Consider the following 203,473-nt stretch of genomic DNA (forward strand, 5'->3'; position numbering starts at 1 on the left):
CTAGAAAAAGTAGGTAAAGTTACCCATTCCCCAAGAGTAAACCTAAATTTCAGACTTATCAGCAAGGCAGTGCTGGCTTCCAAAATCATCCTTTGTTTCATTTTTAACCCAAATATTCCCATGTGTCACAGCTGCGTGTGGCAGAAGATACAGGAAGGGATCGGTGGGACCAAGAGAGCCTCTTACTGATGCATATCATCTCACGCAGAGCTCTCTCTGAGAAGGAATATGCATGAGTTTCCTGTTGAAAGTAATAATAATAATAATAATAAAAAAAAGAACCCAAAAGAATGCACGGGATTTATAAATGATGTAAAAACTTGCCTTCTGCTCAAAGACAGTGGACATTATCAGAAATCTCTGAGACATAAGAATCACCTCTACCCTCTGCTATAATATTTGCACAAATGTTAAGGAGGATGCTGAGCAGAAATATGCAAATGTAGATCCACACAAACCACACAGCCAACAGTGTAATTCATTCTTAGAAGAAAGTATTGAGCTCTGTTGCTAAAATGCCAGAGTTATGACCCAGGTTTTGTACGGGTTTGAGACGCTCGAAGATCACACTTGTGCAGCTAGCAGTGATGGTAATTGTGAGGGAGTAGTTCCAGCTCTAAAGCAGCTATAGACACAGAGAGAGTGAAATGTGAACATATTGCACAGTTGTACAAGCTGTTATTGCTGAGACAATATGTAGCTCTCCCACTTGCCCAGGAAAAATATGGCTTCTTGAATGGAAGGCCCTTGGCTGTCCTCTTACACCACGCTTATTCCCAGCTACAAAGCAGAGCCTTGTCATACTTCCTTCCTAGAAAGACATTAAGGAAGGACACTCTACCAACATGGAAATCAATAGCTGTGGTCTCTGTTTAAAAGAGTGAATGTTAATTCATCTCCACACACATTCTCAGCATAATTTTAAAGACTTTGAGCAAAGTAAGTAAAACCTTTGCCTCTACTTTCTAGGCTGTAATGTCATACTATTACCTGTTTGGAACCAATATTATTTAACCATTAAGGTATTATTTAACTAATGCTCATTACATGCTTTAAAGTTTTATAGAATGTGCATCTTTCTATTGGAGAAGAGTATTACATCTTTTCAGCACTGATTTTCCTAGAATTAAAATAACTTCCTTCTACAATCTGGGGGTATCAGTTATCCGAATCTAACATATGGTATGCTTGTATGCATTCTAGCCAGTTTTCGCCTTGCGCTTTTTTTAGAGGGTTTAAGCTGATTTTTAGGGAATGATGAAAGCTGTAATAAAAAAGCTAATGGAACTCTCTAATCTCAACGTGAGAGCACCATCTAGAGGCAAATAATGCGCTCTGTACCAGGCGAAGTGCGCCCAAGATTGCAACAAACTGACAAACTGCTTTTGAATATAATTGGAGAGTACTTTGAGAAAATAACCTCAAACTTCTCTGTATTAAGGGATTTTTTTCCTCCTACAATGTATATTATTCTGAAATGGGATAATCTAGTGTGAGATCTCCAGTGACTTTTGCAGAGAGAATGATGTGACAAATGAACAGCCAAAAAAGTATTTTCATTTTATAACACCCATGGCTGAAGAATGATGAAATCTTTCTTCTAGTTCTCTGGAAACATTATTACAGTTGATCTACATACTGAAACACATGATATTTGTGTGCCCCACTCTGAGACAAGTGTTAAGAAGGATTTCTTCAAACAACAGTCCATACTAGAGTACTCCACCATCAGCATCCACTTGAGGGTATTTAGATATCCTTTCACATGCAGTAAAAACCATTTCTATTTGGATCATTTGTGAGGTTATTCTTGATATAGTTTAGAGCTGATATAGTTAATATCTGATAGAAGTTTATTGGAGTTTCTAGAGTACGTAGCTTGACAGCTCTTGTGCATAGGCAAACCAGATGTAATCCCACTGAAATTGTAGAGTACCTTGGTTTAAGCTGCAATGAATCAGAAATAAAGCAAGCCTTCAGTCTCCAGAATCATAAAATCATAAAATCTCCAGAATCATAGAATAGTTTGGGAAGGGACCTTAAAGATTATTAGATCCAACCCCCCTGCCATGGGGACACATCCCACTAGGTCAGGTGACCCAAGGCCCCATCCAACCCGGCCTTGAACACCTCCAGGGATGGGTCATACACAAGTTCCCTTGGCAACCTGTTCCAGTGCCTCACCACCCTCACAGTGAAGAATTTCTTCCTTCTGTCTAGTCTAAATCTGCTTCTCTCCAGTTTATATCCATTGCCACTAGTCCTATCACTACAAGCCTTTGTAAAAAGTTGCCCAGAGAAGTCATGGATACCCCATCCCTGGAGGTGTTCCAGGCCAGGCTGGATAAGGCTTCGAGCAACTTGATCCAGTGGGAGGTGTCCCTGCCCATGGCAGGGGGGTTGAAACTAATGATGTTTGAGGTCTCTTCCAATCCAAAACAGTCAATGTTTCTATGACTGTATTACTACATCAGAATACCAATGTAATGGCTGTTGGGTGAATAAGATTGTGTGATTACTCTTACTGCATCTACTTGTTACTTATACCTGATTTATCTCAAATATCTACAAATTTTGCTTTTGTATGGGCCTAGCTTCTCATGGTTTATTCTGGCTGGAAGTCTGACTGTCTTTACTCTGCAGCTGATTAGATATACTCACATGCATAATCCATGCAGCTCAATATTTGTGGCCGTGACATCTAGCTGGGAGGAGTCAACAGTAAGGTGGTAACATCTTAAACAATTCATTCTAAATCTGTAAGTGCTCATCTGTCAGCACTTAAATTGACCATAGAAATTAGCTACATCACAGTCTTGATTCAACACAGATTACAGTTCACTGACCTCATCAGAATTACTGCAAGGTTAACTTGGTCCATTTTAACTCTGTTAATGCAGGAGTGACTGTGGAAAGATTCTGTCATATTCTGTGTTATTTGCACAGCAAATTGTTCAGATATTTTTTTCTTAGGACTAGTCCTTTGTGCTATCTGTTTTCATCTCACATTTGATAAATTTACTTCTCAATAATATGAATAAGGTCTCCTATATTTTTGGTTTCGGTAGCAAAAGCAAACCCATTCACTGTGTTCTTGCTAATAATTGCACAGCCAAACCACTAAGTTAAAGAAACCCTTTTCCTTCTCTCCACGAGAGGGAAGAGTTGCTAATTCCAGCCTCAGACACAGGGCAGTGCCTGCACTCAGATACTGGTTTGGCTGTCATTGAGGAGTAACTATGTGTTCTGCATCTGTTCGGTGTGTAATAGAGAAATGTCTTTAAAATAAAATACAGAAAAAAATGTTTCCTCTTTATAGGTATTTTACAGTCTATTGTGTCCTCTCTAGCACTAAAATCTGGAAAAAATTACATTTGATGGTGTACTAATCGGGCTCTGATACACAGAGTGGCCTTGATCAGCTTTCTGATATATGCAAAAATTGAAGAATATGCATGTAAAGATGACAAGCAATTTCCCCCCAGCTTCTTAGCACTTTTTCACATTTCCCCAGCAAGAAAACCCCTATCCTTCCTGGCAGCACATCAGACACTTGAATACTTTGTTGTGGATGTCATCAAAGAAAACAGTCATAGTAAAGAAGGTCCCCAGCTCAAATATCAGTTAAACCTTAAATTCCATAACTTATCCCTATGTTAGGAGACTCTTAGAAAACCATGTCCTCCCTAAAATTTCAGCAGCTCTGCAGGGGCACAATTTACAGGCCTCTGTTTAATTTAAACTTGCATGTTTCTGAATAAACTCATAAGTTCATTGATGACATCAATAAACTGACATCATGTATCAGAATATAAATTGACTTCACTGAGACTAAGCTTCCTGCTGTGCATCCCTACCTTTACAATAGTAAAAGAACTGTCTTTGCTAAGGAATGCCCAATTCCTTCTTAGAATGGAAAGCTGGGAGCTAGAGAATTTGTTCTGTAGGCCAAATTCTCCATTTAGGATCACTGGCACAAGTGAAGGGAGCTTTTCCAGTGAGAATGTTAGCCCTGTAAGAGCAGTGTTCTCTGAGGAAAATTACACAAGGTTCTGTGCTTGTGAAACAGTGCCAATTAAAAAAAAACATCCTGGCAGTCCAGTTTCAAGGGCCACTTAAGAAAATCTAGTCCACCTAATTTGCATTGAAGGAAGTCACTGCCACTGAACTCTTGAAAATGTTGTCAGAGCTCTTTTAGGTCAAAAACCAAAAATATTGGACATACTGTACTCCGTGCATACAATGAGAGAATAGAAGAGCATTGTGAAGTGCTGCTTCTCCTTGTTGAACATGTGATTTAGATGGTATGGTAAGTACAAATGACACCTCCTCCCACATAATATTTTGTACCTTTGAATTGTTTTTCTGGTTCTGAGAAAGATCTCTGAAGAAATCAGAGATGACCTGTACAGACGTAAGGATAACATGAGCCCAGGAAAACGCATGCTAGACAAAGAATGACCTTTGTGATACATCCATCTCAGCAGATCCGTCCTTGATTACAAACATTCATGACAAATGGAATCATTTTAATTATAATGAAACACTTACTGTAGAGATACTGCAAATACTGAAGCTTCTGTATTTGAATGTTTTGCTAGTACTTGCTGAAACCCCTTGAGAGGCAATAATTTTCTATGAAACTCACCAAAGTCAACTTGTAAACTTGTAGCCAAGATTTTGCATAATAAAAATCCTCAATAAGGTAAAACACATCATTGACTAAAAAAAAAAAATGCACAAGTTATTTCCTTTCACATAAATACATTTTAAGTATCTGTATTCTTTTTCTGACGAAAACAGAAAGTGAGGGGACAAAATCCTTGTGGGAAACTCATGCTTCAGTGGATGACATCTCTTGACGTGTGGTATTTTTAGAAATACAGAAATTACTGAATCAGGTCATATTCAAGGTCCATTTTCTCTTCTTTATCTACTACTTTATTAGCATATTCAAATAATTCTGAGAGATTAGAGGTGGGATCTTCTTTATCTTTTTGGTTAAACTTGCAATGTTTTGTTATTCCATTTCAATTGTTAAGGCAACCAATGTACCTAAACAAAGCTTACTATTTTACAATCACCCCAAGAGTGATTTCATGCTGATACAAGTGGTTCACTGTTATCAGAGGCAATTTATATTGAATGTTTTGCTTAGGGTAAACAAAACTAAATATTGAAGACCCTTTAACTACCTTACATAACTTGTTTCTTTCTCTAGTTACATCATTTTCCTTTCAAATTAATGCCACTCAAGATGCCTATTTCAAGTTCCATTGTAGCACTAAAACTTCATTATTTTCAATCCACTTCTCTTTATATCCTTAAATATAATAAATTGTCTTTTTTTCCCCTTGCTTTTTAATTTGCATAAGAAACTGCTCTCTAACTGCCTCTGACTAGAATCCTTTCTGAAAATAATGTTGCAGAGACATGGTCCAAACTGTCATCTAACTTGTCTGCATGTCTTGCATATATTTTCCTTTGCTTCAAGAAGGATGATCCTGGAAATTGCAAGTCAATTAGCCTCATTTTTGTTCCTGTACAATCACAGAATGAGTCTTCGAAGTCATTTCTAGGCATACAAGGGGAAAAGTGCCAGGGAATACCCATCATGGCATTAACCAGCCTGATTGCCTTCTATAACAAAATGGCTGCGGGATGAGGAGAGAAGGGTGAATGTTGACTGCTTTGACTTGAGCAAAACTTGTGACCCAATCTACCACAGTATTTCTGTACCAAGATGGGACTCAGTCTAGTCAGGTGGACTACTAGATGGATAAAGACTGCCTGGATCAAAAAGCGTTATTCCACGTGGGGCCTGATTAAAAGCGAAGTTCCTCAGGGGTCTACTCTGGGACCTATCCATTTTGATAACTTCATTGATGACCCAGAGGATTAGATGGAGTATGTCTTCTTTTGATAGGAATGGTTGGACTCGATGATCCATCCAGTGGGTTTCTTCCAACCTGGTTATTCTATGATTCTATGATTCTGCAAACCTGTCAGTGACACCAACCTGGGGACTGCAGTTTTTTTGATAGCTCAAAAGCACGCATGCCATTTAGGAGGGCCTAACATTAGGTCAGAGGAATGGATTTACAGAAACCTCATGAAATTCAACAGAGACAAATGTTAAGTCTTGTACTTGGGACGGACTAATATCTGGCACTAGTAAAGGCTGGGGACTGACTGACCACTGCTGAAAAGGACCTCAGGACCTTGGTGGACAGTGAGCTAAACATGATTCAGCAGTGTGCCCTGGCAGCAATGAAGGCTAACAGCATACTGGGCTCTATCCACAGCAGCACGGCCAGCAGACTGAGAGAAATTATTATATCCTGTTGCTCAACACACCCTAGACTGCACCTGGAGTATTGTATATTAGGGAGCACTCAGAACAGGAAAGATGATCAAGTTGAGCAAATCCAGCAGAGGACCACGATAATAGTCAGGGACTTGAAGAAGTTGTCCTGTGAAGGGAAGTTGAGAAAAGCTTATTCATCCTGGAAAAAGCTTAGGAGGGACTAATAACAGCCTTTCTGTACCTAAGAGGAGGTTACCAAGATGATAGAGCCAGGCTTTCCATCAAGATGCATTGTGAGAGAATGAGAAACAACGTCTACAAATTAAAATATGTGAGATTCTGACTAAAGAAAAAAAGTTTCCTCTTAAAGGCAATTAAACACTGGAAAGGCTGCCCAGAGAACTTCTGCATTCTTTGTCTTTGCAGATTTTCAAGACCAAACTGGATAACCTTGTCTGAATTAATTGTTGATCCTGCTTTGAGGAGGCAGTTGGACTACAAGGTCTCTGAGAATCTAAATTATTCTGTGAAACAGGATATACTTGAAAGCCTCTTCTTTAAAAATGTTACATGGACAGTAATGTGTTCTGAATACTGGGAAATTTAAAAAGCTCTTTGTATTGTTTCACAGTCTGTACTCAAATAAAATGCAAAGTATTTCTTTAGAAATGCAAAGTATTGATGTGAGATCATCACCTGGTTAGCATAATGCTATTTACAATGCAGCGACACAAGCTGAGTGACTTCTTAACACCTGTGTTTCACTGTCAGAGATGGACTAGGATGTAAGTAAATGCCTGTAACAAAGTATTTATCATACTTGTGCAGTGAGATAATACAGAGAAGTGTTTTATTACATGGAGGTGGGATTGGCACTGGCAATAACAGCTGTTACTGTGAGGCTCCCTAGAAATCCAAAAAATTACAATGATTCCATTCAGTGTGCATATTTTTGCAAAGAGCTTTTACTTCATGTTTTGAAAGAACAGAGCTATAAATTAAGCAGAACAATATGTATCCGTATTTCTTCCAAAATTTGGTAGGTAGTATAGCATGTGACTGGTTATAAATGAAGAATAAAAACCCAGGAAAGAACCACAATAGAGATTGATATAATAGTGATTGAAAGGAAGTAAGTACGTCTGGAGATCACAAAACATGAGACAGACATAGAGTGAAAATCTAGTATCACCCAAGAAGCTTAAAAAGAACAGTCTACAGATTTTCTATAATTCCTTTGTGAAGATCAGTACAGGGAAGAAAAGATGAGATTGCAGTCCTAGTAGAGCGGGAAGTATGTGCCTCTTGCAGGTGTTGGGTCACTTGTGGCAAAGAGCTTGTAAACATTACATAATAAAGCAGCAATAGACTTGCAGCCCTGTGGTCTGCACTGCTGCCTGGAATGCAGGTCTTCACGTATCAAACAAGTTCATCTTCTGGTCTCTGCAACTGTAACGCTACACAGTGGGAACCATTTCTATGGGAAAGTATCTCCACTTAGACACAGTGATGGAGGGGCCTTTTGATGATATTTTCTGTCATTCAAGGCCGATTTCAGCTTTGAGATTTGTGGAGACAGTTTTCCCTGTTTCTGTTTCTCATTGGTACAATGTGTAAAGTAACTCTTCCCTCAATGCTAGCATGAGAATTACCATGAGCAAGAGACTTGTTCAGGCAATAGTGATAACACAGCTGCAGAGCACACTTTCCTCGAAGGATGCTACTCCTGTAAGCATGTCCTTAATGTGATGAGGTCATATTTGAGCATGTGTGTCTTCATATATTGGAATATGCAATGTCCTGCCTTTACATTATTAGGCTGCTAGGCCACTGTAGCAGTGACGTATGTGATTGCTCACCTGGAGAAGGCAGTAACTAGACATAAAATTGCATGCAAGAAGGACTCCTGTGGTATTCTGTTTGCACATACTTCCAACACACAACTTCACTATAAAAGGCCCTTAGAGTTTTGGATAGTTAGCATTTGATCCATGAATGGCATTTCCACTTATAATACAATGGGTCCAGATTTGTGTACAGTTTATCCTTTAAGGACAGATTTCAGAACTCCAGAAAGAGATCTTCCCTTTATATATAGTGCTTCATTGTTTTCAAGAGGAAGAAGCGCTTACCCAGCTTCCATTGTAACATTAAGTTCAAGGACAGTTTTGCAAATGTACATGATTCAATTCGAATATTTGCTCCCCCTCATATAACTCAGCCGTGTGCATCCAGCTTAGTGCATCAAAACCATGCCTTTTTGACCATACCTAATTTAACTTTAGATTCAGCGTTACAGTCTGCTCTTTCAGATCTGCTCTTCTTTTTAAATACATTTGCAGCCAAAGTCCAAATCCTCAGAAGCTGAAAATCAGCATTGCTCCTTTGAGAAGTGTGACTATGTCAACCGAACAACTGCTCCAGTGGGTATTGAATGTAAGATACAGCGATGTGCTAATTTCACAGTAGTGCATAAAGAACCCAATTTGCAGAGTGAAGGAGTATGTTTAGAGAATGGAATTATGTAATTCATCTATTTTGGGGGATTAGCCATTCCTGAAGTTCTGAAAAAGGTAACTGGGTTGGCCTATTTATAGAGTCTGTTCCTATAGTTACAGAACAGATGCTAGCATGGAAAAAACCCAAACTCTTAGCTCTGTGCACCTTGATAAATTTGTACTCTCACTAATGTTTATAGAATTCTCAGATACAAAGATATTTTAGGGTCTAGGATGCTACTATTGCCTCAATATCTCAATATCACATTAGAATGCCCTATTTCCCATTAGATGTTTTTCAGGTCATTTGTATCACAGAGATATGCAGAGGCTCCTCTTAAAGGAGTTTCCCAGTGTATGATAGAAGAGAAGGAGCACTAATCCTGAGCAAACTAATGCAGTAACTGCCTAAATTCTTCTGATCCTTAATTTCACAAGGCCGCTAGGGATGATGGCTCAGAATCCTTCCTTTAGATGGTTTTCTGTTTTCTAAGATATATTTGTAGCAAAACTGTAAAACTATGAAGCCCATTATCTTGCTACAAGATGATAAATGGGCATAAGAATTACAGAAAAAATACAGTCCATACCCTAAGACTTCACAATCTTGAGGTCAAGCAGAATTAGACAGCTCACAGAAAGGAAAGGAACAGTTTTCAGTGGGATAATGTAGGTTTAGGCTGTTTCTTATAGATCCTTATACAGTCATTGTTACCTTTTCTTAAATATTGAAAAACAGCAATTGTTTTGGTAGTGGGCAGTAAGAAGAGGGCAAAGGAGCCAAGAGGAGGAAAGTTATCTACCTAATGGAGGAAAGCCTCTTCCTAACATTGGGGCTATCAAAAAAGAAATCAAGTTAGGACAGGAATTTACTGGCATGAACATTTCAATAAGGACTCTGAAGCATGGAAAATTAATGAATTGTGATGAATAGCCAAGGACAGAATTAGTTCTCACCTTCACTTCTCTACCCTGTAAGATAGGGAGGTCACAGTGTAAGACAAAGGATAGCAGAAAATGAAGACAGAAGTATAGGGTTTGGTCCCTCACTACTCAGCATTTTGTATTGTCATTTATGCACAGTGCAAGTTAAGTGGATATTTATTTGTTTGCATCCTGGCCCAAACATCATAGCTTAAAATGACATTGTGCAGTGCATGAAAGTGGTGATCAAGGGCTTTCTAAGAAGATTAAGATGAAGAGTCTAAATTTCATACAGAAAGAGAGATACAGCCCAGGAACAGATTTCAGCAGAGGCTAAGCGGAGAACTCAAAGGTTTAAACAAGAAAAATGGTAAACTGAGAGAGTCTGTATAGCTTTATAAGAGAGGAGAAATACCTGTAATCAACAAGGAAGATCTAGGATACATACTGACTAGTATAATCTAATTAACTGAAACTAACACCGTTATAGTTGATAATAGCTTACTCCTATACTGCAGACCATAGTAGAAAGGGCCAAGGTGATGATCTGTAGAGCCAAACTGCAATTTTTTCTTCTTTTGAATCTCACTGGCTCAACATAGAGTCTGAAATGTAGAGAAACAAAAGGAAAAAAGCAAATAACTGTTCAGCACTGAGACCCATACATCACAACATGAAGTGTGTTTTCTCATAGACTACATTGTCAAATCCCACCACAGAAAAGGACAAAGTAAAAAGCAGAACAGGAAGTGACTGGTGCTCAGCATGTATATAAGCTGCTAGATTTCTTGATCAGCTGTATTATGAGAATGACTATAAGAATTTCATGCAAGTACTGATATTTCAGAAAGGTCTAAGATGAAAAATGAGTTTTGAGAAAATTAGTTGTCAAAACAGAAGGACTTGAAATACACATCTAATACAAATAAAATGCATGTATATAAAATGTTTTTTTTTTTAGTTCTGCAAATAAAATTATTCATTAAAGAATTTTATTTTGACAACTATTAATAATCTGGCTATTAGTCTAGTAAAAATTATGGATTAAGTGAAGCAGAGAAAATACAGAAAAAGTATTATCACTTTCAAGAACAGTAGAAATGTATGTACAAATATATTAAGAGAGAATCTTGAAGAAACTTTCAGTCAAAATATTTAACTACTGAGTTAATCTTCAAAAAATCTTGTGCACGTATCTAGAAGTTTTCACTTAAACAAGCTTATTTCTGGGACAAGGTCTTTAATATATAACTAAAACCATTTTATTTGCTGTAATTAACATCTCAAATAACAAAAAGCTTCATATAAAATACAACATTTTTGTCCTTAGGAACACCCTTATTAGAGGGTCTGCATCTTCTTGCATATTTGTGCAATTATTTTTGCCATTTCTTTTTGTTTTCAAGCTTTTTCGCTTACTATGGACTAAGAGTTTTTCAGGACATTCACTAGACTGAAGGAAAGGTCTGAGATGTCATCATTCATTTGCAAATTGTACTTGCCATTCCCATGAGATATCATCAAGCACCAGGTTGCTTACTTGGGTGCTATCTGCTCATCTGCAGTGACGGCAAAAAATACGAGAATATGAACTTGAAATGTCTTTTCAGTAGAAAGGACAGAAAAATATGTGGCTACCTGCATAAAACATGCAGACCTTCATTGTTCCATCCTGTATCATCCCAAGTCTTCATGGTTATTTTATGCACAGCTAGCACATTCGTTCTTGCAACAGTTTTGTTAGGTCAAACCAATACTTGTAGGTATCTACTTCTCCCTAACACCCACTTTCAGGATCAAGTGGACATTAATATTTGATCACTTAAACCTTTTTCAGTAGATGTCTTATTTTCTTTTAAAAGGATAATTTTATAGAATGTGCATGTATACAGCTGCGTGTGCTGATGTATACTAAAGAGGGGGTTCCTGGATCCCGAAGCCTTAAGACTGGAAAAGGAGTGGAGATGGATTTTAGAATTACCCCTGTTTCAATGTTAGATACATTTCCCCCTGGGATTACTTGTGCTTTCAAAACTGGTCTCCATGTATGGCTTTTCAGGGGTGCCACCTTGGTTTCAAGGATGACAAAAAAGAACATAAGCCCTTATTAGAGCTCCAACTACATTGCATGTCATTAAAAGGAAAGTCAAGCCAATAAACACTCTGCCCTATGATGGCCTAAATCTTATGATCCAAGAGCAGTTTTGAGAACTGTACCAGCTTCCTGCCTTCTGAAAAGGTCATAAAGTACTGTATTGTTCTTTATAGCAATGAATACAGCAAAGCTTTAACAACATAGTGTTTCAGTGTCATGAGGGCTAATATCCAACTAAGAAATTATTGACTGCAAATTAATTTACCAGAACTTTTAAGCCTGAAGTAAAACCTACATTTTCATGCAGAATTCTACAAGTATTTACATATTTATTTTACAATTCACAAACAGTAATTTAAAAATGTGTCAATATGTATGTGTTGAAATTAACCATGGCTTTTCTTGTTCATGATGCCCAACAGCATTTCTGTTACTGACCACTGAACAGTCCAAGAAGTACCTCATCTTCATGACTTTCCTTAACAGCCATTCTAGCATTCCTTCAGGCTGCTCTGAACTGTGTCATCAAGCTTCAGATTCTTCTCATTTGAGAGAGATGAGGTAAGCAGGGGTCTCCATTTAGGCTTCAAAACAGCCATGTAATGCTATGCGAAATTCTATGCAGCCATGGTATAAGATAGCATGCAAAGAGCAAACGCTCATACATTCATGGTCATATCATCAAAGCCCAGCATGTCCATGATAGGTCAACAGACAAATTCCAGGATAAACTGGATAGATCTGTTAGATAACATGTCTAAGTCACATTAGGAGTAAAACGAGGCGTCTGTTCAGACACTGTATGTGCTTCACTTAATCAGTGAAAACTCTATAAATAATCTGGATCACTATTATAATTACAGTGTCCAGTTTATCTCCCCAGGTAAGCAAGTGTACTTAAAGTCAGGTGACTGGGACCAGAATCTACCAGCTTGTTTTCTTTCTGATCTTTTTCTCAGTGATGTTTGCATTAATCTGTCTTTGTCTAAATGTCCATAATCTAGAAACAAAGATCATCAGCTTATGCTTTCCTCAGAAAGCAATCAGAGAGATTCAGGAACATTGTGATTCTCAGATGAGAGACTTTATGTAACTGGAGAAAAAAATACTGGCAAGCAATTATTTCCAAACTCACATTTGCCGGCAACTGCTAAAATCACATTCTGTGAAGCAGATTGGACACAAACTAAAACTGTGACAGGCCACTGTTTGATTTTCAAGTAAGTCTCTGTGCTGTTTTTTATCTAATTGGAAACTGGCATGTGGTTGAAGCTTCATCTAGGTGCAAGAACCCCAAAGGCACCTGAAGATAGCCAACATTGCTTACATATATTACCAAACATGCTGCTGTGGTATTTGAAAAGCCACAAATCTTGTCAATCAAATGAAGTTCTAAAGAGCTTACTGACTGTCGCTTTGGATCTTCATTGTGTCAAGGCAGAAACATTCCTTGGACACATTTAGAAAGGTTGCCTCACCAGTCATCCAGTGTGTCACCCATTATTTTGTTCCCTCACTCAATGATCTACTGAAATGCTGTTAGTCATAGTTGCAGTAAGGAAGCATTTTTATCTGGAACTACCCACCGGAACAAGCAAAGTGGAAAAAGCCTGATTTTGTAAACAACACAGAAATAATCTGACTGCAGTATTTAAGCCTTATATCTAGTGGATGAAGAATTCTGTAGGAATATTAATACATCAGATTACATAATTGATTGTGAAAATATGCTTTAGTCACTTAAGAGTATAATCCTACAAAGCTTTGTGTCCTTCAACCATATTCCAGTAATGTACCTCAGGATGTGCTTAATTTCAAGATATGGTATAATATTTTTCCCTGATGAACAAAATATATGAAGTAGATTATAAAGAATTGAGGATTTGTAGAATATGGCCATAGTTAACTCACCTGGCTATAAAATCTATCTAATTGCTTTCCACTTGTTTTCAGCCCTGGAATCGGATTACATTCAATGGCACAAATTCAAAGTCAGTGGCACAACACCTGCAAAGAAAGCAACGCAGATTTTTTTCATGCACAGTTGATTCAAGTATCTCTACAATCTATAAGGGAAGGTCAGGGAAGGGTAGTTCTCCGCGTGATCAAGAAAAAGTCTTGTCAGAGGAAAAGGCTGTGGTGAGCTCTTCCCTCACACACTATCATTCTGGCACCTTCACTTCTTCAGCCCTCTCCCTTTTCTTCAGAAGTGCCATGCCCTTGTTAGATGTGTATAATGCCTCATGGCATAAGGAAGCCATTACTGTAGTAAACTCCGGAGTATTTGCTGTATTGCCTCATTTCCAGTATAACATTCTATGGTTTTAGATGATGATGAAAGAGACAATTCAGTTCAATCTTAAATCTTTAGACAATTTGCTAGCAAACATGAAGAAATAACCACAAATCTGAAATACCATCTTCCAAGCATTATCGTATTTCAGTTGAAGTCTTATAAAAAGCTACCCATTATCATTCATTCCTCTTCCAAAGGAAAAGAAATCTCAGTATTGACAATTAACATATAGTAATTGTTAGCAATCAATTTCTCAATCAGTTGCCTTTGTCTGGCAGACACCTGAAACATTTAATGGTTTATAATTTCTCAACTGCTCTGTTCAGTTCTACCCACTGTTTCATGCATTGGCTCATTCACAGCTTGCTGTTTTCAGAGTATGGAAACTCAGAATCTACCATGTTTTCCCTTCTCTTATTCCAAGAGAAACAAAAAGTACTCAGTTGTAGGCATTAAAAATCAGTCCTTGCTCGTAGAAGGTAATTTCTTCAGAATCTTGAGGGTTTTTCACCCCTGTTTTGATATTGTATTTATATACAACATCTTATACCCACAAAGGATCATGAAAAACTTTATCACTGAGCAGATAATATTTTATTTTTATTTCTGTCTTTCTGTCTGTTTTTCACCATGGTATCTATATAACTGGCAGTTTTAAGCCTCCTACTGAGCACCATTTCAGCAGGTGTTAGCCCCAGTTTCGGCTCATCCATTAGGAGTGCCAAAAAGAGATCCAAATTTTTTTGAGGAGATGCTTAAGAAAGAGAACAATTTGAATCTGAACATAAAACTTCATCTTTCTGAAGCATTAGAAGAGCTCTATACCATTTTCCGCTGTTCATTACACAGTGAATATGCTGTGTGCAGACAAAAATGTACACAATTAGAGACTTCTGTAAAAGAACTACATTCATTTTGCCCATTACCTGTCATTCCCACATTCGATATGCTAAGTTTAGCAAATACAGACGACATGGGATAAGTTATTAGTAGCTGTATTTTCAAATAACATCATTTCTGGATATCAGGGATAATAATCCTAAACAAGTAAGTTGTTTCTCTTCATATACAGATAAAGCTATGCCAATTTTGAACTGCAATTTAACATTTTTTTAATTGCTCTGTTTGTTTACAAATAGTGGGGTATTTATTTCATATTTCTATTATCATTTTGTTTCTTCATTCATGGAGGCAAAAAGTGCAATTCTAATTTGTATTCTGTATTTTTTCACATGTGAATATCTTTAAAGTATCAAGCTTAGCAATCTTTGTTTGAGATTCTAAGTACAATTTATTTAGTACCTTTGAATAAAAATGAAAATGAATAAGAAATCCTCTTTCAGAGTTGTTTTAAAGACTACGTATGCATCATATAAGCCTGCTAAAATAAAATCTTGTTTGAGGGCATCTGCACCAACAGTGTAAGTTGTCTGAAGTGAATAAAGTATTTTCAATGACAACATCATACACCAGTGTTTTCTCTGTCTCGGCTTTATTCAAAGCTCTGACCAGGGGTCTTTCCCAGATTTACAGTTCCTGTCGTAAAGAATGCAGCTGCAACTACAAGAATAACATTGGCAACAGAAATCTTTGAATACTCATTTTGCAATTTTTACTCATGTCTTATTGCCAAATTTTGCTATCAGGTGCTGCTAGCTTATATGAAAGCATGACTTTTTTGATATACAAGCACTAGATTTTCTAATGCTTGTTCTTCAGTTAAGGCTTTGCTGTCATATGTTAGAGGTTCCATATGAACTCCAGGCCTCTCTAAAAATAGTGCCTCAAGTCTTTGTGTTTAAGCTTTTGCATATGTTTGTTATGGTAAAATCTAAAAAAGTGGAGCCTTTCACTATCAACTGTGTAGAGATTTTTCAAATCCTTTCCTGCCATGCCATGTTCACTGCACATTTTCAGTCACTGAAGCCTTCAGGCTATTATCCGTAGTGACCACATCAGCTACAAATCTCCTAACAAAACACATCACACCCCCTAAACCTCTGTACACTTTCTTTTTATGTAAGAAGAAGGATATCTACAACTCACAGTACAATGTTAGAAGCCACCTCTAGCCTGTTTTCGTGAACTTATTTAAGTGGATTATTTATTTACTTCTCGGTTTTCCACTAATTGAGGGAACCATGAGATCTCTTTAAAGCTTTTTGAAGTTTCTGTTTCTTCTCTTCTTTCCACCACCTATGCAAATCAATATTATAAAGAATCTTTTTTATCTCTTCCAAAAGGTTTGTTAAAATTTGCAGATGTAAACTTTTTTTTCCTCTCCCCTGGAGAAATATGCTGGAACTCGGAAGCAGCATCTAATGTAGGAAAAACATCTTGCCACCAAAAATAATATTTCTTCATACATGTGGGAAAGTATTGCTAATTTACACGGTTCACTTCTTACAATTAGGCAAAGAGCTGTACATCTCTTATACAAAATTTATGAAGTACTAATTTATATTGCAGCCTCTTCAAATGGCTCCATTCTATCTAGTGCATTTGAGAGATTTGGAGATATTCTTACATATAGGTATAACAGAACAGTGAGGGTCCAACACTGCATTTTAACAACATTTCAGTACCACTAGCTTCTCATTAAAAATATCATCCTCTATCATCCTGGAGCTTCTGCTCCTCCCCAGTATATTCTTTCATAAACCTAGCATCAGACTGAAATGACTATTCTTATTTCCCACAAGTATGATAGATATTAACTTTTCAATATTTTGTTTTAATTTTGCATTTGTAAATCACTATCCTCATTACTTAAGTTTTATCTGCCTGCATTTAACAGCACAACATTTTCATTGCAAATCCTCCCAGCAGCTTCAGAGATCATGTTATCTTGGGCACAAATATATAAATGATAGGGAATCTGAATTTAAAAGTCGAACTTCTTCACAGCTACCCAGGATACCTCCTTTTTGCTGAGACCTTCCTTTTCCCTGTAAATGCCAAATTAACAAAAGCATCCGAGGGTGGGTACATGAGGGTCAGGAGGGTGTGTGTTGAGAGTGACATCAACTGACACAATAAAAGGGCTTCTAAGTTGCTTAGAAGCTCTATTTTCAAGTTACATTTAAGGGGTCCACTAAACCAATTCAGTAGTCTTTAAATATACTTGACATCAAGAGACAGTCATCTGCTGACATACCCAAACCAGAAATCTGTTTAAGATACTGTCTGGTAAGTATACTCTATTTTTTCCAAGTTCTCTAGAAGACTTACTTATTTAGAAAATTTTATAATTGATAGTTTATGCATTTATACATTGGCTTCTTTTCAGACTATATTAAAAATGCAATGAATATTAGTAAGATCAAGCTGTTTATCTGAACCAAATCTGTGAAATGAAAAAATCTGACAGTGAGTTAGAAGTACCTTGAAGTTAATCCAACTCCTGAATTTATAGCATTGGGTTAGATGGACTGCTAGGACCACGTTCATACTATCATGTAAGATACAAAGGAATAATGCTTTTCTGACTGCAGCCGCAGAAAATATTGCAATGATCTTAGATTTCTTAAGTTTCAGTTACTTGGTATCAAATTTCTTTAACTGTAACAGAAAGATGCCTTTTCTGGCTGCCAATCCTGAAAATACAAACTGGAAACTGATACTTGAACTGTGTCATTCCTGCCTGTTGCAGCATCACCAGTAATAAAGATTTTTCAGCTATATCCCAAGTGGCAATTCTGCTGATACTGTACAAAGCAGTGTTAATTCATACTAGCAATGCAGGGTAAGCTTTGAAAAAAAAGAAGGGTACGATTCCGATTTTTCTTACATAACTGAGCGGGGAATGACAAAACTCAGTAGAGTCAGTTAGGCCTCTACGCAAAATTATCAAGAAGTGTGTCAGCCTAATAATATGAAAAAAACAAAAAGAAAAGGTACAAAACTTTTCACTTGCTCTATACAAGTATTTCAACATACTTGGGACATATAAAGTACAAATGGATTTTTTATAATAATGAAAGTATTATTTGAGGAACATGGTGCTTTTCAGCCAATTATGCAAGAGATGGGTACCCAGATGGTGATTGATGGGAATGGTTTGATTCCAACCATTGGATTCAAACCAAAATGGATTGATGATCCAGTGGGTCTTGTCCAACCTAATGATTCTGTCATTCTGTGATATGATGCAGGGCAACTAAGGGTGGCCAAAGTTCTTACACTTGCCTACAAAGTGACACTGTGTTGCTCACGAAAGTAGGATTAGAACTAAGTTCTTCATTTGCATTCCATGCGTTAAACCATTTCACAAAAAAAATACTTTTCAAAATCATTTCTTTGACATCTTTCTTCAGCTTTTTAAAAAAATTTCTTCAAAATTAACAGAAATTACTTGAAATACACATTCATACGTGGGGTTTTTTCTGTCTTTGTAGATAAAATGACTTCTATAAAATATCTGGCCAGGACTGCAATCATTTTATATGCCATTTGCTTTTTTACGAACTCTGATGGAAGACCAATGATGTAAGTACATTATTATACCCTTGAAGTTTGGAGGATGACTTCAGATGTTCTTGAGAACATGGTTGGTTTGCCTGTATGTACGTTTATGTGTATGTGAGTCTTTCCTTCACTGCTTTTGAACCCTTTGGCCAAGCCAGCCAATTCTGTCCTCTAGGTACAGTTGTGGAGATGTTAGATACTCTTGAGTTCTTACACATTTTTTGAAAATAGGCAGCCGAGTAGAGGAAAAAAATCATATATGTGTTCTCTTAGGAATCTGATTGGTTAAGCTGCATCTCTTATTAGATGCTGGGAGGTCCTACACAGCATAAAATGCTTTTACAGTGCAAAAATGTATCTGAAACTAACACTGAGACACTAACATCAATCAGCACTGCGACATAAATCCACATGAAGTCATACTTTCTTAGCCCTAGTGTTCACAGGAAACTACTACTGAATAAATGACATAGTTTTACTAATCAGTTATTTATTATTGTATCAGCCCTAAGCTCATCTGCAACAGCTAAAATAAATGATATGTATATATTCAAACAATATTGACATAAAACGGGACTACTTCCCATTTTTATGCCTTTCCACTAATACATTCATTACCAACAAAAATCCACCATCCACCCTTCTCCAGATGTCGTTCTATTCCTTACAAATTGGAAAGGTAAGTTTTAAGGATTTATATTGTGATTCCATACAAAAGTTCTCAAAATAGCATTTTTGAATGAAGATCTAGAAATCAACAGGGGTCACTACAAGTCTCTGCTTTTCTTTCATGCAGGAAAAGATCAGTAAGTGAGATGCAATTAATGCATAATCTTGGAGAGCATCGACACACCGTGGAGAGACAGGACTGGCTTCAGATGAAACTGCAGGATGTGCACAGTGCCCTTGAGGATGCTAGGCCTCGACACAAGGATGATGTTGTCCTGGGTGAGATAAGAAGTCGTAGGCTGCTCCCTGAGCATTTGCGGGCAGCAATGCAGAAGAAATCCATAGATCAGGACAAAGCTTACATGGATGTACTCTTTAAAACAAAGCCGTAATGACAAAAGCCAGATAATTATGTCTGTCCAAGTAAGCACGTGTCTGTATATCATTGATCAAGTAGGGCATTTTATTATTTATTCAAACTGCAATAAGGATTAAAGGCTCCGTTCCAGATTGTAGCCCCATTCAGTCAGACATTTCACAACTAAAAATAAAATGTATTAACAGTCCACTCATGACCATTGCTGCTAATTTTTGGCTATCTTTTAGATGGCTAATGCATTGAGTAAATTTCCAGCAGAAAAAGAAAAAGAAACCCAAACTAGTAAGAAAGTTGAAGAATCATTTAAGGCTAATCCTACTACTCTTACCTAGACAGTATTTGTAAGGAATCACTAGGCCTGCTTGTACTGATAACCAACAATGAATAAATGCAGTAGAACCTGTCTCCAGAATAGGGTAGCATTTTGCCTAGGATGGTTAAATTGCATTTAACTTTGTACTACTGAAAATATGTAAACTTAAATCCACATTTATTTTCAGAACAAGTCTAAAATCAGACGAACATTAATTACAGAGCAAATGCTGCATGAAAATAAGTTAGGATTAAGGAGTGCAAACATAGAAGAATTAAAGTAGGAACACAAAACTTAAAATTAAAGTACAAGGGGATAAAATTGAGACAAATTCTGTATGAAATAGAAGAACAAAATTTTGCAAAATGCTGAAATGAAGGGAAAGTTTCATTACTTTCCCTTCCTCCAAAAGATAATAACCTATAATTAACTGCAGAAACAGTGGGAGCAGAGATGGTAGCACGTATCTAAGCACTGCCCTAACTATAGAACTGTGAAATGATTCTATACCAGACAATTACAACCGAAAGAAAAATCTTGCAATATATGTATTTCTTGTCCCTTATTTTTTCTGTAAACTATCTATCTCTGAATTTCTGTATGTTGTGTTAGGCCTCATGTATTTTCTGTTTAAGAAGATCAGTGACTCTCATAAATAAAATTACTCATTTTCATATGCAATTTTTTGCCAAATCCCCAAAATAAGAAACACTAACATGCAGAAATCAACCTGGGAGAGGAACCATTAGCTGTAATACATTCAGACTTTAAGCAGGACTCAAAAAGAATTGGACATAAGCATGGATGGGAAAAAATCAGTTACAATGGCTGCCTTCAAATTTGCCACTGACAGAGCTCAAACCTAGATGAACCACTGCTCTAAGCAAAAATGTAGGTATCTGAGTTCCCATACTGCTTCTTATTTGCTTGTTTGACGTCTAGCACACCCTGGGGAACCTAGTAAAAATCTCATAAATCATTACAAATATAAATACAATCTGCTGGAAGCTAGAAAGATACCTGTAACTAGCAAACTGTAGCTCATAATCTTGGCTATACTTTTAGAAATGTAAAGTCCCTGATGCTGCAAGCAGATTGTATGCCTATGAGCCTTGATGTGCCCCACACAGGAAAAGTTTCCATGCCACTTGTCTATTTGCAGAATTGAGGCTTTAAAGTGCACTTTCTATTTATTCTTTTTTCAGACATCCGTGCTAACTTGAAGGTATAGAATTGCATTTTTGTACCTATGTCTCACATATGTATTACCAAATAATGTGGACCAAAAGCTCTTGGACATTATTTTAAAGCATAACAACTGACTGCTCTGTAACTATTCTGATATAATTTCGCATTTGGGGCAACATTATTAAGCCATTTTATTTCATTACAGCAATATAAATACAAAAATAATGATGAAAGCAATTTTGATTTTTCCTTTTGTCTTTCCTGCACACAAAACCATACTGATGGCTAAACAAAAGATGTTCTCTTAGCACAAACATATTGACATTCCCTTACAATGACAAATGCAGAAACTATATCATATTCAAGTGCCAAATTCATAAACTATTTCTTTTTCATTTAAACAAAAAATTCTATTATCTAAACAATTTGTACTTCCTAATCTTCAGCTACCAGTAGATGAAAGATGCTCACATAAATATTTATACTTTCTATACACTTCAAAAAATACTTATTGCTTACAAAGGGCTTCAGGGTCATGGATAGATGATGCACCACTGAACATCATTTAGAAATACGGCCGCAAACAAACCATGCTCAGCATTGTCTCATTTGTGGTTAAAATCATGTTTGCTTTGCCCACTTACAGTACGCCTCCTCAGAAGGACTAAAGACAGCACAGTGACAGATGACTTAGTGCTGGGTAATGCCTTTTAGAAAAAAAGATGTAATTTGAATGAAATTACTTACTAGTGGTAATTATCTAGAAAACAGATTTGTTACAGCTTTTCAGCTTAAACCTCTTATCAGTGTAGCTGCAGTGTAGCAAAATGTTCAGAATGGGGCAGAGGATGTTATCAAAAATATTTTAATACCATGATATATTGCAAAGATTCCTCTTCACGTGGACTAACATGCAATTTTGGTCACCTCTTTCAGAGATTAAATCGACTAGAAAGAGGATGTTAAGAAATAATAGGGCCACTGAAACACTAATACATGGTAATAAAAGGTAACAACAGCAGTCAGGAAAGAAAGAAATAAAAAGAGGCATGATAAAGATACGACAAATAAACAGTACAGAGAGATAAATTGTAATGTCTACCTGTCTTTCTAAGAGAACAAGGAAAAAAAAGTGAAGAATTGAGGTTGTACCTGGCTGAATATGAAGCTTTTAGTTAGTATGAGCCAAAAATCTCATCTCCAGCCAAGGTCACTGGAGGAGACAGTGGCATGACTCTTGGGTACACTCGAGTTTGATTCCCATGCATGGACTAGAACACACCTTAAATCTACACCAGGTTGCATACTTCCACATAAACAAAGTAAATACTAAGTGAGCCTGCACTTCATGACACTTAGACATGCATGTAACTGCAAGGGGCTTCCTATGTCCCCTGTCAGAGTAAGATAAAGTTAGAAAAGTATTAGGTCCACATCCCTTTACATCCACAGGATCAGCCTTCCAAAGATTGCGTGTGCCTACAGGGCCTCCTTCCTCCCTGAGGAATGTGGTTTCTACACACACACTTCTTTTCAAGGCAGAAAGCCTTGCTTAATGGTCTGACAAGGGCTTTTTGCTAAGACCTGTGTCCTCAAAGACCTATCCTTTGCGGATGGATACACACCTGTTTTATTGCACCTCCCCCTCATGACTCACAGAAACAAGAAGCACTAATTTCAAAATCCACCCTCAGGGGAAGTAAAAGAGTAGCATGTGAAAAAAACCCAAACCCATGAAAAATTAACAAAGCCAAAATTACAAGAGTGCTAATAAAAACTAGATAAAATGTAAGATCTGTAGCAAGACTTAAGTACTGGTGATTTAACTGCTATTGATTTGGCTTACTTAGCTGCCTCTAAGTCTGTCTGCTGTAAATACTGCCATTTAACACTGCTCAGCTCACTGTTAAACAGCACATCATAACATCTGACTCCTTGCATTGTTCACACATTCTAACAGCTTTTGTGCAGGCTGCTTGGCCATCATTGTTCTACTGGTGGATTTCTAGAACCGTGTGGTTTATCTCTGTGGCTATTGTTAAAGGATGGAAAAGAGAATTCACTTAACAGATTCATGCTTTGCTGTATATCATAGCAAAGTTACTGTCTTTTATGGGGCATTTTGGTATAGAAAAAGCATAAATACTTGCTCTCTTGAGCCCCCTTCCCCTCCTCTCCCCAATATGCACAAGGTATACAACTTGTCTACCTAATATTTCCTGCCTGAAGCAGTCAGATCTGCTAATGTATCAAGTAAGTCCAGAGGTATACACTCATTGAATCTTTAGATAAATACTTAGGTGTCCCTGAAAGAGGAGGATGTTTTCTAAGACAGATAAGCACACAAGGGACTGTGCAGTTCCAGCCTCTGGAATATGACAGCGTATCCTGCACCAGGGGTTAAATCAGAAGCCCTGCTCAAGGTGAACATAGTCACCAGTAGAATACAGACTGATGTTCCTTCTTACCTGCATGCTTTCCCTGGGAGGTCTGGTCCAACAAAGGCTTTACAACAGCATTTTACGAGACTCTGAGAAGACCCCCATATATGATGGTTGATCTTCACAGTGAGGCTGCTCCAAAATATTCACTGTGCAACCAGACTGGCTTCCCACCATACATGAGGGAAAACAGATAAACTTCCAAAAGTCTGGGCAGAGATTTGCTCTTTCTCTTCCTCCTCCCAAATTCTCCACTAAATTCAATTTTGCTTTAATATAATTACTGTCTAGAGTTCTACAGTCCTTTCATCTGGATATGGAAGTCAAGCTCTGCCTGTCTTTAATAATCACAGAACCATAGAATCATTAAGGTTGGAAATGATCTCTAACACTATCCAGTCAAACCATCAGCCAACACCACCATGCCCACGAAATCTGTTAAAACCAGTGCAAGCCAATGTGGCGTTTAAAGGGGCAAGCCTAAAGAGTTCTAAGAAATCAAAACCATGGAAGGAAGCGTCTGGACAAGGGGAGAGGGCATCCAGGGAGAGATGGTGAGAGATGTGAACAGGAGAGGGAGACTTCATAGGCTATTTAGAAGAGCTGGATAGGCTGTAAACCTTAAAGTACTCAGCCAGTGGGGAAATAAGGGAGGAGACCTCATAGCAGCCTTCCAGTACCTGAAGGGAAAGGGGAGGGAGTTTTTACAAGGGCAAGGAGTAATAGGACAAGGGAGAATGGCTTTAAATTAGAAAGGAGAAGATTTAGAAGGAAGAAATTCTTCACAATGAGGGTGGTGAGGCACTGGCACAGGATGCCCAGGGGACTTGGGCATCTCTGGAGGTGTTCAAGGCCAAGTTGGATGGGGCTTGGAGCAACCTGGACTGGTGGAAGGTGTTTCTGTCTGTGGCAGGGGGGTTGGAACCAGATGATCTTTAAGGTCCCTTCCGACCCAAACCATTGTATGATCCTATGATCCTATGATTCTATGACAATCCAGTCGTGTTGCTAGAAACAGTGATGAACTAAGTGTGCACCGGTGTGTACTGTGAGGTGCCCACTCATGCAGGGATGCGAATATCACATGTTCACCAAGGACTCGTGTCTGAGCCTGCTTCCATTGCTCACAAGGACATCACCGAAAGGCAGCTGCTCAGTTATCACAGAATCATAGAATCATTAGATTGGAAAAGACCTCTTAGATCATTGAATCCAGCTGTTCCTATCTGCCACTACACCACGTCCCTGAGCACCTCGTCTACCCATCTTTTAAACACCTCCAGGGAAGGTGACTCAACCACCTCCCTGGGCAGCCTCTGCCAGTGCCCAACGACCCTTTCCATGAAAATTTTTTTCCTGATATCCAGTCTGAATCTCCCGTGGTGCAGCTTGAGGTAGTTCCTCCTTGTCCTGTCCCCTGCCACTTGGGAGAAGAGGCCAACTCCCTCCTCTCTACAACCCCCTTTCAGGTAGTTGTAGAGAGCAATGAGGTCTCCCCTCAGCCTCCTCTTCTCCAGGCTAAACACCCCCAGCTCTCTCAGCCGTTCCTCATAAGGCCTGTTCTCCAGCCCCTTCACCAGCTTTGTTGCTCTTCTCTGGACTCGTTCCAGAGCCTCAACATCCTTCTTGTGGTGAGGGGCCCAGAACTAACACAGGATTCGAGGTGCGGTCTCACCAGTGCCGAGTACAGAGGGAGAATAACCTCCCTGGACCTGCTGGTCACACCGTTTCTGATACAAGCCAAGATGCCATTGGCCTTCTTGGCCACCTGGGCACACTGCTGGCTGCTGTTCAGTCGCCTTCAATGAACACCCCCAGGCCCTTCTCCCCCAGGCAGCTTTCTAGTCACTCTTCCCCTAGTCTGTAGCTGCACAGGGTTGTTGTGCCGTAAATGCAGGACCCGGCATTAGGCCTCGTTAAACCTCATCCCATTGGTTTCGGTCCAGCCTGTTCAGACCCCCTTGGGGAGCCTCCCCGCGCTCCGGCACATCCACACTCCCTCCCAGCCCCGTGTCACCGGCGAACTGGCTAAGGGCGCCCTCGCTGCCCCGACCCCTCAGGCCCGGCCCCGCCAGCCGAGCAGCGCCCCCTCCCGCCACCGGGCGGCGCTGTCCGCCCAGCGCCCCCCAAACCCGCGCCGCGCCCCTAGCGACGGCGTCGCCTCGCCCCGCCCCTAGCGACGGCGTCTCCTCGCGCCGCGCCCTCCCCCTCCTCCCACCCCGCCCCTCAAGTCTCGCGAGATCTAGGCGCCACCGCCTCGTTTTTCCCCCAGCGCAGCGGGGGATCTCGCGAGACCTGGCGGCGGCGGCGGCGGCGGCGGGTGCCGGGCGCGGGGTGGCGAGGGCTCGGCCGCGGCGCCGTGCGGGTGAGTGGCGGCTGGGGGCGGCCTTGGGCGCGGGGGAGGGCGGCCGCGGGGCCGGGGCCGGGGCTGCCCTCCCGCGGGGCTGCCCGTGGTTCCGCTGTGCCGCCGGCCCGGGGGAGCGGCGGAGGGAGGGCCCGGAGCGCGGCCGCAGCCACGGAACCGTAGAATGGTTTGGGTTGGAAGGGACCTCAAAACTCTTCTGGTTCCGACCCCCGCCGTGGGCAGGGACGCCTCCCACCAGACCAGGCTGCTTAAGGCCCCGTCCAGCCCGGCCTTGACCGTCTCCAGGGATGGGGCAGCCGCAGCTTCCCTGGGCAGCCTGTGCCAGCGCCTCAGCCCCTCATCGTGAAGAATTACTCCCTAATGTCTAGGCTAAAGCTTCCCTCGTCCTATCACTCCATGCCCTTGTAAAAAGGCCCTCCCCAGCTTTCCTGTAGCTCCTTTCAGATACTGGAAGGTCGCTATAAGGTTTCCCTACTCTTCTTCAGGCTGAACAACCTTAACTGTCCCAGCCTGTCCTCATAGCAGAGGTGCTCCAGCCCTCGGATCATTTTTGTGGCCTCCTCTGGACACCTTACAACAATTCCACATCCTTCTTATGTTGGGGATTCTTGAACTGTTTCAGAGTGCTCCAACCAGCCTCCTGAGGGGTTACAGCTGCCCGGGCCTGGCTGTGGCTGTTCCCCTCACTTGAGATAGGTTGTGTGCTGGAGCTTTTACCCTTCTGAAGCAGCATGGAAAGAGTGTCTTCATCTGGTTGCTGTGCCTTGAGAGCTCTGTTATGAGAAATGCCATGAGCAGGCTGAATGCAGCCTAAATTATTAGTTCTAATCGTATAATGTTTATTGGTAAAACCTGCACTTGCTGTACAGAAAGTGTTATTGCTGAGGACTGCCTGACAGAGATCATGTAATTCCTGAGCATGCTTATTTAATATAATCCCTGAGCACTGGTTTACCTACTCAAATGACTTCATAATGAGTTCAATATCCTTACAGTGCTTTCTTTCACATAACCGTATATTATTTGCAGAAAATATCGATTGCTTGTGTGATAAATCTGTCATTGTACAATCATGTGTTGCAATTTCCTGTCGTAAAGGTTGTTTTTCTTTTTAAATCTGCTTTTGTTGCTAGCAATTGCTTCTGCATCTTTTTCCTTTTTTATCTTTACCTCATCAAAAATGTCACTTCAGAACTCTGTTTTTTTCAGAAATTGGATCCAGTTCCATCATAGATCTCTTCCAGGTTTCTTCCTGTCTGGCTTCTTTGTGGTAGTGGTCAAGTATTGCATCTTTTTGTTCTTTGCTGTTGACTGCCTCTTACAAATTCGAGTATGTGCTTGAAACTTGGCTTCTTGGTAGCCTTTTGACTGTCATCTCTGTTCTCCTTATTTTTTGTTTGCCTTTTTTCTTCATGAATCATATTTAGCAATTAAGTTAAAGGCTACTTTTCTCTATTATTGTTTCAGTTTCAGTGATCCTTTTCCTGGAAGGTGCTGTCTTTCCATTTTCTATTTGCTGTTGCATTAGATGATACAAAAATACCATTCAAATTATCAGCCTCCCACTATTCACTGTTCATAACCTGATAGTTGGTTCTTGTTTTCTTTATCTGAACTAGAAATTTCTCTCCCTGTCATCTTGTGTAGGTTAGTTTGAATTCCTAGAGCTTGAACACAAGTACAGTCAAGAGGAACTGGCAGCTCTTTTTTTTTTTTACCCATTTCTCTGCAGTTAATGAAAACTGTTCCACTGTATTTGTTTTGCAGCTCTGTCAGTGTGGATGTCTTTGACTGGGTCTTTCTTGCAAAACATCACAGAGAATTTTTTTCCCATTAAGACACACAAATCTCCTGCCAAAAGTCTTTGCATGTTACCTCTTGATTTGTTCCATTTCTGTCTCAAAAACTCATTATGGTCTATTACATCCTGTGTGCAGCGATTGTTGCCATCTTCTGATGATGCTGTTTGAGACTGTTCTTTTGAGTCTTTTTCAGCACATTTGCATTTGTGTTTTTGTCAGGTGTCTTAATGCCAGGGCAACTGGGGTTTAAGAAAGACAGCAATTTAAAGAAGCTCTTGTATCACACTTCAAATTCCATTTTGAAGCCCAATTTTCCTTTTAGGCCCCACTGCATTTCAAAATGTTAATCACCTGATGTTTGGATGACGCTGCTTATTAAACTAGTCACAGATGTCATTACCTTTGGATTTTCTGTCACTTCACTATAAACTGTATGCTTTCACAGATCGTATGCTTGAGGCTGGAGCTGTTCTGTCCTGCATGCACACACAAAATCTGAAATCTCCTTATGTGCTTATTTCTTTCAGTACAGCTTTCTTTTAGCAGTGTTGCTAAAATCTTGGCCCAGTGCTGTTGTTTATCAATAAAAATGTGCATCTCCTTAAAATATGTATAAAATCAAAAAGCTAATTTAGAATTCATTTAAAATGTGAACAAGTATTTGAGATTTTTCTGACTCATTGAGATGAATTGTTACTGCTGGGTACAACTGTGGGCATAGACTTGGCTTGATTGTTTAAGAAACCTACCTGATGCTGTTTCATGCGATTCACGTTCTCAGTGATGCTGAGTGTTATGGAGCCCTGTGTCCATCTGCTTTCCATTTTATACTGGTGGGCCAGAGGGGACGGAGCTAGTAGCAGTGGCAAGGAGTTAGGTTCTGCTCCTTTTTCCTGCATTGATAACCATGATTCTGCTTTTGTGTGGGAGAAGTTGCTCAATCCACTGCGCTTTTCACTGGTACCTCTAGGCTCATCTTACACAATGAATCCTAATACAGAGGAGGAGTTAGGAATCATCTCCCTCTTCCTATTTAGGTTCCAATATCAGACAGATGTTTTATTGTCATGTTCCTCTTAGGAATTATGAAGTTAAAGCTTGCAAGATAGTCACTGGATATCCATTGCTCACAGTGCTATAGAAATAGGACTTATTATCAGCTTCCTGTGACTGCTTGATATTTTTTCTTTTTTTTTCCCTCTTACTCATTAGGAGAAGCTTCAATCCTAACCTATTATGTTAATATTGAGGCTGTATTGCCAAGGATATTTCTTAGCTATGCTTTAATTAGCATCAGTTTGATAACATTTCAATAATGATGATGTATAAAGCTACTTCATGTGGCTGAATGGCGGTTGCTATCCAGTTTAGTTTGCAAGAAGCTCACTTGGCAGGTATGGATTTCCATGATACATGATGTTTGCATTATGAGCCTGTGTACTTTGAACTGTGTTTTTAATTAGGATGTAATGTCACTGTGCTTGAATTCCCAGTAAATCTTGTAAGCTAGTTTTTGTTGTTGCTGCTTTTATGCTTTGATGACTACAGGCAGTGAACAGCAAGCTACAAGACTGTAGCCCCTTACAGAATGTCTACATAATCTGAGTCTTGGAGTTTGTGTCACAACTAATGCCAAGTTCTGTCCTAGCTGGTTACTTGTCTGTTGGATCTTTTTCATTATCCTAGTTCACCTTTACAGTGCATTTCAGTGATGGAGCAAGTCAGAGCAAATGAGCTTCTGAAACCTGTTCTACTTTAGGAAATGCTTTTGACCAAGGCTTAAAGCTGAGTAGCTGCCTGAAGTATTTCATGTTAGTTATCTGGATGTTGTTTTCTTTACTGGCAGCTGGAACAATCAATTCTTTGTTCAACCTGGTGAGCTGGTGTCCAGAAGATGACATCTTGGGCCTCTGCCTCAAAACTTCAGCCCATTTTAATCCTCTATTTTTAGTAAAACTCCAGAACTTTGCAGACTTAGAAGTATTCTCAGTAACTATAGTGGTTGACCTGAAATATAATGTTATTGGTTATGATGAGCTTTTCTTCTTTCCTGAAAGATTTCCAAGGAATGTTGAGGGGTTATTTTTTTCCCCCATCTGCAGTACCTTGAAGAGTGCAAGTCCTGCATCTCATAGAAGCAGATGTCCACTTCTGTCCAGAGTCTGATGTTGCTTAAGTCTTGCTTAGTCTGACGTGCATCTTTTGTGCATTATATTGGATCATGGCACAGAACTGAAAACACTTTAAGTATTATTTAACATAATCTGTTCTGTAACTATCACAAGTTAGTGTATGATGCATCTTTTCATGAGCTGTTCAAGTAGTGGTGCAAACACGCTAATTACTGCATTTTGCAATGCCTGAGGTGGCTCTACCACACGGACTACTAGCTTCCCAACCCTTCCGTGTGTTTGTCTTTACAATTCCCTTGTATTTCAGTAGTCTACAGCTTTCATAAGTTAATGATGATTCTGACTCCAAGTTAAAGTTATCAAATCTGAAGTGTTCCAGCTATCTGTGTTGAAAGCTCTGAAAATTAAAGTTTGCTTCCTGATTTCCTATTTTACACAATTATTCCCTGTGATAATTCTCTGGAACATTGGCTTTCTGCAGAAGGGTAAGAAATCATTCTTTACATCTGGAGAATTGCTTATTAGCTGCTTAGAATGACACTCAGTTTGGCGGTGTTTTGTGATGTACAAAGAATGTTTGGATTTGGCATAGTTTACTTTGTTTCATGTGCTCCCAGTGCCTTTTTGCCTTTACCAACATTTCAGATGCCGTTCCTTGATTTCATGGGAGGCGTTGAATACTTTCTGGGGCCATGTTCTCCTGCAGGTTTTTTTGGTTTTATGTACCAGGCCAGAATGTTCTGGGGAAAAAAAAAAGTTTTCTTTACTGCTCACAATGTGAATCCCTGAAAAAAACCCAAACAACAAACAATCCCAAATCATTTGAACACAGCTGAAACATTCTTTCCTATTGCAGAAAAAAGGTAGATTTGCAGAAACATTTAAAAAATTCGTCAGGAGGCCTAGTTAGTCACTTCACAGAATTTATACAGCATTTGCTAACTGGAAAATTTCTGTTTCCAGTAGAGAAAAGCATAAAAAAGTATTCCTTACTTATAGTGTCACAGGTACAACCTGAAATAAAATTGATAAATCCATTCATTTGTAACCTGCATAAAAGCACTATAAGCAGTGGCGAAGAAGGTAACAGAGAGGCTGCATTAAAGCAAATTGTTTCTTAGAGAACTGTTACTTGTTAAGAACCTGTTGAGTAGATCATGGAGGGAAGACCATTTCTTGTTCACAAGTTCTTAGTGTGACATGCCTGGAACTGTATTAGGAGTTTCACAAGATGCGGCTATGGACATTTCCAGATTGTTTGCTTATCATAGCTGTGCTCTAGTTCTGAGGCATATGCCCATCTGATACTTCATCAGTGACACTGCTGGGGTTCCACAACTGCTTTAAGATGGGAAGAGGGAATACTGTTGTTCATGAGGAGCTGTCCCATTTATTTCTGTCCTTCTGTCATCTGTTGTTTGAAATGGCTTAAGCTTGTAGCTGCATAGCAAAGCAGGTTGAAGAATGAATCCTAGCAGATTGAAGAACAGATCCTACTTAAAATCATCTTTTTCCTTTCAAGTGTATGTGAACCTGTACTCTCCTGTTGAATATATCACTTTCATTAATTGAAAGATGAGCAGAAGGCAGTAGGTGTGAGTCAGTTTATGAAAGTGATTTTAAATTGTCCTTTCAGTTGCAGTTCTTGTAAAACCAGCTGCTTTTACACGTCAGTGCAAAAGCTAGGTTTCAAATACTGATGTCCTACTTTAGTGAAAAAAATAAGAACTTGCTGCTGGATGATGTGTTTCTGATCAGATGCCTGCTTTGGTCTGTAGCTGGGAGGATGAGGTGTTCGCAAGTCCTTCAGATAGTTTTAAAGGAAAGAGAGAATTTGTGGAAACAAACAAAAGCTTGAGAAGAACCGCATGGTGCAAGATGAGTGTCTGTGTGGTGCTTCAGTGAATATGGGAGTTGAAGCAGGTCCCTGCGACAGTTAGTAGCTGGGAATCATTGTGGACTTGGAGCAGTGATGTTCTGCTGGGACGTTGCTGGTCCTTACTTTTTGTTCTAAACCATGTTGTTGTCACAAGTAGTGAGACTCACTGTGTGTTTTGCTGTAATGACTCAATCTAATTAACACAATTTGCTTCAATACAGGATAGAAGTTATCTTTACTTTTCTATTGCTTGCGTCTGAAAGTGGTGTGTCATATTGCAACCGAGTTCTGAATGAGTGCTGCTGAAGTAACTCACAACTGGATTTATAAACCTTCCTTCTCCTTGTCTACTTAGTAATACTTTTTCTGTTCTAAAATAGGTTCTAGGTTTCTTGTTAAGCATCTGAACACACTTGATAAATGTGTGTAAATCCTATAACTTTCTATGTTCACGTAGTATCGTCACATACTGGCCGTGCTTTGATAACCTGGATTTCCAGGTAATACACAATGAAATGCTTGTTGGGGCTTTTTGCTCTTTCTTTTTTTTTTTTGGCATGAAAAAGTTGTGCATTTCCTGTAATTTTAAAGTGTTTTTTTCTTTCCTGACTCTATGTGGACACCTGACTGTACCAGTCTTCTGAAGAACCCCAGCCCTGTGGTAGAGATTGTATACTTGCTATAAAAATCTTTCTTAGAACTAAGCATGAAAGGAAAAGTCATATGCAACTAACGTTTTCAAGAAGCTTGTTCTCTACCATTCCCCTGTAATAAGAATTTTTGGGTCTAAATTTAGCTGAGAGCATCTAAATTTGTCAGAAGAGATTTTTTTTTTATTTTCCATAGCTGGAGGGGCTTTTTATTTGAAAATCTGCCTTTTTTTAAAGAAGTCTCAATTCCTTTGGGATTCAGTTCAATAATGGCTAAGTTTCATTGACTGAAATAGAAATATAAAGAGGAGGGGAGATACAATGTTTCTATGATACTTAGCTTGAAATTTTAGAGAGACATAGTAGGCTTATCTTTCCATTATTCGGTAGGCTTATCTAGCTGTAATTAGATCAATTTTTTTTTTTCTCTCAGATGCTGTACAATCATCAGCTGTTCACTTGTGGCTGTTTTTTTGTTTTCTTAACCAGGTCATTCTGAACTGTACAACTCTCTTGACACAAGTGTCACTTATAGGTACGACTGAAACACCAGTCACTTAAGAATGACAGTCACAAGGTTATTTTATCCGAGTGAATTTTAGTGGGAGTTGAATATAATATTGAGTCCCAGTCAAGAAAGAGTAGGCTTATAATGTCTGTTTCTCTATTAATTTTTTTGTCACTTTTCTGCAAAAGACAGTGAAACTGGACTACATTCAGGGTTTCCAAGGATTTCTGCTGATTCTGTTTTGGAGTAAAGACTTGGATGTAACTGTTTGTTAATCTTAATTCTGTTTTACTCTTGGGGAGCCATTCAAACTGTAAAACCGTTGGTCTCTTCTACAGTAAGGATCTTTCTTTGAATTAGCTTTGTACATTTGAAAGAAAAATATGACCTGTTTACCTTGTTTTTTATAACCAGTGACTTTTCTGTTTGGACACAGTGAAATGAATTGTGGCAAAATTGAATTTGTCTTCCATTATTTATGGAAATATATTTCTTATAATAAAATACTTTATTCAGTGCAGGTGTCGTCAAAATGTGTAAAGGATTGTCATGCAAGCTAGAAGTTGTGCTTCAGTATATCCTATTTTCTGTAATCTGTATTTAAAGAAAAAAACTAACTACACTAAATTCTGCATGTCTAACTTTTTCTGTGTGGCATTATTTAAAGGTAAACAATGCTTTCTTAATGTAGGTTGTGAGTGCTGCATGTGTGCTTTTCAGAGCAGTAGTGTGAGGAAGCTGACAGTGGAATGGCAGGACGGCCTCATCCTTATGACAGTAACTCCAGTGATCCAGAGAATTGGGATCGGAAATTGCATAATAGACCTCGTAAGCTTTGTAAACACTCAAGGTAGGTGCTGTGTACCATCTATTGCATCTCAAATCTACAATAAAGGTCCATCCTAAAGGCTACTGTATCAGGTTGTGGCAGGTCCTGTCATAAATTTTGTAGCTCTTTTGATAAGAAGTGCTTCTTAATTCTTAGAAAAGATATGTCTTAATCTAACTGATTTGTTGGCTTCCTTAATCTGTGCTTCGATTTGTTTTGCCATGGATGGGATTTTAGTCTTTTATTAAAAACTAAATGCCTTGTGTTCATATCAAAGACACCAGCTAAGTGGCTGAATATGTGAATTTTTTGAGAGTGGTTACAGAAGTTACTTCCTTTTTTTTGATTTTTAGTTATTGGTACACTTCTTGAAGTAGCATACTTAAGATATGTGCAGCTTGTTCGTAGTGATAACTAATAGTTGCTTGCATGCAAGTATCACGCTCTGTTGCATTTTCTTTATAAAGGTGTGTGTCAGATCTTGCTTTCACCTGCATGCATCACTGTAAGAAGATTTTTTAAATACTTCTTGATTTGAAGATATTATGAAGTTAATTAGTGTTTTTCCAGCATATAGCGTTCAAAAAACAGACTAAGCAAAGCAGTTAGTCACCTTGCAAATGTATGTAAAGAAGCACATTACTGGAAATATATATAAGCATCCAAATAAGTGTGTATCTTCCAAGTACTTTGCCCTTTAAAAGTGCTAAATATAACTATAACGTCTCTGTTAGCTAGCTAAAATTGTTAGTGATTTAAGCTTTCCCATTTGCAAGATGATGGGAAGGGAGCTAAGGAGCTCATTCAATAACAGCAGTTGAATTCACGCTTTTATTGCATAGTTTCAGATAAACCGGACTCAAGTGTTGCTGAAACTATTCTATGGGCAATTAAGATTGTGGGTTATTTTCCTGTCATTAAATCTTGGTTAATTGTGAGACATCCAACAGCGCAGGAAAAAAGAATGCACCGATAATTAAAAGTCTCACAGGGAGACCCACATAATTATAGGCCAGTCTGTGATGTGAATAATGGAATGGTTAATGCAAAACCCAAGATGCTGGCTGGTGCTACTGGTCAGTATAGGCATATGCAATCTAGCTTTGTACAGTTGATGTTTTTAAAGATGATGTTGTCTGGTATGTGGCTAATGTGTGCTGCTTATTAAGGATCAAAATGTGATGTGGTATCAGCAAATGAACAGTGTAGGTGGAGTAGGGCATTGCATGTAAGTTGAGGACTGCTTGCTGTCAGGTCTCAAGTGCAGTTGTAAATGGGTGATTCATTTCAGAGTGCAGTTCATGCAGTCATCTCTGAAACCATGCTATCTCCCTTGACTGAGTTGGAATCAAACCTAAAACTGATATTGATGCAGGTGCCCCATAAAACAATGAAAAGGACTTGTTAATACCATGTGATCTGAGTGGTTTGATGAACTGGGTGCAATTAACCATGCATTCTTCATATAACTGAATACAAAACTAAATGTTTTGGAACAAAGTGCAGGCCATTTTTGTGGACTGTATCAGCTCCACCATTGGTACTATTGGCACTGTGAAGACATTGTCTCACTCGGTGGTCAACTGAACATAAAACCTCCAGAAACATCAGATGCTCAAAAGAGCTAATGTAGCTGTTGAACGTATAGTGCAGTTATTGGAAGTCTTGGTATCAGAAGTACAGGGGAGATTTGACTAGAGGGGATTCTGAAGATATAGTGTATATATATGTATTTTTAGACAAGGAAAACTCAAAGGTTAAATAATGTCTTTGTCAGTCTCTAAAGATCCTTGCAGAAACAGCTTTATGATGATGAGCTTTAGTCAGCAGGCAAACTTGTAATGCACTGGAGTAGGTGAGAGCTGAAGCTGGGTAAATCCAGTCCAGAGAAGAACAGTGCACATGTCTTACCATGTGTGGTCTGTTATGGATTATCTATTTTGGGGAAATGTTTAAATAAAAAGCTGTGCAGCTTTCTGAAAAGAGTATTTGATGCAGATAGAAATTAACTCAAGGAAGTCTGTGGCCTACGGCATTCAGAGAGACTGCTGTTGATCACTTTGTAAGATAAAGGCTCACGTCGGAGGGTATAAAATCTATGCATTTAAAATACTTGCAGCTAAGTAAGATGTATTTCTGGAAAAACACAATTTGCCTTTTGAATAAAAACTGAACAGACTGTTTTATGGAAGCTTTTAATGTGTATGGTTGGGATAAAGTATTCAAGCTAATGTTGTGTCTTCTTTCCCAAATAACACAGAAGCATTTTGGAAAGCTTTGTGAATGAGAATCCAGATGATAGTTTGAGGTTGTAATAGAATAAGGAATAAATTAAGGAAAATATTTTGTAACCTTGTTCCTTTGAGATACTCGACTCCTTCAGTGAATCCAATTATTGGAAAATAGTGTACTTTATTCAAAAGCTGAAACAAAATAATTGGATTTTGAGTGGCTGAATATAGACATAGTACTAGAATTTCTAACTTAATCAGCATTTTTTCTCCAGACAAGAGAGAGTTTGTATGAAAAATACAGTTTGAGGGGGAAAAAAGTGCTTTTGGAGACATAAGTTCTAATGCTAGAACTTGAACATAACTGCGTTGTTGAAAAGTTTGAGTACTTCAGTCTTATTTGTCTTGTACTTTCAAAACATGCCTTATTATCATAAGGAAAAAAGTAATTCCAGTCTGAAAAGTGTAATGGTGAAATAAGCACTTTATAATAAATCTCAACAAGGGAGTAATATTTAAGATAGATGCTTAGCTTGTCACTTCTGGATGCTTTGGAGTATTTAATCCTCCAGCCTTAACATTCTTAAAATAGCTTAGATAATTTTGTAGACTCATAGAAAACAGACTGGGACTGTAAGCCGTCCCCTCATGTGTAAGGCTTAGGTGGCAGCAAGGGTAGCCGCAGGACTCGCTCACTTCACTCTGCCGTCTGTTGGAGGCGAAGGATACACAGCAGAGTGGTCTAAGGATATGTACGTATCGAACAGTTACAGAGGTTAGCATTATATCTTTTTTTTTCTAGTTTAGTGAGCAATTTTTGAAATTTCTGGCGAGTTGTGCTATCGTTTTCTCCCCTTTTTCTTACTTGCTCTGAGGTGGGCAATATAATGGAAAAGTCCAAAGGGGGAGATTAAGAAAATAAGGGCCAAAAATATAGTGCAAATGATTCCTGGTATAACCATAAGAGTATACAGGATGCATTTATATGATGTGAAAGCTGACTGTAACTAATGTTACAAATGGTCTTGTTTGTCAGGCTATTACAAAAATCTTGGAGATGCTTTTTATTTAAGTACCGGAATAAGATGGAAGAAAAGTTTCAGGAACCGTATGTTGACTAAACAGTGACTAAGCTTCGAGCAAATGGTCTCTGAATTCATATTTGCAGTATTAGGTATTGCTATTCTGTGTTTTCTATTTAATTTTTCATTGGTTAACAGCTTCCCACATATAATTTCTCTACAGTGCTCTAATTTTTGTTGTTGTTGGAAGCCTTTAATTCTAATTCTGTTACACTAAGTGCTTTCTCTGGAGTTGTGATGAAAAATCTGTGACTTCAATTTGCCTGTTCCTTAAGATTTATCCTGGATTTAATTCTCTAAATCTGCTTCTGTTTTAGTCCCATTTTGATAGTTCCTTGTTTGTTCATTCTGTTCAGATAGTATTAGATGCAGAGTCCTGCCTGTACAAAATGTGGCTGTACTGCAATTTTGTTGTCATCAGTGTTGAACCTCTTGAATCTTTGAAAATCTTAAGCTGCTTTGAAAATTTTTCCACAGATGACAAGTTATTGTGCAGATGCTGAATGCTGGGATTTTTTTTCCCTAGTATTGTTTTTGCATGCTGGGAGGATGCATTCATGGATTGTGAATTGAAGGGCCACTTGCCTCAGCATTTTGTACATAGATGGAGCATCAGAATGGAATGATATCAGAATTCATAATCTGTTTTCCACTGCGGGATGGGTTTTATTTCTCTTTTTGTAAATTGGGTTTCCGAAGCTGGACATTTTATAACAGAGGGCAGACCACACAATACATGGCATGGAAGGAATTAGACCTACTTTCAGCAGGGGCTCAGGTCATAGTCTGTGAATTACCATGCATCATCTATTTTAAGTTAACTGTGAACATGCCCGCCCTTAATTGCAACATGGTATTGGCAGATCAGGATCTCTTCATCTAGATTTTAATAGCACCAGGATGTGAAGCCCTCAGAAGAAACTGAGATGAGCTGGGAAGACGTAGTCTTTGACTCTAGAAAAATGGGCTGCACTCGGTGACTCAACAGCATCAGTCTAATATTTGTAAGGTATCCAAGGCATAGTGAGTGGTCTCGCAGTTTTGTGCAGCTGAGAAGGAAAACTTAGTGACTTTCTCTGCGAAAGCACATTCTAAATCCTCCTGAACTTGTCCAGCACTCAAATGACCTTTTCAAAATATCATCAGATATTATTTGTGGTGGACTTGGGCATCATGCAAACCTTGACTTTCAATTAAGACACAAAGCACTTCAGAGGTGAAGCTCTTATGCTCAGAACTATTATGTCCTAGAATGGTTATGGAACACTCTCTTCTGTGGTGTTGGCGGCTCATTTCTGCTCTGCCAGTTTGAATTTGAACTTCTGGATCTGTTTAATAGATTTGAGGTACTTTGCAGCTCTGAGGAGGAGAATGTGGTTCTGAGTTTCTTAAACATTGATTTTTTAATTTTTTTTTTTACCTAACATCCTGTTTTGAAAGTGGAGTGGGAATTGGTATATAAATAAAACCAAGCGGAGTTCTTTTATGGGGGTCATATATTTGTTAGCTTGACAGAAATCATGAGGTGTAAATGTTTACCTACGTGAAGGTTAGTTTCTTGCTTCTTGAAAAATCCCTTTGGCAACTGAAATGTCATGGGATTTTTTTTCTTTTGTCATTTCCTTCCTGAAGTGGAACTGAATTACTAAGAAATGTGTTAGTCACAGTTGAGAGGGCCTGCTGAAGACCAAAATTATGTGAATATTTAAGAATTTTGGAGCAGGAAAGCATTCATGGAGTTGCTGTGTTAAGCTGAGGGAAGATCCTGTAGCACTTCCTAATTAAGCAAAGATAATTCCTTCTGAGGGCTCCCTTACTGGAGGTTGAGCCTCAGGTTAGGTGTGACTGCTGGACCGCACTTCTGCAAGGTGGATGGATGCATGTCCTGTCCTAAGAGGTAGTTTTGTGGGAATCATGAGCTAATCCATCAATAACTGAAAGAACCTGTGTGCACTTATATTTTTCTTGTTGCTGGGGAACTGTTATATTGAAGGCAAAAAAAATGCCAGGGAAATGAAGTTTTTCCAGCATACTTTCTGTACGGCTTATTATAGCAACATCTTCCATGGCTTGTTTTGAAGGGAAGAAAAGGCATACAAGACTGTGATGGTTATTCTGCCTCTGGGGCATGAGGAGCATGGTTGTGTGAATCCTCACAAGACCCTAAAACCAGGAGAAAATTCACTGGCTCATGTAACTAAAATTGAGTGAGCAGAAATTTTCCTTCCATGTCTGAAGAGCTGACTCAAGTCCAGAATGTCTGTGCTCTCCTGCATTTCTAATCACATGTATCTTGTTTTTCTTATAGACTTCCTATTTATAACAAGTCTTCTGCTGAACAATCCCCTTTATTCTTTCAGCTTTCATCATACTTTAATTTCCACTCTACTGTTTGTAACATCTTGATTTTTATTTATTGTAAGACTTGCTTTAAACTGTTCCTCTGGTGTATTGTGGCTCCTTAAAACAGCCTACAGACATTCTAAGAAGAATTATTTGAAAAAAAGATGTAGCATAGTACTTATTTATACTCCCACAAAGAAAAAGAACCTTTAGAAAATTTTATCCTGACACATAATGTGCTTTTTGTGCTCAGTGGGTTTGGCTTATTGTCAAGCATTAGATGACCTATTGATGTGAGGATGTACTACATCAGGACTCGATGAACTGATTTCTGATCAGTAAATGTACTGATTAGTGTAATTATATACTGGTATTTAGATTGTCACAAACTGTAGCACATCCTACCCGGCTTAGACTTGCTGGAAAAATGATGTTTGTAGCTCAAATAATGGAGGCTGTGCTGCCCTGTTCTCACAAGGCTATTGCTGTTACCTGCTTGTGAACTCAGTGAAAGTTGAGTTCATTTTAAATATTAATCCAGGCAGACTTTGCAGGAACAAATTAAGTGTCTCCTGAAACTTGCATGGATTTGCCTGTCTTGAGTGATCATGATCACAAATGAGAGATGTGATGAGAAAGTTAGCAATAACCTTTTCAGATGTGGTGTTTGTGTGCTGAAACCCGACAAGCTGGCAGGACTAGAAATAGCTTCACAGATGGTACTTGGCACGGTACCGAGCAGCTCTCCTCTCGCGCGCTCCCCACCCTGCCTGTCAATCGCGGTACCCAATGGCTGCTTCGAGATGGAGAAACAGCAAGTATGAATTCAGCTCACAGGAGGCTGCGAGGTCAGACGTCAGTGTTGCACTACGCATGGCTGAGTCGGTGACTGTGAGAAATTGAATTGAATTAATATCTAGAGGGGTTTGCGTCTTTGAACACTTAATGGACTGTATAGCTACAAGCTCTTATCCTTGAGGGGAAGATGATGGAGGAAAGAATGAGGCTTGCTGATGGTGCATTGAACTACTGAAGAAATGGTGGAAATACCAAATATGCTGAACTTAACAAGTAATGCCAAAGGATGCTGATCTGGCTTTCAAAGCTGCCTTCTTGGAAGGAACAGAATTACTTTGTGCTCTGATTTCAAAATTATTTCCATGCTTTTGTGTTTCCTCCCTGACAGATACAAGAGGAAGGTGCGTATCTGTTAACAGGAATAATCTGTGGGCATTGTTCAGGAGAAGAATGAGGAAAAGGAAAAGTACTGTCCTTTGTGTGCACTGGTCAATTGAAATGTCTGCTGACAAAGAACAGTCTTCAGGGGGAGGAAGAGGGGCATAAGCGTTGTCATTGTGTGAGTCCTAGTAATAGGAGCAGAAGAGATTTCTTTTAAAGCCTTATAGCAGTATATCTGTAATTTAGTGTATAGATAATGCTCTGTGTCCTTGTTCTACAAGTGTTGATTATGTGAATCATCCTAGGAAAGGATTGGATCCAAGTTTATATTTTAAGAAGAGTTAGTTAATATAAGTTTTATAAGGTAAATGAAGGAAAAAGAGTAAAAATCTTGGTTAATATTCCACTGCTATATCCTTTCATTTAGAAGAGGTTTTCGGGTGGATTGGGGGTAACGTATATGTTGGTTTAGCCCCATAATTCTGTGTAGACAAGAGCCGATTTTATAAGACAAGTATGTTTATTGGCAGGCAGTATTCAGTAGGATGCACATGAAGTTTTTGTATTGGAATAAATGCTAATTGTTTTGGCAGTAGAGTTATTCAGTTTAATGACTTCTTCTAATCACTAGTAATGTATTCGGAGCAATATGTTATTATGTATAAAGACAAACTGAAGCTCTTTCCACAGATGACTCCAAAGCATCATTAAATTGAAGAGCACTTACATTTTTAAAAAAACAACTCCTCCCTTACTGTGAAAACCCAAACCTTACCAGTACGATAAGTGTACCGTTTTGATGGTACTTTTTTCCCTTCTTTACATCATATAAGTAGGTTTGCTTAAATAAAGCCTTGAGCTTATTTGGTTTTCTTTGTAAGGCTACTGCTTTTTAAGAAAATGCCTCTCCCTTTACAAAGGCAAAGCTTCCTTGATCTCTTACTTGAGTGGTGAAAATAAATTCTGTCACTGACCTGAAGTTCTCAAATAGTTGCAGTGCTAGTGTCTCACAGTTCTTTCGGAGACAGGAAGGTCTGTAAATTGAATTTGTGAAGATTGTTGAAACATCCCAATTTTCATATGATTGGGTGTGCTTTTCCCCCTTGCCCCCCTTCCCCCCCACACCCCCCGCAAGTACTTGATAAAGCAAGACTCTTACACAAGTTGATAAACAAAAGGTACTAGATGATCTATGTGTATGGGCCTTTTTCCAGCTTTAGTGAATAAGGAAATGAGGCTGTGGGTTTAATTTTTTTTTTCTGTCTTACAGTTTTAAATTAAACACAATATGTTAAGTGTGCAGGAAAAGTATCATAGGCTGGTGTTGTACCTCAGTCCTTGCTCACGGTTTCCATGGCACAGTACACAGCTGGTGGTCATCAGCTGGGAAATTAATTGAAAGTTGACTTTGCATATATTCTCAGAGTGAGATAGGGATCTGAAACCATAATGACTTTCATGGAGGCTTAAAGGAGTGCATTGTGCAGAGCACCATTGACTGTTGTAGGCTGAAATTACAGATTAATACAGGATGGTAGCCAGGTGCTGCATGAGACCAATGTCTTCCTGGCACTTTTAGCTCTCAGCAGTTCACTGCTGTTTGAGAAGTCCTGGTGTTTTATCTGGTCTGCATAATGCTTCCGAACAGTTTGCCTTTTCTTGCTAAAGGGGCAGCTCTGCTTTTGTCTGTCACTTTTCCGTTGGTGTAGGTGGGTAGCTGCCTCGACATGACTCTGAGCTCCCTAGTGAGTGCCAGTTTGGCTGCCTGCGTCGCTGGGAACAGGTGTGTATGTAACGTTCCATTTTCCACAAATGGAAGGACTTCTAGAACAGAAGGCACTGCTAAGTCTTTGTTAGCAACTTAAGAAATCAGTATTTAAAATTATGGGCAGAGAGAGAGAGTGAGTGTTTTCGTCTTGGTCATGCATGAATTAAAGCAACTCCTAACAATTTTTGCATTGTTGGTATGAAGCAAAGGTTTTTGCATTTCCCTGCAGAAACAAAATCCTGTCCCAATGGCTTTGTTGAGGGGAATGGAAACAATATTATGATATCAACAAGTTCTTCTATCAAAAAAAAAAAAATTTTGTAATTATGATGTCTTCTTTTTTTTTTTTTTGAACCCTTATGACATCTTCTGAAGCCTATTTGCAGGAAAATTTGAGCCACAAATTGTCTTTCATATGTACTGGTCACAGATGTAGCCACTTTTTCAGGCTAACTGATAGAGTAGCTCAGTGGCACAGTTCTGGTCAAATGCTGCAGAGTAAAGCCAGTGAGACTCTTCTGAGGTGCTAGATTCCATCTATTTATTTTCTTTGTTCAGATTTAAATGCATTTTAGGTGACTTGTTTATTGTAGAGCAAAGTTGTATTTCAGTGGTAGGATTTATCTGAGTACACATGCTGTCAAAGAATGGAACTTTAGACTTTGTCAGGTGTATCCAACGAATCGAAGAAATTTCTGTGTGCGTGTTCTGTGACTCAACAGTGATGAGATTCAAGATTGACATTTTAGATGGGTGTTGTTTAGATGAGTGAGGACTCGTGATTCACCTGGTGCCGTCTCAAGCCAAACTAGTTGAATTCTCAGAAATCTTGCCATTTTGGCTTGCATCTTGCATCTTCTGGCTAATAGATAATGCACCAGTCTCAGTTAGCATCTGTTTTTTAAAGCGAGGAAAGTACATTGTAGAAGCAGAGTAAATGAATGATGTGGCCAGCTGCACTTCGAACAGCTCTTTGAAATTATTTAATCTGTTTCAGAAACGATTCATTTAATATTTAAGGATCCTGTCCTCCTCCAGCTGGCGGCCTCCGCCTCTTTCGTAGCACAGTGTGCTGAACTGATGGTTCATATGTTTGTGCTCTGAAGGGGTGGCCGTGGCTGGAAGCAGGAGGCACGTTAATCTGTACGTGCTGGCCTGCTCCTCCCGGGCTTGCTGGCTGTTTGTACCAAGGAAGAAGTAGCCCCAGTACTGATGCTAGGAAGATAGAGCTGAAAGAGTTATGCACTGTGTGTTTAGCCCTTGATTCAGACATGACTAAGGAGGAAGCATGATGCTAGCTGAGTCAGTGTGACTTCCTGTAGCACCTGGTTTTCTCAACTGTTGTAAAGAGATTATTAACTAGGATTTGCCCTACTTCAGTGTGAACTCTGAATCACTGCTCAGAGGAGAATGTGGCTTTAGATGGTTTTCTGGATTAAGAATCACATTTTAATTACCTTCTCTGTTAAAGGCTAATTCATGTGTGCTTTGCCAAAATGTCTGATGAGCCTGTGTATCTGTACAGTGGTTTAGTTTACTTTTCTAGTGTTTACCTGATTTAAAGCAACTAGAGCACTTTAGCTATTGAGGAAATAATGGGTCATATGTTTTGATACTATAAAACGTGGCACCTGCAAAACTCTTGGTTTCTCACAGCATGGTTAGAAGTATTATCAGGGCTAGGATCAAAGTGCTACTTTAACAAAGGCCTAATCACATGGGGCTTTATTAGGATTTGCTGAGATATTTTGTCACAGGACTGCCTTGTATGTGTTTGAGCACTCCGCACACATTCCCACGCACCCACCCCCTTTGTGGGGTAGCTGGTTATACCATGATGAACAAATATAGATGTGCAGATGAGATAGAGGTGGTTCTTGTTTTGGGTTGGTTTGTTGGGGTTTTTTTTTTTGCCTTTTTTTTTTTAAAAAAAAAAAAGTTTGACCATTTCTTGGGAAGTTTAGCTGTAGTAGTAGTGGATATCATCATATATAAACAAGGGTTTTAATTACAGGCTGTAATCCACATTTCTGATAATTTGAGGGCATGGTTTTTATGTGTTAGAACAGTTGTTCTTTTCCATGCATATATGCATACAAAAGTGCATATATTTTCCTAAATTTTTTATGTTCTTCAAAAGGAGGTTTGCAAATCTCACTCTTGCTAACTTATGCACATTTCATTTTCGTAATACAGAATTTATCCTTCTCTAATAGAGAAGTACAACAAGTAAGGAGACACATTAGCCATGCTGAAATGCTTTGTCTTAATACTTTCGGAATTGATTTGGAAGTCCTGAGGAAAATTCCATTTTCTTTTAATGAAAATGGTTGGATCATCTTTATTCTTGGACTCCAAGTCTGAGCATTTCCAGCCATGAGCAAGGCTTGCAGTTCTTTTTCCTTGTTCAATAGACCTTTGGCTGACTTCACATGCTAAAGATGCATGTCTTATTGCAGCATATTTTAAGCTTGGCAGGAAGTGGTATTGCAGTAGATTCTCTCTGCACCAAAATTCTGCTTTATGGGATACAAAATCCTTCCTTCATTTATATGTGGTGGGAGAAGCTTGTGTTCCTTAGGTGAAAGGTGTATTTCTTATCCTTAGCATCGTGCTAATGCTCATTTTGTGACAATGTAAACTGCATTAGATCTATCATAGCCTATTTGTTCTGTTTTAAGCTACTCATCAATCACTGAAACCTGAAGCTAAAACATGTCCTGCGAGATAGTAACTTTTATAAATAATCTTGATTTTATTTTTTTTTGTCATTACTTCTAAGCAACTTAAAAAGAGGTCATTCTGCTCAGCTTGCTTGTACAGTTCATGCTTTTAAAATTTGTTGCGCTTTGCTTAGCTAGGTCATTATTTTTACCTCTTTGTGTTCTCGAATCCTACAGCATTCCTAGCAGTCATATTTAAAATCTCTTGGTAATAGTCATGGGATTTGCAGGCTGCAAGCAAGTGGGGCAGTAAAGTTCCTGTGGGAAATTATGACCCTTCTGTATTTGTCAGACTTTGTAGCTGTGCAGACATCCGTCTTGGTTATCCAGTACCTGAGGCTTTTGGCAAGTTCTTCAGTTAAACCCATAAATTAAGAATGTTGTCATGCCCACACTTGAAAGGCAAAGAGCAAAGGAACTGATTTAGGAATTCCAGTGGGGTGCAAGAATGCAGAAATGTGTTGTCCTGATATAAAAATTTCTATTAAAGAGTACGAATAAAAGGCATAAGTATTTTTTGCTAAAATTCAGCAATAGCTGTTGTAAGTTGATATTTAATTTTTAGATAGTCTCTAAGGGTGCTGTATCTTGAAACTGACTGGGTTTGTCGGTAGGCTTACTATTAATTGTGCAATGTATTTAGCATCTTAATTTAAGGAATATAACTTAATTTAATCTCCGTCTAAAAAAAACTGTATACTGATTATTAAAATTGCTGGTTTAGAACAAATGTCCCACTTGTTACTGACAGTGCTGTAGGTCTTGGCTTTAATAATATAGTTCAGATGTTTGCTTTATGGCTTAGTGTTGTCCCTTCTAAGAGTATCTGAAAACTGAAAAAAAGAATGTACAGAAATAAACCCTCATCTGTTGCGTCTTGATGTATCAACTGGTTTAAGGCTCAACACCTTTGTAAAAGGCAAGCTGCAAAAAAAGCTGAGTCAATACTAAAAGCCTGTTTTGGAGAAGAGTTTTCCAAAATGAGGCTTCATTTGGAAAAGATACTCCTAGCTTTTAATTTCATGATTTGATTAGAGCATTTAATTTAACAGCAAGAATTAAATTAAAATGCTCAGTTGCATTTGACTTGGTTGTTGTGGAAGGCATTTCTGTGAATACAGGTTCCCAGGCAGGTTCAACTGATCAGACAATGTCTCTGTAGATCACACAGCAATTCTTGCTGTCTACTTAATTTTCAAAATCGTTGTTCGTGTTTGTAAATAGGAACGTGAGTACAACAAAGTAAATGGAGGGGGATAATATTAATCTTCAAAACATGTATATGGAGTGTGAATGCCTTTAAAATTTAAATGTGTTATGTTTCCACAATTTTGAGATGCTGAATAATTTCCCTTATTTCTATTTTCAGCACCTCATCTCGCATTGCTAAAGGAATAGACTACACAAAAATGAGTCTCCATGGTGCAAGTGGTGGACACGAGAGATCAAGGGACAGACGCAGATCAAGTGACAGATCTCGTGACTCCTCCCATGAAAGAGTGGAATCCCAACTCACTCCATGCATCAGGAATGTTACTTCACCAACAAGACAGTATCATTCTGGTGTGTTCAGAGCTATAGCATTTCAGGATTAAAATTCTTTAATTACTATTTTGTTAAGAGACTACAATAAAAAATATTATTTGTGGATGTCAAAACGTACAGATTTCTTACCTGTGCCCTGGGCTTTTGAGTATGCTTTTTTGATAGGTCATAAGTCTCTTCAGAGAGTTATTCCTACGTAACGCTCATATTTAGTTCAAATCACAAGAAGAACCTCGAGGCAGTTGACTGAACACTCCCCTTTGCTTGGTAGGGTTTAGGTACTTAGAAATTTAAGTGACAAAACTTGGTTTGTTTCTTTGATCTACAGCACTAAACACAAATTTTGATACATATCTTCTATGGTAGGTTATATTGACTTGCTGTTTCAGTACAAGAACGCTATATTTTTCTTATAATGGCTTTTGGGAGAGAAGGTGGCTTTGATGTATGTGGTAGAAACTTCAGGACCTTTAACTAGAATAGTTTTAATTGAAGGAATTTGTACTTAGCTTACCGAGCTACCATATTTCATGCCTGGAAAGACATAAACTGCATGCAGCTCACGTAAATCTGATTTAATTTTCTGGTTTTTCTCCTTCTGCCTTGTTCCCACTTAAGATCGAGAAAAGGATCACAGTTCATCTCGACCAAGCAGCCCTCGTCCTCAGAAGACTTCTCCTAATGGTTCCATTGTTAGCATGGGAAACAGCAGCAGAAACAGTAGCCAGTCAAGTTCAGACGGGAGCTGCAAGGCTGGTGGGGAAATGGTATTTGTGTATGAAAATGGAAAAGAGGGAGCTCGGAATGTAAGAACTTCTGAACGAGTAACACTCATAGTGGACAACACCAGATTTGTTGTAGATCCTTCTATATTTACTGCACAACCTAATACAATGTTGGGCAGGTTTGTATCTGTTTGTTTTCCTTGAGCTCTAACTGTAGAAGAAAGCCATAAAAGCTTTATAGGTATTAAAACTGTTTAAATAATTGTTGAAGTTGTATTGCTACAGCTGGTCTGCAAATGTTTAATATTATCAGTTTGCAAAGGTGTTTAGGTAAAAATCAGATATAAGTTCTCTGTATTTGGCAGAGATGCCAATAGATGTCTATTACCTAGAGGCAAAAGAGTTCATAAGCAAATTAACATTTCCTAATGTACTCATTTCCTTCTATCTTGCTGTGCACTGCTTCTGCATGCAGTCTGTTTCTTTCCATCTCTTGTTTTTAAAGCTAGTTGTTTCATAAAGCAAAGTAGCGAGTCCTTTCAAAATAGCAAGGAGGAATACCTTGAAGGAATTTTTTTTTCTTAATGGGCTTACCTTGACAGCATTCAAGCTCAGCACATTTATTTCCAAAATGCTTTTTGGACAGGGGAATGTCAAATTGTGTAGTCAGTAAAGCAGGTCAGAGCCTCTTGGCAAAGAGACCTAATACTCAAAATGATCTATAGTTAATAAAAGCCCATAATATGTGTAGTATTTTCTGTAGAAACTATAATAAGCAACATATTTAATGTTTACTTGGTGGGAAAAGATTATGTATCTGCTCAAATATGGGTTGATTTTGCATTGTCCAAATGTAGAGAGCACCACTTAGAAACTTGTGGCAAGAAGTAAATTAAGGTTTAGGTCTGTGTCATTTTGGATTTGGCTTTTTTGTTTAAAATATGACTTTCTCTTAGCCCCAAAGGATATAATTAATAAATATGTATAAAGTTATTTGCAAGGGTACTGGTAATGATATGATTAAACAATTTCAGCTTTGTTTAAATCACCACTGCATGGGATATAGTACCTTGCTTCCCTATCTTGTGAAAAGTCGAGGGGAAGAGTTACAGAGAAATCAAAAAAAAAAACCAAAAAACCAAAACACTTCTCTGTGTAAACAGAAATAAATAGAAGTAATCATTAAAAGAAATAAATCATTGATGTATTTGTGTATGTCTAATACATACACAGACTAACAAATGGGAGGGAGGGTATCAGTGTGAAGTTATGTGGTGAAATAGTTTCCTTTTCCGTGCCCAGCCTCAAAGTAAGTGGTGCTGGCTAATGCACTAGATTTTTTGTGTGCATTGCTGAGTTATTCTCCCTTTGGGATTGGTTCAAGGAACAAGCTTATTTTATCTTCTGCCAATTCAAAAGTAGGTTAATAAAGATATAGAAATACTGCTCTAAAAGTCAAGTTATTTATAAACCCACTTTCCCCCAATGTCAGTTCACAGGATGCTAAACAGGAACAGCTTAGCTAGTGCATCCTGGGATGTAAAAGTAACTGTAAGAAGAATGTATTATTTGCCTTAAGCCTATATCCTGTTAGACTGCCTTTTTCCTAAATATTATTTCCTGTCTTGAAGAGTGGTCAGAAAACACATATCAGATCGTTAAATGAAAGAGGTGACATCATTCTCCTTTATAACTGCAGACAGTACACCAACTCTTTCTTTGGGTTGCACGTATGAAAGCTAAACATTGCCATCAGATATATTTGTGAATAAAACAAAGAGTAGATGGCAATGCTTTTTGTAAGTAGAGAATGTAATTCTGTATCAAAGTTGTGCTCTCAAGTCACCTTTTTTTTCCTGGCAATCTGATGGGATACTGTAGATACTGTTTATGACTTTAAGTTTTCTCCTTAGTTGAACTCTCTTTGCATCTTAGCAGGGAGAAATATGCTGTACGTGCTACCCTTAGGTACGGGTATCTTCTGTCAGGGTGTTATTTACAGTTTTGAATTAATAAACCTTTTAAGTGAAATTGAGGTGATTTGCATGTACTTGAACACTAAGTCTGGTTTCATAAGCTATGTCAATTGTCTTTAAATAATGAGAATTACACCAGAAAGATGTTTTTCTGCTACGTCACCCCATGAATGCCAAAGATGACTTATTTTGGTTCCCACCACCTTCAGCCCAGGCAGGACATCATTTGGTCTAACTTTCAGGTTGATCAAAGGGTATTGACAAGTAAAGATTGCAGAATAAATCTATACTTTTTTGAGTTACACTGCCCTCCTTTCTATTTTCTAGTAGTACTGCTAAACATAAACTAAACTGAACGGTGTTATACACATGAGATAGAATAGCCTAGTGTTTCCCTGCCATTTCAGTACAGTTTTTGACATTGTACTTTTCAGATTGACATTAAAAAAATGCTTGTAAGGGATTATAACCAAATTACTTTTACTGTTGAGCAGGATGTTTGGATCAGGCAGAGAACATAACTTTACACGTCCTAATGAAAAAGGAGAGTATGAAGTTGCTGAAGGAATTGGTTCCACTGTGTTCCGTGCTATTCTGGTGAGTTTCCATGGGCAGGTGCTGTTAGGAGAAGTACTGTGCTTATTACAAGGCATACCTTCTTTATTTAGCCTTACTCACATATCTGGACTTTGTGGATAGAATAAATACTTCTCTTGTGTTGTTCTCTATTATTAATATGAGAACATTCCCCTAGGTTTTCTAGACTTGTGCATTTGAGAGCCATGGAGAGAGAAAGCATGTGTGAAATGGACTGAAAAACTACTGCCTGCCAGAAATTTGTTCCCCTTCTCCTATACATGTAGTTCACAAAGTTCAGATATATTCAGCCCTTCTTGTGCTGAAATTAGATGAGACAGAATACTGGCAGCTAGCTTGCTGCAGCTAAGAGAAGAAAAGCAAACTTCAGTCTAAGAAGAAAATAGCACCCTATGTATTTCATATCTACCCAAAGAAGTAGAGCTGCCATGCTGCTTTGTCAGCAGAATTGGAATAGCAAAAGCTGAGTGAATTATAGATGAAAGACAGTATACACACACCAAAATGATCAATATTAATAGTTGTCACTTAAATAACAGTGTTGACCAGAGCTCACTGCTGTCGAGGCAGCTCAGAAAATTGGTAAATTTGAGGACAGTAAGATTTACAAAGTTTAACGAATATTGCTCTTTCACATTTTGGGGGTTTGCTTGTGGAGAAAGCATCATAAATGAAATGATGAAATGTTTCTGTTGGTGAATGTTGAAGTCCATTGTGTTTTTTGTTTGCTGCATTTCTGTAGGATTACTACAAGACTGGAGTGATACGCTGTCCTGATGGGATATCTATTCCTGAATTGAGAGAAGCGTGTGACTATCTCTGTATCTCTTTTGAGTATAGTACTATTAAATGCAGAGATCTCAGTAAGTACAGAATTTATTAAAATAATTTGAATTATACAGACTAACATAAGCAAATATATCAGGGGAATTAGTGCCAAAGTGTATCCTTTATGTAAGGAACATGGCTTACACTACATGAGCAAAATCTGTCCTTTTTGTCTCTTATGTAATAAAGCTCCAAAGACAATGGATGTACACCTTGTGAAGAAGTGTTTCTGATATTTCAGTATCTGATATTCAGATATTTTTCTTCTGCGGTCAGCTCTATGGAATACTTACTCTAATGCATTTGCAGTACAGTTACAGTACCATTGAGTGGTATCTTTTTTGCAGAGGGGGAGGGTAATTTTTCAACTCCTTGCCTCTGAGAATTAGGCTGTGTTGCTAACAAAAGTAGCATGGCAGTGCCGGTGGTGTAAGGCACATTGTTCCCAGTGGGTAGTCTCTCTTCAGCTCTTTCCGTCCCTGAGCACAGCCAGAGTTTTGGCTGAAGGTTTAAATGGCCTGGCCTGTGTCTTTTGGTTCCTATGATCCCATAGTGTTTGGCCCCGCACAGGGCCAAGCTGTGGCATTCCAGCTGTGAGAACTGCGCAGGGCACCTGTCTTCACCAGCAGCAGGGTGACCTCACGGCACGTTGCCTGCTGAGTCATAGTCGTGGTGCACTTTGTCCTTAGCAAAAGGATTTAGCAGCTCATGCTGTGAGGATTTTGAGAGGCTTTGTTTTTAAGCTACTGCTTATGAAAAGGGGGTTGTGCGCTCTACTCTTTTGGCAACTGGCTTAAATAATGTTTCTTTTAAGAAGCCCAAGAGGAGTCTTACATACGATTACCAAGTGTTTAGCAGTAGTGAAACACAAAGTAGGTCTCCTCGAAGTCACTCGATTGCCTACCCAACATAATGTTAATATCTGCAGGACAGTCCTATTAGTTTGAACTTCTGATGTGGCTTCTGGTAAACTTGGAAGGCGTTCTGATAGACTGTGTCTTTACAGCTGTCTGCAGGAAATACTGCAAAATAAACAGAACTGCTCTGTTTCTTATTCCTGCTTTCTTTTCTTTACCAAGCTTTGAAATGTACCTATGCTTAAAATTTTGTTCTAGGTGCTCTTATGCATGAATTATCAAATGATGGTGCTCGCAAACAGTTTGAGTTTTATCTAGAAGAAATGATTCTCCCATTAATGGTTGCTAGTGCACAGAGTGGTGAGAGGGAGTGCCACATTGTTGTGCTGACAGATGATGATGTTGTTGACTGGGATGAAGAGTATCCTCCACAAATGGGAGAGGAGTATTCACAAAGTAAGTTTATTTTCATTGTTTACTCCAAGCCATGTTAAGGTAGAGGTAGCAGTAAATGTGCTGTTTTAAGATATTTGTACATAAGTGTTGTTAGCAAAACCTTTACAACATCCCTACTGCCTCACAAACTTAAGTTTTGATAGTTCTGCTTAATGTTTTGTTTCATGGAAGCATATGTTGCATATTATGTTCAAATCTGATTAAAAAGAGAAGCTAATTTTTGTTATTAACCTATTGTCAGTCAATGAGGGGGAAGGAAATAAGTTTCCAGAAAAGGCTTGAGAAAAATGGATGGGAGTCATGTTTACTATGGGAGAAAACGAGAATTTTTTCGGGGTGAGGGGGAAATCGTTTTAGTGCTTTGGAAGTGTAATGGTTTGGTGTATAGAGGAGTTTAAAGGACCTGTGAGTAGAGTGCCCTTCCTTGTCAATGCTGTGCTTGTGGTTGAAAATGTTCCTTCAGTATGAAAACTTGAAATTTGGGAGGTTTGTGGGGCATATAGGAGCTTGAGATACTCTTTGTACTCCAGCAGTTTAAAATCTTGGAAATCTCTTCAAAGTATTACAGGTTTTTTTTGTTCTGGTTTTCTGAAATAAAAAAAACAAACAAAACACCAACACCAACAAAAAATTACATTTTTTGAGGATGCAAACCTGCAGCTTTCCTTAAAGAAAGGAGGTTTGGTGTGATTATAGATCAATTGTGGCTGTTCTACTGTAGTAACACAAGTGGCTCGGGTTTTTAGGACCTTCATGTCCCTAAACTAGGTTAATTAAAAATACTCCCTACCCTAAGTAATTAGTTACATCTGTACTTTTCATAAACAGTTGATTTGGATCTCTGTAGCTGTATGGGTTTGATGGCTGTGCTCCTTTATTTTAAGGTGTTATAATTGAAATTTCAAAGGTGTTCCTCTGCTTCATAAGTCTGGGTTTTCTGAAACTGATTTGGAGATCTCCCTCACATAATGGCAAGCAGAATGGAAACATTTTTAATGTCTGCAGGAACTCCATCAAAAAGGGGGGAGAAAAAATTGATGTCTCTTTTACAGAGGTGGAGTTGGGAGTGCATAATGTGGCTTGTGTTGTGAGTTACCCTATTGCATTCCCGAATCCAACAAAAAACCTTAAGTATCTAAACCAGACTAAATTGATAGGGGGAAAGATGAGTGCAGCCAGCTCATTTCACAGGTCCTTCAGCCATTTTTCTCTGACTTCTCTTCTGAATGTCTTGAGGAGTTCTTGAGTCTCTCCTGCTATTATGAAACAAATTTTAGAGTAAATCAAAACAGTGAAAAAAGATCATTGTGTTTTAAGACTGGAAGTTTAATCTTTGAATGCAGTTTTTACTCATTAAAATGTATTTTTAGTTATTTACAGTACGAAGTTGTATAGATTCTTCAAATACATTGAAAATCGAGATGTGGCCAAATCAGTTCTGAAGGAAAGGGGGCTCAAGAAGATCCGTCTGGGCATTGAAGGTAAGAGGAGTATTGCTAATTCTGAGGGGGAGAAGGTCTGCTGCACCTACCTGCTTTATGATCCTCTCTGCAGCTGAACAGTAAAGGGTTGGTATTGTGTTTCCTGTCGAGGTTAGATGCTACAACAGCCAGAGGAGGAGTGGTACCCGATAAACAATGGGTCCAGCTAGAAAAACTGACAGGCTCATGAGTGGTCTGCAAGATGTGTGGAGCTGCTGGACTGTTCACAGATTAACTTAGATGGTTTCTATTGACTGACAACTTGCATCTCATGTCATTTGCCCTTTAATTTTCACACCAAATCTCTGTATTTATTTGAAGATGCATTTTTACAGCTTTGTATATTCTGTTCTTGGTCTGGTGTCCTTTTTGGGGCTTAAAATGCTGTTAAGTAAATATTTTCTTTCAGGAAATATAAAGCTATCAAATGGATCATTGACATGCAAATAAATATTAATCTGAAATCAGCCTCCTGAACTCCAAGATGTTTGTCTGTAAAATCTCACCTCTGGCTTTACAAAAGACAACTACATTAAGTAGCCTTAGATTTTTATTGTGCATGTAACAACTGGGTTTCTTCACATTTAATTTTCCTTCTGATTGTGGACCCAAATATTTAAAAATCCAGCCTTCGTAATTTACAGGATTTCTCATTCACTCACCAAGTTGTCATAGTAACATGTAATTTGCCAACTAAAAGCAAATGCTTTTAACTGCTCGTGATCTCTAAAGTAAGTAAATAAGTTGAGCTGAACAGGGTGTGAGCCTTCAGGCTGACACACTGTTCAACTAAAGAACTGGTTTTGTGCGTTTCGCTGGCTGACACCAGATTACTGCTGCTGGCATGACTTGGTTTAGACAAAGAACAACTGCTTGACTAAATTTTAATGCTAGTGCCCCATAATAATAGGTGACTTTAGTAATGAAAACTATTGCTTTGGTAGAGGTGAGAGATGACTTTGAACACAGCACAACCCGAACTGATAATTTGTCTAAGCCAATGTATTTTCATCATCTTGGGGAGCTGAGAGGAATGTGCTGATTCCACCCAGGAGGTTAAACCACAGATCAGATCAATGCTATTCTCTGCTTTTGAGATCTCGTTTCCCCACTTTCCAGGTCAGGGTGTTTTAGAAACAGCCAGCTGCTTTTGGCTCAAGAAAGGAGCAACTGCCTTTGCCTGTAGTTATATTCATTGTCAACAGCACCGTAGCCTCTTTCCTTGCATTTTGGTTGGCAGTTAAACTGCTGCTTGCATAGATAACATGGAGAACACCACGATGGCATCTGTTTCCAGGCAGGATGTTGATGATGACAACTGCTGATCATCTCTCTGCTTCCACACTCTGCCTTTTTGTAAAGGAAAACCCTCAACTAAACAGTACAGGAAATGTTCACTACTGCTGTACTCTGTTTCTTAGGTTACCCTACATACAAAGAGAAAGTGAAAAAGCGACCGGGCGGAAGGCCAGAGGTCATTTATAACTATGTCCAAAGACCATTTATTCGGATGTCATGGGAGAAGGAAGAAGGAAAGAGTCGGCATGTCGACTTTCAGTGTGTGAAAAGCAAATCCATAACAAATCTAGCAGCGGCGGCAGCAGATATACCCCAGGACCAGCTTGTGGTGATGCATCCTACCCCCCAAGTAGATGAGCTGGATATTCTGCCTATTCATCCTCCATCTAACAACAGCGAGATGGATACCGAGGGACAAAACCCACCGCTCTGATCTAGACTCTTAATAAAATAAAAGCATGCTACTTCTAAAGTGACTCTGTACTCAGCTCATCCTATGCTGCAATTCCAGTTTTTCCCATTGTGTAACAGTGTTTAGGATATTGCAGTACGGACCTTTGAAAAGACCACAGGGAGTACCCGATTGTTTTTGACAGAGTACAGATCAAACGTCCTGGGGTTACAGTTACATGTATGTGTTTGCCAGTAGGTTTGTGACATTGGTGATTTGTATGCAGGACTGTCCTCACTCTGAAGCCCATCAAAAATACCGGGATGCTGGTGGCTAATGTACATCAGCATCGTTACACAGGAGTTAGAAACGCAGAATTGGAGTTGATAGTAGCACTTTATAAATGGTTGATAAATGGAATTTGAAGCCATTTTTTATAAATGTATTGCACAATACTAACAAAGTGCTTCTATCAAAAGTATTGACTGTAAATAGTTTTGCTCTGAATAGATTGGCCCTTTTAAAGTTATTGTATATGGTCGAGCACAAAACTACTTACTACTGGGTTTTTGGATTGAGGACATGATTCAATTACCCATGAAACATCTTGTTAAAGTCAGAAGTTCTTCAGTGAATTTTTTCACTTGTTTGCAGTGTGAGCCATGTTCAAAAAGTGTGAACGATGGAGAGGGGCTTTATCTTAAATTTTGCCTTACCTTAAGCTGTTCACAAATATTTATTTAATACATTTTTCATAAGTGTCATGAAATAGGAAAATGCAACTGGTTCATTCTTCATTTATTAATGATTGTAAACAAGTTTTTCATGCAAATAAAGTTTCCATTATTTTAATGGGTTCGAAGTATCTGTGAATAAGATTACCTGTGGCAGTGAATTTTTGTAAGTAGTTGCTTTTCTTTCCTCGGGGAAGGACGGTTAATATCGAGTTGAAAACAAGTATTTCTCAAGGTGTAGGCTGAGTCTGACATCACTTTTCTCTTAGTGTTGTTTATTTCCTTAGTATAAACTTGAATCTGAGGGTAGGTAATAATAATAATAGCTGCTCTAGAAAGTTGTTGTAGTGACAGCACCGTGTGGGTGTACGTAAGGCATTGGGTTTTTTCCCTTTTTCTCCCCAAGGCTAAAGAAATGATAAATAGGCAACTGCTTCTAGCATGCACCTTCAGCAGGGTTTTATCAAATTTATTTATCAAAGTAAATGCTCCATCTTAGAACAAGGGAAACATTTATTTTAAAAATATTTAACTGTCTAATACATTACACTTTAACAATATTTATAGTAAAGGATTCTTACAAGAAAGAATAAACAGCTTTATGGTACAATTAGTATAAGAAATATCCACATGGGGACTGTTTTGCAGTGTAAAAACACACCATACATCTGAAATGGTCATTTGCATATAAAAGCTACCACTGATGCCAGTGAGTTGCACAGTGATTTAAAAAAAATTTCCAACAACAGAATTCAAAATATACAAGTATTGCAAGCTATACACAGCTAACCAAATCAACACAGAACACTGTAGCAGGTTATTCCACTTTGTCTGAATTACACATGGTAGGATGAGTTGCGTTCTGATACAGCTTTTATGAAATTCATCCATAAAAGCTTCTCAGTCCAACAAGTTTCACAGACTGTAGAACTCCACCAATAAATGCACTTCGATAGTTGGATGCTGACACCAGGTGCATCGCTTACAAGGGCCACGGCAAATCACTGAAGTCTACGGGGCCACCAAGACCTGCATCTGCTTCGAGAAGGCTCATTATTACTGCCATGGCTGCTTCGTCATTGCTAGGACTGCTTGATCCCTGGTCGTTGTCAATCATATCAATGCCTATATGAGAGTTCTCCCCTGTAGGAGGAAATACAGGAACTTGTCACAAGTTCAGTTCCCTTTAGTTTGCTTTACTTGCTCTGGGCGCTTGCTGTAGGACTTGAGGTATGACTTGAACAGGCTCAATACCTTCCAGAGTATTAACCTGTCTGATAACAGGTTGCCTCAGTTCTGGGGATCTCATTGACAGGTGGGTGTCAGAAAACAAAGGTGAGGTCACTCCTCAGGAATCACCAGTATGACTAAAAAGGACAACCTCCTGCGTGTACCTCAAAAATAAGACTAGAGCAACAGCTAATTGTCAGCCTCCGCCTTGTCTTCAGTTGTTTAAAAGCATTCACAAAAAGCAGGTGATTTCAGCTAATTCACACTGATCCAGCAAGAGAAGAGAGGCTTCCAAGTACCATCTAAACCAAAATGTGATACAAAGTAAGCTAGCAAAGGACTGCCAGGCTGCTCTTCAGGCAAATACTGTTAGGTTATGGGCTTTGTGTCTCAGCCATGGCCTGGAGGTGGTGAAAGCAAGTTCTTGCTGATAACAGCTTGTTAAAGTTGTCCGTTTGTGTTTCATTGGTGTTAAAGGATGTTAGCATGTGATTTCACTTACCGAGAATAGAGGAGTTGTCAGAATATGGGTAACCAGAGTTATCTTGGATCTGCCCAGACAGTAACCCGGCTGAAGAAATGTCTGGAGTGCCACCATTTAAGATCTTGAAAGAAAAAACAGAAGCCACAAACCAGCATGAAATGTTGCATGAGGTATTACTGCCCTATACTGGGATCTTTAATAGAGGGAAGATGGGCTTCCTGAAAAGAAAACCCCATCACCTAAACACTGACTAATGACACCAGTGGTAAACTAGGGGCTACTGCCCCCGTTACACCCATCACACGGCTGTTGGATGGACAGAACATCACCACCTGATGGGAAAAGAGCAAGTCAGTGCTACCTGCTGAACTTCTGAAAAGCTACTGGAAAAAGGCCTTGGGGGATTTTTGCAAGTCAGCTTTGTAAGTACACCAAGTGACAGTAATTACAACTAACTAGAGAAAGCTTGGGAACTTACAAATACAGTACAGATACAGGACTGTCAGCCAAGATCCTTAATTTTCGGAGTTTGATACTCCCAGAGAGACAGACTGTATGAGCCAAGCACTGCTCCTGGGTTGTACCTCTAACCATCTCCTGGTACAGAGCAGCACAGCAGTACAGTGCGTACCAGAGCTCACCACAAACTGAAGAACCTTCTCCCGGATTCTTAGATAGTGAGGGAGCAGCAGAACTTGAGCCATAACTTTGAATTGCTCAGATAAGCATATACTGAAAGGTAAGTACTTGTGAGCTACCTTCTGAGGGCAGCATCAGCTGCAACTTTTTTTCTAGCAAATGCAGTCTAACAAGAAATATCAAGGGGGTCCCCTATCAGAAATACACAACTCTCTGTGTGTATTTTCCTTTATTCTATTACAGTGGCTCCTACCATAGGCAGATGTCTAATTACTGTAGGGCAGAAGGATCAAGAATAACTATCCTAAAATTCTGAGTTTCTTCCAACTTCAAGTTTTATTTCCAGAGCAGAGACAGGAATAGACAGAGGTATTTGCTGTCAGCTATCTGCTCCCGTACAAGCAATTCTTTTGTACAGTCATCATAATATCAGGTGGAAAAGCTAGAATATTGATTTGGGTAAGCGCTCTTCCTGCCTTGAATATAACTACCATAAACTGCAATTTACTAGATGACTTTAATGCAGGCAGGACAAGTGTTCAGGTAGTTAAGTGTTGATCGTGGTATGTGAGTGCTACTCAAGCAACCTTAGAATGAGGCATGGTACACGGTATTGATTTGAAAATAAACTGTCAGACCACAGTAAAGTATCCAATTCTTACATTTTGTGCTAGAGCAGACAGTAAAACTGCTGTGATTCATTTGAGTGCAGTCAGTGCTGAAACGACAGCAACTCCAGTGTTCACCAGTATGTGGTGGTAAAGAGTTTCTGTAGGCTCAAAAGAGATGAGGAGAGCCTGCAGCTTTGTTAAAAGAAAGTGAAACTCTACAGGTGATTTCAAAAACTGCGAACATTAAGAACTACCGGTCTCTGCACTTCAGGGACTATTTTAAAGGGATTTTGACACCACATCATTCTCTAAGCATGATCTCACATTGGTTGCTGCTACTGCTACAAGGCTGATGTAAAGCTTGTTCTTACCTTCTTGCCTCCTGGGGAGGAGGTGTCTGGTGGCGGCGTGCTGGTAATGTTCAGTGGACTTGACCCACAGCTAGAAGGTGATGATCCTCTTATCCTAAAATATGGATAAAATAGGGAACACATTTACAGGCAACTTCAAGACTTAGGTGCCAGAGACTTGGAGTTTCAAATGCTTGCTTTAATATCAGGTGACATAAGGTGTTAAAAGCATGAATTTTGGTTTTGTAATTTCCTTTTTCAGTGTTACTCAAATCAGCAGTAGCAACATTTTCATCTGATGAATAGTTGTGTATAAATTGTCCAGCCTGCTCAGCCTGCAAGCTTTACCTCCTCCCCCCTTTTTTTGTTCCTGTACAGCCTTCACAGAGTCAGAAGGAAAAGGTCTTGGATACTGAGGAAAGCCTAATTTCTTGTATTTTACTTCAATTTCAACCAGCTAAGAATCTGATCTGCCTCGGTCACTGCAATCTGGACTCCTTAAGTGAGCTGCTGCTCCACTGGGCAGCTGAGACAGTTAATGCTATTTTTTTTTAACTGTCTGGAGCAGCATTTTTCACTTCAATATTCCATAGATTGATCAAATATCATTTTTTTATTAATGAATAATGTATTAGCAGTAGAACCAACAGACTAAAGGGAGGAGAGGGGTAATTACAGAGAAAAGCAATGGAAATGGGAATCTTATCCTTGGCAGAGTTCCTCTGGGAAAACTGAACAGAAGGCAGCTTTGGAAAATAGTAACAGCTGCTGAAAAAGGACTGGAACTAACCCAGGATCTCGAAATGAAATTCAAACATGGGTGGTAAGCTACACTACTATACTCATTGAGACTAATTAAGTGTTTCACAGCTACTAAAAGGCACAGTTAAGTTTCAAAGTATTGGGTCAGTCTTGATGAGGCTTTTTTTTTTCCTATTTTCTTCTTTTTTTTTTTCCCTCCCTCTCCTTCTTTCTGTTCTTATAGGTAGGAAAGAAACCTGATGTAATAGGTCTGCTGCTTGCTTAAACAATGATAGAAGTAGTATCTGGCCTGAGCAGAAACAAAACTGTGTGAAACAGACTGCATGTTTTCCTGAATTGCAGCTCATTATAGTTAAATTACTGCCACTAAATTTCTGTTGGATGAGACCACATCTGTGCGAGGGTGAAAAACTCCCAAGAGGAAATTCATGGAAAACGGGGATTCTTAACCAACAGAAATTGAGTGATACCTGTTGGAAGTACTGCTTATATAGGTAAGACACAATGTGTTACTCCAGTCCCTTACAGCAGGGTGCTGCAAGACTTCGTGTTTAAACCTGAGACCTACATCTTGACTTTGAGACAGGCTGCCCCGGGCAGGCGGAGCTGGCTTAATCATTGTGTCCTCACGCAAAAAGCTGTGGGAGAACTGCACAAGCTGAACTTCCGTATCTAACAAATCTAAAAGCATCTCAGCAAAGTGGATCACGTGAAAACAAACGTTGCTTTTTTGGCATGTACTCAATAGCTTTGGCATCTGGAGGTTGTGCCACTTGCAGCCTTCAGTCACTGGAAAATGAATAGTCTGGAAATGGATTTGTTTCTAGCTAGTTGTTCTTTTTCACTAATTATATGTTTACTAGAAACAGTATCACCATTACAAAGGAAGTTCCAGTATTTGTCTTTTACAGGAGAAAGCTGGAAGGCTGTAACTTTTTCAGGGCTGTAGCCCTGGGCTTTGACTGCCTCAGGTGTTCTGGGTAGGTATCTGTAGCTGTCTACTCATAAAATTGTATCATTCTGTATTCAGCTTGAAGAAAGACTTCCTTAATTTCCTCTTGATGTGTGGGCATATGATATAGGGGAAAAGTTAGAAAAACTTAGAAGGCTGATTTTCCTCTCAACTTTATACCATTTCCTCTCACCTGTGAATCTCCATGATTTCTTCAGCGATCATCCTCCCTATTTTACCTGCCCCAGCTCTTGTTCCACCTGGAATTCCAGGCACAGTAGGATGCGTCCTTTTTGGGCCACCTGAAATAAATTGATAACTTTAAGGGCAGATAATAGCTTACAAACCTGCTCCAAAAAGCATTTTTATTTAGACATGTTTTGACAAGCTGCAGGACCTTCTGAGCTGTGTTTATTTACAATTCCACCAACTGGTGACAGTACCTTCAAAGCTCTCGCTTGCACTGAGCTATGCAATGCCTCTTAGACATCCCTCTGTACCAGCAGGTACATGACATGTCCTGACTCTTATCAGAATCTGGCTGTTTCAAGCATCTGGTAGTACCTCTTGTCCCAACTTGGTAAAGAATAGCTTGTCAGACCTAATTATTCTGTTACTGAACAGGCACATCTCCAGACACGTTGGCTCTTTGCTATGTGGGAAGGACTTGCCAGAGCATATTCCATTCAGTAGGGGATAAGCCCAAGTTTACCTGATGTACATAAATTAAAATCCCTGTAGGTAACTGCAAGTATCTAAGAAAGGAGGAAAAAGTAAGGTCTGAAGAGCTGAAATCTGGCTGTTGCTTTAATGTGATTTGACACTTGCACAACACTTGAGAGGTAAGCAAGAAGGAGCCCGATATACTTGAAGGCAGCATAGAGAAGAAAAGATCATACTGAAAGAGCAAGAAAGCCTGTAGCATTGCTTATGCATAACTGACAACTGCCTTCTTTTACAAATTCAAATTTAACAATAGCAACTCTCTGTTTCTATGGCTCAGGCCCATCAGGGGGTGAGAAGGTTCAGCTAAAAGGTAATCAGAACTTCTTGAAATTAGACTTCTTAATTTAACTTTATTTTCTTGGGCCAAGAAATGTCAGTATGACAATATCCTACATCTGTTTTCTTTTCAAAGGCTGTGTTGTAGCAAGAATAAGCTTGTGCCATTAGACAACAGTTTGTTCTACATGTTTTCAGAAGGCCCAAACACCACATTAAAGCCGTTACTCTACCTTCTCTACTAACCACTGTGCCTACATGGCAATTTCTGTTCCTACCACCATCAGCTGACCCATGCTTTGCCACCCTTCCTCCTCCACAGTTTCACTTGCTGAACTGCATTTTTCAAAGCAGAGATCAGCAAAGCTGGGCTTTTCTGTTAAGCCTTGTACTATTCTGCTAAGTGCATTGTCTACAACGTACAAAGTAATTCCAGACATGTGCAATATCCTTGATTTATAGCTGTAAAAGCAGATCTGCTAGAAGTAGCATCTAGTAAGTAAGATCTCTAAAAGCAACGTTTCTCAGCTCTTCAGAAAGAGCCTCAGTGTTATCACCATCTTTCTTTCCTCACCTTTCATCCACAGGATGTCACTGCATCCTTCTATTCTACCTCACATCTACCCTGCTCCAGTAATGCTTAGTTATTAAACCCAGCTCTGCTCTGCATTGTGCTGTGTGCCACCCGTCACAAGAGACTGTTCGGTGATGCGCAGCACTCGTAGCAAGCCCAGGGTGCTTACCAGAGGTCAGTCTCTATGTCTGGACAAAAAGTCAGAGCAAGGGCAGGTGAGGGGCAATAGCCCAATGGCCCAACTATATTTATGAACCATCCACCCCGAGTGACCACAGAATGTGAATTCACCCTGGGACGATGTACAGATAGCACCATGCATGCTCTCTGCCACTCCTCCAATACTGTTTATACCTCTTTCTTTTAACTGCCTCGTTCAATTTTTGACCAGCTTATATCCTACATCAGTATTTAAGTTCAACAGGGCCGGGCAAGAACTGCAGTAGTACTTTTTTGCCTCTAAACTTATTTTTCTTATGTATATTGAATTCTCAATGCCAGAGTGCAACCAATAATTTCCTCCCAGTACAGCGTTACCTTCTCCAGCCTGAAGCACACTGTCCATGCTGTGGGGAGAAGTCGCAAGCTGTGGAAAGGCTGCGTCTCCACTATCGAGTACGTTGGTGCTGTGGATTTCAAGAATTAGAAGAATCAGTGACAGAAAACCCTGTGTAACACCCACTCAGCCTGTACGTCAGAATGGAGTCCCTCAGGGTTTACTCAGTGAGTCACTGTCACCTCTGTGAAAGAAGCCCTGTGACTGACACCAGGGCTAGAAAAACAACAGAAATAAACCACCATGTCACAACTCGGTGTGCAACACGGAGCCCAAAGAGAATTCCTCTACGGCAGTTATTCTACTCTGAAGTCACTGCACCTGTACAGAAACCTCAAGGAAAAAGAAAAGGATGGGGCAAAGTACCTACAGAAGCAAAGAAATGCATCCCGTGTAAGTTCCTACAAAGACTGGAACCCCAAGCTTTCTCAAAGAAGGAAGATATTTACAGTTGTGCAGGCTTTAATAAACAGATGGAAAGCTACTGCGGTTATCAAACTACTTCCCCTCTCCCCAGGTATGCAGTTCTGGGTGTTACCTGGAGAAGATGCCTATTGTCATATAGAAGAAATTGAGAACAAATCCCATCTGAAAAGAGGGCAAAGCAATTGGCATTTACATGCATTTGCTAAGAGAAAAATACTTACGAAACGACTGTATTTGTTGAGACAATGTATTCAACTTCTTTGGTCCAAGGGTTCATGAAACTGAACCAGCGACTCCGCAATGTAATAAAAGAGCCATCTTTTATTTTAAACTTGTAGCAGTTAGTTGTAATTTTTTCTCTTGTCTGCAAAACTAAAGACCGACAGAAAGCAAGTAGCCTTGTGGTAAACAGGCACCGTAACTAGAGAAGCAGAGCGCTTATCAGGGAAAATTTAGTTAATTCATCCCTTCGCCCCTGAAGAAAAATGCCGTTTCTGCAGTCACTCCACACCCCCCCTCATTAACCTCAAAAATTCAATGAAAATCCATGGAAGTCTAAGCCAATCACTGTTTGGCAAACGCAGCACAATATTCTTGACTAAATAATTTGAGAACAGAGAAATATCCAAATCTTTTCAGGTTTGTTTGATTTTCTTAATACAGAATTGTTCCCAATATTTTTACAAGATTTCTTTACTGAATTATTAATAACCGTACCTTGTCTATGACATTCTGCAAGATGTCCTATATCATCTTGATGAAAATATTCGTAACACGAAGTACCTAGAAGTTCCTGGGGTAAGTACGCCAGAATGGCTGTTGCCCTTGGAGAAGGGAGGTAGAGGGGAAAAAAAATAAAATCGTTTCAAAAAAAAAGAAAAAAATCGTTTCAAGTTGAAGCATTAGTAACGGATTGCTAAGACTCACACTGAAGTTGGGTAAGGCTCAAGTAATGCGGAAAGGTATTTTCAGCTTAGAAGGTAAGAAAAAAAAAATCATTAAGAATGCTCTTTTTAATTATCAGGTAATTAAAAAAATACATAACACTAACAGCTGTATCCCCACTGGAGGAGATGTAAGACTTCCTAAATAGCTTGGGAAGTATATTGTAATTTTGAGAATTTAAACCTGAAAAAAGTTGCCTTACGAGCAGCCACAAGATAATACAAACCCTTCTGCATAAAATGCATTGAAAAGTAGACATCAAAGGTTTGAAAAACTGTGTTCCTCTGTGTACCCACAGTGCTGATGCTGCACAGAGACCAAATTATACATAACAAGTCTTTCAGGACCACGTTCTCCCCTCAAGTCACAAGCATTAAGCGTGGGACAAAAATCACCCCACCGACCCCTGCACCTACACCCATAAAAAAGAAAAATTAACAAATAGAATTTTTCTGAATAAACACTACAGAGACCTGCTCTGTGTCTCTGCTTTAAGTGAGGCAGGAGCATGAAGGAAATAAATCAACTTTTCCATTTCACCAGAACCAGCCACAGACTTAACTCATTTTCTTTCTCATCAGAAAACTTCTGAACAAAATACACCTGGTGATCTGCAACATGAGAAAGACAGGTATTCTTGATTTAACTCTCAGGTAGTGCTCAAGGAGCTGTGGGCGAGGATAGGGGACATGTCAAGAAAAAAAGGAAAAAAGGACTTTCTGCATCAACTTGGTAGCCTAAGCTTTAGAGGAAAAGGGAAAGCAACACTGCGGGTAAGTGCCAATGAGCTACACAACAGCTTAACACTAGGTGAAAGGGTCATTTTTGACAAGGAAGAAGCTATAGCAGGCCAGTCCGCTAAGCACACTAGAGAACTGTATGTTAAAACAAGAAGACAAGAGTTATTTCTAGAATTGTTAAAGTTATGACAGCTTCTAAATCATGACCAACATGAAAACAACAGATAGGGGCAGGGAAGAATTGCTGTCACCTTGTACATTAGGGATGTGTACGCTTGCCTCCAGCCTCCAGAGGACAGCGCAAGACAGACTTGAGGGTATCTGGGATGGACAAGCACATTACTGCTGTGGTGCACAGAACGCAGCCACCACCTGGGAAATCATTTTAAGACTTCCCAGTGAAGGAAGAAATAGTTGAGAAAGGAACAAAGCAGGAAGACCCTGAAATGTGCACCATTTAGAAGATGGAGAAGACAAACAGAATCAAATCTGCAGGAGCCCTAGACAAAAGGCTCAAGCCTATCTATCAAGATAGAAAGCAACGTGCCTGAATGACTCCAGGGTAAGAGTTTGAAATCCTCACTAGAAGAACGGAGAACAAAAAACTAGTAAGCTACAGTGAACTTTGATTTTGTACATTTCTTAGAAGAAAGTTTACTGAAAAAAATGACAGTTCCTTGAAGAAATCAGTTGAAGATTCTTCCAGTTTCTTCCAGGAACTTCCAGACGAAGTTTCAAACTATCCCAATACAAATTAAATAGGAAGGGTAATAAGGAACAAACCTAGGCAGATTAATCACCTCTTCTGCAACCTAAAAAAAAGCCCAAATGAAGTATTATAACATACAGAAATTGGTACATATTCATAAATATGAATAAGAATAGCAGAAAAAGGATTGAAGCACAAAAAATAGAGTGCTGCTGACTAAAACATGGCTTTTAAACACAAGGCATTTTTGTATTTTCCACACAGACACTAATAGCATTCAGTACCAAACAGATGCCTTACAGCTGAAGTCCTCACTGACAGGAAGCTCAAAGACCTCAGCCCTGGAGAAGGAAACATTACAGGTATTCACAAGATAACTTTTTGAACTGGTTTTTGTGTGGTGAATCCTCTCCCAGGACACTTAACCTGCTGACAGCTCCAAGACCGCTTTGAGGAGTTTTCCGAAAGCCTCTGGAGAACCACAAAGTAGCAAAATGCAGAGTTCATCTTTAAAAAGGAAGAGCCAGGAACCAAACCAACCTTATTTGAGTATCCTTCCAAGAACTGAAGTAAACAAGCCTTTTAACAGCACTGCAGTGGTGGGAAACCTGACATAGGTCTTTAAGAACCAATATGAGCACCAGTAAGTAACTTTCCAGCCTTTTACATTTACTTTCATAGCAGGATAAACAGGCTTTTTGGAAAGAAGATGCATCAAATTACAGCAGATGTCAAAAGACTTCATGAATTCAAGATTTGACCATAGCCTACTAAGCAAGGAAGGAAACTGTTGTTGCCCTTCTTCAAATTCATCCTTTGCTTCCTTAGTTTGCTTCTCCAACTTAAAGCAACTTTGAATTCTGAAGCTGTATATAATGTCAACTGCATGTATAATAATCTTACTCTAGAATTCACTAGAGTCATTAGAAGCACTGAGAAATTAAGAGGTAGGATGGTTCTCTTTAAAGTCTGTTCAGTGCAGCCTGCAGCTTTGACAGAGACCTGATCAGTAGTTCTCTGACCATGGTGGGCCAGCTAGTCAGTAGCTAATGGACAGCAGTTCTTCTGGGACCATGCAACCCACAAGGGCAAAAAGTTAAGATCACAGAGCATCTTTCTTTGCTGGATTCCCTTAGGTAAATGGCAAAGCAGTCATCCAAGACTATATATACAAAAAGAAAACTAGAAATAAATTGATAGTTTTCAACTTCTACAGGTGCCTAAATATTCTCCAGTGGAAGCATGGATCACAGGATGCCAAGTTTAAGTGTACAGATGAAACCTACTTCTTAAAAATTCCTTTTCAAAGAACTCTTTGAAGTAGAATACACATTCCAAGGACTGCAAACAACAGATGCAAAATGATTAAATAAGAGTATATGTGTTTAAATCCAAGAGGTCAACATTTTCTGAGTCATATTATTTTAGAAATACTTCAAAATTACCAGCAGGGCAATAGGTCTGAGTGTTTGAAAATAAAACTCCTTCATAAATTACCAAGCATTGGCATGCCAGAATGGCACATACTCTGAATAACGGAAAGGCTACAAATGCTCTCATAGCTTCCAGAGCGACCACCAGCTCTACGCACCACTGCGGAAGAGGTGGTGGTTTTTTAAACTTTCTATTAAATTAAAAAGAAAAAACAAACAACTCAACAAACAAAACAAAACCCAAACTGAAAAACCCCAATCGGCTCAAGTGGATAGATAATGTTCAAAAAAAAAGAGATTCTCCTTCCCGCACTTCCTGCAAGAGTATCAGCTCTGTTTCCTATCAAAGTCCACTAAAGATCAGCTGACACAGCAGACACACCCCTGAAACAAGTTCCAGCAGGCAGACTCTGGCAGAGCTTGGAGCCTGGGTTTTTCTACAATGTGAGTAACCAAGACTAATCCAGGTAACCTGAAACAGCCTCATTTACGCAGTCTCAACTAATCTTGAATAGAAAGGGAAACAAACTCTCTCCAACCAACCCAAAGCGAACCCTCTGTTAACATTCTTCAACCACCCTTCATCCCTTGACAATGCCAGTTATTTTGAAGGCAGACCCAGGTCATGTTTCTCTAATACTTAAGAAAATTCTCAAATGAAATTGCTTGAAAGGTAACAATTAGCCTTTTGGATAATAAATAAAGCTGATGTTTGAAAGAAGAAAACTCATTGGTACAACTTCTCGAACTTCCTAAGAGGCAAAGCTTATGAAAAGCTTGCTTTCTTTCTTTCTTTCTTATAAACACAAAAGATCACATACAGAAGCATTAATTCGGCAGAACGTGTCCAAGCATATGGTTAAATAAATGTACATTCTATCAAAGCGTAATGCAGCCTGTGCTATAACGTAATTACGTAGTGCTTGCAAAAGTTTTCAAACAACAGAAGAGGTAGTGATTACTTAAGTCCAGTTTAAAACCAGGACTGAATATTCTTCCGAGGATTACACATACACATTCCCTTAACAAATGCACAGAAATGATCCCTGGATTATTCTGCCTTGTAAAACATAATTCTGGACATTTGAGATTGGTGCGTGCATGTTTGTTTTAAAATTTAATCAGTAACACTGAAGGAATATTCAGTAATGGCTTTGAGCTGGGTCTCAAAAACCGAAATAACTTGCAGTCAGGATGCAGTAAAAAGGTGAAAAGAACCGTCATTTCTTTTTTCAGTATCATTTATAGCAGTCAGTAAAGCAGTGTTGGACAGTGACTTACAGTGGAAGTTATTACAAGTATTCTTACCTCTGATCTACAAAAACAAATTTCCCATCTATTGCATGTCGAGAAACATATTCTGTAGGTTTCACCCTGATCTCACCATTGACTGGCTGTGGTACTACATGAGGATGCAGCCGTCCAATTGCAACAAGACAACTTAAATTACAACCCTCGTTATCTGGTTCATTATCTTCATCTAGTCCCATTTTTGTTGGCGGCCAGCTTTTTAAATATCCTGTACTATGAATAGTGCAAAAGCTTTTGCGGTCTGCTGTAAAAACAAAAAAAGAAAAACAAACCAAGAAAGCAGTTAGGTCATGGATGTTGTTTGGAGAACTTCATCTCAGTTCTGTTAGCGATAAATCTCCTCTGTCATCCAGGAAATTTTGGATACCAGTCGCTACGGGATTTTTCAGCCCTCCTGCTTCAAATGCAGCTAATTGAGATAGTTCAATAAACACTTTTTCTGTGCAAAACCATTGTTTACACTGCAACACCACACAGTTCAAAGCAAGGTCACTTATGATAATCTTTACATAGAAATTGCATGACATTTTCATCATTTCAGCAAAGGATGGAAATATTTTAAGGGATCAAAGAAATTAGTATATTAATAATAAAATAAGATGCATTTTTCAACATAACACGAGGCTCCTATTAAAAAAAGGAACAATTTGCTTGACAGAATATAGATTGTTTGGGGTGTAGAGGGGATCACTGTACATAGCAGGAGGATGAAGATTCACAATGACCAGCAATAGTCAGTATCCTAAAGGAGAACTCTTATTCCTCAGCGCCGCGCAGGCCTTGAAACTGCAAAGAAGACGACTTTCACAAAGAGGCAGAGTAAAAGGCTTATGCTTAACTGCACAAACTAACTTCTTCAGGGATGAGCCCTAAAGCATGATCCAAGGTGTCTGAACCTAGCAGGAAGTACTTGGGGCAGCTGTCACATCCAGAGAAAAAACACTGAAGTTGCCTTCTCTTCTCTAGTTGACACTTTACACTAACGAATACCAAATGTATTATCCAAAGTACTCAAAGAAGAAAGTTTCAACTTTGGACTAAATATATATTCCAACATGTCTAGAATAATATTCTGCACAGGAGAAAAATATTACCAACTTTGATAACGTTATAACCAAATACTTCTGGTGTAGAAACACTGTTTCTGGTACTCAAAACGAACCAAAAAATACCAACGGACTCAGAATACATTAATTTTTTAAGCTGGATATCCATCCAAATATCACTTGTCAAATATGGCACAGAGAAATAGAATGAGTATCAGCTCCTCTTTGTGGGAAACATAGGCTAGAAGGCAAAAGCTGAAGGTGATATAATCAATATCTGAAGAAGATGCAATAACCACAGAACTGTCAGCATAAACTGCCTGCAAATATTTCAAGAAAGCGGAGAGGAGAATTTGGCTTTATATGCTAACAGAGTAGGTAAGAGCTACTGTCTGGGGGAGTGGAAGGAAGAATTACGAAGAAGTAACAGACCTAGACATAGTTCAATATCTTAATAAGAAAAACTGACTGTGTGGAATGTATGTAATAAATGTAAACACTGCAAATGAGCGACCATATTAAAAAAAAAAAAGCCTGACAGCCACTACCTTTGGTAATAAAATGCATAATTGTTACCTTTCTTCTTTGAACAAGTTGAAGGAAAATCTTTGTCTTCTACTTTCACTGAAGGTCTATTGCACTTCATCCTACAAAAGAAGGACCGTCTAGCTCCAGAACACAGTCGTGATGGCCCAGGCGTTATATCTGTTTTAACTGGGAGTCCAGCTGTAGCGAACAGAGAAAGTGAGGAAACCTTCTTCATTAGGTAAAAAGTTAACCATACAAATTATTACACCATACAATGTTTCAGCTTTGCTGAGGCTTGCATAGAGGTCCTTTTGTATCTTTTTCTTCAGAAGCAGAAGTCCTATTTTGAAGCTTTTCATGGAAGTGAATACATGCAGGACTCAACTGACCATATCAATGTTAGAATTTCTGATTATCCTTTCTAGCATGAAAACATTGACCTAAGTTTGAGAACAGCTGGTTCTAAATGCAAAGATTAGCAAAGGATTGTAAAAATCCACACAAGTTTTGCAATAAACGTTGTGACATCTTTGAACACTAATCAACAGATTAAAACCAGAGAGATTACTTACTCACAATCAGAGCAGTACTTCATACATAGAGTCACTCAACCCTTCAGACTGGAGGGATTTTCTATCACAAAACCCACCCAGAGAGCACTTATGCGTGCGTATAGCAGAAGAGGCCCAGGGACATTCCAGGTCCATCTCAACTACTGTGTTCCTAAACACCAGACTTCTTTCATTGTTGTGATGGAAGTGGGGGGCAGGAACGGTAGCAGTGGCCAACACAAGGACTGCAAATCCCCTAGAACTCTGGTTCTGTGTAAGAAATTTCCAGCCTCAAAGAAATAAATGCACATGAACATGCCCTAATAAGAAGTCCTGATCTTTACCATATTCTTGCAGGAGATTCTTAGATCCTTTCCTGTGGAAAGTAACTGGAAAAACTAGCAGAACACACAAACAGGGCTCCAGGAAGATGCCTGGCATGCATCAGGATCACAGGTATCAGCAACACCAGGGATGTGTCTGGAGCTCCAGGGGACAGTGCTCTAAGAGCTGATGGAGGATTTAAATCACACAGCAACTCTCCCACATCTTGCTATCCACTTCAACCTGCATGAGGATATGTATAAATAAACAGCTATAAACATATAAAAAAACTGTCCAGGGCCCTGTAGGTTTAAACTTAAGGAGAAAACCAATGATGCCAATGTTTTAGTATAAAGTGTGCCTGCCTTAAAAATAGAATTGAGTGAGGTCACCTCAAGGAAGTCAAACTGTCCCACACCACATGCACTCTAAACTGCTGCTCGGTCGTGAGAGTACAAGCTGAGCCTGAGCCACTCATGCCAAAATAAAAATAAATACATACCAGTCCTCTTAAGAACATGAGTTCTTGAAATTCTACCAATCAGTCTACCATAGCAGATGGGAAGACTGTAATTCAGAGTATTTATTTTTGCCCTAACTTTGTCAGAAGCATACAAAAAAGGAGCTAACACTGGATATACATGCTTGACAACCAGACAAAACCAGGAGCCAGAAAAACTTCAGTTGATCCAGCTGGAGCCTCAAGGCTCACTGCCTTGGAATGATCTCTCTCAACCTGAGTTTATGAAGTTGAGCTGGTGGCTTCCTTGCAATGAGATCCTAGATATTTCTGCTCCTGACAAGCAGGCAACTTAATGACCTGGAAATCTGCAGGTGTAAGATACCATCTTCTACTTAAACAATGCAGACTCCTGTTACAAGCGTGAATTAAACACCCACTCACCTCAAAAGCGGCACAGAACTACTTTAAAACATCAGAGTGGAATAGAGCTAAGAGACATAGTAGGAAATGATTCCAAGGACAGATTAAAAACCTTGTAAGAGAAAGGTTAGGTCATTGATGGAAATGGCGGTAATTAAATACATTCCTGTATCTTGACTGACAGCTAAGGCTGAGTGTATTCTGATCATTGAGAATGACAGATCAGAAAAAATGCTTCAAATGGGGAAAATTAAACTTTTGATGCCTGGAAGAGAAGGAATACGTCACAGGGTGAAGCCAGGTAAAACATATCTATGCTGCAGTGCACACCACACCTGCCAGCTTCTGTTTCTTTTCTTTAAGCTGAAACTTCCTCGCCTTGACACAAGCCAAACCACACTCACCCACCACTTTTGATATTAGGCAAATATTCAGGCTACATGACACTTTTTCAAAAGGTGCTAATACTTACTTTTTGCATCTATAAGCCTTTCCCGTGGTGCAGTGTCAGAAGAGGAGAGCTGCTCCTTCACTTTGGCAATGTCTTTAGGATGAAGGTAATCAAATAAACTCTGACCAATCAAATCATTCTGCAGAGATTGAATATTCAGTCAAAAATTAAGACTGTTCAGTATATTTTTGCAACTTCAGCATCCATTATGAACAATCCTTTTACACATAGGTCTAACCAAGGAACATCAAACATCTGAGGTCCTGGGTTTAATGGAATTATGTTTGCTCTTTACGTTTTGAAGTTAAGACTACATTACATAGGAATTTATTTCATTATTTTTAATAAGAGATTTGCAAAAATAGCATAATCAATCCACCAATAACAAATATTCCAGTTTATCTTCAGTCTCACTCCATTTGTTCACTTCATTTGATGGAAAAAATCATAATTGCAAGTGTTCTCTTTCAATATTTACAAGATGAGTGGGTATGCAGAATATACCTAACTACAGGCTGGCTGAGGAAAACTTTGGGAACCAATACAGTTTTTTAAATTGGTCAGGAGGACAAATGACCAAAAGCGTGAAGAATACATGTTAAGCCTCATGTTAAGCATATATTAAACACCTGGCTTTGGTATGATTGCTTCCCAGATTCCAATAGCAAGTGTGCTAGCAAAGCCAGAATAGACAGAAAGAATCAGCTTTCAAGACAGATTAACCACATAAATACTCCTCCATACAAATAATTTTAAAAGCTTTCAAAGAATCATAGAATGGTTTGGGTTGGAAGGAACCTTAAAGATCATGCAGTTCCAACACCTCTGCCATGGGCGGGGACACCTCCTACTGGATCAGGTTGCCCAAGGCCCCATCCAACCTGGCCTTGGATGGAAATTTGTCAGGCATGACTTGCTCTTAGAGAAGCCATTTTTGCTGTCCCCCACCACCTCATTTTCCATGTGCCTTAGCATAGTTTCTAGGGAGATACATTCCATAACCTTGCTGTGCAGAGAGGCGAGACTGACTGGCCTATAGTTCCCCAGGTCTTCTTTTCTTCCTTTTTAAAAATGGGGGTTATGTTTCCCTTTTTCTGGTCAGTGAGAATTTCACTGCACTGCCATGACTTCTCAAATATGATGGATGGTGGTTTAGCAATTTTATCTACTAGTTCCCTCAGCACCCGCAGATGAATCTCATCAGGTCCCATGCACTTGTGCACCTTCAGGTTCCTTAGATGGTCTCAAACCTGATGATGTCCTAAAGTGGACGACTCTGCAATCTCCCAGTCCCCGCTTTTGCCTTCTGCAGCTTGGGTGGTGTGGCCCTTGCCAGTGAAGATGAGGCAAAAAAGTCATTGAGTACCTCAGCCTTCTCCATATCCCAGGTAAGATATTTAAGATAGGCCCCCGATTAAATTTACTTAATGAGTGGAGTGGCTGGAATTTGTTTGTGCTTCTCTTCAACTGCTCTCCTGCTGACCTGTGATCCTTCTCCAGGAAGCAGCTCAGTCACCAGCTGCAGGAGCTACTCCACCTGGGCACACCTTTTGCAGGCAGCTCTGCTGCCTGTCTCTGCTCCAGGAGAAAGGCCCACACGCTTCCTGCAGTCTGAGGTCTGCACCGCAGCCTGTCTGTGTGGAGGCAACGGCCGCTGCTGGGGTAGACGGGGCAGAATGCTCAGCTGGAGCTGCAGGTTTTACTCTCAGATGAGTGCCCACCATTCTGCATCAAGGGTCAGGTAGGATGAGTACCCCTGACCTGTGCAGGTAGTCACAGAGTGGTGCCCAGTTGCTAGGTTTAAAATCTTTTAAGACCTAACTTAACTTAAAATGAAAAAGAATACCTGACTGTAGTTGAGGATCTTGAAGACGGATTCTGAAACAAACAATATCTTCCCTCTGTCACAGCCCACAACAAAAAGAAATCCATCTGCTGCCTAATTAGGGGAATAAAAAAAAATTACTAAGTTGTACATCCTCACTGCATCATTATAACATTTTAAAAGGCTTTGTATACAGTAGAATTTCTACACTAGGAGGGCTGTCTTAACATGAGTCAACAGGCAAGACATATAAATACAATAAAGGGCTTTTTTGAATCTGCAAACATTTTTGCTATCATTCTGGGCATCATGCCCAGAATTTAAGATCACTTGTATGGGAAGAAAGAATCTACATCTCATCCAATAATATTATGATTATGTTTAGAAATGCCATCAAATTAAAATATTGTTTTAACTGTATTTATTCCATAGTTCCTCCTTTAGGAACCAAACATAACCTGGATATTAATTTATGAGCATGTAGGCAAGTACTTCCCATTTCAATAGTACTTACTTTCAGTCACATACAAGCATGCAGGATTAGGCCCTAATTTTATAGCTTTCGAATCACAATGTGAAGAAATTAAATTCTATATATGGTGCCCCTGGACACTGCAGTGCTTTACCAATTACACAAGCTACTAGAAGAGCGTAATAATTGACATGCAATATATACTCTCCACACTAGAAAAGGTGGATAAAGTAAGCAGCCAAACATACTAAGTTGTGTTACATCAGTGACCTCAAAAAAGGTGTTTGTTATATCATTGTATGCTGAAAACCAAGTCAAGGTAGCCTATGGCAGAAACTCTGCAGGAAAACAATTTATGTAATTTTGGCTCATTCCACAAAATTACTGGAGATTCTGATGGCAATCATCAAAATAACAAGTTTCCTCAGATCTCTCTCTCAAATATTTTTGCTTAAATTAAGAGACGCTACTCATCGTTAAAACCCATTGACTTTATACAGTACTATTGCAGATTTCCGCATCGTTCATAATCAGAATGTACTTAAACTGAGATACAAGGCAGAAAAATACTAGTGTTTTTACCCTGGGGGTGTTAGATTAACAGCCATTAATATATCTTAATTAAAAGCTGAAACATACCCTGAGAATAAGATGTTTTAATTCATCATCTGATAGAAAAGCAGGCTTATAGTTTGCTTCTGTATATGGGTTTGTAGCACCTAAAGGAAACAAAGAAAAAATCCCCACGTCACCAACTTAACAATACACACTTAAATGGGTAATTTTCCTTTGGCTCCTTCTTACATTGTTATTCAATGCAGCTGTTCTTCAAAACGAAAGTTGCTTTCTGGATTTGCTTTACAAACAATATGAGCTTGGTTGATATAAGTCAAAAAAAAAACCCACACTTTTTTTTTGCTAACACACAAATACAGCATTACAGAGTAACGCGAACTATGTGTCTTCTGAGATATAAAAGTATTCCTTGACATATTTTAACCCAAATGCTGTGCCTGATTTATAGTCTATTGTCAGAATTAGAAATGAAAAACAAGATATTAAAGCATAAAAACCTCAAACTACTTCTTCTCTTTATAACTTAGTAAAACGTGACAAGGTCACATAAACAGATTGTCAGTAGGAACTTACAAATCAGCTCTCTCATTCCATGCCAAAGACAAACCCCAACATTACAATGACATCTCAAATGCCAAAAGCCCAAAATTAGTAACAAATGAGGCAGCTATTTATTAGAGAGTAATTCTTCTCATTCTGTTCCCTTCATAAAGGCAAAACCAACTCAAACTAGTAATCACTGAAGTATGAAGTACCAACCTCATTAAATGACCGTGGCAGAAAAACTTAAAGCCTTTCAAAAACACAGAATAAGTATGATTGGAAGACACCAGGTCTCCTAGAAACTAGAACACTGACTCTTTATTTAAATTAGCTGCATCACTTCCTTATCTCAGGGACATATTTCTTGAAGGCTTAAGCTTTTGCCACCACCACTGATTGTACCCAAGCACTGATTCAATACTTTATGAAGCTTTAGGACACACAGAAATTTGTAACAGCCCCCACTCTTCCAAACCCACATGTTTTCTTTTAGGTGCTTGTAACAGTACGCTCCATTCTTCCACACAGAGTTAAAGGTATGAACACAAAACCTGTAGAAAAGGCTCGTAGAAGTATTACTTGCACCTAAAATTGAACCTCTTTATCTAACAAGTTTTGCACATCGCTCTTTTTGGAGCACTGCTCAGTGCTACAGAAGATTCAACTGTGCATCGCCAATGAAGCCTTATGTTCCCTCTCCCCACAATTCTCAGCTGACTTGGTTTTGTTGAATCTAGTGATGGTGATCAATCAAGTGAGAGGATGGAAAATTGTTTTCTCACACCCAAATTTCCTAGTTATATCAGGATACCAGACCACAAATCAGTAAATAAATTAACTTGCAGCATCAGATGCTCAGAAAAGAGAAATCCTCCTAAAATGTATTAACTTAACACCTTTTTGGCAAAAGGGCAAGAAAGAGAGAGAAGAAGCATGGCTTTGGGGAACCTCATTTTTCCATCCTCCTCCAGTCCTGCCCTGTGCACCCTCTCCACAATAACTTACCACGTAATGTTTTCATGTGCTGGACAGCCATTCTCAAGACAGTCAGTTTATCTAGCTTTCGAGACATAGCGTTGCACGTTGGTACCAAAGATGCCAGTTCATCAATAAAACTGTTCATTTTATCTCTACGCCTTTTTTCAATTTGACTATGAGCCTCCCTAAACAATCAACAAAAAACCAGAAAACATAAGAAAATAAATAATATAAAAAAATCCCTAAATCTAGTACAACAAAGCCACAAAAATAACCCTTCTTTAATAATTAAGTTACCCTCTCATCCTTGTGAAAAGGACATCAACACAGAGAATCCTTCAGACATTTTATTTTCATTATCTGCGTAACATTTATAAGCAATAGGCAAAGCTGCAGCACATACTCTTATTTACCAGAAAACACATATGATGTTGGTCATACGGCACACTGAACCCTCAGTTCTGAACAGCACAAAGTTATCTAGAGATTTCTACTACTGTACAAACTTTGTTCTTAACATGTTCCCTGAAACATAACTGGAATCATAAAGGTCACAGATAAGCAAACTCCAGTCTATATAAATACTGAATAAAACATTCAATTAAGAATTTGTAAGCAGTAAGCTATATGAATGTACTAAGTGTGTAAAACTATCTTTTTCTGAGTCTTTTACAAATACTTCAGCTTTCCATTTGAAGTATTTGATATACCTCTGAACTAAACTCTTCTTAACCAGGAAGAATTACAATAAACGCTAAGTTATTTTATTTTTGGTTTATATTTCGCCATATTAAAGAGTCACTGTTAACACTTTTACAACCACTACTGAATTTGAAAGAAACAAGATTAAGAACTTAACATTACTAGAAACACACATTGACTTCAATTTCAATGTTAATATTAACAAAAGTGACTAAACCCAAGTTACCTACCAAGTTAGCACTTTCACAGAACTATGCACAGTTTATGCATTAAAAATACTAACAGTGTGACGATATGGAAAAATAAGAGAAAGTCAAAGCTAGAAAAAACAATTTCAGAGTAAGAAACACTTGCAAATATTTCATACAAGGCAAAAGGCAATAGATCATTTATTTTCAATATAATGGTTTATAGTACTACCTTGCGTTTTTTATTCTGCCTTGTTGGTCTGCATATTCCAATCTGTTGAAAAAATGGTATCACCAAGTCAGAGTGCTGAAAACACTGAAAATAGTTCTTTTAATGCATCTTACTACCGATCCTCATTAAAATAGTTTCTTTCACTTTTAGTATTTGTTTAACCTTTCTTCAGAAAATAATCATTACTTACAGTACTGTGGCTCAAATTGTTGGGTTTTTTTGTCTTTTTTAATTTGTTCAACAGTCTTAACCCTTTGTCCCAGCCCAGAAACAATTTCATAGAACCATAGAATGGTGTGGGTCAGAATGGTCCTTAAAGATCATCCAGTTTCAATCCCCTCCTGCCATTGGCGGGGACACCTCCCATGGGATCAGGCTGCTCCAAGCCCCATCCAACCTGGCCTTGAACACCTCCAAGGATCGGGCAGCCATAGCTTCCCTGGGCAACCTGTGCTAGTACCTCACCACCCTCACAGGAAAAAATGTCTTCCTAATACCTAATCTAAATCCATTTGCAAGACCTGATCACAGTGACACTGAAAACAGATAGCTACACACAGGATCCTATGTCAGTACCATGGAATTAACATTTTAGTGACTTTATCAATAGTACCTTCCATGTTGATCATCTTTATCTGTATCCATACCTTCCCTGCAGAAACAGAGTAAAGCAATACATCAAAAATTAAGCAGAATTAGCAAAACTGTTATCAAACTATCATAAAATTAGAAAAAAATATTCATCATCTTTAAATTCTAAATACAAAAATAATAATATAAAAGTCCAGAAGGACTAATGAAGCTGTGTGATTTTTTTTAATAGTAAAACATTTTCTTAAACTAGTTGTGTCTCCTTTGGAGCTAACAAAATGGCACAGTTTGATGTGTTTGACAGTAAAACATGCTGCAGTTCAAAGATATCATCTGTTATAAGAATGTTTTTCAGTTAACTAGAGGGAGAAAAAAAAAAGACACATCAAAGCAGATATTTTTCATGCCTTCATCAGTAATAAGTCTATTAACTTACTATAGTTAAAAGTTCGACCAGAGGCCTAGCATAAAATGCAAAAATTGCCTTGAATTATTTGGTACAAACACCTACACTTCACTTTGCCTTATCGTAGTTAATCTTAGGGTAGGAAATGGTAATAACTTAGGCCAATGAACTATGGGAAATGGCAAAATGCATGGACAGATTGAGAGGCTGTATGAAACCAGCCAGGCACATTTTAAATTAGTACAATTTTCAGTGTAGGTACATGGCTCACTTCTGTCATAACATAAAAAAAAGTAAGAAAGGAAGCCTGAAGAATAAAAAAGATCCTTCTTTCTAGCTGTTCATATTGCAATCATATGTACAGCAATAAGGAGAGGGAAGTGTACACTTTCATAGCCGTATGTAGTTAAAAAAGTTGAATGCCTAAGACTACAGAACTGTTAGACAAAAGAATTAGGAAGAAAATGTTTATAGGTATATATAAATCCATACAACCGTGCTTAAACAGATACTCTTAAACCTAGCTTATTCTGGTTTAATTTTTATCTGCAAATTTTAGGTGAAGGGGAGGGAAAGATAAGGAAAAACACCGCGCATCTTTTTCAAGTGAAATTGATTATTAAAATATTTATACTTACTCAAAAGGAAAGCCATCAAGTCTGAAAAGAAAGAAAAATAAAGTACACCATATATAGGAAATAAGAATAATGTCTTAGATTTTCTGTTGAGATTCTCAAGCTAATTTATATTCTATTTGAAATGAAAACCACAATGAAAACAAGACAATAGCAGTGAATGTATGCTTAGGAGACAAGCTTGTTCAAATAAATCTACTTACTGAAAGAACGATTATGCATTTTAAGGAAAGATGGAACACTTCATTTCACTTAATGTGAAAAACTAGCCTAAACTACGTTATGCATATCATTGAGATACAGTTTCGTCTTCAGAAATCAGAGATCTGTGCTTTAATGTGTGTTGCCCTTGTGGTGAGATAAATGGGATTTAAAACGATTCTAAGACCAGAAACTAAACCAGAAAAAAAGGTATCCCAAGTTTCTCAGTATTCGATTCTGCCCAGCAGGACAGATAAATATTTTTTTTTAATCAGTATTAAAGTCCTAATTCTGAACTTTATACAGACTTTATCATATCATAAAGAAATTAAACAGAATTTCTACATGCAAGATAAATGCTGGCATCACTTCAAGACTGTGAAGTGATCTGAAATAGCACTGAGCCTTAACATATTAAGAGGTTACATTTTATAAGGCCCTGGTAAAACATCTTCTCATATTAGCCACTAACATTTTAGTTATTCCTGTTCAACGCTGGACGTTAGCATTCTTGGACACAGTAGTCTTTCATATTATTCGCTGTACCTTTAAATCAATTATCTTTGTGATCAGTTTTTAAAAGAAGTTTGAACAATGCGAAAGGTTTTCTTCATATCTCAATCTGTACATCTGAGTCAATGGCTCAAAGCCCTTCTAATGCTCACAGAAAAATAGTATGCAGGTCTGGAACAGGACATAGAAACAGAAATCAGGCATCAGTTTTCCACATGTGATGCCACCTTTACCTACAGGATGCTTGTTGTGAAAACACTCGTTTTAGCCTTAGAAAAAAACTAGAAAGTAAAATCTAAGAGGTACAGAGTAAAATTACAAATAATCCAGAATAGCTTGTTTTCTATCACTATTTCAACTGAAAACGCTAGTCCCAAGCAAAGACATTAAGTGTTTTAGACCTATGCATGAAGTTGGATTTGACTAAGAGATCATAGTGGAGAATGGAGAACATTTGCTGAACTGACAGCAATAGGTTGGACAGGAATTTTCCTGGAGGAGTAGCAGGAGTAAAAATAGAATGTAAGCTGGTGTGGAGAGCTGAAAGTGCAGTTGGTCAATATGCTTGCTTGTACACGCCAGGTGAATCAAGAACCGCACTAAAGCGGTCATGTTCTTCCTTCTTTATTTCCCAACTTCACTGGTAAATGAAGCATAAAACTGGACACTTGGACAATTTATGTATGAAAATAAATTGTTTAATAGGCAGCAAAAGCTGAACAACATTACTGATACATACACATAGAAGGAGGGATCAAGGAAGCCTGCCTTTAGTTCTGTTTTAAAACAGAAGTATTTACTAGCCACCATTTCCTTTGCAACACAATACGACCCGTGGTTTGGTAAGAGCTGTTGTAAACTGACTTTTCTTAGGATTCAAGGAAACAGTGTTTTCACATATTTAATCAAATGCACACACGACCTAAAGCACAGAATTATAACTTACAAGAGCAAGCCATCTTTTGGAAAAGAGGACTTGAGCAATGCTTCCTACCTAGAAAAATAAAGATGGAGAAATCCTTTCTAGAGGAGAGGAAGTTGGTAAGATTGAGGCTGTTCACTGAGTTTTGTGGTAGTCAATTCAACTAGAGGGAGTCAGGTACTTTTCAGGAAGACTAAATGCATATTAGAGAAGGTTCATATGCCATATTTCTGTGGTCTTTAACCTGTGCACAGGGAACCCAATTCTTAATTTTCATGCTTACTACGGATTAAAAATTCTACCCCTTCTTGCAAAAAGAACTGCTAATGATCCAGAAGCCCACAGTTATATTCCTGCTATATTACATAAAAATGGACTATGTAGCTGTATTAATAACGGATGAGACCCATTTGTAAGCTAGCCTGCAGTTAGACTTTGTTACATTACAATACACACAAGGTTTGCAGAGACTTAGAGGAAGTAAGTTGGTCTTGGTGTACCTAGTGCAGAAGACATTACTCATTTAGAAATGTGACAAACGTTACCACAGTCTTCACTATTCTATAGCAGAGTTGGAGTGATTTCTTTCTATTTAAAATACCTGCCCAAGAAAGCAGCTGTGGCTTGGACAGTGCTTCTGAGCACTGGTATTAGCAAGCTTCCCTTAAAGAGAAGCAACTTTCTTGAAATGAAACCGCATTCTACCACTGATTCAGAAGAAGCCAAGTTTTTGTTTTGTCAGGAAGAACAGCCTACAGTTGAGGATCAACATAAGATTAAATCAGCTGATTAAATGAAAGGCAGATCTAATGCCACAAACCAGAGACCACTCAGGCATATTCAACAGGGAGACCAAAAACATCAGGCAAAGGTTGGCAGCACAATGATAGGAAATAACTAAATAAGAAAAAAATAGGTGAAGAAAAGGAAATATTCCTAGTTTTGCTTCTACTTTTTAATGAATTTATCTTTCCTCCCACTAATCAGACATTCTATTTCCTATGTAAACGGTCAATGCAATGAACCTTCACACTGTGCATTTCATCAGTCTTACTTATTTCCTCTTCATTAGCCAAAGGTTTCCTTCCTTCCTCAGACTTATCCTACTTGATAGCCCCAAATGTAGCTGCATCAAGATGAAGGCTTTATTTTTATTATCAAATAATGTTCTTAATGTGTAGTAGCTTTTTTCTTTATTACAACCTTTACAGCAGGTTTCCAAGAAAAGGTTATTTAAAAATCGCTAGAAATACTTCTATTGTTTCCCTCACTGTACTGTTTTGTTTCAACTTCTTTTTAGCAGTGTTAAATCAAGAGAAATTCGACTTACTGATAATCGGTAGAGCTTCCCTTTCTTTTCCTATTACAATCCATTCCTGAAGTGCTAAGGGAACTGGAGATCAAGTCAGCAGGGTCGGGTGACATGAAGTCACTAATCGTAGAAGATATGTCCATCCTTTGGTCTGCCATTGGATTGTCTAAAATTGGGGAAAAAAAACAAAAAACAAATAAACAAATCACCACCAAAAAAAAATCACTGAATTAATAGGAGCAGAAACTTACATAATCTTAACAAGAAAAAAAAAAAACCTCAAAGAGCATTCACAAAATCCACAAAAATCAAAAGTTCTATTATTTCCTTTTGCCATAAAACAGATAACAAGCAATTTCTCCTCTTCAAGCTACTCATGTATTGAATATTGCATACAAACCATGACCATTCTCAAAATACAGTGCTTGAAAAAAAAAAAAAAAATCATTGGAATGATCTTTAACACCTCCATCACAGCAGACCCCACAAATAAAAAACTAAAAACCCATTGATGGTCTAAGACAACTAGTTAAAGGCGCAAATGAATCTAATTAGCTTTTTAATCCAAAACATACATCCTGTAGACCACAATTTATTATATTGTTGAAAGAACCCTGTGAAAAGCTTATTTATTTTAAATGGCATTAGCTGTGAAATAAAACACTTTACCTGAAAGGCTGTCTTGGAAGCCTAGATCAACTTGGAGAAAGATGATGACGCTCAGCCTGAAGCAGTTGATCACCTTAAAACTCTTCTGTGCCTCATATTCTGCTAGTCAAGTACTTTCAAAAACCTGAATGTGAAGAAAACCAGCAAGCTTAAAAAACACATTCAGAACAAGTCTGTTTGGAACAATTGTTTTAGACACAGTTTACAACAGCAAACAGATGTCCTCTATTCAAGGATCAAATATTAATTTACTTATAAGGCGTAGAATCTTTATCCAACAACAAAAGGGTTACACGTTGAGATGTGGATCTCCAACGGACCAACATTTGGAACAGAATGATCACTTCAGCATCACTTGCTTTTGGGCCCTGCTTATATTTTTTTGATCTTTGCATAAAACCCCTCCACTCACCAAAAATGATCAGATCTGAACACATTTGTTGTCAGATGCTACCAGAATGAGTCAAACTGCTATTACAGTGCAAAGGACAGACTTCCCTTCACTCCTGGCTGCCTCACTTTTAAGGTGGCCATAGCAGCACAACAGTTCAGGCTAAGCTTACTATTTTATTTTTCCTTGTAACAGCAGTTGGCATTTTCAAAAGAAGGGGGATTAAACACTCTTCTGTTTTGCAGGCTTCAAGTGCCAAAGAAAAGCCACACCCCACACAGTAACTCCACTCCTCAGCTGTGTCTCCCAACTAGACTGGCTGCTCTGCAGGTGGACATCCTTCCCTTCCAAGTTTCTGTCACAAAACAAGTTTCTTAGAAAAACTAACTACGCAAGACCTAAAAACTGTTCTAAATCTGCTTCTTGCAAAAAAACCCAAACCCCAAAAAACCAAAAGAAACAAAACCAAAAAAAAAAAACCCAAAACCAAAACCCAACTTTCAAAGTCTTTTGGATTCACTGCTTTCTGGTAAACACAGCTGTGAACATTGTGACTGCCTTTCCAACACACCATGACAGCAAAGCCTCCCAATTACACAGATCAGCAAGCTCCCATGACACTCTCACAAGTCTGCAAGTCAAACAACCAGTATTCTGTCAACACGACCACATTATAACCGATTCTACTGAATCACATATAGAGACATGTTAAGACTTATAAGCCAACAGAAACCTCAGAAAATCCAGAGTCAATGGTATAATTTTCTTTAGCAATTCCAAAATAGAAAATCCAGAATTTACTTCAAATTATCTAAATGGCTGGTTCTGTTATGATAATAACAGTCAGGATCACAGCTCTTAAATCTGAGGTCAAGCAAGTCAGGTGCACTGTCCAACTCACTTGACTTCCCTTTGTGGTCCTTTCTCAAAAATAAAAAAGGGGTCAGGTATCTGTGAATGTGTGGACTTACTGGTACAGGCAAGTTAAGAGGTCAGCTGACGAAAGCTAAATCAGTACAAATTTAAGTCAAACTATAAACTGCCATTGAATCCATAACCATTGTTTATCTTACAAGGCTTTCATTCACACTAATACAGTTACTTGTAGATCAGGCCTTACTTTATTCCTACATCAGCTTTTTACTAGCTCTCTGCTTTGTCTCTCTTACACAGTCATCCAACAACTATAAGCTTGGTCATATTACTGTGGTTTATGAGATTACTGCAGTTTAATTTACAAGCCACCAGTTAAACCACAGTCACAGACCATTTCTCTGTGCTTGATTCAGATGCAAAAACGTTACCTTCAACCTCAGTTGACGTGCAGAAGTTAGTTATAGCTAAACTTAGCGTGGCCTGTGGCTAAGCCCTGTGAATCAAGTGGAGAAAGCTACTGTCACACCAAACTACCTACAATGCCACTTTTTACTCTGTCTAATTACTGTGCATCCATGATTCAATCTTGGAACACAATATAAAACCCAAGCACTGTATAATGCATGTAGTAGAAACAAGCAGTTCCTAAAGTTTTTGGCCCAACCACTCGCAATTAAGTTTCAAAAGCTTCTTAACATCTCTGTATGTGAGTGTATTTGTTGAACTCATTTTACTACTTAGTATAACTTCATGGACCACTTATGATAACCTCATATCTGAGGTTGGAATAAGCTGAAATTAAAAGAAGAAAAAAGGGGGAAAAAAGGATCTGTAAGTTTAAAACAGCCCTCTTCCTTTAGCAGTGCCTGCAAAAGTCATCATTTTACCTTAATAATTAGAATACTGCATAACTTACTGATGTGCTTTAATGCAAAAAGAAAAAAATGCTTTGTTCCTCTTAAAACAAAAATTGCAAAGCAGTTCAAGACAATTTCTTGAAATCAAGGATCCATTCAACTGTGCTGCTATTTTAAATTATAATCAAGTGTCTATATTTGATAGTTTCAAATCGGCTATTTTAAGCATCTTGACCATTTAGGCAGAACAAAATTACATAAAAACCGAAATTCTCAACTTCTTGTCAAGTCAGCCCTTTCTCTACCATGTCCCAAATGCTCATCCCAGTTCTAACAACCACAATCCTACACTTCAACATTACAGGAGTTAGGGGTCAAGCATGTCTCTTGAAATGAGGTTTAAAGCTAAGGAAACGTCGAAGCAATGATCAGAGCAAAAATCAGCATGCCCCACTCTAACAACAGAGAACGGCTGAGAGAAACGTTTCGTTGCAAGGCTTTCTTAAAATTCTGAAAATATGTATCTTCTATCTTTTCAGCCTCCAGTTGCTAGTTGTTCAATGGTTCAAAAAGTCCTCTAAGAAAATAAGCACATTACCCATATATAAAAAGCAAAGTTCAGATCTTCCATTTATGATGCCCAGCCTGTTGCCAAAGCACTCCAAGGACCTACTTGCAAAAATGCCATGTAGTCCACTTCCTGATTAAATTCTCCTGTAGATGAGAATCAGATGATATTTCGTCATTGTATTGCATGACAGTGTTTCTCCACAGCCTGTTTGGGACTACTTCCTTCAGGATTCCCCTGCCTTGCATTCATCCTTTCTCCAATCCCTTTAACAAGGCTAATGAGACAGTAAAAACGAATCTTACTGTTCATCCCTTAAAAAAAAAAGTTAGATGACACGTGACTAGCTTAATCATGCAGCAAAGCTGATCACGAGTACATAAACACCTCTGAGCAAATCAAGGTCAGAGCTAAAGTAGGTCAACTACATCTGCCAAGCACCCATCTGGGAGTCAAGACCTCTTTACACAAGCACCACCAGTTTCAGTTACCCCTAGGCAAAAGTCAACTATCTCCAACACAAGTTCGTATTTATTCTAAAAGAAACGCAATTCATAACTTTATGAATCACAAGTGTCTTATATCTTAAAAACACTATTTCAAAAGGACAGAGGAAACGGTGATGTGGTTTCCTTAAGAGGTAATTGAGAAGATACTCATTGTCCCTACGTGGAACGACTGAACCAAAAACAGCTACAGAAAGGAAATCATATGCTTCCTTTCACAGAAATATTCCACCTCCAAAGTTAATTCTCACAGCATGAACTAGCAAGAGACAGAGGAATAGTATTATTTATCTTTACTGTCGGTATCTCTTCAAGAGGTGTTGTAGATGTACGCACATTCCAGATGTGCGCACACTCAGTAATGGTGGAAGATTCCTGCTCAGCAGCACAAGGACTGCAAGCATCCCTATGTTGATTTCTAGATGCTTCCCAGAACACAAGGGCATAGCTGTTGTAGGTAACAAGTAGTTCCTACATCAGAACCTTTATCATTAGATATGCTGTAGGAATCAAAAGAAGATCCTTGAACTAAAGCAGTGGTATCTTCCTCTTCCTTCAGCACTTAAAAAGCAGCCATCAGAATACTTCATATTTGCCCAATATATTGATACTGTTTTGTTTTAATCACACATTTGTGTTCTTTGAACTCCCTAATATTATTCGCAAGAACACTCTGTACTCCCAGAAGATTAAAAGCTCTGTGGCGTCCTCTCACATGCAGACACATCTCACCAGAGCCTCTGGAGCAAAGTGATTTTACCCTGGTTTGCTTGTTGAGGTCATCCTTTTATCACTCACTCATCAGCATGTTCACCAACCACAGCAGCCTACAATCTGAGATTTGGAACTCTTCCCGACTCAAGCTCTTAGTGACACCAGTAGATCGTGTTTCAACCCTATCCTTAACCTCACAAACAGGGCAGCAGGGATCGAACAGCCTCCCGCACCTCTCCCGTTAGCAGCTGCTGCAACCCAGACCCTCACAACATGGGTTGCACAAGTATCCCCAGCTCTGAGGAAGGCAGAGGCACAGCCTTCAGAAGCTCAAGCAACTTACTGTCCAAACAGCTGCTCTGCATCTTTCCTAAGGGAAACGTAGCAGGCTGGAGGGAAGCATCTCATGTATTTAAACCAGCCACAAAGCTAACGGATGAATCGTTTCGACTTAGGGGGAAAAAAAGCTCCAATAAACAGAAGAACTCCTCCACAGGCAAAATGAACATCTTTCAGCTCTAGGGAGTTAATGTAAAGGCAGTTTCTCAATATACTGCCCATGTGCACCCTACTACCAAAACCAGGTCTGTTCATTACCAGGGTCTCTGAGAAAAGACAGAATGAGCCACACCATGGCACGAACCACAAAAGTCTTCTAGACTGTCATAGCAGTAACAGAGCCACAGAACAATATTCTGAATTTTTTCTTGTTCACAGAGCACTGGGACTTCCAGTTCAAGAGGGGCATCAGACCCCACCTCTCCCTGCTTAGAAGTGGAACCACTTAAATCTTTTATGCACAACTATTTTAATAAAGGTCTTCTCTGCTGCTCCAAAACCAAGGATAAGTGGTAACTGAAATAATCTTATCTTGGGGGGCTCACAAGCAGATCCAGGACCCCAGCAGTGTCTAACCAGTGCTCACTAAAGGTGAAGCACCACTTCCCTCAGCCGGCTGGCAACATTACTCCCAGGAGGCTGCTGGCCAACTCTGCTATGAGGACACCATTGCTGACTCAATGACCCCCAAAATCTTTTCAAACTATTTTCCAGTCCACATGGAGCTTTTCCTCTCTGGGTGCTGGACTTGGCTTTTCCCTTTGCTGAACTTTGTAAGGTTCTTTAGAATGTTCTTGGCAACCCTTTTCTCTGGCCTGTTGAGATCCCTCTGATCAGTAGCAAACCCTTGTGGTGTATCAGTCATTCCTCCTCATTTTGTATTGTCTGCATCTCTAAGCATAAAGCTTCAGGCAGGAAAGAAAAAAATGGAAAAGAGGCTGATTCTCAAAAGAGAACCAAATAGAATTAACAACCCCCAACAATCCTAGCGCATGCCATTCTCTTAGTGAAGCAGACAAATGTTTTCTTCAAGGCTGGTGTAGTCCCAGGGCAGTTCTGGACCATCTTCACAGCACAAAATGGAAACTGGAACAAAACCAAAGCCAATCCATGCTACTTCCAGGAATCAAACCTGTTTACACCAAAAGGGGTCTGTCTGCATAATGGATGACCTATTTCCCTCCCTCGTAGGGAACGGGTACATCCCTCTACTGATACAGCTAAAAGTCTGGCATACAATTCTACAGAACAGTCACTGGGTCTGGAGACTGCATCATCATCAGAGACAGCATCCTGACTAACTGCTTGACCCTCAGACACAGGAGATTTCATTGCCTCTCATGTCTCAAAATCATTTTCCTCTCTATCTATTCAGTGAATCCCAGCTAAAAGACTGCTTCAACAAAGCTTCCTGGTTTGCAATCATTTTTGAAAGCTTGATCTAGTATAAGCTTCTCATCATCCAAGACTAGACCTTTTGAGCTCTTATTCTTTGAAGTAAGGTTACATTGACCTATTCAGATATTTCATTTTGGGCCATGAAAAGGAAACATCACCTGGGAACTAATCAAGCCCCTGTGAAAAGGTGGTGAAGCGCCCTCCTGGAAATCAGTACTTACAAGGGGCTGTTACCAAGGAACTTGGCATGCTTCAATAATCAAACCTCCAGTAAATGTATTCCACAAGTTTCCAGAAACTGCTTCCACAGGGAAAACAGACCTGCCTTTCTTGGAAGACCAGGTTTCAAGGGATTTCAGCAGCTCATCTACCAAACACAGCTATTATGTACACACGAAGCAAACAACAGCTGTCCTATAGGTTTCTAGAAGCAACAAATACAGGTCCTCACATCACCAGATACTGCGTGTAACTATATCAGTGCTGAAGTTAAGCTCAGCCACAGTGGCCAGAATGAGAGTAACCATTTCAGGTGTTTCTACTCGAAGCAGGAACCAGAACTTACTCACAACTGTGCAGACATGTTACTGGGTACTTTATGACATTTTGCAGACACACCAAGATCCCCACAGGTGTTCTAGGAACACATTTTTAGATTCCATCTCAAATGTCAAGGAGATGGATATTTTTAGGAGGCTTTTACAAAGAAAAGTACAGCTGTCATACAAAATCTGTAAGACAACAGACGATCTCCTACGAAGAGTAAGAAAAATTAAACTAAGAATTACACCCAGGTATAACTATCAACACAAGATCCACTCTCAATTAGCATACTCTGTCATGCTTTTGGATGTCTTATTTCAACAAGTCCTCCTGGTCAAAAACCTCCAGTTTGATTTTACTGGAAATGGTTACAAACAAAGTGGAATAAAAATCAGTTATTCTGAGAATGAATTTGTAGGAAAAGGACTCAGCTCAATGTCTTAAGCGTCTTACTTATTTAGAAAGAAAAAATAAATCCAAACCAACTTAAGGACAATGCTACAGAAATTTTTTGTTCGCACAGCATCTCAGAATTTCTGTAATGTAAATTATAAAACAAAATAATTATATTTTAACATTTAAAAATAGGGTTCCCTCATGTTAAATGCTGGTAAAGTAAGTTCACAAAATCTACGTTAAGATGTAGTATTTAATATTCATATGTTCCAGTCCTTCAGAGGACTTCGTGCATGTGTGGGAGGGAATAAAGTATTATATTTTCAGCACTGGGCAGGGGGGCAGCTTAAAATTAATAGACATCAGAAACTTTAAAGTCCCTTGGGCCAGCTATCTAATTCTGCTCTTTTAACACCAAAATCAATTATTCTTCTATTAATGACAGATACATACAGAGTTAAGATGAAAAAAAACCCAGACCTACTCCCTCCATTACCAAAACATAAACTTAGTTGAAGTTCTCAAACTGAGTTTCCAAGCCAGGTCCAGCCTCCAATATGTGAGGGGTATACTTTCACAACCACCTAAGACAATCTTTGTTCATCAATCCTAAAGCATCCCAGGGGTTTGGAGGGGTGTGTGAAGCATGCGAAAGAACAAGGGAAATCCATCCAACCATGTGAGTATATCAATTATCCAGCATTAATATGCTTTAGGCAAAAACTTAAAGTTATTGTCAACCTCTTCAGCAGCCCGTCTACTTCCAAAGTGCTTTGATCAGAAACCTCAAAAAAACCCAAACCAAAACCACAAAACAACAAAAATCCTCCCAGTTGAGGCAGCAGTGGTTCTGTGAAGCCTCCCAAGTTGTACACACTGCTTCTGATCTGACAGCAAAATAAGATATCTTATCTTGTGCTGTAACGTAATGTCTACTTCAAAGCAAAGTTTTTTAGAAAAACTAGCACTTTTTCTTTATGAGACTGTACCCAACCTGGACTGACATTTCCAGAGCAGGAGAAGCACAAAAGACAGCAAGTAGATAAGCTATTAACTCACTCCTCACATTTACACAAACAGTGGGAATTTACAAATCAGTGCATCTTTAACTCACAGCTGGGGATCCCTACCTTTTGTACTTGCAGTCCAAAAGATGCAGCTTTCTGTTCCAAGATTTCATCTGACTCCTAAATACAAGTGCTAGTTTACAGCGCACAAATGCTTTAGATATTAGTTTTAAGGATATCTTCACCCTTCAATTATCCAAACTGAACAAGCTAAGTTTCATGCATTTAAACATATATCTTCTAAATTGGAGCTTATAAATAAATGTCCCAAAACCTAACTGTTCATTTTAAGTATTATTATGACCATGATATGCTCTGGGCAGATTTAATTTCCTTGCTGTAGCTAAGTGAAGCTCCTGTATCCTCAACGCTTTGGCAAATATTCTGTAGTCCATAATCTCCAGAGATGTCTTTCAATGGCAAGAAGGCAAAATCCTCTTGCAAAAAGTTCTAAGAAATGTGTCTGAATGAAACAGGGATGTCATCCAGAGGGATCTGGACAGGCTGGAGAAGAGGGCCTCTGAGAACCTCAGGAGGTTCAACAGGGCCAAGTGCAAAGTCCTGCACCTGGGTTGGGGCAATCCCTGTTTTCACTACACGATGGGTGATGACAAGATTGAGAGCTGTCCTGGAGAGAAGGACTTGGGGGTGCTGGCTGACAAGAAGCTCAACATGAGCTGGCAACGTGTGCTCGCAGCACTGAAGGCCACCCGTACACTGGGCTGCATTAAAAGAAGCATGGCCAGCAGGTCGAGAGAAGTGATTATGTTCCTTTATTCCTCTCTTGTGAGACCTCATCTGGAGTACTGTGACCAGTTCTGGAATCCTCAGCCTATGAAGGAGCTGTTGGAATGGGTCCAGAGGAGGGCTACAACAATGATCCGAGGGCTGGAGCACCTTACCTATGAGGACAGGCTGAGAGAGTTGGGCTTGTTCAACCTGGAGAAGAGATGGCTCCGAGGAGATCTTAAAGCAACCTTCCAGTGCCTGAAGGGGGCTATAAGAAAGCTGGAGAGGGACTATTCATAAAGGCTTGTGGTAATAGGACGAGGGGGAATGGGTATATACTGGAGAAGGGCAGATGTAGACTAGACGTTAGGAAGAATTTCTTCACTGTGAGAGTGTCGGGACACTGGAACAGTGTCAAGAGAAGGCCAAAGAAAGTCATGGGCAGGGAAGTGCCAAGGGAAGCCATGGATGCCCCATCCCTGGAGGTGTTCAAGGCCAGGTTGGATGGGGCCTTCGGTAACCTGATCCAGTGGGATGTCCTTGCCCATGGCAGGGGGGTTGGAACTAGATGATCTTTAAGGTCCCTTTCAACCCTATTCCATGAGTCTATGAAATACCAGTCTAGCAAAACACTTTCATTTACTTTGCAGGTAGAAGACCCCATTCTAATACATAACCAGTCGGATGGGTGATTTAGCACACCACAGAACCCATTCTACGATTTCTTCTTCAAGCTTATAACTACTGCTTGTGCTTCAATGTAACTTTCAAAAGGATGTCTTGAAATTTCAAGCAAGAATATGCTCTACCTCAACCCACTCTTCTCACTGGCAAATCACTATTTTAGTGCTCCAGCTTCCAGTCACCAACTCCTTGTGTGCTTCTGTCAGGTTTGCATTTTCTCCTCCATTCCTCATGCTGGAGTGTTGTAGGCATCAAAACTAGACAACACATTTAAGCTCTGGCATGACTAATAGTACCCAAGTAATATTTCCTCATTTGACTTCTAAAGACCATGCATTCAGCCATTTTTCAGTTTAATAGGTTGAACCACCACCCACTTCTTTTAGTCTCTGAAGTGAATTTCATTAAGGTCACAAACCTACTTTCCTGTATTGTCCAAATACAAATAGACATACTGCATACAGTCGATTCTGTTTTCTAGTCGTATTATTACTACAACAAACACAAATGTATTGGGCACGTGTGAAACCTTTCATTCAGAGATCCACTGCTAAACAAGCTGCAGTTAAAAACATTATATCATCAGGGAACAAAGCATAGAAACAAAAGGGGAAAACATCACAAAAAGAAGCGTATTCACAATAGATTATATTTATACATTGTACTTTCATTTCCAGTTTTGCATACTCCCTCTGGTCCTGCTACATTCCATCTCTGGCTAGAAGAAGCCAACCCTGCTCTCAGCACTCTGCCAGCCTGACAGAAAAAAGTTGACAGGCTGTCAGTTCCCCTTCAGTTCTAAAGTAAGCCTTGGGAAAAGGAAGATATTCTCAGCCTGCCTGGAACCAAGCTGGGGTATTCCCCATTCGGTTCCCTTCTACTGTATCCTGAAGAACACACATCCCTGAAAGGTTCATTTTTTCCCACTGGTTTCTTAAAAGCTATTTTTTACTTAATTCTACAGAAAATCAGCTGCCAGACACGTATGTATCGTATCCATATGAATGTGAATATTTCTTCCTTCCAACTATCTCAGTACTATATTAGAGGCTCAGCTTCATTTTTGACACTGTAAATATACTGTACCTCTGGGGCTTTTTAATAGGAAAACATCACAGCTTTTTATTAAGTAGATAAGTAGGTAACCTGCTAAAAGAAAAAAAGCTGCAGAAGAAGATATAATGATGGCACAGCTACTGTATGTGTTAACAACATTTATGTGTAGAAATGGACAAACATACAACAACAGACAATTATTTATAAACTTCCAGTTTTAAGAAAATAACCCATACACACACACGCTCATGCAAATGGCTTCAGCTACTTGTAGGGAGTCTCTGATATATGTGGAGCAACAATAAACATGACCTTAAATAAGCTCAGCAGCCTGGTTTCTTGAAGTCTCGCTATTTGCTAGTTAAATCCAAATCAAACTAGTAAAAACTGACACTAACAATTTAGACACAAACATCAAAAAAAGATACCTATGTCATTTTCGGTCTTGTTCAGTGCTTCAGAAATAATAACCTTCCCCATTCCTGAAATCCTGTTTTTTAAATGAACAATCTGCTGTTATAACAGGGAAAGGCAGCGCTTCAGAGTTATGACAGCTCATACTGTGGCATTATCCAATATTCTCCTCTCCAGAGAGATTCACATAAAGCAGTTAGGAACTGCAGCAATAGTGAGCACTGAGAAGTAGGGCAAGTTCCCAACACCCACCCAGGGCCAGCACGAATACTGATACAGTGCATTAGGAGCACAATTGCTAGAGCTGAAAACTGTCCATTCAACCGCCCAGCCAACAGTTGGGCTCAGTACTGCCACAGGACAAGGCAAGCATCACTGCAGGATGGCTTCTACCACTCTCGCATCACATGTTCACCCATTTCCAGTGACTATGACAAAGTCCCTCACCAAGACATTAAAAGCAAAGTTAGATATGTCATCATGCCACATACTGAACACAGAAGTGACACACTCTTGGCTGCTTCTGTGATAGCACTAGGTACGTTTTATGTTTCCTTATCTCTTACACAGATAAACTGGAATTTCTGTGCAACGTGACACATCTCCAAGGTGAGTCCCAAATACCCTACAATGCACACTTCGCTAAAGCAAATAGCTAGGAAATTTTTGCTTCCGAGGCCTTGTAAATCACAGCATGCAGACTAAGACTTGGTGGAGCAAATCAAGTGATAATTTAGGGAGAAACCAGGCAGAATATTTCCTTGTACATTCACGTCCAGAGAGATAAGTACCTCAATATCAGCTACATGGCTTGGAAAAAGTCATATTGATCTAGCTCAGGACAAGCATGACACACTGTTGAAAACCTCACAGCTAAGTACCACAGAACGGCCCATACAATATCTTAGTGCCATCAAAGGGGTGGCTTCACTCCCTTATTTCTTCTCTTCCTTCTCACTCATTCCCCCAGATTTCCCTTCCAGTACTCCAGCTCAGACTTCATACAGTCCCCAGTGCCTGCCTGTACAGTGTGTCGAATCAAAGTGTGCACGAGGTTGAAAACTAATAACTTGACAGAAAGCATAGTCTTCTGGGGGGTTAGCAGGCTCAACAATCCTACTGAAAGGTGAGATGATATCCAGTACCAGAGCAAAGCAAAGGGACAAGACATGCCAGAAGAGGGGAAGGATAGCGAGTGATTAAAACATCCCTTTTACATCTCTTAACCTCTAATCCCTGCGTGGTTTGAGCAAGTCAAGGTGTGCCAAAACCTTTTTACTGATCCACACCCGCACTGTGACATTTTCTCTGCTCAGGAGTTCAGCCTTTTGTGAATGACAAGTTATGAACAGAAGCACATTAGAGAAGCATCCCTATCCACTGTGCATTCACTGCTTCAGCGGGAGTATAGGCTTTATCATCTGGAGAAAGCCATACAGCGATAGGAAAGCCCTTTGCAGAAATGGCAGATGAAACATATTTCTTTTTTTTGTATGTCTGTACATTAAATGTTGAGGTCGAACCACAAAAACTTCAAACCTGTGTCGTTCAGCTGCCAGAGATATATCTGGTTGCATGCATTTTTCCAGGCAGGTTTTAAATATATGATTTCTAATTTAAATCACAGCCAAGTTTTAATGCATACTTTTACATTACAAGTGCAACAGAAGGAACGTTCTAAAATTGCTGTTGTATTCATAAAAATGGTTCACATTAGCAAATCAAGACAGCCATCAATAAAGGCAGAGTAATGATCAGGGAACACCAGCAATTCACCTAGTAGGGTCTTTATGCTATGCAGATGTCTTGACTGTTACAAAACAAAAAATTAAAAAAAAAGAAAGAAAGAAAAAAAAAATGCAGCAAGTTGGGAACAACAGTGTATCATCCACAGGAAAAAAAACCCACAAACCAACCCAGATAAAAAAATCCTGCCAACATCAAACGTGGGTTAAAAGATAAAGAAAACTTGCTCAAAACCAAACCCAAAACCAAACAGTGCCACACACATGACAAAAGGACTCCTGGTAAAACTGAAAGTTGATTTTATTTTTTTAATAATAGGGTTTGCTTGGATCAAAGATCCACCCATGCAACAACTCCCTTCCCCTCCAGATGAGGAGGGGATACACTACAGAGCTAAGGGACATCTGACTAACAGTTGAAAACAGAAGTTTTTCCAACCCATTGTTTTATTCCAAAAGAGAACATTCCTCAACCTACGCAGTCTGATCCCAAAGGATGTAGAAAGGATCACTAGACAGTTCACATTCCTCCATAAAAAGTTTAAGTAGGTTTAGATGATCTTATTTCCGCAAGTAGCAGGCTTGTGCCAAATATTAATAATGCAGTCCCTTAGTTACCACTTACAAATGCTAGTAATTATTTACAGCTCCTGAACAGTAAAGAGGACTTGGATATCAACCAAAAAATCCACTGCAATTAAATTTATTAGAAAATGGAAAACCTTCCAGTTTCACTCGCTGGAACAAGACAGGCAATGAGTTTTGCATAAGGAACAATGAAGTAAGCTAGCACTCTTCAGCTTAGAAAATTTACAGGACCAAGGTCTACAAAAGCATCAAATGTCACACAGACATCAAACAAAGCTGGGTTGAAAGGTTAAAAACAACACAGCTCTTCACACATGAGGTGGCAGGCTGTGAAAACTCTCTGCCAAATAACAGGCAGGCCAGAAGTTCATGGGGCTTCCAAAGAGCGGTAAAACCAGTTCATGGAAAGGAATTCTCCTTAGAGTTACCACCACATATGGCTTGTGAAATCCTTGAACTGAAAATAATGGTGGCCCATTATGAAAGAACATATGCTTGCCCTAATCTTGACCAGGCAAACACTCAGAGCCACTGCTCAAGACAGGACTCTACAGGAATACTGAATCTTCATTATGGCATGCAAGAGTCACTCCTACCATCTTTCAGTAGTAGCAAAAGAACATCATCTCAATTTTTAAATATTTGGAGAAAGCCTCTACTTAAAAGAATGACATAGATGGAAGAGGTGAGACTGTGCCCAGCAAGATGGAGCAGATCCTCCTGGAAACTATGCTGAAGCACGTGGAAAATAAGGAGGTGATTGCTGACAGCCAACATGGCTTCACTAATAGCAAACTGCGCCCGACAAACCTGTTGGCCTTCTAGGATACGGCTACAGCACTGGTAGATAATGGAAGAGTAACCAACATCAACCTCACCACAAGACGGATGTTGAGGCTCTGGAGCGAGTCCAGAGAAAAGCAACAAAGCTGGTGAAGGGGCTGGAGAACAGGCCTTATGAGGAACGGCTGAGAGAGCTGGGGTTGTTTAGCCTGGAGAAGAGGAGGCTGAGGGGAGACTTATTGCTCTCTATAACTACCTGAAAGGAGGTTGTAGAGAGGAGGGTGCTGGCCTCTTCTCCCAAGTGACGGGGGACAGCACAAGAGGGAATGGCCTCAAGCTCCACCAGGGGAGATTTAGGCTGGACATTAGGAAAAAATTCTTCACAGAAAGGGTCATTGGGCACTGGGACAGGCTGCCCAGGGAGGTGGTTGATTCACCTTCCCTGGAGGTGTTTAAGGCACGGGTGGACGAGGTTCTAAGGGGCATGGTTTAGTGTTTGATAGGAATGGTTGGACTCGATGATCCGGTGGGTCTCTTCCAACGTGGTTATTCTATGATTCTATGATCACCTACCTGGACTTGTGTAAAGCACTCAATGCTGACATTATTGTCTCTAAATTGGAGAGACACAGATCTGGCAAATGGACCACTCAGTGGATAAGGAATTGGCTGGATGGCCACACTCAACAGTTGTGGTCAATGGCTCAGTGTCCAAGTGGAGACCAGAAATAAGTGGTGTTACGCAGATGTCAGTATTGTGATTGGCACTGTTTAACATCTCTGTTGGTGATACAGACAGTGGAACTGAGGGCATTCCAGCATGTCTGGCAATGACATCAAGCTGTGTGACATGGTCAACATGCTGGAGGGAAGGGATCCCATCTAAAGGGACCTGGAGAGACTTGAGGGGTGGGCCTGGGCAAACCTCAAAGTTCAACAAGGCCAAGTCCAATCTCCTGCACCTGGGTCAGGCCAATCCCAAGCACAAATACAGAATGGGTGGAGAATGGATTGAGAGCAGCCCTGAAGAGAAGGAATTGAGGGTGCTATCGGATGTGAAGCTTAACATGAGCCGGCAATGTGCGCTTGCAGTCCAGAAAGACAACTGTATCCTGGGCAGCACCAAAAGAAGTGTGGCCAACAGGTTCAGGGAGGTGATTCTGCCCCTCTGCTCTGCTCTTATGAGACCTCACTTGGAGCCCTGCATTCAGTTCTGGAGTCCTCATCACAGGAATTGTTCATAGAATCATAGAATCACCAGGTTGGAAAAGACCCACCGGATCATCAAGTCCAACCATTCCCACCAGTCTCTAAACCATGCCCCTCAGTACCTCATCCACCCGCACCTTAAACACCTCCAGGGAAGGCAAGTCAACCACCTCCCCGGGCAGACAAGGAGCAAGTTGTTGGAGCAAGTCCATGAAGATGATGATAACCTTTCCTGGGAAGAAAGGCTGAGAGAGTTGGGCTTGCTTAGCCTAGAGAAGATAAGGCTCCGGGGAGATTCCAGTGTTTAAATGAGGCCTACAGGAAAGATAGGGAGGGGCTCTTTATCAGGGAGTGTAGAGATAGCATGAGGGGTAACTAACTGTTCTAAGCCAGAAGAGGGGAGATTTAGATTAGATGTCAGAAAGGCATTTTTTCTTGTGAGGGTGGTAAGGCACTGGAATAGGTTATCCTATGGTGGAAAACTGGTTGGATGGCCGGGCCCAGACAGTGGTGGGAAATGGTGTGAAATCCAGCTGGAGGCCAGTGACAAGTGGGGTTCCCCAGGGCTCAGTGCTGGGTCCAGCCCTGTTCAATGTCTTTATCAATGACCTGGATGAAGGCATCGAGTGCACCCTTAGCAAGTTTGCGGACGACACTAAGCTGGGTGGAAGTATTGATCAGCTGGAGGGTAGGGAGGCTCTTCAAAGGGATCTGAACATGCTGGACCCCTGGGCAGAGTCCAATGGCATGAGGCTTAACAAGGCCAAGTGCCGGGTCCTGCACTTGGGGCACAACAACCCTGTGCAGTGCTACAGACTAGGAGAAGTCTGGCTAGAAAGCTGCCTGGAGGAGAGGGACCTGGGGGTGTTGGTTGACAGCGACTGAACAGGAGCCAGCAGTGTGCCCAGGTGGCCAAGAAGGCCAATGGCATCTTGGCTTGTATCAGAAACGGCGTGACCAGCAGGTCCAGGGAGGTTATTCTCCCTCTGTACTCAGCACTAGTGAGACCACTCCTCGAATCCTGTGTTCAGTTCTGGGCCCCTCACCACAAGAAGGATGTTGAGGCTCTGGAGCGAGTCCAGAGAAGAGCAACAAAGCTGGTGAAGGGGCTGGAGAACAGGTCTTACGAGGAACGGCTGAGAGAGCTGGGGTTGTTTAGCCTGGAGAAGAGGAGGCTGAGGGGAGACCTCACTGCGCTCTACAACTACCTGAAAGGAGGTTGTAGAGAGGAGGGTGCTGGCCTCTTCTCCCAGGTGACAGGGGACAGCACAAGAGGGAATGGCCTCAAGCTCCACCAGGGGAAATTTAGGCTGGACATTAGGAAAAAATTCTTCACAGAAAGGGTCATTGGGCACTGGAACAGGCTGCCCAGGGAGGTGGTTGATTCACCTTCCCTGGAGGTGTTTATGGCACGGGTGGACGAGGTTCTAAGGGGCATGGTTTAGTGTTTGATAGGAACGGTTGGACTCGATGATCCGGTGGGTCTCTTCCAGCCTGGTTATTTTATGATTCTATGATTCTAGTGTTTGATAGGAATGGTTGGACTCGATGATCCGGTGAGTCTCTTCCAACCTGGTGATTCTATGATTCTATGATCCAGAGAAGTTGTGGATGGCCCATCCCTGGAGGTGTTCAAGGCCAGGCTGGATGGGGCTTTGAGCAACCTGATCCAGTGGAAGGCATCCCTGCCCACGTCAGGGGGTTGGAACTGGATGATCTTTATGTTCCCTACCAAATCAAATCATTCCATGATTTTATAATTCTATGAATACTCATAGTGGAAGTGTAAAGCATACAACATCCTTAGGAAACCTCTCTAGGTTATTTCTGGTAACTGCCCTGCAGTTATCACTATAGCATCACCTTAACACCAGGTGGAAGATTTAAATCCAGTCAGTACACACGGGGTTTAGCAAGGCAAATACAAAAGCTTAGCTTATCAGAAAAAATAGTCTAATACAGGAAACAAGACTTATATGTCAGGTATCTACTTTCATAAGTGGAATTTCAAAGCCAGTTTAAACAACTAAATCCCTATGCAGTGCCTAGAAATAGTAGCACTGAGCAGGGAACCATGTAAAAGTCAGTAGGCACCACCCACCCAAAACCAACACTCAGGACAACCATCCCTTAACTTCATTTCACTAAGCACTTCAGTTAATACAAACAACTCTCCACTCACCTGAAGTCTTGCCTACATTTTGAAATTGAATTCCAAATCATTGAGCAAATCTCATAATTCTCATCTAAATAGGCTAAAGGAGCCAGCAAAGCGGAGAAGTGTTACTGATAATACATGGGGAAAATCCCAAACAAACATGCTTAGAATAGAACAGAAAATCACATATTTCAGAGGATTGTATATTAAATACTAGATATAAATATTTCTGGCTTTTTTCACAGTCCTATTTTTCTGCAATGTTCACTTCAGAACACGATCTGGAGTCTCAGGCACTATTATGCCATGATTTTACTAGAGAAATAAAGGCTCTTTTTGTATGTGGTTTTGCCTCAGTCACTCACCTGGTGCGCAATTGCAATGTTTTTAAAGGATATCCGCTAAAGCCCCTTCAGCTGTCTTCTAGGGTTCCATCTCCTCTTCCATATGTATTGAATTTATTCTTTGTCCCTAGAGGCACAAGCTTAAGATTATATTCAATAAATTCTGAGGTAAAAATATTTATCTTTAGTAACTTAACCAAGGTACGTTAAACGTCCCTTCACTACCTTCATGTTAAACCACTACATCTTTTTCTCCTAAATACGGACATCAACACATCAGACTGCTCTCTGTCTTTTGCCTCAATCAAACATCAGTTCTTGAAATGTTGTTCTTACACAAGTTATTGGTATTAAAACTTGATGTTCTTATTTCAAAATACAAAAGCTGTAATTTGCCCCCCTTAATTAGTAAGATTATAGATCAAAGGTGAAGTTTGTTTTGCTTTTCAGTACTGCTGGACAAAACTCTTCACTATTACATTTTTTCCTATGCCTTAAAGAATAACAATAACATAATAGCCAGTAGTATTTGTTAAAATACCTTTCCTTAACTTTTGAGTTAGGATTTGAAATAAGAACATCAAGTAAGGAAAGGTTGCAAGACTCTATAGATGGTCCCTTCCTCTCTGGTACAAGTTTTTCCGGCCCTCCTGTTCCCTGACAGTCTGATTAAAGCCGTGTGTCCTTCAGTTTCCTTCTACTCAGGCACATTGCAGCTAGAGAAAAGTACGTGTGTTTAATCTTAATGCTGATATCAGATTCGTTCAGATTTGTTCCCTGCTGTGATCATGTTTTCTGATCTCCTCTGCAATAGGAGGAAAACTCAGCTATTTTATACAACAAACTGATATGCTGCAATTCAGGCCAAAGTTTATTTTACAAAGATATCCTGGAAGAACTGATAGATTGCAAGAATCTGTTACCCTCCTCCTACCTTTACTGTTCCAAAGCTTAGTTCCTCTTGTTCAAAACTCCCAACTTTTCTAATCTGGATTTAAATAGGGCCTTTATCAGCTACTAAACCTCATTTTCTCTTTCCAGGTAACCTCACCAGGTCATTAACTGAAAGGGAATTGCTTTTTCCTCCTTTAACTAAGTTTACCTGCATTTGTTTTATCTCCCACTGTGAGGTTGTGCTTGCAAAACACAGTTCATCCTCTCCGCTTTTCTGAGTTTTCTATAAACATTTTATGAAGTACAAGAAAAGTATTAAAACTATGACATAATTAACATGATACATAGCTCAAACAACTTTTGACTTCTGTGTTTACCAAACAAAAACATCATTTGACCACGTCTCTCTAACACTGCACTGGGAGCTGCCAATCAGTAACATCCTCCCGCTCTCAGCCCCTTCACACATTTGTCTTATCAGTGAGATATACAGATGTGTGACGGTTCAGTAGCAACTTAGAAATGCATGTTTTCCTTAAGCAAGATCTTGCTAAGCCACATAGGCTTTCGGAATGACTACTAAACAAACCAACCTGTACCACTTGGCTCCCTCGCCAGTGAAGGTCTCCTCTGCCATCATATAATTGATACTGATCCCAACCAGCATAACAGCACGGACAATGCCAAGTGGAAATTGCCAGAAACAATACTACTGACTAGTCCTTGCTTAGATCACAAACAGTAATGTATGAATCAGTTAGCTAGTTTGTTTAATATGGAGCTACAGGGATTTTTGCAGTGCAGCACAGACCTCTCTTTGGGAGACTCATGTGACAGAATTCTTACACTTTTTTTAATTAGATGAGAAGTTGAAAATCTAAATGTTTAACCCTTTGTAACTGAAGTGTGACTGCAAGAGTTGTTAACCTCCTAGCTTCACCTTTCAGGTGTGTATTCCAATATATCACTGGCACTTACCTAAATCCACAGTGAACTGTTCAGAGACCCAAAACAGATTAAAACTAACACTGCCAAAATAATATTTAAAAAAACCTACAAGTCAAAGTAGATCACGCTATGGTGATTCGGAGGGTTAAACAAGTACCAGCATTGTACAAAGGAGAGGAAGAGATGGTGAGCTCAACAGTAAGTGTACATATAACTCACCTAGCAAACACACAGATTAACTTCCATGGGGAAATTATATCAAGAATAAGTCCACAAAACTTCCAGTGCAATAGAAGTATTCAAGAAGCAGTCTGAAAAGTGGTACTTTTTTTTCTGAGTTGCTGCTAAATAAATTTACTCATTTTATAGAATGCTCTTTTATTGACACCTGTGTTTAAACAAATCAATCTCCAATACACAGGAACACAGTCAAGGAAGAACCTGTACGAATGCTATTCAACATCCAAGTAATTTAGGTTTAAGAAACCTTCTTCTGTATTAGAATAGCACATAAAAACATCAAAAATATAATTGTACTGAGATGACTGATGTTTTTTGACTGAGCAGTAGGGATTTAATGACTGAAAAGATAAACAGAACACAAGAAGAGAGAGCCATCAGGAACTGACTGACCGCCCCTCTTAAGAGTGGAAGAAAATGATTAGTTCACATGTGGAAATGATTGTGATGAGTACACTTTTGGAAGGACGTGCGGAAAATATAGAACTACACCATGAAGAATGACTGAAGAGAAACTTGCACACTGCTGCCAAATAAAGACCCAGACAAATTACATCATAGGGAGGAGTTAAAAGGATATGTTGTGTGGTATTTGAAAGTGGAAAACTATGCTACTTCACTACAATGTGCAATTAGATTTGCTAGAAAGGGACACTAAAATTAACTCTCTTTATCCCTAATGTTTCTTCTTTAACTAGAAATCTGCTAATACGTTAAGGTTATTCCAGGTATTGCAAGTCCACGAAAATTCCTTTACCTGCTTCCTGAAATCATCTGAAATTCACCCTTCAGTCTCTTCTAAAGACAAACCTCAGAAGTTGTACCAATATTATTCTCCAATCTGGTTGCCAACACAGTATCATTCCAATACATCACCACCACCACAAAACACAAACACACACAAAAGCAAACAAAGCACTCACAGAACTGAGACACAAGGATAACAAAACCCCACAAACAGGCTTTAAGGGAGAGGGTGGAATTAATAAATTTTTGGGGGTAAAGAAATTCAGAGACCAGCTGGGAAACCAGTTACCAGGTTTTCCAAAGTTGCAAAACTAAGTTCAGCAGAAAAATGGAAAAATAGGTTTCACTGACAAATAACAGAAACCAGTACTTTTCCAGGTTTGTCAAGGCACAACCATCATTCCACTATGTTTGTGGCTACAGGAACTAGCAAGCCACAGAAATATCCTAAAACTAGGAGACGAGTCAGATGACTGACAAAATATTTATTTTAAAAAAGCAAGAAGTATGCATCTGAAAGCCGTGCCAAAGAAGATTACACAAGTTTTACAGCACACCATGAATGAATCTGTGAAGGCTCAACTACTCGCCTGAGAAAATCCTGTTGTGTTGCTTTTGGGGTTTTTTTTGCCAAAACAGTGCTCAGAATTCCACTAGAATAACTTAAGCATTTCAAGGAACCTCAAAAGTCTTGTAAGGCTGGATGATGATCACTTAACAGAAGGTTAACGATATGCTAAAATGCTAGGACTCTCATGAGATACCAACAGGACTCACTTTTTCCTCCCTTTTTTACTGCTTGGAGGTTTGGTTGGTTGTTTTTTTTTTTCGCTGCTTCTGAGTTGTGCAGCTATTTGGTGCTTGCTGCTGTTCATACGCTCTAGGAAAAAAAGGTCATTAATTCATTTAAGTAGAAGGCACAGATTCTCCTTTCATCTGCTCACTTAGACCTTTCCTTACTCTCTATTTATATTCCAAATTAAGTTCAAAAGTTTTCATCAATCTTCCTGAAATGTGTAAGTCACAGCCACACAGAAAACAGATTTTCATGTCACTGAACACAAGGACAATTCTCCTGAACGGCTATTCAAAAAAACCAAACTAAGGTGCCAATATTTCTCTAGAGGGAAGCATGAGTAGGTTTCAGACAGTTTTCTTTGCAGAAAACAGAATATATAGATAAACCGACAACAATATGAGAACTATGCCAAGTTAGAGAATCATTCTTGAACTGAAGTTCAAGATTCTTCTAAACAGACAGTTCCCCTCCCCGAAAGTGAGCAGAGGTGTGCACAAGTAATGGACTGAAGTCCAAACCATGTATTGTATAGGTGGAGAAGAAAATTTTCTTCCTTTTAGTCTTTCCTGTATTCCATTTCCTCCAGATTTCCTGGCAAACCTAACTGGAGATGTTGCTGGGTCCCTGCCATCTTCAGATAAATTACCAGTTTGACAACAACTTGGCCGTGTGAGCGTTCAGCTCCAGTAAAGTCAAGTAATCATAGTGAATGAGTTCCTGAGAGATTTGTATATCTGAAACACTTCTATATTTGTTCATCTGGAAACCCAGATGCACATGGGCCAGTAAGGGAAGACAGTCAGAGGTCTGGGCGAGTTACTCTTTCTTGTTATGGAAAAGATTTGCAATAATGGCACAAAAATTAGCAAAAAGCTCCATTGTGTAGCTCCAGAAGGGAAAGTAAAAAGTTGATTATTTTTCTGGCTTCTGTGTATCAGTATAAAAGCCAGATATTTGGGTTTTTCAAAATTATGTAGATTTATGAAAGAAATGACCCAACACAGCTTAATCCAAAAACATTCTGCCATAAATTCATTTACATCAAGGTTGCAATGACATAATAGCGCTCTTCACACTTATGCCCTCTCTCACTTCTCCTTCAGGACTACTCAATTTGGAATTGTGCCATTTCCTAACCTATAAAAGAGCAAATGTTCATGAAGGCACAAGGCGCATGGTATCAATGAACTGAGTAATCCTAAATCATTGTCTGGGGGAAGCAGAGTTATCCTTGGGCCACAGCAGATTACCCAGTCCACTACCTCTGCTCAAACACATATGCCATCACTATGGAGCAGAGGGACAGGATCCATTGATGGAAACGGTTAGCCGGGAAGGAGGTGGAGATTCACAGAATCAGAGAGTCACAGAATCGTCTAGGTTGGAAAAGACCCCCAAGGTCATCGAGTCCAACCACCAAGCTCACACTGCCAAGTCCACCACTAAACCATGTCCCCAAGCACCACATCCACAGTGCTCTCAAATCCCTTCAGGGATGGTGACTCCACCACCTCCCTACAGTTCATTGCATTTTATAATTATAATTTCATATTTCTGGGTATAAGGACTTTAAACATAAGTTGCATCTAGAATTTGAAGAAAACTCTTCTTTTTTTGTAAAAAATAACTTGGAGAAGTGAAGCAGCAGATGTATTAAAAGATCAAATCATCATATCATAGAATTGATGAAATTTTTCATGATTCCATTTCCCATTCGATGGTAGCTACTTAGTCCACAGCAATCCAGTTCAAATGATCATAAAACTACTGTCCAACTATATCCATCTGCCAAAGGACATTGCAAAGGATTCATACATACATCACTACAGGACAAACTGCTAGGCATCAAAACCAGAGAGTTATTCTTGGCCATAGGTTTTTGCTTTTTGTCATGCCCAAATACCTGAGCATAGCCCTGGTGATACTGCCCTGAACACCGGCATTTCCCACACACGTCCTGGGAAGTCTCCAAAACATCATCAATCAGACTAGAAATCTTGAGAGGAACATATACATAAAGGACACAGTCAGAAAACATGCACAGTGGCATCAGCCATATACAGTTGTTAAAATTCACTCTGAGCTGTGAAGTTGATAATCTCTACCAGGAATAGAAAAGTAGAAATATCCGTTTCCACAACAGCCAACTGCTGTAATGTTCTCCTATTTTTTTTTCCTCTCATCATCTTATTCTTGATGATGACAACAGCATTAGAGAAAGATGAATAAAGAGGTACTCCAGCTAAGAAAACAAATCAGGCATTTACCATGGAAAAGTCCCATGGTCAAGACAGATAAATTAGGACAGGAATTACTTCATTCAGCAAATAATGCCAAATACAGTAATTGAGAACTCTCAGAAAACCTGATCACACCACATGTGTCTCGGACATCGGGGGAAAAAAGTCATCATGCACAGCCCTAAAGTGTGTAAGAGAGGTGAAACAGAAATTTTCAGCACAAACACAAACTTGCATAAACTCATTGCTCTTATTTCTCTCTTCCTATTAAATACAGGAATATCCAACTGTTTGCCTTACGTTTCTAAAATACAAATAACTTCCGAAACTTCTAGAATTTGGACCCAAACTACATGGCAAGGATTTAACAACATTTCGAACAGATGATTTTTTTTTAATGGTTGGAGAGCACTTCAGGCAACGCTGCTTTTACCTGACAAGTCCCTCTAAGAAATTACTGAACTGACTTGACAGGTTTCCGAAATAAACTCTACTATTCAGTGGCTACTTTGGTCATTGCAGTAAAAGAGTAACTTCAAATAGGAGAAATAAGATAAATTTTAAAAAAATAAAATAAAACATTTTTATACAGAGAAACAATAGTATTTTCCAAGCTATATATTCCATGCTTCTCTTCATGCACGATTCTTTACTAAACATGGCACTGTAAAAATGAAGGGCTGCATCTGACATTTAAAATTTCCTAATTTCACATAAGATCACTAGAAATTAAGTACTTAGTAAAAAATATTAATCAAAATAGAAGTTCCATCAATGCAAATTTTTTACAGCTTCTAACATCATAAACTTAACTTAGACTTCGAAATTTAAGGTAATAAAACCTTTTCAAAACTCACAAAACTGTAGTAAACTGGCTATAGATCAAAACTACAGTATAATGTTACTTTAGGACAGCAAGTTTGCCAAGTGTTCTGAAGCTTTATCAGCTCATTAAGGAAAAAATAACAAGAATCTAGACACCAGAGTCTCCCAAGGTCAAACTTAAGTACGTTTCTGGATTTATGAATTTGGGCCATATCCTAAGTATAACACCAAAATATCCTTAAGTACATTCACAGCACAGTGTTAACATTCACTTTTTTCTATTAACTCAGTAAATTCATTTAATCTATAACAAGCCAATCTGTAAACACAAATTCAAAGATTACATGAAATGGCTTGGCAAAAAAACATACTGGGAAAGGGAACGGAGGAATAAATAGGTGTCCTGTTTGCCAGTCAACAATTCTAGAACTGCAAACTGGAAAATCCAACACGGTCAAGACAAGGTCAGAAAACACACTCTAACAAACCCGAAAGACTAACATCTGCGGTTTTTTGCAATATGTTCCCAGAACTTATCCCTGAAAAATTACTAGGCCATTCAAGTCTACAGGCAAAAGAAATACTATTTTAAAAGATTATATTAAAACTAATATGCTGGTAGCCAGACTGCAGCATGAAGTCCAAATCTCAGGGTGATTTAAAATACAATTACCAGAGGTCCCCAAGTGAAGGGTAGAAATGAAAGCAGAAGTCAAACCAAAGCTATTTTGCTGTCACACTCTCAGTACAAATACAATGCATTTTATTACTTCTTACTGCATAGTTTTGCTTGAAATTGGAACAGAAGTCCTAAATTTCATAATGCTCCAAGATAAATGCATAGACAACAGAAATCCATTCATAACAATTCAACAAAAAAACCAACTAAATCAGTTCAAGGCAACTACAAAATAAACAGATTTAAAGACAGAAAAAACACTCTTAAAAAAATTAAAATAAAATCACCTTAGTTTTACTTTCTCCAGGTTTTTTTTGTAGCAAGTAACTTTTCCTTCTCCCTTCATTCAATTAATATTCTGCAGTACAGTATTATTTAGCACTTTCTATCTCACTCTTTCTGATCTTGTCTTTTTTATTTTTTTGTCAGACAAACTAGAAAAGGCAAAGGCACTCTAAAGAAGTTTCCAAGATAAAAAGAACTTCAGATCAAGAATAATACTAATTTCTGAGTCCTCTGGTAGTTTTATTTTATTCTCCCTGCAATATCTACATCAATCCCAAGTGGATAAGACTAACTTTAGAGATTTCTGAGTATTCTTATATCAAGACCACATCAATCTTTAAAATACATGGATTCTATGAACTTAATTTAACTGACACAGAAAGGAATTATGGCGAACTGCTGCAATTGAATAAGCAGATATGACTTATTATAAAATGCCTTGCTATTAAAGTGGTTTCAGAGAACTGGAGCCAATAGACACTGCTTAGGAATTGTCAAACATAACCTTCCTAGTGCAATAGCAATTGCATATTGGAAGATGTATTTCCATCCCAGCCACACCAAGTAGGGACCGTTACGGATTCAGCAATCTGTTTGCTGCTTCCTTTAAACAAGGTGCCACTAAATTGCCTTGTACCTGTGGAAAATAGAGCCTACTAACTTTTACAAGACAAAAACTGTCAAAACAAACATGAAAACTACAACCATCTTCCTCAACTGCTTACATTCTTATGAATGGGTTTCTTTAACATTAGTAGAGAACATCAACATCTTAGACTACAAGAAATGTGGCTAGTTATTTCAGCATTCTAAAATCCTGCCAACGATATTTCTTGCTCTATAAGTAGCCTACTGGCACTCTTCCTGCAGAAGACCAACCTACTAAACTACAGCACAGCTTCAGCTCAGGGTCACAAGTTGTTCTGACACCAGCAGCTGACCTAGAAGTGTGTCTGACATCAGAGACATTGAATAACAGCTTCTCAAATGGCAGGAGACCGAAAAGGTTACAAATTCTGTATGCGTTGACTAAGAAATACCTTTTTGCAGCTGCAAAGGAGAAAAGATAACCTGAACACAAAGAAAGGTGAGTCCCTGCAGGCAAGGAAGGGGCAGGGAACACAGTCAGTCCTGCACTGTACACACAAAGAAGACATTATCAGCCAATTCTTGAATTGAATTAAATGATACAATCACTACAGAAATAGAAACAGCTACAATAAATTTGAAATAATATCAAATGCAACAGAAACTATCGATCTTCTTTGGGACAAAGATCGAAATGTCAGACTATTTTTTTTTAGTTAATGAGTATTCCAGACTACCAAAGCCTGAAGATGCTGTTTTGATCAGCATTCTTCTGCTGAATGGATTAAAAAAGAAATTACATTTCTCAACATCTGGTGAAAGATCAGGTTTCCAAGGAGATGAAGTCTGGGCCTTGGATAAGTAGCCTGACTGCATTTTTCCAACAAAGTGAGGTAAAGAAAGGCAGGTGCAATATGCAGTTCATGCCAGTGAGCTATTCATCTTGATAGCCACACCATAGATGTATGCAGATAAAACAACAATTTGATAATTACACCTGGGATCTCTTCCTCCCACAAAAAAAAAAAAAAAATCAACTCAGAAATAAAACTGAAATAGGCTTTTTAAATAACTTAGTACACTTACTCTTAATAAGAAATGCACTCTTATTTTTCAAGCAAATCATTTTGTGTTCTGTTTCAGTGTCTTGAGTTTCACCTACACAACACCACAGGAGTACGCAAAAGTTGTATGTACAGATTGCTGGGTTTCGTTTGCTGTTGTTATTTGAACCATACAAATGATGAATTTGTATTTGATCTAACTAAAACTGGAACAGATTTACTACTGCAATGCAAATCTACCACATACATACATACATATATATATATGCATCCATGCATATATACGCACACACCAGGAGGAGTATACCTCTGCTTTAATTTTCTCCATTATTACACCATTATCTAAAAGCTACAGCAACTCTTAAAAAGACTGAAAGACAGATTGAAAGCTCTTTCACTGTCTTCCTAAACGCCACAAAACACCTCCAAACCATAGACACAAGTTTCTATGGGCTGATCAAGCAGAGCTGTCAACACCCGGAAGCAAAAGTCAATGCCGAGTTCCAGTCAGAATCATCTCAGCTACAACATTAATCAAACCAAACTATTTTAGACTGAAGTTTTTCAAGTACGGTAACAGTCAACAATGAAAGTTTCAAACCATGCTTAATGTACTAAAGTAAATAGAGTAACCTGAAGTATTCTTTGTGTTCTGTAAACTTACTGAGAACAAGGAAGCTATGCAAGCTTAAAAATATGTATTTATTTTAGGCTCCTCTTTGCAGTCATTTGCATATTATATGCCTTTTCACATTTTTAATGAAGACAAACTTCAAAGAACTTTACATTTTCAAATACTTGAGAACATAGGTACCTGCTCTTTACTACTTTGGTGCCCTCTTTCAAAAGCAGAGCTAAGCAGAAAACCAATGATAAAGGTTTAAAATGAAAAGCATACAAGTCATAGAAATAAAAAAGAAAACCACTAAGGGATGTGCCAAATTCACTTTGTTTTCCTTAACAATGTATTCCTTCAGGTTTTCCTGTATCTCCTATCAAAGCGTAACCACACAGACAATTGTCTCTGTGCTGAAAACTGCTTAAGATATTGAATTTAAGCATAAAAACAGAGCTTCTTTATATATCTAAACTAATCAACCCACATGTCTCATGGTATTTCCAGTGTGCTTGATATCAATTCACTTTGAAAAATGGTCTTACTCATATGCAGCACACAGGCTGCAGCTATGACATTAGTTCTCAGCTTTGTCATCATATTCTTGCAAAGTTCTAAGGAGCTGCGTATAACTTCAAGTTCTACCAAGTAAATTCAATCGCTGTTCCTACTCCTGGCTTCCCAAAAGAATGTCAGAGAGCAGGTATTTGAAGGGGGAAAAAAATAATCTCCAATAAACTCCCCCTAAAAACATCACCTTCCCAATACATCCTCAATAATGGTCCCCAAATACAGCGGGTATCTCGGTAGCAGGTGGTGACAGTGACATGGAGGCAGTCCCCAACTTCAGCACTGGCTTATGGAATCCCATGTACAGTTAAGTTAGTTTACTGACACCCCCATGCCACCCCAAAGCGCCCTGTAGGGAAGAACAAAACAGTACAGCTATCCCATCTGTGGTACTTCCTTCTTGCCCAGGCAGTCTCCTGGACAAGAGACTTCTTTACAGACCTTGAGTCTATGCAGCACCATCCACCACGACTGTCACACAGACAGACGATGAAAATGCAGTGTGGAAGAGAATATGGGATAATACAGCATATTATCTGTGTTATTACTGTGCATTACTCTATAACCACAATGTTTTATTGGGTTACTTTACAGTCCATTTCTACAAGTAGGCATGAAAAAATAGGAATGGTCATGAGAAACACAAACCCACAAAATTGAGAAGCAGTAAAACTTTCCCTTTAACAGGCAACTGTGGTTTAAAATATTCAGATGAGAAGTCTATAGTTTCTGACACTTCAAATAGCTATTTACATTTGCATATTCCTAGAGCACACAAAACACACATTCTTTCGAGGGCAGAGCTTAACCTCAGCCTTCTGCAAGACCACGTACAAAGACAGTTAGATAGTATTAAGTTAATTAAAACAACTTATCTTTTTTTTCCCCTACAAACTTAGTTGTCATCTCTGTATGATCTGTTCCTCCCATTTTAAAAGTCTTTTTCACAGAAGAGATATACTAAGAAGAGATATACTAAGCAGGCAGGCATTTCAATGCTAACCGATTAAAAAATTACATTTTAAATTGTGGGGTTTTTTTATTTTGGACATTCAAGGACCAATGTTTTCAAGAAATTCCTACTTAAAGACTGACTGTATTTCTTAAAGATATTCAAAATGGCTTAAAAAGCCGATCGCTCTCTGCAGTTGTGCCTTTCTACCTCCAAGAATAAGAAAATTCTTAGAAATTGCTGTATGCACATCTGCCTCTAAAGCAAGAAAACATACCCACTCATTTCTTCACCATTATTTTCAAGTATGAAAACCTTTCCAAAACTGTTATAATTGATACACCAAAGTAACAGAAGCCTCAGCAATTAAAAGTGCAAACTGATTCCTCTGCCTCTCCAAGCACAAAACTCCCAGTCTCAGGAAGCCACCTTAACATTCCTAGTAATCTATATTCACTGTCGAAGAAAACATCCTCCTGTTGACAGTCAGGATGCACATCCAGCTGTAGGAAACAGCCTTAGGAGCAACAGCACCAGGGATCACTGACTCAGGACCCTCGGGCTCACCACCAAACATTCGGGAGGTAACCCAGCTGCACCGTTAGGAAGCAAGGAACCCACAGCTGTGGGAACGGCTCTGGCTGCCCGCAGGTAGGGCTGGCCTGGGCACAACAATCACAACCCATAGAGATTTCCAACCACAACCATCATTTTGGTGTTTGACACACACAATCCCGGGCCTCACCTAAAGCAAGCTTTATCTCAAGGCACCTGAAGGTCCATGGGATCAGCTGCAGGACGGAGGTCAACAGGACCCATTCCTGCTACAGCGGAAGGGGCACCGAAACCTCTGCTGAGGGACTTAAATCAGCCTCCACACCCCAAACCCAGGAGCAGGAACAAGCCTGGCATGGCCCTCACAGATCCCTACGGCTGCCCCTGCCCCTGTCCTCCCCATACTTGACAAGGGATGCCCGGGCAGCGGGACCCAGGCCCCAGTTCTGCTCCAGCTCTGCCCCCGCCCCCCCCTTGCCCACAGGGGATGGGCGGGCAGCGGGACCCCGGCCCCAGCTCTGCTCCAGCTTTGTTCCCGTTCTCCCCTCGCCCCAAAGCGATGCACAAGCAGCGGGACCCAGGCCCCAGCTCTGCCCCCATCCTCCCCTCGCCCCAAAGGTATGGCCGGGCAGCCGGCCCCCAGCCCCAGCTCTGCTCCAGCTTTGCCCCGTCCCCCCCTCGCCCACAGGGGATGCGCGGGCAGCGAGACCCCAGCCCCAGCTCTGCTCCAGCTTTCTCCCTGCCCTCCCCTCGCCCACAACGGAACCGCAGACAACAAGACCCCAGCCCCAGCTCTGCCCCTGTACTTTCTTTGCCCCACGGGGAATGGGCGGACAGCGAGACCTCAGCCGCACCCTGCACCCGTCCTCCCCTCGCCCACAGCGGATGCCGGGCAGCGGGACCCCGGCCCCAGCTCTGCCCCTGTCCCCCCGTCACCACCGGGCATGCCCTGGAGCGGGACCCCGGCCCCACGGGGAGCTGCGTCCCCGGCGCCGCCCGCGGAGCTGCCGCCCCGCCGCGAGGGCCGCCGCCCGGCAGAGCGCAGCCCGGCACCGCCGCGCCCCCCGCGGCTCGGAGCCCCCCGGGCCTGCCGGGGGACGCAGCCCCGCCGCACCGCGCCAACCCCCGGCCTCCCCCCAGTCCCCCGTTACCGGCTCGGCGCCAGCCCCGCGCCCCCGGCGGGGAGGGAGGGGGTCGCGGTCCCTCGGCCACGCGAGCGGCGCCCGGCGCAGGCAGCCCCCGTCCCTGACCTACTTTCCGCCTGGCTTGCCACCCAACGGCGCACCACTAACCTACTTTCCAGCCAATGGCGCCCTCCTCCGCACCCAGACCGGACGCGCCCGCCCGCCAACGGGCGAGCGGCTCCGCGGCGCCATCGCCCAATGGGCGGCGGCCGAGCGGGCAACGCCCGCCCTCCCGCGCCGCAGCGAATCGCCGGCGCCCCCCCGCGGGAGTGACCAATCGGGAAGGCGGAGGGCTGGTTTGGTCCCGCCCTCGCGGCCGGGAGCGGAGCTGATTGGCGGAAAGATGGAGGGAGGTGTGGCCGCGCGGGACCCGGATGTGGCGGAGCTGGGCCGGGGGGCGCCCGCGGCCCCTCCGCGCTGGGGCTCGCCTGGGGCCCGCGTGACGTCATCCCGCGCCGTGACGTCACTCACTGAGGGGCCGGGGGCCAGTGCCCGGGGCGGGGGGTTTGAGGTTGGGCCTCGCCTCCCTCCGGGTGGTTTCCTGTTACAACAAGTGGAGTATTTTTGATTTAAGCTAAGTTTCATGTAAGTAATGGTGTTTTTTGGAAGTTAGACAGAAGGTCCCTCACGTTTTCTTTCTTTCAGTGTATTTCCAGACGTTGTTAACTCTTTGGAGGTGCTAACGCCTTGTGTTCAGTGTGATCTGTGCTGAACACATGTCTCTTCTTCTGTAATCACCTCTCTTTGCAGCCTTTCCCTGTCTCAAATGCAAGGTCAGGCAGAGCTGGCTCCAAAGCTCCAAAACAGCAAGAGATGTGACTGTTGTGAAGTTAGTAATAACATTGAGATTAGACCTTGGAAAGTAATAGAATATGCGTAAGGTTTCTGGGAAGAACTATGCGTATGCATGTAAGTGGGAAATATACTAAATCGTGGAATCATAGAATAGTTTGGGTTGGATGGGACCTCAAAGACCATCCAGCTCCAACCCCCTGGCATAAGCAGGGACACCTCCCACCAGACCAGTCTGCCCAGAGCCCCATCCAACCTGGCCTTGAACACTGCCAGGGATGGGCCAGCCACAACTGGGCAACCTGTGCCGGGGCCTCACCACTCTCATTCCTCTTTATGTCTAGTCTAAATCTGCCTCTCTCCAGTTTATAGCCACTCCCCCTCATCCTATCTCTACAGGCCTTTGCAAACAGTCCCTCCCCAGCTTTTTGTAGGTCCCCATCAGGGAATGGAAGGTTGCCATAAGGTCTCTTCTGAGCCTTCTCTTCTCCAGGCTGAACAAGGCCAACTCTCTCAGCCTGTCCTTGTAGGGGAGGTGCTTCAGCCCTCTGATCATCCTTGTAGCCTCCTCTGGACCCATCCCAACAGCTTCATATCCTTCTTGAGTATTCTGTAACCAGTTCTTGGATTGATGGAGATTGCTCCCTCATGTTGCCCAGGTCTGATAAAGGGTGCTTGCTTTCTGAAACTCCAGAACAAGTCTTGGAGAGTTTTATTTGCTGGCATTTTTTGGTATCACCTCAGTGACAAGGACAGGGTGCCAGAGCTTCCCTACCATGAGGTCACCATCGTCACCTTGTGATGGTGCATGTCTTTTAGCCCAGCACTACCTCAGCTGCATCCATGGACTGCAGTGTTGTGCTTGATTTTGTTGACCTGCCTTGGAAAATCCTGGCTTTGTGTCTACCTTGCAAGAGGAGACTGAGGGTAGACCTCATCACAGTGCATTGCTTCCTCACAAAGGAAAGAGGAGGGGCAGGCACTGATCTTTTCTCTAGTGACCTATGATAGGACCTGAGGGAATCATGGGAAGATGTGCCAGGTTTAGGTTGGATATTAGGAAAAGGTTCTTCACCCAGAGGGTGGTGGGAGCACTGGCGCAGCTCTCGAGAGAAGTAGTCATGGTGCCAAGCCTGACAATAATAAATAAGCTTTTGGACAACTCTCTCAGACATGTGGTGTGAATTTTGGGGTTGTCCTATGCAGGGACAGGAGGTGGACTCGATGATTCTTGCGGATCCCTTCCAACTCAGGTCATTCTATGATTCTTTTTGTGCCTGTACACAATCTGATGTGGCATTGCACACTGTACTTCGTGAGTCTTCACACAATGGCCTCACTGCACCTTTCATGATATTTCAGAAGCACACGTGTGATGCTGCCATCAGTTACATTACCATAAATGCTCCATCATCTCCTAATGTGAACGTATAATGCCAATGCTGTTTGCAGCAGTGATTTTATTCAGCGTGTGAAAAAGGCCAGTGATGGAATATAGTAAAGCTGTCTACTACACAATGTTATGGTCTAAATTTAGCTAACACATGCAGCAGTGCTGGCATGTAAAGGGGATGTGTTGCAAGGACATAATCACAGCGTAGATGCTTTCAAATGCAAACATTTGCTAAATGTGATTATATTATTGCTACATCAGATTACCATTGCAACATGATAATTGTCTTAACATTTCCTGTCCTGTGATGCCACCTCACAAATGTTTGGTTTACATTTACTAGTATAACATCACCAGGGAAGCTTGGATTGCAGCATGATCACATCACAGCATGGCTGTGGTTGTTCCCATCTACTATCGCAGAACACAAACTCATCCTATGACAGCATTAAGGTTTGGCTTCCACCTAATCGAGTTGGATCTCAGTACAGCCACAAGTGGCCCCTGCTGGATGCAAACTTCCTGTTCACATCAGGATATCCCTACTCCAGGGAGAACAAATTAAATAAAATATGGTACATTAGCAAGATGTGTTACCATGAAGAAAAAGGAGAAAATGCAGCTTGCTTTCTTTTTTTTTTTTTTTTGGGGTGCTGCTTTGATTTGTTTAAGTGCACAGAAGTTATGGAGGTGGAGAAATCTCCTTGACTACTTCTATCTCACAAGTCTTTGTAGTTTGCAACATTCTTTCTACCCACCTGTGGAAATAATATTCCTTATGGACTCAGTCATATACTGTCTGTTTTAATGAGCCCAGTGACTGTTTTAGGGAATGATGCCAAGAGTAATGATCTTTAGCTATTTCTCTAGGAAAGCAGCTTAGCAGGCCATATGTCATATTTCCCAGTAACTGAATGTTTTGAATTGTTTTTATACTGCAGTTTCTATTAATGAAATATTAAAGAAAATAACGGCATCTGGTTAATCACATTCTGATTTTCAGCATGTAAGGGTCTATATCAATCCTTTCTTTAAAATAGATTTTAAGATCAGTGCAGGGAATTTCTCTCTGTAGGTCAGTAAGAATATTATACCTTAAAATTTTAAGGGTGCATAGTTTATCACTGAAGAGCTAAGAAATGACAGTTTGAAGTTACGTCTCAACCTGAGTTCAGCTACTGTCGCCAGAAAAGAGTTTGCATCACCCTTCTGCCATGCATTCCTAAACACAAAAAGCAGATGAAGGGGTTAGGCTTGAGCAAAGGTAGAATGCTTTCTCCTTATAGGGCAGTACCTGAAGGAGCTCTTGAAACTGAGACCACACCACAAACTGTGGAATCTGCTAGAATGAACAGCTCAGTTGTGTGCTGTGCTCAGGGTACTGTGCACTGATGTGTCTGCTGCAATAGGAAAAGCATTTCCTCATTCAATCAGCTCTGACCTGATCATTTTCAGATTTTATGCCTTTTTTTAATTAGACAGTAAATTAGGTCTTAAGCTGAAATTTAGCTGCCTCATTGACTTGTGTTAATGGTTATACCATGTTTAAACACTCCTTTCTAGCTTAAAATTACGATTTTAAAACAGGAAGAGAGAGTGCTGTGTGGTGATTGTTCTGAAAATTGTCTTTTATTAATAGAATGTTAGAACAACTGCCCTATGTTCCAACCAGTTATTTTTCTTTACTGTATTCACATTTGAGTGCTACAGTAACAACATTCCTGGTCTTAGGGTTTTGACTTTGTGTCAAGAGTAGAGGGTATAATCTTCATTTAATGCAGCCTTCCTAAGGTATAATAAGGCTATGTATCAGTGGTTTCACTTTAAAATCCACAATCTTTAATTAGGTTTTTGAAGCCAGATATCTAGTTGCATGCACAAACAAGAGTCTAGTTTTTCAAATGATAACTCAAAAACTGGTAATTTTTTTGGTTGGTTGGTTTTGGTTTTTTTCAGGGGTTTCCTTCAAACAGTCCCTGATGTATCTCTGGAACAACAGATGTTCAGAAGTAACCTGCCAAGATACTCCTTTGATGTTTTAGTTTTGTTTTCGCTGAAGCATGAATCATGACCCCAGTTAGAGATAGGAAGGGACAGAAATATGTGAGTTTTTGTAAAATAGTTTTGAGATAGTTTTATGTGTTTATCTTCTAATGTCTTTCAGAATATGTCTAAGATGTGCTATAATATTTGAGCACCTAATTGCGGATCCATCCACTTTACAGCATTTTATACAGGTTTTTGTTTATAGATTTTCAGACATGCAATATTAACTTTCCTGCCTTACCATTTTATCCAATCTCTTCCTTTGACTCTTGACATACAGGCTATGATCTTACCTGCAGCAGAAGTTATAATTCATAGAAAATTAGCAAGACTTGAAAACTTGAATACCTGGCTTTCTTGTTCATTTATTCTTCAAAAATCCCAGAGATGTAAGAGCCATATTTCTCACTGTTACACAAAGCTGGTATGACAGAAGAAATTGGAAACTGTGGCTTGGAACTATTTGAAGACTGATGCAAAAGCCCTCACAATAGTTGTCTGTTTACTATAGTCTGTCACAGCTCATGTGTGGCTGGCTCAATCCTCTTTAAAACAAAAAAATTATCTTAATGAGCTATTGCTTACTCACTTTTTTTCAGGATTCTTCAATTTCTTGAGATATTACAACACCTAAGCCAAAAGAATATTAGGGTTTTGTGCTTTTGTTTGTATAAGCACTTGTTACTGTAAAGAGTGTATACTTACTCCTACCACTATTTTTCAAAATCTGAGCATTAAAGCAAAAATAGAAAGTAAGAAATGGCTTTTTCGTGTACTTGCTTCCTTCTGAACTTTTAAAAATACATTCTTTGTCCTCACCTTTGTCATAATTTCGAGGGCTAGAAGCTTGTTTCAGAGAAAAAGAGAAGATTCTTATACAATCCATTGATTTCAGCCCTGCGGTCTCTAAAAACACCAATTAATATTCTGAAACTCAACAGAAACTCAGAAAAGTTGGAAATCCAATATCTGGCAGCATAACAAGAACAGGAAGAAGAATCTAATGAGGAAAATGAGGCTGAAGCCAGGGAGTTAAGAAATTCGAAGTACTTCTCTGCAATATATTTTCAATCTTTATGAAAGGCTCAGGAGGAAGAATTTCTATCTTTATCTGGATTCAAACTTAATGGAGGTCAAAGCACTTTCAGAGTTTTTGCTTCATTAAATATATATGGAATTTAATTAGGTTTTCAGAGACTGGAAGACTAAACTTGAGAGATGGTAAATTTTAAATATGTTAATAAAATTCTGTTGAATTAAATATTTTAAATGAAATATTTTAAAGGTTAAAGTCTTTAGGAATAGCAACATTTTTCCATTAGGGGCTTGTTGTCCTATTGTTATTTGTGTTTTTCTAAAATTTTATCAAAATATTTATTATAGTTTTATTTACCATTTTTGTTGATTAAAAAATCACTATCCATTCTTGGAGTAATTTTGATTCAACGCCATATTACTTTCTGGGTTTTTCACTCATCATATATAAACCTAGAGTTAGCTGGTGTGAGATTCTTGCCTCCTCCCACAAAAAAAATACTAAAATATGCTAGAAACCATTTTCTTAAGAAAGAATTATACCAAAGACACTTTTGAAATTCTTAGCTGCATTTCGTTAGGATTTGGTGCATACACTGAGATCCAGGATGGATTTCTCCTTATCTATCTGGCACCCCTATAAGAGTGGTAGTAGCTTCACTTGAACAGATAATCTTTCTCTTAGAACACTGAAAAAAAATCTGTTGGGCATTAGTTGCTGCATTTCAGGGGCGTAACAACATTCCTTTGGCAGGGTAAAGGTTGATTTATTGTTGGAATAAAGCTTCATTTAAGAATAACAAAATCTATCAAATCTGTAAGCTGAATTTCACAGAACAGCCAGAGCAAGACAACAGATATGCAGCTTTGACTTGAAATGAGTGTAAGAATCAGCAAGGGAAAAAAGCAAGAAGACTTTTCTAATGGAAATGAACAGTGGAAACTTTTCAACCAGCCTTGTTTTGTTTGTTTTAACGGGTTAAGAAGAAGCAGAATCAGTTGAACAGAAAGGGATTGTGGAACTCTAAATGTCATTTAAATATTTGAAGAGCAATTTTTTTTTTAATGAATTAACAGCCACAGACTCTATTAATTAAGTGAGTATAATATCTCCCCATTTGCAGATTGGAAAAACAGGCCTAGAGACAAATGAGTTGGCCAGGGTTACACCCGCATACTAAGTCGGACACAAAGCCACAACTAGAACTGGAGTACCTTGCTGGAAGCCTTCTACAGAGCTTGGCAAGCCACTCGGGACCTCTGCTTACTTTTTCATATCAGTTACACAAAGCATTTTAGCTGTTTTCCAAATACAAGGAAAGTATGATGCTTAGGACATTACAAAATATTTAAAAACTAGGGGCTTGATTCTATTTTCAGTTAGTGCTGACAGCTCTAATACAATCATAAGATGGTTTGAGTTGGAAGGGCCCTTAAAGACCATCTAATTCCACACCTCCTGCAGCAACGCCTCCCTACAGACCAGGCTGCTCAAAGCCTCATCCAACCTGGCCTTGAACACCTCCAGGGATGGGGCATCCACAACTTCCCTGGGCAACCTCTTCCAGTGCAGATTGCTTACAAGTCCACTGTTTTATTAGAGGATGTTATAATTTGAATCCATTCCTTTAAGATTTCCAGGTAGACAGGCTAAAATATGGCAGTGGGAGAATGATTTTGTTTGTTTGTTTGTGTCGTATTGTAATTATACTAGACCTTATTCTGAAGTTTTTAATTAATTCTTACATAGTCAAAATTTGGCATTGATTTCATAGTGATGCCATGTGGCATTTGGAGTAAGGTGTACAAGATTAAGCACATGACATAGCATGTTCCCTCAGCACTACATGTTTCTATACCCCTGACAGTGTTTTAAGGTAACATGCAGTCAATGTTGCGATTAGCTGGAGACAGCAACCACCTTTTAAAAAGAAAGAGCAGCAGATCTTCCATGTTCACAATCAGCCATGATTTCTCTATTGTATCCTGACAATTATTTAAGTAGTCTATTAATATTGCTTTGATGCTCACTGCTAAAGAAGCAACATTTTCATTGCCAGAGAAAATGCATGCTATTTTAAAGACAGGAAAAGCAGACTGTTTCTGAGGCTTATGGGTATATCAACCAGTAGGTGTGCCTGGAGTGTTGTAAATGGGAAAGGTGGGAGGACTCCAACTTGTTATTAGTAGATGTAGAAAGACAGGAAGTACTTAGGGAAGGTTTCCCTCTTGTTCTGTGTTCCAGGGAAGTTATTCAGCCAAACACATGAATCACAAAGCAGACTAAAAGGGAGTTTCTGTGTGACATGAAAACAACAACTGCTTTTTAAAGCCTGAACAGTCAAACAATTTAGTGCTTATGTTCTGCAGCGTATTTTTCATGGGGAAGTAGAAACCCCAGGAATGTTTGACAATGAAAAGTCTTAGTGCATGAAATGTGAAGTTTATATAAGAGATAGCATCTTACTCATCAGCTGCTCTATTTTAAGCTCTGCTTAGCATGGGGACTTTAATTTTGTGATCTCTTTGGACAGCAGCTGGTACATGAGACTTTTACATTGGCTGACATCTTTACAATCTAAAAGATAGTTAACATAATCCTGTAAAGTCTATTCTCACACCCATGCTCAGTCACTCATATTCCATCTTAGTGTATTATTTTCTCCCACGCACATTTTCTGTCCATTTCATGTTTAAAAAAAAAAAAGGTCAGTGTATCAGTATCAACGGCATTCAAGTTAGTCCACGGTAATGTTTTCCTGTGATGTGATCTAAATATATATATACAGCATATGCCATAAAATGGATGTGCTATTTCAGTGACTGAAAAAGGCAACGAAAAGGAATCCATAGTAACGTATGTTGGGAATAAATTCCCGAGACTAGCACAAATAACAGAAAAGACAGTATGTCTTAATTAATTATGTACAAAGACAAGCTACATACATGATTTAGATTCATTTGAAAATATTTACATGGCGTAAGTGTGAAATGGATGCCAAGTTACAACCTAATTCCAAAATCTTACAATTATCAAGTACTTTGTCCTAGGACTTTGTCTATCTGTTGAGGAAAAGAGGAAAGTCTTTTCCATTTGTGTGGATTTTGGATACCTGTCAGCACTAAACAAATGATACAATGGTCATGACAGAAACTGAGGACACCTGTTCCTGAGGATGCTTGGGAAAAAGATTGATGAGAAGGAAGGACAAAATACAGGACACTATTGAGGTATGGCAGGCGTTGGACCCTTGTACACAGTACGAAGTTGAGCTGCTTGTCCAGCCAGCCCGCAGTGCTTTTTCCTTGTCTTCCCCCATCTCCATATACCATTCCTGGGCCCCACCAGCACTTGAGCCCTGATAATATTTGCTTGACTTGCATGCTCAAGGAGCTATGCACTAGGGTATGTGAAGAGGGGGAACTGAAGCTGGGAAGTAGAAGAATGTCACACTGATGACTGCAGGTGCTGTAAGGGTAATTTAACTCTTTTCTCAACAGAAGAACTTGGCTAGGAAAGGTAGTAGGCTACTTTGCATATTTTATTTCATGCATGAGTGAACTACTTGCATTGTATTTTGCATGTTCAGCTCACCTTGGTTGTTGAAATTTTAAGTACCAATGTCGTACTAAATGTATTCTCACCAGAACTGTTGCTAAAATGTGTTGGGTTTTAATGGAAGGAATTTAATGATGGAAAATGAGGGGACTTTAGTCACCACCTCTTCACCATTAGTGGTAGCCGGGAGACAGACTCAGTTCAATTCCTCTTTCATGTTGGAATTTTATCAGCCACTTGTTTCTCCTGCAGCTGACCAAACAGCTGTAGCCCCAGAACAATCTGGACTGACTGATCTTAAAGGGTGAGCTCAGACTTCCAGCCTGGTTTTCACTGTGTGCAGTACATGCTTCTAAGTCTGCAAGTCACATGAAGTGAAGTTTCAAAGAATCAGAGAATCACTAGGTTGGAAAAGACCCTCAGGGTCATTGAGTCCAACCGTTCCTATCAACCACTAAACCATGCCCCTCAGCAACTCGTATACCCATCTTTTAAATACCTCCAGGGAAGGTGAATCAACCACCTCCCTGGGCAGCCTCTGCCAGTGTCCAATGACCCTTTCCATGAAAAATTTGTTTCTGATGCCAAGACTGAGCCTCCCCTGGTGGAGCTTGAGGCCATTCCCTCTTGTCCTATCCCCTGTCACTTGGGAGAAGAGGCCAGCACCCTCCTCTCCACACCCTCCTTTCAGGTAGTTGTAGGGAGCAATAAGGTCTCCCCTCAGCCTCCTCTTCTCCAGGCTAAACAACCCCAGCTCCCTCAGCCGCTCCTCGTAAGGCCTGTTCTCCAGCCCCTTCACCAGCTTTGTTGCTCTCCTCTGGACTCTCTCCAGAGCCTCAACATCCTTCTCATAGTGGGGGGCCCAGAACTGAACACAGGATTCGAGGAGTGGTCTCACCAGTGCCGAGTACAGAGCGAGGATAACCTCCCTGGACCTGCTGGTCACGCCATTTCTGACATAAGCCAAGATGCCATTGGCCTTCTTGGCCACCTGGGCACACTGCTGGCTGCTGTTCAGTCGCTGTCAACCAACACCCCCAAGGCCTTCTCCTCCAGGCAGCTTTCTAGAGAGACTTCTCCTACTCTGTAGCACTGCACAGGGTTGTTGTGCCCCAAGTGCAGGACCCGGCATTTGGTCTCGTTAAACCTCATGCCATTGGTCTCAGCCCAGCGGTCCAGCCTGTTCAGATCCCTTTGCAGAGCCTGCCTACCCTCCAGCAGATCAACATTTCCACCCAGCTTAGTGTCGTCCGCAAACTTGCTAAGGGTGCACTCGATGCCTTCATCCAGGTCATTGATAAAGACATTGAACAGGGCTGGACCCAGCACTGAGCCCTGGGGAACCCCACTTGTAACTGTCCTCCAACTGGAGTTAACTCCATTTACCACCACTGTCTGGGCCCGGCCATAAAACTAGTCTTCCACCTAATTTGCTGTGAGTCTTGACCTTATTGCATTGCAATAAATTTGTACTTGAAGCAAAGCTACCTCACGTGAATCAGGTCCCACCCTCTCCACACCCACTGCAGTGACTTCAGAAATATGAATGTTAATTATGTGCACGTCACTGGGAGTGGCATAAATTTTAACTATTACTGTATGTTGCACTTCTTTCATATTCATCTGATGTTTATATTTCATAGAAACATAGAATGGTTGGAAAAGACCTTTAAGATCATCGAGTCCAACCATCAGTCCAGCCCTAGTAAGATCGCCACTAGGTCATGTGCCCAAGTGCCACATCTACTCATCTTTTAAGCACCTCATGGGATGGTGACTCAGCCACCTCCCTGGGCAGCCTATTCCAGTACTTGACAACCGTTTCAGTGAAGAAATTCCTCCTAATATCCGACCTAAGTCTCTCCTGGTGCATCTTAAGGCCATTTCCCCTTGTCCTGTCACCAGCTTCGAGGGAGAAGAGACCAAGACTCACCTTGCTACAGCCTCCTTTTAGGTAGTTGTAGAGGGCAATAAGGTCTTCCCTCAGTCTACTTTTCTCCAGACTGAACAACCCTAGCTCCTTCAGCCACTCCCCAAAAGGCTTGTGCTCTAAACCCTTCACCATATCTGTTGCCATTCTCTGGACACACTCCAGCATCTCGATGATGATCTGATTCAGGCCACAAATCTTAAATTTATGGCTTTTATGGAATGATTTCTACCAAAAGAAATTAGTTCTCTTTTCTTTGTGAACGTTTATTTTTCTTTTAACTTCTGAAAAAAATAACTAGTTCTCAGTGAGCATGAGGAGCAAAAAGGTATTCTTCAACACTGTGGGATGAGAAAGAGTATGAAAGTGACCTGCTACACTGTTCATCTTAGACATGGCATAAACCTGTCCATAAACCTGTTTAGAGACAAGCAAAGAAGGAAATAGGAGGACTAGCCTGGATAATATTCATGCTGTTCTTTAATCAGTCCTGTTGAAGTTTCTCGAAACTGTGATAATGCTGTTTGAACATGGAGTCAGTCAGAGTGAGTGGAAGGAGCATAACTAAAATGTTTATTGTTGCCAGATAAATAAGAGGCCAGGCGGCTGCCTCATGTGCCCAGGGCAGCGTAGGCGGTGCAGTCTAAGCAGGTGCTTATGGCCTGCTTTGAGGGCTACAGATTTCTTGAGGATATGTTAATCAACCAATTTTAATAAACACCAAAAACCTGCCAGTTTTTAAATCAACATATGCCAGCGGTCAGTTGAACTCATCTTGTATTACTCTGATGATTTTCACATAAAGTTAATGAAATTTGAGGTACTCTGCATATTCATTTACAGTGTTTATTTCCCTTGCCATTTCTTGGCTTGCTTGAATGTGTGGGAGGTTTTCTATACTTATTTAAAAATATCATTTTCAGATGTCCTATGTATCAGCCTGTGGGAAAAAAGATTGAGAAGCAACACGTGAGATTACAGGGACAAACTTGCAACACCCAACAAAATAAAATCCTACTCAGTGGTTCTTCACATGCTCCTCCTGCACGCTCTCTTGGTCAGAGAGCTGAACCAAGCTGGAACTGCCTTCATGTCAAATTTTGTATGATACCTACAACTCTTTTCCTTCTATGAAAAGAAATTCTGTGCTAAAAGTCTTCTCTGACTTTTTAGGAGACTAATCATCCTTTTAGGGATGTGGTTTTCTACAGTTATTTTAGACTCGATCTTTTAATTAATTCGAAGTCCAAGTTGGAAGTAGCAGCTTGGGGTAGCCAATTATTTTGAATTTCCTTGGATTTGCTCCCATAATACTTATGTTGTGTCATACTTAATTATATTGATGGCACAAAGTAGTGTACAATTTTTTCCTATGTAATTCTTTTAATTTTGTCTTGGAAACTGCTAAGCCTGTCACGAGTAAGGCCTATATCATGCCTAGGCTAATTCTAATTAAATATAAAATAGCCACTGAAAGTACAGTTTCATCCAGCTCCTTTTACTCCAGATTTTAATGACTGTTCTCAAATGTGGTTTTTATGGTTTAATATCAGCTATTGGTTACATAACTACAAAATCTATGAAAAAAAATAGAAGATATACAGCATGAATAAATTCCAGGCATGAAAGGTTTAGTAAAAGCAGATAAATATATTCATTACAGCATACACTTCGCTGCACTTATGGACCAAATGTCTGCTTTTCAGAAAACTGATCTACATCTCATTAAGTCAATTGAAAGACTTCCCTAAGTGATCTTTGGATCAGATTTTTGGTAAAAGAAGGAAATGTTCTTGTGTGTTTCTTTCAGGTTTTATGTGTTGAATTGGGAACTTGATGCAAAGCTGTTCAAGCCGAAGACAGTATCTCTAAGTACACAGATGAAATTATTAGTAAGTAAGTAATGAAATGCAGTCCACAAAAAAAGCTGAAAGATTGCCAGTGCTCCTAGCTTCTCAATGCACTCTTAGGCTGCTTTTGTATTTTACTAGTAGATACCTATTTAGTACAAAAGTATTCACTAAAAATTATAGGGCAATGTCATGCATGGAAGCAGAAGAGATCCACAGGCTCACAAAATTGCTTCAGACCAAAACCTTTCTTTCCAAGTGAATTATTTACTTAAACATTTCAGTATAAGGCTCTCTGTCCTTTTGTTGATTTCTACCTAGATGAGGATAATGTCACTTTACTTTCAGCAGTGCTTCAAAGCATCCTTTTTAATATTTTTAAAATCTCTCAGAATTCTCCACTGAAATGCAAGATAAAATTGAAAATCATCATCACACTCTTTTTGCCAGTGTTCTGTTGTGGCACAACTTATTCTTCTTTTATATTGTCTTTTTTTTATGGTAGTAGGTACTAGCTTGAAGTTCAGAGGATAAAAGGTTAAAATGGTGCAAATAATAATATGAGATAAACATTAATTATATTAATTAGACAATATGGAGATTTTGCCATTAATGAAAAAACAGACAACTCAACCTCTATTCAGACATTTCTACCTATTGCATTTCATGTTTCTCATGGATATTGTATAAGTGAGTTCCCAAATATGACTCAGAAAAAAAAGTCATCACACACAAAATGCTGATGTGAATGGGAAAGGCTGTGGATGTAGTCTCTCCTTGGACTTCAGTAAGACCTTAGATACAGTTTCTCATAGCATTATGCTTAGGAAACTGTCAGCCTCTGGCCTGGACAGGCGCACACTCTCCTGGGTGGAAAACTGGTTGGCTGGCCGGGCCCAGAGAGTGGTGGGAAATGGTGTGAAATCCAGCTGGAGGCCAGTGACAAGTGGGGTTGCTCAGGGCTCAGTGCTGGGTCCAGCCCTGTTCAATGTCTTTATCAATGACCTGGATGAAGGCATCGAGTGCACCCTTAGCAAGTTTGTGGACGACACTAAGCTGGGTGGAAGTGTTGATCTGCTGGAGGGTAGGGAGGCTCTGCAAAGGGATCTGAACAGGCTGGACCGCTGGGCAGAGTCCCATGGCATGAGGTTTAACAAGGCCAAATGCCGGGTCCTGCACTTGGGGCACAACAACCCTGTGCAGTGCTACAGACTAGGAGAAGTCTGTCTAGAAAGCTGCCTGGAGGAGAGGGACCTGGGGGTGCTGGTTGACAGCGACTGAACAGCAGCCAGCAGTGTGCCCAGGTGGCCAAGAAGGCCAATGGCATCTTGGCTTGTATCAGAAACGGTGTGACCAGCAGGTCCAGGGAGGTTATCCTCCCTCTGTACTCAGCACTAGTGAGACCGCTCCTCGAATCCTGTGTTCAGTTCTGGGCCCCTCACCACAAGAAGGATGTTGAGGCTCTGGAGCGAGTCCAGAGAAAAGCAACGAAGCTGGTGAGGGGGCTGGAGAACAGGCCTTATGAGGAGCGGCTGAGAGAGCTGGGGTTGTTTAGCCTGGAGAAGAGGAGGCTGAGGGGAGACCTTATTGCTTTCTACAACTACCTGAAAGGAGGTTGTAGAGAGGAGGGTGCTGGCCTCTTCTCCCAAGTGACAGGGGATAGGACAAGAGGGAATGGCCTCAAGCTCCGCTAGGGGAAGTTCAGTCTTGACATCAGAAAAAAATTTTCATGAAAAGGGTCATTGGGCACTGGCAGAGGCTGCCCAGGGAGGTGGTTGAGTCACCTTCCCTGGAGGTATTTAAAAGATGGGTAGATGAGGTGCTGAGGGGCATGGTTTAGTGGTTGATAGGAACGGTTGGATTCAATGACCCTGAGGGTCTTTTCCAACCTAGTGATTCTGTGATTGTGTGAAAATGGAAATGTGAAATGTAGCCAAGATTCTGTTGGAACAGTAGAAATGAATTCTCTATAGGTTACGTCTTGTGTAAGCCTATGGAGTCCATTTGGATTTTGTAATAAATTATATTTTAGTATGGTATTTAAAATATATTACTGCTATTGCAGTAATTAGTATAGTGCAATAATAATTCCCATTAGGAGGGAGTTCTAGTATGCTAGATACTGTAGCAGCAAAAGAGCTAAAGAGGTAATATTTTTGAAAGTGTTTAAGCAGCATGGGAACCTATTCCAATTTTTTAAAAAAATTAGGCACTTGGAAGACAGTATTTTATTGAAAGCCTAATATTTCATCTGTATAATTCATTTCAAGAATGGTGCAATGGAATTTCCTCAAATTTATCCTGTTAAAAGGTTACAGTTTAACTGTAGGATTTGGAGATTTCCATAGGCATAATAATGACATTTCAAATAGTTAGTGTAATTGATGTACCCTTCACTGAGCATCTCTGCAAAGGTATGCAAGGTAGCTCTGAAACTGAAGATTCAAATAAGGTGACAAAGTAATTGCAAGAAAACATTGTCCAGAGAGTATCATCATTTTTCATAGCATTAACCTGAATCTGAATTTAAAATTTTATGAAGACTTGAAAAACAATTGTGGTAAATGGGGGAGACAGATGGTAACATAGTGAAACAGCAGATCATGCAGGTGAGAAACAGTGAATGTGTATTACATTCAGATCAAATGGGCCCGGCCTGGAAGGTTTCTTTATTTTTGGCGTACAATTAGTCCTAAGCATGTGTTAGTTATAACGGTGTCTGGGATTCCCAGCATCTTGTCTAAGGAATTCCATTAATTATTTTTGCAAGTACAACTGCCAGTAGAATTATATTTAAATTTTGTCTGAACTATTTACAACCCTGGTCAGCACAGTTGTGCTGACAGAAATTTGCAATATATTTATGATCTAAGTATCTGTGTTCTGCAGAAAAGATGTAGACAAATGGACAAAGAAGACAAGAAAATGGTGTTTGTCATAAAAGTCTGCAGAATTAATCTGTCATTGTTTTATAGTCCCTTGGAAGGTAAAGCTGACAAATCTTACATGCTATATGGAATTCTATGGACCTACAGAAAAGAAAGGGCAAACCAAGTTTTCCTTAAGAATGTTAAGCCTTGTGGATCCATATGCCTTCACTGCATGATTTTAAAGCTTGTATACAAGTCTGTGATGAGCTCATTTTAGGATGTGTGGAATTCTCATTTGGATCATCTAGGCATATAAATTGCTGTGCCTCAGAAAGACTGCTGACTTGGAGGTGAACTTGGCCTTTCTGAAGCCAGGAGGAGAACTGGAAGTGAGTTCTGATTGGGCTGAAGAAAAGCAGAAGGGCAAAGAGGGAAGTCTGATCGGTTTGTCTAATGATGCTAATGCTCCAAGAGTGAGTGAGTATCTGGTCATGCTGACATGTTTTGGCTCTTTTGACTCATTGCACACCTGTGTAATATAAGTAACATGCGTTTATGTTGTCATTTTTCGCTGTGTATATAGTTGTCATATTATCTTCCAAAAAGATGTAATTTGTTGAGATGTCTTAGTGAAAAGATTTTACTTCTGTTGTTGGTTTTAGCTTACTTTTTACAGCAAGGAATATATGTTTTCCTTTTTTCCAAAGTTATCTCTTTTTGAGGATGGCTGTGTTTAAAGGACTGTAATTGTGGTTGGTTAAACGATGTATTGTGGTTTTGGCCTGTCACAGACAAGGCAGTTAAAGATGCACGTACCTTGTTATTATAGTTACTATAGGCAGATAGTTTGGTCAGTAAATCATCAGCAGATTGATTGCTTGTCTTGAGTATTTCTGTGTCTGTTACATTTGGGGTTTTCTCCAGATGATGAGAAAACATCCTTGGTGATGTTTGGTACAGGCTGACACAGATGTCCCTGGCCATTGGTTGCATAATCTCTGTAACTACAAACTTAGTCTAAGAGAATCCTTCATTGGGGCCTTTTTTAGTCTTTTCTTGCATATTGTTCCTATTCACATAGTAAGCATTTTTATCGTGTTTTGTCTTTGCTTTTCAACTAACTCAGATGCACTCAGTGCTTTAAAAACAAACCTTTATAGGCATTTCCCTTTTTTTTTTCAGTGAGAAGCCATACTATATGCTATGTGCACTTAAGCATTCAAAAGGCTTTGTGGACTTTGCTTTCTATGTTGTTAATGCATTTGGTACAGATTCAGCTGGCTTTCATGTATAGCAAATTCATCATATATCTATTTTCTGTCTCTCAGCACCTCTGCTAGTTTGGTGTTGGGATTTTATATTTCCATGGTTACAAGTAGTTAGAAAGGTTCTGTTAACACCAAAGGCAGAGTGATTGTGTCTTTTTCTGCTATAAGAAGCATAAAATTAACAAAATATACTATATATATATAAGAAAAGACTATTTTTAACATTACAATAAAAACTTCCAAAGTTAATTTTCATTCACAGAAAAAGCGTTTGAGCTTTTTGCCACCATTATGAATGCCACTTTATTTTAAAAGCTGAGTTTCTGAAGGCAGTGGATTTAAAGCAAACAATGCAGGTTCAGACCTATCTTATAATTAATCACCAACGAACATTAATTATTAGTGCATGTACTATTGTTTGTTTTCAAAGAGGTAAGAAGCTTGCTAACTTGCTGAAGAGCACAGATGTAAACTCATCCAAATCAGACTAAGAATTTCAGATCTCAAAATGCTGCACGTCTTTCTAACAAAAGCCTAACAGGAAGCCCTTTCTGATTTTCAGATCTCATCTCTGGTCAAAACCTAGATTCTTCCTGATAAATAAAGGGCAGAAAGTTGCACCTTCTGCGAGCGGATAAGAGATGTTGCACTTAATAGAAGAAGGCAGCTGGAGGGAACAGTCTTTTTCTGAGAAGCTTTCTTCAGGTAAGTTTAAACTAGTAGAAGGTTTGAGGATTTTTATAAGGAATAGGTTTAATATAGCTGTGATTTTCTATAGTGTCTTGCAATGAAACACTCTACACCGAGGAGAGTTTTTTGGATCTTCCCTAATCAGAACAGGTAGTGAGATCCTGAGGGCAGAGAGGTGAGAGGGAGTCATAAAAGGAAGCTAGGGAAAAATCTGTAATATGAAGAGAAAATCTTGCATACTAAGAAGGTTTTGTACAGTGATAGAAGCATTGACTGGAACTGCAGAAAGTGATCCTACTAAATGGTGAAATAAAGCTCTGCCAGGGAAAGAGCGTGAGACTGTCTGTCATCACCTATATAGAGTTGCTGCATCAATGCATGCAGCAAAAGCACTAAAATCTTCCTAACTGAAGACAGAACTCCTCCTTTTCCTTTCTCTTTGACAGTTTTCTTTTTAGCTGAAGACACTAAAATTGCTGAATTACCAGATCAGTAGAAGTATAAGTTGCTCATATGGTAAAATACCTAGTAACACTGTAAAACATCTAGTTGTTCAAATAGGACAGCCACTGGAGAAAGAAATATATTAATGGAGGAAATGTGTCAGAAGCACGTCTTTATTCTCAAAGTGTATTATGAATGTTAATGAATGTTCAAAGTCCCAGTGGAGTGCATAGGCACACTTGTTATATTCAGTAATAATGTATGAGAGATGATAACTGTATTACTATAAAATGTAACTAAACAATTCTGAGCAGAAACATAGTCCAAGTACTCATATGAACAATCACTGAACAATGGAATGATAGAACTCCAGCATGATAGTTGTGCTGGTTACTCCCCACTGGTCAAGAGTGTAACTAACTGCCCTAAACTCACAGATGTTAGATTGTCAGATAATGTGTGCATGTCTGTGATGTTTTACATGGCAATAATGATTTCTTACATGTGTAGAACAATATATTATGTATAGCAAATGTCAAGACCATGCTTCCAATCTAAATGTCCGTTCTGCTGTGAGTCCAGGGAGTGAGATTTGTGGATCTGAACCTGGCTGCTAGGTTGTGGCAAGGTGCTGCAAATGCCACCAAGTGGAAAAGACTTACTCCAAAAAGGGAGTATAATAGTAACAAAGAACAAAATGGGCTGGTGTGACTTTCTGACAGCCTATTTCAGATGAAACTATGATTTTAGCAGCTAGTTCTGCTGAATTGGGTGCCAAGAAATACCATCTCTTGAGCCTCTGGTTTTTCTGTTTGCCAGATTCAAAGTTCTTAAAACAGATGCATTAAGTTGCTCCCAGGAATGTCTGGGTTTTTTTTTAACCAAGGGTTAAATTTGCCAGAGTTGGTGGCTACCACTGCCTTCATTGTAGAGTTTTCTCCTAGCAGTGCTCTTAGAGAGATGAAAGCGTTCCCCGAGTGTTCTGTGACTGTATTTTTATTGAAATATGAGCAATCTGGTTTAAACTTCTTCAGAGTACATCTATAAGAACAGCAGTGCAGGACATTCCAAATGTTCCATGCAGTAATTGCCTAAATAAAACAGCTAGAAAAGGAAAGTGGTTGGTAGCAGTGTAATTAGTTTGTGTGGAAGCCTTCTGATATCCTGTAAATTGGTATCATAAGCTCAAATTATGAGTATGATCAAACCAATCCTTATTGTCTTGAGAGTGGGAAAATTATACCACTTTGGAATGTAAATGGAACTTGGAAATTAATTAATTCTAAACTTACTGTGCAGGAAATCAGAATACACTAGTTTATTAAAATATTCTAGTATTTTCTACTATTTCATTACTTAAGTGTGAAGTGCTTCTAAAATTATTAGTATCATTCAGTCCTATGGCTGACAGCAGTAGAACTTGTAAGTAGCTTGTGAATCTATATGTATAAACATAAATTCCATCCCTCAGAGTGGTAGCTTTGTTATTTGGCTGGAAAACAGATACTGGCCTCTACAAATGGCAAAAAAGCATTTTCTAATAGCATAGTTCTCCAGGAAATGAAAGTGGCAATACCTCTCCTTATTTCCATCACAGCTTATGGAACTCCTGACAAAGATAAGATGAAGACTGTTTACTATAAAAGCAAACACAGATATTGTTCTTGGGGATGGGAGGTTAGACCTGATCCTTTTCTCAGTGCTTCAGATGATAGTTAGATTTAGAATTTCTGACTCTGGTCACAGTTTGGGGTAAGTCCCTCTTTGGCATAATTCCCGACCATACTGTAAATATGGCTGTGTGAAGAGCTCTTTAGTTGTTTATAGGCCATTTACTAGAATATTTACACTTTAAATTGGGAGAATATTTGTCTGCAGTGCCCATGGGAACATCTGTTTATTCTAACTTGCTTTGATACACGCTCTCACTTGTCCAACTATTCTCAGCATTCAGAAAGCAAACCTTTCAGGATGCAGCTGTTTATTTTATCAGGAACTTTTATTAAGGTTCTAAACTCAGCTGCAACCCTCTGATTTCCATGAGAGGCCGAGGCTCAAAGATGATCCCTCTCTAGGGTTGTTTTCAGAGGATCGGGAAGAGAAAATAAGGAAATCTTTTTTGTTATAGAAAAAAAATTAAAAGTAAGCTTTCTTGTTATTCTGCAATATTTTTACAAGTTTCCATTATCATTTTTCACTCTGCACAGATATCTTAAAACCACTTAAAGCAGATTACTTTCCATGTTGCCTGTATACCTTAGCAGTGCTTATCCTAGAGTTTCACTGTGGCTGTTGTGTTTGCTAGAGCAGTTTCTGGTCTTGCTAGGACCTCACTGTGCAAAGCAATTTACAGTACTCGCTTGTTCATGCAGTCAGGTTCTGGTGGTAAAGGTGCAAAGGTTATCATGGAAGCCAGGAGGCTTTCCATTTAACAAATTCTATTATTTTTTTCTGACTCATGAAGGACAGTTTAATATTTATATGTTTATATTTTTGTGCTGGATAACAAGCCTAGAATTTATGAATTACATACAAGAATCACCTTAAAGGAAGAGGCATGGCAAGGTGGCATCATAATGCTGCGATAACAGAAAATATCAGATGAAGCCAAACTTCAGATTTTTGACTTACTAAGCAGGAAATACTACTCAGATATCCAAGCTTGGAGTTGTCTCTCAAAACTCTCATTACCTGAATGTTTATTGAGGTTACACCGAGAAACTTAGATCAGATTAAGAGTAACAAAATATTTAGCAAGTATAAAATAAAGCATTATTGAAGACCTTTCTGCAAATAAAACAATAGCAAACATAGAACTGCAGTTTACTTTTCTTGTGTAAGTATATGATTGTTTATCTTGTGTTTAGAAAGATCAGTTTCTACTCATAAACACTTAATAAGTGATAGATCAGGTTACAGTTCAGTGCCCTGTAACCTCCAGCAATTTAGCCTATGGTCACCCTGATTATTTTGTTGCTGCTGTGCTCAAAGCTACTTGTTGAATGCTTTGAAACGTCTCTTGCATAAGTTGAATAGACCAGGAGAGGGCAGAGCTGCCTAAGCGTAGTCGCTTCCATGGGATTTAACAGGCATCAATATTGCACGGTTAAATGGAAATAAGTGGAAAACTGATCTATGAAAAAGATTTGGTGATAATTGTAGTTTAATGTTCACCTAATATCAATCACTTTAATATTCAGAAACTGCTTATGCATATTTTCTACACAGGTCTTTCATTGCTGCTATGCTATCAACAAATATTTCTGATGGAAATGCTTTCTGGATTCTAATAGCCCTGCTAGGGGAACTCAAGCATTAAACTGGATTACTCAGTGTACACTTGAAACAGAGTTGTCATTGTCACTGTTGAGGGTTGTTGTGAATCTAGTTTATTGTCACCTTTTTTTTTGCTTCTAACTGTACTCTGGTTTCTCTATGGTTTCTAAAGCGGTTACTCTGGTAGTTATTTTTTTGTCTTTTCAGGTTTAGATTAAACTGGTTCAAACAAAAATGCTTATTTTTAATATATAGTAAAATATTACCCACATTAGCTATAAAACAGATTAAAATCAGTATTTATCTTGAAAACTTTAATGGAATGGAATGCAACAGTTATTTTTATTTTCTGTAAAGAACCTGATTTGAAGGCCATTTACTAGAGTGATTTTAATCAATCGATGTGCTTTGGGTAAACTAGGCTGTTGATACAGTGGGGTTGGTTTTTTTTTCAGAACAAAGGCTGAGCTCCTTCCCAAACAGTTGCAGATTGAGTAAAGGGAAGGGGCGACAGTGACAGAGTATGTCTTCGGGTGCAGGGGAATGAGTTTGTGAAGAAAGCTGGGAAGACAGTGAGGTTCACTGTTTGCTTTGATACAGTTTGTTCTTTATTATTGTAGGCTCTTTATACGAGCCCTTTTTAAAGGGTCTGCTAATTTTCTTCCTGGGAATTATATTGAAACATATAATCAAAGAATGCTAATATTTATCCTCCAATAAAAATTATTCATAGTAATGGTAAGCAGCTTCTGCTGCAGTGAACCTTGTTTTACTAGAAAGCTGCAAGTACTAGATTTGAGCCTTTTGGTGACTGTGTATTTAAAAAAATTGGCAGAAGTGTACTCAAGCAAGTTCTTGAGATCTGCAGAGTAACATAGTTGGCTTAACATATTAACAAAATGGAATAGCTGAAACAGTGTCATCAGCTTCGTAGTCTGGAGGTAGAGTATGCAAAAGGATTCTGGAGATTTTTAAATCAATCACAGTAAAGGCAAACGAGTCTTTTGGAGGCAGCTAATACCTACATTATGCTAAATTGAGGAAGTGCTATTTTAGGAATTATAAGTAGCCAATATTGACCTCTGTCTAAACTGAAAGAGAATGATTTGGGAGTTGTTTAAAATTGTGTTTTGGTATGAAATGTGCTTTGCAGATCATATGGGGCCTGTCTAAACCTAACAGCTGTCTCTTCAGCAAGCTGGAAGATAGATTGGTCTACCAGACTGTTCCAAAGATGTTGTCAGTTTAGATCCATGCATCTGGACTTATTGGACCTGTATTATGTCACCTGTATGAGCAATTTTGACTGCATTGCTGTTTTACTAGATACCATCTACTAATTTGGAATGATATGACTGTCATAATTCCTTAAAGTTATTTTTTCATGAGCAATAAAAACATTCCTAGCATTATGCCTTATTTCCTTCTAAGAGCAAATGATTGCTTATGGGTTGTGTGACCTCTGTTCTTGAAATTCATGTGATCAACACATGTATTATTTTGATACCAATCCCATTACAGTAAATCTGTATCTGCAAGATAAAAAAACAGCATGTATCTGATGTAAAAGAATTAGGATCCTTAATATATTGTGGGCACAGAATGCTAATTTTCCCATAGAGCTATGCATCAGGATCCATCTGGTCATTGTAATGCTGTTATTAGGATGAATCTGGGAAACATAAAATGAGTGTAAGCTGATACAGTTTGTGTTCGTGCATTTGCAAGCCAAACATTTTGAAAGGGCATCCTTCTTTGGTTCTCAGCATATGAACTTGAAAACCCAAACCTGACTATTCCTACGCTCACATTCATTTCCACTTTAAATCACTTTAGCAAAAGCATCCTACTAAAGTATAAAAATTCTCCTAATATTAAACCTGTTCTTTGGCAGATTCACCTGTCAGAACTTTCAACTACCTGTGTAACATTTTCAACAAGGAGTTGTATTCTGAAGGCCAAAATAGCATGGCATTAATATCATTAAATAAATATAGCATCTTGAGCTATTTTTTAATGGCTTGAAATGCAAATAAAAACAAGCTTTACGTGTAAACTTGCTGGATGATTTAGACGAACAGATGAGGCCCAGGCTGTAATTCTCTGGAAACGTTATTTTCAGAACTAGTGGGAGGTGTCCCTGCCCATGGCATGGGGGTTAGAATTAGATCATCTTTAAAGTCCCTTCCACCTCAAACCATTCTATGATTCTATGAACTGAATCTCATACATTTTTTACAGCTGTTTCTTCTACAGACATAGGACAATAGATGTGATTTTTTTAATGTATTCATTGCAAGGATCTTAAGAGGTTTAGATAAAAAAATGCATTATTAAACATTTTTAAGCAAAAAAAATTGCTAAAATTAATATTTTCAAACCCTAAAAGTGAATGCTTATATTGCAGTCATATTCATTGGTTGCTTTTAATACTAGAGGTATGGTTCCTGGTTTTGTGACGTGTGTTTGCGTCAAAAGAAGTTAAACAGACTGTAACTGGCAGTTCTGAAGGCTTACATTTCCCCCCTTAATTAAAATCACAGCTTATTTTGCAAGTCATCTATATAGTGAAATAGTACTTAGATTTACCAAAATGGTGGTTTCATATCAGCTATTATATAGAGAAAAACTCTTGAGTAATGATTTCTGCTCAAATTTATATGCTTTCCGAACCTATAACTCCTTGCATATGAGGTGCCACAAACTTATCAAGTGACTATATAATTATTACTTGATCTTATATCAAGATAGATGTGGTCAATATTGTCAGAATAATAGTAAGAAGGTGAGCAGAGTTGAGCTAAACTTTAGTAAATCTGGTGGAACTGGTGGCTTCCTAGGAGCTTTGGCTTCTTCAGAGAAACAAGATCATTTCTGCTCTTACTGAGTCTTGTGTAGTCTCATAATAATGAGAGTATAATAATTTTTTTCCATAATTAGCTTTCTTACTTTGTTTCTGAGTCTCAAAATTTCAATGACAGTGACAAGTTCTCATTATTTCAGACTAGGTGATCATGATTCGTATCCTGCTTCAACAGAAGCAGGTGTTCTTTCCTTAGTGAGAAAATCACAAGATATGACTTTTTCTTTGGTTTTTAGTTTGCCTCCTCCAGTATGAATATAAATTTAGTAACATAATAAGTAAGTAAAGATTTCTTGATGTAAATCCTTTTTTTGGTTCATGACTTTAATTCAAAATGTTCTTCTAATATAAATGTTAATGAATGAAAAATGTTTGAAGCCACAAATAATTATGGTTGATTTATTCAACTTACTTTCACCTGTAATCTGGCATATTTTGTATTACCTGTCTGGAATTTTAAAACCTTATGAGCTGCCTCAGGCATTTCCTCTCATGTTCTCCTTCTCTGTCAGATACATTGCCATATAAACTAATGAACTTTAGAGAAATTAGCTTGCTGACATGCTGGGGTTTTTTTTCACAATTCCTAAGATTTGTACTAGAATGAGTACAATTAATTTGGTGTCTTCACCAGGGTAAAAACTGCTTAACCACTATCAATGCCCTAGCCAATTTTCAGTCACTTCTTCAAATCAGCGTAGTCTGGAAATGCTTCTTGAGTGGAAGTTTCAGGATCTATTCTCAAATACAGTGGTTTCTTCATGTACTGTGTCAAACCTAAGACAAGCTACTTTGACTGGATTTTCTTATTGAATTTTCATCAATGACTTCTTAAGAGCTTTTTTTAAAGATGTGAACAATGGACAGTAGCTGTTAGTCCTTTGTCATATGAAAATGACAACTATTTTCTTCTTTTGGAAGATAAGTGTTTCTATAATGGGACTCTGTTCTTGTATCTTGAAAACAAATAGATGTCCTACTTCTAGAAATTTATATGATTGCATCTCACTGTTTTAGAACTTCTAGCATCTTTAGGAAAGATCAAAATTCTACCTGAATATTTCTGCTGTTTCTAGAAACAATAATTCTGTTCCCTTAGGGTTATAGAACATACTTGTTTTATTCTGTATCTAAATAAAGAATATCTGTCTACTGTATCTAGGCCTAGAAAAGTTTCTCCTAAGAGATTTTTTTTGTTTGGCTGGCTAGCTTTTACCAGAGTTGCATTTCTAAAGCTGTGGAATGTATGGAACTTCATACTTTGCTTCTTCAAGTCTTATGTTTTTGACATGAAGCGGGAAATTATTTTCACCTTAATTTTGTGGGCGCTACTTAGCTTTGCCTCTTAAAGATGCCCTGTGCAGCTTCCAGCTTGTCAAAAGCTGCAAGGATAAAAATTTTCTAAGAGTTTAAACAATCTAGAAAACCCATGGGTGCTTCACAGTATTAGCTGTCATCCTTTGTACATGACTGTCTGTAATTCTGCCTGCTGAAATATCATTTCACACAATTTCTACTCAGCCACACCTTCTCTCCATTCCAGATCAGACACTGCTTCCCACGTTGGCATTGTTTTCATCTTGAGACAGTATTGATGAGGTCCATTTTTTGGTGGTAAGCTGCTTAGTTTGCTGGGTTTGGGGCAGCTCTGCTTCTGTGTATGTTCAGGAACATACATTCAGCTTTTGTAGGGAAATGATACTGTGATGTTTGTTATGAAACATGAGGGAATGTTTGTGCCCAACTGGCAATGCTTTACCAGCTGAAAAAAAAGCAAAGAACTTTTTGGAGTTTCCAGGTTAATTTGCATTGAGGAGGTGAAGTCCATGATGGAGACTTCTGATGGTCTGCAGAGGTATAAGAAGGTTGTTCACTCTATTTCCTTCCTCATTTAGCCTTTGCTCCAGATTTCTCCATTCTTGCTGACTCCTCCTCTTTCACTGTTACATGTGCATTCTCCTCTGTTTTGTAGCATTTGTCCGTTTCTGGGCAAGTCCCTAAATTTCTGCTGTGCAAGAGCCTATGGATAGGATGAGATATGAACCTAAAATGGACCAGTTCTGTTCCAATGCACTTTGTATTATTTGATGAAAAAGAAGGTGAAAGTTAAGTTGGTCAATTCTCCTTTGAAATTCTTTCTTCTGCTCTTACGTCAGTGTGTTGGGAATACTGCATGAAGCCAGATAACAAATGGATAATGACAAAATGGATCTTACATGAGTGAAATGAAAACTTACAGGGAGAATGTTGCCTTATGCAAAATATTCCTGCTTCAGGGAAAAGGATTGGCTGCTTGACTCATCCTCTTATTTATTCACTGAAGAAGTAACTTATGACTGTACAATCTGGTTAATGTGCTCAGTTTAGAACAGTATCTAAATACTTGTAAATTAAATCTTGATTTCAATTTTTAAGAAACATGAACTGTTGGTCTTTTTCTAAGCAACAGACGGATGCTAAATCTTTTTTTTTTTAATCTAGTTGTTTCTGTGATTAATATTTGTGCTGGCTGTTTACTTGTAGTATGTCTTATTTTGGCCTCTGTCCACCTGAACACTGGCTAGTTGCTTTTGTTTTCAAACAAAATGTTTTCAAACACTGTCTAGCAATGCCGAAGTCTATCTGCAATTGGCACTATAGCATTGTATATTAATTTCTCCAGTGCTGAATAATTTTTCCCCCTCTTCTTTTCCTTTTGGTCTTCTAATTTGTGTACTATTAGGTTATAGTGATTTAACTTTTGGTTTTCCTTTCTTTGTGATGCATACTGCCCCTGGGCTTGTGTGTGTGTACGTACCCACTGCCTTTACTGGGGAAAAGTGATAGTGCTTAGAAACTTGTCCAGCTTCCCTGTCTTGTTGCTGGAGTCTGTTTTCAGACTGATAAACTGAAATAAAATGTGATCTTTATGTCTTACACAGAGGCAGGAGGTTAGAATTTAGTTTCACATCTAAGTTGTTTGAAATAGTATTGTAAAATTGTATGAAAACGTGTAGTAATTTTCTATCCTTCAAATCCAGCTTACCTCATTCACAGTGGAGATTTTTCCTCCTAAGTCACTCAATTTGTACTGAAAGTCCCACCAACCTATATTTGGAGAATTAATAGTTTTATATGGCTGCTTTCAAGTTGTTCTTCTCTGTATTGTAAGGTAAATTCATTGAGGCAATTAATCTTTATACATACTACATACATACATTTAGTATTTTTATAAAGATAAATAATTCCATTAGCTGTTTATGAGAAATTTTTATCTGGGTAGTCTAACATTTCTATTCCAATTGACATCTACTTTTCAGAAAGTCAAATGTAATCATTTATTTTAGTATGGCTTGTATGTTGTGTGGATTCCAAACTGCTGAAGATGTTTCCTTGTCTCCAGTTTTACTCATTCAAATATGATTGAAAAATTAATAATCTTGCTTTTGCATTTTGATGATTTTTATTTTAAAAAAGTTGATTAAGTATTATATACATTGCAATTTTTATATTTGGTCTTGCAAGGTTGTAGTTGGTGATGATCGGAATAACATGAATTTTTTTAATTTTGGGAATGGTCAGGCCTTTTTAGTCTGATGACTAGAGGGAAATATTCAATTGCGTTTAATAGTTTCTGAATGTAAGCATTTTATATGAAGCTTTGTTATGCTGAAGGGTCTATGTTTGCATGTACAATTTTTTAGTGTTTGATTTTATCTCAAGAAATGTGAATAGCAGATTCTTCACTGGGTTTGTGAAATCAGGAGTTTCTAGTTGGCCTTTATATCTGACTTTACTGCCAGATGCAATACTTTTAAAGGCAGAAAATTTGCTAAGTCTAAAACTTTTTAATATCATTACTATGAAATATAGTGCTTTACTATCAGGAAAAGAGAATTAATCAGATCTGGAATATTGGCACGCACATTCCTGATTAGTTATATCTACTGAAAAATGCTTATTTGAAATTGTTTTAGAACATTTCACTAGGAAGGTATTGTTCCAGATTTTTTTTACAGAAAGTTAAAAATATGAATCAGAATAAAGTAATTTAGGTTTTGCCATAATTATTTACATATGTGCATAATTATTTATATATGTCCATAGTTATTTATATATGTTATGCTTGAAATCTGTTCATATCTTATTTTCTTCCTCAGTTTACTACCTCTGGTATTTCCAATTTTTTTTCCCTTTTCACTTGAATATATTCACCAGCTACTAAGATGTTTACTAAATTTTACTGTATCCCGTGGGTACAGCTGGCATCACGTTAGATGTCCTATGTAGCTATGTGATATCTTCAGTTTTACAGTATTTACACAGAATCACAGTAGTGTGATTAGTAATTACACGATTCTAAAGACAAATGCAGGCTCTGGAGTTTCAGGTGTGGTCTTATTTCACAAGAACTTGCAGATTTTAGGTGCCTTCTGTGGGAAGTTTGCCTCAGCAAGCTAACAGTCATAAAAACAAGCGCAGCACAGATCTGCCATTGTGCCCTGTGAATGGCACAGTGCCCACCACAGCGTCAGCTGTGGCACAGCCCCCCTCTGCTCTGCCTGTGTGCAGCCCAGAACTTCTATCACTAATGTCCTTGACAATTTTGCCATATGTTTTTCTCACTTTCTCATGTTATATGTGCCCAGAAGCCTGCTTGGCTTGTACTTCATTTCCAAACATACTTGTTGCAACCAAGGGGCCCCCTTTCCTGTTTCTGTAAGCTGGAAAGTGCCACTAGGGTTTTCCAGGTACCAGGCATGGCTCTGTGCCACCACATCATTATGCAAATTTAGGGCTTAGAGCAATCTTGACAAACAGTATGTTTTGTACATCTAAATAGTTAGCAGTTCTATTTCCTCTTCTTGCTTTTCAGAAAATACTTTATATTCAATCAATTATATCCTTAATTTAATAGCTTCTGACAATAAACCATTTTAGAACCCCTTTCACAATAGGTAGAAATACATGCTATTTTTAATAGTGTCAGGCTGTCAGCTGTGCCAAGAAATTCTCTGGTGAACAACTAATTACGTCCACAGATAGAGCCTGACAAAAAATTTGCTTCAAGCCACAAGTCAGAGGCTTAACTATTGTTTGTGTCAAGTTACTTTACAGCTTGTGGTTTTGGTGAGTTGGGTGGGAATGTGGCTGTGAAGCAGGGTTCTTTGTTTGAGACACAGACCCCCGCTTTACCCAGCTTATGGAACCATACGTAAAATGGCCTCTTTGCTTTCACTTAACAGGATGCATTCACCTTTCTGCTCTGCTGAGCACCATTTCATGACTTCACAGCCCAGGAATTAAACCCTACACACAAAGCAGCTTTACCAGTAATTGTCTGCAGATTAAATTAAATGCCTGTTCTCAAACAGTGTATCTGAATTGAATCAAGGCCACTTCTCCCTTTACGTGCTTGTTCCCGTCAGTGAGAGGCAGCTACTGAAAAATGTTTCAGTCCTTGGGAGCTTGTCTCTCAGTGATTCGATGAAAGTACAGGGCATTTTGTGTGTTCGACATGATGTTAATTCTATTGTGTTTCATAATGAAAAAAATAGCTTAGTCTGCTGATATAACATCAGTGTGTTTTACTGATGGCAGCTACTGCCAGTAGCTCTGCTTTGTGCTGCAACCACTGGATTCCAACTGTCATAGTGTTTGAAATGTTGGTTTTATTTTTGTAAATGAGTAAAATTCAGATTTTTTTAAAATTAGATGAACTGATGTCAAATAATATTGACTAGTTTAATTAAGTTGTGCCTCTTCCCTTTCACTTTTGTGTGTTACATTTTCATACGTGGAGAGTATAAAGCTATTAATTTTGGGAAGAAAGCATTTAAACATAAGAAAATTAAAGACCCCAATCAGTTTCTGCTGAAGTGGATTTATGTATGTATTCCTTCTATTTTTATTTTGTCATGATTGTTTACAGTATAACTGAATTGTGCAACTGTTCCACAAATTCTTGACTCAGAATGTGCTGCAACCTGCTTTTTACTTAAAAATTTTATCTCACCGCTGACTGCCCAACTGGTGTAGCTGATGAATAAGTTGGGGGCTCATCATCTATTTTAAAATTTCACAACCCCTGATTTCTTATTAACTGTACGCTTCATGGTTGCCAAACTTATCCCACCAATCTTTCAAAGACAAGCATATTATCACATTACTCAATATAATCTTTGCATAGTTTCTGTAATGATGTTATGTGTGAAAGTCACCTCAAAACTTGAGTTTAGGGCTGTATTCAGTAAAGATGCAAAAAGAATATGGACTTACCTGAACATTTCTTAATGTAGGGATGTCTGGTGCAAAGTTGACCCTAACTCATTCAGCGTCAGTCAGATTTTACAAATGCCCCTGAACTGTGATGTTACTATTTATGAAAAATGCCGAAGATCACTCCTTTAAGAAGAATAGAGTTGTCTTTAATGATCAGACAGATTCACTTTGGAGTGAGTTGTTTTTTAACATTAAGGTTTTAATTCCTCCAAGTTTTAACATGTTCTTGGGAAACAGTTAATCAATGGGACAACACTGAGTCATTTTAAGAGTGGGTCAAGAATTAAGGTATGTTTTTTGAGAACAGCGTACTGCTTTCTACAGGCTTTTGAAAATGAAATGCAGGTTAATTGTTTAATACTTTTATATTTTTTAAAAAATTAAGCTTTTTTTTTAGTTGCATAGAGTATGAAACTCTACTTGCTGAGAAAAAAACAATTTTTTTTTCTCTTAAAATTGATGGAAAAAATCATGCATATCATACTAGCTATCTTGTGTGCTAGCAGTAGAAGGAAAACAGTTAATTAAGTGTTTCATTTGCTGCTGTACAGTCATCTTCAGACTACTTTTCTTGACTTTACTTTAACTGATGCTTCTGGAAATGGCAGGTGCGTATGTGGAAACACAGGGTCCTCTCAGAGGGCTGCTGCACTTAAACATTTCAGTGGGACTTCCATCCATTCCAAAAATGAGGGAATATTGATGTATCCTTTCCTGAACAGAATGCCACAATCTATTAGATGAGTATCAACACACTTTAAAGTCATGGCTTTTTCAGAATTTGGGAGGGAGATTTCAATATAGAACTGGGAGTCTCCATCAACATAATGGTGAACATAGTTTTATCAGCAACACAAGAAAGACTTCAAGAAAGAAAAGGAAAATATGAAGATTATATTTCTACCGGGACTATGATATTGAAGTACTTTCTTAGGAAATACTTAAGGATGTATATCTTGTGTCTATAGAACCAGCTGCACAGCCTCCTTCCACCACGTGGTTTGTATTCTCAATTTGTATTCTTTGCCAAAGGTATCTACTTAGAAAGCTGAAAGTAACAGCAAAATGAGAACTTAGTCTAAAATCTTACTTTAAATGCCATGCTCTCAGGGCATCATATGTACTATTCCGTGCTAGACTTCATTGCCTTTTATGGTTTTCTGCTATTGCTAACTTTGTAGATTTATTTCTTTGTACTCAATCTCAGTCTGATTCAGCCTTTGTTTTCCCTTCGCATGACCAGAACTCTCATTCAGACCTTTCTCATTTCATGTTTTGACAACACCAGTCATCTTCATTCTAGTCTCAACAAATACTGGCTTGCAACATGTGTATATTTTATGATATTTTTCCCACTTGTTATTTTGATGTTTGATTGTTCTTTTACTTGCACTGTGGGATTATTTGCTTTAACTTTTTAGACCACACCTTACCATCTCTCATATGCTTGAACTGCTGACTGTATGGCATCTGCAATGCCAGCCTTTATTGACCTATCAAGGGTTTCCAACAAGCATCTTTAAATTTCCCCTTATGCACCATGCTGCCATATGGGTTTTAATACAGTGTTCACTTATCTCCCTCCCTCCTGGTAGAGTTCTGTCTGCCAACACAATAGATGGTGACTTTTAAGGCTGATGTGCTGCATGCTGTCCTCATGCTGTTCTTGCTCTGTTTAGGTTTTCCTTTGAGTTTTGAAACTGAGGAAAGGATTGACTTGATTCAGGTTCCTGGTGCCAAGAGAGGCTTCTCATTTCAGAGCTGGATATGAATGATCAAGTTATCTTCTATATTTTTTTCTAATGAATGGCAGAGATAGCTTCTTCACTTGCTGTTCTTGAGGATCTCTATAAGGTGCTTCACTTCACCCAGGCATATTGTACAGATGCAGGGTGCCCATCTCAGAGTGCTGTTTTCCATTGCATTACTGGACACTTAAAATTACGTATTGCAGTGTCGAATGGAACAATGTCAAGGGACTTCTGTGGATTCTGGCATAAACCTTATCTAAGAATGAGAATAAGAGTCATATTTACAAGGATCTAGATGTGTCTAGTGATGAAGATAATCAACTAATGGTATTTTTGAAGAAGTATAAACAGCTCATATTGTTTTTAAATAATTTGCTAATTTTGCCATTTTCTAGGTCCCTCTCTCCAGTTACTGGCTGACTTTGGAATCTCACAGTTTTGTAAGAGGCAAAATACGAGGGTGCTGAGCAAGTGGAGGGGAAATGTATCTACGGTTATCTACTTATGTGTTGCAGTGGCTTTGAAGTACTTCATTACATGTTCATTAGTTCATGTTACAGTTGATACCAAGTTAATCCTATTAGAATTTAGTATTTTACACAGCTTTGGAAGAGATAATATGGGAGGCTTCTGGAAGGAAGTAGTTTGTAGCCTTAGATTCCTATCAAAGATTTCTTATTTTCATTCCAAGCTGGGAGAAGGAAACCATGAGTGAAGACTTAGGGATAATGAAATAGATTACATTATCACAGAAAACAATGGTATTTTTGTTAGAAGCAAAAGAGTAACCTATTGAACTACTGTAAGTAAATTTCCCAAATAGGGCAACGACAGCTTCATGATTACTTATTTCTCTTCCTAATCAGTCACAGCATGATCCAAGAAACTATTTCCCAGATGCAATAAATCTTAGTTTTCACTTCTAAATTGTATTGAACTTCTCTTAAGCAATTTAGTTGAAATTCCGGTGGGTCTCTGCCAACCTGGTTATTCTATGATTCTATCATTCTCTTTAGCCTGGGTAAGGTAATCATAGAAATCATGGTTTAGAATAGTGATTAATCACTAATGTGGCAAAGGGGAAGAAAAAAGTAGAATTTTTAAGTCAGTAAATTTTAATGTGTTTAATTTATAAATGTCTAACAGTGCTGTATGTCAGTAATTTCTGATAACTTTTAATTGTGAAAAGTCGTATGAAATTTAAACATGCAGATAAATATTGAACCGTGAATAACTGTAGGATTGTATGAAATGTAGAAAGTAAGGGAACATGGCAATAAAAAAATGATGGGATAAAGGCTGTCTATAAACATCCCCATGTCTGCAATCATTAACAAATGAAGTCTATGAAGAGTCTATGAAGTTTTTATTGCATTCTGAGACTTTGCAAACCTGTATTAGAAAACATTTAGGTATAAATTTAGCATATTTAAAGAAGCATTCCTTATTGAGTATTTGGGACTGAAAACTACTTTTGTAGACAATGTGATAAGCGCAAGAGGGATGTCTTGTGAAATGGACCTTTATTAAGCTTAATCACTGCAAAATAAAAATCCAATTAAGGCATTGAAAAGATAAAGAAAGACCATCTGTGAGGGAATTTGCCACTGATCTAATGATAAGCTAATTTTTCAGATAAAGTGGGTACTGTACTTTGCAGGGGATGAAGTAGACAAGTTAGAAATCATTATAGATTGAATTTTTGCCAGATTCATTGACAGATTGGATAAAATCAGTGGAAACAATGCTTGTAGGGTAGTTAAACACAAGGTTATAAAAATATTCTTTCTTTCTGGATGGTGACATTGCATTCCACCCTGTTTCTGAAAACACTGCAAGCAATGTAGTGGGAAATGTATTTCCTACCCTAAAAAATCATACCAGATTTCTAAAAGCCAGCAGTGACCATATGCACTCAACTTCATTTTGTCCTAGAGATTATGTTAGTGTGCACGTGACAATGAGTTACGTGTAATGGATATTTTTTATTACTTAACTGAAAATTGTTTTCCACTAAAAAACTAATTCCTCCTTGATTTTGTACTAATGGAGGAAGACAAAGACTGTTTCGTTAATTTTTTTTACCAGTAAGTTTTCAGCTTCTTGTAAATAAATTCCTTAACCAAGAAAAAGATTGTGTATGTTCAACTTCATGGAGTGGTGATTAGGGTGCTTCACATGGCCTGGTCCAAGGTTGGTACAACAATAAATCGTCATGACCTGCTTTATTACTCTAGCTGCACAGATGGGGTACTGAGAAAAACTGAGACATTTGCTTAGAGCTTAGCCTAGGTTAGATGACAGTAATAATATAGTATTGTAGGTGCTTTCTCAACTGCTGAACTTTGCCTGCGCAGATTGATAAGTTATGTAAATGAGAGTTTGATTTGTAGATGAAAACTCCCAGAATTGTCCTGTTAGTAAGGGTAGGAGATTTTCTCACTACAGTACCTGTCGAAGAATCATTGGTCTTTTGCAATGTAGACCTAATTATTCAATTGCCAGCTATTTCGTACCTAGCAAGTATGCTTTGAAGTCAAAACATTGTTTAAAAACTGTTTCGACCCCTGTATGTAGTTATAGTACACAGAAATCTTGATTCTGTGCATTTTGCATGAGCAACTGTGCTCAGCATGACCAGAATCTGTAACTCTTCTGAAATGCTGTTTAGATCTTGTCTGTTGGGAGGTGAGCAGGAAAATTAAAGGTATTGGGACTACGTGTGTGACTGAAGAATTTTACATTTCAAGTCTTATTTGCCATGTATCCCCTTCTCTTCAGTAAGCTTTACTAAAGATCTTTAACTGCTTGACTTACATTAATATTGTGTATTTGAGTAGCAAAGAGCTTGCTGTGTAGTTATATATTCTCTAATTAAGATCAGGACTTCAAAAGAGCAAGCGGAAGGACCCTGTCATGGGATATTGGACGATAAAATATATTCTACAAGGATCTTGAGTATGATAATAAACAGTGAGATATATCTTTAATCTCTGTATATAAAATCAGCACCTTTCTGATCACATCATTCTACTTCTTAATAATGTTAAGCCTGCATATATCACATAGCTATAGTTCTGCAGTGGCAAAGGTGGCTCTAAGTTTGTCTCAGTTTTTGTAATTGACTTCTTCATTTTATCTAGGCTTTTTAGGTATAATTAAATATGTTTCCTGTGGCAGTCAGAATTACAGGTGCCACCTGCCATGGCAGGACTCATAACTAATCCAGTATTTGCTGGTCAAGTGAAAATATTTAGTATTACTAAGCTGCTTAAGTACTTTGTTGCATCCATCTGCTCTTTTTTTTTTCTTTTCTTTTCAAAGTAACAGGCACATCCAACCCATGACTACTTTTGATCCTGTCAGCTATTGTTCACGAGAGAGAGGTATGTTACATGAATAACACTAGAAGTTTTATTTCATTAGCCGAAAGGGTATCTCTTTATTTTAGTATGGATTGTTTTGGTTTGAATTTCTGTTCTTGGGACCATGGCAATAACTTTAGGACAGTTTATTGCAGAGTGTCTCTGCTCAAGTTAGTGAAATCAAGAGGCAGTGCAGGAGACTGAGTCATTCAGATAAAGCTTGCAGAACTAGCATCTGAAGCTTTTTCTCCCGTGAATGTTTTGCTTGAAGCTGGTTTTAGATGTGAAGCCTCAGTTCTGACTTTGGTGAGGAAATAATGAATGGTAGACAGTTAAAGACCAGATGCTAACCATATTTGATTCCTTTTGCAATACTGCTCAAGTAAATTAAGTTTGTGAGAGCCCTGAAACAGCACTTAATCCAGAGGTGGCTGCACACAGAAATTGCACCATCTTTCATAGCAATTTTGGTTTGTGGTTGGCTGACTTATGAGCCACAGAGGTCAAACTGAATCCCAAAGGGTTACTGTGGATTAGGTTAATGTCACCAAGGTCAGAGGCTGGACCTGAATTACATATATGCATGCATAATTGTTTTTTGTAGTTTACAGTTTTTCTATATGAAATTCTGCCCTAATACATTCACATATTTTCTGCCTTTTTGCAGTCCCCAGTGATGGTAAGAGCTATGCAGGCCTTAACATACACGGAGTAACACGCATTATTATTTGTTCTATTATTAACAGGCATGATTCATTTTATGTCAACCTATTGGCCTCCATCTACCAAAGCACTTACGGGATTCTATAATATAAAAACTGTGGACACTCTGTTGGCATTTATCAATACTGGATCTGTGTAAAACTAAAACTGCAAAGTTAAAATGTATTTTGGGCTGTGCATACATAGTTTTGATAGCCCAACAAATCCTCTCCTTTAGGAAATATTGTCTTATACACAACAAATGAGATACATTTTTCTGCTGGGACACAAGTTCTTAGTCATTGAAGAGAAAATGGAAGGAGTTTGCTGATTACTGGTCCTATCAAAAGAGAATTCAAAATATAGAAACTACATTTCTGCACTAATAGAAAATTGTATAAGATCCAGTCTGTTTTATAGAAGCTTCTCAGATTATTCTGTGTTGATCTCAAAGATGCCTAGCTCAAAATTTGATGTCAGTAAGCCTACTGGCATTTTACAAGCAAAGATGATCCCTACCAATTTCAGATAATGTGCTTAAATCTATAGTCCCCAAAAAGACTTGTTTTTTAATAGCAGTAATCCTTTAATTGACTGGGTGTGGAAACACCACAGGGCCTCTTCTGGGTTCCCTGGTGAGAGGCTTTCTGTATATAATCTGTTACAGATGTTTAAAATAAACCCTGTTATAAAGCTCAGTAAGTTTTTAATCTTTTCTTTGAATATTTTCAAAGCTCTTCTTTTCAATATGTTTAATGATGCAAATGCACTTTATGCAATGGATTTAAGATGTAGAGTAAGTACTAGATGAAATAAAAGAGTTAAACAGAAGCTAGCAGAAATTTTTGTTCATTAGGGGAAACAGTATTCAGAAATGTATTTAAAGAAAACATTAATTATTTTAGAAAGAGGAATAGAAGATAAGAATATAGGCATCTTCATTTTTATTTACATTTGTCACGTAAGAAGAAGTTTAGAGAAGTTCTAAAGCTGCGGTGTTTTTCTGTCTTTTAGACCCTGATATCTTGCCCTTTCATTGGGCTCCAAATTTGTTTCAGGTGTCCTGAAAACACATGTGATGTGTTAGTAATATTAAAATATTTACTAATAATATTGTTTGCTATGATGCCTTTTTGAGCACCTTACAGGTAAAGTAGCCTAAGAATAACTAGCAACATTTTTTGAGACACAGCAGGTTGAACCAACATAATGGTAAAATTAACCTGGACATCAAAAGCTAAAAAATTATATTAGCCTAGGAAATCATATGCAATATCTGCCGAGTGTGTGATCATATTACAGTACATAAAAGTGCACTGAATTGTACTTTTTAATAAAATTCCTTCCTTAGAACTTTTTTTTTTGCGAAGTAAGCTATCTACAGGTAGTGAAAGTATTCTTTTTTCATATTCCTGGAGTTTTAAAGCTCATTTTATGTGACAATTGTTTATTTCAACTGGGACTTCCATAGCAAGTTCATAATAGGACTGGCAAGAGTTAATTTTAAAACTGGAAACAGTTTAAACTTTAAACACTGAACAAAAATGTTGGTAAGTTAAGGCAAACATTTAAGAAGAAAGGCTACCATCAACATTTATTTTGAGTTACATTTTGTAACTAAATTTCTACATTTGTAACTAAGTCCTCTCTTGTGGAAAAAATAAGTAAAAAAAATGATATCTCTTTCTTTCTCTTGATCTTTGCAAATATATTTTAAATACATAAAGTATGGTAATTTCTCTCAATGTAAATCAAGAGAATGTATAAATTCAAAAGCAACAAACTTCTGGTGCTTCTTAGCTGTTCCCTCTTTACTTCTTTTCATTCACTTAGGTTTTTTTTGCTAAACCTCAGAATTCTCCTTAATTTCTTTATCTTTTTTTTTTTTTTTTTTATTTGTCCCATGGTGAAGACTATTTTTCCTTTGCCAAGCAAGGAATAATAAAGAATAACTTTAAAAAGTTCCACCTACTGTAGATGGCTAGCTGAATCATTAATTTATTAAATATCCATAATACCTTTTAACAACTGAAATCTTTGACACAAAGAATAATTTTAAACTTCTTTGGGTTTTTTGTTGTGATATTTGATGATTTTTTGTTTTGTCAAATACTTTATATAATTCTACTCTAATACCCTTATTCTGGAATTAGAGATTAATTCACTGTTTAACACTCCCTATCTGTTCAAGGCCAGGTTGGATGTGGCCTTGGGCAGCCTGGTCTAGTGGGACCCGTCCCTTCCCATCACAGGGGCGTTGTAACTACATGATCTTTAAGGTCCCTTCCAACCCAAACTATAATTCTAAGATACTCCTGCTAAGATGAGATGTTTCAAGAGAGAAGAGAATATAATTTCATCTTCAGTTTTTATATACTACACAACTGCCAGTAGACAAGGTTTTTATACTGTAATATATATGTGAGAGATGCACCTCTTTCAAAAGCTATTGATTCTATAGGAATATACTGGATTTACAAGTCCGTTTTGGGGAAAACCTACAATCTTGTCAAAGAACTAGCAGGAAACTCCTTATATGAATGTTATGTGCATTTCAAACAACATTTTTTCCTAGCTATCACTGAAGTTGGTGTTAGCAAAGACTAACAGCTTGCCATGATGGAAAAGAAAATGTAATTTACTGCTCCATGCCGGTATTCATTGCTGTAGTATGCATTTGAAAGACATTGAAGGTTGTCCAGGACAGTGTTCTGCTTTCAAAACAACTGAAAAAATTGACATGCACTAATTTGAATCCTGCTTGGGGCTATATTAATGACTTCCTACTTCCTCTAAAAATTATTAAAGATAACACTAAAAAAAAATTATAAAACTAAATGCCCAATTACAGTTTTATTAAAACTAGCACTTGAAGTGGAAGTTCCCTGATGACATTCAGTGACATAACTGAAAATGATTAGGAATATCATGCTGTGTTCTTTCCTTTTATACTTTTGAAAAGTTTAAATCATTTCTTAATTGATTTAGAATTTAAGCAGAAGTGAGGAGCAGGGGTTTTTTTCTGCTGCTTGGTGAACATAAAATCTGTGGGCTTCCCTGTTCAGCTTCCTGATTGGTGGAATCACAATAATAGCATGCTGGAAGTATTTTTTTAGTTAAATTTTTGAGAAGCTTTGAAGATTAAGTATGAAGTTTTACTATTCATTAGTTTTGAATGCTAAGCCATGAATGAAAAAGAGGACTAAGGCATGCCTGAAGGGGAAAATGCTTCTGTTGGGGGCACAGAAGTTACTAACAGCTCTTTCTGTAATGGGGCATTATTCTTGATTTTGTTACAGAATAGAGTGCAGGACGTAAGAGTTACGAGTGCAATGGTTTGGTATTTGGGCTCCAGGATAAATGAAGTCCAGGATTGTGACTGCATTTTGGTGTCTCTGTCACAGAAGACAACCAAAACATAGTGGATCTTAAATTTTTCCCTCTTCTGTTTCTGTCCACTAGACTGCATAGGGATTTATCTGAAGTGGATATACAAGTCTTAAGATGTTGGGCATAGCCCTTCCAAGTTCTCACATGCCTCAAGTTATCCTCTGAAAGCGGTTATTCTGTTGCATGCTGTCTGCATACTGACAGACTCTGGTTGCCCTAACCAGTCAGTAGCCCATCATTTTCATCTGCAACCTCTTTTCATCATCCCAAAAGTTTAGGTGCCAGGTTTGAAGTCAGCTCTGGTGCAGCCCAGCTGTGTAATCTTTCAGCACAGCGCTGCAAAACAGTCAAGTTGTAGGAAAGAGCTGTGACAAGTGCTAAGAGGTGCTGAGGGGCATGGTTTAGTGTTTGATAGGAATGGTTGGACTCGATGATCCGGTGGGTTTCTTCTAACCTGGTGATTCTATGATTCTATGATTCTATAAGTGGAAGCAACTAAACAGCGAGAAAGAGCTGTGAGAAGCCTCACCTGGGGCCTCCAACCTTACACCTCTGCCCACTGACTCAGGAGCTGCATTGAAACTCAGGGTCTTGGCTCAATTTGGCAATCTGGACTTTTGCCCTACCCGGTTACCATCACTGGATCTGCTTTGCTGATCTTGTTTGCGCAGTAGGGTACTGTGCACTGTGTTGGTGAGGTCACTGCCCTGCCTGCAGTGCATCACCCTCGATTCCTGGCTTCCCTTCCCTGATGGGGCAACTACAACCCGAAATGTGAAATCATCATTTGTTTTGGATCTGAGAAAATATTAGAAGCATTTGTGACTCCTTGTATCTTTAAACCACCTTGTTTATTTAGAAAGCGTGCTAGTTTGCCTATCGTTCTGTGTGCCACTTAGGTAGAGTAATAAGACACGACATATTCTACTTCTTTCAGATCATGGAGGAAGAGGCAGTCCTGGTCTTTTGCATTTTTTTGTAAACAAACTGACAAATATACAAATAACTAGATGGGCATGGATTTTGTAATTTAAGTAGAAGGCCATCTGATATATAGGTGGACATTGAAAAGAAAAGCATAAAGCCAAAAGTATGTTCTACCAGAAGTTATATGGAAAATTTTAAATTTGATGTAGAGTAGCCATTCCTCTTTTGAGCTTCCTTAGAGTAATGACCTTAGAAGCCTAAGTGAACAGGAACTACTACTTTGGATGTTTTTCATTCCTAGTGACTGAGTTTTGGGGAAATTCCATGTAAGTCAGCATTTTAATAGAAGTGTTAAGGTAAATCTTTCTAATATAAGCATAGCTAATTTAATATAGATGTATATCTGTGCATGTATTTTCAGATTAATCATAAATCTATTTTCTGAAAGATGGAATTCTACACGTCGAAACATGAACTTCTGTTTCCATGCCAGAAAAGTGAATTTTTAACTACTTTGCCGTTTGTAGCTGTTAGAGAAGCAAAGGAACAATGTAGACGTGCATATTTATGAATGTACTTCTTGCTTTGAGGAAATGCCTGTATTAATCTAAAATTGTTTGTGAAATATTTCTGCGATTGGTACCATAGTTCTGTCCTGTATTTCGTTCTTCTGTTCTTGTTTTATTATTAAACACTGGAACCTGCCATAATTAGCCAGACCAATAGTGAAGGTAATTTTATTTTACTGGATATTTAACTGCTGTTTAACCTTAAACGCAGTAATGTCATAGAGTAGACTTACTTCACAAGACACACATGATGAATGACATGGTCTTGTTTAGCTATTACATTGGCATTTGTTAATCTCAGGAAAAGGAAAAGAGAATGTCCATGCTTAACAGGAAAAGGTTGTGCCGTATCTTACATGTCTCAAAGCAAATCATTATTTGTCCTGTTTCCATCTTTTTGCCTTTGTTTTGATTTATCTTATTAACAACTCCAGTTGTCCTTTTGCATTTGGTCAACCAGCACAGGGGATCCCCTTCTTCATTATGCAAAGAAGTTACTCTTCACTCCTAGTTTAATGAAGTTTAGTTTAGTTGCTTCTCTAGAGTCTCAGTAGCTGTCTTTACTCCCGTCAGTACTGCAGACTGACTACTTCTTCTCTAAGTCCTTTCCCACCTCAGCACTATTAGTATCTGATGTTTCTTCTGTTGATCAGCCTTTTCAGCCTACTAGTCTAATGCTTTCCGTCTTAACTCTACTGTGAATCTTTAACTAACTGCCCTGCTAGACCTTCAGCTCTAGATTTCCTCCCATCTTCAAGTTGCAGTACAGCTCCTACTTCAGGTTGATGCGCTGCTTCTGTGCTGACCTGTGCGTTCCATTATCATCTGTTTGCCACATTTCACTCCCACTCTTGGCTTGAGTCACAAGGCTGCATTGATTTTCTCACACTTTTTCACTTGCTTTTCTGCTTCCATGCCTCACTGATGCCTCTTCTGCTCCCTTCTTTCTGTCTAAACTTAACTTGTCATCAGGAACATATTCTTGCTGCTAGCTCATTGTCCATTGCCAACCAATCTCCCTTATTTCTTTCTCCTCTAAGTAATTTCTGGCCAATATGCCATATCCAACTGCCCTTTTTCTTTCCTTCTTTCACTGATCACATCGAATTGTGCCTCATGTTAAATTCATGAGTTGAAAGGTGAGAAATTTGGAACCAGTATGATACGCTATTTGGGGGCGGTCCATTGTTCATGGAACATCAACATGACCTGAAGTTTGTTTCCTTTCAGTCAACAATAAATAATCTGCTGATGTGGATAGGAGCAGCTGTGTGCTTTGTATTACTCTAAACCATGTATTTATATCATGCGCTGTTCAGCTGTGGGGCTTTTTCTCTGTATTAGACACAGAAAAGCGAGACCCGATCTGAAGTCCTGCATCTTGAGAGGGACACATCTGCTCTGATGTTTAATAACTTCTGTCATATACTCCGTAGTTCATAAATATTTTCCAAGACATGAATCAATTACCTTTCAAAGAAGATATGGATAGATTACAGAATATGTGTTTCTATGCATTCCTGACATTCTGATAAAGCATATGTACCCAGTAAAACCGCTCTATGTTCCTCTAAATGTTAAGGGAAAATTTATAATTCTGGTCATAAGTTTACATTAAGTTTGAAATACTTCAGAAGAGATAACAAGTAAACTAGTTCTATGAACACCTACAGAAAACCCTCAATTTGTGCTCTTGGGTGTAATTAATGTTATGTAGGCCATGCAATAAAAACAGCAGATAGCTGCTATGTTGTGGTTTACTCATATGCATATACCTTTTGCAGTGCTTTTGTGACTCATAGCCTTATTCTAGGATAAGTTCCCAGGGAACTATTCCTTTTCATTTAAATATTTGGTAGCCCAGATTCTATTTTAGAAAAGTGACTTTTTTTAAGGCCTCCTGTCAATGCAGCGTGTTGATTTCAGATCACAATTTTCGCAAACTTGTTCTGATTATTTGGAATCAAGGTTGTGCAGCCTTCAGGAATAAAGATACGTCACACAGACTGTAGGTACCAGTCAGAGAGAAATTATTTTACACTGTTTGCAGATTTGGGACACTAATTAACAGGTCTGTTAATGCTACGTTAGGCAAAGGAACTATGTAAATAGAGGAAACTGAATGCACAGAGTGAAAAAGTTTATGTTGAGATTTTAGCAATTTTATAGAAATACTTCTCTGACTATATTTACATTTTAGTCTTATTATTTTAATTAAGAATGAGAAAGTTTCTATTTTAAAGTATGTCTGACAGAAATGAGTGGTATGAAAAGGAGAAGACTGAAGAAGGGCAGAGCAGGGGTACAGGTATTCCCCAGCAGATGGGTTTTTGAACACATAGCACGAGTCAATATCAACAGGGGCCTTAAGTCTCCTGAATCCTTCTACTCCTGGTAACTGCTCCCCTAAAGCGTATGGATAACTGCAAGTAAGAAGATATTTTCCTGTTGAAGAAGAGGAAAGAGAAATCTGCTGAGCTTTACTCAGAGCCACATTAACAGGAGGAGACCTTGCTTTCTCATGACATTATTGCAACTGTCTAAGCATGTTGTCCTTCGCGTATGCTAAATTATTTGCTTTCCATGCATCATGGCTCTTGAGCATGGGAAATAACATAGGCACTGGTATTAAAATCTTAATGTAAGAGGAGAGTTTCTGACTATTAGCTGAATTGGCATGGAGTTTTCTAGCAGAGAGCATCACCATAGCCTAAAACCAGGCAAAAATAGGATCACAGTTTATTTTTCTTGCATTTTTGTAACAGGTAATGTAGCTTAGCTGATGCATTTCATTGGATCAGTGTATTTTGGCAGAAGCATTTGTGTCTTATATAGACTGTTCTGTATGGGGTCCCAGCTACTGTAACTTTGGAAAATACTTATAGCTCTTACTTACCCACAGACTGTTGACACATCTCATTTTAGACCTGTCAGTGCACTTGAAAATAAAGTATAATATTTCCCCAAACATTTCTGGGTTGTTGAAGCAGTAAATGCCCATTTGAAAAACATTGAAGATGTTACAAATAGACCTACTGTTTACGTGGCAGCTGGTTAGGGAAGGACTGCTGCACATCTGCCATCTGCCAAAGAGGATGATGTGTTTTGTAACTGGTGTTCTTATTAAAATTGTAGGCAGCAAACAGGGATAGAACTGATGGTCTGATCCTGACTCTGCTGGTGGTTTTTGTATCCCTGGAAAACTGGCTTAAGCTGTCTGGCCTACTGGCTTCTTCTGTTGTGTAATCAGAACTTTTTTGTGCTGTTTTGTTATTTTCTTGTGGGAAAAAGAAAAGCTATGTGTCTTTACATAAAAAAAATGTTGTGGTGAAAAGCTTCCTAGGAAAATTTAACTACATTTTGAAACTTCAAAATAAAGTGAGCCTCACTTATGATAAGGGAAGAAGGGGATCTTGATGACCTTCCTGCTTATCTTTTAGTTCCTATCATAATTAGCAACAAAGTTGACTGTGATCCTCAGCCTGCTTTTATGGTCAGTCAGTATTGCCAAGATCTATAGACTAACAAAGGGTGAAACAAAACTTTGGTCACTGCCTTCTAAGTGGACTCTCCAAAACCATTTTAACTGTCTTTCTTCCCTCAAACAGCAGTGTTTTCCCACAGAAACCTGCAGAGAGCAAAGAATTACTAGTTAGTATTTAGACTGCAGTTCAAGGCTTTGAGTTTTTTCATCTAATGCTGATGATATCACTCTTTAGCTCATTAAACTTTGTAACCCAAATGAAAGACGCCAAAGGACTTGTCTGTGAAGCAAAATTCTTGCTGTGGAGTTAAGCTGCACATAATGCTGTGTGGTTATCTTGAATGATAACGTTTTGGCAACGAGAAGAAAATATGACTGTGGAGATAGCAGAGAGAGGGTTTTTTAGTGTGAACTCATGTCACCCTCCATTTTGTGGCCTATTGTCTGTCGATGAATTTTAAAGAAGCCCTTAAGGGATTGGCACAGAATAAAAGCATTGTGCTAGCTTCTTAAGTCAGACTATCCCTTCACCTTGCTGCACAACCAGACCTAGTTTGTTCCTTGTTTTTCTCTCAGCTGGACTGAAGTAGGAACTCACATAAAGAACAGTGATCTGGAAATTGTTAGTAGCATTCCGAGAGTCATTTTTTTCCTGACATTCTGATTTAAGATATTTCTGTAAAACTCTCTCCATCCACTACAGGTGACTAAGATTTTGAAATTGGTGCCACAAGAAGCCTAAGTGGTTATCCAGCATTGTAGTACCTTATGCAGACTGATCTTCGGAAGAGATCAGTTGTTCTGCTAGAATTAGATGTACCTATAATGAGTGGGATGCAGACTGGATGTAGCTACTTGTTTCAGTCTTAACGTTGCTGAAGTTTTCTTGGTCAAATTGATAGCATTCTGGCTCTTTTCCAAGTGCCATATTTAATGAGCATATAATATGTACAAGGGGATACTGTTATTTGATAATCAGAAGTTGATTTATGTTATCAACTTATAAGAGAAAATTTTGCATATATTTTTCTTTTATGTTTTAAATTCTGGTATAGCAAAGTCTGTTTCCCTTCAGTATATAATCCTGCAAATACCTGTCTTATTTGTTTTTCCACAGCCAATAATTTTACTGTTACTAGTTATGCTCCATTTTTATCAGAAAACATATTGTAAGAAACATTCACTAACAACTTAACAGCAACCATAGCAGATTTACAGTAGCTGTAGTTTCAGCAGTGTCCTCAATATATTTTCAATTTTTAATCATATGTTAAATCTTTGATAGTTGTGATGTGGAGCATTACACAGTAGAGAGGGGGTAAAAACACCTAGAGTAAGGAGAATGAACAGAAAGTGGGATTCCTACTTAGAACAGGCACCTCACGCTGTGCAGACTTTAAAGCTACTATTACTTTTTATCTTTAGTGCAGACAATCCAGTAACTAGACACCTCAGTAGCACCATTTCTACAGTTCTTTCCCATTTTCCTTTCCAGCTCTGAGCCCTTATGGCTCCCTGGCAGAGGTCAGGGAAAGCCCCTCTCTAGCTCTCACAGCTGAGGCTGATAATTCAACTGATTCTTAATGCAAGGCAGGTGGATATCTAGTGGAAGTTTCTCTTCCTTCAGCCTCTGTGGAAGTTTAGGCTGGTGTCTTTTGATGTAATGCTTGGTCTCCAGTGTTAGTTGTACTAGAAATGCAGATATTTATTGGAATTTACAGAGACAGCATCACAGCAGAGCTCTTTCAGGTAAGGATGGATTGACTGTACTCTTACCCTTTTCTTTAGCTACTAGGTAAGGAATGCAGCTGAAAGCAACTGCAAGTGGTAGGGTCTTAATCTTTGTAAGTATGAATTGATAAGCAGATACTTTTAGTATCTTAAGTATATATATTTAATTGTTCAGTGTTCTTTAACGTTCTCAGTTTTGTCTGCTTTTGAGAAGACCTGAAGGTATTCAGTATGTTAGGGAAGTGTTGAGGCATTTGGGGGCTAGTCCTTGATATCTGTTGGTGTATCTCTCTTTGCTCTGTTAAAATGGCCTTCTTATTTGTATAAACTATGGTAGTTTAAGCACATGTTGTGATGTTAACTGTTAACGGGTTGATTGGCCTCTTCAGGTCTATCTGTATTAGGTAATCTTTAGGAATAAGTTTTTGCACTGTATTAAAATAAGGAATGGCTCAGAGAATAAAATAGTTTGTGATAGATAAGTAGCTGATCTGTAGCAGAGCTATGGTTGTTCAAGAAAATTTTAGAAGAACCTCTAAGCTCTAATGAGTTCAAATCAAACTCTAAAAGCTCCTGTGCAGGAAACAATAGTGCTAAAATGTTTCTATGGCGTAACAAGTAATGACCTTTTTTTCCACAGATTTTTTGCAGGGTGTTGTTCATATGTCACTGAAGTATAAATCTCTACAGACTTTACCATCTTAGGCATGTGATAACTTACTCTTAGTGACTTTGACGTTTCTTTTTGTAGTGATAGCTGGAAGCTGGGGACCTCTTTGTGTTGATGTTATGGCTTCGCTTCATAACCAGTAGCCTTACTGCTAAGCTTTGGGAAGTGCATTGTTTTCTGGAGGAATGACCTCCCCTTTACACATCAAAATAAAGCACTCAATTTTTTGCATCCTTTGGCTTTAGAGACGTGCTTACAACTGGGAAGGCCTGAATTGCTGGTTTACTTGATCTTGTTCTGATGTGGTGCAGGGGTTATGTTTGTGGAAAAACTGCAGTGATATGCCTGTGTTTCAAACCTGCGCTGTAATCTGTAGCTGATTTCTATTAATAGTTTTGTGGAAGGGGAAAGAAAGGGAAAAGATTGAAATTCTGAGGGCTATCTGAGTTTCTCTTCATCTGATGGGAAACGATGAATGTGTTTCGATTCATTATTACTCCTTGAGCAACATTATGCTCCCAAACTTCTTTCAAGCACAGAAGGATTCTCTGATGAATAAGCTCTGGGAAAACTTTCCAGAAAAGCAAAACTTTAAGTATTCCACAGAGCACACACAAACACTACGTTTACCTGTTCTCTCTGTAGACTTTTGTATCTCTCAAATCCCTGGCGTCTGAAAAAACAAAACCAAACCCCAAGACTGTTTTCCTTGTCCACGATGAGTTGTGTTATGTTTTGTTGTATGTGCCTGCTTTGGTGTGTTTTTTTTTTTTTTAAGGGGCAGTACAGCTATAAAATTTTCTCCTACTTCACATTTTTCATGTGATAAAGTTTAACATGAAATTCTGGTTTGCTTTACCCTTTGATAGCCCATCTGAGTGATTTATAAAAACTTTGACAGAGGCACCACTATCTTTGGTGCTTTGTTAGGAAGCCAAATCCCTCCAGGTGGCTTGGACAGATGCTAGCGCCTTGACTACACCCCAGTTTGTATACTGTTTTAATAGTTACTAATTACCTATTCAGTGTCATTACAGTGTTTCTGGTTTTGGCACAGAATTACAGAGCAAGTTACAACAGTCACACAGAAAGATCACTGTGTATTCTGCCAGTAGTAGAAACTAAGAATTGTTAGGATGCTTGCAAGGTGTGTTGAGAAGTTAGTGTGTGTGCTTAGCTATTAGAATGTGTATTTATTTTGGACTTTCTGCATTCTTTATGATTTATTCCTTGACTAGAATTGAAAGACCTGAACAATTATTTCTAAGTGCTAGAGCGCAGATCTACTTTGGAGAAACAGTGTGGTTTTTTTAGAGTTTGAGATCATTCTGTGAACAAAATAAAATCTCTAGTTACTATTTAGAAATCTGTGATTTTTCAAAAGATGCAGTGCTGAATATTATTTCAAGATCAAAATTAAGGAAAAAACCCTAGTCACTTATATTCTGTGTAGAAAATGAAATCTTTTTTTACTGTGGAAGGAAATGATCCTTAATGAGATACAAAGGGGAGTAAGGTGTTGTTTTTTTCTTTACATCTAGTCCCCCAAAGACCCTGCTGAGTATGTGGGACTCATTTCATAGCAGGAGTTTTAAACCCTGTTAATTGCCTTGTTTGTATCCCTTCCTGAAAACTGTTTCCTAGTGAATGTCTTAGAGAGTGAGATGAATTCAGCAGGGCTGACACTCTGGGGTAGGGCACCATCTTTTTAGCACTACCTTACTTGACACTGCCCTGTGGGTTTGTGCCAGTGCTACACTGCACAGGGTAACTGCACTTGAAATACCTTTCATTGCAGACTGGGGAGAACTTCTGATCTGATTAATTGTACATCTACAGCAGGAAGTTTTCCTGGAGTAATATGATTAGTGGTGTGACTTGTTTTGGGAGAACTGCTGTGCTGATAACACTTTTATTTTTATAAAAAGCAAGAGTGGTAACAGTAAAAGGGTTTTGGCTGGTTTAGCTAAACAGAGAAAAATTTATAGTGAGAAATGAACCAACCCCTTTCTAGTAAAATCTTATCTAGAGTGGAATGCTTAGTTTTTACTTTTCTCTTCAGTTTTTAGAGTTCCCTTTCACATGAAAGATGCAATTAATAATTACTAAAGTTATTGTCTGGACTGTCTTTAAGGCAAAACCTCTTGTGCTTGAATTTATCGACTCATAGCCAAGTCACATTTTGAAATGTAGCTTTTGTGTTTGCGTGATCTTAGTTACTCTTTAGTTCCTTTGTACCTCTTGGTTTACAAATAGTCCCTGGAAGAATAAAAGTAACGCTCAGTGTGAATAAGAGTAAAGGAATTGAGACCATTGTCTATAAAAGACAGTACAAGCTCTGGATCACAGGACTTGAACGCAACCCTTCCCCTTAACTACTGCTGCTGGGGAGCAATCCACCTTTCATCTGGCTCTCGGGGCTGGAGGATGCTTTCCCCATCAAGATTTTTCTGTTGCCCCTCATGCTACTCATTTTTATAAATTGTTGCTTCTTATTTCTCATTGATACTTTGTCTGAATTTTCAGCTGAAAAATGGTTAAAAGGTTGCAAAAGTGACAAGACGTCTTGTGCTACTGTCTCTATCTCAGGGTATGTTTACGCTGCAGACTTGATTTGAGACACAGCTTGCCATGAGTTTAGGGTAGGCTTCTTTTAGTGATGAGCAGAGATTAAAAGTTTGCTTAGTCCCACGAATGCATTGCTTTTTGTTTCCTTATCATTTCTCAATGTGTTTTCTGAAGCTGTCTTGTAAGTTGAACTAGTGTAATAATTATCTTCAGAGAGCTCCAGCTGGAGGTTGTGGGGCAAAAATCTATGGGAGACACCAGAGTGCTCTAAGCTGGCTCCTCCACATGGTGGGAGGTGTGCAGAGCTGTACTTGGCAGAATTAATTGCCAGGATAGCACCATCCTCTGTCTTAAACATCGCTTTGGAGAGATTTATTTGAATTATTGTGTCCTCAGTTGTATACCATTGGTGTTCCTGGAAATGTAGCTCTATTCTTTTTGTATGGGAGAAAAAAGAGAACTACTTTTTTTTTTTCACAATGAATTGTAGAGAAAGTTTCTCTCCTTGTAGGTTCATTGGGGAAATTATGTGGGAGGTCAAGTAACTACAATGTTTAGCCTTAGGCTTACAGTCCTTTTAAATGTGAAAGGAAAAATTTTTTGTTTGTGGGTGAGAAAGGGCAACAGCTAAATGGGAGCCTAGGGTAACTCTGCAGTGAAAGCGTATCCTCAGGGGGTCAACACTGCCAAGAACACAGGATACTGTTCTCTATTGTGCTTATTTTTGGACAGCATCTTTTTGATTTATGGACTAGTATTCACTGTAGGACTAAATCGGAATGGAAAGTTAAAGTACTCTGAAATTAGAGTTTATGCAATTCACCTTGCAGGCTAAATAACAAAGTGTACTGACTTTGTTGTAAATAAAAATAAATATTCTTTTTTGGCTCTCTGAGAATCAAGTTACCTGCTTAAAATTTCATTTCAAAACTTTATTTTTCTAATGAGTGTTGAAGCAGTGTTCATTTCTTGGCTGAATTAAGGCCATGCAGATGTACATAGCATGCTCCCTGGTTTTAATGAAAGTAGGAATTGAAAGTACTTGGACCTGGTGCATTTGTTAGTTTTCCAGTTAAGGAAGTTGGCAAATGATATTACAACTCTTTGGAAGATTTGTGTCTTAACAGACAGTGAAAGCAGTACGTAGAGCAACACAATGTCTCTACGGTATTGCTGAGGACATATAATTGGTTTTCAGTTGCATAACTAATAAGTAATATGAAAACCTCCAATTATAATCACAGGATGATATAACAAACAGCCCTGAAGTCTGACAATCACAACATCAAAAAGGCTACATGACATCTTGCATGTTTCTTTTTTAAAGAAACCATTCTGTGACACAGGAGCTATGAGCACTGCACCATCCAGGCAAATAAATCTTACAAACTAACTATCTAGTTTAGAAGTAACAGTTTGCAATACAAGCTCTGAAAATCCAACAGAGTTGAGTGCTTGTTTAAGAAGCTGGCATTTGGAGATTATTAGTTTCTATAATAATCCACACTTTTTTTTTTTAAATAAAAAGAAAAGATTATATTTTTAATTATTTATATCCCCAGATAGCCCTGTGAGTGCCTTGAAATTATTTTATATGCTAAGATGTCTGGGATATTTATAATGACCAAAATCAGCTGGCTTTGCTTTGCAGTTATATTGCAACAAAGTGTTTTGGGGGTAAAATGTTCCTTCCCTGTATTCTTCTACATGAAGGATTACTTGCAATTTTTCTTGTACAGGATTTGCTTATTTTGTTAACTGGAAGCTAGAAGTGCTCTGAGGATTGAACTAGATTTTTATTGAAAGATGTTATACCTACTGGGAACTTCTGTGTTACTTTGAGTACTATAGGTAAGAGCAAAAATGTTGATACTTGCCTTCTATACACATTTGTTTAAAAATTACATACAAATAGGTTCTAGGATTTATATTTCTAGAGTTGCATGACAACTTAAGACAGCAGTCCTTTCTCTTCATTTGTAATACTTGCAAACATTTATACTGACCTATCCATGGATAAAAATTAATTTATGTCTTACTTGTAACTGTACAAGTAAAAAAACCTTGAGTGGATGGGGGAAATGTGCGTGTAGAAAACTTGGAAAATGGGGGACCCCTGCCAAGTTTGGGTTTTCTGGATTACGAGCTGATGGAAGGGTGTTTTGGCTTTTGTTAATGGCTTTTATTTAAAAACAAAACAAAACACACTGGTATTTATGCTTCTGAAATACTCTCATAGATAAAATCAAAGGTCTAAGGCAGTACAGAATAGCATAATCTTAAATTTTTAAGTGTAGTGTTTAGCTAATTTGTCTGCTTTCCAGTTCATGATGTGAGATGGGTAAATGGCGTAGGTGTATTTGCATGCTTCTGTTTTGATGATAACATCTAGGCTAAATTTGGGTATAGAAAGAAGGTGATTTAACCTTTTCTGAATGTTGATTTCTAAAATCTTGTTTTGGCTGCTCTAAGTCTGGAGGAGTTCCTGCTGAAAAACCACACGGGTGAATCTCAAAGATGACTACCATCTCTCCTTTATTAGTTACTGCTAGTGTATTGTTTCTTAAGAATTTGAAGCACAGTAGGACATTACTCTGTAATAGATGGTAGATTTAATTTTTTAAAGTAAGTATTCCCTCTTCAACATATTTTGTCTAGGCAAACTGTATCTGCTACCATATTCAAGTGTCTGCCGGAGGCCTTTTTGTAAGGTATCGGGCACAGATCTGTGATCTGTACTTACCCTGTTGTATCACTCTGTTGTAAAATAGGCATGTTCCCAGCAAATGAAAAGCTGGGGAAAAGGGTCATGAGCATTTGTATGTCTTCATAACTAGCATAAAAACTACAGATTCTCTTGTGCTTGTAAGAGCAGAGGAATGCTCACAGTGCCTGCAGGAAATTCAAATTATCACAAGGTTAACCATTTTTCATACATGTTTAGCTTAAAGAGGCTTTATTTTTCCAGTTCATGAAATTAAGTAGTCACAAATAATAATGAAAACTACTTCAGAAACTCAAGTTTTGAGTTCTTCAATGGTGTAATTTGGATTTGAAGGATGATAGGTGACTTTAGAGGCCCTGACTTTATTTGGTGCTTCAGTCATTTTCAATTTGAATGTTTCTTAACTTTTATCTTGTGTTACTAAGGCTTGTTTCCATGTAAAATTCCTAGTTTGTATACACATAAACTTCAGTTTACAGTTAATTTGAGGAAGTGTCCTTCATCGTGCCTATTATGCCAACATCTACTTGTCCCCTTAGTTATAACTATGTGAAGCACACAAGCAGAAAGTAGACTATAATGCAGTAATAAAAACTCACAGCCAATAACGTCAGTTGTGGTGGGGAAAGGGTTAATTCATGGCAGGAATGCATTCTTAATGTTCAGGAATGAAGGAAAATGTTGAGTCTTAACAGCTGGCCAAGAGTACTCGGAAAGGCTTGCAAGCTTCTACAGCAATTAATCCAGATCAAGAGGGGATTAACTTTGAAGTTTAAAATATCCACCGTGCCTGAGGAGAGAGACCAGTTTAAAGTGCTCATGAATGGGAGACACAGCTGATTTGTAAGAGTGGGAGTTAATTTATGGATATGAAAGCTGCTTTTTGACTTTGCAGTCTGGACTTTTAGATCTTAATCTTTTGTAGTAGATCAGTAGCCTAGGTGAAAGCTATCATAGATCATCTGAGTTAGTATAGGCAATAAGAAATATAAACTACTTGCTGTGTTTGTTGCCAGAGCCAGGAGTTTGAGTTTTCCAACTTCTGATAATCAAGACTTCTAAGTAGACTAATAGTAAATATGAAAAACTTAAAATGCATTTGGTGTTCTTACTATAGCTTGAAAAAAAAGGTTTATTTTTTTAAAACGAACTTTTTTTCGGTGGGGGGGGGGCAAGTATCTATATATCTATAATGACCAGAATAACCTGCTCATTATAAAATAAATCTTAGAGTAACTGGGAAGTGTATGAGTAAACCTCCTGCTAATTTCTGAAGATTTTGTTTGCAAATAAAATGACAGTGTTTTAAATAAAAAAAGCTCATTAGGGTGATGATGATGATAATAAGAAGAAAATAATCATCACATCAACCAGAGTAAGTCATCATCTACATGGAAAAGCTTTTCATTTGACCAGTATAACACAGCTGCAGGCAATCCCGGAGACATCAAGGATGACTTCTTAAGCCAGGTAGCAGAAAGCCCTACCAGAGAGGATGTGATACTTAGACCTGGTGGTGATTAATTCAAGTGAGCGAATAGGTGATGCCAAAACTGGAGGTAGCCTGGGCTGCAGTGATCATGCACTGGTGGAGTTCACAGTCCCGAGAGATGGGTCAGGCTAAGAGTAAAGTCAGGACCTCGAATTCTGGGAAAGCAAACTTCCATCTCTTGAAAGGCTTAGTCAACAGGATGCCCTGGGAAGCTGCCCTCAGGGGCAAGGAAGACCAGAGCTGGCAGATCTTTAAGGAAGCTTTCTGCAGAGACCTCACCAACACTAAGTGTAAGAAATTGGGAAAGTAAGGCAAGAGACCAACATGGCTGAGTCAATACCTGCTGGTTAAAGTAAAGAGGAAAAAGGAAATAGAGGCAGTGGAAGCTGGGACAAGTATCCTGGAAAGAGTGTAAGGATGCTATCTGGTTGTGTAGAGATGGTGTCAAGAAGGCTGAGGTGTGGCTGGACCTGAACTTGGAAGTGGATGCAAAGAATAATAAGGGCTTCTACAGATGTATCAGCCAGAAAAGGAAAGTTAAAGAAAGCATACCTCCCCAGTAAACAAGACTGGCAAACTGGTAATGACAGATGAGGAGGCGGCTAGGGTACTCGACTTCTTTTTGCCTCAGACTTCTCTGGCAATCTTGCTTCCCACACGTCTTAAATGGATAGATGGAAAGACAGGGACAGGAGGAGCAAAGGCCCTCCCACTATAAGAGAAGATAAGGCTCGTGACCACCTGAGGAACCTGAATATATGTAAGTCTATGGGACTTGACAAGATGCATCCCAGAGTCCTGAGGGAATTGGGTGATGTCGTTGCCAAGCCCCTCACCATGGTATTTGAAAAGTCATGGCAGTCAGGTGAAGTCCCTGGTAACTGGAAAGAGGGAAACGTTGCACCCATTTTTAAGAAGAGTAGAAAAGAGGACCCTAGGAACTACCAGCCTGTCAACATTGCCTCTGTTCATTGGAAGATTGTGGAACAGATCCTACTTGAAGCTATGTTGAGGTACATGGGGGACAGGGAAGTGATTTGAGATGGTCAATATGGTTTCACCAAGGGCATGTCCTGCCTTACCAACCTAGTGGCTTTCTAAGATCTAGTGACCGCACCAGTGGACAAGGGGAAAAAACTATGGCTGTCAACTGTCTGGTCTTCTATAAGGCCTTTCATACTGTCCCCCACAACATCTGTCTCTCTAAACTGTTCAGGTACAGATTTGATGGATGGACTGTTCAGTGCATAAGGAATTGTCTGGATGGTTGTATCCAGAAAGTAGTGGTCTATGACTCAATGTCCAAATGGACATCAGTGATGAGTGGTGTCCCTTGGGGATCTGTACCAGTAAAACTACTGTTTAATATCTTCATCAATGACATAGTGGGATCGAGTCCATCCTCAGCAGGTTTGCAGATGACACCAAGCTGAGTGGTGAGGTTGATAGGCCTGAGAGACAAGTTGCAATCCTTAGGCAAGCTTGTAGTAGGCCCCTGTGAACCTCATGAAGTTCAGTAAGGTCAAGTGCAAGGTTCTGCACCTAGGTTGGGGCAACTCCTAGTATCAATACAGGCTGGGTGATGAAGAGATTGAGAGAAGCCCTGAGGAGGAGGACTTCTGGGTACTGCTGGGTGAAAAGCTGGGCATGAATCAACATTGTGCACTCATAGCTTAGAAAGCCAACCATATGCTGGGCTGCATAAAAAGAAGTGTGAACAGCATGTTTAGGGAAGCAATTTTGGTCATCCACTGTCTGGAGTAACGTGTCCAGCTCTGGAGCACTCAGCTCAGGAAGGATGGACCTGTTGGAGCAGGTCCAGAGGAGGGCCATGAAAATGAGTAGAAGGATGGAACACTTCTACATGGATTGGGTGAGAAAGTTTGGGGTTTTTAATCTGGAGAAGAAAAGTCTCTGGGGAGGTCTTACTGTGACCTTTCAATACTTAGAGGGGGCTTATAAGAATGATGGGGACAAATTTCTTAGCAGGCCCTGTTGCAATAGGACAAGGGGTAATGGCTTTAAACTGAAAAAAGGTGAATTCGGACCAGATAAAAGGAAAAAATTTTTGACCATGAAGGTGGTGAAACACTGGAACAGGTTACGCAGAGAGGTGGTAGATGCCCCATCCCTGGAAATATTCAAGGTGAGAGGTTTCTTGATGAGGCTCTGAGCAACATGTTGTAGTTGAAGATGTCCCTGCTCATTGCAGGGTGATTGGACTAGATGACCTTTAAGGGTTCCTTCCAACCCAAAGTATTCTATGAATTTTGAAGATTACAGTGAGACTTTCGCGTGTTGAACAGGAAGCTTTTCCCCAGTGTTCCTGTTACAGCTCTGCATTTGGATGGGAGTATTCTATTCTCAATCTGTGCCAGCATCGGTAAGAGGCTCTTTGACTTTTCTATGATTATTTTCTGTTTTAAAACAATGAAACACCTACGGCCATCTTTGTTCTTTTCACCACGTGCCTTTCTCCCCACAAAAGCAGAAAGTGAAGCTATTAAGCAACAGCTGTCTTGTAAGCAGAGGGAACGAAATCCTCTGAGGGCTTTCCTCTGCAGACTGGAAGTCCCCATTTCTGTTTTCCAATACAAAATTCGAGTATCTTTTTTGACGTGAATGTTCTTTTGTAGAAAGTTCCTTTGTGTACTTTGAAATCATGCCCACTGTTGTCTATAATGACTGTAATGACAGTGGAAAATTGAGGAAAGGTAGTTTGGAGAATAACATATACATATCATTTGTATGTAGTTGTAGGCATGTGGAAATGAACATAAACCACAATGAATTTAGGAATTTCAAAGTTAATAGAAGGTTAGAGAAGTGACAATCTTCAGAGCTGGCATTCCTCTCCAGCCCTGCTCAGTCAGAGAAGTTGGGATGAGGGCTGAACTTAGGATGGGTCTGCTGCTTGATGTATTCTTGCAGCTGAACTCACCTTTCTGTGTTTCAGTGTAGGGTTTAGGATTAGGAAGAGAAGGTCTTCTAGGCAGGATTTCCAGTGGAATCGTGCTCTGCCTGGAGAGCAGGGTTGTGGGCTTGGCTCAGGGTAAGGCTATAGGTCAAAGTGTATTTGGAGCTGGACAAGCACTGTGCTCTGTGTTGGAATAAGAATGAGATCTTTCAGAGACAGAATTACATTGGAGTCTTGCCCAGTTGAGGGAGCTGATGGTGCAGTGTGGAGTTTAAGGGCTGATATTGCTGAAAATCATGTCGTAGGAAATCTTCCTGTATGCTTGTGAACGAACTCCTTGCTGTAAGAGAATGAGCGAATAGTTCTTGCTTCTGGCAAGATCCAAATTCAGACTTAAACAGTTACTGTCTCTCATTTTAAAGGTATTTTCTTTTCAAATCTGCAAGGCAAGATGATTGAAGACTTTATGCAACTCTAGATTATTTTTTTAATGTTGACTGTTAGCTTGTTGAGTGATATATTATTATTACCTACTTAAGCCTGAAATTCTGCATATATTTTTCATGTTATTTATTTTGGAAAACATAGTAAAGTGCTCTTCTCTCACTTATTTAAATAAATGAGAACAACTTGGCATTTGTAATAATCAAACCGACTGAGTTAGGATGTAGTAATAATTCATTCAGCAAAACCTAAACCAGGAGATTTCAAAAAGGTAAGTGTCACCAGGTAACGAGAGAAACTATGCCAATTCATGAATGAAAGTCATCTTTTAAAAGAAAGTTCTGCAAAACTTATGCTCTGTCATGTATTAGCCCCTGGCTGGTTGAATTTCTGGCACATACTCCACTGTTACAGTAGCTGCTAATATTACTCAAAGGGCAGGTGGGCATCAGACCCACTGTGAGCTCAGCCCCCATCCTAACTTCCCTGGCTGAGCAGAGGTGCTAAGAAATTCCAGCTCTAAAGACTCGCTTCTCTAACCCTGCCCTAAGTATGAAATTCCTAAATTTGTATCATCTTCTGCACCACTGTTTTCATGTATACACCCCTTCTATGTAATAGAAAAATACGCTGACAGATGGTACTTCGTCACCTGTTATGTCAGTTGATTATATGCTTTGATCTGAAATTTATTTTGCTCTTTCTTTTATCCATTGATGAAACCTGCTTAATAAGCACTTAAAAAGACCTTGATATCGCCAGAAGATGACTGTGTTGGTGAAATCATGACATGATGCCTGTAAACCCAAAAGAAGCCTTGAATAAAATGCTTGAAGCAAAATAGGTTTTTTGAGAAATAAGTAACAAGTACTTTTAATCTTGCTTTGTGTAAAATCTGATGATTCCTTGCATTTTTTACAAAGGTAGCAACAAGGAGACAATGGTTCAAATAGCTGTTTTCTTATAAGGATATCATATCTTGGCAGGCTAGAAGCTTTTTTTTCCTGTGTGTTAAGACTATCTGAAACATTGCTCGATCTTCAGTAGTTATGTGTGCAAATATTATTTTGTTGTCAGGAAAGAGCTTTAAGAGACCTGTTTTAGGGTGACTTGTCAGCAGAGCTGACGGTTGGCTGTGATATATTTAGGTAGCTAAATCATAGCTTTTTTGGTTTTGCTTGCAGTTTTATTTCATTTTGTTGGCGCTTTCTGCAAACTAAAACTTTCCGGGTTTTTAGTTTGAGGGTCCTGTCACTCATTAAATTCCTTAGTAATGACAATGTGACTAATAAGAACCAGTTACAGTAATCTTTAATATTAAACTTGGCAGAGGGGTGCTGTAAATTTTTGATACCTTGAGGACTTTATTTCATTAGCATTCTAGAAAAATCAGGTCTTTCCCACTAAGCTGTATGACTCTCTGGCCAACTTGTGCTGTCACCAAGCTTCCCTAACAGGGTCATGCAGTGCAGTTTCACTTGCCATCAATTTGCTGGCAGGTCCCTTCATCTAATTATCAGGGCATATTTTGTCAGCATGTAAGCAGTGTCTTCTGCCAGCTTTGGGAGCTTTCCAGTCCAAGACCTGCAAGGCTGCTGTGTAGGAAAACTAACTTTTGTTCTCTTTGCCTGGATAGCTTGCTTGATCTCCTTTGAAAGAGCATTAGAGAGGGCCTAGATAATTAATTTAAACTAGTTGGGTAAAGCTACATGACATGATACGATAAGAAATTGCCTCCTCTTTTAAATGATCCATCTCAAAAATATTGGAGTTTTCCCATGAAAGCCGTTAAATATCATTTCCCTGTATGGAATCCATTTTAATACCAGAAACCCAAATTGATGGAGGTGATTGTGGACAGAACTCTGGAATATTTAATTCTGAGTCTGGCAGTGATAATACATGGAGAGTTGGAGCTTAGATTCTCATTGAATTGTGTTCAGAATAGTTCAGAAAAGCAATTTAGTATTTATTTTTTATTTATTGCCCCGGAGACTGTTCACCTTTAAAACAGAGGCAAAGTATTTTTATAAATTTTGTCCTATGTTATTATGTAAGTGAAATACTTAGAAGTATCTAGGTTCTTGTGGTGTTTTTTCTTTCATAAAGCAGAATCTATTAATTCTTAAAATTCCTAATTGGATGTAGAATGAGAGTTCATAAAAAAAAAAGTATCTCTTTTCTTTCCTTTTTGGTTTGGCAGAGGGAAGGCTGATTTTTAAAATACAGGCAGGAGGACTACTAGCTAAACTGTAAAATACTGAGAAGCATGTTAAGACATGATGATGCTGCACAGTTAACGATCATTCTTTTTTTGGCACGTTGCTTCTAGAGATGTACTAAAAAGGGGAGGAGAGGAGGGCAAAACAACAGGTTTAGGACTTATACTTAAATACAGATATATCTACAAAAGAAAACAAAACCCCACAACCCTTCAGAAACTCCCCAGCACCTGGAAATCTGTAACAAAAATACTCCCCAAACACTTAATGCTGTTTTTCCTCAGACAGTTTTTCCTGCCAGGCTTGGGGACATGTAAACTGTGAGACGTACCATCTGTCACACAGCCATTTCGCTGTTTGGCGCTGCCAGGAATGTTTGTACAGCTTAGAGGGTACAGCAAGGGGTAGATGAATGCAAGCATGTAATAGTGCTTGCTTGAAAATTATTTTTTCCAGGAGGAGAAAATGGAATTTATGTGTATGCATGAGGGGAAAAGATACTTTTATCTTGGGAAGTACTCAATTGAAGAAAGAGAATGGATTTTATGGCATTTTTTCTTTCATCTTGGGAAGGCTTTGGGCTTTCACATAAGATGATGTATGTTTAAATTGCCTTTTCATTACAGTTTGGGTTGTTAGTCATGATAAATCCTCTCTGTAGTGAAATCTGTAAATGTGCATTAGTTTGAATGTGCTATAATTTTATATTTAACTTCTGGCTAAGGAATGCACACATTTACGTAGTATAGGAAAGTCAACATATTCAGTAAGCATTTAATAGTTTCATTCAATTTTGTCTCCTCAGTTTAATTGTGAAAGTATCCCAAGAAAGAGTAGGCTAGAGGAAGAGTGTCCTCCCCCCTCTGTGGCACTGCTTCCACCAACATTTGAGCTCTTTCTTCTGACTCCTTTCTGATAGGAGCCTTCTCCCACTTTCACCCAGGTACTTTCCCCACCCTCAGACATACTAGGATCTTCAGTCATATCTGTCCTTCCTCTCATGCAAGAAATGATCAGTTACTACTTCCCCCTGTTTCCTGCAGATCCAAAAGCCTAATGAGAGAGTCCTTTTGCTTACTGTTTCAAGAGATCTCTCCATTTCTTGTGTGATACTGCCCATGCCCACTCTGCTTCACATCGGTGGTAGTGCAACACTGAGTTTTGCCACGGCTAGTATAGGTTGCTAGTGTAGGTTGTATTAACACAAGCTAGTTCCAGGTGTAGCAGAATGCAGGTCAGCTCTGGTATTGCTGTAATTCTATACTCATGAGGTTAATATCCCCACTTAAATGCATGTGAAGGAAGTCCCCTCAGTGAGCCAATCCTCAGATCACAGGCCAAGGACTTACAGATTTTTAGGGCCTCGAATGAAGGCAACTATGCAGTGGTTTTACAGGAAGGCTCTTAATGAGATGATGCTGTGGTAAATAAAGCAGTAAATGGAGTAATTCTAAAAATGTCTTTTCTTGATGATGTTTCGATATTTATGGAGTTCTAAATGCTTTTATTTTAATGTTCTGTAAATAAGTTGTCCTGGTTGATGTTCTGCACCTAAAAAGATGGGGGAAAAAAATGTGATCATGGTATAAACTGGATTATTCGCTAAACATTACTGTGAGTATTTTTACACTGAATTTATCTTGGACTGCACCACTGGCAGTCATCTCAGATGACTGAGCCAATTCACTTTCCCAGAGTGTCTGCAGACTTAAAAATAGAATATCTTGTCTACTGTCTTCTGATTAGAAAATGTTGTTCTGCAGCTAAAAAAACTTTTAAGATTCAGATTGGAAACACATGTTCATCTGGAGAGAACCTGAGGATAAATTTAACAGCTGTGGATTTCCCATATATATATATATATAGGACTGTTGCCATAAAAACTTGAAATACCTTTCCTGGTCTTTTTGGTCTGGTTTTTGGGGGGGAGGTAATCCTCATCGATAAGCAGATTTTAATAAAAGCTTTTGTTTGCAGGTGGTTTTCCTCTCTTTACAGCAACAATGATAAATGTGACATATTAACAGGAGAACTGGTTCAAATGCGCATGCTGAAGAGGGAGGCCTAGGCCAGGAGTCAAACATTCCACATCAATCTGCAAGATTAAAATGTTTGTAGTTTAGCATTTTACAGTTTTTATTGGAGTCTATCCAGATATTTGCATGCAAAGAATTATTGCTCAATGACAAATTGTGTTGATACAATCTAGCATGTCGGGAAATTTCCACTCTAGTCTGGTCCTGTGCCAAGTATGATACCTTTTGGGAGTAATAAAATAAATGACGTAGTCTGGCCTCGAAAGATAAGACAGCAACAGCAATTTTCTATAATTTTGGAAATGCCACAGTTTCTGTATCCCTAATTGGAGATTAGCTTTTTCTAGGTTCTTCTAAGACTGTAGTATGAAAGACTGAAACCATCCTTCAGTGTCTGAAATACTCCATCTCTTGGGACAAGTCTCTACGTATGTGCATAATTCAATAACCCATACTCGAAAGCGTGATTCTGCAAACATGCTAAGCAGCGCTTTCTCTCTAAGCGGTTAGGTAACCACTGAGAAATTGGCTTTGCGGATGTTGTCTGCAAAATTGGTCTGGCAACATGGCAAGTCCAGTGTGAAAGCTAAGGACTGGATTATTTCACCGCGTTCATTTCTGTATGCTGGAACCAGTTCCTTTGCAGAGCAAGGACTGCTTTTTCTTTCTTGATCAAGAACAACTGGGTGTACACAGTTTCTACTGACCTGCAAACTGAATAACCCCTGGTTTACACAGTATTTCCAGAAGTGTTCTGGCATATTGTTATAATGATATTCAAAGCTACACTGATTTGGAATACTTTATTTGATAACTAACTAAAGCCAGCATCAGTTGACAAAAAATTGTGCCTGTTATATAGCAGCTAGTGTGCTCTGGTAGCTAACAGAATCCATTTTAAATTTGCTCTTCTCCAGTTGATCTTGTGTGTTTTCTACTGTATAAATACTATTTTGGAGTTTGTCAGTGGATGCTTGTTTCTCAGTCTCATTAATCTCTGAGCTCTATGCAGCAGAGCTCTGCTTCTAATAATGACAAAGCTGCTGAAACTTTTTGGTGACAGTAACCCACTCCTACACTAAGTGCAGAATGTCTGGTAGTACAGCGAATACTTCAAAAAGCTTCACCTAAACCTTTGGGCAAACTTCAGTACTGTAGGTAACAATCTTACGCTGAGGTGGATGCGTAGAAATGTTCTGCTTTAGAAAGCCTGAGCTGTCTGGGTTGATGTGTATTTGACAGTTGTTTGAAGGAATGCAGATCTGAATCTGTGACTAGTGCAGCCCTGCGAATGCATCTTAAGCTCGGTGGAAGCTGGGTGAGGCTTCTTCACTTCAGTCTTCCCTGTTTCTGAGGGGTTTCAGGCAAGGCTGTTGCTCTTTGCACATGCCCTCAACAATGAGAAGTAGAAGAAATGAGTGTTCTGGATTTTAGAACCAGGTATCAGACACGCAAGATCAGTCAGGATGCTTTTGCTTTAAAGTGCTTCAGAGATATTCAGTGATCTAGCCTTGGATGTCGTAGTGAAGAAAAACCTACGCCCAAGAAATATGTGAAGAAGTATATCGTATATTTGCCAAAATGAAGTAATTTGTCCATACAGTGGCATTCTTTTGCCTTTTTGGTAATATAAACTTGTCAGTGACAAACCCAGGTTTTAAGCTGATTAAGAGAGGAGGGGTCTCACACTTCTTGAATGAAGTTTTGAGAATGAAAATTCAGTTTTCTTAAATGGATATGTGATAACTAGAATTTAAGTGTGAACTTCCACGGGGACCTTTCAGATAACTTAATTCCTCTGTACTCTTCATAAATGTTTTTTTATTTGGTAGTAAAACAATTGCAGGAACAAGGAGTAGTTTGTATTTTGTGAAGAGCATACAGTTGCCAGTCATTGCGTTTCGTGTTTATGTTGGAATAACACTAATGTTACGAAATAAGTCAAAAAGATTTAACTTGTAAAATGACAGCTGAAGTCTTCACACTGAAAGCTCTTTGATTAGAAGAAATCTCTTCTCTTGAGGAAGAGTGATATGGGAAAAGAAGAAAGTGCTAGTGGCATTCAGATCTCTGTCAACGTTTTAATTGCACAGCTCTCGGTTTTTAGTCACTCTAAGTCTTGCTTTGTACATGGCTTTTATTTACTCCTGTTGCAGTACTTCGTAGTTTTTGCTTACTGGTGACTGGGCAATGCCACATTAATACAGTAAATAATGTTAGTACTTAACCCCCACAAACCCTGCTCTTTTTATTTTGCTTTTGGTTTGTTGGTTGTTTTGTGGGTTTTTTTGGACACAGTGAAGGAAAAAGTTTTCAAGGTCAGTTCGTAGTTGTTGATGGGCACATGACTGGAAATGTTTTCTCAAGTCTTATGCAGATTGTTACTTCACCTATTCTGTTCTGATGTGATGAGTTTTATTTTGTGCACCAGTTCGAATGCTGGTTGCATTTGTTGACACAAAATATTGGCTCACAGGCCTCGTAAGGAAAAGATAAGTGTCTCTGATTTCAAGGGCTAGCTCTATTTGTATGGAGCTGGTGATAACACTACTTAACCCATTCAACACCTTTCTTAAAACAACCCTCCACCATACAGATAGATTCTCTACTTAGCATGAAGTACTTGGGCTTTCACAAGAATCCCAGAAATGACCAACAGAAAGCTAATCTATCCCTGTATTGGGACGCTGTTTTTAAGCTGGGGTACTTATCAATCCCACCTGCTTTGTGTCTTTTACAGTTCTGAAAGTCTGGAATTAACCACATTTAAGCCCAGTAAATACATTACCATTATGAGTAACAACTACAGTTTTAGTAGCATACTAACAGTTCATCCTAGTTTATTTGCATAGTGAACTTTACAAAAACTTTTATAAATATATAAACAGGATATAGTCACTATTGCAGAAATCTTTCCAAGAGTGGTGGAATTTGGTCAAAACATGGAAGAAAAGGAGAATAATGACGTTTTACAATGTTTAGCAATTTTTGATGTCAGTCTTGTCATTGTGATGACATGAGCACATGACTTTCACAGGCTTGCCAGGGTTTCTTGTAGAACAATGCATTTTCTAATTCATACTATCCTTTGAACTGTGTATTTATTTTGGTTTTGCTCTTAATTTTAGTCTTTCCTCTGTTTCTTTTTTTAATGTCTTTTCTCCAAATCTTTCTGCCCAATTCTTTCTCCCTCAGCTTTCACTTTCACTTTTTACTCCTCTATTTCTAATTTCACATACTAAAGTGTTGCTAAAATAATGTAGAATTCTCAGAAAATTAAAGCTGATTTCTATTAGTCTATTTCATGAATGTAATTATATTAAGATTCTTTTAAGGATATGGTGTACCATTCAAGTAACAAGGACCTGGAGACTCGTTCAGATCAGGAACATCTAATCTAATTCCCTTTTGTGATAACTTAATGAATGTACACTGTATTTACATATTTATGATGCTTTTACCTAAGGAAAACTGTTGTGTAGAGAAAGGGACCCCTTTGCCATAGTAAAAGCATTGTGGTCCCATTACGTTTTCTGTGCCAGGGCCTTGGAAAATTAGCTGCTGCTGTGAGGGAGTCAGTGTACAGGCAGAGATACCCCAAAAGCCATGCTTGGTGCCCAAAACTTGCCATCCATGTACCTCTTCAGCTGGCTCATTGTTGCTCTCAATTTCCTTTCCTCTTCCCATTCCTGCCAATCAGGCTGGCTCTGGTCTGTTTTTCTCATGCAGGCTTGCTTCTGCTGAAGAGAAACCCTTAGATTGATTCTATTTGCGTTAGTTGCTCAGTGGTTTATGTGAAATGAGTTACTGACCTTTCTGCTTCCTTAGAGGCAGTGATTACTTCACAGCTGACATTAAATTGTGTAAATAACACAGCTGAGAGCTGCAGGAACTGAATGAGCGAGCAGGAAAACTCAGTGAGCTTTCAGTTCAGCCCAGGGTGATGCAGCCAGTGTGTGGGAACAGTTCTTTTGCCTTTCCTTCCCTTCAGTGCAGAACAGAGGATTTCTGCTGTAGTGATGCATGAACAGTCTCATACTTTTTTCTCCAGAGCACGTAGTCAACACCTGTATGATGAAATATAGCATTCAACCTCCTTGGTCTATAGACTGTGTCAAACAGTACTGACACCACTAAGGATATCTTCATGTGATTTTATTTCATAGACCTTCTTATAGGATATTTGGATATCCTATAAGATAAGAGTGATAATTATTGGTTTGGGCTGACTGTTCTAGTATCTTTTTTTTGTTATAGAATGAGTCGCAGAATACCAGGTTGGAAGTGACTTCCAAGGGTCATCTGGTTCAGCCTTTTTCTGTAGAAGCACAATCTAGACAAGATGACCCAGCACCTTGTCATGCAGAATCTTAAGTGCCCAGTGTTGTTGGGGAATTCACCACTTCCCTGGGGAGATAATTCCAGAGGCCAATTTTTCTCTTTGCAAAACTTTCTTCTTGTCCAATTGGAATCTCTCCAGGAGTAGGTTGTACCTGTTACCTCTTGTCTTTTCCATGTGACTCCTTTTAAAAAGGGACTCTCCATGTTATTTGTAGCCACCCTTTAAATACTGGAACATGGCAATAAGGTCTCCTCTAAGCCTTCTTTTCTCAAGGCTGAACAAACCCAGTTCTCTCAGCTTTTCCTCATATGACAGGATTCCCAGTCCTTTTATCATTTTTGTGGCCCTTCTCTGGACCTTCTCCATCCTGTCTACATCTTTTTTTGTATAGCAGGGACAAAGCCAGAACACAATATTCCAGATGTGGCCTCGCAAGCTCTGAGTAGAGTCAGGTAATAACTTCTTTCTCTCTGCTGGTGACGTTCTTGTTTATGCAACCCAGCATCTAATCTTCAGCCTGTGCGGCACTCTCAGATTATATTTTCCCAGGTGCAAGACATTACAGTTGTCTTTGTTGAACTTTATAAGGTTTTTGTTAGACCATTCTCCCAGATCTTTCAGATCATCCTTTTACGTCTTTAGATAAATATATTTGCTGCTTCGATGTAGTCACTTACTTAGTGGGCTCTTGTAATAGGAGTTAGCAAGTCTTGTTGCTAGTTGGTAACACTATTAAGACATCCCTCAGTTACTTGCTTTTATGAAAAAGGGTTGCTGTGTTTTTCTTCCTACTATGAGGTTTTTCTATGATTCATTTCTCTTTTAAAGTATATTTGGATTTGATCTCATACTTAATTTGGTTTGCATTTCTCATAAGCTTGCTGGTTTCAGAAATGTGCTAGTGTCAGGTTTGCATTTGAATTGATCATGTTTACAAGCCAAATGCTAACAAGAAGGCACAAGAGCCTCACTTTATTTTTGCTAAGAACATTGATTTTTATGGTGGTCTTTAAGGGTATAGTGACACCAGGCCTATTTGTGTCCACAGCTAAAGTTACACAAATGAGATGGGACAAGAACTTCATGCGGTTATAAGGCCTTTTGAGAAAGGTTTCCAGCTCCTTTCTGGCTTTGAGAAAGTTGCTCGTCTACAAAAGCCTTACCAATAGAAACTTCTTGAAAAGAAAGTGGATTCAGGTGGCTATTGTTTAAATGTGGGCAGACCTTGTATGAAAGGTTGTTAAAGGGGGAGAAAATTAGGAGAGGGAAAGTAGGTGTTTTAGCTTGTCCTCAGTTCTGGAGCTGCTCATACACAGAGTTGTCTGTGAGAAATTGAATACTGAGATAATGTCACACTTGTGACTAAATAAATTTTAAGTTTTTTATTGCTCTTTAGTGTTGTTTCCACATACAGTTAATCAGTATCTCTATGTGGCTGTTAAAAGGTCACTGGAGAGAAAAAAGCATGTATTTTACTCCCTTGACCACTGGGAAAAAAAATGGCTTGAATTAACAAAAATACCAGGTTTTGGATGTGCTCCAAACCATTGTGAATGTTGATGGGGAAATGGTTTCAACTTGTAGCTGTGGTAAGAGTGGTGAAGCATTGCAACAGGCTGCTTAAGGAAGTGGTGGAGTCACCTTCCCTGGAGGTGTTCAAAAAAAGGGTAGACGTGTCACTTCGGGACATGGTTTAGTAGGCATGGTGGTGTTGTGCTGGCAGTTGGACTTAGAAATCTTTTCCAACCTCAATTCTATGATTTTGTGTGTTGACTGTAGTCCTTGTGTGTCAGTTCGTTTTGATAATAGATGTTTTGAAGGAGTGTTTTTTAGTATATTTTTGGGATTTGTTGGAGAGATATGTACTTTTTTGTAATTTCTTTTTTAAAAAAAATGCCTAATTTCATCAGCCAGTAATATTCTCTTCCACCCAGTGGCCTTAGTTTCATTTTGAACAGAACATGGATTGCTACTTTGACCTATTTAAGGAAGTGTTTGTGTCAATGTTGCATCAAACAAATGCCTCCATCAATCTTAAGGCAGAATATCAGGCCTTACTTTGCAGAATCTCAGAATTAGATATGGTACTCCTTCAGCCCCACTCACAAAGCTAAATGATTTAAAAATTTGCATTACATCTGTATTGTTGACAATTATTTTTCCCCCCCTGCAATATGGAGTATAAGAGTTAGGAGTTTTCATTTCTATAACAGGTGAATTTTGTATTTGTTTGATTTTGAGGAAACAAAACTTCAGTAAATAAAAAGGTATAAGAAATAACTTTATTATGGTAAAACTTCTAAATATATTCAGAGGTACAAACAAGGTGATTTAACCTGGGTTTGTCACTGTATTGTGAACTGATAGTGAGAGAATACCTGGAAGCTTACCTTTTTTTAGATGTGTACATTCTGAAAGTAGAGTTCAGTCAACGTCTTCTAGTAGTGAAGTAGCTTCATCCTTTATACAAGTACAATTCCCTTTTCCTGGGTTATTGAGTAGTCTTTTTGAGGAGTTATCTTCAGACAGCTGTGAACTGTAAATGCCTGGTTACCGTTCTTGGATTTGAGTAGATTTTGTTCATAGATCTAGTCTCGCTTTTTGTTTCAGCTTATCTTGCATGTTTTGTATGGGGCAGGTGGTCAGGAAAAGGAGGAACATCTTAAAGTTTGCTCAGTATCAATTGAATTAACAAAAGATGCCCCTATCACTTAGATGAGTGCAATTAAAGCATGTCACCCTGCTTAGATTTCAACTGGTTTGGGTTGAGCTGTGTGATAAATAGCTGCAACTGTACAGAACTGTAGATACAATGTTCCCTGAGAATTCTAGTTTCAGGTCAATAACCTTGATTCTGTACAGAATATAAGAATTACAATGCATGCTATTTCATTAGTCCTTGGCAAGCTGAAATCAATATGAGTTCTTGCACTTTTAGGTAATATACTGTGTACCATACCATGCAAGGCAATCTCCTGGGGAGTTTCTTTTTTGTTGCTAATTGAACTATATGTAACAAGAACCAGAGGAAAAAAAAAAACAGCTCTTCAAAGAACATATTCACTAAAGTGCTCAGTGTGACTCAGCATTACCTTGAAGGCCAGGGCAAAAAAGGTCTTAAAAGTACAGGTGGAAAGAGGGATGTACACAGAAGCATGATTGTATGCAGTCATTTGAGACAAATATCAACAGCTTTACACTACACAAGTCAGGTATTTATTGTCATAGTGTTACATGAGAGAAAAATAAGTGTTTTCTTTCAGGATAAGGCTGTATGCAAGGTATAGAAGGATTCGATTACTGTCTGCATTTGCTATTAAAAAATAAATGTGGCAAGTACAATGTGAAGGACTACTTGCACTATCTTACTGTTTTATAACCCAAGGACAAATGTACTTTTATCTGTTGATGTTAACATGAATAATCTAATTTGATTTATAGAAGCAAAGTGAGTTTTAACAAAAACTATTGTTATTGAGCACTTCAATAAAAGTGAAAGAGAAGGGAATGCTGATATGAGTCTGAAGATGTACACTTCTGACTGCATCTGTGATTCTGTATCTGAAGTCACTGTCTAATTACTGCAACACTTTTGTATTTATTAATCACCTGAGAAAAAGTTTTCCAGAATTAACGTGTCAGATCAAATTTGGAATAGACACTACATTTTCTTTCAGTCAATAAAAAGTCACTTGATACTTCAAAACTTATTCTGGGAGTTTGGGGAATAAAAATCTTCATTTGAACTTGCAGATTTTATTTTGTGAAATGTTAGAAGACAATCAGTGGAAGCTGCTACTGTCCTGGTTGAAAAAGCTCTATGATTTTTGTCTAGGTGGGGCTTTGACTTGTCCCTATGAATGCTTTTCCATTTCTCTTCTATGGTAATACTTTAACCTAATATCTCTATATAAAGATGAGGTTGATTCACCATGGTCTCTTTCCCTTGAAGTTACAAATAGTCTAGGTAGCTACTCTAGAAAATACTTTAGTTCTTCTCAAATAGTAAATTATATTTGTATAGGCATTCAGATCATGCTTTTTGGTGTTTGTCAGCAGATGGGAAAATATGGGATCCCTTAATTGTTAATGTGGAAAATGAATTACTTGTTAGTTATGTAAGATCAGTGCCTTCCCTACTTTGAGAAGGATCCATATGACTTGAAAGGAGATTCACATGGGTTGTCAGTGACAAAAGTGCTTCACATCAGCAGAAACGCACACAAGCTTGTGGTAGTAAGATAATATAATAGCAAAAAGCAAAGATCTGCAACTGCAATTGATCAGAAAGTATAAACTTGTCAATCCCTTCTATTTAGCTTCATGAATAATTTATCAGAAAGTCCTTACATGTTTTTTGTATTTGGGTTATTTAATTTGTGCAAGTGAATTGTACAAGTTACTAATGTGTTCTTTAAGAAAGGTAACTTTTTTCTATGACTCTTCCAATCTTAATATTCTGAAAGCAATCAAGATTGTGTTGCTCCTGTCATACTCTTAGTCTGTGTGCTGTTCTGGGTTTAGAATTTCTCACTGTTTTCTCTGTTTAATGTTCTGAAATACAGAGTGTTTTTAGTAAACTGACTGCTGCAAGGCAATCTGAAATACTTTCTGTATTGGAATTACACAAAATAGCATACATAAATGCCTTGCAATGAAACTGGTGCTTTCATTGTACTCGGAAAATATCGGAATGATTTTTCCCTGCATGCAGTCTTGAATACAGAAGCTATAAAATTGTGAATTCTCATAGCAATCCACTTACTATTAATATTCTTCTGTGCAGCTATATTTAGAAGCAAACTTTCATGTTAGGTGATAACAAAAAATCCTAAAATGTTCAAAATCAGCTGAAGTATGTAAAGACAGTTCAGTTTTTAGAAAAACTGGTAAATTTTGGATGGATTGGAAAATTAAAAGCAATGTGTGTGCATGGTGCATCTTTTTTTTTTTTGTTTGTTTGACTTTTCCCCCCTCATTCATCAGACTCTGAATCTAAGTATTAGTTATGTTTATCCTTTAATCCTGGGTTTTTTTATGTCTGGGTTTGTTTATGTAAGATTTATTATATGACCAGGTTGGGTAGTTAAATTAAAAACAAAACTGACCCTCAGCCAATGCAAGAATACCTAAGGCCAGATTACTTCACATAGACAAGTTAAATTTATTCTCAATTCCTTATGTAAGAGATGAGCTCCATGTTTTCTGAGTCAACATTAGACTAAAATTACTGTCGGTTGTATCTGCCTTTTCACGCTTGGCTCTCTAACGTGTGAACAGCAGAGCAAGGGAAAAGGGCAGCTGTACACTTTTTCTGTAATTATTACCTTAAAAGAAACTCGCTTAATGACAATGTTTCATTGTTCAATTAATTTCAACACTGTTATAATTGCATGTATTTACTGCTAGCTGTGTACAAATCTTGCCCAGTAGGTTTTTTGTTGGTCCTTAGCAACATTGACTTTACAGAAAATAAATAATGGATCATAGCAGCTTAGGGCCTGGGTGAACAGACATGAAAACTATAATGCTGAGTGCTTGTATCTTTTTTTAGGAAATGAAACCAAGTTTAGAAGCTATAAATTATATTAGGGATCGAATGTATTTACCTTAAAAATAATTGTTGATATTACAGCTCGCTCTGTTAGGGCGCTGTAGTTTGAGGCTGGGTACCTGGTGCTTCTTGTTGTTTATTTCCTTTACTTGATGAATGTGTCGAAGCAGACTGGAAATAGCCAGCTCACTTCAGCCACAGCCCAGACGATGAGGCAATAGTTGTGGAAATCACAAATGTTTTCACTTGGTGTGCATTTTGTACTCTGTACTCATAGGGCGAGTAGAGAAAAATTGTCAACTCATCATTTGCTGCTGGGAGCTGCAAGTTAAACTCACCCTGGTTTAAGACGTACATGAAGTTTGGCCATGTTTAAAATCTCCCTTAAATCCTATTTTAAGTGTCTTAAGTAGGATTTAAATGCTGTATGGTATAGGCCCTTTGCGGGGGGGTGGGGGGCGGAAATGTAACTTAATTGACTAGAAACATAGTATTTTGCAATTTCATCACACCATGTGTAACAATTTCAGGGCCACTGATGGGGTAACCTGTTGTGAATTACTGTTTGTTATTTGAGGTAATATTGGTTTGACTTGGTCAAAAATACTAAAGGAGCTCAAATGTATGAGTGACTTAGCCTAGAGTCTTAAATGGTGGCTACTGACAGCTACTTTTAGCCCAATGTCTCCCTACACGTTTATTTAATTTTAAAATGGGGGGGAGGGGAAGAAAGGGTGTTTATTTCTTTTTTTTTTATTATTTATTGCTATCTGTGAAACCCATGCAGCCAAATGGCTGTAGGAGAAATGCTGAAATCAAAGCTGTATGAAGTTACTCTTGTAGAAAATTAACTGGGAATCCTCTTGTTGCAACTCACTTCCTTTGCCTCTGTCATTGATTGCATATTCTTATCTTTTTTTTTTTTTAATTTTTGTTTTTTTGGAAAGTCTGGGTGGAAATGTCAGTTTTCCATTATTACATTTTTACTAGTGATGTGAAGAGGTTAAAAGTCTGAGTGGTGACTCTGTAAATCTGAGCTCAGAGATGTAGTGGAGTTGTGGGCTGCAGTATTAGTCATATAGAGGAGATGTAAGCTTATCCTGAAAATATGTTTTCATTAAAGACATGTTTCTTTTCTCTTAGTGCATCATGTTTGTGGGGTGATGTGGGTGTGTAGTCCTGTGGTTAGGACAGGAGACTACAGGTACTGCAGGAGCTCCAACACTGCTAGCAGTGCTGCCATTAACTCTGTGCGATCCTATGCAAGTCACAATCTCTGCTGTTCCCTTTGTCCATTCATGCTGATTTCAGAATAGGCCAAAAACCATAATTAGCGGGTAGCTGATTTGCTTGAGATTCTCAGAAGAGTTGATATGGGAATTTAAAAAATACGATTATTGACCTAGACTACAAAGTCTTGATAATGTCCCAGCACAGCCGCAGGGTGATAGATAATTTATTCTTTTGCTATGTCAGAAGTAGGTGGGTTTGGCTTTCAAAGGCCACAACTGTGTTTAGTCTACAGTTTTAAAAAATGAAATACTAATTTATCTGTATCATTACTCTAAACTGTACTTAGGACAACATTGAGTATTTTTTGTCAGCTCACTGTTGGTTTATTACAAAATAAGTCTAAATCTAATTCATTGCTGTCACAAGCAAGGTGTGGTATGAATGCAGGTTTTGCTTAATTTCCTACTTAGGCTCAATATTTATGTTACTTAATTATGTGTAATAACTTTCTATCTTTTTGATCATCATCTTGGGAATGTTAGCAAACAAATCTGAACATATATTTGTCAAAAGCACAGACTCGCACAAGAACCACAAGAACAGCAAATCAGTGGGTGGGGGCATGCAGGAAATGTTCTTTTGAGGCTTTGTATTCAGAGATTTGAATTGCAGTACTAACTTTCTGTACCTGAAACAACTGCTCAAGTAATGAATTGAGCTTGAGGCGTAATTTTAGGGAAGGTAGTTTAAATGCAGTGGGCCTATTAGGAAAACTGGGATTTGGGGGTCTCCAGAATAAATAATCTGTTGGAGTACATGGAAACTTTTTTTCTCAGCTAAGTATGCTGCTGCTACAGGCAGTATTTTTTCTATTTAACTGGATGCTTATTTAAGACGTTATCATGGTCAAAGTATAAAATAAGAGGGAGAATAAGTCATTACATCAGTACAGAGTGGATTAAACTTTGGTTTGTTCTAAATACAAATGCTGTGTGCATAGGGAAAGGGTTACTGATACAGATTATTAAAAAGCAGTTGTATTGCATGTGTTCTCCATTATTGCCTGCTTGCTTAGTTAATAAGTGTGTTGCTGATTGTCTTATTAAATTGGACTTTAAATCCTTAAATTTCTGAATTCACAGGAAGTTTGGCTTCCTTATCTGCTACCATTTGTAATATGTTTGCCTTATATCCAGTGATTGAAAGCAATTGGGATTTAGAAGGATTGTGCTCCGTTACCACTGTGAGAAGACGAAGTTACAGCTTCAATTAGTGGTCAAGCCACTATAGGAGGCATAGCACATTACTGAGTAAGAACAGGATAGTGTACAGTCTTTAGCCTTCATGAGCTTGAAAGTGAAAGATGGACTGACAAACCATAGGCAAGATAACCTCTTACCTGCAGCACCATATTGATATAAAATGCAGATGTATTTGCAAGAATAAAATTGGTTTTATTTTCTGTTTTTATCTTTTCAAGGATAGTTGTTCTGTTGAGACGTGGGAGTTCTAAAGCAGGATAAGAAGAGGAGGATGAGAACAGGGATGCCAGAAAAAGCAAATATTGAGAGAGGTAGTATTTCATGAGCTGTTGTTGCCTCATATAGCCAGCAGGATCTTTTGCGTTGCATAGAGCAAAATCAGCTCCTCAAAAGTTCTAAGAGCAGCCCCAGGGTAGGAAGGAGATCTGTGATTGTCCAGACAGACTTGTCCAAAACTAAACAATTGAAACAAACTTGACTTTCCCTGGGAAAATTTAGCAGGTGGGATGGATAACAGAGATCCAAGCAATATTATGTAAGGTTTCTCATCTCATCTTGTGTGCTTGCATTAGGTAGCATCTTATTTTTTTATGTGGACTTGCTGAGACTATTCTGCATATACTAATTGGCTGGTGAAGCATATCTGAAATTGCTGTCAGTGATCCACTATCAAATTAGAAGGCTGTTATAACAGCATTTACACAGGATTTGCACTTTTGGGTTGAGTAAGATTCCATGCTTTCCTTGCTGGCAGGGGTGGTAAAGTAGGAATGGTGTATACTGTGTTGCCAAGTAACACTAGGTTATAACCACTTTGAAAAATGGGAATAGCTTTGAAAACTATGTAGTGAAGAAGTATTGAGAAAACATGAGAATTAATTAAGAAAAAATGTTAAATTATGCAGTAAAAGAAGAATACTTAGATGGCCATTCAGCAGGGAAAAATGCATTAAAAAATGCTAGGGCTTCCGGTGAATTACGATGTTGACTACTACATGCGTGATGTTTTGTAAAAATGACGAATAAGGATGTTTAAATATGTTTATCAATTGAAGCCCATAAGTGAAGTAATCTTCCGCTCCATTCAATGCTACTACAGTTTCTTCTGATCTAATGTTTCCTGTTATTAACATGAATTTGAGGAGTGGATTAACTACGTGCCTTGGACAGCGTATAAATTTAGCACTCTATATTTTACAAGTTGAATGTATTTAATAGAGGGCTTGGTTCATTATGGTACGCCAAGTTCATTTATGTTCTGTTATGTCTATGAACTTCTCAGGGGCTTCTCCATGGCTCCAATCCATTGACAATCACAGCTTTTCTAAAGTGTGGTGTTTGTTTGGGACAAATTGGAAGTGAACCAGCTTTAATTTTTCTAACTGAAGCCATAATGGGCTGTTATGTAAAGCCAGACGTTCCCACCTCTAGCGTAACTGGAAATACAACTGGTATGCAGCTCTTCAGCAAGAGAGAAAACAAAACCTAATTGCTTAAATCATGCTTAAGTTGTGTTTACAAAATATTTCTAAACCACTGGACTGTTTCCCTTTTCGTTTTCATTATGAGATTTGAAGGTTTGAGTGGTTTTGTTTCTTTTATGTATTAAATATTACAAAAGTAAATGGATACTTAAAATGTCAAATTTAAGCATCTTTTATAACTGTTGAAATTTTGGTAAACCTGAGCAAATGAACATACTGTGAACAAAGCTGCTTTTTGACCCAAGTTGTCATTAGCTGTGGTCCCTGGATGTTAACAAAAATAAACTTAATTCACAGGTAGGTTTAATATTCCATCCTGGTTCAGAATTCAAAGACTTGCTTATTGTTGCCCAAAAATCAGTAGATAAAAGCACCTTTTGAACTTGTTTGCCTCCTCCTCTTTTAGCCTGGGTCTTGTATGAGTTTTGTCGTATGTTGGATTAGTGTCCTGGTGGAGCTCAGTTAAGGCCTGTAATGGTACAACTGGTAGTAGGAACTACCGCTTCCCTCTTGTGCCTATTTGCAGTTTGTGCTCTCGTAATAGAAAGGGACACTCATGTGGGGCCAAAAATCTATACCTGAGAGTGCTCTTGCTTGTGATTGCATTTAGTATGTCTTCCCACTAGTGCTGGAGCAACTCCCCTGTGAGGACAGGCTGAGAGTTGGGATTGCTCAGCCTGGAGAAGAGAAGGCTCCAGGGGGACCTTATAGTGACCTTCCAGTACCTGAAGGGGGCCTACAGAAAAGATGTGGAGGAGCTCCTCATCAGGGAGTGCAGTGATAAGATGAGGGGTGATTGTTTTAAACTGAAAGTACAGAGATTTGGATTAGATACTAGAAAAATTTTTTTTCCTGCGAGGATGGTGAGGCACTGGCACAGATTACCCAGAGAAGTTATGGATGCCCCATCCGTGGAGGTGTTCAAGGCCAGGTTGGATGAAGCTTTGAGAAATCTGACCTAGTGGGAGGTGTCCCTACCCACATCAGGGGAGCTGGAACTAGGTGATCTTTAAGGTCCCTTCCAAAGCATTCTGTGATTCTAGGACACTAGAAGTTTCTCAGACACAAGGCCAGGTTGGATGGGGCCTTGGGTAGCCTGATCTAGCAGGGTGTCCCTGCCCACAGCAGGGGGTTTGGAACTAGATGAACTTTAAAGTCTGTTCCAACCCTAACTATTCCATGATTCTATGAGACTGTGCAGCTTGGTGGCTGGTGTGGGACAATGGGATCCTGTGGTTATACTAGGTACCACACAGTGGTAACCTCAGTTTCCAGTTTGGAAAGGCAAGCAGAGGGAAATCGATGAGGAAAACCTTTGTAGTTTATTGAGGCCTGTTAAAGGGTACAAGGCACAGGAGGCTTGTCACTTCCTGTGAAGTTAATTTCTAATGGGGAAAAAACCAACAGAAGTTGACAGATGATATTGGAGTTAATTATAACTTTAGTTCATTTGGCCAGCAAAAAAAGTCTAGATCAACTAATGTAGCTTTCAAAGCAAGTATTTAATGGATTTATTTTTTTATACATACATAACATGATGGTTCTGGTCATTAGCTCTAGAGGTGACATATCCAATCAAAAGTTAGGACAAATGAATAAGCAAATTTTTATGAATACGTAGATGGAGATTGGCAGTGAAGAACTGGATACAAGAAACAGTTTTTAGAATAAGCAGGTCTGAAGCCAGAGAAGTCACAGCTGATGGAAGTAGTAGCTTATGCCTGTGCAGATGTTGCCTTATCCTGAGAGAGGATTGTGTGCTGCTAATGACTGCTGCAAGAGAAATCTCCTTTCTGAGAGGTGGGCCTTGGCAGACCTCTGAAACAAATCTGATATTAGGACCTCTTGTTGTACCACTCAGTCTGCTACTCTGGAGGGCTTTCTTTTACTCTGCTTAAAGCCCTGATATTGATAGTGTAATTTGGATGTTGTAGGCCATATATCTATGGTTTTGATTCTTGGGGCATTAGTACAAAATGTTCCTCCCTACAAAAGTGGACACTGGTGGTGGTGATGAATCTTCCAAAATAGTTTTCTATGACACAAAATACCAGGCAGGGAAAGGGAGGCTTAAGTGAAATCAGGACTAGAAAGGGATGGGCAGATATTCTTGTCATGCTGAGGAAGGGACAGCATGACAGCTTGAAAAGCATTGCTGTTGATGGTTGGACTGGATGGTCTTAGAGGTCTTTTCCAACCTTAATGATTCTGATTTGGCTCCCCCCTCCATTCAGCAATGAAGGCACCAAGCCAAAGGATTTTTTACAGTTAAGTATTTTTCAGTGGTAAAAGCTAACCTGAGATTCCAGGCAGGTGTAATTCAAATATAATATTAAACCATGCTAGAATATCTATTCCAGACTGCACCACTGCGGAGTTTAAATAACTGCTGAGGGAACATACCAGAATGCCTACACTGCAGAAGTACTGATGATTTTTCAACAAATAGTATTTAATTTGGCTGAGTAGTTTTCACCAAACTGCCCCAGAGAAATCTTTATTAACAATTAAAATAACAATACTTCATGCTAGCAAAGATGTTTTCAAATATCAAGAAGTTACTTACCTATCATTACACTTCATTAAGTGGTTCTTGATTAATTAATCGACTAAATTAAGCTTCATTAAGTGAGTCTTGCTGTATCCTTCAGAAATGTTATAATTATTTCTCTTTTAGATACAGGGAAGCTGAGGTAGACAACCCAGGTGATTTGCTAAGGAGCATGTACAATATTTGGTGTATAACCAAAATTGAAGGCTAGGTTCCCAGGACTTCTCTTCTAGCGTTAAAACCACTAGCCCTGATTTGATACCACACACAACAAAAAACCCACCCACAACAAACAGATGAAAACCAAACACACACACAGAGGAAAAAAAAAAACCTTCCATCCTGTCTAAAAAAACCTGCAGTTTGACTGTACTGGCTACCCAAATAGTGTCTGAAAATTATTCCATTTATGTAAGTATATTTTAGAGTGGCTTTTGATACCTGGTAGAAATTGAAATAAGAAACTTGTGGTTTTCAGACCAAGTTTTATTGGTCATTGTTTACTGTTTGTAGGCTTTATGGTATATTTTACAACTGTTTCTTAGGCTGGACATACAACATCCTCCTTTTCTATCAAGAACATTGCTGTAAATTATACATTTGACCTTCCACAATTAGTCACAGTAATGCATCCAACTCATTTGAAAATGTTCAGAGTCTCAGTGGCCAGATAAAAGCACCCACCCCAGAACTCATCTCCACTTTGGTTGAATGATATGCAGAACTGGTAGTGCAAAATAGCTGAAGAATAGTATCCTAAATTTGATTTTCCCTACTGCCCCTTTCAGATCCTCCACTCGCTGTAAAAAGTGGCAGGACTGAACTTGTGCAAGCAGGCTGAGTGTGGCTGAAAGGTGCTGGGATGAGGATGAACAAAGTGTTTCTCTAGCTCTTGCATAACTGCCTCAGACACAATGGTATGTGCTTCCCCCAGTTCCCAGGTAAACTGGGGCAGAGAAGCAAAGCTGTGACTCTCACAGCTCAGCTAACAGTGCTAGTTTTGCCTTCTGTTTATGACTTTCTTAGTCTTCAAACACAAAGTAACGTACTCATTGTTGAGAATGTATTTAAACATAATTTAACCTGTAAATGAAGGCTAATTCTGTCCTTATCTAGTGAGTAACATTGTTCTCTGGAGCAGGGGGAGGAAGCCAAGTAATTTCATCTTGGACTTTATTAAAAGTGTATAGGTATCTGCTTCTTACTACTGTCATCTAGTTATCGTGCCTTGGAGGACACCACAGTTGCAAGCAAGCAGTGCTAGCTCAGGATATGTCAGGGATTTTCTTCCCTGTGTTGGTGGGTTTCGTTGCTGTGACAAGATGACAGGCTGCAGTGAGCGCAGAAAACTTGTATCTCGGTATATGTAACAAATTATTTTACATACAATTATTACTTTATGTAGAAGACTAATATGGAATACTGTTTAGGAAATAATCTACAAGATCGCTTTGTGATGCAGTACAAATGGATGAACATGAGGGCTGAAGCTTACTTTAGTTTAAGTGAAGACTGTGGTAATGTTCAGATAATACATAACCATGGTAGTCATGACTTTGTTTTGAAGAACAGAAAAACAGTAGATTTTACTTACAGCAAACTTCCTTAAACTCTTAATCTGTTGCATATCTGATAATGTAACATCTTGTGCTAATTCTGCCCTTTCGCAATACATAGGTTAGAATCTGTAACTTTGTAGGCTGTGTTTTTACGTTCCTAAGAGTTCTCTATCAATAGAGTAATGGCTTCCTCTTTAGCAGGTCACAGGTTGCAGTTTTCTTCAGAGGGAGTCTACCTCTGAGTAGTCTTGCCTATACATATATATAGTGTGTGTATATATATATATTCCACTGCTTGCTATAACAGGTGACATGCCAAATGCCTCTAAATGGGGATCTATGGAGTAGTCCTTGCAGGGGCAGCACCTACAGCCCTTTCCGCTTCCATGTGCGGGAGCAGTAGGGCTCCACCCTTTTTTCTTCTCATGACCTGCGTTGCCAGTTGAATCTTCCCATGCTGCCTGAAGCTGTAATCATTCTTGCTCCAGTTGTTTACATGAAAACAATTTATACACTTTGTTAATTAATGGAGTTGGTGTAAGAAGGGAAAAACCAAAACTCTTGTTTTCTTCTGAGTGGGAAGGAATTTTATTCCTCTTGGAGCCTTAGGGTGTTTCAGTTCATACTCTCCAGTGTTGATTATCTCCACATTTCAAACATTGCCCTTCTTGACGAAATAAAGTATATTTGGAGAAGTGTATCACTTTGACGCAAAGATAACCGGAAGAAATGACATATTAGCAGGCTTTGTAGGCAGACTGGTGGAAGATCTTGATGGCTGAAGACCCTGCTGCAAAACATGTGCCCTGTGTTTCAAAGATGGGATTTTTAGAAGGAGAATCTCATCTGTGTGTAATCTGAGGAGAGATGTGCATCTCCTTCTTGATGGGATACTTAGGCTGTTTGGTACCAAAGCTCCTAAGTAAGGATTCAGAATGACAGCTTGTAATTCCTAAGGCTGGGGGGAGAGAGGGAATTGGAGAAATCATCCTAGAAGTTCTCAGATGTTGAATCAATAGCTAAACTGCACACAGATCCCTCAACTGTCAGTAGTAGTCAGTCCTTCAGGCACAGCTCATGGTAGGGTGATTCTTGTCACTGCAGGACAAGACTGCAGCCACCCCAGTGCCCATCTATCCCTGGGCCATGGTCCCTATGGTCACCCCTATAGCTATGCCTCCTGCTGCATCTGGATCCTAGCAGGAGCACATATTCTGTAAAGTAGCATGTCTTGATTTTCTTTTTCATCTTTTATTTCTTTCTTGGCTGAAACAGAATCATTATGGTTATAATTTGAGAGATTGATCCTAGGTCTAAGCATCTCTGTGGGGCTTGGTGACCTGAGGTTCTAATGCGTACCTTCTATGGTCCTAACAGAGATACTTCTCATTCCACGGCATCTTTATCAGCACTACTTTTCAATGAAGAGAAGGACAAGCTGAAATATTACAGAAAAACACATATCTTAATGCAGAAGGATAATATTATTATATTCCAGATATGATGCTTTTGTGTTAATATGACACTCTCCTTAAGCCCTGTAAAAAGGCATTTAGCAGGCTGCAGGTCCTCTGACTGCTATACCTCAGAATGAAAACAGAATGCTAAATACTTGGTGTTCCTTTGCATCTGATGTCAAACATTATAATTATTACTGCAGCAAGTAAAAAGTCAAGATGTCTGCATCTTTCCTGTTTGAAAGGAGTATAATGTTTCCAGACACAAGTGACAAGGTGTTACACTTCATTCATGATTTTTACTTAATGCTCTAGGAAGCATAGTGTGCTCCTAGAAATTTGATGTGAACTTCAGCAACAGAGCCATCAGGACCAAGCCAGAAATATTCAAATCTCTAAGGATCATTAGACTTCTGGAAAAAGCAAAGTAAATGGCACTTGTTCAGCCATGCTGCTGCTGTAGTTGTACAATATTGTGAAACAGCTTAAAGATTATTAATTTGTTTATTCTCTGTGCTTCCACAGTATCTGACACTTGATCCATTCAAGGCTGTTGGATGTCAAGTGCTCTGATGCTAGGTGAAATTGCACTGCTTTCATCTTCTATATTTCTACCATATGGAAAGATCCCTCTTACAAGCCTGTATGGTTTTAATTATTTATGTATGCTTGAGCTAGAAGCTATGAAAGATGTTTCATAAGCTTCAAGAGGAGGATGCTTTGCCTCCAAGAGACAAAATGGTTTTGGTTTACTGACCTATCCATGTTATTAGAAATGGGATATCTGAATGTTAAAATGAAGTTTCAATTGGTTTTCCTAACATCCTTTCCTTGAGTCAATGATATATCAAATTGATGATGTTGAGCTATTGCTGTGAACAAGAACTATGGAGAAAACTTGGCTGAGATCCTAGTTTCTTTCCATTCTCTTCCTATTTTAAAAGGAATTAAGCGGCTGGTATTTTCCATATGACTTAAACTAGGCTTTTATATATACATTTACAGTGTAATTTTGACTTTATGAAAAGTGAGTAGATTATTCTTGGCATGATTCTGGTTTCTGCTGCTAAAGCCAGGCTTGGAGGACCAATCTGAATCAAAACAACTTCGCTGTCTTTTTGAGTAACTGCTTGAAAGTCCAGATTATGGACTGGTAGCGATGTCATTTTAAGTGTCCCAAAAATACTTGCAGATGTTGCAAGAGCTGATTCAGATGCCTTTAAGTCTGACAGGTTGAGTTTGCTCTGTTGGAGGCCCGGAAGAACTACCAGTCCTCTTAAGCATGATTGGATTGGCCTTGGGAGGCTGTGAAGTTGATTGTGAGAAGGAAAATAAGCAGGAAGTCTGTTGCGGTTGAACTCTAGATCCATTGAAGCAATTCATCCTTAGTTAGAAATGCAGGTTCCTTCTTCCTCCTTAAGTTTGAAGACTGTAGGTCTGAGCAGTTGGAGACTAAGAGCAAAGCCTGTATTTTTCTTCTGGATGGCTGTGGGTGTTTTTTATGGCTCATGTATGGCAGCTGAACTCTATTTCTCAATTATTTGAGAGTAAGATTGGAGGATGCAGCTTGCATGGAGCTGTAACTTGCCTGGTCATCATTTCATGTTTTATGAATAGGAATTCTTTCAGTGCCTTAATTCCTGAGGGGTTGCAAGTAGCAAATGCTTAAAAACCCGGGTTCAGAGGAGCAGGAAGGCTTTGCAGCTGTATACGCTTTGGGATGTTGCTCTGCACTCTCTGTTTAAGCATTAAGTGTCCACTTACAAAATAATGTCAGTACACTTCTGCCCTCGTGATTGTGCGGGCTTTGTTATCTTATTACATGACTTTTAAGGAGGCAAAAGAACATGTGAAAGCCTTTTCACTGCATCCCTAATGATCTTTTGTAGCTTCATAACTTTTCAAGAACAGGCAATCAAAAGCGTCCCTCCTGCCATTGTGCCTGCGCTCAGTTAGGAAGCACTGGCAGGCCTGCCACCCTCTGAGAGACACCTCAAGTCTGAACCCTGAATCCAAGGGGACAGGGAGGTAAACCACCAGAAATGTCAGTCTGGAAAAAATGACTGCAGTCTTCTCTGTGGACAGGTGTGCACACAGAGTTGTGTTGGATGCTATCTGTTGTAAACTAGGCTTTGGCATCATTGAATCTATTTTGATTAACTTTGAACAAAATACTCTAAATACCATCTACTTGTCTTAAAAGCATATTCTAGTCTTTAGGATTAAAGGTATTTTGCATCTTTAAGGTACATGTGTTTTGTTATCCCCCACCTCAGCCTTAGCGTTGGTAATATTTTTTAGTAAGATGTCTGTAAAATACCTTACAGAAGTTATCACTTTCTACCTTTAGTCTAGTAGATGGGATCAGAAATATGAAAATGCTTGTTTCATTGTCTAAAGTGAATGAAGTACGAAAGTAAGCAAGGAGATTATGGAAAAATGGAGGAGTCTTAATACTAAAAAGTATTTGCATAAGCCTATGTTAATAGTATACAAAAATATTGAGCACTTTATGCAGCTAAGGTTCTGATTTCGTTCTATTAACAGACTAAGATGTTCTAAGCCAGAAGATTCAACATAATTTTCATCGTTTTGTTTATTTCTGCATTTCAGAAAATAATTGCTATGAATTTCAGGAAAGGTTATCAAATTCAGTATTTTTGGTTTTGTCAACATCAATAAATGCAAGGATTTTTTTGTGGACTTAGAGGGGATCTGGCCAGAGACATCTTCTACATCTGAAGCTTTCCCATTCTTCACCTTTTTGAATTAAGAACAGGGATGCCTATGCTGTGAATTCTATTTGATTGTAGACCCAATGTGACCTCTGTCACCACTTCGGATTCTTTTAGAATCAGTGTGGAAAACACAGTATGACTTTAAAAACTCTAAATTAAATGCTTCTCCTGTGTTTCTGTGAGATTAATATATCCTTCACATTCTAAGAGATATGAACCAATTCTAAGATTGCTCACTTATTTTTAAACTTTGACTATTGCTGTTATTTCAAATGTGGCCTTTATGAAATTAGGGTCAGTATCCCACTGTAAAACTTGGATTGGGTCTTTTTATTGCCTGACAAGACAAGTGCAATGTAGCTTCAAGACACATTTGTCGTTAGCAGAAATTGGCATAATTATGAGAGGATCGAGCAACTAAATATGCCTGCATTTCTTGTTTCTTCTTTACAGAAAGGTGCCGTGCTTGTTAGCTGGGTGGTGTTATTGCACTAGGAGTGTCAGAGCGTGCATATCTTAAAAGCAATCTCTTCAAGTAGGTTGTTGAATACCATGGTGGTGATGAACTATGTTCTGTTAGAATGATAAAAGCTAGCCCATCCTCACCTCCTACGTGCTACCTTCAGAGCATTTTGCCTTGCAGCTTCTTAGAAGTTATTGTAAATACATGCATCTGAGGGGGGAGGGGTCACCAAAGGAAACCCAGTTTTGATCTCTTCCAATTTTTCAGCTGGATTTCAAGCAGTCACTGCTTCCTCAGGAGGTAAATGGGTTCTGTTCCTTATGGAGCATCTGCAGTCAGTGCAGCAAGAGATGCTAGGCAACGAATAATGCTAGGTACCTCCTTGTTCTGTTCTTTCCGCTATAAAAAAGGGGAGGAAGAATCTGACACTGGTGGAATCTGTTGTCATGTTGTGCTGAAACAAACTAAGAAGAATCATTAGTCTTTATTTTAATGACTAATGCAGGAGTTGATGTTATTTTTGTCTGAACAGGACCCAAGATATACTGAGGAGTGTCTTGGAGCAGTATATTCACATGAAATTATGAACATAATGTTCCATGATATTTTCTTGAAATATGAATGACAGTGCCATGAGGTGACTATTATCCTCTTAGTGCATGAGCTCACAGAGGAATAAATTGGAAGTTAAACCCCTTTCTTCTAGTCTTCTGTGTGGTTGATAGCTCTTGCCTCCATGAAGCAGGGAAGCAGATGATGCTGTATCTGCTGCTGTATTCCTGCCACAAGCAAGCATGTGTTGGGATATGGGGAGGAATTGCCTTCAGGGGTTGGCAACATTGGACAGAGGGCAGGTTGCAAGCATATACTGAGGGGCAAAAGTGCAGCTTTATTTTTACCGGTATAAAATTTTGCTCTCTGAAGCTCAGTTCACTTCCTTAGCCCTTCCTTTAGTGGGACGGCTGTAGGCCCTTGGCTACTGTAGAGTGATAAGTAGAAATATATTTACTTGCATACCTGCTCTTTGCAGTGTTACAAAGTAAACTTTCTAAAACATGAAAGGCTTAAGACCTGCACAAGGCTTTGTCAGTTTATCTTCATTCTGATGTGTCATTCATAGTGACTGATTTTAACAACATTGAGCTTCAAACTTTCTCTTCCATAGGCTACATGAGGATAAGTGCAATAGCACCTCTTGGTTTATCTTACTATTAGCTCATATTTTTCCTGTCTGACTGAAGTATTAGTGGCAGAGATTTTTTCCATCTCTTCCAATCCCCAAGTCACACAGCCTACTGCCAGTAATCCTTTGCTAGAATTGAAAGTATTTCTATGACAATGCATTATTGTTCTGCATGCGAAGATGTGCAACAATTGTTCTTCAGTGTTTGATTTTTCAAATTATACGATGTGAAACTCTCAACTTAGTTACCTGCAGAGATGAAGACAATATATTCTGCTACAGAAATACTTATTAGTCTTAAGTATGTTTTTTTTTTAAATTGTTTGTTAGCAGATGATTGATTGTGATGCTTTGTGACCTTACTTTAGATAGAGTCAACAAGTACTTCATACTGCTGTTTATTACATCCTCACTGGTCTACAACAAATGTGCCATTCATTCTCTTCAGTTAGTCATGGCTAGCTGACAGCAGAGGGCTTTCACTCCTGTTTGTGTGGGCATCCCTTGTATGCAAGTGCTAAACAATGGTGCACCAACTGCAGTAAATGATGTGATCAATTCATGGTCTCAGAGCCACCATGCGTAAATTATATACTTAATGTTGTTAGTGTCTAAAATTCAAAATTTCCTGTTTCACGCTGACCTTTTGATGCATCTCTATATTCATGTGTGCCATTTAATGCTCTATTGAGCAATATTAAAATACCAGAATCATCCAATAATACAAATCCTTCAGCAGCCTGTTCACAGTTCACTGAAACCAGGCATTTCCCGGCTTGTTTGTGTTACCAGCTGTTGTACGTGATGCTTTCAACTACTAGATTACAACTCTTGACATTTGCATTCAAGTGATACCTAAGAGAACACCAAACTTGGCAAGCACAGAAGAAAAGTTTCAGAAAAATAGTGATGAAAATTATCTCATTTTCAGTTCTTGAGGTATTTGCACATTTCTCGGTGGTTTTGCTTATTGCCTTTTCCCATGCTCCTCCAGATTCATAGTTTATTTCATACAGAACTGGTAAGATTAAAATATCAAAATCAGCTGTTACTTCTGGTTTTATTGTGGTTTCTCAGGAGTGAATCTGTAAAATGTATGCTTTATCCATCTCTTGCAGCTGTTGAAATTCAAAGAATATTAATATCTACAGGATATATATGTCTTTCAAGTATTTAAACAAAATGTTTGGGACAGTCTGTGAAAACTTCTCGCAGCAATTAAAATGAGTCATGACCTAATTAAATTATTTCCTGCTTCATTTCACACAGTCATGACCCTTATGACATCTTCTACTGTGACATCTCCATCATTATTTCCATTTAACCTCAGCCAAGAATTTGGGACATTTTTCACAAATGCTACTTTAGCCTTTTTGTTATCTCTGTGATTATTACAATTAGCAAGTGCGGTAGTGTCACGTTCCTGGTATGCCTAGAGGCAGTCCATGTAAAGTGGATCTTTTATAATAATTAGGACAGCAGAAGAATAATATACATACTGTGGTCTTACAAAGACCCCTTTCATTGAACTGTAATGTTGTCCATTTCACTACGCCCAGAAGGTTAAAAGTAGCTGTTTTCTACCCCAATAAGAAATAATATTTTAAGAAGTTGCTTAGAGGTCATTTTAGTGTGAGAGTTCTTAAAAAAAAAAATGGGGGGGGGAACAAACAAAAAAAAACAAACCCAGAACTAAGTACTTTGTCAAGCAAGGTTTTGCTTCATTTTTCAAATAGAATATTTTTATGAGACTTCGCAAAATTACTAGACCAAATGTTTCAGAATTTGCATTCATACATTGCATGTAAGGGGGTTATTTTCTTTTGTGTGTAACTTGGCGTTCTCTCTTATTTATTCCTTTTGTTTTTCCCATTTTTTCATTAGTTATAGCGGTTTGTCAACTGTTTCCAGAATATGCAGAAATTCTAGGCCATCTAGAATCTATCATTTTTTTGCTGCTGTCCATGTATTGTACAAGTATTTATTTCTACATGTCCATTTTTCTCACACTCGGGGTTAAAAGTTTTTTGGTTTGTGCTGGATGCGTTAAAATGCTTCAGTCAGAGGGTTTAATGTTCTCCTGGTACTCTGGACATACCATGGGGAAAGATTATGCAGCGCTGAATGAATTAATTTTGGGAGATTTTAGGAGTCTTGTGCTGAAACTTAGAGGTGCTTTGGAGGATGTTTCCCCCTGGATTCTGTTTAGCTGCCTTTTCCATTTTTTTCTTTCTACGGGCTGACAACTAAGACTTTTAGACCAAAAAAATTGCTACTCTTAGAGTGTACCATTTGTCTCCTGGTTTTCCTTAAATTATGAAACCTTCTCTTTTCTCTCTCCACTTCAAATTATTGTGGAATTGTTTGACTTTTTCCTTTCAGTTACAAAGTTTGAATGCTACACTACTGTACCAGACTATCAGCTTACTTGCATCCATCTGGAAGTCTAAATTATTCTAGTGAAGCTCATTATCTGTTTAGTGATGTTTTTTCTTAATACAGAGTACTTCAGGGAAGAATGTTGATTTTGCGTACCTGATAATGCTGCAGATATAAACCCCAAGAAGAAAGAAGTTTTTTTTTTTAATTAGCCTGGAACTGCTTTTGTGGGGAGGGATTTGTTCAATACAAAGGAGAAATTTCCGCTGTTGTTGTTCTATAACCACAGAAAGACTGAGTGATGAAGAAAAAACTATGGATCCAGTAAGGAATCTGAGACACTGTCTGCTGGTCTAAAATTATCTCGGTAGACAGTCATTTCTGTTCTATATTGTCTTCCCTATGGACAGCTCTCTACTCATTCAAGAAACTGTATTATGGCTGGGCTCCATTTAACTTCTATCGCAAGGTTTGTTGCTTCCCTGCAAGTATCTTAAGTAGATGAAAAATGTGATTATAAGCAGGCAATGTTGTTTGTAAGTAATTTGATGTGAACAGGCTTAAGATACCACACATCAGTGTGTTAGTGTCAAGGAATTTTGAGGCATTACAAACAAGGGTTTTTTGTGACAAAGATGTAAATGCAAATAAATACATCCTTCAGGTCAGAGGAGAGCTTACATGTAGAATGCTTTGCTCTTGCCTCTTCAGGTTATCCTGCACCTTTTCCCCAATGTTTTGGTTACATGGTGTTTGTGTGACAAGGCTTTGCAAAACCAAGGACTTGTGCAAGATGGAGCACGGATGCCTGTGTGCACACAGGCTGCTGTGCATCTGTACATGGATGCAAGCTCTTTTCCCCTTCTGAAAGGGAGCTCGGTGCTTAGGACTGTTTTAAAAAATTGCTTTATATTTTGGAAACCTTCACTTACAAATTGCTGTGTTTTAGAAAATTAGGAGTGTTGAATCTGGATGCGTAATATCTAAAATGCTTTGTAATTGATGTTCAGTGATATAATTAGTCAAAGCTATTTGAAAGTGGGATAAAATCAAGTGCACTATGACAAAACATTGATTTCCAGATGACTTATTTCATGCTCCTAGTTTTGTAAGATTTTAAAATGGAGCTGGGGATTGAAGGGAGCAAATTCTAAGTGTTTCAGATCTCTTCTGCAAGTAATTTTTTCAAGCAGGCCTGTGTTTGAATGCTAACCACTGGAAGCTGATCCTCATGATACTGCTCCTTTATTATACAGATTGTTGGAGGATTGAATGTCAACTTAGTGTCCTGTGCAAGATATTCCTGTGTCTCTGTACTTGTTTTATTGTAGTAGTTGAAAGGACGGTTGTCTGCTTAAAATCCTTTCCACTGCTTCTCTATTCAGAATCATCTTGTCGTTCTGCCATGTCAGATAGTAAGATTACTGTTCCTGGCTATTACCAAATGAAAGGTATTCATACAAGTTGGGAACAGCCACTAAACAGGAGAACAATGAAATATCTGTTTCCTGGGTGGGAGCAAAGGGATTCATCCTTTTTTTTGTCAACTAGTGGAACACACTAAGCTCTTGCAATTCAGATTTTCTGTTTTCTCCTTTGTTACTAATCTTTTAAGTATAGCAAGAAAGCAGCTTGCTAGAGAATTCATCTACTGACTGTCATTCTAAGAGTGACTAACAAATCTTTTGAGCCTGTTAACGTATTTGTTTATGGGCATTAAAAAAAAAGTACTAAGAAGTATTTAAAAAAAACCCAACTTCTAATTGCCAGAGTATAAATCCTTGGAAGGAAAGACACTGAAGCTACTGCAGAAAATTGGGTTTTATTGAAAGTATGATATAGCTGATTAAAAATGTAGTATTTTTTTAAAAAACTTTTTGTATTCTTACGGGCCTGAATGCGTCCTCAGTAAAAACTGATATTTTTGCCATTAACTTCAATGGGAACAGATTGGTACCAGTAAATGTCAGGGCATTTATGTAGATTTTGAGTTACTGAACTGAAAGATGTTCAGCAAGTGGAATGTATTTCTGAAGTTTTCAAAAGCTTATTCTTTGTTTTTAAAACGTTTTTGAATGGGTATATTTTATTATGGCTGTTAAGCAGAGCTAAAGGATAAGCACTGAATCCATCAGTAGCATTTAATTCTTCACCAGAATTTTTCAGAACAAGTTGGAGAAAAGAAATGTCATATATTCAAATCAAAGCTTTTCTGTTT

The 203,473-nt window shown here is 38.9% G+C and overlaps 3 protein-coding genes and 1 long non-coding RNA gene across 12 annotated transcripts; 3 read left to right on the top strand and 1 right to left on the bottom strand.

Annotated features, from left to right (window-relative positions):
* Window positions 1–25,884: 25,884 nt before the first annotated feature.
* On the top strand, window positions 25,885–55,273 carry BTBD10 (BTB domain containing 10). Of its 3 annotated transcripts, none has more exons than XM_069857539.1 (8): window positions 25,885–25,942; window positions 46,438–46,631; window positions 47,232–47,517; window positions 49,809–49,911; window positions 50,654–50,774; window positions 51,855–52,052; window positions 53,423–53,533; window positions 54,955–55,273. In XM_069857539.1, the coding sequence occupies exons 2-8, from the start codon at window positions 46,478–46,480 to the stop codon at window positions 55,263–55,265; spliced, it is 1,284 nt and encodes a 427-aa protein (XP_069713640.1). In that variant the 5' UTR covers window positions 25,885–25,942; window positions 46,438–46,477; the 3' UTR covers window positions 55,266–55,273. The 3 variants fall into 3 exon arrangements, with proteins under 3 accessions (XP_069713640.1, XP_069713639.1, XP_069713638.1); XM_069857538.1 differs by lacking the exon at window positions 25,885–25,942 and adding an exon at window positions 33,585–33,763; XM_069857537.1 differs by lacking the exon at window positions 25,885–25,942 and adding an exon at window positions 40,256–40,597.
* A 734-nt stretch (window positions 55,274–56,007) lies between these two features.
* Window positions 56,008–113,962, bottom strand: BMAL1 (basic helix-loop-helix ARNT like 1). Of its 7 annotated transcripts, none has more exons than XM_069857531.1 (19): window positions 113,748–113,865; window positions 83,230–83,353; window positions 82,579–82,726; window positions 79,616–79,636; window positions 78,594–78,632; window positions 77,981–78,022; window positions 76,886–77,043; window positions 75,401–75,480; window positions 74,311–74,403; window positions 72,486–72,603; window positions 70,304–70,453; window positions 68,679–68,922; window positions 64,261–64,367; window positions 63,765–63,915; window positions 63,099–63,187; window positions 61,179–61,287; window positions 59,293–59,386; window positions 57,690–57,792; window positions 56,009–57,100 (listed from the first exon to the last, which is right to left on the bottom strand). In XM_069857531.1, the coding sequence occupies exons 3-19, from the start codon at window positions 82,716–82,718 to the stop codon at window positions 56,940–56,942; spliced, it is 1,899 nt and encodes a 632-aa protein (XP_069713632.1). In that variant the 5' UTR covers window positions 82,719–82,726; window positions 83,230–83,353; window positions 113,748–113,865; the 3' UTR covers window positions 56,009–56,939. The 7 variants fall into 7 exon arrangements, with proteins under 7 accessions (XP_069713634.1, XP_069713632.1, XP_069713629.1 ...); XM_069857528.1 differs by lacking the exon at window positions 113,748–113,865 and adding an exon at window positions 113,889–113,962 and having other exon boundaries at window positions 56,013–57,100; window positions 68,679–68,925; XM_069857529.1 differs by having other exon boundaries at window positions 56,013–57,100; window positions 68,679–68,925; window positions 113,851–113,870.
* LOC138720774 (basic proline-rich protein-like) lies at window positions 113,012–113,845 on the top strand. The gene has a single exon (XM_069857117.1). It carries the CDS (start codon window positions 113,012–113,014, stop codon window positions 113,843–113,845), a length of 834 nt encoding a protein of 277 aa, XP_069713218.1.
* Window positions 113,963–114,155: 193 nt separating the features above from the next.
* Window positions 114,156–149,195, top strand: LOC138720647 (uncharacterized). Its single transcript, XR_011337450.1, has 5 exons — window positions 114,156–114,365; window positions 126,346–126,431; window positions 129,564–129,732; window positions 131,086–131,228; window positions 149,133–149,195. It is a non-coding gene; the product is annotated as an uncharacterized lncRNA (long non-coding RNA).
* Window positions 149,196–203,473: the final 54,278 nt, after the last annotated feature.

This window comes from Phaenicophaeus curvirostris, chromosome 5 (genome assembly GCF_032191515.1).
Source record: "Phaenicophaeus curvirostris isolate KB17595 chromosome 5, BPBGC_Pcur_1.0, whole genome shotgun sequence".
Lineage (NCBI taxonomy): Eukaryota > Metazoa > Chordata > Aves > Cuculiformes > Cuculidae > Phaenicophaeus > Phaenicophaeus curvirostris.

Coding starts and splice junctions, on each gene's coding strand:
- BTBD10 (XM_069857537.1), top strand. CDS start 40,473: ATGCCAAAGGATGCTGATCTGGCTTTCAAAGCTGCCTTCTTGGAAGGA. Junction 40,598..46,437: donor CTGACAGATACAAGAGGAAG/GTGCGTATCTGT, acceptor TTCTATTTTCAG/CACCTCATCTCGCATTGCTA. Junction 53,534..54,954: donor GATCCGTCTGGGCATTGAAG/GTAAGAGGAGTA, acceptor TCTGTTTCTTAG/GTTACCCTACATACAAAGAG.
- BMAL1 (XM_069857528.1), bottom strand. CDS start 82,718: ATGGCAGACCAAAGGATGGACATATCTTCTACGATTAGTGACTTCATG. Junction 61,288..63,098: donor TGTGCTTCAGGCTGGAGAAG/GTAACGCTGTAC, acceptor AATTTATTTCAG/GTGGCCCAAAAAGGACGCAT. Junction 57,793..59,292: donor CCTCCCCAGGAGGCAAGAAG/GTAAGAACAAGC, acceptor TTTTCTTTCAAG/ATCTTAAATGGTGGCACTCC.
- LOC138720774 (XM_069857117.1), top strand. CDS start 113,012: ATGCCCGGGCAGCGGGACCCAGGCCCCAGTTCTGCTCCAGCTCTGCCC.